The sequence below is a fragment of the Cervus canadensis genome, chromosome 1 (assembly GCF_019320065.1).
Source record: "Cervus canadensis isolate Bull #8, Minnesota chromosome 1, ASM1932006v1, whole genome shotgun sequence".
NCBI classification, from domain to species: domain Eukaryota; kingdom Metazoa; phylum Chordata; class Mammalia; order Artiodactyla; family Cervidae; genus Cervus; species Cervus canadensis.
The window spans coordinates 23,315,216-23,570,350 of NC_057386.1; the positions used below are offsets into that span (position 1 = coordinate 23,315,216).

At 45.6% G+C, this 255,135-nt stretch overlaps 5 protein-coding genes, 2 non-coding genes and 1 pseudogene across 17 annotated transcripts; 5 read left to right on the forward strand and 3 right to left on the reverse strand.

Annotated features, from left to right (window-relative positions):
• The first annotated feature begins 18,315 nt into the window (after positions 1 to 18,315).
• IGF2BP1 (insulin like growth factor 2 mRNA binding protein 1) lies at positions 18,316 to 66,595 on the forward strand. Of its 3 annotated transcripts, XM_043470675.1 has the most exons (16): positions 18,316 to 18,777; positions 19,363 to 19,872; positions 21,024 to 21,084; positions 43,993 to 44,041; positions 44,559 to 44,610; positions 50,437 to 50,500; positions 51,650 to 51,931; positions 52,653 to 52,787; positions 53,757 to 53,879; positions 54,748 to 54,883; positions 55,508 to 55,630; positions 55,964 to 56,083; positions 56,886 to 56,960; positions 57,663 to 57,794; positions 58,204 to 58,317; positions 59,997 to 66,595. In XM_043470675.1, the coding sequence occupies exons 2-16, from the start codon at positions 19,698 to 19,700 to the stop codon at positions 60,087 to 60,089; spliced, it is 1,734 nt and encodes a 577-aa protein (XP_043326610.1). In that variant the 5' UTR covers positions 18,316 to 18,777; positions 19,363 to 19,697; the 3' UTR covers positions 60,090 to 66,595. The 3 variants fall into 3 exon arrangements, with proteins under 3 accessions (XP_043326610.1, XP_043326603.1, XP_043326618.1); XM_043470668.1 differs by having other exon boundaries at positions 18,316 to 19,872; XM_043470683.1 differs by having other exon boundaries at positions 18,316 to 19,872; positions 55,967 to 56,083.
• On the forward strand, positions 39,792 to 39,917 carry LOC122424728 (annotated as a pseudogene).
• A 46,807-nt stretch (positions 66,596 to 113,402) lies between the features above and the next one.
• B4GALNT2 (beta-1,4-N-acetyl-galactosaminyltransferase 2) lies at positions 113,403 to 174,905 on the forward strand. Of its 5 annotated transcripts, none has more exons than XR_006269865.1 (11): positions 113,403 to 113,553; positions 135,786 to 135,986; positions 137,406 to 137,543; positions 155,629 to 155,735; positions 156,890 to 156,927; positions 161,126 to 161,306; positions 162,301 to 162,387; positions 169,957 to 170,144; positions 170,897 to 171,037; positions 172,648 to 172,863; positions 173,420 to 173,555. XR_006269865.1 is itself a non-coding variant. In XM_043470695.1 (11 exons), the coding sequence occupies exons 1-11, from the start codon at positions 113,522 to 113,524 to the stop codon at positions 173,623 to 173,625; spliced, it is 1,539 nt and encodes a 512-aa protein (XP_043326630.1). In that variant the 5' UTR covers positions 113,407 to 113,521; the 3' UTR covers positions 173,626 to 174,905. The 5 variants fall into 5 exon arrangements, 4 of the variants coding, with proteins under 4 accessions (XP_043326630.1, XP_043326638.1, XP_043326657.1 ...); XM_043470695.1 differs by having other exon boundaries at positions 113,407 to 113,553; positions 172,644 to 172,863; positions 173,420 to 174,905; XM_043470703.1 differs by lacking the exon at positions 113,403 to 113,553 and adding an exon at positions 114,388 to 114,530 and having other exon boundaries at positions 172,644 to 172,863; positions 173,420 to 174,905.
• Positions 121,578 to 121,707, reverse strand: LOC122425512. The gene has a single exon (XR_006264887.1). It is a non-coding gene; the product is annotated as a small nucleolar RNA SNORA3/SNORA45 family (small nucleolar RNA).
• Positions 174,906 to 186,297: 11,392 nt separating the features above from the next.
• On the forward strand, positions 186,298 to 186,369 carry TRNAQ-UUG. Its single transcript has one exon. It is a non-coding gene; the product is annotated as a tRNA-Gln (tRNA).
• An 11,379-nt stretch (positions 186,370 to 197,748) lies between these two features.
• GNGT2 (G protein subunit gamma transducin 2) lies at positions 197,749 to 202,333 on the reverse strand. 3 transcript variants are annotated; one of them, XM_043470775.1, is made up of 3 exons: positions 201,973 to 202,333; positions 199,972 to 200,077; positions 197,749 to 199,512 (listed from the first exon to the last, which is right to left on the reverse strand). In XM_043470775.1, exons 2-3 carry the CDS (start codon positions 200,053 to 200,055, stop codon positions 199,387 to 199,389), a joined length of 210 nt encoding a protein of 69 aa, XP_043326710.1. In that variant the 5' UTR covers positions 200,056 to 200,077; positions 201,973 to 202,333; the 3' UTR covers positions 197,749 to 199,386. The 3 variants fall into 3 exon arrangements, with proteins under 3 accessions (XP_043326710.1, XP_043326703.1, XP_043326719.1); XM_043470768.1 differs by having other exon boundaries at positions 201,791 to 202,215; XM_043470784.1 differs by lacking the exon at positions 201,973 to 202,333 and adding an exon at positions 200,808 to 201,034.
• Positions 202,334 to 202,620: 287 nt separating this feature from the next.
• On the forward strand, positions 202,621 to 211,865 carry ABI3 (ABI family member 3). Its single transcript, XM_043470735.1, has 8 exons — positions 202,621 to 202,752; positions 207,022 to 207,189; positions 208,130 to 208,306; positions 209,761 to 209,846; positions 210,037 to 210,132; positions 210,293 to 210,423; positions 210,954 to 211,091; positions 211,399 to 211,865. Exons 1-8 carry the CDS (start codon positions 202,636 to 202,638, stop codon positions 211,560 to 211,562), a joined length of 1,077 nt encoding a protein of 358 aa, XP_043326670.1. The 5' UTR covers positions 202,621 to 202,635; the 3' UTR covers positions 211,563 to 211,865.
• On the reverse strand, positions 205,124 to 219,293 carry PHOSPHO1 (phosphoethanolamine/phosphocholine phosphatase 1). Of its 3 annotated transcripts, XM_043470753.1 has the most exons (5): positions 218,693 to 219,293; positions 217,512 to 217,610; positions 215,618 to 215,728; positions 213,111 to 213,972; positions 205,124 to 206,736 (listed from the first exon to the last, which is right to left on the reverse strand). In XM_043470753.1, exons 4-5 carry the CDS (start codon positions 213,963 to 213,965, stop codon positions 206,719 to 206,721), a joined length of 873 nt encoding a protein of 290 aa, XP_043326688.1. In that variant the 5' UTR covers positions 213,966 to 213,972; positions 215,618 to 215,728; positions 217,512 to 217,610; positions 218,693 to 219,293; the 3' UTR covers positions 205,124 to 206,718. The 3 variants fall into 3 exon arrangements, with proteins under 3 accessions (XP_043326688.1, XP_043326693.1, XP_043326682.1); XM_043470758.1 differs by lacking the exon at positions 205,124 to 206,736 and having other exon boundaries at positions 212,205 to 213,851; XM_043470747.1 differs by lacking the exon at positions 205,124 to 206,736 and having other exon boundaries at positions 212,205 to 213,972.
• Between the last annotated feature and the right edge of the window lie 35,842 nt (positions 219,294 to 255,135).

Here is a 255,135-nt window from a genome sequence, read left to right on the forward strand (position 1 = left end):
TATCTCTTCAGGGCTGCTCCAGCAAAGCGCAGCCACCGCTCCTTACCTTGGACGAGGTTGCCCCTCCTGACCTTGAACGTGTAGTAGCTCCTCTCAGCCCTCCTGCGCCCGCGCAGCCCCCGCTCCTCAGACATGGGGGTAGCTCCTCTCGGCCGCTCCTGCGCCATCGCAGCCTGGCGCTCTTGGTCGCCGCCCCTGACCTTAGGCGTGGGGTAGCTCCTCTCAGCCGCGCTTCTGCGCAGTCCCTCGCAGCCACCGCGCTTCTGGTACGTTCACGTGTACCATATCACTTCCAAGATTTTGCTTGGCCCAGTCTTCTATACCTTGCTTCTTTCAACGCTGTGAAACGTGTTCCTTCCATGAAGCGTTTTCAGGCACTTCAAATCTGTAAAATCTGCCTGTAAATCTCTGGCTTTTTTGTCTGCTTCTCAGTCACCTGCTTTGTTATGGATCCAACAAAGGTCCGTCTAGTCAAGGCTATGGTTTTTCCAGTGGTCATGTATGGATGTAGAGTTGGACTGTGAAGAAAGCTGAGTGCCGAAGAATTGTTGCTTTTGAACTGTGATGTTGGAAAAGACTCTTGAGAGTCCCTTGGACTGCAAGGAGATCCAACCAGTCCATCCTAAAGGAGATCAGTCCTGGTTGTTCATTGGAAGGATTGATGCTGAAGCTGAAACTTCAATATTTTGGCCACCTCATGCGAAGAGCTGACTCATTGGAAAAGACCCTGATGCTGGGAGGGATTGGGGGCAGGAGGAGAAGGGGACGACAGAGGATGAGATGGCTGGATGGCATCACTGACTCGATGGACATGAATTTGGGTAAACTCTGGGAGCTGATGATGGACAGGGAGGCCTGGCGTGCTGTGGTTCTTGAGGTCGCAAAGAGTCCAACATGACTGAGAAACTGAAATGACTGAACTGATACTTAGAAAATGCATTATGTTACATTATATCTTGATACATTAGGTATCTTATGCTGTTTATCAAAATACTCCAAATTTTATTAGTTTAAAGCAATGAACATTTATTTCTCACAATTTCTGAGGATCACCGATGTGGGAGAGACTTAGCTGGGTGGTTCTGGCTCAGGGTCTCTCATGTCGACTGAGTTGCAGTCTCAGAAGACTCATCTGGGGCCGAAGGCCACCTTCCAAGTTCACTCCGTGACTGTAGGCTGAAGGCTTTAATTCTTCATCATGTGGATGTCTTCACAAGGCTGCTCACTGTGTGGCTTCTTTCCCCAAGAGGCAGGGCATGCAGCTAAGATGAAAGCCCAAGTGTCTTAAAACCTAAACCTGAAAGCAATATACCACATACCATCAGGTCATCTGTGTGCTATTGGTCACAAGGACCTGCATTAGCACAACGTGGGAGGGACTCCACAAATCCTTGACTAGCAGGAGGCAGGGTCATTGGAGGCCACCTTAGAGACTGGCTATCTTATGCATACTGAAGCAGGCCTTCTTGTCTCTCCTTGCTAGTCTCTGGAACACAGCATTTAGTTGGGTGTACCTTTCCCTTTCTCCCTTGCTTTTCACTTCTCTTCTTTCCACAGCTATTTGTAAAGCCTCTTCAGACAGCCACTTGGCCTTCTTGCATTTCTTTTCTTTGGGATGGTTTTGTTCATTGCCTCCTATGTAATATTACGGACCTCTGTCCACAGTTCTTCAGGCACTCTGTTTACTAGATCTAATCCCTTGAATCTATTGGTCACCTCCAATGCATATTCATAGGGGATATTATTTAAGATGTACCTGACTGGCCTAGTGGTCTCCCCACTTTCTTTAGTTTAAGCCTGAATTTTGCTATGAGGAGCTGATGATCTGCGCCACAGTCAGCTATAGGTCTTGTTTTTGCTGACTGTGTACAGCTTCTCCATTTTTGGCTACAAAGAATGTAATCAATCTGATTTTGATATTGACCATTTGGTGATGTCCATGTGTAAAGTCATCTCTTATATTTTGAAAAAGGGTGTTTGCTGTCACCAGTGTGTTCTCTTGGCAGAATTCTGTTAGCCTTTGCCCTGCTTCATTTTGTACTCCAAGGCCAAACTTGCCTGTTACTCCAGGTATCTCTTGACTTCCTACTTTTGCATTCCAGTCCCCTATGATGAATTTGCTTTTCAGTCACTCAGTCATGTCCAACTCTTTGTGACCTATGGACTGCAACACTCCAGGCCTCCCTGTCCTCACCATCTCCTGGAGTTTACTCAAACTCATGACCATTGAGTTGGTAATGCCATCTAACCATCTCATCCTCTGTCATCCCCTTCTCCTGCCTTCAATCTTCCCCAGCATCAGAGTCTTTTCCAGTAAATCGTCTCTTCACCTCAGGTGGCCCAAGTATTGGAGCTTCAGTTTCAGCATCAGTCCTACCAATTAATATTCAGGGTTGATTTCCTTTAGGATTGACTGGTTTGATCTCCTTGCTATCCAAGGGACTCTCTAGAGTCTTCTCCAGCACCACAGTTCAAAGGCATCAATTCTTCGATGCTCAGCCTTTTTTATTGTCCAACTCTCACAGCCATACATGACTTCTGGAAAAACCATAGCTTCGATTATACGGACCTTTGTAGGCAAAGTAATGTCTCTGCTTTTTAATATGCTGTCTAGTTTTGTCATTGCTTTTCTTCCAAGGAGCAAGTGTCTTTTAATTTCACTGCTGCAGCCACCATCCACTGTGATTGTGGGGACCAAGAATAGGACACCTTTTTTGGTATTAGTTTTTGGAGCTCTTCTAGGTCTTCATAGAACTGATCAACTTCAGCTTCTTCGGCACTGGTGGTTGGGGCATAGACTTGAATTACTGTGATATTGAATGATTTGTCTTGGAAACGAACCAGGATCATTCTGTTGTTTTTAAGGTTGCAGCCAAGTACTGCATTTTGGACTCTTTGATTAATTACGAGGGCTACTCCATTTCTTTTATGTGATTCCTGCCCACAGTAGTAATTATAGTGGTCATCTGAATTAAATTCATCCATTCCCGTCCATTTTAGCTCACTGATTCCTAAGATGTTGATGTTTACACTTGCCATCTCCTGCTTGTAACTGAGGATGGTGACTGCATCCATGAAATTAGAAAACGATTGCTTCTTGGCAGGAAAGCTGTGACAAACCTAGACAGTGTGTTAAAAATCAAAGACATCACTTTGCTGACAAAGGTCTATATAGTCAAGGCTATGGTCTTTCCAGTAGTCGTGTTCTGATATGAGAACTGGACCATAAAGAAGGCAGAGCATCGAAGAATTGATGCTTTCAAACTGTGGTGCTGGAGAAGACTCTTGAGAGTCCCTTGGAAAGCAAGGGGATCAAATCAGTCAATCTTAAAGGAAATCAACCCTGAATACTCTTTGGAAGGACTGATGCTGAAGCTGAAGCTCCAGTACTTTGGCTACCTGATTCGAAAAGCTGACATGTTGGAAAAGACCCTGATGCTGGGAAAGACTGAGGGCAAGAGGGCAAAAGAGGATGAAATGGTTCGACGGCATCACCGATTCAATGGACATGAACTTGGGCAAACTCTGGGAGATGGTGAGGACAGGGAAGCCTGGCGTGCTGCAATCCATGAAGAAGTCAGATATAACTTGGTGACTGAACAACAAGAACATCATATGCATAGTCAGTACTAAAAAAATGTTGACCACCATTGTGGCTGTTATAGAAAATGCTAGATTCATTGTTTCTTTTCTATCATCATAAATTCTGGCTGTTTAATATCTCCTTATCCCTATCTCTCCACTTAACAGAGGACAGATAGCAGAATGAATTGCATTCCAAGAGGGTACTTGCTTGGGTAGGCAGCAAATCCTGCATGGGATGTATTTGCAATAAAAAGTGTTTTAACCTGGTTGTTTATCTGAAATTCAGATTTAACTGAGCATCCTGTGCTGTTACTTGCCAAATGTGGCAACCTGAACTTTCCTAAGATTTTTAAAATCCTAGTGCCTAAATGCCTCAGTGTTCCCAGAGACTCTGTGTGTCATTTGTCTGGAGATTTTTAAAACCTTCTGTTTTGAAATATGTTAAAACTTACAGGGAAGTTGTAAAAATAATATGGAGAACTCCAATATACGCACAGATTCACCAACATTCAACATTTTGCCACTTTTCTTCCATCACTCTATTATCTATCTTTTAAATTGAGAGTGCATTATGCACATTATGCACCTTTACCAGTTAATATTTTCAAGTATATTTCCTACAAACAATGATATTCACTTATCTAACCACAATAAGTACAATTATGGAATGTGAGATATTTAAAGTTGATATAAACATATATCAGTTATTAGAATTTTTTCCAGTTATCCTGCTAACGTCCTTTCAGATATTTCTCCTCCGTTCATAGATCCGGTCCAGGATTGTGTACTGTATTTCATTGTTATGTCTCTTTATTCTTTTAATCAGCTTCTCAGTCTTTGTTTCTTTAATGATACTGACATTTTTAAGAGTATAAATTATGTTATAGACTGTTTCCCCATTTGGTTTTGTCTGGTGTTTCTTCTTCTTTTTTTTTTTCTGATTTCTGATTAGAAAGTGAAGTCGCTCAGTCGTGTCTGACTCTTTGCGACCCCGTGGACTGTAGCCCATCAGGCTCCTCCGTCCATGGGATTCTCCAGGCTAGAATACTTGTCTGGTGTTTCTTCTAGACGAGATTTGGGATATATGTCCTGACCAGAACACTGGAAAATGAAAATGTATGAAAATGAAATGTGTGAAAAGTGAAAATGTTTTTCTCAAGGTATTGCACCTGGAGGAATAAGGTGTCTGCCTTCCCATGACTGATGATAATTTTGATCACCCGAAGTTGGATTTTCCCACTGTACAGTTCCTATTTTTCTCCTTATAACTAATAAGCAATGTACACGGAGACATTTTAGGACAATGCACATACCTGCTTCTTCATCAGAATTCCCCCACCCTCAGACTTATTGAACAACTTTTGATGATTCTTGCATGAACTTATCTCTACTATGATGATGGAAAACGGTTATTTTTCCAATTCACCACTCTTTCCTCAGTGTTGGCATTTTTTTTAACGGCATGGTTGAGGTATAACTGACACATACTTAACCGCACATATTTAAAGTGTACAATGCAGTGTTTTGACATGTGTCTCCTCCCATGAAATCATCACTCCACTTAAGGCAGAGAACATAACTGCTGTCTCCAAAAGTTTCCTTGAGCCCCTCTCTCTTATGACTTACCCCTCCCATCACCAATCTGCTTTCTGTCACTGTAGATTTGTTGGTATTTTCTTGAATTTTATAAGCATGGAATCACACAGTATGTATTCTTTTTGTCTGGCTTGTTTCATTTAGCATACTTGAGATTCAATCACATTGTGGCACAATGTCCATTCTTTTTTATTGCTATGTAATATTCTTCCATCATATGGATATATTAGTTTGTTTATCCATTTATCTGTTGGTGGACATTCAGATTATTTCCAGGTTTTGGCTATTACAAATAAAACTACTGTGAATACCTGTGGACAAGTCTTTGTATGGACATATACTCTTATTTGTATGGACATGTAAAAGAACAATACCTAGGATTGGGGTATATTTGGCTTTTTAAGAAACTGCCAAGATGTTTTTGAAGTGGTTGTAACATTTTGCATTTCTATAAGTTGTATGAAAGTTCTACCATTTTGCCAAAACTGAATTTGGTCAGTTTTAAATTTTAGTCATTTTAATAGATACATTATGATATCTCATTGTGATTTTAATTTGCATTTCTCTAATGGCTGATAATGTTAAGTAGCTTCTTTATGGGTTTATTTGCTATCTGTATATCTACTGTGATGAAAGTGAAGTTGCTCAGTCGTGTCCGACTCTTTGTGACCCCATGGACTAATGTAGCTCACCAGGCTCCTCCATCCATGGGATTCTCCAGGCAAGAATACTGGAATGGGTTGCCATTTCCTTCTCCAGGGGATCTTCCCGACCGAGGGATTGAACCCAGGTCTCTCGCATTGCAGGCAGACGCTTTAACCTCTGAGCCACCAGGGAAGTAATGTCTGCTCAAGTCTTTTGACTATTTGGGAGGAGGGGTGGTTGTTTGTTTCCTTGTTATTGAATTTTGAGAGTTCTTTGGATGCAAATCCTTTGTCAGATATATGATTTACAAAACTTTTCTCCCAGTCTATGATGTGTCTCTTTTTATTTTGCGTTTTTATTTTTCTCTTCCAGTTTAGAGGTATCATTGACATACAGCACTATATATCCAATCAGCACGATGATTGGACTTATACCTACATTGTGAAATTATTACCAGGGTGTTTAGCAGATATCTATGAAAATTTTAAAATGAGAAAAAACATTTTATTATGATGAGACTCTTAGGATTTACTCTCCAAACAACTTTCATATATAGCACACAGCGTCGTTGATTATAATATTCATGTTGTACATCATATTCCTAGTGCATATTTACCTTATAACTAGAAGTTTGTAACTTTTGACTGCCTTCACCCTCCCCTCCAATTCACCCTCCCCTCACCCACCATCTCTAGTACTAAAAATCTGACCTTTTTCTATGTTTGTTTGTTCAAAGTATGATTGACCTACAACACTATATTAGTTCCAGGTACACAACATAGTGTTTCTATAGGATAATTACCACTGTGACTTGTCTTTTCATTTTCTTAACAATATCTTTTGAGAAGCAGTTTTTTAAAATTTTGACAAAGGCCACTTTATCAATTAGGCTCTTTTGTGAATTTTGCTTTTAATGTCATACCAAAGCTTTGTCTAACCCAAGGTCACAAAGATTTTTCTCTTAGAAGTCTTATAGTTTTTGGTTTTTCAGTTAATTATATGACTTAAATGATTAGATTTAGGTATATGATTAAGTTAACTTTTGTATATAGGATGGGGTATGAAAGGATATTTATTTTTTGCATATGGATATTTAATTGTTCCAGCATCATTTGTTGAAAAGATTATCCTTTCCCCATTGAGTTTTCTTTACACATTTGTATGAAATACATTGTATGTATACATGGGCTGCATTGGGATTTTTAAAAGCTCCACTGATATAATGGCAAGTGCAAGGACTTATGTCTAAGCATACTTGGGTTAGACTCCTGGTCTATCTGTGGCATAGTTGACCTATAGAATAGAAACAATGATACACCAACCCCAGGGTGTTTACTACATTTTCCATTGTTCTTTCGGCATCTCTTTTTTCCTCTTCTGCTCTCCTCCCAAGCAAAGTACTGGAATTAGGAAAGTTGGTCCTGACTAATGTTTCTCAAATTCTAGAGTCCTCAGATGCAGGACTCTAAGAAGGAAGGAAAGAAGGTGGAATGGGTACAGTGTTATCCATGAGCTATTTTCAGCATGATTCAGTGGGTAAAGAATCTGCCTGCAATGCAGGAGACACAGGAGACATGGGTTCAAACCCTGGGTCGGGAAGATCCTCTGGAGGAGGAAATGGCAACCATTCCAGTATTCTTGCCTGAAAAATCCCAAGGACAGAGGAGCCTTGCGAACTACAATTCAAAAGGTTGCAAAGAGTCAGACATGACTGAGCGACTAAGCATGCATGCACACTAGACATCAAACACAAATTATTCTAGGCACAGCTGTATGGGTAAATTCCAATGCCAAGTCCCTCTGCTTTTGGTGGAAATAGTGTAACCTCTCGCCACTTGTGTAGAAGCTCTGCTTTGTTGTTGAGTCGCTCAGTTGTGTACCGCTCTTTACAAGCTTGTGGACTACAGCATGCCAGGCTTCCCTATCCTCCACCATCTTCTGGAGTTTGCTACAACTCGTCCACTGAGTTGATGATGCCATCCAACCATCTCATCCTCTGTTGCCCCCTTCTCCTCATGCCCTCAATCTTTCCCAGCATCAAGGCTTAGCCACTCATTTGTTACCACTTGATCAATGGAATTTTTTGATAAGGCAACATTTTGAAAAATGTCGGGCTTATATATGCAAGCATGTTCAGTCGTGTCTGACTCTTTGCAACCCTGTGGACTATAGCCCCCCCAGACTCCTCTGTCCATGGACTTCTCCAGGAAAGAAAACGAGTGGGTTGCCATTTCCTTCTCCTGGGGATCTTCCCAACCCAGGGATTGAAGCCATGTCTCTTGTGCCTCCTGCATTGCAGGCAGATTCTTTGCTGCTAAGCCACGGGGAATTTCTCAATTGATCAATGGAATTTTTTGATAGGCAAAAGTTTTCAGAATATTGGGCTTATAGGGAAATAATAAAGGAGATCTTAGGTGGTAAAAATAATGAAGCCACTCAGAGAAAGGAAACAACATGGATCCTGCCATGTGGTTTCCAATGTATTGAAGGACATGATCCCTCAGCATAAACTCCCAAGCTAATGAGCAAGAAATAAGCTTCACCCTACGGGTTTCCAGTGATGCAAATGAAATGCATCTGCAAGATCTAGGATAGACTGGGCAGGTGTGAATCTGGGTGCTTGCTTCCTATTATTCACCAGCTGGTCCTAAGTTGCAGCACAGACCATCTCAGTTTATTATGAATACACGTATAATTAATCAGACCTTTAGCTAAAGTCAAGCCACATCCATGATTTGGCTTGTAAAGATATTTTGGGATGATTAGTTTAAATATCCATTTTACTTTTTATTTTATTTTATTTTTTTATTATTTTTTTATTATTATTATTTTTTTTTCCATTTTACTTTTTAAAAAAAAAAAGTTTGTTATAAAAATGTAATAGACAGTTGGGAAACCCTGAAAAATATAGCAGAGTAAAGAGAGAGAGAAATGGACAGTGGGGGGAGAGAGAGAAACAGGGAGGGGGAACAGAAAGAAATTCACTGATAGTCTTAAAACCAAAGAGTTATTGTTAGTGGTGATAATATTGAAATGTATAGAAATATCAAATCACTGTGTTCTGCATCAGGAGCTAACATAGCGTTGTAGGTCATTACTTCAAACAAACAAACAAACAGAAACAGAGATCAGATTTGAGGTTACTAGAGATGGGGGCGGTGAGGGGAGGGAGAACTGGATGAAGGTGATCAAAAGTTACCAACTCCAAGTTATCAGATAAATAAGTAGTAGGAATGTAAAGAACAAAATGATTAACATAACACTTCTGTATGTTATATATGACAGTTATTAAGAGAGTAAATTCTGAGTTTTCATCACAAGGAAAAACTATTTATTTCTATTTCTTTAGTTTTGTATCTATATAAGATGATGAATGGTCACTAAACTTACTGTAATCATTTCATGATATACTTAAGTCAACTTATTACACTGTACACAAACTTATATAATGCTGTATATCAACTATAGCTTATTAAAACTGAAAGAAAAAACTATTGTTAACAATAGTTTTCCAAACTTTACTATTAATTTTATTATGAAACATTTATATTTAACAAAAATAATGCAAACTATACACATAGAATTTTAACAATAATAAAACAAATACTTGCAAAGCCATGACTCAGATTAAGAACTAGGACATCCATTCCCAATCTTTGAAGTATCGTATGAGTCTCCCGACATACTGTTTAGTTTTGCATATTTTTTGAACTTATATAAATGGAACCATAATGTATATATTACTCAGTCTCTGGTTTTTCTTTTTAAAATCAAATTATGAAATTCATCCATGACACACATTGCCGAAATTCGTTCATTGTCATTGCTCACTAGTATTCCATTGCATAACTATACCTGGTTTTACTTACCCATTCTCCTATCAGTGAACATTTGTAGGGTTTCTAGGTTTTGTTATTATAAACAATGCTGACGTAAATATTCTTGTACATGTCTCTGGGTCTCCATGTACAAGAGTTTCTGTAAGGTAATTTCTAGTCCTTTATGCACATGCAATTTTTATTTTCAATCATACAGACTACATAAGCACAAATACTGTTTTGCGACATGCATTTTTTTAATAAACTTCCCATAAGTTTTTCTAAACTCTAAACATAATTTTTTTTTGTTTTAACACAAATGTAGTTTTATTTGAATAAGATTTATGCTAGTAACTGAGTTAAGAATTTGTATACTCAGATAAGATAAAGGAGAAAATTCAAAATTGTAGGACTTATGTATTCAAGGAATGTTATACAAAATACTGACTCCAAATAATCTTCCCAAATTTAACTCTATGACAAATGCTAAAGTATCTCTTTTGGCAGTAAAACTAATATTACTGAGGTTACACTTTGAAATGATATTACCTCTTCTGTACTTAATTAAGGAAACAACATACTCCTGTGGCGTTTCTTTTTTTTTTTTTTTTTCTGTGTCGTTTCTTGAGCTGTCTAAGCAGAAAGTACCATGAAGTAGATTTATGCCTCTCTAATCACAGTCATCAGTGATGATCTATGGAATCTCATTTTCATATCACTTAATGAAAAACTGATCAAATAATTTCACAAATTCTTATTTAAAAATTTAGTCTACTTATAACTTTAGTTTTAAACTCAATGTAAATCACAGTTCTCCCTCTACATTGTATGTTCAGGCTTGATCTGGAACTCTTGACAGTTTATTGTGAAGGATGGTAGGAAAGATAAGATATAGGTCAAGCATACAATTTGATAAGCTTTGTCATATGTATAGACGCAGGAAATCACCACCCCAATCAAGAACGTGATTCAGAGTATGTGAGAGCAGGACTTCCCTGGGGGCTCAGATGGTAAGGTGTCTGTCTACAATGCAGGAGACCTGGGTTCGGTCCCTGGGTCGGGAAGAGTCCCTGGAGAAGGAAACGGCAACCCACTCCAGTATTCTTGCCTAGAAAATCCCACGGACGGAGGAACTTGGTGCAGGCTACTGTCCATGGGGTCGCAAAGAGTCGGGCACGACTGAGCGACTTCCCTTTCCTTTCCCTTTAAGAGCAGAGTTGCTGTTTCCAGCACCCTTCCAGTTCTTCCAAACACAAGTCCCACTGGCCTTGTGTGAACATAATTTTTAATGACTACATAATATTTTACTAATAAAGTTACTTGAAGAATTCCGTGTCTTAAAGCATTTATAATATATTGCCAACTGTATTTTCTTGACAGATACGTAACACATCCTTATTCATTACGTTTTTTTTCTTTTTGAAATTTTCATTAAGTTTTTTGCCTTAAAAAAATTTTTTTGGGGGAAGTGGCGCACTGCACAGCATGTGAGATCTTAGTTTCCCACCCAGAGATTGAACCCATGCCCCCTGCAGTGGGAGCAGGGTCCTAACTAGACTGGACCACCAGTCCACTGGACCACCGGGGAATCTACCTTTTTTGCCTTTTTTAATCATGGTAAAATATATATAACATAAAATTTATAATTTTAACCATTTTGTGTAAGATTCAGTGGTATTAAATACATTTACAGTGTTGTCCAATCATTGCACTGTTTGAAGAACTTTCCTGTCCTCTTAAGTTGTAATTCTGCACCCTCAAAACAGTAACTACCCACCTCACCTCCTTCTCCCAAATCTTGGTACTTTCTGTCTCTGAATTCATTCTAGGTATCTCAGGTAAGTGGAGTCATATATTTGTCCTGCTGTATCTGGCTTATTTTATTTAGTGTCATGTTTTTAAGGTTCATCTATATTGTAGCAGTTGTCAGAAATTCATTTCTTTTTAAGGCTGAATAAAACGTTTTATATACTGGATTTTTGGTAGTGCAATTTCTTAGTCAAATGGTATGAGTTTTTAAAAGTGTTTTTGCTTTAAACTTCTTCTCCTCCACAGTTACATGGAATGTTCTATTTCCCTATATTCTTGCTAGTAAGGAGTATTATAAATTAAAAACCAAAGCATTTTGCTATTTTCATAACTGGCTTAATTTTTTTCTGTAATTCAACCTGCTATTAAAATTTGTTTGCCTTCTCCTTGAGTGTTTATAGTGGTATTGATACCTGTGTGTCCGTGCTCAGTTCTGACTCTTTGCTACCCCATAGACTGTAGTCTGCTAGGCTTCTCTGTCCGTGGAGTTTTTCAGGCAGGAATATTAGAGTGGGTTGAAATTTCCTACTCTAGGAGATCTTTCCTGAACCAGGGATAGAACCTGCATCTCTTGGGTTCTCCCGCATTGGCAGGCAGATTCTTTACCACTGCATCACCTGGGAAGCCTGTATTGATAGCTAGATACTGTACTGATCTGCTATTGTTGGGTGACTATACCAGACTTTCTGAGAATTATCAAGATGGAGGGCTATCCTGGAATGACATTTTTGCTTTGGATGATGGTTAATGGGGAGCCGCCTACATTCCAGAGGAAAGACCCAAAGAGGGATCTTGGCAGGTGTATGTAGATTGGGATTGTCATGCTGGCTGTGTGGCATCAAGGGAGATCAAGATCGTAAAGAGATTGACCAACTCTGTTGGTTGCCAATGACTGCCTGAAACTCTGAGTTGAGAATAACTTCAAGACTATTCCTTTGGCCAGACACGGAAAGAGGATGCTCCACATTGGGCATTGGGCACTGTCATGGCACAAGACTAGGGAGTGAAAAGCCCAGAGATGCCATTTGGTTGCTATTCTTGATGCAGGCCAATCAGTGTTTTGGATGGCTGCATTTACTTGTATTTCAACTGATGACTGTTGAGTATTGTATTTAAAAAAAGAAAAGAGGAGGGGATGGTAGGGGAAATGAAAGGAAGGAAAGAAGGGAGGGAGGAAGGAGGGAGAGAGGGAGGGAGGAAAGAAAGAAAATGCACTTATAAGCTGAATACAGCATTTTATCTGATTACATTGAGTTCATCTTCTCAGGTAGCAGCAAAAGATATATATATATATATATGTCAGACACCTGTTAGCACTGTGTCCCACTCCCTGGGTAATAGTCTTTGCTCTCAAGGATTTGATGCATAAAATGCTAATAACAAAATTAGTTATAAGCAACACAAGACACAGGAAAATGATACAAAGAAGGAAAAGTGTCTAGGGAATGTTCAGACAATATACACTGGGAGTGCAGGGGTGAAGGAGCTCTGGGGTCTGAATAACCCTAGAGTTCTCAAAAATTTAACAAGTTTCCCATTTTGGTGTATAAAATAATTCAAGCATCTCTGTGTCCTTCCACTTCACCGGAAATAACAGTTTAAATGACACATCAATGATAGTGGGAGAGGAAGCGGGAAGGAATGAAGAAAAGCATAGAAAGTTTGAATAGGTATACTGATTAAGAAGAGGAAAGGAATGGGTTAAGGGGCAAAAGACTCAGAGAATAATAAAAGGGGGAAGAGAAGTAACAAAGAAAAAAGAAAAATTGAAAAGAGGGTAAAGGTAAAGGGGGAGGAGGAAAGGAATTGGCAGTGTCGGGAGTAGGAGGAAAAATGGAGGAACAAAAGGAGAGGAGGGGGAAGAAAAGGGGGAGGGGTGGGGGGAGGGGCAGGGAGGAAGAGGAAGATAGGAAAAGAGATCCTGAACCTCATTTCAAAGCAATTTAGAAGCAACTCTAATATTTGTTCCCTACACACTTCGTAAGCACATTTTAGAAATGAAAAGAAATTCATAAAAAGTATTCAATCATTTATCACACACATGCTCATCAAATACTTTCAGGTTATGTTTAAAACTGGAAGTTGTGCTAATAATAATTCTTAAAAATTTTTTAGTATTTATGGGAGAAGTGGATGGACCAAAACTCTAGACTGTTAACCCATTAAAACTGAAATAACTTTTAGAACTGTGTCTCAAGTTTAGTTAAACAACCTTTTTTTTTAAAAAAAACAATGTACTGTTAGGCTGGGTCCTTTTTCTTTTATAAAGAAAAAGTTTGTTTTACAAAGACAGATTGAAGTGTTTTTAATGAGTATTTTGCTGATGAACTATCAGTGAAAAGTATATGTATTAATTTTTTCATCTTAAATATATTTTTAAAAGTATCCCTTTTAAGTACTCAGAAATATTTAAACATTCAAAACACCTCCTTAAAAAAAGAGTCCAACTAGAAACAGGAGTAAGGTAAATTAATTTTATCATCAGAAGTAAAATTTTAATGAAGCAAACAAAAATAGTTTGAGTTCCAGATAGAAAAATTCTTTTAGTCTTGAAAAGCATAGAGGTTATGCAGATAAAATCAAATTAACTCCATGCAATTTAATGTTGTAACTTATTCATTTTGAATTAAAATCATTTACTTAGAAGACATGTAGCTTTCAAGTAAAAAATTGTCTTATTACTATTCCCACTTAAATAATATCCATGTATGCATTCCTTCACTTTTGTTGCTTGTTATAATTTGTTTTATTTGGGAAAATAACATTTACCTAAAAAAATAACATTTATTTCCTTGTCTTTTATTCAGTTGTACAATTTTGCCCCAAACATACCAACTATCTATTTGACATTTTGTGCAAAATAAAGACTAAATAAAGTTGTTTATTATCTTTTAACCAAATGATTTTGCAGTAAAAAAAACTTGTGTAATCTGAGGAATGTTATCACCATTTCTTTTACATGTGTGATTAGGGGTTAGTGTGGTGAAGTTTAATTGACTAACAAATTGAATTTGGAAGCATTTATTTTTTAAAAAGTTAATTAAATAAATTATTCTCTCCCTTATCTAAAAGTTTCTACATTGTAAACCTGAGCCAAAACCAAAAGTTAAGCAGTTTTTGTCACACACATTGTGTGACCCACAGAAAATAAATAACTGTTCTTTAAGTTTTTTTCCTCCATGAATCTCTTCTATCTCTGGAATAAACACATTTCTTTTCAAGGCTTTATATACTGAACACTTAAATAATAATTTGACGGAGGGAATCTCCTTTTCTGCTTATAATTCTCTTACATTTTATGAGTTATCTTAATCATATAATTATCCTTATTGACAGGAGAAAATGCTGAATGTGCTTTAATATTGGGACAAATTTACACTTTTTCAAAGTTTGTAGGCATTTAAAAGAACCACACTAAAACTTTAAGTTGCAGGAAGAAATAAAATATCTCAAGACAATAACAATGAAAAACAAGCAAACAACAACAAAATAAACAAAAACCAAGCAAACAAAAGACAAATTCTTTCAAAAACTTTTAAGTCAAAGTGGCCATATGTCAGGAAATGTGCAGTCTTCTTTTTCTGTATTTCATAGAAACCATAAGTTTATTTCAATATTGATCATGATTCATTAGAAAACAAAAATTGTAAAAATACTATTTTAATGTATTTTCCTTTTAAGTGCTTTCCAATTTGTGTCCTCTTTTTTGCTAAGCATGTGAAGTTTTCGAAATAGAAAGCCATTGACAACTTTTAGATTTAAAATGCAATACACATTCTGGGGATTTATCCAAAGGAGCTAATTTAAAAGAGGAAAAAGTTATATGCCCTCAAATACCTAGTCAGCAACACAAACAAAAGTAAAAGATTTGATGTAACTTATACACCTAAGAATAATGATTCATGATTAACACATCTATTAGGCTGAATATAACATTTTGGCTAAAAATGGTCATTATCAAAGCTTGGAAGCAGCATGAGAAAATACTTATGGTGCAAGAGTGAGTAAAAAATCAAGATATACAAATAAGATGACAAAATAAAAAATATAAAACTATTACAAATAAAAAACTATAAAGAAATATTAAAATTAATTTGTGGAAATGCTCATTTTTTCACTTTATATTTAAAATTTTTAAGCTGTATTATCCTCTTAAATTTTTTTTTTTTCTCTCTGCAAGTATTTGTATGTTCGCACTGAAGGAAAATGGATTAGAACCCCCATCTTTAAGATGGAGTCAAGTTTCAGTATTTCTGAATTCAGAAAACTGAATTATGTAACTAGACCAAACACTTCTTCAGGAAAAATAAAGAAGGAGGAAGAGGAGGAGGAGAACAAAAAGTATGGTAATACTTTTAAAAATCATTATTCTTAAAACAATTTACCCTGCAGCTATACTTTTAACTCTCACAAAGTAAATTTAACTTTGTATTGAAGATTAAATTTTCCCATAGAAGTGATGTAGAAAACAAAATGTAACAAATACAATGTTTACTAGTTGTCTTTATTTTTTAAAAAAGCCCAGGAAAAGAATGATGACAAATTATGGCATCCCAAGTCTTCCCACCCCTATTCCTAACCTGGGAGTGAGTCTTGACAAGAAATAACCCCTCTCTCAGGTTAATTTTAGAGCTAGACTCACTCAGAGGGAAGAGATGAAGCACCAATCAACATCATTCAGTCCCCCCAACCTCAGCCTAAAATAGCCAGGTCACTGAGGCAAAACTGATTTGGGGGGCTAAAAAGGTCTGCATCTCACCCAGCTGTCTCTTTCCCCCAGTGTTCTTGCAGCCTCTGACTACACACACAAGCTCTTGGTGGTGGGGGGTGGGGGAGGGTTAGAATTCAGTGAAACAGCTGATTTTTAAAAAGTACCAATCAGTTTACGAGCAGTTGGTAAATTTTTTGTTTAATACATTTATACTTTTTCCTTTGTCATTTGAAAACATCTGAAAAAACTGAGTAATTTCAGCTAACCTTTACACTTCTATTATATTTTTAAATGGAAAAATCAAGCTAAAAGCAAACTGAATAATGTTCAATTATTAACTTAAATTTGTTTCCCTTTGAATTTAGGATAGGAAAATGTGGGTTGCATTTTACAGGCGTTTAGAGAGCTGAATGGAGATTTTTGTGGGGTGTAACTTGCCTTTGTTTTAGGAATAAAGAGATAGAGCAGTGGATATGTTCCCCAGGGAGAAAACCTGAGAGGTGCTTCTATTAATTCCTGAAGATTTAAATTAAATGAGGGAAACAGCACTTAAGGTTTCTGGGACCTGGAATGCCCCTCCAAGTACCCTCTTCCTTGTTCCCCAATATACAGAAAAGGTTTCAGGAAGCTGGGTTCCTATTTAGGGAAAGGCCAAGGAACACAACAGCCTTTCTGAGACCATCTTTTAGCCCTTTCAAAAGTAAACACACAGCACCAAGAAGAGTCCCCGGGCAACAGACCCACACATTCTGGCCAAGATAATTTTTTTCCCCTAGCCTCCTAATTTTCCTCTTAATTTTCTTCGCTCTACAGCTTGTATTAGCTTGCTTTTCACTTAAGAGAAATTATTTATTGAATGCCTACTATGTGGCAGGCAGTGGAAACTCGTTGGTTTGTTTAAAATTGTTTATGTCAAGAGCCAAGTATTAAGGGTCTGAAACGGGTAGGGTCGGAGGAATTGGGGGGTGGAATACAGATATTGCCCACCTTCTTGGATAGAAAACATTTTTTGTCTACTCAGCAACTGATGGCTTATAGTATTCAGATTTCTGTATCCATGGAAAGAAAAAAAAATCACAGAAGTAAAAATTCTACAAACACGTGGCTGGCAAGAACAAAACGCGGATTTGCAGGGTGGGTTTGGAAGGTGGTGGAGATGGAGAAACCGAGTTGGAAGCCCTCCCCCACCCCATTTCTTTTCAGTGCGCGGGGAAAACGGGGTGGGGGACAAAGGTGCAGCGTGCGGTCCTTTAACTCCCGACTTTTGAACGGTGGAAAATCGTCTGCCAGAAGGGCGGTGCGCCGAAGTCGGAGCCAGCTCACTGACTCTGCAAACACCAAATAATAACAAGGAAAAAAAAAAAAAAAAAAAAACCCAAGGCATTCATATCGGTGCAGCTAACACGTGTTGCGGAGTCGGCCCGGGCCGCCGGCGACTGAGACAATGGGGTCGGAGACCGGGAAAGGGAGAGTGACCCCCTTCCTCACCTGCCCTCGCAGCACGCGTGCCCCCGACAAAATTATTTCTCCCTCTCGCAGAACCAGGGGCAAACCCCCAGCTTCCGCCCAGTTCGGGGACACTCTGGCATTACTGGGGGTCCAGCCCCCCTCTTTGCCCTGGTTCGCTGGGTATAGGGGCTCCAGGGTCCCCGGGCCGCGCTCTCCACCACCCGCTGGCGCCGTCCCAGCCCCCGCCGCTGGAAACTCGTTGGCCTCGCTCGCCCCTCGGCCTGGGATCCCGGCTGCGCGTGGACCGCACGCCCGGCTCTGCGCCGCGCACCCGGGACTCCGAGACGCGCGGCCAACCGCCCCCTCCCCCACCGCCGAGACGGGGTGCGACCGCCCACGTGTCGCCCCTCGCCCAGTCGGGTCCGTCCCTCGGGCTCCCGGGGCCAGAGGATCCGGAACGAGTTGGTCAAAGGCGAGGGAAGGGACCAGGGCGGATCCGCTTCCCCCTCCCCAGGCGGGCGGGGGAGGGGCCGCCGCCCCCTCCTCCGAGCTGAGCTCCCGCCCCTCGCTTCCCCGAGCGCCAAGCGGAAATTACCCCCTCCCCCCTCGGGCCTGACCTGGGGACGTGGGCGGGGCTTAGCGCTCGGCGCCCCCGGCCCTCGGCCCTTCTCCCGCCTTCCAGCCAGGATCGAAATCCCGCACCCCAAAAAAGTTCCGAGACCCGAACCCGGAGCTGGGAAAGCTGCCGTCGCTGTCGCGAGAGGGACGGGCGGAGGGGACTCCACCTGTCTGCCCCCGCGTCTGGGAGCGAGAAGGGGATCCTTCGGATCTCCACCCTGTCACTCCCTCCCAGAGACCTCCCCCTTCGGTTAGCCCGGGTCCGCTCGTGCGACCACTCCTCTTCCTTCTCTCCACCCCTCCTTCTCTCTCGGGGTCATCTTGGGCCGGAGCCGCGCTTTCCCCCAGGACCCCGAGACGTTAGAGTTCAACAGCCGAACCCCGGGTGTGAGCCATCCTTTCTCCCGAGGGAATCCCGAAACACGCTTTTCTGCGGATCCCTGGTTTCCAGCCGCGATTCCCCGTGTTTTCCGGCTTCCCAGTCCCGCGCTCGCGGGGCCCCTCAGTCCCGGATTCCCCGAGGCGAGGGAGTCTCCTAGAGCTGGGGTAGGGGAGGCCAAGGACCCCCCAACACACACTTAAAAGATCTAGGGGAAAAGCGCCTTTCTTTTGAAATCACGGGCTCGCGCGACCCCCTCCTGAAGACCCCAGAGTCCTCGTTCTCTTTGTCTCTCTCGGCCGTCCCCCGCCTGTCAGTCGCTAGCAGTTAGCTGGGGTAGGGTGGGCAAACTCCCCCTCACCCCCGACCACTCGAATAAAAAATAACCGCACATTTTACCCAACCTCGTATGAGGAGGGAGATTTTGGGCTGGACCACCCTCCCCCAGCTAGGGCCGGGGTAGGGGGATGGGTGGGGGGCGGGGCGCCTCCCTAGGGGCCAGATTCTTGCAAAGGGGAGGGGGCAAGTAGAGCTACACGACAGCAGCCCCCTCCTACCCAGCTTACCCGGGGGGTGAGTTGAGAGCCCACCCCACCCCACCCCACCCCGCCCCGGGTGGGAGTTTGGTGGGCTGGGCTGGATTGGAGGGCCCAAGGGCCCTGAGGCGTCGGGGGTCTTCCCCTGCAGGGTGGGTGGGGGCTTTCACCACGTGGCTTTGCCTTTTTTTTTTTTCCGCTCCATTTTTTTTCAAGTCGATTTTATTTAGAGGCGGCGCCAGGGCGGCCGCGGAGAAACGTGACACACCAGCCCGCTCGGAGGGGTTTCGGACAGAAGGGAAGGAGCCGCGCCGCGTCGTCCGCCTCCCAGCGCGCCGCGGGCACTTCTCCCGGGCCTCCCCGAACTCTCCCGCGACCTCTGCGCGCCCTCCGGCCGCCCTCCCCGCCCCGGCTCCGGACAACTTCAGGGGTGGGGTGCAAAGAAAGTTTGTGTCTGCTGCCGCCGCCTCCCGCCTCGGCCTAGGAGGCTCGCCGCCCGCGCCTGTCAGCTCGGCCTTGCCCGGGACCGTGTCCTGCCCGAGACCGCCACCATGAACAAGCTGTACATCGGCAATCTCAACGAGAGCGTGACCCCCGCGGACTTGGAGAAAGTGTTTGCGGAGCACAAGATCTCCTACAGCGGCCAGTTCTTGGTCAAATCCGGCTATGCCTTCGTGGACTGCCCCGACGAGCACTGGGCGATGAAGGCCATCGAAACTTTCTCGGGTAAGAGTCCACCCCCTCCCCGGAGAAAGCACCGCCTGAACAACGGGGACCTGCTCCTCCTCTTCCCCTGCCCGCCAACTCCTCTCCGCTCCCGGCCTGCGGGGCTCGGCCTGGGTACCGACTTCCACCCACCTCCTCCGACGCCCGCTCGGTCCCCCCTTTGACCCCCTCGTTGGTCCCTCCCAGCCGGAGATGAAGAGCTGGAGGTTTTAGTGAGGTGATCCCCTTACCCCCCCACCGACGGGGCGGGAACCCCCGTTGGCAGAAGGGGGGGGAACTCGGCACCAAGACGACCCCCGCGTGGGCGTCCTTCTAAGTCAGGCCCTCGATGTCCGAGGCTGGACGCCCCCCTCCACCCCCCCGCCAGCACTCCCTCCCCTTCCTCCGCCCTAGGCCTTTCCGGGCGGGGAAGGGTCCTCGCTCGGCTCCCGATCTCCAGGGTTTCCGTGGGGACTGCAGCTTTCGGGTTCGACCTGAGAGCAGCGGGGTCCCGCCTCCCGCCCAGGGCCCGGGGCTTGAGCCATTTTGATTTGAAAGTGGGGCGTGAGCTGGGTGGCGCGGCGGCGGCGGCGGGTCGCCATGCTGCTTCCCGAGACCCAGGCTGGGCCGAGAGGCGCGCGCCGCGGCCGCCGGGGACCCTTCCGCGGGGCCCCGCTCCGCTCCCCCGGGCCTCGCCTCCCGGGCCGGTCCCGACAGGTGACCGCCCCGCCACCCGAAGCCCTTCTCACTGGCTAGGCAGGAAAATAAAGTTTCATTCTGCACCCCACCCCCCACCCCCCGCCACACACTTTAGGAGAAACGGGGAGCCCTTTCTCGGCTCCCTCTCTCCACATCTGGGAGCTGTAAAGGTAGCCGGCCCACCCGGACGCCCTCGCATCTCTCCCAAATCTGGCTCCCAGAGCCGTTCACTAGTCAGCTAGCTTCAGTGAGAGAACAAAACACAAATTCAGAAAACACGATAATGAATTTATAGAGTCCACCATTCCTCCAGCGACCTTCTCATATCCGGCTGCGGAACCCACTACCTGGATTCCTAGGAAGATCTCAAATCCCAGTAACCCCTGAATCACCCTAGTGTCTTTCTCCTTCCTTTTCCCGCCCCCTATCCCCTATCCAAGCCCTCATATTGTCTTTTTCAATTTAATCTGTAGGGAAAGTGGAGCTGCAAGGAAAACGCCTAGAGATTGAACACTCCGTCCCCAAAAAACAAAGGTAGGAACGAGCTGTTCTCTGGGGAGGGGTCAGCCTGGGGACGCTGAGAGGCTGTGTTCAGGGGTCCATCGTGTCTCCAGGGGAAGAAACCCTTTACTGGCCTTCCCACCCCCAACTCCGGATGTTGGGGGCTGGGAGGGAACATTGGCTAAGATCTTGTAATGGGTGGTTTACAGCTTGTAAAAAAAAAAAGCTGAGGCTGGGGTGGACTAGGAGATGTTACTTGGAGAAGTAAAGGGAAAAAAAGATCAATAGGGGAGAAACCTTGTGGAGTTTATTCAAGGTGTGTGGGGCTATTTTTGTAGGGAAGCTAAAAATCTTTTTAAAAGAGTTTAGACTCATGGACATTCAACAACTTTCTAGCAGGCCTGTTTTTTCCACCCTTCTCTCACCATAATTCTTAAGTGAATTGGGAGAGGGGTCCCCTTTGACTTCCTAGGGGAAGTGGAATGAGTTCCTGCCCCCTAAAGAATTCTGTGCTTGTGCTTTATTTATATTTCTGCAACAGGCAAAGGCATAATTTTTTTTCACAGACCCCTACCTCTAGTCCCTCCCCTCAGACATCCACCCCTTCCAACTGGATTTTGCAAATACGCTTTGGCTGTACTATCCTTTCCGAGCCCCCCACCCCCACTCCTTCAGTCCATTGTTACAAGGGGACCATCTGGGGTGAGAGCTTTGTGTTCAGGCTGTGAGCTGGGGCTCTTTGGAGGGTCTAGAACTCCCTGGATGAATGGGTGTGTGTGTGTGTGTGTGTGTGTGTAAGTGTGTAAGAGAGAGACTGTTCAAATACCTTCCCGTCCTCTCTTTAGCAAAGGGGGTACCTCTCTCATGTTATACCCAAAACTGATTCATGGTTCATATCTTTCATTGAACTCTGGCTGGGAAGTATAAAGGCAGAGTCTTTCTGCAAACCTCACTTTAAACGTGTTGACAGTGCAGAATTTTCTCTCCTGTTGCAGTCCCCAGTAAATCTTTGATCCTTTTCCCCCCTCATTTCAACTGGAAACTTGCTGCATTTCAGGATACTCCCTGGCTTTTTCTGGGTGGGAGGGTGGAGGTGGGTGACTGTGCTTTTTTAGGGCAGTTAAGAGGATCTACCAAGTTTAATGTGAGAAAAATCTGTTCAGTGCTTTAGCTTGAGATATTTAAGTAACAGGGAACTATTGTATCTATAGATGATCAATATGACTTGTAACTATGTTTATAGAGCTTGTGATTTAACCTCCAGTGCTTGAAATACACTGTTATTGGAAAGGCAATTAGGGTTAAGGAATAAAGAGGCAATAAAATCAGAAGAAAGAAAAAAACGTATTATTTATTATTTGGAAGCATTTCATGGAGATGGGAATAAGAGAAGTATGTACACTGACATCAGTAGATTTACTGAGAAGATAGTGGATTTTTGAACTGAAAGCTGAGTGTTTGAAACTTGTTGATGGGAAATAACCAGAATAACTGGAATTCTGAAATATGTGGAATTTTTTTTTTTCCTTTTGCTCTAAAGGATGGTTTAAATTTTAAAGGGAATGAAGTGAAAAGCAAGAAAAATAGCAAAATGTGATGAAATGGAACCCAAAACATTTATATTTTAATTTTCATCGTGCTGTGTATATTATGGATCTTTTCCCCTAAGCCATCTGCTTGCTTTAAAGCCATTTTTAGGCTGCTGCTTGTTCCCTCCAAAATGTATTACTGAGGGCTTCTTTGAGTTGGGCAAGGGTGGGGTTTGTGAGGACTGGGTACAAAATCTTCCTTTCCACACCCCTGTTCAAACTTTTGTGTATTCTCCCCCTTCCTGAAACAATTTTTGAGCACAAACATTGAGTCAGTTGTGTTTTGTTTCTCTGAGTGGTGGTAAGGCACTTCATTTTTCTAGAATGAATCAATTTTTGAAGTTTTAGGATTTAAAAAAGGCTTGTTTTCCTGAAGTTGGTTTGCTCTATCATTTTGTGTTCTTTGAGGAAGCATGTTGTGGTATGTGTTTTCAGTCTGTCTGAAAAGTATTTCTTCAGTTGGTTTGTTACTGACTTTTTTAGTTTTGTGGATGTACAGAACAGGAACTAGTTAATTAACTATGACTAATGTATTCTAAGCAAAATGAACAATGGTGCATATATATGTGTGTGTGTATATATATATATATGTGGGATGTGTGTGTGTGTGTATATTGTTTTCACTGTTTAAAAATAGAGGAGAACTCTTCTTGATGTACTGTGTTCCAAATGAACTATGGCTTTAAAGATTTCCAAGAGATTCATAAAAACCTCCCAACCTAGTTCCTGGGGTGTTTTTGTTTTTAGAAGGTGGGGGGTTAGCAAGCAAAAGATACAATATTTTTTAGCAGTTCCCTCTGAGTAACTGATTCTGAAGTATTAGTATATTTTGTTTTAACCTTGTATCTATTTGAGAAATTGTTTGTTCCTTTTTAAGAACTCAAGAGAATGAACACTATACATTTAAACTGAAAACATTAAATTAAATTTTTTAGATGAGTGGCATTAAATTTCTCTTGAGATCACCTTTCCAAATACCCTCTTAGTCAGTGTTGGAATTTTAGTCAAGAGTTTCAGCTTACTGTTGAGAATTTATCAGCTTACTGTTGAGAATTTATATAAATTTACTGTCATGTGTTAAGACAAAGGCGGGAAAGCAAAAGCATTTTAGAAACAATTGTGGAAAGCAATTGTATTTATTTATTTATTATTAAATCTGAGACACTTAAGTAGTGAAGGTAAAAGGGTATCATCCTAATGAGACTTGGGTATTTTGGAAGAAAATTCCTTAAAAGGGAATTAAATTTTTGTTTCATTGACCACTGTGTGTGACTTTTTCTAGAGGAATGTAGCCTAAAGATAGCATACCTCCTGTCAACTGGTGTCATCAAAATAAAAGGTGTTGTTAAGGGACAAAAAAGGAAAGATGTACTCCATTTCTCTAGGTGAAATGTGTTCAAGATGAAGACTTTGATTTTCTTAGGCAGGTTAGTGTTGTTTTCTCTGACTTAAAATGAGGTGGGCTAATTGAACACTTTTTCCCTTGTATTTCTAACTATCAAAAAACACACAAAAAATGGTCTTCCAGCCATATGAAGTGTGAGAACTCTCAGAAGAGTATGTATTAAAACTTTATTCTGATTTTAGGGTTTAATTTTTCAAAGTTGGTTGCTTTAAAAATCTCTATAAAGGGATGGCTTATGTATAGCAACAAATATTTTTAAGTGATTTGTGGAGACACTAAAGAAATAACTGGATCACTGAATGTATTCAAAACAAGACAAAAATTTTGCCTTCAGGAATGGGTTTGCCTTTAAGGAAAATTGTTCTCATGGGCTTAAATGAATTATAAGAACCAAGGGAATGTCTTTAAAAAAAAAAAAAACTTCAAAGGAAGAAAAGTACTAGAGTGGGAGTCTTTGCAGGCACTTTTGCCTTAGTGGTTATAGCTGAAAGGTACATTTGACCAGGTCTTCAACAAGTAAGTTGATAGTAGTAATAGTTTGAAACTTCTAGTAAAAAGGTTTTCTTAACTAATAGAAGTTTTTTTTGAGTTTTAAATAAGTTGAAAAAAATCAGTTGATTCTTAATTTTTCTGCACTGTTTGGAGGAAAGGTGGGAATCAATTCACTCTTTCCATTTTAATTGTCACCTAGAAAGTAAATGTTTGTAAATTAATTTTTTTCACTGCTAGAGAAATCTTTAACTTAGCATTTAGTGCTCAGTATTTGAAGATGACTTTCCTAAAGACAGTGGTATAAGACTGTCCTTTGGAAGAGCTGTAGGTTTCCAGAATCCTTGGCTTTCTAACCCAAAGTAGATGAAATTTTATTCCAGTGGTTTCCCAGATGGAGAACTTTTGCGTAAAGAGGTGGAAGAATTGTAATTCCCATCACTAATTTATTCAAAGTATAGTTAACTGCTCCAAATGTAAAATTGTAATGGCATAGACTTTGCTGGAACGAGAGCAAAACATTCTTGTAATTATGTTTTAGAGGTGAAATACATGATGTTAACCATTGGAAGAATCTTGATTCAAAGCTTCAGAGCATCTAATCTTTTAAAATTACCTTAATATATGTCATTTGAATCATACTTTGTGTGTTTGGGTACTTTTAAGCCTTGTTGTTTTGAGCTTATTTATTCCATAATGTGTAACAGTCAGTTGACAAAGATCCCACTGAGATAGGCTTTTGAGTATAAAAAGAATTTTTTAGTATAAAATTTTTGAACCCTAAATTTTTTTTTCAGATCTGATTTAAAGTGAAAAAAGGGAGACCTAAGTGCTATTTGTAGACGTTTAAGGGTTTTTATGATGAAAGATATATATTGGTCATAGGTGTGTTGATTTGTGTGTGTGTAGGGGGGGTGGTGTTGGTGTTGGTCATGTTGTCATTAGAATAAATGTATGAACCAAAGGCGTTTGAAGAACAGACATTTTGCCAACTGTTAGAATTTAAATTACGTCTTGTTCGTTCCCCGTCCTCTTAAAAGATTCTTAAATGTGGCTAATGCCTTCCAGAAAGTGCAGCTTAGATTTTGGGATGGGAATGTTTGGGAGAGAAAAGGGGAGGAAAAAAGCAGCAGGGGAGACTGGAAAAATCAGACGAGTTAGTCCTGGGTTGGAAATTCCAGACGGGGAAAAAAAAGAAAGAGAGATGGGGGTTGGGGTGGATTGCCCGCTTCCCTTTTAAAGAGGAGCGGCCGGAGGCGCACAGCGACCGACGGGAGAGGGGCTCTCAGACACGAGGTTTAGAAGACGGTGTTAGATTCAGCCCAGGGCAAGGCGATTTTTGCTTTCGGAGTTGCCTGCCTTCCCTTCGCTTTTTCAAAAAAGCAGAGAAAGTCGAGGCGGCGCTGGAGGCGCTTCCTGGAGAGCCCGCGCCGGCCCCGCTGCCCTAACCCTTCCCCGCCCGCCGCAGCCCCAGCCCAGCCCCGGCCTCGCAATCTCTGCCCGCTCCGCGCAGGGGCCCCCGCCTGCCTCTGAGCCAGCCCCTGCCCGGGAACAGCCGCAGGCCTGGGTCTCCGAGGAGGGCTTCCTTTCCCAGGGTCCCCGAGACCCCTGGCTGCGACGCGTCGGCCCACAGCCTCGTCTTGGTCCTGGGAGCCCCCAGATCCCAAACCTCGCCGCGGCTTACCCGGCCTTCCACACTAAGAGAGGTCCCAGGCCCCATGGTGCAGACCTTCCAGCGCCCGCGCTGCCTCAAGACATTTCCATTCTAAGGCAAAAGCTAAAGGCTGGTGGGTGAATGTGGAGTGAAGAGGCAGAGGAGACAGGAAAAGAGCGGGTCAGGGGAAAGTAAGAGGATGAGAGAGGTGGAGAGAAAATGGAAGTGCCTCTAGCTGCTGCCCTATCCCATAGACCTGAGGCCCTTAGCCATGGGGCATAGAACCTTGGAGAGTTAACAGGGTGGGATAATATTTAATCTTTAGTAGATGGACTGTGTGTCCCCACGTCCCAAAGGCTGACTGAAACAATAACAAAGGGGGTAATAGTAACCAGAGGGTCTACCATGGGTTTTATTCAGTTGTAAATGATTGACAACAGGTCTTTCAGTCGGCCACTGGCGAGGCTGTGGAGATCTTTCTCAGGGTCTCCACCAGTGTTTGACTCCATGTTAACGTCAGATTTGCATACCATTTCCACCTGTGTCCAGTCCACACCTTTTTAAATGTCTGTCAAAAGAAATAAGAAAAGGTCTGTCCTTGAAAAAAGGTGGAATTAAAATGTATGCTTTTTTTTGGTAATTGATTTGATTTGGCTGAAAAACAATCATCCAGGAGAGCGCCTGTGATGGCAGCACAAACAGGGAGATATCCAGTCCTCGGTTTGTTAACTGCGTTCTAGTAGAAGAACCTGGAGTTTGTTCACAGGGGCTCTGTACTTTTTAGTAGGTCCAAGGGGTCATCCTAGTATTGAACAAGCAGAGTCAGCTTTGTAAGACCTGCTTCTCCTTTGCAGCCAGTAGGTTTGCAATAAAGAGGCATGGAGTGAAGGAAGAAGAGGCTTGAACAAGCTTTCACCCTAAATGCAGACTGCTGAAATAAGATGTGTGTTGATTATGGGTAAATCACAGGAGAAGAGTAGGTCTGGACCTCATCATTTTAATATAGTTGGAGAAAACTTGATTGCGAAACGCTGAAATGTAACTGTATACAGAACAAACACCACCAGAAACGCAGTCCTAGTGCAGAAGTCCAGGCTTCCAGAATCTGATGTTCTGGTCATGTGGCAGAGAGCAGAGAGCATGGTGAGCCACCAGCAAACTGCTTTTGTATGAAATACAGAGCAAATAACTGGAAGAGTACAAAAAGAATTTTTCACTAGATTGTCCAGATATTTTCAAAACCCCTAAGGACAAGTCTGATTTATTAGACAAGTGGCATTTTGGTGGCTAAAGGCATATATAAGTGACTGGTCAGGATGGGTGGGAACTTTGTTCATAGTTTGGCCGGGGGGTTGTGGAGAACACCTCTGTTAGAGAGGAGACGGAAGAAGTGAAGGATCCCTTTTCATTTTCTCTTTTCCCTCTACACCATATCTGTTTTGTGGATGTTAGTCAATCCTCTCAACATTTCCTTAGGAAAAGTGGGTTAAGGAAGACTTCATTTTTACTCATTTTGAGTTAGTTTCAGTTTTTAAAAATTAGTTTTTCATCCAGATGTTTTGGCCACTTGGAATGGAAAATGTTAAGTTTGAGTGAAGTTTGATTGGATGGTTTAATTTAGTTAATTGGATATAGTTAGAATCTTTAAGAGGAGAAATGAGAGAATTTAGAAATTTTTAAAAGATTGTTTTGTGTAAAGGTTGTTTATGGAGTCTGAGTTCTTTGGCAACAGGAGCAGGGAGGACAGGAATCATTTTCTCGAGGCTCAAGGAGAGAGGAAGCACTATTATTAGGTCAGAGACTCATGACCTTCCCTAGGTCCCTACTTCAGTCCTACAGGAGTGTGGACACCTTTCCAGGTGTCTCCAGAGATCTTTGAAGAGTTTTGGAGTCAGGCAATGACTGGGAAACTGGAAACGTTAATTAATCTCCTTGAGCCACCATTACCTTAACTGTAAACTGGTGCTACCACACATGAGCTGTTCCTATTCTTTGTTTTCGATATGGACTTGTGCCTCCTGTCTTTGGACTGGGTGAAACCATTGGGCTATTTTCCTAAGGCAGTAGGTAGGGTGTTCAAGTCCACTTCTGTGAATATGGTGTGCATTTTATGTGGAACAATGATGGATAGGCATATTGAAGGGGATTTGTGTGTAGGATGCTTTTGATAACCTGTGTGCTAAAAGGAAAGGCCACCTTTTGGGAGATAGAGATGAAGCTCACCAGGGCAACTGCCAAGAACCCCTAGATATGGGCCCTACCATTGTCTCTTAGCTATCCTTTTAGGAGAATAGAGCATATTTTCCATTGTTGGTGCCCTCAGCCTGGACCAGGTTCCTCACTGAAATTTTACTCTGGTGCTACTGTCAAAGGTGCTTGTAGGTAGGGAAACTGGTGAGGGGAGAGCTCCCCTAATTCTGCAGATGAGGTAGGTGCTGTGAGAATTCCAGGTGAAGGGGACTCTTAAGTCCTCTAGAAGGTCTGAGGAAGGAAGAAATAAGCAGCTTCCCCTCCCTGGTAGGAGATGGGCATGTTTGTCTGCTCTTACTTACGCTAACAAAGTAGGCATTCAGGAGCTGGGGGTCCCTTGGGTTCAGAGGTAGTGACTGCATCCATGGCTCCCCTCTGTGTGCCCGCTTAGATGGCAAAGCCGTGGTGGTCTCAGTTTGTTTCCCTGGTCTGGAAATAGTCTCCAAAGGTGTACTCCGGATCCACCTTCTTGTCCACTTCCTTTCTTCAGACCTTTCTGCTCAAAAGGTACAAACATACTTACCCACAGACTTAGAGCGCCTTTCCACATCTCAGTCCAGAGAGTGAGGATTGACTCTTCTCTTAGTGGGGTGGGGAGGGGTAGGGCTTTAAATCCGGATGTGGTTTTTGGCCATTTAACAGACTTGTGACTTTAATCAGTTAATATAAAGGGTTTTACAATTAGTTTATGTGGAATGATGTGTGTTGCCTCTTTTCTGGAGTGGCATTTGGGATTGCTTGGGGCTTGTCAACTTTCCATTAGGTACTCTTGAGGAGGAGAAAATGAGGGGAGACAGGAACTAAAGTGGGGGCTGTTGGGTGGAGTAAACTTGTTGGGGCTATCTATTCAGAATTAGACATTTATGCCACTTCCTCCTCCAGGTCTCTAAGTTGCTTGGGAGGAGAAGTCCAACTGTAATAGAGAGCAGTTGCCTTGGCAGGATTTGGAGACGGAACCCTAAATTAAAGGGCAAAGACGATCCTTCACAGACGTGGCTGTTGGTGGCTGCAGCCAGTTTGTTCTGAGCGAGGACTGGATGTAAATAAGATGTTGGCTGGGGAGACAGCAGGGTTCAGAAGAATAATCTTTTCACTTCTTTTCTGGAGTGTCCACTCCAGCAACTTTTTATTTAATGTGGAAGAAGGGAAAATCTAGCTGGCTGAAGTTTCATTTTGTATAGAGGGGTTTCCTCCCAATGTTTATTACCATTTTGATTCAAAGCTGCTTCTGCTGACTTTTTAGAATAGGCTGGAATGATATAAGTCTAGAATAAGCTGTGGGAGGCAGGAGGGGGGATAAAATGATTTCACAAACCTCACAACCTTACAGATCTCTCTGATCATCTTTGTTTCACTTTCCCACCCTTGCCCCTGACCATCTTGGGTAGTTTTCTTTAAACTTCTTTTTTTTGGCTGTGCCCCTTGGTGTGTGGGATCTTAGTTCCTTAACCAGGGATGGAACACCTGCCCTGTGCATCGAAAGTGTAGAGTCTTAACCACTGGACCTCTAGGGAATTCCCTGAAATTTTAACTAGAAGAAGAATAATGCCTGTCTAGGCCCAAGTTCCTCTCTTCTCCTCTGAAACACCACATGGTCAGCCACTTTAGTCTGAGTGTGTGGGGGTCTTGCCACTCAGTCATCAGCCATTTTAGGGGATGAAGTGGGGTGTAATTTTAAAAATACATACTTACAACTAAATCATATAAGAAAATATTTAACTAGACATCTGATGTTTGCATATTGCTCCAAAGCTTGGTAACTCTATTCATGCAAGTATGCATGCATGCACTTATTTTTATCTATTCAGAGCTGCTATTGACATGCCCTCTGCCAGGTACCAGAAATACAAAGAACAAGATGTAATACAAAGACAGACCTTAGTCTTTAGTGTGGAGATGCAAGGAAATGCACTTTATCAGATCATTTTTCTCCTGGAGCTTTTAGGTTTCCTCCTCTATCCTTGTTTTTTTTTTTTTGATAAGCTGTGTGGCATAGTAAAAATAATTAACTTTAAATTTAAAAATTAAATCTTTATATTAAAAATTAAAATTAGTAAGCAATAATTAAAACAATTTCATGAAGTAAAATATATAGAGCATAAAATTGCGCATTTTTAAGTGCACAGTACAGGTGTACTACGAATATTCACATTGGTGTGCAGCCATCCTCTCCACTTATCTCTAGAAATCCTTTCATCTTGCAAGATTGAAACTCTGTACCCCATAAACAGTAACACCCCATTCCTACCTCCCTCCAGCCGTATTTGCATCATCGGTTTTGATTTTCTTACATGGTGGCCACCTCCCCATTTTATATAAAATGGGAGTCTTTGCCTGACCCTTCTCCTGAATTAAACATTTGATTATTCATTGGTTTTTATCTAGCATTATTTGGTCTTTTTCAGGGCAGGGAATGGAGACATAGGGAGAAGGAGCTGCACAAAAAAGGTGCAAGATAACATTCCTGCCCCCCAGCATTTTCACTTTAGATCCAAGAAAAGCTGTGGGACCACAGAAGCCAAGAGACTGCAATGGGAGGCACACAACCTCAGGAACTAGCAGGAGGTAGGCTTTGAGTGAGTGTAAGCTGTGTTTCGGAGGATGGGCAGAAAAAATAGGAGTGGATTTGGGAGAAAACTGTGGGCAGGCAGCGAGATGTTTGTGGGGTGATAACTCTTTTGGAAGACAGTGGTGGTATCCTAGTGGGGAGAGCAGAGCCCCCCTCCAGGTAGATACTGAATATGTCACTGTTATTTCTCCTATTGAACATCTTTGTGCTGTAGCTCAAAAGATGAGTGCCTTTTGCAATGATAAGCATTTATTGAATATCTACTCAGATGTAGGCATTGTTCCTACATTGACTTCTAAGAACCCTGCAGGCATTAGTCTTCACGCCACAGAAGGAGCTGAACCTCTAAGTGGTTATGGTAGCTTAGCCAAGGCTGTACCTTGAATATGGAGTGCTGGGATTCAAACGTAGACCTTTGTACCTTCAAGGCTGAGCTCTCTTAGAAGGTGGGAGCAGCTGATCCTTTAAGAGAAGTTGAATGTTTTTTGGGGGGAGAGCATAAGGTTAGCGAATAAAAACATGCCTGACATTTTTTCCCGTGTTCTGAGCCTCCTGACTCTGTAGATGTTTTATACCTGCTTTACATTGTATTTTCATCATTGGGATTTTCAGGCAATCTTGACTGGTTGAGGAAAACTAAGAACGTTCTCCCTATGTCTGGGCAGCTGTGATAGGAAGTGGGAATTCTTCTCTGAATGAAAAACCTACGGAAAGGGAGCCAAATGAATTGGAGAAGGACTTGAGTGGTTTAGGGTTCAGATGTCCATCTCAGCTTGCCCTCTGGCCAGATGTGGGTACACTTTGGGATCTGGGGTCAGTATGTTCTTGGGCCTCCTGCCATCTGAAACCTTCCCATCTCCAAACCCTGAAAATAAACTGGGTTTGTATGTAAGTTCTAAGAGCTCCCATCCTTTGGCATTCTTGGAGGTGCCAGGACTGGAGCTTTGGGCTGATGTTTTTTTTTTTTTTTTTCCCTTTCCTTTTTTTTTTTTTTTTAAGTTTCTATAAGAAATATTTATAGACTCCATGGTCAGAATAATATTTGTACCCCTTTGTATCAGAGTTGCTGCTGCTGCTAAGTCGCTTCAGTCGTGTCTGACTGTGCGACCCCATGGACTGCAGCCCACCAGGCCCCTCCGTCCGTGGGATTTTCCAAGCAAGAGTACTGGAGTGGGTTGCCATTGCCTTCTCCGTCCCTTTCCTTTTTTTTCTTTCCCTTTTCCTTTTGTTTAGGTTCAAACCTGGGGAAAATGGGAGGCTGGGGGGAAGGGCAGGGCCCAAGTGGCTTCCCCTCCCACCCTGCCTCCTCCTAGCAGGAAAGGACAAAGAGTTCACCTTTGTTACAAGCCTACAGAATCATAATTCATAGCTCATACACGTTTTTGAGGAGCGAGAACCCAGTTACCTTTTCCTGATGAGCAGGAGCAGGCTTCATGGTGTGGTGACACTTGCGGGCTAGTGTCAACTTGGGACTAGGCACTTAACCTCTGAGCCTGTTTTTGAGCTGCAGAATGAAAATAAAAATATTCTCAATATTCTGTCATTTAGAGGCTCAAATCAACCTCTTGTGTTCTAGGCTCATAGGAGAGTGTGGATTGTAAACCTTACAGTGTTAGTGGCTCAGTTGTGTCCGCCTCTTTGCTAAAGTACTGTGTAAACGTGAGTTATTAATAAGACTATCATTAACTGATGACACCCCAAGAGGGCGGACAAAAGAATGTCATTCGCACCCCTAGACAAATGCTCTACTCTGCATGGAGGTGTGACTCTTTGATTATAAATTTTCTATAGTGGCTCCCAGAACGCCCTGGGAGGAGGGTCTTTTTTTCTCGAGGCCCGGAAGGCCTCTTGGTTCCGCGCCCCCAGCCCACCCCACTCCCAGGCCTCAGTTCCTGCCTTCTCAGTGGGAGGCCTCCCGGCCCGGGTCCTGCCTCCTCCCACAGCCCAGCCGAGGTCTCTAAGGAATGCCGCCTCCCGGGCCATTTTCTCCCCTCCTGCTTCTGCGGCCCCACTTCCAGCCCCCTACCCCCAACCGGTTCCCACTTAAATGCTTGCAGGCCTGTTTGCAGGCGGGAAGCCCCCTCCCCCACAGGACCACCTCAGTCACAGCCCTGACCACAGGGAGGTCGGGTCTGGATTTACTAAAGGACCCCAGAGGGGGAGCCTGCCCCTCGCTGGCTGCCTGGCTCGCTGATGGGGTCGGGTTTCGGCCGGTGGCTCTGGAGAGAGAGACAAAGGGCAAAGTCCTGGTCCCCACCCCCACCCGGCAGCCCCCGGCGGCTGTCCCCTCCCCCTCCGGGCCCTGCGCGGGGAGCCCGGGGCCCCCTGGGCCGGGTGGGACCGGCTGTGGCGAGTCGGGAAGCCGAGGGGGTTCTGGCGGCAGAACGTTCTAGACCGCGGGCCCCCGCGGGCCCCCGCGGGCCCCGGGCACACCCTCTGTCCCCCTCCTTGTGCTCTGCCAACTCGGCCCACCCAGCAGCCCGGTTGGGGGGCTGAGCGCTCGGCTTCCCCCGGGTGAGGTGAGAGGGGCTGGGGGAAGGGGCCGGCCCACGTGGGGCACAGGCCCGGCGACGCCAGCCCGGCCGCTCAGCTGCTCGGCCCTTCTCAATTGCCCGTTCATGAGGACTCCCCTCCTCCCCCCCAGCTGCTGCCAGCCCTCCCCCACCCTCAGCTGCTGCCGCCCTTCCCAGGCACCTCTTTCTCCATTGCCTTGCCGCGCCTGCTCCCCGTTGTCCTCACCGCCCTGGGTCCCTTGGGCTCTTAGAGCCCTTGCCCCTGCTCCTGGCCCAGGATGAGGAGAACCATCTCGCATGACGCTGATGGGACGCCCTGGCAGAGTCTGGGACTGGGGAGAAAGGCCTTTGCAGAGAGGGCATGTGGCTCCCGCACAAGCCGGGGCAGAGGAGAGTTGTTTTGATGCACTACCCACTAGGAAGAAACAAACAGCAGGTCCTGAAGTTTTCGACCACCAACAGGTCTGTGTTGGCAGCTGGAGGAGAGAATTCCTTGAGATTGTTAACCTCCTGTTGGAGGAACACAACCAGAGCGCCTTCCCACCAACAGGGTGAATTGTATTTTTCAACGTCCACTGGCATACATTCCCATCCTTTCACAGGAACACTAGCAATTCCAAGAAGCACCCGAGTGACACCAAGGTCTTTCTTTCTCAGTGCAAACTGTGAGTTGCAGAAGAAGAGAAGAAGGTTTCTCTTAAGACTGGTCTAGTTTCCATTTCTTTGCTTCTCTGCCTCAAAATCTTAGCCTGGAGCTTTGCTTCAGAGCTTGTTGGTCCCTCATGAGGGGAGGACCCCCCTGCCGTCCCCTTGTTTCATTTCTAAGGCACACCCTGGCAGTGCTTTCCCCTGAGTGGCAGCTCCACCTTCAGCCAGGTCTCTGGCCCTTGAGGCCAGACCTTTTGGCTCTGAAGCTACTTGGAGAGATGCTGGTATCTCCACTGAGGGGATGAAAGCTAAATCAATCTCCATGAGGTCTTTCTAGCCTCCTCTACCTTTCCCTCAGTCAGAGTGTATTAGCCTCCGCCACTCTGAGGGAAGATCCTGGAAACACTTCCCGCTACCAGCCAGAGAATGAAGGTGTGCAGTGTCCCCAGTGGTTCATTTCTTACCCACAGCGTCGCTCCCTCCACCCGCAGGGTCGCGCTGCTCACAATGGGCACCTCTCCTGTTTGTCTCCATGCATTCGGCTTAGTGCATGGCTCCTTCACACCTCACACTTCACACTGTAGAGCTGAGGAGGCCAACTCTGGCTCTAGGTAGCCCTCAGGTGAAAGAGCATGGATTCTAGGCAGAGAGAGCACTGTGGAGGGGGGGAGTGGCACTTGGCCCAGGCCGACTTGGAATTTGTCTCGAAAGAGCTCCACTGTCTCAGCTTCTGTTTTGGCTTCCTCTGGCGCTGCCCAGATGGGCAAGGAAAAAAAAAAAGTGGGCTCTCTAGTCAAACCATGTATTTCCGAGATGAGTAAATTGAGCAAAGGATTTATTTCTCCTTTGCCTGCTCTCCAACACCAGGTAGCGCCTTCCCAACTGCCTGTCACCTTTGCACTCCTGCCTATCCCAAACCAAAATGAAATTTTGTAAGACAATATTTGGTGACTATACTTTTTCTCTGCTAACAAATCTCTCTGACAATCATCCAGCCGTATTATAGTGTAGTTAGCTCTTCTGCAAGTTAAATCCTGTGCCCAAATTGGAGCCGCATGCAATAAAAGCCAGTTGGCACGCACTTAGCCATACAGAATATGGGCATTTTTCCTGCTGCTGACATTGGGGCTATACAAGCTTCTGCTGTGTTAACACTTCTTGTTAGAGAGAAAGAACCGAAGTTTGGTGAGATGAGCAGAAACCAGCCTGGGAGGAGAGCTGAGTTCTAGTCCTACCTCAGTTTCCAAGTCTCTTTCCTTTTCCTGTGCCTTGGTTTCTCCTATAAAATGAGGGTGACTATTTAGGATTCTGTTAGACCTCAGTGTCTACATCTGATTTCCTCTGTGTAGGAATCTGATTTTCTTCAACTGGGACTTCCTGTTGCTGGGTTAATGATGTGTGTGTGTCCTTGGTCATCTGAGAAGCCTGATGAATCCCTGTCGTCTTCCCTGATTCCATGCAGACCAGGAGCACTTTAAACAAAGCACAAGAGCCTTCCAAAGAGGGAATACGATTCGTCCCAGAGTTTCTCCCCAGAATTTGCTTCCTTTCCTCAGCATTAGCTCAGGAGCACACACGGAGCACGCGGGCCGGTGTGTGCGCTGCATACCTTTAAAAGACCATGCTGGAGGGACCAGGGGTACGTTCCAGTGCTGTCCCTGCTGTCCAGTTCCCCCAATACTTTGACCCCTTGGTGGTGGCATCTGCTCTGCCTGGTCCTGCATCTTCCAGCAGGTCCGTGTTTTCCTCTCCAGCCCCTACCCTGCCCGTCAACCCACCCGGCTGCCTGCCTGTCTGGCTGCCCTACCTCTGGATCAGCCTGGCACAGAGCCCTGGGCATTGGGCCAGCTTCTCCTCCCCTCCCCAGCCCCGCCCCCTTTCTCAGCTACTGCCATCCTTGGAGCGTGCCAGGTCCGCCCCCTTCAGAAGCTTTCCTCCACAATTATTTTTTTCTCCACCTCTCCACTCTACAGGGATAAGGAGGCAGGGTGGGGAGGAAGGACTGGGTCAATGGTGATCTTATGGAAGGGGCAGAGGTTGGCACATTAGGACATCTTTTATGTGTGATTTTTCAGTTGGGCAAAGCAACTGGGATGGAAGCCAGCTTTGGGAGGGGGGCGGTCCCTCTTCTCTGGTGTCAGCTGCATGGGACTCTCTTGTTGAGGAGTCGACAATATCACCCACTTCTGAAGGGTTACTGTGCCCAGTCCACCTCCTCAACGCAGTTAACCTCGTCTGTTCCCTTCTCCCATCCCTAACCAAGCTAGGGTGTCCTGCTGGACTGTAAACTGAAAGCAGAAGGCTTGCCTAGCTTCCTCATCCCTCCATGCCCTGTACTGCAGTACCCTGCCTTGCACTGTCCAATAGAAATGTGAGGCAAGGCACATATGTAAGTGTAAATTTTCTAATAGCCACATTGAGAAGAAACTGAAAAAAAAAAATTAAATTTATTTTTGGCTCTGCCGGGTCTTCATTGCTTTTCCAGGGCTTCCTCATTTCGGTGGCTTCTCTTGTGTGTAACATGGCCTCACTGGTTGTGGTTCACGGGCTTAGTTGCTCCGAGTAGTGAGGAATCCGCCTGGACAGGGATCGAACTCACGTCCCGTGCATTGGCAGGTGTTGAGCTCATATCCCCTGCATTGGCAGGTGGATTCTTAACCATTGGAACAGCAGGGAAGTTCAAAAAAGTTAAATTAATGTAGAAGGTTAACTCAACAATTATTTTTAAAATTTATTCAAAGATTATTGTCAGCATGCAATCTGTATAAACTTACTTTTACTGCTTTATTATTAATTTTTGGGGATACTACCTTCCCTGGTTGCTTGGCAGTGAAGAATCCACCTGCAATGCAGGAGACCCCGATTTGGTCCCTGGGTCAGGAAGATCCCCTGGAGAAGGAAATGGCAACCCACCCCAGTATTCTTTGCTTGGGAAATCCTATGGACAGAGGGGTCTGCTGGGTTGCAGGGTCAGAAAGAGTCAGACATGACTGAGTGACTGATCATGATGAGCATGAAGTCTTAGGAACCCAATGTGTAATTTATTTTCCTGTGAGAGCCTGTTCCAATTCATATGATAAGTTTTCATTGGACGCATTTGATCTGTATTTAGAGTTCATAAAATTTAGAGAAGAAAAAGTTAAATTATATAAAACCTTTATTTTAAAGAAAAAATTCAGTTGCTAATTTGAAGTGCTCAGTTAGCCACATGTGATTAGACTAATGGCTACTGCAGTGTGGACAACACAGGTTCAGTGCATAGCAGGTGCCAAGAAAGTCTGGAATGAATGACTCCAGCAGCTGGACACCAGAAACCTTAAGAAAGTGGTAGTGACCTTGACTGCTGATTAGAATGAAAAGAATATGGTGTCACTGCAAGTTTGAAAAATCTTAATTAGTTGCTCACTCTTCTAAAATAGCCAATAACCCCAACCGCATCACCAGGCAAGCTTCGTTTTCTAATTGCCTTGGGCTTGTTTCTTCCCACGTTTTGGAGGAGGTGCCTGGAGGCTGGAGTGAATGTGGGTATCACTGGGGATGAAGTTAAGTGTGGGTGTGTGGGAGAGTGTCTTAACTTTGGGCTATGGATGGATTCCAAAGCTTTCATTAACCCATGAAATCTTTAAATTGTGTGCAGAAAGTTTGCATCTTTCTGGTGAAGAGTGTTCTTACCTTTTATCATATTTCCTAATGGGAATCTCCAGGGGAAAAATTGGTTCACAACCACTTATGTAGACCATTAAGACACAGAAAATCACTCTTATAATTAAAAAAGTGTAGGAACTTTTAAAATTAGTGGTCCAGTGGTTAGAACTTCATGCTCCCAGTGCAGAGTGGCCTGGGTTTGATCCCTGATCAGGGAACTAAGATCCCGCCTTCCACCGCAAAGATGCCACAGTGAAGATCCTGCACGCCACAACTAAATAAATATTTGGCACAGCCAAATACATTTAAAAAAAAGAAAGTGTATTACTGTAGGTGGACAGGGTTGATCTCTTATCTGGGAACACAAGATCCAGGTTTGGATCCCAGATTTGGCCCCTGGACCAAATAAAATAAAGTAAAATAAATTACACATTGGGTTCCTAAGACTTCATGCTCATCATGATCAGTCACTCAGTCATGTCTGACTCTTTCTGACCCTGCAACCCAGCAGACTCCTCTGTCCGTAGGATTTCCCAGGCAAAGAATACTGGGGTGGGTTGCCATTTCCTTCTCCAGGGGATCTTCCTGACCCGGGGACCAAATCCGGGATCCCTATGGACTGGTAAATGGGGACCAAATCTCTGATCCAAATCTGGATCAGACCAAATGGACTGATCCTAACCCTTGTTTCTGTGATGTGAGGCACTGAGGTCTGGAGAGTTGCAGGCCTGACTTGCTCAAGAGCATGCAGCCTGCTAGTCAGAGAACCATGACCTGGGGGAGAGGTGGAGATGAGGGTCTAATCTGGAGAATCTGACTTAATCCTAGTTCTCTGGAGAGATGAAAGCCTTGGTTTGATTCTGATAGGAGGCTCTGGGGGTTGGGGCCCCAAGCCTGAACAGTTTTCCAAAACCTATTATTGCCTCTTTCCCCACAACTGGCTTGCTCCACCTTGGTGTAAAGGGAGGCTTTTCTCTAGGGCAAGATGAGGTCTCGAGCATAATTGAAGGTGGCATCCTACTCTCTGCAAATGGGGGTGGAAGGAGGAAGGAGGTGGTTTGTCTGCAGGGGTTAGAACAAGAACACTTCCCGGGGCAGGCAGCTTTTAGCTGTTCTCCCGAAGACCCAAAGACTTCCCAGGGCGTGTTCTGTCCAGGTGTGCATCCTGCCGTCTGGGGAGGCCCCCTTCTGAAAGGGTCCTACGTGTGCATCTGCCTGTCTCTCTACTGGACCTCAGCCCCGTCCTCCCTGCCCCCATGAGGCAGCTCACCAGGGCCTGGATTCTTGCTAATAAAAACAAAAGAAGAAAACTTCATTGGCTTCGACTCAAGTAGAAAGGATAATTAAATAATTCCCCCGCGTACCCATCACCAAAAATTACCAAATCATATTCAATCTGTATTAATTTTCCCCCTGGTTACTTTAAAGTGAACCTAGACATGACATCTTATCTGTAACTATTTCAGTATGTATTTCTGAAAAATCAGTATTCTATCATTTTGGCCATGCCCTGAGGCTTGTGGAATCTTAGCTCCCCTACCAGGGATTGAACCCTTGACCTCTGCTGAGTCCTAACTGCTGGTGTGAGTGTCTGACTCTTTGCCACCCCATGGGCTGTGGCCCGCCAGGCTTCTCTGTCCATGGGATTTTCCAGGCAAGAATACTGGAGTGGGTTGCTATATCCTACTCCAGGGGATCTTCCCAACCCGGGGATTGAACCTGTGTCTCTTGCATCTCCTGCATTGGCAGGTGAAATCTTTACCATTTTGCCATCTGGAAACCCTCTAGCCACTGGACTGCCAGGGAATTCCCTGACTTTTTTTTTAAGAATCTAATTTTTATCTCATTTTTTTTTTAAATGGTACAAATGAACCTATATATGAAACAAATAGACTCACAGATACCAAAAACAAACAAATGGTTACCAAAGCCTGTTATAATATTATCAAATATATAGTCAGTGTTCAAAAACCATAGAATCACTTTTCAACTAGCTATGGAAATATGTGTCTTAAGAAGTTACAGGAGTTGGAATAGGAGCTTGCTCCGTCCACTCCACGCATCGACCTGGTATTGAAGTACTTCCAGGAATGGTGCACTCCCCCTCTTCGGAGGGGAATAAAAAAAAAAAAGAAGTTACAGGTGGGGTGTTTTGACTTCCTGGAGAGCAGTACCCACTCAGCATGTCTGCTCTTCACTCTGATGCTTGAACTCTATGAGTATTTTAAATGTGTCCTCAAGCCAAACCTTTCCTGTATTTTGGCAAAGACTTTTGTTTCCTTTCTGTCATCAAAAAGGCAGCACAAGGGGGCAAGCCTGGAAGAGCCTGGAACCAGACAGCCCCTGTGTTTCAGTACTGACTCTGACTCTGGGTATCTGACTTGGCAGATACTTAACCCCTCAATCTCAGGGCCTTGGTCTGTAAAGTGGAGCCATGGTTACCATGGGCATGGATAGTGGGAGGCTTCTTGGAGGTGTAGAATCTGCACCTGGCGTCTGGTAAGCTCTCCTTAAATGTTAGTGTCTTCCTTAATGAACTGTTTTCCTTCCCATTCAAGGTCAATGACATGGGACCAGAGCTCCCTGCCCTGGGGGAGCTTCCAGTCATACTTCCCGGTGCCCAGCTCCTGTTATTCCCAAATCTCTTGTTTTCCTACTTATCTCCTTAGCTGTTGCTCAGATGCGCTCTCCTTCTTGTCTCTCCTGGAATCTCCCCTGGGCTCAAATGAGGTCACTTGATCCCTGTGGCCCTCCTGTCCCCTGCTTGCCCCTAACCACATCAGAAAGGAACATCCCCTATGATTGCTCTGTGTCTGGGGAGCTGCTCCGGGCCCTGCTGGTTAGGGCAGGCAGAGAGGGTGAGAAGCCACAGGGTGTTGGCATCCAGGGAAATAATTTGACTTGTGCAACCATTGCCTTCATCGCCAGGGGCTGGAGGCTTCACTCTTTCACCTCACAGGTGTATCAGCTCCAGGATGGGTGGTGGCTCTTGAACCTCTGGGAGTTCTCTTGCTTTTCTGAACTGTGGGTATTGGGTATTAGGGGCCTGCTCAGTGTGCGGTGCCCCGTGGCCTGTAGTGAGAGGCTCCCCTCTAAGCTAGTGGAACCCTGTCTCTCAGTGGAGCGCTGGATTGGGGCCCTTGGTTGTCACAGGAGGTGGGGGTGTGGGCTGCGGTATTTCCCGCTAGTTTCCCATCAGCGCAGAAGCCTAACCATTTTACTATCACAGGTAGCCACTCCGTGTCAGACTTGCAACCTCTTCCCAGGCTGGTCTCCTGGGGACTGGAACTGGGGCTGGGACTGAGCACCCAGACTGCGCACCATGACTTAGCAGGCCCTGCCCATTCCAGGTCCTCACAGAAGCCCTGGCTGTTTTCCATAGGAGGACACTAAGGTACTGAGTAAAGAAGTCAGGGCTTCTTAGCTTCCATCCTGACCCTCCAAGCCCTCAGCACCCTGCCCTGGCCCAGCTTGTACTGGGCAACCGGAAATGCCTGTAGGGTGAACGAGTTAGCCATGGGTTCCTGGAGGGGGGTTGAGTACTGGGTCCAGTTCTCAACATGGCCCCATGTGCTTTGGGCCGGAAAGAAATTAGGTGGCACCATACGTAATACAAACCAGGCCAAGGGCTTAAAAGACAAAAGTTCTTGATCTCTGTGTTTTTGTCAAGGTTTGCCTTGCTGGCCAGGTTCGAAGGCCAGAAGTGGCCTGGCGTGGGTTCCCAGGATTGGGTGTGTGTGCCCTGCAGAGGTGGGTGAGCCGCGCCTGTTGGGGGTGGGGGAGGGCTGCAGGATGTCTTTTCTTTCATTGGTTGGGTATCCCTGCCCTCCTCCCCCCTCCTTCTCCTGGAACATTCCAGACATTCCAGACTGCCATTGCTTTCAGGATATGGATTAACATCCCAAACTGAGATTTGATTTCACCTCCCCATCCCCTCCCAACTCTTCCCTACCCTGAAAAGAAAGCCCCTAAAAGAGGGAGTTTGAAGTAAGAAGAGGGTATTTTTTTTTTTTTTGAAGAGGGTATTTTTGACCCTTGACCTGAGATTATAGTAAGGGACCGTCCTGAAAGAGTGCTCTTCAAACTAAACTTCCGTAGGGGGCTGCTTTAAGCCCTTACTGGTTTGAATTTCAGGCTGGCAGCCGCCCATCCCCTTGTGGTCCTTCCAGAAGCATTTGCTTGAGGGAGGTCATCCCTCAGCTTGGGTGACCCCTGTCACTAGCATTAAGGTAGATCAGTGTTCTCAGTCTTCTCATGGTGTAAATCACCTCTTCAGTTTGCCAAGAGTTTGATTTTCCTCTTGTGAAGGCTCCTGCTTTTTCTTTGCCCATTTCATCACAAAATGAGTTGTTTATGGGAAATCCCATATGACGTGTCATGCAGATACCATGAAGCTCACTCTTGGCCATTGAATTGGATCCCAAGAAGCTGGCCTGGTGTGGGACCCGAGGACCTGGAAGTGGAATTGTTTCTGATGCTTGTTCTTTTCTCCTACTATGATCTAACCTCCTTAGATCAGGTTCATGAACCAAACCAAAGTAAAGAACCATTATGTCACATTTCCCTTAAGTTATTTCAACCCCAGAAGAGATTTCATTAATATGTTTCATTGATAAAGACTCTCTACCCTAAAAACTGCAGAACTAGAAGGGCTCTTAAAGATACTTCTGTTTCTGTTCTACGTCTAAAGACTTGGTCACGGGTGAAATGAGTGAACTGGCAGAGAGCCAAGATCAAAACATTTACAGTTAGAGTTTAGCATCCCTTCCCTTGCTGTCATGTGTATGTAGGGTTTTGTTTTTTTATATTTTCTTGGCCATGCCACATGGCACGTGGGATCTTCATTCCCCCACCAGGGATGGAACCCATGCCCCTTGCATTGGAAGCATGGAGTCTGGACCACCAAGGAAGTCCCGCTCTCCTGTGTTTTGAGCATGCTTTCCCCCTAACTTGGCAAGAACTGACTTGGCCCTTTTGCATGTCAGCCAGGAACACGGGGCCTAAAGCTTGAGTGGCTTAGTCAGGAGAGCCAGTCGGGGGCAGTTGAAGGGCTAGAACTGGACTTTCTTGCTTCCTGCTCTCATTTTTCCCTCGTGCCCCCAGAATTTCGTTGGACCATGTCCCAAAACTGAGAGTTTTGTAATCGAGGATACACAAAGACAAGTGACAATTGACCAATGCAGATCAAGTCAATTGAAATGTTTTAAGCCCGGGGATTAGGGCATTGATTTGGGTGGTGAGCAATTAATTGCCCTGGGAATCAACCTCGAACCTGAAAGCCTTCCTCAGGGAAAATTACATTTTTAAGAGGCATTTGAAAGATGGGAAGAAGGAACTATAATAACCTGGGAGGAGGGAAGGGGGTGGTCACGATGCTGGATTGTGTGTGTGTGTTAATCACTTCACCTTAGTATCCACACGTGTGTCTATTATTACATTTTAAGTACGATGCTTACTCCAAACCCTTTGCTAAGCTCTTGATAATATTATCTAACATCACTTTATACCTCCCCGTGAATAGGTATTATCCCTGTTTTACAAAGGAGAAAACTGAGCCTCCAGTTAAATAACCTTTTAAAGATCAGTGCTAAGTGGAGCACAAGTTTAAATCTGTATCTGCACAAAGAAAGAGCTTAGCTACTGCCAACTCTCGTACTGTAATTTGTTTGTGTATGTTTCCCCTAATAAATTGTGAGCAGCTTGAGGCCAGGCACTTTGTTTTGTTTATCAGTTGTGTCCCCAGCATGTAGAACAAAGTCATCCAGCATGAAGTAGACACCGATTAAAAAGGTATCAGGTGAATGATTCAGGTAATAATTCGCGTAGCTAGCTCTGTTTTCCTAGAGTCTGAAACACAGTGGGTGGTAACGGATGGTTACTGAGTACAATATAACTAGTGAGGAACCTAAGAGAGATGAACAAAGCAGATATGATTGGGGGGAATTTTGTTATCCTAGTGCTTAGGGCACCTGGTTTTGGCTTTCCTATCTGTGGTCGCACTGTATTTCACTCTCTAAAAAGGCCAAATTTCCATTCCCAAAGGTTATCATTCTTAGACTCCAAGGCTTTGGTGTTGAGTAGAAGGTAGGAAGATAGACTGGAACGAGGACTAAAACCTGCAAGATCACAGGCCCCTAAAGTATCCAGAGCTGTCACTGATGTTTTCTCTCTAATTTCAGGAGTCGAAAAATACAGATCCGAAATATTCCACCCCAGCTTCGATGGGAAGTAAGTGATTAGGGGAAACTGTTAGTGGGGTCATGGAGACTGGGAGGGAAGTCTTGGTTAGCCTGAGGTGGCAGAGATGACTGGGAGGGTCCTGGGGGCTTGGTGCTAGGCCAGAGATGCTGGGGGAGGGGCTGGGGGGGTGGGCAGTTGGATTGCATCCTCAACCTAAGACTTCCAGCATGAGTTCTTGGGCATTCCCTCTGGTGAGAGGCAACAGGGAGGCGGGAAAGGGTATCCCCTGAACCCCAAGCTTAGTGATGACAGAGGACTGGCTGGAGACCCAGGTGCCACAGGTCTGCTTCCAAAAAGGACCTTAAGTTCTTTTTTGAGCTGAAGTACATTCTGTGAAGAAATTCTGATGGATTACCACCAGCATTAGTACCTGAGAAAGGGCAGACCAAGCAGGTAACATGTTCAGTCCCCACCGGAGGCTTTCCCAGTGCTTTGGGGTGAGTGGTGTGCCCAGTGATGACTTGGGGTACTCAGGGCAGCCGTACTCACTCCCTCCTACTCTCAGGTACTGGACAGCTTGCTGGCTCAGTATGGTACAGTGGAGAACTGCGAGCAAGGTAAGAGTGGATAGGGGCGGCGGGGCAGTGGGGTAGGGGTAGATGGATGTTGGAGGAGTTGCGGGGTGGGGCGGAAGGACGGAAATCTGCTCTGCTTCGTTTTCTGGTACCACATCTCTCTGGAGCACCAAACAAAGACAGCCAGAGGGTACTGTGAAGGGAGGTAGGGTGGAGTGTCCCAGTTTTGGCTCTGCTACTTCTCTGGAACTGGCTTCTCCTCTGGTTAATAAGAGAATCAACAAAGTCACTCGTTCCCAGAATGGGGTCTCCCTGGCCCAGCCAAGGTAGTAACAGGTTCCCAAGATTTTAGGAATAGGTTCAGAATGGAAGCTTTGCATGCAAGCTAAGTAAATCTGTAGCCATTTTACTTAAAAAGCTTCATAACTCTTGGTTTTTGTCTGAAATAATCAACAGGTTGTGTTTTTTGAGGGGAGGGTGGGCGGATGTCTTTGGTTAATATAAAAAAAAAAAAAAAACTTTTGCACATATTGATGGGCAGGCAAAATCTTTCTCAAGACTGCGCCCACGGGAACTTCCGTGGTGGTCCAGTGGCTAAGACTCCGTCTCCCAATGCAGGGGGCTTGGGTTCGATCCCTAGTTGAGGAACTAGATCCCACATGCCACAGATTACACCTGGCGCAGCCAAAAAAAAAAATAGTAGGCCTACAGAAGGAGAAAGGATAAAAAGAATTCTAGATCATGAAAAGTTTGCTATGATTTTTGAAGTTTCTCCATTGGTTAAGATTATAAGTTATTTTCAGAGGAAATGAGCTAAAATAAAATTTGGAGGACTTCCCTGGTGGTCCAGTGGTTAAAGAGTCCACCTGCCAATGCAGGGAATGTGGGTTTCATCTGGTCTGGGAAGAGGGAAGATGCCACATGCCATGGGGCATGGTGCAGCAAAGCCCCAGGTGCCGCAAATGCTGAAGCTGGCTGTCTAGAGCCCTTGAGCTGCAACTACTGAAGCCCTTGCGCCTCTGGCCCATGCTCTGCAACAAAAGGAGCCACAGCAGTGAGAAGCCCACCTACTGTAATGGAGAGTAGTCCCTTTTCGATGCAATTAGAAAAAAGCCCGTGTGTAGCAGTGAAGACCCGGCTCAGCCAAAAGTAAATGAATGAATGAATAAAAATTTGAAGTGGTTTGGGCTGGAGATAAAGTAGAGCTTGGTCATTAGGCAGACAAAATGGTTTGAGTTTGCAGATCTTTAAGAAACCTGGACGAGACAAAATATTCATCTCCAAATTCTTTGTGGAAAGGGGCAAGCTGTAAATCATTACAAATGATTAAAATCCTCGCCTGCACAAAGATCTGAGGTGCTGAATCAGTCGAACAGGTTCTCTTCTGCTCTGACTCTGGAGTTTGTTTTTATTATAAGCACCAGGACATACCCGGAAGCACTGATAGCCATTGCTCAGTCCCTGATAACCATTGTCCAGTCCTGCTTACGTCTTAGACTGATGACTCAGTTACTCCTGGACAGACAGCAGTGGCTTGGGAGCACATTGGAGAGCTCACTGGGGGTGCCCAGCAGGGGTCACTGCTAGTTCAGAGGCTCACCAGAGAACCATAACACACCGAATCTGGGGGCGATGCCTGCTCCCTGGAGAAAACAGAATGGGAAATGTTTACTTTTGTAACAATAAACTCTTCGTCTGCGCAAATGCCACTTACTAAGCAATGCCCTTTCTGTCCACCCTACGAGAAATTATACCCCTAACCACCACCTCCTTTTCCCTGATTTGTATTTCTCCATAGCACTCAACCCCTTCTGCTTTTTTTCAGGGAGAACATGAATTTATCTTTTTTTATTGAAGTATGGTTGTTTTATAATAGTTTCAGTTACACACCATAGTGATTCAGTATTTTTCAGGATTATACTCCATTCAATGTTGTTACAAGATAATGTCTATAATTCCCTGTGCTATGCAATATATTTTTGTCCTTTGACTGCTTTGTTTACTTATTTATTTATTGGCTTGTGGGATCTTAGTTTCCTGACCAGAGATCCAACCCAGTCCCTTGGCAGTGAAAGTGCTGGGTCCCAACCTCAGGATTGCCAGGGAATTCCTATCATTTTACTTTATACATAGTAGTTTGTATCTGTCAGTTCCGTACCCCCTACCCCCATACCCTTGATGTCCCTCCCTCCTTTTTAGTAATCACTAGTTTGTCTTCTGTATCTGTGTTTCTGTTTTGCATGTATATTCGTCTGTATTTTTTAGATTTCCTATATGGGTGATATCACACAGTATTTGTCTTTCTTTGACATTCCACTAAGCATAATGTGCTCTTGGTCCATTCACATCTCTGAAAATGGCAAGATTTAATTTTTTTTCATGGTTGAGTAATGGTCCATCACTTCATGGCAAATAGATGGGGAAACAGTGGAAACAGTGGCTGACTTGATTTTTCCTGGGCTCCAAAATCACTGCAGATGGTGATTGCAGCCATGAAATTAAAAGATGCTTACTCCTTGGAAGGAAAGTTATGACCAACCTAGATAGCATGTTAAAAAGCAGAGACATAACTTTGCCAACAAAGGTCCATCTAGTTAAGGCTATGGTTTTTCCAGTGGTCATATATGGATGTGAGTGCTGGACTATAAAGAAAGCTGAGTGCCGAAGAATTGATGCTTTTGAACTGTGGTGTTGGAGAAGACTCTTGAGAGTTCCTTGGACTGCGAGGAGATCCAACCAGTCCATCCTAAAAGAGATCAGTCCTGGGTATTCATTGGAAGGACTGATGTTGAAGCTGAAACTCCAGTACTTTGGCCACCTGATGCGAAGAGCTGACTCATTGGAAAAGAACCTGATGCTGGGAAAGATTGAGAGCAGGAGGAGGAAGGGACGACAGAGGATGAGATGGTTGGATGGCATCACCGACTCAGTGAACATGGGTTTGGGTAAACTCTGAGAGTTGGTGATGGACAGGGAGGCCTGGCATGCTGCGGTTCATGGGGTCGCAAAGAGTAGGACACGACTGAGTGACTGAACTGAACTGAATAGTCCATTATCTTAGCATCTTTTCACAGTCTTTGCTTATTATACTTTTTGCTTTCTCTTCTTACTAGTATGTTTAAGCTCCATGAGAGCAGAGGTTTTGTTGGTTTGATTCACTCCTGTATTTCCACTTAACTGGTAGAAGATTCTTGCAGAATCTTCCTCTCCATTGGGATGGGAGAGCTCTACTGACAGGCCAGAGGGGCTGAGAGTGGTCTGCACTGCAGTTTTGTGGCGATGAGTGCCTTTGGTGTTGTGGGGGGAGGGGTGGATTTTTTTTTTTTTTTGTCCAAGTCCCCCATGCCAGGGCTGAGCAGGTCTCAGTTCAGTCCAGTTGCTCAATCTTGTCAGACTCTTTGTGACCCCATGGACTGCAGCACGCCAGGCTTCCCTGTCCATCACCAACTCCCAGAACTTGCTCAAACTCATGTCCAGCGAGTCCGTGATGCCATCCAACCATCTCATCCTCTATTGTCCCCTTTTCCTCCTGCCTTCAATCTTTCCCAGCATCAGGCTCTTTTCCAATGAGTCAGTTCTTCATACCAGGTGGCCAAAGTATTGGAGCTTCAGCATCAGTCCTTCCAATGAATATTTAGAACTGATTTCCTTTAGGTTTGACTGGTTTGATCTCCTTGCAGTCCAAGGGACTTTCAAGAGTCTTCTCCAACACCGCAATTCAAAAACATCAATTCTTCGGTGCTCAGGTTTCTTTATGGTCCACCTCTCACATCCATACATGACCACTGGAAAAACCATAGCTTTGACTAGACGGACCTTTGTTGGCAAAGTAATGTCTCTGCTCTTTAATATGCTATCTAGGTTGGTCATAGCTTTTTTCCCAAGGGGCATGCGTCTTTGAATTTCATGGGTGCAGTCACCATCTGCAGTGATTTTTAAGCCTAAGAAAGAGCCCTGCTTTCTTGAGCACGTCTGCTGCTGCTGCTAAGTCGCTTCAGTTGTGTCTGATGCTGTGCGACCCCATAGACGGCAGCCTAACAGGCTCCCGTGTCCCTGGGATTCTCCAGGCAAGACCACTGGAGTGGGTTGCCATTTCCTCCTCCAATGCGTGAAAGTGAAGTCACTCAGTCGTGTCCAACTCCTAGCGACCCCATGGACTGCAGCCCAGCAGGCTCCTCCATCCATGGGATTCTCTAGGCACGTCTGAAAGTTTAGTCGCTCAGTTGTGTCCAACTCTTTGCGACCCCATGGACTGTAGCCCACCAGGCTCCTCCGTCCATGGGATTTTCCAGGCAAGAGTACTGGAATGGGTTGCCATTTCCTTCTCCAGAGGATATTCCTGACCCAGGAATCGAACCCAGGTCTCCCACATTGTAGGCAGACGCTTTACTGTCTGAGCTACCAGGGTACTTGGTTCAGTTCAGTCGCTCGGTTCAGTTCAGTTCAGTTCAGTTGCTCAGTCGTGTCCGACTCTTTGCAACCCCATGAACCGCAGCGCGCCAGGCCTCCCTGTCCATCACCAACTCCCGGAGTTTACTCAAACTCATGTCGATTGAGTCGGTGATGCCATCCAGCCATCTCATCCTGTGTTGTCCCCTTCTCCTGCTCTCAATCTTTCCCAGCATCAGGGTCTTTTCCAATGAGTCAACTCTCCACATGAGGTGGCCAAAGTATTGGAGTTTCAGCTTCAGCATCAGTCCTTCCAATGAACACCCAGGACTGATCTCCTTTAGGATGGACTGGTTGGATCTCCTCGCAGTCCAAGGGACTCTCAAGAGTCTTCTCCAACACCACAGTTCAAAAGCATCAATTTTTCGGCGCTCAGCTTTCCTGGCGCTCAGCTTTCCAGCTCTCATATCCATACATGACCACTGGAAAAAACATAGCCTTGACTAGACGGACCTTTGTTGGCAAAGTAATGTATCTGCTTTTTTTTTTTTTTCCATTTATTTTTATTAGTTGGAGGCTAATTACTTTGCATTTTCTTTTATGTCTTGCTTTTTAATATGCTGTCTAGGTTGGTCATAACTTTCCTTCCAAGGAGTAAGCATCTTTTAATTTCATGGCTGCAATCACCATCTGCAGTGATTTTGGAGCCCAAAAAATAAAGTCTGACACTGTTTCCACTGTTTCCCATCTATTTCCCATAAAGTGATGGGACCAGATGCCATGATCTTAGTTTTCTGAATGTCTAGGGGACCCAAAAATCACAAGACAGTGACACATAAAGCAGAGGTTAATTTTATTAATTGAAAATGGGGGAAGAGTATGTGGCCAGATCACATGGAACTCTTAACATCCAACCCAAGTCCGTTCCCAGAACCTGCCCCCCAGACTCCATGGCAGCCGCTCCTGTCAGCTTCCTCAGCTCGGTGCTGACATACTTGCATTTGATCAGTGAATCCTCTCGGGCGCTGTAAAGTGGGTACAGGTGTTTTCTCAGGTCTCTTCAGGGAGGTCCTTACAGACGTTTTCTTGGCCTGATCTCACTCTGTGTGTGATTTTTAACTAGTTTAAATTTCTTTCTAAGAATAAATTTATTTCCAGATTCGGGTGTGTGTGAATGTGTGTTCTCTCTGCTGCATAACTGCTGATATGTTGACTGCACATCCGTTTGTATGCCTGGCTCTCTTGAGCACTGGCAGGGAAATCGAAGGAAGGCATATTAAAGTTAAAGGAAAATGATAGGCTAATGTCAATTTTCCAGGAGTTGTGATGAAAGGGGCCTGTAGGGGAAATGTTCTGCTTTGTCTTTCAAGGATTTCCTTCCTGACTGCATGGCCCTCAAAGATGAGCCTTTAAAGAACATCATTGGTGCCATCTCCAGGACTCACTGCTCTAACCCTGATCTCTGGTTTGCTCCCCCAGTGAACACCGAGAGCGAGACGGCAGTGGTCAATGTCACCTATTCCAACCGGGAACAGACCAGGCAGTGAGTGGACCCAGAAGTGGGATAGGGAGGGTCTTTGTGGTTGTTGGGAGCCAGGTGCCCCTGCTTTGACAAGGATGGGGTGTGGATGGGCCCCAGTCCCCGCCTAACCTCTCATTTTGTTGCAACCAGTGCCAGACTTTTTGTCTTTTGGTTCAGGAATCTCAAAGGTTCAGAAACCTCCCTGGGATTGATAGGATAAGCTTTGAAGGGAGAGACCCATAGAAGTCCCCTGAGAAGGTGGGAAATCCTCTTTAGAAGATGCTGACTTTTGATAGGTCTCTGGTTGCAGAACCATAGGGTCCTTTGCTGTGTTGATGGCGCCATCTAGTGGTGATGAGAAGGAACTGAGACCTAAAAGATTTGTGATGTGGCAGAAGCAGACATTTTATTAATGTCTCAGGAATCACCTTGAGTCCCATCACATCCACAATTTCTGGCTCCCTAGCTGTTTGGTTGAGTCACCCTGCCCCACCCCATTGGTACTGATAGACTTCATTTATATTCTGTTGTGGGCCTTTTGCCACATTTTGCTTTCGATGGTTTTCTTGTTCCTTCAACATGTTGCCTCTATCCCATTTGTTTTCTCCAACCTAGTTTAGAACTGTACCACTTTCTCAAACCTTCGGTTTTCTTTCAGGTGTCTGCTGTGCTCAGAATTTTCTGGAGGTCCCTGCGGCCAATCTATGGGCCTTAACTTGGTTTTAAGTCCACACTTGCTTACTTCCTAATGCATATTGTTGCTTTGTTAACATTTCTAACCAGCATCAGCCCAGGGAATGGATGGCGCATGGCCCCTCCCTTCGGTGTTCGCTAGTCCTGGTTTGCAGACATTCCAGATAGACTTAAACTTGTGCAAGCCATTCTGTTTCCACTTCTTCTATTTCCATGGAGTTTACTTGGAGACTTGAAATTAACAAGCCAATCCCCAAATTCAACGGAATTAGCTTATTTTTGCTATACTACCTTATTTGATGTCTTATTTAGACAGGAGGTGTCTCTAAGGTGGAGGTGGGAATGTGGGCAGGAGGTCATGTCCCTTTCTTCTGGAATGTTCCATGTTGTAACCCAACTGAGTGCTTTATACCTGGAGAGCATTTGGTGTGATTGGCATGGATTGGAGTGACCGGTAGATTTTCTTTCTGTCCTCAGAGCCATCTTGAAGCTGAATGGCCACCAGCTAGAGAACCACGCCTTGAAGGTCTCCTACATTCCTGATGAGCAGATCACACAGGGTCCTGAGAACGGGCGCCGAGGAGGCTTTGGCTCTCGGGGTCAGCCCCGCCAGGGCTCCCCTGTGGCAGCTGGGGCCCCAGCCAAACAGCAGCAAGTGGACATCCCCCTGCGGCTCCTGGTGCCCACCCAATATGTGGGCGCCATCATTGGCAAGGAGGGGGCCACCATCCGCAACATCACAAAACAGACCCAGTCCAAGTGAGTCATGGCTGCAGGGGAGGTAGAGGTGGGGCCAGGAAACAGTGGTTGGTGCCCAGGAGGCGAGGTCCCTCCTAGAAACACACGGAGGGGGTTTCAGCTCAACTTTACCTCTTAGGAAATGTTGGGAGATAGAATAAGCCTGGGATGTGCCATTTGGTGGCAATGGCTGGGCCACACACTAGTTGTAAGAAGCGTTTCTTTGTAGAACTTTTCATGGAGCAAAACTAGTCTTGGGAAGAAAGCCTCTCCTTGGTGCTCTGTGACCTCAACACTGATTATCGGTGGCAGCAGGACAGGCCAGTCAGGGACCTCAGTGAGAGGGTGTAGTCCTGACCTGTCTCCCATTGCACACAGCCACTGCTCTTCTCTAATCTTTATAGCCGATCTGTGGAACAGAGCAGGTCATTTTGTGTTCTGATTCATAATGCACCCTTTTATCATTTGCTTTTAATTTGACACAGTGTACCTTCCCTTTATAGTTGTTTCAAGGGGGAAACGCAGCTTCAGAGCTGAGGGCTGCTGATCCCCAGCCCTGGATTCCCGAGAGATGCCATCGTTCTCGGCTGCCGCCTCCTGACTGAGACAGAATCCATAGCAACAGGCTGCCCTTCTCTTGCCTGTCTCAGTTCCGCACTTGGCCTTGTTCCAAGAAGAGCAGGCCTGTACTTTGGGTTGAGGAGCTTCACCAGGGACAGCTAACCATCCATGTGCTTGTTAGGATCGACGTGCACAGGAAGGAGAATGCCGGTGCTGCCGAGAAGGCCATCAGTGTCCACTCGACCCCTGAGGGCTGCTCTTCTGCTTGTAAGATGATCCTGGAGATTATGCACAAGGAGGCCAAGGACACCAAAACGTAAGGCGCTAGCTTCTCTGGGCACTGCCGCCTCCTCAACTCCTAACACAGACAAATAGGGGACACAGAAATTGTACAACAGGGTGAAAGCTGAAAAATGAATCCTCCTCCTTGTAAATAAGGCCCCGTGTATCCTAGCAGTGCTGTGCCCTCGTAGGCACGTGCACATGTATGTATATGCATGTGTTTTAGCACAAATAGGATCATCATGAACATGCTGTTGTACAGTCTGTTTTTTTCATTGTCGTGCATCAGTACACAGGCTCACCTTGTTCTTTATTAGCTGCATAGAACTCTGTGAAAGAAATTGCACAAACGTGTCTGATTCTTTGCCGTCCCATGGACTGTAGCCTGCCAGGCTCCTCTGTTCTTGGGATTCTCCAGGCAAGACTACTGGAGTGGGTTGCCATTCCCTTCTCCAGGGGCTCTTCCCGACCCTGGGATCAAAACCGGATCCTCCTGCATTGCAGGTAGATTCTTTACCAACTGAGCCACTAACCCAAAGGTACATAGAATTCTATGAAAGTGAAAGTTGCTCAGTCATGTCCAACTCTTTGCGACCGCATGGACTATACAGTCCGTGTAATTCTCTAGACCAGAATACTGGAGAAGGTAGCCTTTCCCTTCTCCAGCAGATCTTCCTGACCCAGGAATCAAACCAGGGTCTCCTGCATTGCAGGCATATTCTTTACCAACTGAGCTAAATTCTATAGTATGCCCCCTTGAGAGTATACACTTGGATGAGTTTTTAATACGAGTATATTTACAGAAACCATCACCAGTTAAGGAACACACCCATCACCCATAGTGACCTTGTGCCTTTGCCATCTGTCGCTACTTCCCATTTCTCTCCCACTGATCTTCATGGTTTTGTTTGAAAACACGATTTGGTTCTGGCGTTTGTCCCGGAAACCCCCATCTGCAGCGGCCTGCCATCTAAGGAGCTCTTGTCCCTCACTTCTTCCCAAGGGCTGACGAGGTTCCCCTGAAGATCCTGGCCCATAATAACTTTGTTGGGCGTCTCATTGGCAAGGAAGGGCGCAACCTGAAGAAGGTGGAGCAGGACACAGAGACAAAAATCACCATTTCCTCGTAAGGCACTTTCCTCTCCCTCTGCGAGTGGGATACCTGGGCCCCCAGGGTGGCATAGTTCATTATCCATCCTTAGCACCTGCCCCATAAGTCGGATACAGTTTCTGCTTATTGAAGGATAGATAAAGCAGCGATGAAGAGTATTTATCTGTAAGGGCTGGAGTCCTTCCATCACCGCTGTGGGAGGGAGGGCTGTGGTTAGGGTGTTGCCTCTTCAGTCCTCGGCAGCTGCATCCTGTCTCTCTCGCTCTGCATCTTGGGGAGAGAGCCTGCTGCCAGGGGCCAGTACGGGGGAGTGTTCCCGGCACACTGCCAGGCCACGGGGAGAGGACGGACCCAGATCCTTTCCTGAGCCTTGAGCAGGTGCTCTGTGTGATGGCCTGCTTCTCAGGACGGATCCGTTAGCCCTTCTGTGAACACTGTGTCTCTTGACTTTGTGAAGAGACTTAGTTAAGTCGCTCAGTCGTGTCTGACTCTTTGCGATCCCATGGACTGCAGCCCACCAGGCTCCTCCGTCCGTGGGATTCTCCAGGCAAGAACACTGGAGTAGGTTGCCATTTCCCTCTCCCTGTGAGCAAATTACCTGCTCTGCTTCAGAAAGGCACAGAAGATGGATTGTCTAGCACCACTGGGGAAGTTTCCAGTCAGGAGCACCCTCCTTGCTTACCAGTCTGTGCCGAATGTCCTCACCTCCCTGTAGGGAAACCTTGCCCTAGGGACGAGCTGAAGGCCAGAGACAGAGCTATTCATATTTGCCCCAAACTAAACATCATGTGGAAACAGCGTGGCTGTGATGTCCTCAGCCAGGCTCTTTTCCTGGTCCTGGCCTGTCAGCGGAAGCTTGATGCTGCTCTGCTCCCTGCCCCAGGCTGCAGGATCTCACCCTCTATAACCCCGAGAGGACCATCACTGTGAAGGGCGCCATCGAGAACTGCTGCAGGGCTGAGCAGGAGATCATGAAGAAAGTGCGGGAAGCCTATGAGAACGACGTGGCTGCCATGAGCGTGAGTGTCAGATGCCTCTGAGCCGGAGCCGGAGCAGAAGTGGGTCTCCAAGTGGGTGGGTGTTCACATGCTGGGGTCGTGGGAACATTGACTTTGCTTTTGGACTTCAAGATTGATCAGTCCTTTTAGCACTGAATTAATAGGGGTTTTTCATTTGATTCTTGGGTGCAAGTGGGGATCCAGTCCTGGGCTTTGAGGTCTGTGGTTCCCTCTGTAAACTTCATGTTTATGTACACTTTAGTGGGGGAGAAGGTTCCTAGTTTTCATCTGGTTTTTAAAGATGAGTGAGGATGTGGGTCACATGACCAAAAATGTGAGTCCTAGAAGTCAGAGACCCATCTTCCCCACCTTGTCGCCTGAGGTCTGCCTCCATCAGAGGGGAGGGACTGCTGGAGAAGAAGGACGTCTGAGGGTCTAAAACGGTGTCCCTTCACCTCAGAGGTGGGAACCCTCGTGTTCATGTGAGAGTTGTGAATACCAGAGGGGCAGGCAGGTTTGGGGCAAAAGCATGCCATTCTCCTGTTTTGGCCCATTCACCCTCCTGTTCAGCCAGCACCATGGACAGGAGCTACCAGGCCCCATCCGAATGAGCCAACCTCTTTCTCTTCGTCTTCTTTTCCTCAGCTGCAGTCACATCTCATCCCCGGCCTGAACCTGGCCGCTGTAGGTCTTTTTCCAGCCTCCTCCAGTGCAGTGCCACCGCCTCCCAGCAGCGTCACCGGAGCTGCGCCTTACAGCTCCTTTATGGTAGGTGCAGGGGACCCTGGGCTGTCCGTGAGCTCACTTCGGGCCCAGCTCCTTGTGGGAGCCTGATACTTGGCAATTTACAGGGCGAGGGAAGGGCTCCCAGCCACTAGCGCTAGCTGTCCGGAGCAGTGCCGGCAGCACTCTTCCTCTTCGTCTAGCCCAGCTTCCGTTTGTCCCTGTGGGGCATCGGGAGAGCTGCAGAGCATGTCGCCCAGGCTGGTGTCTGGGTGCTGCACCCCTTCCTCGTTGACGGTGCAGGGCAGGGCCACGGAGGGGCTTCTGGGCTGTGCCCCGTGACTGGAGCTGCATTAATGACATACCCTGTCTTGGCAGCAGGCTCCAGAGCAGGAGATGGTGCAGGTGTTCATTCCCGCCCAGGCGGTGGGCGCCATCATCGGCAAGAAGGGGCAGCACATCAAACAGCTCTCCCGCTTCGCCAGCGCCTCCATTAAGGTGACCAGCTCTGTTCTCCTTCTGGTTCCCGGGGTGTGAGGGCGCTCTGCTCCCATCACCCTCTCCTTTGGTTCTCAGACACCCCATCTGCCTAGTGTTAGGGCTCTCTCCTGTGGGGTCCCAGTTCCTTTTGCTTTCGACTTCGCTTTCAGACTAAGAGAGGAAGTGGTATCATAGCACAGGAGAGCTTCAGTTCAGGCAAGACTGACTGGGTTCAGTCGCAGTTTTTGAGCTATAGTACCCGAGCCTTCCTTTCCCCGTCAGCATAGTAGTGATCAGAATACTCTGAAATGATGCAGCCAAAGCCCCCAGCTCAGTGCTTGAGGCACAGTGGTTGCTCGGTAAATTTTAGCCATCTTTCCACCTTCCCTGGTCAGGGAGAACCTGTCACAGTGAAGGAATGCTTTGTTAAATTTCACAAATCTAAAGCCATTGGTTTCAGTGGTCTGAAAGGTTTTGGTCAAATGCAGTGTATGTTCTCTGGTGAATAAGGGCTCCCAGAAATTCTCTGGGAGGCCAGTCCATTCCCCTCTACCACCACCACCACCAGTGGTCCCTCTTGGCAGGACTCAACTAAACTCTCCTGGGTGGTGAGCAGGGAGTCCCTACTTAGAACACGTCAAGAAACAAAGGCACTTATGTCCTCGTAAGATTTTTGGCACAGGGGCGATAGCCTTGGGTCCGGGGTCTTTGTTCTTCACCCCCCAGGCCATCAGAAGTGGGGAGTGGAAGCAGGGTATTGGTAGGGTTCTGGAGGAGGGGGCGATAGAGCGCTTATCTGTGACCAGTGTTTGCTTTGTAGATTGCTCCTCCTGAAACTCCAGACTCCAAAGTTCGTATGGTCATCATCACTGGACCCCCAGAAGCCCAATTCAAGGTTCTGGTCTTTATTGTTTTTTCGAGTAGGACCCAGGGGAATCAATCAAGTTTGTGTCAGAGTGCAAATCTGCATCAGATTTTAAGCTTCCCTGTAAATTCGGGGCTGCCCAGCTGCTTTCAGACTGACATTTAACTTGCATTCTAACGCCTTCCCCCTCTGCTTCCTGAAAGTGAATAGGCACACGGAAAAGAAGGCCATCTCCTTGCCCTCTGCTGTAGTGACTAAGGAAGGCTCTTCTCTCCTTTATGTCCCTACTACGTTCCTAGGTTCTCGGACTTCTGACAGACAGCTAAAGAGCTGATAGAGTAGCTTATTCTGATCTAGGGAGGGCTGGAGACGGGGGACAGCCCTAGGCTGCGTGCAGTGACAGCAGCCTGCCGCTGAGTGACCCTCCAACCGCCACTCAGGCCATTCCCTACTTGTCCGAGTCCATGCAAGCCTCCCAGACCCCTTAGGTCTGGTTTGTAGTTTAGGTACTGTATTCGTCTGGGGAGTTACGTATTCATATTCAGTTACTTTGCCCAGGCCTCCCAGTGTTACAAGTGAGCAGAAGGAGTGTTGACAGGTTAGTGCTGTGGACCTTTCCTGTCACCTGTCCTAGGTGGTGATCCACCCCGCACGAGGGGGTGGGGCTTGGGGAGCTTCCCTTTTGTCACATATATGTGTACTGCCAACGTAACAATGACCTCCTTTTCTCAGGCTCAGGGAAGAATTTATGGAAAACTCAAGGAGGAGAACTTTTTTGGTCCCAAGGAAGAAGTAAAGCTGGAGACCCATATCCGGGTGCCAGCGTCAGCAGCCGGCCGGGTCATTGGCAAAGGTGGCAAGACGGTGAGCCATGAGGGTCAGGCTGAAAGCTCTGGATGTTGGTCCCTGAACCTGACAGCTCTGCCCTGGCCCCCTGCTTCCCCACCCTGAGTGATCTCTGAGTGTGAATCACTTAGTTGTGACTGACTCTCTGCAACCCCATGTAGCCTGCCAGGCTCCTCTGTCCATGAGATTCTCCAGACAAAGACTGCTGGAGTGGGTAGCCATTCCACTTCCAGGGATGCTCAACCTTAGTACTTGCACTTTGCCCCTTTACTTGATTCTGCTCTCCAAGCTCAGCTCCTGAATCCTCCAGTTTCTACCAGCTAGTGACTAAACCTCTTGCCCCTCCCTCCACTGCCATCCGTGTTTGACACTGTCAGCACCCAAGCACCTCTCTGACCTGTCCTCCTGCTCCCACCCCTGCCCCCAGGTGAATGAGCTGCAAAATTTGACAGCAGCTGAGGTGGTGGTGCCAAGAGACCAGACTCCTGATGAGAATGACCAGGTCATCGTCAAGATCATCGGGCATTTCTATGCCAGCCAGGTACATATGGCACTCCCCCATCACAGGAGGGTGGCAGGAACCTGGGGATCAGAGGAGCAGGATTCTGCCTGCCTCTGGCCTGGGTCACTCTTCTCTTCCAGGTGTAGGGTGTGATGTGTAGATATCTTATTCCCTCTTAAGACTGTAAGGACAGTGATTTGACTTACTTTCGTAGGTATATGTTATGTACAGTGACTATTAATGTTACGTGCTGTATGTGATATGTTGATAGTCTTCACTGTCGTCTAATCACAGTCCTTCTCTTTTGCACTGGAGAAGAGAAATGTGTCTTGGCCACTGCCCAGTCTGGTTTGTGGGGTAACACCATGGGTTGCCCTTTTCCAGTGCATTTCCTTCCTCTTTCCCAGAACCACTGCTCCATCCTGCTTCCAGTTCTTCCAGCCTCCTGGTCTCATCCTGGCACTCACCGTCCATTTCTGTGCTGCTTCCAGTGAGCCCGTCAGCAGTGCCCAGCATTGGGACTGACCCCATAGTCTAGAAAGGAGGGCAATATCAGATTCAGATTACAGGGTGATTGAAACGACTGGGGTTTTCCTAAAACCTCCGATTGTTGAAGCTGGAAGGCTGTGAAGGCTATTGGATACCACCCCTTCCATTCCCAGAGGATAAGCCTGTCACAGCAGGTTTTGGCCCATCTGAGGCTGCTCATGAAATCAAGGGCCAAACAGGAACCCAGACCCCAGTGTGGCATGGCGGCTTTCTCTGACAGTCCTTTGGGAACAATTAATAGCCACGAAAACTATCTTAAGATTTGTGGGTGCTCCTGCTACACCAAGCACCATTCTATGTGGTGTCTCTTAACTCATGTCGTCCTCATAACAACCTCATGGTACAAATGAGGAACATGAGGTTAAGAGAGTAAATGATGTATTCAGGGATGCAGAAGAGCCAGGATGTATTAAATACTGAAGGGGGGGTATGTTTTGTTGGTTAGAATGAGAACTAAATGAAAAACTTTATAAAACATTAAGCACAGGGCTGACAGGAGGCATTAACATATAAAAATGTCAACTCCACATTCGTTCCCCAACTTAGACCAACTTTTCTCTTTAACCAGGAAAATCAGTCATTCATCTTATGGAAAGCAGACATTCTGGTATATTTCTGTCAAGTGAATCACAGTGGACAGTTGGTTTCCCTCACAAAACCTTTGTTCATAGGGAAGAAATTTTTAACAAGGAAAGAGTTAAAGATACCGGTCCTTTGTTTTCTCCACTTTCACGGTGGAGCTTACTTCACTACCTTTCGGTTATCCCATTTCATCCCCTTTCCCTGGATATTTACATGCATAGTGGAGTTGTGATTGGTGAAAAGGCCTCCTGATTTTTGATCTTCTGACAACACATACTCCTGGAAACTTAGGGAGTTCCCCCTTGAGTTGAGAAACATGTGTCAGCTTGGTCATGTTTTAAATTCTGATGAATGACTTTATACTGCTTTTCTCCTCCACTCCCCTATATGAATCGAGTGGGTGCTCAGGGTCTGCTCAGAGGCAAAGAAACTTTCTGTCACTCTAACCCTCAGCCCTCTCTTACCTTTCTTCTAAGTCCCGTGTGATCTGTTTGTTGCCAGGATCCAGACCCCGGTGGCCTGTCTCACCAGTCGGGCTGTCTCTCCCCACCTTTGAAGATCCTCACTCTCACGTGTTCTTTCTGCAGATGGCTCAGCGGAAGATACGAGACATCTTGGCCCAAGTCAAACAGCTGCACCAAAAGGGACAGAGTAACCAGGCCCAGGCCCGGAGGAAGTGACCAGCCCCTTCACGTCGACCCCCATCATGTCGGCTGAAGGACAACAGGCCGAAATCGAGAGCATGATCTCCCCAGCAGGCCTGAGAATGAGCGGGAATCAGGGACACTTGGGCCGGGATGTAGATCAGGTTTGCCCACGTGCTTGAGAAAGTTGTTCCAGTGAGGAACCCTGATCTCTCAGCCCCAAACACCCAACCAATTGGCCCAACACTGCCCACCCCTGAGGGTGTCACCTTGGAAATTCTAGCTCAGGGTGCTTTTAAACGTGGATTGTTTTAAGTTCTCCAGGTCCCATCGAGAGGGTGGGTCAGACCCCAGTGGGAAGAGAAATAAAATTTCCTTCAGGTTTTTAAAACATGCAGAGGGGTGTTTTAATCAATCTCAAAGGATGATTTACTTCTTGACCCTAAAGCCCTTCCAGCCTTCTCCTCCTTGGTTCATTGATTAAAATACCTCTATTCTCGTGCCCTGACATCACCTCTTCCTGTATTCACACTGATTAGCTCATCTTTCTGCTACTGGCAAAAGTGGGAACCAGTGCATTGCTTTGTGTATATTATTGACTCGAAGGGAGAAGACGCATCGGCATCTGTAGATTAATTCCGATCCCTTCCTAACCAACCTATAGGAATAGCGAGGAATAAAGAATGGGAGAGACAGATGATTAAAATAAATAGTAATCCACGTTTAAAAGGAGTGCCCTTGTGGCTGATGGATTCCAGATCACCACCTTGAGAAACTGGTGCAGTTCAAATTGCCCGCGTGGTCGGGGCTTCCCCACCAAGACTCCTGCCCCGTTCGTGTCCCTCTAACCGTGAGAGTCCCACGCCATGTCCAGGAGCACATGGGTGGTGCCAACTGCTCAGTGGGACAGGGGCTGACCACTGTGCTGTCCCTGATTCCTGCCATTCTCAGGCAGATTTTATATTTTTTTAGTCTATTTTAATGATTGGATACGAGCACTGGGAAGGGGACCCTAACTCCCCTTGATAAAGTCTCAGTTCCATGGAGGACTTGAGTGGCCCCAAAGGCTGCCACTGTGCCCTCACCCCGGCCCACGTGCTCGCATAAGGGCTGGTTCCCAGAAGCGGGGGTTGCGGGGCACTCCCCCACCACGGCACTGTTCCCTTGGTGGTGGTGGGATGTGCAACCCGCCCCTGAGCTCCTGAAAAAGCTGAAGTCCATCATTTGGCATCTATTACGAATATTCAGTAAATCGGAGAGTATTTGCTTCTGTGTTTATCCTAGAGGCGTATTTAACTGATGGTTTCTGCCTGCACGAGTCGTTGGCTTGATGTTATGTGTGCCTAAAAGAAACAAAATTCAAAATACCAGCAGCATTATGCACAAAAGGGTAAACAAGCTTAATTTATTAATTTTCCAGGCTCAAGTAAGGTCCCATTTTAAGTTCAGCCCTCGTGGAAGACAGCAGCCGTCAGTTAAATGAGGTTTGGCCTCCCCTCCTCGTGTGCTGATCGTCAGCGCAGATTAGCCGGGTGGTGCACTTTAGCTACCTTGGACAATGCTATCCAGTGTGCTGGGAAGGGAGGAAGGCCTCTGCGTGTGGAAGAGCCCACGCTCGGGACTCCCCTCCTTGCAACATTGCAACAACAGTACCAACCAGACAACCATGACATGTGGGCGGAGTCAGTCAGGTAATGCTGTGCGCAAAGTAAACTACCTCAAGGTATGAAGTTACCTCAGCAATTACTTTCCTTTTTGTTCCCCCCACCTCTTTTTTTTTTTTTAATCTTTTTTTCTTTGCGGCTTGCTGATATTTTATATAAAAAAGAAAAGCAAAGCAAAAGAGAAGCTGATAGTCTTGAATATTTTATTTTTTTAATGAAAAGAAAAAAAAAACGAGAAAGTTATGTTTCATAATTTCTTACAACATGAGCCAGTGTAACTCTTTTAGGAAGTCTCTATGGAGAACAGGCCCTGTGGGAAAGGCAGCCGGTGCTGCCCCTTGGAGGGAGGCTGGGCCCAGAGGGAAGGCCCACGTGTGAGAGAGCCCAGGGCCAGGCTCTGATCTCTAAGCCACCCACCTCTCCCGGGAAAATCTTGCCTGATGAGATTGACAGGCCCAGCAGAGCTGTGGCCCCAAGGGCGAAGCAACAGCCTCCAGCAGCTGGCCTGTGGTCTCCCCTCCCCCCTTTGGTTAAAGGGCACCCCGGCTTTTTCCCACCAGTGGTGCTGTTGAGATATTTTAAAAGTATTGCCTCCGTTTTATCGAGGAGAGAAATAATAACTAAAAAAACAAACCCTTAAAAAAATGTACACTTCTCTAAAAATATGGGAGCCAAGATTCCATTGGTGGAAGAGACAAAGCCACCCTCTCACCCGCAGAGAGGTCCACCTGGTTTGTCATTGCAGTGCTTTTCATTTATTGTGACTGTTATTTCATTTTAGTCCCATCTTGCCATTTTTGGTCTTTATCAGTAGACCAAGGGACAAACAGATAACTGGCCCTTCTGTCTCCTCATCTTCTTTCAATTGATGTGATTGATTCTAACAGCGGGCCCACACTTATAAATCCTTGATTTAGGGTGGTGGGTGGCAAGGAGGGGCAAGGGATTTGGGAATGTAGCTGGGGACAGGTTCCTGCCTCATTGGTGTCTTGTTACTTTCTTCCCATGACGTTCCTTTATAGACCCCCAGAACTGTCTGCCCCAAAGAGGAGGAAGCAGGAAAGCCTTTAGAGATGATACCAGGCCAGTTTAATTAAGCTTCCCACCTGTCCAAACCACAGAAAAGGGTCTCCCAACTTGTATTTCTGGCTCTATATGCTTTATTCCAAAATGAAGCAGATAACATTCAGACATCGGCCATTTAGTGATTTAAGGTGAATTTCCAGCAGCAAGCATGCTTTGATATCTGGTTCAAAGTGCCATCAGAATAAAACCCCCACAGTACCTGAAATGGGATTGTTGCAGTGTTCAGTTTGCTTGGGATCCTGCTCCCATCACACCTGCAGCCCACATCCTTTCCCTCTGGCTGGTTCAGCTCCCAGAAGAGACCAGGAGTGTGGCAAGGGACTGTCAAACCTGGATTCGGCATGGCTGATATTTGCCCAGCAGGAAAATTGTGCAAGTTACGCTACCGGAAAGCAAAGGAATATGGTTTGGTGGTTAAGGTTTAGCAGGATAAAGGGCTTGTCTTGGTGGTTCCACCTTTGACCTCTGGGCCAGGTCTTGGGGCAACTCCGCCCCCTGCACATCACCTCCATTTCCCCATCCTTGGTGAGAAAACAAGTTAATGTGAAATGCACTTGAGAGATTTGGATGATCTGAAAACAGTGACTTTTAAAAAAAACAACTTCTGTGCTCTGATATGTGTGTGAGCTACATATATATTTTAAAGAAAAGACCATCACTTTTAGGGTGTATTTTTTAATTCTGTGGAACACGTGAAAAAACCAAAATGGTTTGATTCCCTGACTTTGAAGCTGCGTCTGACGGTGACACCCAGTGGCCCTTGAGGGTCTGGCTGCCTTTCGCGGTTTGGGTTGCGGACTTGGCTCCCGGAGGGGTCTGGGGAGGAGAGCGCCGTTTTTAGGGACAGGGAGTTCATCACCTTCTTCTCTTTTCCTGCGCTCCTCCCGGTCCTTTCTCAGTCTTTTTTTTCCTTTACCCCGAGCTCTCCACTTCTGGGAGCAGTGGGGGCTGTTCTGTTAAGTTATGCCTCACGATTGGCAGAAGAGACCCCATGTAGAACCCGAGAACCCTGGAGGGGAGCGCTCCAGTTGGTTCTGTGTGTCCATTTTCCCCTGTGCCAAAGACAGGCTGTGAGAGACGCCATCTCTGAATCAAAGCAATAACCATCCTTTGAACCCAAACCTGGGCTGTCTGAGAGGGGGAGAGGTCCCGGGAACTGTATGGGCTAAAAGATCCGGCCCTTCCCTTCTGAGGCTCCTGGGGGACGTGGGGGCGGTGTGTGCCAAGGCACAGGGAGCTGAGAAGGGGTCCAGTGGCTCCGGTTGCACTTTGGGGAAGGAGGGGGGTTGGGGGCTCCTCCCTGTGAGGCTGCGCTCCATCCCCCGCCCCCACTGCAGAGACAGCACTGTGAGTTCTCTTCAGGCCTGGCAGACTGGCAACGAGGAGGGGCCTCAGTTAGCTCTGCAGGGTGCCTTCCCCTCCTCCCACCCCAGACATACTCTCTGCCACACTGGGAACCGCGGTGCTGCGTAACTACCTCACAGAGCCCCCCAGGGACCGCCCGAGCTCCTGCCTCTAGTCCACCTTCCCTCCTTTCTCTCACTCAAGGGTAGGAGGTCCCCCTTCCCCTTGAAGTGTTGACGCGGAGATCCTAGAGGCTTTGATGTTCAAAACATGCCAATTTGTTGAAAACCGGTGGGAGGAAAACAGCACAGCCTGCCCCAGTAACTGCAGGAAGATGGAAGAAGGATCCTCGGTGCCAGGGGACATAAAGCCATTTCCCTTCCAAACTCTTGGTGATTTAGAGGCAGGGCTTTTCTCTTGTATTCAGACTTAGGGCAACACCAGCTGAAAACTGCAGTTTCTTTCTTTTGGATACATAAGACTTCTCTCTTGGGGTACAGGACAGGGAGGAGGCCTCATGACTGAAGGCGGATTCAGAGGGTGAGGGCTGGAGCCCCAGCCCTGACCCTCAGCCCTGTGCACCTCCTTGGGGGCACAGTCTGATGGCGCCGTTACTGGTGCCTTAGTCTGGTTGAATCTGGATGGACGAGACAAAAGAATTTTTTTCTGAAATGAAATAGCAGGAAGCTCCTCGGGGCATGTGTTTTGAGTAACCACAGATGATGGATGCTACGAGTATAAATGGATTAACTACCTCAATCCTCACAGTGAGATTAGAACCGAGGGCTGGGACTGGTGAGTAAGGGGGTAGATCCCAGCCAGGAGGAGTGAGCTGAGGCTTATGCCGCAGAAGGTTTGTCCTTGAGGAATGGGCGTGCCTGCTAGATAACTCATTGGTTGGGTTGAGAGGACTGGTCATTAGGCCCCCGCCTTTCTGCCTTCCTCGCCCCGGGGACCCTTGCTTCACCTCTTCCCTGCAGCCTGCCGTGCTCTCACCTGCCATATCTTGTTGGACCAGAGGGGTAAGAGAGGACAGGCCTCCTGTCTTCTACCAGAGGAGGCTGCCAGGAGGTGAGATGTGGGGCCTGGCCTGGGACCCGCCACTCAGCCCCACAGCCAGGAAGCCTGGGGAAGCCGGAGCTAAGTCGTCTTCAACAGGGTTTCTTTGAGATTCTCCACCTCCTCTACCCCTTCCCAGTCTTCACAGGGACGGTGGGCTCTGGAGAGGTGGAGCAGGATCCCTTATCCTGAGAGGCCGAGGGCCTGGTCCTCTGGTCTTCAGGAGCCTTTGTAGTCGGGGAGTTCCACTGGGCGATCCCAGCCCCTCCCCACCCTCTAATGGACCTCCTCATAGAAGCCCCATTTCACTTTTGTTTTATCTACCTCTTAGCAAGACAATAGAGATAAATTAGGTAGTGGCAACTCCACTTGCTTAGATTAGGGGGGGAAAAAGATTTCTTTTTCCAAAGGAAAAAAAAAAATATTACCTTAAAAATACTTTCCAAAAAATTAAAAAAAAAAAAAAAAAGCCAAAAAAAAAAAAAGTTCTTAAGAGGGAGACATTTTCCAGTGACCGCTGGATTGTTTTAATTCCCTAAACTTTTCTCTTTTTTTTCCCCCACAAATAAGTTTCACTCTTCGGCAATTTTCTCCACCTGGTCTGAGATAATGTGCTATTCTAACAGGTACAGCTTTCGCAGTCTGCCCCCCTGGCTTGCCCCACCCTGCACCTCATTCCTGTCGGTGAGTTCCTATCTGTGCTCTCCCTGTTGCTTCTTAGCCGGGTGACTTCACTCAGCCCCACGGAACGAAGGCTTTGTGTGTGTGGCGGTGCTGAAGTCTGGACTCACCATTTCAACCTGTGGAGGTTGGGGGGGGGGGCGGGGGGCACTTGTAACCCTTTTGTGTCAAGTTTCTATAACCTACTGCAGTGTAAAGGTGTTCAAAATGAATTTCAGCAGATAATGAGTTAGCAGGAGGAATAAACATTCTCTACCACCACTTGAATCCTCCCCTTACTCCAACATGTTGATCCTGATCCCAGGAACCAGAATAAGAGAGTCCCTTCTGAGGCAAAGTGAATTGCGTTCAGTCCTGAGACATCACTTAGGAAAGTGGAAAATTATTTTTATGAATGCAAAACTTGGTGGGGACTGGAGTGGGGGACTTGTGCCTGTGATTGTGTGACCCTGTTCTGTAACTGTGGCCACTTTGGAAGTTGTACTTTGCTGGGAATCGGCCAGCTGTCACCACCAAATTTTGATTGTACCCTTTCTCCCACCCTTTAATCTGCTCTGTGCTTGGTCTGGGAAGATGGGGCGGCTGGCTCAGACTTTTGGAGTTTGTTCTTTTGCTGGATGAGCACTCCAGTTTTCTTTCCCATGAAAGTTGTTTCTGCTACAAATCACTTGATTCCGTTGTTTCAATTTCAAAATAAAAGGAAACATATTGAAAGCTGTGAGAGAGTGTATGTCTCGGAGGGTTTGGGGGATCTGGTTGCTGAGATGGTCAGACTTCTGGGGTTGGAGCTTTGGTCTCCAGGGACCAGAGCCACTCAGGTTCAAAGTAGGCATTTTTCTTATATTTACAGGATAGTAAAAGAAGAGTGGCTTTTAAATGGTGCCTTGTTCTTAATTCCCTTGGCATATTGGTATAAGGCCTTCACTATTAAAAATGTCGAGTAATGTCTGCAAAGGAATTACAGCTGCTCTTCCTGATACCTACTGTAAGAAAAACGATGCCAATGGCCTTGATGGGGGAGGGTTCCTGGAAGGGAGCTCGGTCACCATCTACTGTGACCTTGCCCTCTCTTTTTTTCCTTTTTGAAAACTAGATGAGTGGAGGGACAGCCTTGTGCAAGACAGCCTGGACCCTGACTTGGCTCTCCTGATTCTTGGTCCAGCCTTTTCCTTAAAAGAGGAACAACTCCCCATTTAAAGTGTCATTCCAGGTTATCTTGGGCTTAAGGTAAAGAATCTGCCTGCAGTGCAGGAGACTGGGGTTCCATCCCTGGGTTGGAAAGATCCCTTGGAGAAGGGAATGGCTACTCATTCCAGTATTCTTGGCTGGAGAATACCATGGACTGAGGAGCTTGGTCGGCAATAGTCCACAGGGTCTCAAAGAGTCAGACATTACTGAGTGACTCAGCATGCACGCAGGTTATCTTTTGAGTGGACAGATGTGGCTACCCTTAGAAGTCGGGTAGAATGAACACACTAAGAACTGTTCCTCCCCCTGTTTTAAGCAGCCCCAGATACTGAGCACATCAGTGAGACCTTGACTTCCACAGGGGACAGTGGGAAATATTTATTAAGTACACTGACACCACACCTACCCTCGTCCTCTGCGCAGTGACTCTGGATGGGATGGGATAAGGTTGGACTAGTTTTAGTATTGCTGTTATAGTGCCTTCCCAAATAATTGGGTAGATGTTGGGGCATGATTCTCAAGCCTTAGGGGAAGCTTTATATAGCAGTGAGTGACTGAAAGTTGCTAAGTTGTGTCCGACTCTCTGTGACCCCATGGACTATACAGTCCATGGAATTCTCCAGGCCAGACGACTGGAGTGGGTAGCCTATCCCTTCTCCAGGGGATCTTCCTGACCCAGGATTTGAACCGGAGTCTCCTGCATTACAGGCGGATTCTTTGCCAACTGAACTATGAGGGAAGCCCAAGCAGAGTAGTATTTATTTGTTCTCTGACTTGTTTCAGGAATAATTAAGGTAGGAAAGGGAAAAAGAAAAAAGAGCTTTAGGGAATTTCCCGCCAGTTGAGTGGTTAGGACTTAGTGCTTTCACTGCCTGGGCCCAGGTTCAATCCTTGGTTGTGGAACAAAGATTCTACAAGCCACATGTAGCACAGCCCCCCCCTCCCCCCACCAAAAGAATAATTAAGGTGGTTTAACATGGGAATAAAACCCTGTGGATATTTCCTAATGGTGGCTAATATTTGTTGTGATAAATATTGTGCTTGTTAAGGCATTAAAGTCTATTTGAGGTATTATTTATTTAACCCTGACAATAATCCATGGGAAATAGATGGGGAAACGGTGGAAACAGTGTCAGACTTTATTTTTTGGGGTTCCAAAATCACTGCAGATGGTGATTGCAGCCGTGAAATTAAGATGCTTACTCATTGGAAGGAAAGTTATGACCAACCTAGACAGCATATTAAAAAGCAGAGACATTACTTTGCCAACAAAGGTCCGTCTAGTCCAGGCTATGGTTTTTCCAGTGGTCATGTATAGATGGGAGAGTTGGACTGTGAAGAAAGCTGAGCGCCGAAGAATTGTTGCTTTTGAACTGTGGTGTTGGAGAAGACTCTTGAGAGTCTCTTGGACTGCAAGATCCAACCAGTCCATCCTAAAGGAGATCAGTCCTGGCTGTTCATTGGAAGGACTGATGCTGAAGCTGAAACTCCAATACTTTGGCCACCTCATGTGAAGAGTTGACTGATTGGAAAAGACCCTGATGCTGGGAGGGATTGGGGGCAGGAGGAGAAGGGGACGACAGAGGATGAGATGGCTGGATGGCATCACCGACTCGATGGGCATGAGTTTGAGTAAACTCTGGGAGTTGGTGATGGACAGGGAGGCCTGGTGTGCTGCGATTCATGGGGTCGCAAAGAGTCGGACACGACTGAGCAACTGAACTGAACTGACAACAATCCTAAAGTAAATGTTATTCCTATCTTACAAATGAAGCAGTTGAAGTTTAGAGAGGTTATTAGAGTCACATAGACATTTTATTTGGGAAACTATCTTTCATAAGGCTCACTGGCACCTCTGCAAAAGAAATCTTCATTGGTGAATATGAGACAAGATGAAAGTTTTACTGGAAAGCCTTTTTCTTCTTTTCGCCATCCATGTAAGTAATTAACTATACATTTCTTTCTGTCTTTTCTGGTCAGATCAGTCAGACCTTGGCCTCGCCCTGCTTTGTCATGGATACCTGAGTGTGACAAATTTGGTGCCCAGCATGGGGCTCATAAAGTGCCCTTGAAAGAAGTCTGGAAGGGGGTGGGAGGGAGGTTCAGGAGGAAGGGGCCATATGTATACTTACGGCTGACTCACGTTGTATGGCAGAAAGCAACAATACATTGTAAGGCAGTTACCTTCCAATTAAAAAAAAAAAGACTGGAGTATGTGTGGGCCAGGATAGAGAATAATGTATGTGCCCCAAGATCTGGTAATTCAGTGGTGGGCAAGAGGGTAAAGGCCCTTCTATTCAGGGGCTGCATGCTTCATGGGACAGGACTTCCAGGGATCTGATAGCTATTGCCACTTGATACAACATTGGAGGTCAAGGAGCTGGAGGTAGGATTGGTGCTTTCAGGTGTTAAAAGTGAGTTTGAGGCTGAATTAATGGCCACTTAAAAGCCAAAGTAAGTGCAAAGCTGCTTCTTGGTGCAAGTTGTTCACTCAGCTTTCAACTACTGCCCTACCTGTGTTTCCATGAGAAAGCACCTACTAGAGTTTGGGCAAAAAGTGAAGAGAGGAAAAAAAAACAAAAGTAACTTTGTAGGTGAAGGGTCCAACCCATTCATTCTATAAATGTGTAGTTGGTATTGAAATGTGTCACCTGTTTGAATTGTGACTGCATGAAGTATTAGAAAATTCCTCTGGTGTCCAAAATTTTCACTCTACTGATGTCTTGTGTGGCAAGTTAAATGTCTCCTTCTGAGTGGCCTTGGATGCCTGCCAGTGGTGGCAACCACAACCCATGAGCTTCATTGAGATGCAGACATGCTTACCAAGTCAAGCGTCTTAAAACAATGATTTTCTCTGTCAAGAAAAAACTGCTTTTTTTTTTTTTTAAGTGAAACAAGAAACTCTATGTTCCTAATTCTAAACTTGTAACTCTTATCAAAAGTTGGTCAAAGTTGGCCTATTCACAGGGGTGGGGTAGTTGCTCTGGGTCTTCATTGCTGCATGCAAGGCTTTCTCTAGTCACAGTGTATAAGCTTATTATGGAGCTCTAATGGTGTGATAACTCACCTAGAGCCAGACATCCTGGAGTGTGAAGTCAAGTGGGCCTTAGGAAGCATCACTACAAATGAAGCTAGTGGAGGTGATGGAATTCCAGCTGAGGTATTTCAAATCCTTTGCTGTTAAAGTACTCACTATGTCAGCAAATATGGAACACTCAGCAATGGGCACAGGACTGGAAAAGGTCAGTTTTCATTCCAATCCCAAAGAAAGGCACTGCCAAAGAATGTTCAAACTAGCACACAATTGCACTCATCTCACACGCTAGCAAAGTAGTGCTCAAAATTCTCCAAATTAGGCTTCAACAGTATGTGAACCGAGAAGTTCCAGATTTTCAAGCTGGGTTTAGTAAAGGCAGAGGAACAGGAGATCAAATTGCCAACATCCGTTGGATCATAGAAAATGTAAGACAATTCCAGAAAAGCATCTACTTCTGTTTCATTGACTACACTAAAGCCTTTGACTGTGTGGATGGATCACAACGAGCTGTGGAATATTCTTCAAGAGATGGGAATACCAGACCACCTTACCTGCCTCCTGAAAAATCTGTATGCAGGTCAAGAAGCAGCAGTTAGAACTGGACATGGAACAATGGAACATGGAACAACAATTTCGTTCCAAATTGGGAAAGGAGTTCGTCAAGGCTGTATACTGTCACATTGCTTATTTAACTTTTTGCAGAGTACATCATGTGAAACGCTGAACTGGATGAAGCATGAGCTGGAATCAAGATTGCAGGGAGAAATATAAATAACCTCAGATATGCAGATGACACCACTGTTATGGCAGAAAGCGAAGAGGAACTAAAGAGCCTTTGATGAAAGAGGAGAGGGAAAAAGCTGGGTTAAAACTCAACATTCAAAAAACGAAGATCATGGCATCTGATCCCATCACTTCATGGCAAATAGGTGGGGAAACAATGGAAACAGTGACAGACTTTCTTTTCTTGGGCTCCAAACTCACTGCAGATGGTGATTGCAGCCATGAAATTAAAAGACGCTTGCTCCTTGGAAGAAAAGCTATGACCAACCTAGATAGCATATTAAAAAACAGAGACAATATTTTGCCAACAAAAGTCCTCTAGTCAAAGCTATGGTTTTTCCAGTAGTCATGTATGGATGTGAGAGGTGAACCATAAAGAAAGCTGAGCATTAAAGAATTGATGCTCTTGAACTGTGGTGTTGGAGAAGACTCTTGAGAGTCCCTTGGACTGCAAGGAGATCCAACTAGTCCATCCTAAAGGAAATCAGTCCTGAATGTTCATTGGAAGGACTGATGCTGAAGCTGAAGTTCCAATACTTTGGCCACCTGATGGGAAGAACCGACTCATTGGAAAAGACCCTGATGCTGGGAAAGATTGAAGACAGGAGGAGAAGGGGACGACAGAGAATGTGATGGTTGGATGGCATCACCGACTCGATGGACATGAGTTTGAGCAAGCTCTGGGAGTTGGTGATGGACAGGGAAGCCTGGTGCGCTGCAGTCCATGGGGTCGCAAAGAGTCGGACACAACTGAGTGATCTGACTGCTGACTGAGGGCGTGTGGGCTTCAGTAGTTGCGGCTCCCAGTTTCTAGAGGATAGTCTGGGTAGTTGGGGCACATGGGCTTAGTTTCCCTGCAGTGTGTGGAATCTTCCTGGACCAGGGATCCAACTTGTGTCCCGTGCTTTTGCAGGTGAATTCTTAACCACTGGTACACCAGAGAAGTCCTGGCCTATTCATCTTGCTGTAAACGAGGCCATATTAGTTTCCTTGGATAACTGTAACAAGTTACTCCAGAACTGATGGCTTAAAACAAGTCAGATCAGGCTGTCACCAGGTCTGTTTCTTCCAGAGGCCCTTAGGGACATCTATCTCATGTCTCTCTTCCAGCTTCTGGTGGTTAATAGCAATCATTGGCCCTCCTTGGCTTGAAGACAGATCCCTCCAATCTCTGCCAGCATGGTCTTCTCTGTGTCTCTGTTTTTGTGTCTCATAAAGATAATCTTCCCTGGATTTAGGGACCCCCCTCATCTAGGATGATCTCATGATCCTCTTCAAAGATCCTTATTTCAGTTAAGATCACATTCTAAGGTTTGGGGTCGGCATATCTTTTGTGGAGACACGATGCAACTGACTATAGAAGCCATACCACTTGGGGCTTGGGCCCATCTTGTCATTGTAGCCAGTGACAGGCTGGCTACATGGAATTTTTTAATCCTTCTTCCCCTGGAGGTTGATAAGACCACAATGCCCTTTTGGAAAAAGGCAGCTATGGATCAGGATTCTCAGAGGGTGGCACCCTGGTTACTAAAGCATTTGGTGACAGAATAGTGGCACTTGACTGTTCCCCATGGTTAGAGGATCCTATAACACTAAGAAAAATATAGTATGGTTGCTCTTCACCCGTCTGCTCCCTGGGAAAGCAAAACTGCTTCCTCCTACCTATAGGGGTGACCTGATATAAAATTCTCCCTGGTGGTCAGGTGCAATCGGTTTTGCAGAACTGTCCTGTGGTCTGCTCTTACACAGTGGGAAAGGAGGAACATGAGGTTTGGACAAAAGCCCAGTGTCTTAGCTGGGGCTGCTATAACAGTTAAGTACCATAGATTGTGTGCCTTGTAAACCACAGAAATTTTCTGTGGCTGGGAAGTCCAAGATCAAGTTGCCTACACATTTTGTGTCTGGTGAGGACTTGCTTTCTGGTTCCTAGATGGATGTCTTCCACTGTGTCCTCCCGTCAGAAAAGATGAAAGGATCTCTTTTATAGTGATACTAATTGCACTCATGAGGACTTCTTTCCATGACCTAATCACTGCCCAAAGACTCCTCCTCCAAATACATCACTTGGGAATTAGGTTTCGATATATGGATTTGGGGGGACACAAACATTCAATCTATAGCCCCCAGTGAAACTAGAGGGATTAGCACTTTAGCTGTAGTGAAGGAGGAAGCTATACCAGTTGTGTTGGATGAGAAAAAGTAGAAAACATTTGGTTGTCTAATGACTGATGTGGAAGCCTGCCTGGCTGATGTTGTGAACACGGAGGGAGGACTTGGATGAACATGGAATGGTTTAGTGCAGTTAGTGGGTCTTTACCTCCATGATGAAACAGTGGCCTACCGCACAGGAGCTTACCTTGTCCAGTAAGCATCCATGGGTGATAGAAGGGGAACCTATACATTTCCTTAAGGTAACTGTAATTATATGGAAACCATGAGTACCCAGGTGATGAGATAGTCACTAAGGGTCTGACTGGCTTGTTCAGTTGGCACCAATTATTAGGGACAATTTAGTCCAGAAAACTCTTTAACAACTGGGCAGCCAGCTCCCCAGAATAGAGGCCTGACACAGGGCAAAGTAAATGCCCTTCGGACTAAAGAGGAGAAAAACGGGTTGAAGATTCAGACTCTAGGACAATGTGGACATAGCATTTACGCAAGGGAGACAGGAGACTGATGACTTGCCCATGAGGGAAATCCTCACTCAGGCCAGTAGAAGGCCACAAATTTAAAGATCTGGACCGTGGCAGGTGAAGATGCCGAGCCAGCTGTGCTGTTTACTGTGGACAAACAGGAGGGCCAGGAGCGCTGAGAGACCCTGCTGAGGTCTGCGCTGTGCTTACTGGTGCAGTCTGGTGCCTTCACACCATCTGTCTGACCAGACGTCACCCCTTCAAGAACAAATAAGACTAGGGCAGAAGCCAAGTTCCTCTCTTCCCTAAGGAGGGCTGACCGTGCTGGTCAAGGTATGCTGGGGACTTGATGGCAACCAAGGTCACCAAATCTTTTCAGTCCTTTTGGGCACAGAAGTACAAGTCTATGATGCCAGGAAATACCCAGGGACATGGCTGGAAAACTACTGCCATTGAATTTAGGACAGACTCTCACCTTGGACTGTGGACTACTGTAACTCGATGAGTGGGCCCTTTGGGACAATACACACTGGAGTGGTTGTCACTGATACTGCTTCTGACCACAAAGGAGGTTCCCAATAGGGAAATGCCACAGCTGGAAAAGTGGCAGTGGAACAAGTCCGCAGTCTTGTTCCCAACAGGCTTCCCAGCCCACTCTTATGACTGAACTAGCACAGGATGCTGGGGGGTGGGGGTTGGGGGGCAGGGAAGGACAGGATGTCACTAGACCAAGAAGCTAATGGAGGCAGAGATGTTTAAAAAGTGTTATCACCTTATAATAACCCTATTTGGCCAGTGAAAAAGTCATTGGTAACTGATGTCTTCCTGTGGATCCCTACAATCTGAACGTGGCCTAATGCCCTATTGTGCAGACTGGAGCAGCTTCATACACTGTGGAGACCTCACTAACCCTGGCTGCAGCATCTCTCTGCATCCAGATGATCAGAGACAATTTGCCTTCATGTGACCTAGATTAGAATGTGTCACTAGGCTGCTGCAAGGCAACGTAATCTCTCCCATAACTTGTTCCTGGTGGGTAGACCGAGACCTGAAGAGGCTGACGTCTCACCAGCAGGGTCCAGTACCATTACCTGGAGACATTATTCTGACAGTAAGGGCTAAGGCAGCATACTGACTGCCTTAGGTAAGATGGTTCAGTTTCTAAGTGAACAGGGATGGAATATTAACCTCAGCATGAACTGGGACCAGTAACCTAACCAAAGTTCTTGGAAACTTATGGTCTGAACTGTGTCCCCTTAAAATTCATCTATCAAAACCCTAACTCCCAGAATTCCCTGGCAGTTCAGTGGTTAGGATTCTGTGCTTTCATTGCTGGAGGCCAGGTACAATCCCCGGTCGGAACACTAAGATCCTGCAAGCCATGGGGTGCTGCCAAAACAAAACAAAACAAAACAAAAAACCTTAAGCCCTAGTACTCAGAATTAGATTGTGATTGGAGAGAGGGGCTTTAAAGAGGTGGTTAAGTTAAAATGAGGCTGTTAGAGTAGATCCTAATCCAGTCTGCCTGGTATCCTTATAAGAGGAGAAATTTGTAGAAAACCAACAAGGACCTACTGTATAACATGGGGAACTCTGCTCCATAGTCTGTAATAACCTAAATGAGGAAAAGAATATACATATATATAAAACTTAAGTTATATATATAACTTAATCACTTTGTTGTACATAGGAAACTAACACAGCATTGTAAATCAACTATAGTTCAATATAAAATAAAAACTTCAAAAAAAAAAGTAAAAAAAAAAATAGAAGAGGAAATTTGGACACACAGAAATACCAGGAAAGTGCAACACAGGCCATATGGGGACACAATGAGAAGGTGGCCATCTGCATGCCAAGGACAGAGGCCTCAGAAGAAACCAAACTGACTGACACCTGATCTTGGACTTTTAGCCTCTAGAACTGTGGGAAAATAAATTTCTGTTGTTTAAGCCACCCAGTGTATGGTATTTTGTTGTCCATCCCTAGAAAATGGTTTCAGACTGCATGGGCAAAAGCATTGTGCACAGTGGTCAGAGTGCAGGCTGTGGTGCTTGTCCTGAAAAGACTCCCCCAAATGGACCTTGAGATCTATTTATTAACACATGGGACTGACAGTGTGGTCTAATGCCTGGCCAGAGGCGACCGGATCATCAAGTCTCAGGCTCTGTGGGGATGAACATTATGGCAGCAAGTTGTACAAGACCCACACCTCCTGTTCACGGCCCATGTAGAAAGAGACCGTCCAAAGATAAACATCAGTGGCATCAACAAGCTGATCTACACTGCCCAGGTGAAGACTACAACTCCATGGATTCACTGTCGCACAGGGCGTGGTCATCCATATACAGTTCAGAACTGGGCCTTACATCTAGGCTTAATGATTCCAGCCTAGGAGGCTAAGGAAGCCTGGAAAATGTGCCCAGACTGCCAGCTTCATAGTGAAGTAGCAAAGGGAACTTTAGAGTGTACAGTTAGGGCTACCAGACCAGCCTGGCCCTAGCAAGTAGACTGTGTTGGCCCCTACTGTCTCTTGAGGGCGCTGCAGGGCACTGGCTACAGGAGACAAGTGTCTTTTCTCTATTGCTGCTATGATAAATTGCCACATGTTTAGAGGCTTGAGTCAGCAGACAGTTACTATCTTAGATTTGTAGTTTGGAAATTCAAAATAGGTCTTGCTGGGCTAACATCAAGGTGTTGACTGGACTGCATTCCTTCCTGGAAGCTCCAAAGGAGAACCCTTTTCCCTGCCTTCTCTAGTTTCTAGAGGTTGCTCCCACTCTTGACTCCTAGCCTCTTCCATCTTTAAAGCCAGCAGTGGCCGATCCAGTCTTTCTCACACACATTATTCTGATGCTGACCCTCCAGCCTCCCTCTTTCACTTATAAGAATCTTTGTAATTATATTGGGGCCACCTGCAAAGTCCAGGATAATCTCCCCATTTCAAACTGTGTGCATGTGTGCTCAGTTGTGTCTGACTGTTTGCAGCCCCATTGACTGTAGCCTGCCAGGCTTCTCTGTCCATGGAATTTCCAGGCAAGAGTACTGGAATGGGTTGCCACTTCTTTCTCTAGGGTATCTTCCCGACCCGTGGATCGAACCCACATCATCTCAAACTAAGCAACCTTAATTCCACCTGCAACTCTAATTCCTCTTCCCAGGTATCATATGTTCAGTTTCCACATACAATTAGGGTGTGGGTACCTTTGGGGGTCCATGAATATGTTCTTGGGAGCAGCACAGGAGATGGGTGCTATCATACTATCCAAGGACTCTTAGGTGGACTGGGTCATGTCTGGATTCCCTGAGCACATGCAGTCAGAGAGTGGCATTGCCTTTGCAGCAAAAAGTACCCAGCAGTGGGAAACACTTGGAACATTCGCTGGATCTTTCATGCCCTGTATCATCCCCAGGCAGCAGGTGCCATTGACCCCTAGTATGGACTCAAAAGAAAAACTGGAAAAGACAACTAACCAGACAACTGATGTTCAGCTTCCACCAAAGCACACTTAAGAAAGGCAACTTGGTCTCTGAATATGGTAATTTTCTAGGAGGTGCCTCCCATTTAAATAAATTGCTTAATTACAAGATTGGGGATGAGGGGAAGAGATCTAGAATGGCTGTAAGAGATCCAAACCACATGATGAAGGCTTCTCACTTCACCTTTTTCCTTTCCCCATCTATACCTAGGAGACTGGACCACTGGAATTTGAGAGTGACAAAGAAGGTCTGGGGAGGGAGCTTGGCAACACCAACCTGGTGATTCTTTTGCCCCCTGCCCTCACCCCTACCCATACTTGCTGGATTTGGGCAGTTATGGACACTGAATGAAGATAATGGTCAAGAATACAAATGACAACTCTGTGATCTGTGCAACTGGTCCTGGCATATATCACAGTGGCATGACGCTCACACGGTAGGTAGGATGGGACAAAGTGTATAAGAAAGAAACTGCTGAGCCACCTAGGGATGAAGTTGAGTGTGTGATGCAGGCAAGACATGGGGAGAACTGGACAAAGGGTGGAATGATCCCTGCAGAGGCTGGTCATACAATCACATGGATGTGAAAGGAGAGGAAGAACCTGGGTCGGTAAGAGAAACAACCTTAGACCTGAAGAGGCCAGCAAATGAGGTTCAGTCAGGCAGTATGACAAGGTAGAGCTGTAAGCCCCGGGACAGGAACCCGTGAGGCTGGGTAGGCCTCCCAGTTATTTATAATTGGGTCTTGCTGCTCTCTCGGCAAGGAGAGAGAAGGTCCCTAAGTGTGCAGATTCTACCTCCCATCTTTCCATCTGGTAGCCTAACCCATGCAGGTGTGTGATTCCAGGAGCTGCAGTATTTATCCCAAGTTGAACTCTGTCTTTCCTCTCTTGACCAATGTGGACAGGCCTACCTCTGCCCCACTCTGAAGGGAGACGGCAGGGTGAGGAGAGCCTGGGAACAGTGTCCCAAGAGTTCAGCAGGGACAGGGTGGATGAGGCAGGGAGCTGTGAGCAGATGTTCCTGCAGGAGGCTGGGAAGAACAAGGAAGCGGTAATGTTTGCAGCGGCAATGGTTTCCAGGGCAGAGACAAATCTACCAAGTCACTGAGGGCAAAGTCAACCTGAGTTTGGTCAGTCAGTTCAGTCGCTCAGTCATGTCCAACTCTTTCCAACCTCATGGACAGCAGCACGGCAGGCCTCCCTGTCCATCACCAACTCCCGAGCTTGCTCAAACTCATGTCCATCAAGTTGGTGCTGCCATCTAGGATGGGAAAATCAGGTGATATTTTCCTTATTTGGGGGCAGTTGAGTTGGGGGGACAAGACAGGCTAGAAAACTGGTCAAGGCTGGAAACCTAATCCAGAGAAGGGAGGAAAGAGAAGGGACTCGGAATGAGTTCAATAGTATTTTCACTCTCCAGGAATAAGGGTTTTGCTCAGAGGGTCCTTGGTTTCTGGACATAGTCTGGAGACGAAATCATACACTAAAATGCAAATACCTATCTCATGTCTCTTCCCTGCTGAGATGGCTTTTGTGGCTGGTTTGCAAATTGTTTGAAGTCAAAAATTAACCATCTCAAGGCATGGCTTGGAAGGAGGGTCCAGAAACTGTCCAAACAGCTGTCTACTAGGCCCGTCTCTCCTGCGAGAGTGTCTGCAAACTCCCCTGGGACAAAACCAACCGTGCTGAGGGGGAAGAGCCCCTGCACCCCCGCACTTCGTTTCTTTCACTTCACAAAGTTTTACAGTTCAGAAGTCTTGCGGTTCAGACTGAAGAGTAGAAACTTCCCAGGGAGAGCCAGAGCTGGTGCGACCCCCACACCAACCCCAGGGGAAGAACTAAGATACCCTGGCACTGAGGGTTGAGGGCAGAGCCCATAGTGTTTACTCAGTTAGCGCTGGGCATGGCCCTGAGGAGATTACTGAGTTTAGAGTAATTATCTCTGTCACCAGCCCCATTTTTTTTTTTTCATGTCCCAAAGCCAGGAACTACCTTCTTTTTCTTTCCTAAAGAAAAGATATTTACTTATTTATTTTTGGCTATGCTGGGTCTTCGTTGCTATGTGGGCTCTCTCTAGTTGCAGCAACCCTGGGCTACTCTCTAGTGGCAGTGGCTTCTCATGGAAGAGTCTTGTCTTGTTGTGGAGCTTGGGCTCTGGGGTGGGCTCAGAAGTTGAGGCACGTGGGCTTAGTTGCCCTGCCATGTGTGGGATCTTAGTTCCCAGACTAGGGATCCAACCTGTAGCCTTAGCACTGGCAGGGGGATTCTTTTTTTTTTTTTTTCTTTCTTATTTTTTTTTAATTTATTTTTTTATATATATTGTAGTGTTTTTTGCCATACATTGACATGAATCAGCCATGGATTTACATGTGTTCCCCTTCCCGATCCCCGCTCCCTGGCAGGTGGATTCTTAACCACTGGACCACTGCGGAAGTCCCCAGGAACTTACCTTCTTGATTAGCCTAGAATAAATCAGCACCTGTGTAATTATCCTCCACCTGGACTCCCAGAGTCAAAATCAGCTCTACTTTCCCTGTAGGCTCAGCCTTGACCTTGGCTCCTTCAGACCACAGTTCTTTCCTGCTCTGCACTAACCCTGGGTTTGCAATCACTCATGCTCTTCTCAGGCAGAGTGCCGGAAGCATATGGACCTAACCTCAAACTCAGGAAAAGAGCTGTTTACTCATCTACAAGATAGGGCTATTAATACTTAAGTTTCAGGGTTGCTTTGATAATGAAGAAAGCAAACTACTTTGCTTGGCTCAAGAGGGAAGGGTCATATGTATAATGATGGCTGACTCATGTTGTTGTATGGCAGAAACCAGCACAACATTGTAAAGCAATTATCCTTCAATTAAAAAATAAAAAAGAAAGCAAACTACCGTATTTAATCAGTGCCAAGATAACATCAATTGTATTAATAAGATGTAGGATTAACCACCATGAAAGGAAAGTGCCCTCATTGCTTCTGTTTTTTGGTAACAATATAGTCCCACGTGCTGAGTCAGTAAGTCATGTCCAGCTCTTTGCAACTGCATGGACTGTAGCCTGCCACGCTCCTCTGTCCATGGGATTTTGCGGGCAAGAATACTGGAGTGAATTGCCATTTTCTTCTCCAGGGGATCTTTGCGATCCAGGGATCAAACTCACATCTCCTGCATTGGCAGGTGGATTCTTTACCACTGAGCCACCTGGGAAGCATATAACCATATAATTCCATAACATAAAATTCACCCATTTAAGTATTTCTGTGGTTGGAAATTCTGTTTGTATATTCATACAGTTGAGCATCTATTACCACAATCTAATTTTAGAATGTTTTCCTCTCTCTCTCTAAAGAAACCACATTAAAAGTCACATCCTCCAGTCCCTGGCCACCACTAGTTTACTTCCTATCTGCATAGATTTGCCTATTTTGGATATTTCATAAAAATGGAATCATATAATATGCAGTCTTTATGACTGGTTTCTTTCACTTAACAAAATATTTTCAAGTTTCATTCATGTTGTAGATTATTGCACTGTATGGACATGCCACATTTTGTTTATTAATAAGTTGATGGATGTTTGGGTTGTTTCTACTTGGTTATTATGAATAAGGCTGCTATAAATATTCCTGTGCTAGTTTTTATGCAATACTTCTTTCTTTGAGTATGTACCTATGAATAGAATTGCTGGGTTATGATAACTTTCTATGTTTAACTTTTTGAGGAAGTGCCAAACTGTTTTCTAAAGTAGCTGTATTGTTTTCTTCTCCCACTAGTAATGTATGAGGCTTCCAAGTTTTTTCACACCCTCACCAATACTTGTTATTTTTGCCTGTCTTTTTGGTTATAGTCACCCTTGTTGTTCAGTCACCGTCATGTTTGATTTGTCGATCCCATGAACTGCAGCGTGCCAGGCCTCCCTGCCTTTCACTATCTCCGAGTTTTCTCTAATTCATGCCCAGTGAGTCCGTGATGCCATCCAACTATCACATCCTCTGTCACCCCCTTCTCCTGCCCTCAATCTTTCACAGCATCAGCGTCTTTTCCATTGAGTTGACTCTTTGCATCAGGTGGCTAAAGTATTGGAGCCTCAGCTTCAGCATCAGTCCTTCCGGTAAATATTCAGGCTTGATTTTCTTTAGGATTGACTGGTTTGATCTACCTGTTATCCAAGGAACTCTCAAGAGTCCTCTCCCACCCCCCTATTCGAAAGCACTAATTTTTCAGCACTCAGGCTTCTTTATGTTCAACTCTCACATCTGTACATGATTACTGGAAAAACCATTGCCACCCTAGTGGATGTGAAGTGGTATCTCAGTGTGGTTTTGGTTTGTATTTCTGTGATGGCTGATGTTGAACATTTTGTCATCGCTTCTTTTCACTTAGAAATTTTATTTTGGGACTTCTCTAGTGGTCCAGTGACTAAGACTCCTCTCTCCCAAGGTAAGGGACCAGGTTCCATCCCTGGTTGGGGAACTAGATCCTCCGTGCTGAAACTAAGAGTCCACATGCTGCAACTAAAGTACTCACATATAGCAAAGAAGATCAAAAGATTTGAGTGCCGCAAATAAGGTCAGGCACAGCCAAATAAAAACGAAACAATTCTCCCCAAAACCCTTCAGTGTTCTCTTTTTTTAAAAGAAATTTTATTTTATTAAAAGAATCTTTTGACTTCAGACATTTTAAAAAATCATATTACTCTTATGCACATATAAAAGTGAAAATATGCAGCTTTTCACTTAATGCTTTTAGCAGCTGCTTATAATCACTGCTTCGTTTCTTTATTTTATTAGCTATTTTCTAATTCTAAAATTCCTTCTTTGTTAACTGGAATATTTATGTCATAAAAACTTTTCCCTCATCAATCATTTGCTTGCTCCTAGGAACACTGCTTCCCTGGTGGCTCAGAGGTTAAAGCGCCTGCCTGCAATTTGGGAGACGTGGGTTCAATCCCTGGGTCAGGAAGCTTTCCTGGAGAAGGAAATGGCAACCCACTCTAGTATTCTTGCCTGGAGAATCCCATGGACAGAGGAGCATGGTGGGCTACGACTGAGTGACTTCACTTTCACTTTTTCAGGAACACTGCATACAGGAAAGACAGGATAAATGTTTGAAAGTTCCACCTCTGTTTACCTGTTTTCTGAATAACAACTTGGTTTCTAAGCATTCTCCGAAGCCAAAGTTTTTTTTTCCTAAGAATTATGAATTCATGAATTTTACCATAATTGATGTGTTTCAACTCATTGCTTTTGGTATTCCTTTTGCTGCTGGTTCAGTGAGGAGATAGGAACCATATCAGTTATTTGAAAAGATATAATTTAATGTAATTGCTATTAAGAGTTGTTTTCATGCACTCTTACATTCACTACAGTATTATTTATAATAGCCAAGACATGGAAACAACCTAAGTGCCGATCAGTGGATGAAAGGATAGAGAAAATGTCACACACACACACACACACACACACACACAATGGAATATTATTCGGCCATCAAAAAAAAGGAAATCTTGCCATTTGTGACAACAAGGATGGACATTGAGTGCATTATGCTAAGTGAAGTAAGACATAGAAAGGCAAATACAAATGATCTCACTTATATATAGAATCTTTAAAAAGTCAAAAAACAAAGAACCAGAAAACAAATTCATAGATTCAGATTGGTGGTTGCCAGAGGTGGGGGATGGGCAGTGGTCAAAATAGGTGGAAGGAGTCAAAAGGTACAAACTTCCAGTTATAAAATGAATAAGTCATGGGGATATAATGTACAGCATAGTGACTATGGTTAATAATATTGTATCACATACTTGAAAGTTGCTAAGAGGGGATTTCTCTGATAGTCCAGTGGCTAAGACTCTGCATGCTCAACGCAGGGGTCCTGGGTTCAATCCCTGGTCAGGGAACTAGATCCCACATTCCACAACTGAAGACCCCAAGAACTACAAATAAGACATATTATTTAAATAAATAATAAATAATTAAAAAAAAAAAAAAGAAAGTTGCTAAGAGTAAATTTTAAAGGTTCTCATAAAAACTGTGATTGTGTATGGTAACAGATATTAACTAGACTTATTGAGATCATTTTGCAATATATGTAAACACTGAATTGTGTTGCACATCTGAAACTAATCTATCAACTATTATGTCAACACCTCATCTTGCGATATGTCAATTATACCTCAAATATGGAAAGAAAAGAATTGTAAACTAGGTTAGCTAGGGGTACAGTGGTTAAGGAGGTAATTCAAAGTGTAAAAAGAGGACTCTAGGGTATCATGGAGTGAGAAATTGTGTGAAGTAGCTACAAATAAAATGAAGATGTTGCTTCAACTGACCGTTTTAGTTGCAGGTTATTTATTTATTTATTTTTTAATATTTATGTACTTGGCTGCATTGGGTCTTAGTTGCAGCACTCGGGATCTTTAGTCATGGCTGGCGGGATCTTTTAGTTGCAGTGTGCAAATTCTTAGTTGTGGCATGTGGGATCTAGTTCCCTGACTAGGGATCAAACCCAAGCCCCCTGCATTGGGAGCACAGAGTCTTAGTCACTGGACCACCATGGAGTCCCTAGCTGCAGGTTACTTACTTATTTCCTTCTTCTCATGTTCAGTAATTTTTTTATTATGTAGTATTACATATGGTTTTGGCAAGCAGTTAAATTACCAATGGAGAAGGAAATGGCAACCTACTCCAGTGCTCTTGCCTGGAGAATCCCAGGGACGAGGGAGCCTGGTGGGCTGCCGTCTATGGGGTTGCACAGAGTCGGACACGACTGAAGTGACTTAGCAGCAGCAGCAGCAGTAAATTACCAATAGGCAACCTTAATAAGGCTTCTCTTGTAGCTCAACTGGTAAAGAATCTGCCTGCAGTGTAGGAGACCCGGTTTGATTCCTGGGTTGGGAAGATCCCCTGGAGAAGAGAACAGCTACCCACTCCAATATTCTGGCCTGGAGAATTCCATGGAGAGAGGAGCCTGGTAGGCTACAGTCCATGGGGTGTCAAAAGAGTCTGACATGACTGAACAACTTTCACTTTCACCCCTGTCTGGTTGATGTTTGGTTTTAGGCTTTATTAGAGTGAGTTTGGGCTTCCCAGGTGGCGCTAGTGGTAAAGAATCCACTTGCAAATGCAGGCGATACAAAAGACATGGGTTGGATCCCTGGGTTGGGATGATCCCCTGGAGGAGGGCAAGGTAACCCAATCCAGTATTATTGCCTGGAGAATCCCATGGACAAGAATAGGACAAAGTGTCCTGGTGGTCTACCATCTATAATGTCTCAAACAGTCAGGCACAACTGAAGCGACTTAGCATGCATGCAGAGTGAGTTTATTTATTTTTTTACTTTATCCCTAGAATGTGTGTAGGTTTACTTCTAGGACATGGTTTGTCTGGGATCTCAAATTGTTCTCAGAATAGCTAAGATTGTTTGGCAAGCTTTTTTCATTCTGGATGGGGAAATTTTGGCTGATCACAAGAAACCATATCTAAGAAGCATAAGGATAAAACTAGATTTTATGGGAAATTTTGCTGCCTTCAACTGGCCCTTCTAGAGAGAAGTTTTATTTTCCAATTATATATTTCACTTTTCATTTCTCAGGGCTGGGTTTTCTTCCTCAAACTTTGTGCAAGAATAGAAACAGCAGACAGAGCAGGCAGAGTTTGGGAGTTGAGTGTGTTAAAATTTCTGGAAGAAAATGGGCCAGGATGTAGTCTTCAGTAGAAGTTTTGAACCGTTTATATTTGAAAAAGCAGATGTTAGGAGAGTGGAGGAAGAAATGAAACAAGTACAATTTGCTAGGACAACAAAAGCTGTTTTCCCCTTTACTTCCTTTTTAATAAAAAAACTGGATGAGTTGGTAAATTGTTCTAGGTATAAAGCATGTGCATCAGGCCCCCTGAGATCTATTCTCACTGTCTGCACTCTCATTAGGGACATTTATTTCAGCCATGTCTCTTAATTATTTATTTTATCAGGGAAGGCCTATGTATAATAAGACTTTTAAACCTTCACCCTAAGCAGTATCTTTACCTACTTCCTCTTTCTTTTAAATTCTTTATCAGAAGCACTTGCATGTAAGGAACAGCATATTTGCAAAATCATAATTTGGAAGTCTCACTCATCCTCTTCCTGTTTTGTGGTGGAGATGCTGTGAGAAAGCAGTGGACTGGTTAATCTATAAGCAGAGAGCCTCACACTCTGGAATCCCTGAGAACCAGCTGCATGCCTCACTCTCAGGGGCTCGGTTTTCCGTCTGGTCTCTGGGGGCTTTGAACAGACCATCAAAGGGCCTTGGAAGAGCGCTTGTCGGTGGTGGGGGTCCTGGAGCCCACAGTTCTCTTCCCCTAGGGAGGTGGTCCGTTGAGTAGACACCTTCTGGTGCCCATGGGCTGTTTCCTACCCGAGGACAGTGATGGACAGGAGCACTTTGGGCAGCTGAGGGTTCTGGGCTGTGAACTCAGTTTGGACACGGATGTGGAGGTGGAAGGGTGTTCTGCCCTCACCTTGTCTCTAGCTGCTAGAGCCTTTCCTGGCCTCTTCTTCCAGTCGCCATGGGGGCTCTGCAGCAGCCCTGTCGAAGCAATTACAATGCCTCATCTCCGTCTCACTCTCTCCATTAGACGCATCTGACCTTCGGGAAATTCACAGAAGCGGTGGAAGCCAAACAGGTGGCTCAGCGGGAAGAGGATGCAGCAATTACACACAATCAGATGATTAAAAGGCTCATGAGACTTAGCAAAATATACTTGAAACAACAAAGGGTACAATACAGTAGAAGAAAGAGAACCCAAGCAAACATCAAAGAGGTCCAAGACACAGCTCTTTTTGCAGTCACCTAGGACAGGCTTTAGGGGGGATTCACAAACAGAAAAATAGATAACAAAAAAACCACAATGCTATGAACTGCTTCAATATCCTTGCCTCGAGAACCCCATGAACAGTATGAAAAGGCAAAACAGCATGACACAGGAAGATGAGCCCCCCAGGTTGGCAGGTACCCAATATGCTACTGGAGAAGAGTGGAGAAACAGCTCCAGAGAGAATGAAGTGGCTGAGCCAAAGAAGAAAGGACACTCAGTTGTGGATGTGGCTGGTGGTGAAAGTAAAGTCCTGAATATTCATTGGAAGGACTGCTGCAGAAGATGAAGCTCCAGTGTTTTGGCCACCTGATGTGAAGAGCTGACTCATTGGAAAGGACCCTGATGCTGGGGAAGATTGAAGGCAGGAGGAGAAGCGAGCGACACAGGATGAGATGATTAGATGGCATCGCTGACTCAGAGGACATGAGTTAGAGCAAACTCTGAGAGGTAGTGAATGACAGGGAAGCCTGAGTCAGACAAACTTAGTGACTGCACAGCAAGAACGATGGGAGAATTGTGTCCTCTCAAAATTCATGCACTGAACCCGGAGTGTAATGGTATTGGAGGTGAGTCCTTGGGGAGGTAATTAGCTTTAGATGAGTTCATGAGGATGGGGACCCTAAAGAATGAATTAGTGCTCTTACAAGAAGATACACAAGACTCCCCTGGCTGTCCAGGGAAGTGGTTAAGAATCGGAGCTTCCACTGCAGGAGGGATGGGTTTGATCCCTGGTTGGGAAACTAAGATCTCACATCACATGCCATGGGATGAGTTAAAAAAAAAAAAAGGATACATAAGAGAACTTCTAGTCTCTCTCCCCTCCGTATGAGCACATAGCAAGAACGTGGCAGTCTGCAGGCCAGGCAGAAAGCTCTCACCAGAGCCTGACCATGCTGGTACCCTGATCCCAGATTTCCAGCCTCTGGAACAATGAGAAAAGAACTTCCTTTTGGTTAAACCACCCATTTTATGTTATTTTGTCACAGTGGCCTCAGCTGACTAACATAGACAATCCAGTTGTTCCAGAACAAGGAAATGCAGGGCCAAATAGTTCAGCCTTCAGCTGAGTGGGAATAGCTCATCTAATTTCATTCCAAAACCTTCCACTATGTATCTCTTCATGTGGCTGGTCCTGATTTATATCCTTTATAATAAAACTGTATAGTAAGTATAAAGTTTCCTGAGTTCTATGAGTCATTCCAGCAAATTATTGAATATGAAGGGGACGACACCTCCTGAATTTGTAGCCAGTTGGTCAGAAGTTTAGGTGGTCTGGACACCCCTAAACTTGGCATGTGAAGTAAGGGCAGTTGGGGGAGATTGTGCCCTTAAACCTGTAGTGTCTGTGCTAACTCTGAGTAGTTAGTGTCAGAACTGGATTGCAGTATTGCAGCGGGTCTGTATTTAACAAAATGATAGATATACAGATTTAATAGTCATTGGCATGGGGTTGGTATCTAATGTCACGGTCTGAGTGAAATTTCCTAGGGATATTGTATAGTTGGAGAAAGGACTCTCAGAAATGACCTTGGATTACTCCAACATTTTGAGTTTGAGCAGAGAGAGAGCCAGTAAAAGAGACTGGAAAGAAGCTGTCAGGATGTAGGAGGGAAACCTGAAAGATGTAGTAGGGTGGAAACCAAAAGAAGAAGGGGTACCTAGAAAGAGGGAGTGGCCAACTGTGCTCACAGTTCCCAAGAAGACAAATAGTTTGAGTGTAGAGATGAGACCATCATAGCACCTCGACATTCTCAGTGGAGTGTTTACCACCTTAGCAACCTTCTTTTTTTTTTTTTTTTTTTTTTTTTTTTTTTTTTTTCTTAGCAACCTTCTTGTTAAGATCTACCTCAGTATTCACAAGGTCCTTCCTTTCTTATTCTCCTCCTTGGTCGCTTTGGAAGCAGGCATTAAAAATATGTCCTCTGTGCTAGCTTCGGCAGCACATATACTAAAAATATGCCCTCTGTGTTGGTGGAGAAGATTTGTTAGCCTTCCTCTTGTCTTCAGTGTCAACTAAAATAATAGTAATAATGCAAGAGCTTCAAATAAGCAAATAATTAATTTATTTATTTGGGATCTTAAGAATTGCAACTGGAGAGGCACAGATTTGAGTAACCCCAAAAGAAAGTTCCAAGCCACTGGGTTGTTAAAAGTTACCTGGTAAGAATTGTGATGGACTCTGATGCAAATTGGAAAATATTTGTCCTCAAGGAATCACAAGTTATTTTAGGGTAAGGGTCTGATAATTATCTTGAGCTTCTGGCAGATTTTCAGGATGACGTCATCAGGTCAAAAGGGTAGATTCCATCCAGGCTGAGACGTGCATACGTCACACTTCCCTAGTGGCTTCCTGGCTCCATTGTGGTGAGTGCTCTTAGCAGTACAGAGTCCATTTTGATTTCCTTTCACAGTAGAAACTTCGGGGCATCAGAATCTTTTTACATCTCCTGTCTCTTTCAGGCCAAGTTGGGGGCACCTTGCCAACAATTCTACGACAAATGAATGTTTCCTCTGTATTTTATTTCAGACAACTTCTTGGGCTAAAAGCCATGCAAACATGCTCTCTCTTTGTATCAAATATTTAAGACCAGACATATCAGGCTTCTGTTGGTTTGTAGTTAATCATTCCAGGAACACTTTTGTCTAGCTGAATGAATTTATAGGCACTGCCTTAATCTTCTCAAAGGTCTTTTGGGTGTGGTGATAGCCACACCCTTGATTTTTCTTTGTCCTAAAGCCCTGTGGTAGATTGTAATAATGGCCACAAATTGCTACATTCACACCCCTTTCATCATGACTGCCAATCTTTCCATCAAAACATAGATCCTATTTTTCACCCTTTTAATTTAGGTTGGGCCAGGTGGTTGCTTTGCGCAATGGTACGTTAGCAAAAGTGATGAAAGCAGAGGCTTATGAAGGGTCTGCCCTCTCACCGAACTTCTAAATGATAAAGAATAGCTTGGCTGGATGGTCTGGAAGGAGAAAATTTGAAAGACTAGAGAGAGGAGGTCTAGAGATACGTGTGAACGGACATGGGAGTGGGCATCAATGTGCATATATTTATGTTTTCCATCAGTATCCCTAAAAGGGCATCCATCTCAGAGGTGCTCAACAACCAGATGGATATGATAACTCATTCCATGGATGTCAGCCAGCCTCTCCTCCACCCTCCAGCCCCTCCCAGTGCATGCCAATATGCCCATGAACAGTGTAGCTATAATGGCAGGTGCCGCTTAGCATGGCCCTGTGCGTGGCTCCCAACTTCAAGGCTGGTCTACCTTCTGCTGCTGTCTTTGAGTGTCTGACTGGTCAGCAGCAGAAACAATGGCTATACTGTCTCCCATTTCTAGGAGACCAACTTGCCACTCAGAGGCAGGTTGATTACAGCAGACCCTTTCTGCTGTGGAAGGTCCTAACTAGGATCAATGTAAATAGCTGGCATGAGGTTGTTTTCCCTGCCTAGCCACCTTAGTGCTTGCTCAGTGGGCCCAGGTACAAAGCAGCCATAGTGGAGACATATTCTTCCCTTCCCAAGGGTGAATTGGCTCCTGCCACCTGAGTGCCCAACCTGCCAAAGCGGACTATACTAACCTCCCCAAATTCCCTGGGAATCAGCTGGCCACCGAGAGGCAAGGTGGATGGACTTCATTTAACCCTTCCCCATAATGGAGGGCAGTGTTTTGTCCACATGGGGGTAAGATACATTTAGGTACAAATTTGCCTGCCTGCCCTCAGCACTCCTGCCAGAACCCCCTGCATAGAATGCATCATCCATTACCATGATGCCTCTCATAAAATGTGGAATGGCAATCAGGGGACACTTTTTGTGGTGAAGCAAGTATGACAATCTTTTTTTTTGGTGGGAACCAACATTCTCCGGTTGATGGTTATTGAGCAATGAGTTGTAATTTTGGAGTTCTTGCAAGAGAAGACAAGCACACGTCCTTCTACTCCGTCATCTTGTATGTTGGGAAATTGGGAAAGGAGTACGTCAAGGCTGTATACTGTCACCCTGCTTATTTAATTTATATGCAGAGTAAATCATGTGAAATGACAGGTTGGATGAAGCACAAGCTGGAATCAAGACTGCTGGGAGAAATAGCAATAACCTCAGATACACAAATAACATCACCCTTATGGCAGAAAGTGAAGAACTGAAGAGCCTGTTGATGAAAGTGAGGAGAAAGTGAGGAGAAAGTGAGGAGAAAGTGAGGAGAGTGAAAAGGTTGGCTTAAAACTCAACATTCAGAAAACTAAGATCATGGCATCTGGTCCCATCACTTCATGGCAGATAGATGGGGAAACAATGGAAACAGTGAGATACTTTATTTTTCGGGGCTCCAAAATCACTGCAGATGGTGACTGCAGCCATGAAATAAAAAGATGCTTGTCCCTTGGAAGGAAAGCTATGACCAACCTAGACAGCATATTAAAAAGCAAAGATGTTACTTTGCCAACGAAGGTCCATCTAGTCAAGGCTATGGTTTTTCCAGTAGTCATGTTTAGATGTGAGAGCTGGACTATAAAGAAAGCTGAGTGCTGAAGAATTGATGCTTTTGAACTGTGGTGTTGGAGAAGACTGTTAAGAGTCCCTTGGACTACAAGGAGTTCCAACCAGTCAATCCTAAAGGAAATCAGTTCTGAATATTCATTGGAAGGACTGATGCTAAAGCTGAAACTCCCAATACTTTGGCCACCTGGTGTGAAGAACTGACTCATTGGAAAAGACCTTGATGCTGGGAAAGATTGAAGACAGGAGGAGAAGGGGACGACAGAGAATGAGATGGTTGGCATCACTGACTCAACGGACATGAGTTTGAGTAAGCTCTGGGAGTTGGTGATGGACAGGGAAGCCTGGCGTGCTGCAGTCCATGGGGTCACAAAGAATTGGACCCTACTGAGTGACTGAACGGACTGACCAAGTATGACAATGAGCTCATGCTCACAGAATCCCTGGTCTTAACAAGTGGCCCTGTCACAGAAGCAATGACTTAACAGGACAGTAGAAAGATTTGCTGAAGATGCAGTCACACACTAGCTGGGAGACAACACCTTTGCCTTTGGGGTTCTGTCCCACACACAGTACATGGGCCCAATTGTGAGGCTGAGGCAAGAATATAAGTAGAGGCAGACATATTTTAAGTTACAAATGAGGTTAATAGTCAAATATAATATGTTCTGCCTCCCTACCTTAACAAACACACCTTCATAATGAATTAGAAACTCAATTTTTTAGTGCATCAATTCTTTTTTCTCTATTTAGTACTATTTTTATTGAAATATGGTTAACATATAGCATTATATTAGTTTAAGGTGTATAACATGGCAATTTGATATAAAGTTATTGCTAAGTATTGACTATATTGCTTGTGTTGTACATTACAACACTAATATACTGTTGGTGGGAATGTAAACTGGTACAGCTACCATCGGAAAACAGTATAGAAGTTCCTCTAAAAGGTTAAAAATAGGACGATCATATGATATAGCAGTTTCACCCCTGGGAAGTGGAAGAAGAAAGTGAAAGCAAACAAACAAACAAACAAACAAAAAAGAAAGTGAAAGCATCTCCACTCAAAGCAGAAACATTAATTCAAAAAGATATATGCATCCATATGTTAATTGCAGCATTATTTACAGCTGTCTAAATATGAAAGCAACCTAAGTACCTATCAACAGATGAATAGATAAAGAAGATGTGGTATATACATACAATGGAATTGTTGTTCAGTCACTAAGTTGTGTCTGATTCTTTGGGTCCCCATGGACTGTAGCATGCCAGGCTCCTCTGTCCTCCACTGTCTCATGGAGTTTGCTCGGATTCATGTCCACTGAGTCCATGATGCTATCCAACCATCTCATCCTCTGCCGCTCCCTTCTCCTCCTCCTTTTGCCTTCAATCTTTCCCAGCATCAGAGTGTTTTCCAGTGAGTCGGCTCTTCACATCAGGTGGTCAAAGTATTGGAACTTCAGCTTCAGCAACAGTCCTTCCAATGAATATTCAGGACTGATTTCCTTTAGGATGGACTGGTTGGATCTCCTTGCAGTCCAAGGGACTCTCAAGAGTCTTCTCCAACACCACAATTCAAAAGCATCAATTCTTCAGCAACTCAGCCTTCTCTATGGTCCAACTCTCATCCATACATGACTACTAAAAAAACCATAGCTCTGACTATACAGTCCTTTGTCAACAAAGTGATGTCTCTGCTTTTAAATACGCTATCTAGGTTTGTCATAGCTTTCCTTCCAAGGAACAAGCATCTTTTAATTTCATGGCTGCAGTCACCATCTGCAGTGATTTTGGAGCCCTGAAAAATAAAGTCTCTCACTGTTTCCATTGTTTCCCCATCTATCTGCCATGAAGTGATGGGACCAGATGCCATGATCTTAGTTTTCTGAATGTTGAGTTTTAAGCCAGCTTTTCACCCTCCTTTTTCACCCTCATCAAGAGACTCTTTAGGTCCTCTTCACTTTCTGCCATTAGGGTGTTATCATCTGCATGTCTGAGGTTGTTGATATTTCTCCTGGCAATCTTTATTCCAGCTTCTGATTCATCCAGTCTATCATTTCACATGATGTACTCTGCATATAAGTTAAATAAGCAGGGTGACAATATGCAGCCTTGTCGTACTGTTTTCCCAATTTTGAACCAGTCAGTTGTTTCATGTATGCTTATGTACATGGACATATGTGCACATACACATATACTTATAACCAAAAGGTAGAGAATACACATTCTTTTTTTTTAATGTCACACACACTTACAAAATGGATGCTTTACTGTACCCTCAAAAATCTCCAAAAGTCAGTATCTTATAGACCACATTCTCTAACCACAGGGCAGTGCAGTTAGAATTATACACATACATACACAAGCCAGGAAACCTTATTAATTTGGAAACTGACACATACTTCTAAATAGTGTGTGCCTTAAAGAGGAAATCTCAATGGAAATCTCTAAATATTTAGAAATGAACTATGGTGCAGTTCTGGTTTTTACCAATAAGCTGAACTAACTGTGGAGGGAAAATACCATGAAATGGAAAGATTGTGAAAGAATCTAGGGGTTGGGGAGTGGGTGGAAGGTATAGGATAGTAGTTTTAGCTCAAGGCTCGCTACTGGGGTATATAAACTCACACCTATGGTGACTCAGAGCTTGTCCAGATGTCCTCAGAATAAAATCAGGGCAGCACAGGCAAGTGAAGGGCTAAGGAAAACAGGTCAACCAACCCGGATAGTTACTTCTCTCCCCAAGCCTCCAGGAGACTGGTTCAACTTGTAATTCAGTGAAGTCATGACTGTGTATTTCAGTGAGGGCATTCCTCCTTGTTCACTAGGACCTTCACATACCCAAAGGTCATGGGGGATGGGAAAAAGATTATTCAAGCAAATTATTATGTGTAATAGAGGGCTACTTCATCCGTGAAGCATGTTTCTCCAATCCATGCTTCCAGGCTAAGGGGAAGAAAATAGTATATACTGGCCACAGGTTTAAAGCATATGCTCATTAGACAGAGGCAAAAGGGGCCCTGACTTGGGCCAAGAACTTCAGAGGCCCTGCTGTTTCTCCTGTGAGGGGTGTAGGGTCCTCATGAGAGGAGGAATCTGGGCCAAGGGGATGTGTCAACCCAGAGCCCACACATACCCAAGCCACTCTCTAGGTGCCCAGGACCCTGGAATTCCATGCCCACTTCCAGAATCTGCACAGCCTCTCCCCCAGGCCTGTGTCACCAGTGTCAGCATATACATCCCTAGGCTTATGGAGTGGCCAAGGGTTAGCTCTTTGTAGAGTGAGCGGATAGCACGTGAGATGTGAAGGCTTGGTTCAGGCAAGTTTATGGAAATCTATGGAAAGATGAAGGAAGTGGTTGGAAAGGGAAGGGGCTAGACCATGGGGTGCAACTGGGAGTTGGCTTGCCTTGCAATGCAGAGATCTCAAAACTCTGAGTTCAAAGTTGAGTTTCCTCTGCTAGTTTTGTACCTCTCAATCCTCTTTACCTATTTTCCCCTCCCCCATCCCTCCCCCTGTAGAAACCACTACTTTGTCTCAGTATCTGTGTCTGCTTTTGTTATATTAGTATTTGTTTGTTTTGCTTTTTAGATTCAACATATAAGTGAAAACATATAGTATTTCTCTTGCTCCATCTAATACCCACCAGGTCCATCCATGTTGTTGCAAATGGCAAGATTTCATTCATTTTTATCATTAGTATTTCAATGTATTACCATACAACTGGGCTCATTTCACATGCTAGTAAGGTTACACTCAAAATTCTTCAAACTAGGCTTTAGCAATAGGTGAACTGAGAACTTCCCGATGTACAAGCTGGGTTTAGAAAAGGCATAGGAACAAGAGATCAAATTGTCAACATTTGTTAGATCGTGGAGAAAGCAAGGGAATTTGAGAAAAGCATCTACTTCTGCTTCATTGACTATGCTAAATCCTATGACTGTGTGGATCACAACAAACTGTGGAAAATTCATAAAGAGATGGGGATACCAGAACAGCTTACCTGTCTCCTGAGAAACCTGTATGTAGGTCAAGAAGCAACAGTTAGAACCAGACATGGAACTGACTGGTTCAAAATTGGGAAAGAAGTATGTCATGGCTCTATATTGTCACCCTGCTTATTTAACTTATATGCAGAGTACATCATGTGAAATTATAGACTGGATGAATCAGAAGCTAGAATCAAGACTGCTAGGAGAAACAACAACCTCAGACATGCAGATGATAACACCCTAATGGCAGAAAGTGAAGAGGACCTAAAGAGCCTCTTGATGAGGGTGAAAAAGGAGGGTGAAAAGATGGCTTAAAACTCAACATTCACAAAACTAAGATCATGGCATTCAGTCCCATCACTTTATGGCAAATAGAAGGGGAAAAGTGGAAGCAATGACAGATTTTATTTTCCTGGGCTCCAAAATTACTGCGGGTGGTGACTTCTATGACAAACCTAGATAGCGTATTTAAAAGCAGAGACATCACTTTGTTGACAAAGGACTGTATAGTCAGAGCTATGGTTTATCCAGTATGTATGGATGTGAGAGTTGGACCACAGAGAAGGCTGAGTTGCTAAAGAATTGATGCTTTTGAATTGTGGTGTTGGAGAAGACTCTTGAGAATCCCTTGGATTGAAAGGAGATCCAACCAGTCAATCCTAAAGGAAATCAGTCCTGAATATTCATTGGAAGGACTGATGCTGAAGCTGAAGCTCCAATACTTTGGCCACCTGATGTGAACAGCCAACTCACTGGAAAACACTCTGATGCTGGGAAAGATTGAAGGCAAAAGGAGAAGGAGAAGGGAGCGGCAGAGGATGAGATGGTTGGATAGCATCATGGACTCAATGGACATGATCTGAGCAAACTCCATGAGACAGTGGAGGACAGAGGAGCCAGGCGTGCTACAGTCCATGGGGACCCAAAGAGTCAGACACGACTTAGCCTCTGAACAGCAACATAACTGATTTACTTTGATGTTCAGCAGAAACGAACACAACATTGTAAATCAACTATACTCCAGTAAAAATAGAGAAAGAAACACTTGTTCTGAATCAGGTTTACATTAATTTGTCACCTGGGAGTTTCCACAGGTAAGCAGTACAAACAGTCAGTGATAGCTATTAATCAAAGAAATTTACATAGTTGGTTTTATAGAAAAAGGATGAGTTTCAATAAAGGGCTCAAATTCAAGCCCTGCCTTGAACTAAAAGTAGACATCTTCCATTAGGGCAATTAGGGTAGGCTCCTCTTCTTGGGTGTTGCATGCATATCCAAGTTCAAATGGCAGTCTTCTCTGGGTGTGATAGGAACTTCAGGGTGCTTTCCAATATCCATGCCACCCCTTTTTTCTTCATAGTAGAACCTCAGTTGTATTCATGATGTCAATAAGTTCGGCTGAAAAAAAAACCTCCACATTTTCCAGCCTATCTTAAAGTTAGGGATGGTCATGTGACACAATTCTGGCCAATAAGATGTCAGTGGAAGACAGTGGCTTATTAAAGGGGGCAAACTCCACTGGTAGTTTCCGCTTTGTATACTTGGTCCTTCCTTCCCCACTCCCAGGAATATGGAATTGATGGCTCCAAACTTAGCAGACATTATGTGAGCAGAAGGATGAAGACTCACCCTAGGAATAGCAGAGTGGGCACCAGAGGAATCTGGGTTCCTGGTGATATAAAGCCATCATTCCAATTCTGGATTACCTTTCTCTGGATTTCTTATTATACAAGGTAAATAAAACTTTTATTTTGTTCAAGCCACACTTTTGAGAGTCTCTATTTCTTGCAGAAGATTTCAATTCCCAACAGATTCAATGTATTTCCTGCCTGCTTTCTGGTATATGGACAGCTTGACTGGGGCTCCAGCAGCTTTCTTGTAAGTGACTGAATGCCAGAAGGGGCTTAAGATCTTGAGGATATGTGTGTAAGCTAAGAAAAAGTGTATAAAGCACTGAATACTTGGATAGCTGAGCCCTGGTTTGGTAATCACTTACAGATAAAGGGGTATGGTCAGCAGTGCCCAGAACTCTTCCTATGCTTAGATTGGAAGACTAAGGCAAAGCTCCCCTCTGGCTTACTACCCCTGTTTGGTATTTCCACTGCTCCCTTAAAGAATCTGCCTGCAATGCAGGAGACCTGGGTTCGATCCCTGGGTTAGGAAGATCCCCTGGAGAAGGGCTTGGCAACCCACTCCAGTATTCTTGCCTGGAGAATTCCCATGAACAGAGATGCCTGGCAGGCTACAGTCCATGGGTTGCAAAGAGTCGGACATGACTGAGCAACTAAGAACACATACACACACACACACACACACACACACACACACACTCACACTACTCCCAGGCCTGGGACTGCCACAAGGTACCCAACTAGACTCTATGGTAACCTGAGGCTTACACGATGCCATCTGGTTGAGTGAGGCAGCTTTGTAAAGTGCTCATAAAAACTGCAAACAATCTCCACCCACTCCTCACTTGGCCATTTGGGTCTCCATGGGCCTTCTGAGTTAACTGCAGGATGATGCAAATAAGCTGCTTTCCCAAGGATTACAGGTGGAAAATGTCATCAGTTGTCTTTTGGAGTGGGAAGTCATTCTGCTCCTCGGCACAACTCTGGACAAGTTGAGAGCCTGTGGGGACACACAGAGCAACGAGTGCGTGGTTCCAAGCATGGACAAAAGCCTGCTATGAAGCTTTGGTGGTAATCGTGACTGGTTCACCTAGTGCCATGTTCTCTGTATTTGCTCTAGAAAGAGAACGCTGGTTCCAGGTGATAAAAAACAGTATACCTAAAATATCTCTGCCCTTGCTCTCTGTCTGAGCTTGTGCATAGGGCAGAACAGAGAACTTAAGTGAATCTCAGCTCTAAGAAATCAAGATATTTCCTTAACATGAAACCAAGATATTTCCTTAATGTGTGTGGGTGATACAAGCAGAACATGGAGTCACTGATATGTGAAGAGTTAAGGATTTATGAATGATGTGGGTATTTAATGAACTTTCCAAATCTAGGCAATGGCCTGAAATTTGTGGGCATGATGGCATAAAGACTCTGTGGTCCCATAATATACCTGGAGGTGGGAGGGAGCTGTGGGGATTTGCTGAAGCGTCCTTACAGTGAGTAATAGAGCCAAACAAAAGAGGGCACAGGGGTAACCCCATCATAAATTTGTGCAGCTTCTTACTACAGCTGGGGCATTATTATTGAGTTGTGTGTCAGGAAGAAGAGGAAAACACTGATATTGATGTGCACTCATGGTCTCTGACACAAGGATTATACCCCAAGTTGGTTTTTAAATTCATCCAGCCAAGGCAGTCCACTTCAGAGCTGGACACTTCAAGTTCATGCCTAGAAAGGGTACCTGGAGCCAATTCAATTCTCCCTCACATTTTTTCATGGATGTGCCACACAGATTAGAGAAAGATCATTAAGAAACTACACTAGCTTGGCATTACAAATATAGAATAATATAGAAATAAAAAATTATAGATGACTTAGCTATGAAATATGACTAAAACTACTGCTGCTGATGTAACTTTAGGGCCAGTGTCAAAGAGATACATAACTCAGAAAATAATAGAAATTGTTGGAAGGCATTTTAGAATTTAAGAAAGAGCATTTTACTGTTTTGGAAGTATAGGAAACTCTGTTAATATTTATGGCCATAAGCATTGAACATTAGGAATCTAAGATCATAAATCCCAACCAAAAAAAAAAGTGGATACCCATTCATACAAAATTGAAACAAAATTTTGTTACTTTAAGTTCCATGTGGCAGTTCCTGGGCCAAAAAGCTTTGATAATATTTGAAGACCTCCCACAAGGTCCAAACTGACAGATCCCATCCCAAATTTTGACATGGAAATATGAGATCCTCACAAAAATTCCAAGAGCTGACATGTCTTCTTCCTAGAACCTTTCATTCTTCTTTCACTTCAAAGACATAGAAAGAAGAGAAATGGAAGAAGTCTTAAGACAGTCTCTGGTGAAGAGCTTTGATTTCTAGATTGACCAATTTGAGGCCCATGACTTTTTTTGTGGGGCAGGCACAGCATTATCAAGCTGCAACTGCTATAGCAGTGCTGTGTAACAAACAGCCCCAAACCCAGTGGCATGCAGCAGTGCATATTAGCCATCACACTCATGCTTATGGGTTGGTGGGTCACCTGGAAATGCTCTTCTCATGTATGTCTCATTTTTCTGGAACCAGGGCATTTGTTCCCCCATAGTGATGGTAGCGGCACAGAGGAAATGCAAAGTCACATTACAAAAGGCATAAGGAAGGGTGAATAATTGGTAACAATAATGCAATCTACTATATATGGATGTTCATCAGCAGTTGAAAAAAGGAGGTGTAAATAACCCAATTCTCTAGACTTAGAATTGTGAGGACACTGCTGGGAGATTGAGAAAGCTGAAAGCTAAAAAGCATACATTAGGCTTAGCAACATGAAGGCCACTGGTGATGTTAACAAAAGTCAATTTTGTGATATTGTGGAGTGGAATCCACAATGGGGAGATTGAGGCATGTGTGGCAGGTGAAGAATGGTTGTAATGAGTATAGACAACATTTCAGAGATCTAGCTGTGAAGGGAGGAAGGAGACTAGAAGCTGAAGAACAATCTGAGGAGGATTCTTCTTTTTTAATAAAAGAGGCACAAACATGTTAAATGTTGCCTATAAGGGTCCAGTAGAGAGGGAGAAATTGGAGATATAAGAGGTAGAGGAGGTGACTGATAGGGCAAGGCCAGGAAAAGGGGGTATGGAGGGACCTGGGAAACAGGGGAGATTTGCATTATAGGGAGGAGGAAGGACACCACCAGCTCCCACTCCTGACTCATAATGAACTTAGAGAAGAAACTGATTCCCCCATCTTTTCCACAGCTGGTGTTATATGCTCTGAGTTCCTTTTCCTGCCATGGGGCATCAGTATTTTGGATCTGTGTGCCCCTCTGGATATTTAGTCCCATACATTTCCCCAGAATCAACTCAGTTGTCACTAGATTCCCTCAACATTGTTGCTGTGAAAGCAAGCACCACCAGTTCTAGCCTTGGATCAGAAGGTCCAGAATTGTTTGGAGTCTGTACTGGTTGACTTTTTTGCGTCAGCATGACTAAGCCATGAGTTGCCCAGATATTTAGTTAAAGCATTATTCTGCATGTGTCTGTGGAGGTGTTTCTGTACAAGATTAACATCTGAATCAGTAGGTTGAGAAAAACAGATTGCCCTCCCCAATGTAGGTGGGCCTCATCTGATCTGTTGAAGTCCAGAATAGAACAAAAAGGCTGAGTGAGAGAGAATTCTCTCTCTGACGATCTCCACATTTGGGGAATCCTTTTTCTTGGTCTTTCAGACTCAGTCACTGACCGGAACTATTCCATCAGCCCTCTTGGATCTCCAGCTTGCTGATTACAGATCTTGGGACATCCTAGTCTCCATAATCACACAAGCCAATCCCTCAAAATAAACATATTTAGATATAGATATATAGATACCCTAGAGGTCTTTTGGTTTTGTTTCTCTGGAGAACTCTGACTAATACAAAATCCTTGGAATATCCCCTCTTAGGAAAAAGGCTTGGCCTGGGGCTGGGAAGAAACTTAGGGGGAGGATGCTGGGGTCTCTGGTACGAGAGTAATGTAAGTGGGGGAGCACCTGCTCCACTCTCCCCATTAGAGGAGCTGCTGCTTTAGTCTTTCCACCATGAAGACAATACTTGTAGGAACAGTGGAGGAGCACGAGTCTGGGACCTTTGTGACACTGGTGAGTCATTGAAAATTCTGAGAAGCAGGCTCTCCTGGCTTCTGGCAAAGAGATGACCAATGGCCTTGCTTCTTAAGCCCTTTTAGCCAGGTGTTACCTGAGGCTGAAAAAAAAGTCACAATCTTAATCTTGATATGACCCTGGAGTTTGCCCCGCTGTTAGATTCACATCCTTACACCCTTTACTCCACATCTAGTGTGGAGTAAAGGACAAAGAGGCACTTATAAGACTCCACAGTGATCACTGGGGCTGTCAGCATCAGCAGGGTGGAGGTGACAGAAACCTAATCCAAGATGCAAGAGATCCAATTCCGACTGAAGCGCCAGCCGTGCCCTTCCCTGCGTGTCCTTGAGAAGGTCAGGTAACCTCTCTGGGTCTCAATTTCTACTCTCTTCTTTTGCCCCATCTTGTCCCTGTGATAGGTAGAGACTCTTCAATTCTTTGTCTTCTTCTATCAATACCCAGAATCAGGCCAAGGAGGAATATTATTTTGCAAGTGATTCAAAGATAAGCACATTCAGTCACTCAGTTGTGTCAGACTCTTTGCTACCCCACGGACTATAGCCCGCCAGGCTTCTCTGTCCACGGGAATTCTCCAGGCAAGAACACTGGAGTGGGTTGCCATGCCCTCCTCCAGGGTATCTTCCCAACCCAGGGATCGAACCCAGGTCTCCTCCACTGCAAGTGGATTCTTTACCATCTGAGCCACCAGGGAAGCCCTCAAAGATAACAGGTGTAGCTCATATGTTGGTGGTGGTGTAGCTAGTCTACCAGATGACAGGCCCACCCAGTTCACCACTTTGGTGCTTATGCTGCTCCCATGCCTGGGTCTGCTACCAGGTACCCAATAAACCCTGTGATATTACAGGTAACCAGAGGCTTATGCAGTTTCACCTGGTTGAGTGAAGCATCTTTGTAAAGTGCTCATAAAAAACTGCAAACAAGCTCTACCCACTCTGGCCTGGCCATTTGGGTCTCCATGGGGCCTCTGAGTTAACTACAGGACCGATACAAATAAGCAGTTTTCCCAGGGGAGTCCAATTACGGGTGGATATCCTTTGGAGTGGGAGGTACTTCAGGTATCCCTCTTCCCACCTCATGCCCCTCAGCGTAAGTTGGTAACAATTTCTTGCTGCTGCTAACTGCCCAAGGGTTTTACCATCTCCTTTTGATTTCCTTGACCCTACCCACATCTCTGTAAACAGTTCTCCCGTCAAACCCTTTGGACTGAGGCAACAGTGAAGCTAACATGGACCGATGCATGTGATTGTTTAAGGAAGTTTAAATAATTTTTATTTATTTATTTTTGACTGAGGAGCAGATTCCCCTGGCTTCTGGCAAAGAGATGACCAACGGCCTTACTTCTTCTGGTCTTGTCGCTGCACGGGTAGGGTGGGGTGGCTTTCTCTAATTGTGGCAAGCAAGGGCTACTCTTTAGTTGCACTGCATGAACTTCTCATTGTGGTGGCTTTTCTTGTTGCAGAGCACAGGGTCTAGAGCATGCAAGCTTCAGTAGTCGAGGCACCTGGGCTCTAGAGCATGGGCTCTGTAGTTGTTGCACATGGGCTTAGTTGCCCCTTAGCATAGGGAAGTTTAAATATTAATCAGAGTTTCTCTTAAAGCTTAGGATTCAAATATACTGAATTTATTAATAAAAAATATGTCTTAGATGACTTTTGTTGCAATATTGCTGTGTAAAAGCCATCCCAGCAATGCTTACAAGCATTTATTCTCATGCTTGTGGGTCCAGAGATCAACTAGATTTCAGCAGACCTAGACTGGGCTCAGCAAGCTTTAGACTGTTTGCCACTGGGCTTGGCTCCTGGCCATGGGTTCAGTTTGAATCCCATTCCTGGGTTTTCTTCTGGAGTCAAGGCTGAAAGGCCATCTGCTACCTGGGAGATGTTCTTCTAAGGAGAGCTTGCTGGAACTAGGGAGAAAAAGGCAATCCATGCATATTTCAGCCTCTGTTAACATCCCCCGGGCTAAAGCAAATGTTTTGGCTAAACCCAAGTTTCAGCTTGCCTCACCTTGTGGCCATGGCAAGCATGTGATGTAAAACTCTAGTACAGGGGAGTAAAGTATTGGAACCCATAATTCATTTCACCACAAAAAATAAGATTTGTTCCTTGAATATGGAGCTTGCACTTGTGATTCCAGTAAATTCAATATTAACTTGTAAGTCAGAAAGAGAAAGACAAATACCATATGATATCACTTACATGTGGAAACTAAAATATGACACAAATGAATTTATCTATGAAACAGAAATAGAATCAGAGAATAGACAGGTAGCTGCCAAGGGGGAAGAGGGTGGGAGAGCATTGGATTGGGAGTCTGAGATTAGCAGATGCAAACTGGTATGTATGGATATGTCAAGTTGCCTTCCCCCATGACTCAAAAACAATTGTAAGCTTTCTTGGATCTAACTGGGTTTGTAGAATCTGGATACCCAACTATGGCCTAATCACCCAGCCATTATATGAAAGCTTAAAGAGATGGGATGATTCAGTCCCATTGATGTGGGGATCTCCTCAAAAGGAGACAGAGACTACACTAAAACAATCCTTAACCCAAGCACTTGCCTTAAGGTTGCCAGACCCAGGAAAAGCATTCCAACTATATGTCCATGAAAAGGAAGGAATAGCCTTGGGAGTGTTAACTCAAAGGTTGAGACCTGTGCCCCAGTCAGTAAATTACTTATCCAACAGGCTTGACCCAATTGCCCGAGGCTAGCCTCCCTGCCTTCGAAAATTTGCAGCTATTGCAGTCCTGATAGAAGATGCTTTAAGACTTTCTCTTGAGGACAAACTATTTTTACCAGTCACTAAGTGAAACAACTCCTGAATGGGAGAGGCCATTTATGGATGTCTGATCAAAGAATCCTCAGATATCAAGTCTGATCAAAGAATCCTCAAAAAATCCAGGCCTGACTGTATCCCCTTGTGAGCTTCTTAACCCAGCTACCCTCCTGCCTACCCCAGAGGGCTCTTTCTCCTTTCACTCTTGCTTAGAAACTTTGGAACACTGGACAAAACCCGAAGAGGGATTGTCAGAGGATCCTCTAACCCATCCTGAGGAAATCTGGTACACTGATGGGAGCAGCTTTGTCTTAGATGGAAAAAGGAGAGCAGGATATGCAGTAGTCTCTAACTTCAAGACAGTAGTGGCTAAACCTTTACGACCAGGTACTTCAGCCCAATTAGCTGAGCTCATAACCATGACTTGAGCTTTACAGCTGGGAAAAGGAAAAAGAGTAGCCATTTACACTGACTCCAAGTATGCCTTTCTGGTGGTACACGCACATGCTGCTATTTGGAAAGAAAGAGGCCACTTGATCGCCCGAGAGTTCCCAATTAAGTATGGTGATCAAATCCTTAGGCTCTTGGAGGCAGTCCATTTGCCTGCTGAGGTTTCAGTCTCCCACTGTAAAAGACAGCAAAAAGGGAGCACGGAAGTGGCATGAGGGAACCAGACAGCCAATCAGGCAGCTAAGAGAGCAACATTATAGAACAATGACCTAATGGGGGTTACCACCCTAGTTCTGCAGGCTAATTTGCCAGAAACTCCTTCATACATTGAAGGTGAGACTCTTAAAGCTAAGAGTGAGGGCTTTCAAGAAGATCACATGGGGAGGTTCCAAAAGGAGGGACTCCTTTTTCTGCCTGGGAACCACCAATGGAAGTTGGTTAACTCCTTACATGCCACCACTCATTTAGATGGACCTCCAAAGATTACTAGAAAGTTCCTTCAGAGGAACAGGCCTCCAAACGACTATAAGGCAAGTGGTCTCCTCTTCTCTCACTTTCTAATTAAACAACCCCAAGGAGCTTGAAGACCCCAGCTGGCCCAGCCCATCCAACAGAATGGGACCTATCCAGGAGACAACTGGCAGTTGAACTTCACCCAGATGCCAGTTTCTCAAGGGTATAAATACCTACTAGTCATGATAGATACCTTCACAGGATGGACTGAAGGTTTTCCCACCCGGACTGAGAAGGTCAAGGAGGTGGTAAAAAAACTGCTCCATGAAATCATTCCAAGATTTGGCCTGCCCAGGTCACTACAAAGTGATAATGAGACATCATTTACTTCTAAAGTCACCCACGGGGTCTCCAAAGCATTGGGCATTACTTATTAGCTCCATTGTGGCTGGAGGCCTCAGTCTTCAGAAAAAGTAGAAAGAACCAACCAAATCTTAAAATCAGAGATAAAAAAGATAACCAAGGAGCTCTCCCTCTGGTGCAAGGAGGCTTCAACAATACCTCTCCTCCACAACTGTATTGCCCCTAAGGAACAGGTCAGTCTTAGCCATTATGAGATGCTATATAGGAGACCTTTTGTTTATGTCAATGACCTCTTCCTAGATCCAGAGGCTCAGAACCTCTGATCTTACACCATGGCCATTGGGCGATTCCAAGAAGAAATATGCTTATGGGGTGTCAACAAGGATCCAAAAGAGTCTAAAGGGCCACCACTATATGCTCCAGGGACTCAAGTCCTAATTAAGGTCTAAAGACAGGTCCCCAAAGGTTCAACTCCAGCTCACATGTAATACTTTCTACCCCCACAGCAGTCAAGGTACCAGGGCCTGACTCCTGGATTCACTACTCATGAGTCAAGCTGTGGAAGAAAGCAGATGAGGACACTCAACATACCTGTGAACCCCTGGGAGATCTCAGATACCTACCCAGGACTACAGAAAACTACACACACCATATGATCTCACTAATATCTAGAATCTAAAATATAAAACAAACAGGCAAGGAAAACAAAAACAGATTCATAGATACAGAGAACAAATGGGTGATTGCCGGAGGGGAGGGTTTCGGGTGTGTGTGTGAAATAGGTGAACAGAAAATCTCCAGTTATAAATAAATAAGCCAGGGAATGTAATATACAGCAAAAGGAATGTGGTCACTAACACTGTAATATCCTTGTATGCAGGACAGATAATTTCTACACTTACTGCGGTGAGCATTTCATAATGTATGCAGATATCAAATCACTATGAAGTAGTGTACCTGAAACTAACATAATACTGTACATCAACTACATTTCAACTGGGAAAAAGAAATCATTTGACTTCTCCCCTGAGCACCCCTCCTCTTGGCTGACTCACTGGACCAGGATGCATAGTTGGTTTAATCAACCTTCCAAGAACACTTTTCAGGAGGCTTAGATATGGCACCAGGATCTTATGGCTGCATCCCAGACCCAAATAGATAAGAGCTCGATTGTCAAAGAGAAAGAGTTTGTGTATATAACCGTGTCAATTTTCTGTACAACAGTGATTATCACAAGATTATAAATCACCCACATTTCACTAAAAAAAAAAAAAAAAGTTTGGCCTTTGGCCCAGTGACACCAGTGATGGTGGTGCGTAGATTGGGCACTGGAAGTGGCTGGAATAACCAAGCACAGAGGAGGTCCAAATGACTTAAGAACTTGCTAATTTATCAAAGTGACTGCCAGAAACGGGCCTACAGATAGGGAGAAGTGGAGGCCTTGTCATGGTGGTAAAATAGCAACCCCGGCCACCATGAGAAAGCCTTGTGTCATCCTGGAGAGGCTACCCTCAGGCTAGCCCAGACGGCATGGAGTTAGATGTGCTCAGACCTGGTCACCCCTCAGGGCTCCAGGTAGAATGGAGGGGCTCTTTTTTCATCTCTCAGGGCAGCAGCGAACACTGCTTGGCTCTTGGTCGAGACACCCAAGGGACCACAGCCAGACTTTGCCATGGGGAACTGGTGTTTAAGCCCCTGGCTAAATTAAGCTGAAAAAGAGCAAACATCCTTACTTAGGTAACTTTCCCTTCCTGCCAACCGCAGAGAATGCACGCTGGAGCCCAAAATCACAGGTCACAATGTTACTGAACAGAAGTTCTTGTGTCCAATGCACAATGAGGCCAAACTGAGACTTTGGAGTTTGGAGAAAAGAGACATTTATTTCAGGGCCAAGCAAGGAGAAAGAGCAGCTCATGCTCAAAAACTCTGAACTTCTCAAAGCGTTCAGGTAAAAGTTTTTATAGGGAAAATTTGGAGTGAAGGCTGCAGAGTTTGTGACTTACTTCTGATTGGCTGGTGGTGAGGTAACAGGTTGGTGTTACAGGAATTGAGAGGCTGGGACTTGGGACCAGGGACCCTTTGCTGCAGGGCTTGCACCTGGGCAAATGTCTCAAGCAACAAAATACAAAGAAACTAAATTATAAGAAAATAAAACTAACAGCATGCATGCTTGGGCGAGGTTATGGACAACAAGATACAAAAAGACAAAAAAAAAAGGCAAACCAAAAAACCCAACTGCCACTTCTGAAGAACTGGAAGCAAAAGTAGGGCAATGTGCATGCCCTGCACTCAACACTGCCAAAGGGGTGGGCAAACCGTGGAAGCCATCCCTCAGGCTTGACCCCCTAGACACATCCCTACCCTCACCCCAAATAAGGAACCAGGTTTTTCCTTATATGAAAGGAGCAAGGTAACTTGTTACTTGTTTTCGATTCTCCCCTACTGCAGCAGGGGCCCCAATAAAGCCTTGCTTGTATTTCTTGTCTGATCTTTTATCAATTTCTATTGATAGGAGGTCAAGAACCCTGGAGGACATCAGAATGTTCAGTTCAGTTCAGTTCAGTTCAGTTGCTCAGCTATTGTAGCCACGCGTTCAGGGAAACAAACTCACTCAGAAGGACAATGCAGATAGTGGAGTGCAGTTTATTATACCGGCGGGCCCAAGTCAGAGTCTCCTCTTAGCCAAGGACCTCGACCGGCATTTGTGAAAATCTTTTATACCCCATGTGTGCGTGTCCAAACCCACCAGCCCAAATTCCTTGAGATTTACGTAAACAAACGAAGGGTAAATACAATCACAATAACCCCATTATTCATGTGTTATGTGTTCAAACAGTTAATAATCAATAAGCCCGTTACATTCAAACCAGCTAATAAATGATAAGAGAAACCCAAGTAAGACGGTAGGTATTGCCGGAGGGCATCAGAGGACAGACCCACTGAAACCACAATCACAGAAAACTAGCCAATCTGATCACACGGACCACAGCCTTGTCTAACTCCATGAAACTATGAGCCATGCCGTGTGGGGCCACCCAAGACGGACGGGTTATGGTGGAGAGGTCTGGCAGAATGTGGTCCACTGGAGAAGGGAATGGCAAACCACTTCAGTACTCTTGCCTTGAGAACCCCATGAACAGTATGAGAAGGCAAAATGATAGGATACTGAAAGAGGAACTCCCCAGGTCGGTAGGTGCCCAATATGCTACTGGAGATCAGTGGAGAAATAACTCCAGAAAGAATGAAGGGATGGAGCCAAAACAAAAACAATACCCAGCTGTGGATGTGACTGGTGATAGAAGCAAGGTCCAATGCTGTAAAGAGCAATATTGCATAGGAACCTGGAATGTTAGGTCCATGAATCAAGACAAATTGGAAGTGGTCAAACAGGAGATGGCAAGAGTGAATGTCGACATTCTAGGAATCAGCAAACTAAAATGGACTGGAATGGGTGAATTTAACTCAGATGACCATTATATCTACCACTGCGGGCAGGAATCCCTTAGAAGAAATGGAGTAGCCATCATGGTCAACAAAAGAGTCTGAAATGCAGTACTTGGATGCAATCCCAAAAATGACAGAATGATCTCTGTTCCTTTCCAAGGCAAACCATTCAATATCACGGTAATCCAAGCCTATGCCCCAACCAGTAACGCTGAAGAAGCTGAAGTTGAACAGTTCTATGAAGACCTACAAGACCTTTTAGGTCTTGTAACACCCCAAAAAGATGTTCTTTTCATTACAGGGGACTGAAATGCAAAAGTAGGAAGTCAAGAAACACCTGGAGTAACAGGCAAATTTGGCCTTGGAGTACAGAATGAAGCAGGGCAAAGGCTAACAGAGTTTTGCCAAGAGAACGCACTTGTCATAGCAAACACCCTATTCCAACAACACAAGAGAAGACTCCACACATGGCCATCACCAGATGGTCAACACTGAAATCAGACTGATTATATTCTTTGCAGCCAAAGATGGAGAAGCTTGATACAGTCAGCAAAAACAAAACGGGGAGCTGACTGTGGCTGAGATCATGAACTCCTTATTGCCAAATTCAGACTTAAATTGAAGAAAGCAGGGAAAACCACTAAACCATTCAAGTATGACCTAAATCATATCCCTTATGACTATACAGTGGAAGTGAGAAATAGATTTAAGGGACTAGATCTGATAGAGCGCCTGATGAACTATGGACGGAGGTTCGTGACACTGTACAGGAGACAGGGATCAAGACCATCCCCATGGAAAAGAAATGCAAAAAGGCAAAATAGTTGTCTGAGGAGGCCTTACAAATAGCTGTGAAAACAAGAAAAGCAAAAAGCAAAGGAGAAAGGGAAAGATATTCCCATTTGAATGCAGAGTTCCAATGAATAGCAAGGAGAGATAAGAAAGCCTTCCTCAGCGATCAATGCAGAGAAATAGAGGAAAACAACAGAATGGGAAAGACTAGAGATCTCTTCAAGAAAATTAGAGATACCAAGGGAACATTTCATGCAAAGATGGGTTCAATAAAGGACAGAAATGGTATGGACCTAACAGAAGCAGAAGATATTAAGAAGAGGTGGCAAGAATACATAGAAGAACTGTACAAAAAAGATCTTAACAACCCAGATAATCACGATGGTGTGATCACTCACCTAGAGCCAGACATCCTGGAATGTGAAGTCAAATGGGCCTTAGAAAGCATCACTATTAACAAAACTAGTGGAGGTGATGGAATTCCAGTTGAGCTATTTCAAATCCTGAAAGATGATGCTGTGAAAGTGCTGCACTCAATATGCCAGCAAATTTGGAAAACTCAGCAATGGCCACAGGACTGGGAAAGGTCAGTTTTCATTCCAATCCCAAAGAAAGGAAATGCCAGAGAATGCTCAAACTACCAATCAATTGCACTCATCTCACATGCTAGTAAAGTAATGCTCAAAATTCTCCAAGCCAGGCTTCAGCAATACGTGAACCATGAACTTCCAGATGTTCAGGTTGGTTTTAGAAAAGGCAGAGGAACCAGAGATCAAATTGCCAACATCCGCTGGATCATCGAAAAAGCAAGAGAGTTCCAGAAAAACATCTATTTCTGCTTTATTGACTATGCCAAAGTCTTTGACTGTGTGGATCACAATAAACTGGAAAACTCTGAAAGAGATTGGCATACCAGACCACCTGACCTATATGCAGGTCAGGAAGCACAGTTAGAACTGGACATGGAACAACAGACTGGTTCCAAATAGGAAAAGGAGTACATCAGGCTGTATATTGTCACCCTGCTTATTTAACTTATATGCAGAGTACATCATGAGAAACGCTGGGCTGGAGGAAGCACAAGTTGGAATTAAGATTGCCGGGAGAAATATCAATAACCTCAGATATGCAGATGACACCACCCTTATGGCAGAAAGTGAAGAGGAACTAAAAAGCCTCTTGATGAAAGTGAAAGGGGAGAGTGAAAAAGTTGGCTTAAAGCTCAACATTCAGAAAACTAAGATCATGGCATCTGGTCCCATCACCTCATGGGAAATAGATGGGGAGACAGTGGAAACAGTGTCAGACTTTATTTTTGGGGGCTCCAAAATCCCCGCAGATGGTGACTGCAGCCATGAAATTAAAAGACGCTTACTCCTTGGAAGGAAAGTTATGACCAACCTAGATAGCATATTAAAAAGCAGAGACATTACTTTGCCAACAAAGGTCCGTCTAGTCAAGGCTATGGTTTTTCCAGTGGTCATGTATGGATGTGAGACTTGGACTGTGAAGAAAGCTGAGCGCCAAAGAATTGTTGCTTTTGAACTGTGGTGTTGGAGAAGACTCTTGAGAGTCCCTTGAACTGCAAGGATATCCAACCAGTCCATCCTAACAGAGATCAGTCCTGCGTGTTCATTGGAAGGACTGATGCTGAAGCTGAAACTCCAATACTTTGGCCGCCTCATGCGAAGAGTTGACTCACTGGAAAAGACCCTGATGCTGGGAGGGATTGGGGGCAGGAGGAGAAGGGGACAACAGAGGATGAGATGGCTGGATGGCATCACCGACTCGATGGATATGAGTTTGAGTAAACTCCGGGAGTTGGTGATGGACAGGGAAGCCTGGCGTGCTGCGATTCATGGGGTCGCAAAGAGTCGGACACGACTGAGCGACTGAACTGAATAACCGATAAGCCTGTGGTTACATTCCGATAGATACAGAAAAAATTTATGACCTGTCCGGAGGCGGGGGTGATTAGAGTATGTTTTCTCTTAGGCGATGAGTAACCTGGATATGATCTTCAAGCTTCCCCTGTCCAGAGGGGTCTTATCCTTCTGTAGTAGTTTCCACAGGCAGTAAGCACAGAGTCCACTGGAGGCGGCCGAGCACAATCAGCGTGAACAGGCCTCAGAGGGAGTCCAGGCCCTGTGAATCCCTTCTTCACAGTGACCCCATGGACTGCAGCACGCCAGGCCTCCCTGTCCATCACCAACTCCCGGAGTTTACTCAAACCCATGTCCATTGAGTCGGTGATACCATCCAACCATCTCATCCTCTGTCATCCCCTTCTCCTCCTGTCTTCAATCTTTCCCAGCATCAGGGTCTTTTCAAATGAGTCAGTTCCTCCCATCAGGTGGCCAAAGTATTGGAGTTTCAGCTTCAGCATCAGTCCTTCCAATGAACATTCAGGACTGATTTCCTTTAGGAAGGACTGGTTGGATTTCCTTGCAGTCCAAGGGACTCTCAAGAGTCTTCTCCAACACCACAGTTCAAAAGCATCAATTCTTCGGTGCTCAGCTTTCTTTCTTTTTTTTTAAGTCTTTATTGAATTTGTTACAATATTGCTTCTTCTTTATGTTTTGGTTTTTTGACTGTGAGGCATGTGGGATCTTAGTTCCCTGACCAGGGATCGAACACGTCCCCTGGATTGGGAGGTTATCTCTTAATAACTGAACCGTCTGGTAAGTCCCTCAGCTTTCTTTAAAGTTCAACTCTCACATCCACATATGACTACAGGAAAAACCATAACCTTGACTAGATGGACCTTTGTTGGCAAAGTAATGTCTCTGCTTTTTATTATGCTGTTTAGTTGGTCAGAACTTTTCTTCCAAGGAGTGAGTGTCCTTTTATTTCATGGCTGCTGTCACCATCTGCACCTTCACTTGGGTGGGGCCTTAGTTCCGGTAGAACTCAATGGTAATTATTATGTACATTCCCTGAGGAGGAACCAGGAACTTGCTCATCCAGCACTATAGTTTCTTGATTGTTCCTCCTTTGTTTTTGCATTCCCTATTTCCTTGTTTGAATCTGTCCTTTGATACTAAGGGAAGATCAAGAGGCTGAAGACTTTATCCTACAAATAAGAAACAAGAGACCTGATGAACTATACTCCAATAAAATAAAATAATTAAAAATTAAAAAGAAAAGAAAGAAATGGGGGACCCAAAAAGGCTTTTGTGCTCCGGAGGATTCCACAGGGTCCTGCTCAGTTTCCACAACACTTCTGTGAGGCAAGAGTCACGAAAAATAAACCTGGTCCCCTCTCCAAGTCGGGCTTCCCTGGTGGCTTAGGTGGTAAAGAATCTGCCTGCAATGCAGGAGACCTGGGTTCGATCCCTAGGTTGGGAAGATCCCCTGGAGAAGGAAATGGCAACCCACTCCAGTATTCTTGCCTGGATAATTTCATGGACAGAGGAGCCCGGCAGACTATAGTCCATGGGCTCGCAAAAAGTCGGACATGACTGAGCAACTAACACTTTCATGTCTAAGTCAGAAGAGCTCCCCTCTTAGACAGAACTAGGGGGCAGGTGCGGTACAGTGCACTGACCTTAGAGATACAACTCCAGGGTGCAAGTCTTCACTCAGACGCTGGCAACAAGAGTTTGAACAAGTCGTGAAATCTCTCCCAGGCTGGGTCTTCACAACTGCAAAGCGGTACATTATGAGAGTTGAGTAGAATTAAGGAGTACAATGTATGTGAAAGCCCTTGGTAAACAATGGGGTGTTTTTACTCCATGTACCTGCACGTGCTACAATGTCTTGCTGATTACACTTGTCCAGGAAATCACGGCATCCGGTTTACAGCTATTTCTGCTAAGGGGAAGCACACTGGCTGAAACCACCCACTCTAGCCAGGCACCATAGTAACAATATGCATGAGTTATTTTAAGATAAGTCCTAGAAAGGAACGGGGAACTAATAAGCCCCCACCAATCAGAAGAGTTCCACAGAGGTCAAAAGGAGACACTATGTGCCCTACCACCTCCCAGAATCCTTCTCTCCGGCAGCCATCTTGGCTGAGCAATGCCTGCGCCAATAGGAAGGACTCTGAGTCAGAATGATTGGCCAAAGACAACCGGAAACTCACCCCCTTACCAAAAACCAAGACTTCAAGCTGAGCGACTGTGAGTTGAGCTGCCAGGCAGAGCAGATCTTTTGGGTTCCCTTATCCTACTGCTCTCCGCCTGGGCGCCACTTCCCAGTAAAATCTCTTGCTTTGTCAGCATGTACTGTCGCCTCTGACAATTCATTTCCTGAGTGTTAAACAAGAACCCATTTTCGGGCTCTGGAAGGAGCCCCCTTCCTGCAACGTTGGTAGGAAAGTTATCTGCAAGAGCCACTCCAGAACTCCCTCCAGCAGGGTTTCTCTTTTTTTGCTGGCTGCTGAGAAACTCTGAGCTGACTTTGGGACTCAGTTACACCAAGGCTGTAGATCTCTCTGGTAGTAGATCTCTTCCCAAACTTTGGGTTTCACTGATTGTCTGGGTTTGTTTGATTTTATGTCTGTCTTAAATTCCTTTTTGAAACTTATATGGACAGAAAATAGGTCATTTTGCAATGGCATTGTTAATGCCATCGTTTTGTCTAGTTTAAAACAAGGTTATGTTCGTGATTTAAATACTGGATCATACTAAAATACAATAAAATCACACTTGAGGTGAACCACAGGGAGCCTCTCAGCACCGCACCTGGCTGAAATGGGATGGGCAAATGCTAATTTCACCTGAAATCCACCAGACTCTTCCAGACACAGGCATTAAGTGGCTGTACAAGAGTGTGAGAGGGACTTGACCAACTGCCGCTTTTTCCTCCCCCGATCTTTCGCCAGAACAGTTCCGGTGGGGCGGGGGTGTGGAGTACGGAGCGCGGTGGAGGTGGGGCAAGACAGATCTCCGCGAACTCAAGTGTGAGCTGCGCGGGAGGTTGTGAGGCTCGCGGACGAGTGGATGGCTACCGTTTTAACAGGGCGGAAAGTGAGAGGCTGCGGGTCGTAGGGAGGCTAGAGACGGCCGCGGGGATTTTATTCTTTCTGGTGGAGAGGCAGCTCCGTTTACCCACCAAGAAGAAGTGTCACAGAGATTGGGAGAGACGCGATGCAAGGATGGGCTCCGGCAGCCCGGGGCAGGTGATCTTGGCAGGAGAGGGGAAGTGCGAGTGCCATGGGAAAAAAACGTTGAGTCCACGCGGTTCTCCACGGAGAGGTCTTTTTTTTTTAAATCAACTCGGGCCAACAAGATTAAGTCTGGCCGGCTTGGGGGCTCCGCGTCCAAGGGACGGGCTTCCGAGTCACCCAGACTCCGTTCTTCCACTCAACTCTTCCACTCAACTGATCACCCTACTTCGCCTCAGCTTCCCCGTCCTAAAAGTGGGGCTAATAACTGCACTGGTCTCTTAGGGCTGTTGTGACGAATAAATGGTCCCACGTAAATAAAGCGTTTGTGCCTAGTATCTATCATAGGCAGGGACTAGGTCATTACTGTCACCTCGGGAATTCCTTGGTGGTCCAGTGGTTAGGCGGAGAAGGCAATGGCATTCCACTCCAGTACTGTTTTGCCTGGTAAATCCCATGGACAGAGCAGCCTGGTAGGCTTCAGTCCATGGGGTCGCTAAGAGTTGGTCACCACTGAGCGACTTCACTTTCACTTTCGTTCATTGGAGAAGGAAATGGCAGCCCACTCCAGTGTTCTTGCCTGGAGAATCCCAGGGACGGGAGAGCCTGGTGGGCTGCCGTCTATGGGGTCGCACAGAGTCGGACATGACTGAAGCGACTTAGCAGCAGCAGCAGCCAGTGGTTAGGACTTTGGAGCTTCCGTTGGAAAGGACATAGAGTTCCATCCCTGATCGGGATTCTAAGATCCTAAAAGGTTCAATGGTCTCCCAAAGACCACTAAGATGCTGGGACGCCCTGGCGCCAAGCTGTGCTCTGGACAAGACCCGAGAGATGGGCGGGGGTTGGTGGTGAAGTGGGCGGGTTCGACCCAAGCTCTCGCGGCTTCCTTTACCCCGGGTTGGTGCCTAGGGCTGGACAATCGGCTGGGAGGCTTCCCGGCTCCACCAGCCCAGGGCGTCCGAGGCGGCGGGATTCGTGATGACTTCGTTCTGGTGAGTGTCTCTGGAGCAGAGGTCAGTCTTGGCCAGCCAGACGCGCCTTCGTGGAGCGGCCAAGTGCCGGGTCCGCGGACGCCAGGGTCAAGGAAGGGGGCAGCCGGTCTCTAAATTAAGTCCGGTCCGCCCTCTACCTAGGTGGGGCAGCTAGGAGACAGCGCCTGGGGACGCCGATGAGAGCCCTTGCTTGTTCTCGACCGCTGCGCTCCGGGAAACACTGGTTTTAGAGGTGGAAATGGAAAATTTGACGTGGAGGTTGCTTCTCGAGCCTGGAGTGCGTAGCACGGTGTTGCCGAGCGTGCGGGGCGGCCTGGAACCCGGAGGCTCTGAACAGGGCTGGAGGTGTGGGTCCCCGGGGTGTGGGACCCTTGCGCGGCAACCGCCGGCTCTGGGCAGTGGGAAACTGCGGCTGCGTCCCTTACGCAGCTTCAGAAGACAGCCTGGGGTTTAGGAGTCAGATTTTGAAAAGTCGGTTCTCAGGTCCAGGCGACAGTCTCGAGGCAGTAGTAAATGTTTGTTTTGTGGTTCTGGACCTAAATCCTCTTAAGGACTAGCGTAATAATTAACAGGGGAAAAATAGACTTGGAGGGCTCATTTAGTTTTTATAAACCAGGAAGAAGGATCAGAAATACAATTTGTGCCTTTTTATCCCCAAAGTTTACTTCCTTTGTATTTTTCTAAACTAAAACGATCATTTAATGCTAACAAGGAAGGCGTCCCCCGGCGATGCAAAAACGTGTTGGTGGGATGATGTTTTATGGGCATTAACATGAAGCGCAGTTTGTAAGGGCTTCCCTGGTGGCTCGGATGGTAAAGGATCCGCTTGCAATGCGGGAGACTCAGGTTCGATCTCTGGGTGTGGAAGATCCTCTGGAGAAGGGAATGGCTACCCACTCCAGTGTTCTTGCCTGGGGAATCCCATGGACGAGGCTCCTCTGTTACAAGAAGTCGGACACAACTGAGTGACTAACACTTTCACTTTCACTTTTGTGGCTGAGCGAGGGGTGGAGGTAGCCCTTTCGTCGCAGAAAGACCTCTCCCCTTCCTTAGCCAGAGACTTCCTTCATCCCACATTCCTTGAAGAGTGAGAAAGAACCCTGCCCCCAGGCTCCCAACTGGTGCCAAGGAATTTAAAGCTGGCAAGTCCTCAACAAACTTGACTTTCCGTTCACATATGGACCGCTGGAATTGTGAACAAAAGGTCTGGGTTTTGCCTGATATTTTTGCTATGTTTATATCTCTGTGATAGTAAGGCTGCTGACTCGTGTGGCCTTGGGGAACTAAAAAGAAACTTTCCTTTAACCTTTTTTTTTTTGCCTTTTTAGTTTTCTTTTTTATTAAAAAAAATACCTGACTCTGAAATAGATATTTCTGATTTTTGTCCCTCTGTGATAGGATAGTTCACTCCAACACACCCTACCTACCGAAAAAACAATCACTATAGTAGCATGCAGTAAAATTCAGTAAATGTTGGTCGGTAAATTCCTTTCATCTATTGTGGAGCACTTATTTGTTATGAATAGGCCCTGCTCTAGATTGTACTACTAGAGTTCATCTCAGCACTCTTTGAAGTGTCATGTCCAAGCTACAGTTGTGGAAATGGAGAATAAAGGTTGTCCAAGGGCTACATTGAAAGCAGCAGGTTGGAATCTAACTCTGAGGATAGTAAGTACTTTTTTGATTGTGTGGGACATTTTATTCATAGCATTTCATTCCACAAAAATTTGATAATCCTACCATGTGAGAGGCGTTATACCAGGTATGGGGAATACAACTGTCCTGACCTCTTGGAGAAGTTATGACTCTAGCATATTTGACATCATCAGTTGATCATTTTTTAATACCCTTCTCTACAGGACAGAATTATCTTCAGTAATAATATATTATACCAATGATAATTACTATTGTCTTGCCTTCTTTTCATTTGCAGACAATTAAAAAATAAACTGCAATTTTTAAAGGTATTCTAATTGGGTAAAATAGTTTATATATGAATTAATTCATAAGTGGTAAATTCATACCAAACAAAATATACTTGGCAGTTTGCACTGTTTTTACTATTTTAAATTTTAAACACAAATGAAAAGCTCAAGTGGTCACCACTAAAGATAGAAGTAACCAGATGTTTGGTTGCGTCTTTAAAATCATTGTGCTATTAGTGTCTATTTTACGACTGTTGCTTAAATGGAGAAATGAGCTTGAGCAATTCTGAATACTTCTTCTGATTGCACATTTACTCCTGAAAGGAATCTATGTAGCTGAGCCAGGTATGTGTTGGGAACCAGCTGTGCCTGTGAGTTCTTCAGATTAACTTGCATATAGAATATAACTTTTATTAAAGGATAAGTAATGTGCTAATTTGAAGCTCATCTGTATTATTATTGTATTAAAAATTTTATTGAGATATGGTTGATGTACAATGAATTTCAAGTGTGCACCATTTTGTTGTTCAGTTCCCCAACGGTGTCTGACTCTTTCCTACCCCAGGGACGCAGCATGCCAGGCTTCCCTGTCCTTCACCACCTCCCAGGGTTTGCTGGACTCATGTCCATTGAGTCGGTGATGCCATCCAACCATCTCATTCTCTGTCATCCGCTTCTCCTCCTGCCTTCAATCTTTCCCAGTATCAGGGTCTTTTCTGTAGTGACTGATGAATTTTTAAGGTTATATTCCATTTATAGTTATTATAAAATATTGGCTATATTCCCTGTATTGTACTATGCTGCTGCTGCTAAGTTGCTTCAGTCTTGTCTGACTCTGTGAGACCCCATAGATGGCAGCCCCCCAGGCTCCTCCATCCCTGGGATTCTCCAGGCAAGAATACTGGAGTGGGTTGCCATTTCCTTCTCCAGTATTGTACTATAAGTCCTTGTAAAACCTCATCTATATTATCAAGAACCATAGTAATTGCTTAGAACTTAGATCAGCAGTTCTTGGTCTTTTTGGTCTCAGGACCCTTTTAACTCTTAGAAATTATTGAGGACCCCAGAGAACTTTTGTTTAGGTGGGTTGTTTCTATCACCACATTAAAAATTAAAGCTGTGAAAAATCTAAAAATACATAAAGTCACTAAAAATAATAATCATAAACCTATCCAGTGGAAACATAACACATTTTAATGGAATTACTGTGATGAGTTGAAGACTCTACTGGGGTTGATGGCTGGATCCACTTCCTAGCTCACTCAAGTACCTGTTGGCTGGGGACTTTAGTTCCTCTCCACGTGGCTCTGCATGGGCAACTCACAGCATAGCAGTGGGCTTTTCCAGAGCAGATCCTCTGAGAATGTGTCACCAAGGTGATAGTCACAGAGTCTTTTATTAGCAGTCTCAGAAGTGACCTATGTTGTTTTCATATTGGCCACCCAGACTCGTGTGGGAAGGGGCTTCTTCCACTCTGTGCTGTTATTGGCCAGGGTGGAAAGGGCTACACAAAGGTGTGACTACTTGGAAGCTGAGACCATCCAAGGGCCACCCTGGAGACTGGCTACCATGGGACTTTGGCATTTATTTTCATGAATGAGACTGGCTGTGATTTTTTCTTTTTTAAAAAATTTTTAATATTTGTTTTTATTTATTTGGCTGCTCTGGGCCTTAGTTGTGACATTAGAGCTCTTAGTTGTGGCGTGTGGAATCTCATTCCCCAACCAGGGATCAGACTTGGGTCTCCTGCATTGGGAGCTTAGAGTGTTAGCCACGGGACCACCAGGAAAGTCCCTCTTTCTTTCTTATATCTTTGTAAGGTTTTGGTGAAATGTTTATGCTGTTTCATAAGTTGTAGTTTTTTTCCTATTCCTTGAAAGAATAGGAAATCAACTGAAAATGAAAATTTGGCTTATAGAATTATTCAGAGATTTCTATTTTCCCTTGTGTCAGTTTTTTAAAGCTGTATTCTTCTCTAAGAACTTGCTTATTTCCTCTTTTCAAGTTTAGTGTCACAAAATTACTCATTTATATTTTCTTATTACTTCCTTAATAGCCTTAAGTTTCAAGTGATGCTCCCGACATTCCTGACTTTGGTGATTTGTGCCTGCTCTTGTTTTTATCTTAATTCCTTTCAATGAGCTTATTACTTTTATAAGGGCTTCCCTGGTGGCTCAGATGGTAAAGAATCCACCTGCAATGCAGGAAACCCAGGTTCGATCAAGGGAAGATCCCTTGAAGAAGGGAATGGCAACACACTCCAGTATTCTTGCCTGGAGAATCCCATGGACAGAGGAGTCTGGTGGGCTACAGTCCATGGGGTCACAAAGAGTAGAACTAACACTTCCCCTTTCACTTTTAAAGTAAAACAGTTTTTGGCTTTGATGATTCTTTAAAGTATATGTTCCCTATTTCATTATTTTCTGCTCTCATATTTATTATTTTCTTCTTCCTACTTTATTTTGAGCCTAATTTACTGATCTTTTTCTAATTTCTGAGGTAGATGCTTGACTTCCTGACTCTCAGATTTTCTTCTTTTCTAATAGAGATATTCAAAGCCATAAATTTCGTTGTGAGTATTGCTTTTTAGGTGTTTTCCAGTGGTGTTGACTTGTGGTATTTTCACTGTCATGTGATTCAAACAAATGTTAATTTCCATCGTGATTTTTTTTCTTTGACCCATGGTTATTTAGAAGTGCATTTCTGAATTTTTAAAAGCAAGGATTTTCTAGTTATCTTTCTGTTATTCACTGCCAACTTAATTGCATTAGGATTAGAAAATATACTCTATATTACTGAAATTCTTTGAAATTTTGGACACTTGTTTTATGACCCAGCATATTTTCAGTTTTTGTAAATGTTCTGTGTATGTTTGGAATAAATTCATATTCTGCAGTCATTACATGTAAGGCTTTATATAGTCCATTTATATTAAGTTTGCTGATTGTCTGCTTCAAATCATCTAAATGCTTATTAACTTTTTGATTGCTTTGTTGATCAGGTTAAAATCTCTCTCACCATGATTGTTAATATGTCTGTTTCTCCTTGTAATTCTTTCAGTATTTTGCCTTATATATTTTAAGGGTATGTTATTAGAATAAAGAATTGTTATCTCTTTCTGTGAGCTGAGTATTTTATAGCTTGAGGTATTCCTTTATCTGTAGTTTTGCTTAATATCTCTATATTAATATCAAATGAAGTAAACTTCACTTGATATTAATTAAGTCAACTTTAATATTAATATAGAGATAGCAACTTTATCTTGGTTACATTTAGTATATTTATCTTCCTTTTTACTCAACATTTCTATATCATTTTGTTTTGATGTATCTCTTGCAAACCACATATATTTGGGTTTCTTTTTTCTATCTAGTCTGATTACCTTATGTTTTAATTGGAACATTTAATCAATTTATATAATTATTGGATGAGATGGTTAGATAGCATCTCTGATTCAATGAACATGAATTTGAGCAAACTTGGTGAGTAGTGGAGGACAGAGAAACCTGGCATGCTGCAGTCCATGGGGGTCACAAAGAGTTGGATGGACTTAGTGACTGAATGGTAACAATTATTGATATAGTTGGTTTAAATCTAACATCTCAGTGAGTGCTTTCTATTTGTTCTGCCTGGTCTATATTCTTCTTTTCTCTGCACTTTTGGAATTGATTTTTTTTTCTATTATCCCATTTTCCTGTCTATTAGCTTTACTATTTATATTTTATTTCTGCAGTAGTTACACTATAGATTATAAGGTTCTTGACCTATCAAAGTCTAAAATGTTGTTTTTAAAAATTATTTAATTCTTATTTTATTTATTTTCATTTTTTGGCTGTGCCACGTGGTATGTGGGATCTTAGTTCCCTAACCAGTGATCAAATTCATGCTGCCTGAATTGGAAGAGCAGAGTCTGGTCCTGCTGGACCACCGGGGAAGTCCTTGGTTTTTTAAATCTTCTTCCCAGGGAAATGTAAAGACCTTGGAACACGTTTAGTCTGTTTATTCCTTTCCTGACTTATGTGTCATTACTTTACCCTTTTTTGGTTCTGTTGTGTTTTATGATTTTCTTATTGTTTCTTACTGTTACTAAACAAAGCAGTATTATTTTATATAGTCAGTAGTCATCTAGACTTATCCACTTTTCAGTTTTATTTCTCTTCCTTATTTGTTTATGATCTTCCTTCTGGAGTAATCTATCTTTAGTAGTTATTTTCATACAAGTATGCTGGTGATCAGTTCCCTCAAATGTTGCTTGTCTAGAAACACCTTTCTGGGCACCTTCATTTTTGAATAGTCCTGGTGATATTAAAGATATTTCAGTATCTCTGGCTTCTCCTGTATTCTGTTGGAAAATTAACTAGCAACTTCTTTTAAAGGTAATCTTTTATGGCTGCTTTTAAGATTATCTTCATGTATTTTATTTGTTTTTTGAAAAGCACTTGTTTAACTTTATGCATCTCCCACCACGTGGCTTCAAGCTACCATGACAAAAGCCCCACCCACACCTTAAATCTCCTCAGCTCTTCTGCTGAAGAACGTGGCCTTCATGACAGGCTGCTTTGGGAACTTCCCCTTCCCCAGAACTTCCGATTAGCCCAATCGCACCGCACCCATGCTAGGACTCACCCCAGCCTTGTTCTTGGCAGCGTTGACCTGTGTCTGCTCACTGACTGAGATCCACGTTTTATCAAGGTTGACAGTTGGGCAGAAGCTCTGGTTCCTCTTTAAGTAGTAATCCTTCACCAATTTTGCGTGACTGGGGAGAGAAGGCAACCATTTTCATTACTTCACTATGATTAAAAAGCTATGTTTATCCTCTTCACAGCCCATCTGCCCCATTACAGTGTAAGTTGTTCACTCGTGCAAAAGAGTGACATAGCAGGGTCTCCACTTGTCAAATAAAACAAATCTTTAAAAAGCCACCAAATCGATCAAGTGGAAAAGACTAGTTTTTTCATGGAAACAGAGTAAGTCACTGAGAAGGTCAGAGGCAGTGCCAAGACTAGAATTCAGGTCCCTTGATAGCTTCTACGCTGTTACTCTTGTAACAGGTCTCCTAAACCAAACCTCCCCCTAATTTGTGGGCATGCATGGATCCAACCGCTGTGTGGGTCAGTCTGATGCCTGTCACTAACCTGCTGACTGACTATGTCATGAGGGCCACAGCCAGTGACTAAGGTCAGCAGTTACTTTTGGAGGACTCCACTGCACTCAGGCAGTAGCTGATACCCAAACGTGACTCTAGCCCTGAATCTCCTTGTGTTTTAATTTTTACTATAATGCTTTTTGGTGTGTATTTATTTTTAATGTTCTTCCTTGTGGCTTAAATAGTACTTCACAAAAGCTCCTTCATTAGTTTTGGAAATTTTCAGTCATTTTTCTTCAAGTATTCCTCTGCCCCAGTCCCTCTTCTCTAGTACTCGAATATTCACTCGAATATCCTCTGTGTCTTTGATTCTTTTAGTAATTTGAGGTCTTTTGTTCCTATGTTATCCATTTTGGCAGTTATTTTATTTTTTTTTATTGAAGTATAGTTGATTTACAATGTTTCAGCAAAGTGATTCAGTTATACATATACATACATAAAGAAGTAGAGCCGGAAAACCAATAAGGTAGATAAGTGAAGTGAAAGTTGCTCGGTCATGACCGACTCTTTGCAACCCCATGGCTATACAGTTCATGAAATTCTCTAGGTCAGAATACTGGAGTTGGGTAGCCTTTCCTTTTTCCAGGGGATCTTCCCAACCCAGGGATTGAACCCAGGTCTCCTGCATTACAGGCAGATTCTTTACCAACTGAGCTATCAGAGAAATCCCAAGGTAGATAAGCTGGTATACTAAGAATGTCATAGCAGAGCTCTGTGAGAATGTTTGGAGGTAGTAGGTGCAGATTAGGTTAGAAAATGGTAGTTTGGATATTAGGTTATGAAGGGCCTGTAATGGGCTTCCCAGTTGGCCCTAGTGGTAAAGAACTCACCTGCTAATGCAGAAGACACAGGAGATGCGGTTCAATCCCTGGGTTGGGAAGATCCCCTGGAGTGAGAAATGGCAATCACGCCAGTATTCTTGCCTGGAGAACCCCATGGACAGAGGAGGCTGGCGGGCTATAGTCCATGGGGTTGCAAAGAGTCGGACATGACCGAAGCAGCTTAGCACTAGCACTAGCATACATATATATCTATTCTTTTTCAGATTCTTTTCCATTATAAGCTATTACAAGATACTGAATATAGTTCCTTGTGCTATACAGTAAATCCTTGTTGTTTACCTATTTTATATATAACAGTGTGTATCTATTAATCCCAGTTCCTAATTTATCTGTCCCCCTCCTTGGCAGTTTATAGTCTGACCTATCTTCCAGTCTTGTCAAATTCTCTGTTAAATTCATTCACTTAAGTTTTCAGTGCTGTTATTTTTTTATTTCTAAAATTTCTGTGTCTTTTTATATTCTCCAATCTTGTGTTTGGGAAGCAAAAGACAAAGGAGAAAGGGAAAGATATACCCAAGTGAATGCAGAGTTCCAGAGAACAGCAAAGAGATAAGAAAACCTTCTTAAGTGAACAGTGCAAAGAAATAGAGAAAAACAATAGAATGGAAAAGACTGGAGATCTCTCAAGAAAATTGGAGATAACAAGGGAACATTTCATGCAAAGATGGGCACAATAAAGGACAGAAACAACAAGGACCTAACAGAAGCAGAAGCGATTAAGAAGAGGTGGTAAGGATACACAGAAGCACTATACAAAAAGGTCTTAATGACCTGGATAATCATGATGGTCTGGTCACTCCCTAGAGCCAGACATCCTGGAGTGTGATGTCAAGTGGGCCTTAGAGAGCATTACTGTGAACAAAGCTAGTGGAGGTGATGGAATTCCAGCTAAGCTATTTCAAATCCTAAAAGATGATGCTTTGAAAGTGCTGCACTCAATATGTCAGAAAATTTGGAAAACTCAGCAGTGGCCACAGGACTGAAAAAGTCAGTTTTCATTCCAATCCCAAAGAAAGGCAATGCCAAAGAATGTTCAGACTACCACACAGTTGCACTCATTTTACACGCTAGCAAGGTAATGCTCAAAATCTTTCAAGCTAGGCTTCAGCAGTATGTGAACTGAGAACTTCCAGATGTACAAGCTGGGGTTAGAAAAGGCAAAGGAGGGACTTCCCTGGTGGTCCAGAGGCTAAGACTCTGTGCTCCCAATGCAGGAGGCCAGGGTTCAATCCCTGGTGGTCTGGTCGCTTGATCCCACATGCTGCAGCTAAGGCCAGAAACAGCCAAATAAATAAATAAAATAAATAAATATTGGAAAAAAAAGAAAAAGAAAAGGCAAAGGAACAAAAGACCAATTGCAAACATCTGTCGGATCATAGAAAAAAGGGGAATTAAAAAATTATATATACTTCTGGAGAAGGAAATGGCAGCCCACTCCAGTATTCTTGCCTGGAAAAGCCCATGGACAGAGGAGCCTGGCGGGCTGAAGTCCATGGGGTTACATGACTGAGCATGTGTGCACGAGGGTGGAGGGAGATGGGTTGGTAGCAATAAAGTGGGAGAACTAAAAAAAAAAAAAATATACTTCTGCTTTATTGACTACCCTAAATCCTTTGACTGTGTGAATCACAACAAACTGAAAAGTTCTTAAAGAGATCGGAATACCAGGCCACATTACCTGCCTCCTGAGAAACCTGTATGCTGCTCAAGAAGCAACAGTTAGAACCATCCACAGAAGAGCGGACTGTTTCAAAATTGGGAAAAGAGTACATCACGACAGTATATTGTCACTCTGCTTATTTAACTTATACGTAGAGTACATCAAGCAAAATGCTGGGCTGGGTGAAGCACAAGCTAGAATCAAGATTGCTGGGGGAAATATCAAAATGTCAGATATGCAGATGATACCACTCTAACAGCAGAAAGTGAAGAGGAACTAAAGAGCCCCTTGATGGGGCTGAAAGAGAAAAGTGAAAAAGTTGGCTTAAAATTCAACATTCAGAAAACTAATATCATGGCACCTGGTTCTATCACTTCATGGAAATAGTTGGGGGGGGCGGGCGGTGAAAGTGGAAGCAGTGACAGATTTTATTTTCTTGGGCTCCAGAATCACTTCGGACTATGACTGCAGTCATGAATCTAAAAGACACTTGCTCATTGGAAGAAAAGCTGTGACCAACCTAGACAGCGTTTTAAAAAAGACAGCAGAGACATCACTTTACCGACAAAGGTCCATATAGTCAAAGCTATTGTTACTGAAATTGCAAGTCCATATGCCTGATGCACAGTGAGGCCCATCAATATTCAACATTAGAGTTTGGAATAGAGAAAGGTTTGTTACAGATTCATACAAGGAGATGAGTGGCTGATGCCCTAAGAACCCCAAAGTTACCGAAAGCTTTCAGCAAGTCCCTTTAAAAGCAAAAGGGGAGGGATGGGCATGGTTAGTTGTTGCAGACTTCGTGTCCGATCCTTTGTTCTTGAGGTCTGGTCATGGTCAGGTAGCCATGTTCCTGTAAATGTTATTCTCTATCCTGACAAGAAAGGGCAAAGTCCCAAGGCACAACTTTCACCCCAAAGCCCCAGTCCTGGCTAAGAGGAGGCAGATCTCAGCTGGCAGCTCTTTCAGGGCCAGGTTCCCACATCCTGCCCAGCTGTCATCCCTGAGGGAGCCAGGCATCCAACCCAACTGGCCTTCAGTTTGTTCAGGCCACCCAAATGGGGAGACCAGGGGTCTCAGACTGCAACTCACACAGATGGCCACTGCTGTTAGGTTGCAGAGACAGAGATTGGGGGGAGGTTCACTGCTGCCTCAAGGGCTGAGCCAAGGCTAGTGGAAGGGGCCTTAGTGAGAGCTCTGGAGCCCTACAGGACGTAGTCCCCAGTCTGTTCCCTGGGCTGACCAACTCACCTTCTGGCCCAAGTCTGGGTAAGCTGGACGGCCTCCAGGAGAAGGCCTGAATCTGCCTCTTATGTCACCCTCCACCGGATGGCCACCACACCACCGCCTATTGACTCAGTCATCTCCCCAGTGGTCCCTCATTGACAGGTACCAGTGGGCGGGGCACACTGCGGCCCTGACCAATAGCTGAGCAAGACAACTAATGGTCACTCATTGATGGTTGGTTGCTTGTGGGCAGGGCCCACTGAGGCACAGAGCAATGGCTGAGCAAGCCCTGATGCCTAGTAACAGGGGGCAGAGTAATAAGGCACAGCAATGGCTACCTGCTAAGGGCTGTGGTCTTCCTGCTCTGTTACAGGAACATCAAGAGCTTCTAAAATCAGGGAGAGAAAGCCCTGACATCCCTGTAGAAGAAAAGGCTAGAGCAGGGCTTCTTCAATTGTGGGCCATAGACTCCTGAGGGCCCCAGTGACCTCCTCAGGGAGTCTGTAAGGTCAGAACTATTTCATGATAGTATTAAGATGCTAGTTGCCTTTTTCACTCTGCTGACTTTGACACTGATGATGCAGGGGCAATGATGGAAAACTGCTGCTGGTACCTTCACTTGAACTGGTGGGAGTTGCATTCTTCCCACCACACTCAGGGGAAACTTCAGAATATCCTTGATGAAATGGTTAAATCAATTGATTTTTTTTTTTAATACCAATTTTGGACTTCCCTGGAGGTCCAGTGGTTAAGGCTTTGCAGTTCCATTGCAGGGGGCGAGGGTTCAATCCCTGGTGGGGGAATGAAGAAAAAACATGTGGCATGAAGAAAAAACAAACAGTTTTAAATATATCTTTTGATGAACAGTAAAACATTCCTACTACAGACTGAAGTGCAGTTATTGCCTCTAGAAAAAGTGCTTGTGCAATTTGAGCAGGAAGCTGAACTAACTGCTTTTTTTCTTATAACTGCTTTTTAAAAATTTATTTTTTAATTGAAGGATAATTGCTTTACAGAATTTTGTTGTTTTCTGCTAAATATCAATATGAATCAGCCATAGGTATATATATGTCCCCTCCCTATTGAGCCTCCCTCCCCATCCCACCCTCTAAGTTGTTACAGAGCCCCTGTTTGAGTTCCGAATATACAGCAAATTCCCATTGCTTCTCTGTTTTACATATGGTAATGTCAGTTTCCATGTTACACTCTCTATATATCTCACCCACTCCCTCCTCCCCATCCCCGCCATGTCCATAAGTCTGTTCTCTCTTTCTCCATTGCTGCCCTTCTAATAAATTCATCAGTACCATTTTTCTAGATTCCACATATATGTGTTAGTATACAATATTTATCTTTCTCTTTCTGACGTACTTCACTCTATAAATAGGCTCTAGGTTCATCCACCTCATTAGAACTGACTCTAATGCATTCCTTTTTATGGCTGAGGAATATTCCATTGCATATATGTACCATAGCTTCTTTATCCATTCATCTGTTGATGGACATCTAGGTTGCTTCCATGTTCTAGCTGTTGTAAATAACGTTGCAATTAACATTGGGGTACATTGTCTTTTTCAGTTTTGGTTTCCTCAGGGTATGTGCCTAGTGGTGGTGGGATTGCTGGGTCAAATGGTGGTTTTATTCCTAGATTTTTAAAGTAACCTCCACACCGTCTTCCATGGTGGCTGTATCAGTTTACATTCCCACCAACAGTGCAAGAGAATTCCCTTTTCTACACATCCTCTCCCTCATTTATTGTTTGTAGACTTTTTGATTATAACCATTCTGACTGATGTGAGGTGATACCTCATTGTAGTTTTGATTTGCATTTCTCTAATAATCAGCAACGTTAAGCATCTTTTCATGTGTTTGTTAGCCATCTGTATGTCTTTGGAGAAATGTCTGTTTGGTCTTTTCCCCACTTTTTGATTGGGTTGTTTGTTTTTCTGCTATTGACTTGTATGGGCTGCTTGTATATTTTGAAAATTAATCCCTTGTCAGTTGTTTCATTTGCTGTTATTTTCTCCCATCCTGAGAGTTGTCTTCACCTTGTTTATAGTTTCCTTTGCTGTGCAAAAGCTTTTAAGTTTAATTAGGTCCCACTTGTTTATTTTTGGTTTTACTTCCTTTACTCTAGGAGGTAGATCATAGAGGATCTTGCTTTATGTCATCAAGTTGAACTAGCTGCTTTTTAATTGAAATATTTTTTGTTTAAAGAATGAATAAAAATGAAGAATAAGCTGGTTATTCAGACTTCTGTTTTTGATAGATATCTTTTTAAAAAAATGAACCAAGTGATCTTGTCCATTTGAAGAAAACAACTGGTAGTATTTGTTACCAATCATAAAATTCAAGCTTTCCAAATAATTAGAACTTTGTAAAACGTATTTCTACTGCAGTGAGTTTGAGAGTCTTATTATTTAGAGACCTTTCTAATGAGACTGGTGTCGATATTAATGAATGAATTCTCTGTATTGCATTAAAAATGCATTTGGGGGATCAGCATAGCTCAGTGAACCAATATTTTCCATATGAATGATGCATGGTGTTATAAAATCAAGTGTAGGTAAAAGATCCATTCAAAGTCCAAATCATACCAATGAAAAAAGTTCATTGATATGATTTCAGATTCCACGTTGCTGCTAACCTTTTAACTACGACTTCTTGATTTTTGGCATGGTATCAAAGATGAATATCCACAATTATCTTTGTTCCACTTGTATATCTGTGTGGGGCTATATTTTCCTCACATGTTTCAACCAAACAATGTACCAGATTGAACGCAGAAACAATATAAGGATTCATTTTTATCTATTAAACTAAATATTACAGAGATAGGCAAAAATGTAAAATGATGCCATTTTCTCACTACTTTTTGTTTGGAAAAATGTAATTATTTTTCATAAAAACATGTTATTTGTGTTAGCTTTTAATGGGCTTATTATGTTATTTCTAAATTAATACATACTTTTAAAAACTCCTCAAATCTAATTGCCAAAATGGTAAATATTGACAGATATAATCCACAAAAACAAAAGCCCTTTGGGAGTCCTCAGTAACTTTTAAGATTACAAAGAGGTCCAAGGACTTCCCTGATGGTCCAGTGGTTAAGATTTTGCCTTTCAGTGCAGGGCGTGTGATCCCTGGTGGAGGCTTTAAGATCCCACATGCTTCAGGGCTTAAAAACCCAAAACATAAAGCAGAAGAAATATTGTAAAAAATTCAATAAAAACTTTAAAAATGGTCCACATCAAAAACAATTTTTTTAAAGAATAGAGATCATGAGCCCCAGAATACTCAGAACCAGTGATCTGGACAGTCATCAAATGCCTACTAATATTCCGCAAAAGAGAGATGCTGTGCCTAGCCTCTCTGATGCAGGGGCGCGCACCATCACCTATGAAGGGATTTTCTCAGAAATCAAACCTGGATCTGATCAAGCCTCTTGATCTAACTACAAATTTATAGAAATTTCAGGGAACAAAGGAACTTAGCCAGGGGGCGGCTGAAATCAGCAGTCCAGATGTGGAAAATCCAAATAATGTAGGATAAACAACATGGTTCCTTAAACAAGTAAGTTGCTAGGAAGAGATACAGAGGAATCTATATATTAAAAGGAACTGATGAAACATATCAAGCAATGTATGGATCTTATTTAGATTCTGCTTTGATTCTATTTTTAATTGGAGTATAATTGATTTACAGTATCGTCAGTTTCTGTGTACAGCAACGTGAATCAGCTCCATGTATACATGCATCCCCTCCTTCTTCAGCCTGCCCCCCACCCCACCACACCCCACTCCACCCCTCTAGGTTGTCACAGAGCACCAAGCTGAGCTCCCTGTGCTATATAGCAGCTTCCCACTAGCTATTTTTTTTATGCAGGGTTGTCTCTATATTCAAATGCTACTGTCTCAGTTTGTCCCACCCTCTTCTTCCGCTCTGTATCCACAAGTCTGTTTTCTATGTCTGAGTCTCTTCCTGCCCTGCGAATAAGTTCATCAGTACCATTTTTCTAGGTTCCATATATATGCCTTAATATACGATGTTAGTTTTTCTCTTTCGTACTTATTTCCGTCTGTACAAAAAAGAAAAAAGACAGAAGGGAACTCTGTGCACATTTGATGGTAATAAAGACTGATTGTTAGGTTTTTAGCTGATAATGGTGTCTGTGTGTGTGTAAGAACCTTTATCTGAATCACTCAAGCCTTAAGCAAAGAAGCAGAACTTTAATGAGGATTGCACAATAAGAAATTTATTATAGGAATTAACACAGTTTTGGGACGAGTTCCAAAAAAAACATTAGAGAAAAGTCACCAATCATCATAGGTGAATGAGCTGGAACTGGGAAGAATTCAGAAACATCTGTTTTCTGGAGTACAGCCACAAAGAGATTTCCTGGAAAAGTATATGAAAGGTTGTTTGTTCCTCATGGTTACCACTACTGTGAGTTCTCAGAAAAAGTTCTTATAGTGAACTTGAGGTAGTTGGTCAGCAGGGCCAGCTGTTGGGAAGGAGGGCTGGACACAGAGTTGAGGGAAAGAGGACCAAGTGGATGGAACTTGCCAGCATCTGCACTGCCTCTGAGTCTCATGCAAATTTCTCTGTGGTCATCCCTAACCTGGTGTTACACAGGGAAGGGAATTCCAGCTTGGTTCATCTGAGTACAAAACTGCCACATTACCCTTCAAAAATAGAATATTTACTGATGAAATGATGTGATGTCAAGATTTTCTTCGAAGTGAGGGAATAGGTGAAGAAACAGATTTTGTCCAGGAGTAGAAAATAGGTAATAGGTATAATAAAATTCATGTTATTGCTTTTTTTATTTGTTGTATGTACTTGGGATTTTTTTTCTATAATTAAAAAGTTTTTTTTTAAGTACCCTGATCACCCCTTGCATTTTTCCCTTGGAGTATCATTAACTTTATGGGTTTTATTTTATTTAATATGTTATAGTTAATTATAGTCATTGTTCTTGTTGATGTATCAACTATCTCAAATATGGCTGGTAGAAGACCCTTTAAACTGGCTCCTCTTTCTTGGATATAACTGTAGTCTTCTTAGGTAGCCCCCTTCCCTTCTGGCATCACAGGATATTCTAGACTTGCTTTGAATTTTCCTTAGCCAAAGCCAGAAACAGCCATTTCTGCAAGGGGCTCTGATTTTCTTTAGAGGGGAATGCTGTGTGTAAACCAAGATCCAGATGTTATATGTGCTCATAATTATTAGTGTGGTATCATTTCTTTCAGGTTCTTTCCTTTTTAAAAAAATTTATTGGAGCATGGTTGATTTACTATGTGTCAGTTTCTAGTGTGCAGGAGCGTGATTCAGTTATACATATTTTTATATATACTTTTTCATATTTTTTCCATTATGGTTTGTCACAAGATATGGATTATAGTTCCCATAGGAACTATAGGGTAGGACCTTGTTTATCCATTCTAATAGTGTATATCTGTTAATCCCAGACTCCCAGTTCTTCCCTCCCTTACCCTCCCTCCCTTGGCAACCACATCTGTTCTCTGTGCCTGTTTCTGTTTTGTAGATATGTTCATTTGTGTTGTATTTTAGATTATACATATAAGTGATATAATATGGTATTTGTCTTTCTCTTTTTGACTTTGCTTAGTCAAATAGATAATCTCTTAGTTATAGATAATCTCTATAACGTGTTGTTGCTCAGTTGTGTCTGACTCTTTGCGACCCCATGGACTATAGCCTATGAGGCTCCTCCATCCATGGGATTTTCCAGGCAAGAGTACTGGAGTGGGTTGCCATTTCCTTCTCAAGGGGATCTTCCCAACCCAGGGATCCAACCCGGGTCTCCTGCATTGCAGGGAGATACTTTACTCTCTAAGCTACCAGGGAAGCCCTATGATAATCTCTAGGTCCATCCAATTTGCTGCAAATGGCGTTGTTTTCTTTTCATGGCTGAGTAATATTCCATTGTATAAAGGTGTACCAGACCTTTATCCATTCATGGACAGTTAGGTTGCTTCCATGTCTTGGCTATTGTAAATAATGCTACTGTGAACATAGGGGTGCATATATATTTTTGAATTATAGTTTTGTGTAGATAAATGCCCAGGAGTGGGATTGCTGGATCATATGGTAGCAATATTTTTAGTTTCTTTCTCTTTTTTTCTTTTGACCGTACTGGGTCTTTGTTGCAGCATGTGGGCTTTCTCTAGTTGTGTCGTGCAGGCTCAGGAGTTGTAGTGCATGGGCTTAGTTGCCCAGCACTATGTGGGATCTTAATTCCCCGACCAGGGATCAAACTGAGTCCGCTGCATTGGAAAGGTGGGTTCTTAACTACCGGACCACTAGGAAAGTCCCTATTTTTAGTTCCTTAAGGAACCGCCATACTGTTCTCTATAGTAACTGCACCAATTTACATTCCCACCAACAGTGTAGGAGGGTTCCCTTTTCTCTACACCCTCTCCAACATTTAGTATTTGTAGACTTTTTAGTGATGGCCCTTCTGACTGGTGTGAGGTGTTATCTCATTGCAGTTTTGAATTGCATTTCTCTAATAATTAGCATTGGTGAGCATCTTTTCATGTGCCTCTTGGCCATCTGTATGTCTTTTGGAGAAACGTCTGTTTAGATCTTCTGCCCATTTTTTGATTGTTCTTTTTTGTTTGTCTTGATTTTGTTGTTGTTATTGAATTGTATGAGCTGTTTTTATATTTTGGAAATTAAGCTCTTGTAGGTCACATCATTTGCAAATATTTTCTCCTAGTCTGTAGGTTGTCTTTCTGTTTTGTTTATGGTTTCCTTTGTTGTGCAAAAGCTTGTAAGTTTGATTAGGTTCCATTTCTTTACTTTTGTTTTTATTTCTGTTGCCTTTGGAGACTGTTTTAGGTCCTTTCTTAAATAAGCGATGTTTAATAAATTAAGAATGGATGTTGGGGGTCTTCCCTGGTTGTCCAGAGGGTGTGACTCCATGCTTGCAGTGCAGGGGGCCCTGGTCAGGGAACTAGATCCCACATGCTGCAACTAAGAGTTCACATGCTATAACTAAGCTTGCATGTTGCAACTAAATATCCTGTGTGCAACTAAGACCCAGTACAGCAAAATAAACAAATTAATTTTAAAAAAAGAACGGAGGGAGTTCAAGAGGGAGAGGACATATGTATACCTACGGCTGATTCATGTTGATGTTTGGCAGAAACCAACAAAATTCTGTAAATCAATTATCCTTCAATGAAAAAGTAAATAAATTTTAGAAGAGAATGGATAATTTTATTAAATGATTTTAAAATCATCTGTCAATATAATCATATTGGGAGTTCTCCTGACTTGAATTTCCACTTGGTGAAATTTATTAATAAATTATTGGAAGGCGAAGATATTGAATAATATCCTCCTAACTGAGAAGGAACTTTGAGACCCAAAACCAAAGCAGGTAACTGCATGAAGAGCAATTATGAAGTTTATTGTGGGTGACTTACACATGGGCAGGAGCTGGCAGACGATCCAGAGGCATTCAAAGCTGCAGAAAAGGGTACAGGGGATTTAAAAGACCAAAGCTGAAAATAAAATCTGACTACTAGGGAGAATCTCATCCATGTTGATGGGAAATGGATGTTTTTCACTCCCTTTGTGTGTGTGGGGGGAGTCCGGTTCTCATGACCATTAACCATTCACATCAGCAAAAGGCATTCTTCCAGTTTTCATGTCAGATGAAGGCCAGGGGAAAAGTTAATAGGAAACTCCCCTGGCTTAGGCACACTTCTTGTGAGTAGGCTAAAGCTCAGTCTTGCAGGAAGGGAAACAGGTGATAGTTTAAGGAGGAAAAATTATATGGAATACCATAAAAGTCATTTACCCAGAGAATTTTTTCTCCTCATTTTTGTTTTGTTTTTATTCAATGACACACAGTTTCATTTCCTGCTAGCAGAAGGAAAAGAACCAAACCCTCAAAAAGGCCAAGACCACATTCCCCTATTGTTCCTGATTTGTTTCCTTCTGTTAGGTTGAAAATTGTGTAATGAACTTATGACATTGTTATTCTTAAAAAAAAAAAAAAGAGATAGGACTGTGGGCCTAGGAGGAAGTTGGAGTGTTTTAATCACACTATAAGATTGAATCATCCTTGCTCTCCTGGAAGAGCTTCATTTATTAGTGATGAATCTTTCATTTAGGATACCATTATACTCTGCTAATATTTGTTCAGCATGCTTACAGCATTATTCTTCAGTACTTATACTTGCATCACTGTAAAACTGGTTTTTGTAAATTGGCGTGGAATTGCTTACTTATGGAATATGGATTTCTGATTTTGTTGAGGCCTTTGACAACTTCCTTGTTTGTTTTTTTTTTTCACTTTAATGGATCTGTTTAGATCATCTCTTTCATCTAGGTATTCAAGATCTAGGCTTCTCCTTGTGTCTCTTACCTATTCTATCTTCTCTTCCTTCTCTCCTCTCCTCTATTCTCAGTTCAGGGGGCCAGATTTAGCTGATATCTGCTTACCAATTCCTGGAAAAGAAATTCTGGCTGATTGGCCCAGCTCTGAGGTGTTTGCCTTTGGTCCAACCAGTCAATGGTCAGGGGAGAATCATGTGATACAACTAGCTCATAGGTGTGACCTCTGTGGGTCAGGCCGGAAAAGAGTCTTAGAGCAGGGAGGTTATTAAGTAGGGAGATATCTAAAAAGTTGTCTCCTCCGTGCTTGGGTTTAATAATTATTCCACTTCAGATGTTTTCTAATTTGCCACTTTCCATTTGCATTGTTATTAGGTTCTTGTTTCTACTTTTCTTAGATTCATTTTGTCATCCATTTTCAAACTTATTTGATTGTTTAATTTATTAATTTTATGTCTTGTGATCAGAAATTTGTATTTAAATTCAAAATTTCCACTCAGCATAATTTTAGTGTATTCCATAGTTTTGTATGTAGTATCTTCATTATCCTTATATTTTTGTTCTGATACTGTCCTTGACTCAAACTGTTGCTTTGGAAAGCTTAAAAATTTTTTTCCATGTTGTGGAAGAGGGGGCTTACTATTATTATAGGTTGTATTTAAATTATTTATTTATTTATTTGTATTTGGCTGTGCTGAATCTTCTTCGCTCCACAGGCTTTTCTCTAGTTGCAGTAAGCAGGGGCTACTGTTCCTTGCAGTGTGTGGGCTTCTCATTGTGGTGGCTTCTCTTATTGCAGAGCACAGGCTCTAGGGCATGCAGGCTTCAGTAGTTGTGGCTTTTGGACTCTAGAGCACAGACTCACTAGATGTGGTGCATGGGCTTAATTGCTTCACAGCATGTGGGATCTTCCCTGACCAGGGATTGAACCTGTGTCTTCCTGCGTTGGCAGGCAGAGTTTTTACCACTGAGCCACCAGGGAAGCCCCTATCGGTTACATTTTGATTGCACTTGTTAGTGTGTGGAGTGTATAATCTAAATGATTTCTACTTTATTGTGGTTTTCTTTGTATTCAAATAAGTGGCCAACTTTTGTAAATGTACTAAAAGCTCTTTAACAGAATATGAGATCTAAAATGTAGCTGCAGACTTTCCTGGTGGTACATTGGATAGGAATCTGCCTGCCAATGCAGGAAATGTGTTTTCAATCCCTGGTCCGGGAAGATTCCACATGCCGAGGAGCGACTAAGCCCGTGCACCATAACTGTTGGTTCTGTACTGTAGAGTCCAGGACCCGCAACTACTGAGCCCTAGCTCTAGAGGCCATGCCCTGAAACAAGAGAAGCTACCGCGATGAGAAACTCACACACTGCAATGAAGAGTAACCCTCACTCGGCGCAACTAGAGAAAGCCCTCCTGCAGCAATGAAGACCTAGTGGCAACCCAAAATAAATAAAATACATAAATTAAAAAAAAAGTAGTTGCTTTCTTGCTTTATATATTTCTGAGACTTGGTTTGGTAGGGAATGAGATGCTAGAGTGTTAGACATGAGAATGTCTATGACCATGTCTATGACCATGTCTCATGGTCTATGACCATGAGAATCCATGACCACCTTTGGATTTGTAATCTTTCTCCTCCCATATTCTGCCATTCTTTGTGTAAATAATGCTATTATCTAGTGGATACAGTTCATGACCACTACATGATCTATATCTGTTTTGTAGATCACTCGTGATCACAGTAAGTGATCTTTTTGGCCCCATTTAATTTTTTTTTAATTTTTGCCTCCAATTCAACTATGTTGACATTAATACTGCAAGCCTTACTTTTCCCCTCCCCCCGCCTTGGGCTTTGGCACATTCTTTTATTTGTGATTTTTCTGAGTGTCTGTTGCAACTTGATTCTTTCCTCTTCTATTTATCAGAAATCAGTCTTGGTAAGTAGTAGAAGATATAGGTTTAATTGACCTTTTCCCTCCAGTTACTCTTCCCATCTATATTATATAGTCAGGTCCTTTTATGTTTCATGTAATCAAGGAAAAAAGATTTACACATCATTTGCTCTTTTGTGTCCTAACAGCTCTAGATGTCTGTGGATCCTCAAGATGTCGGTCTTATTCTTGGCCCTGGGCATTGTGTTATTTATGTTCAGAAGTGTGTACTTGTATCCAGAATCCAGCAGCAACAAAGCACCACTCCCTCAGCCTAGTCTGGCTGCCGGAATGCTGAAGCTTCTCCCTGAGGAACATATCAAGAACCTGTTTACCCACGATGGAATCTGGTGAGATAGCCAGTTATTCCCCCTTGGTCTGACCTCTCGCTCCCTCCTCCTGTGGCTGACAGTGTCCTATTGTGCCTGCCTTACAGCCAGTTTCCTACCTTCCTGCTCCTGTGCTGATTGTGAATGTGATTCCAAACTACAGGACCAGAAAAATCTTGGTTTGCAGAGCACAGGCTCTGTTCCCTATAACACCCAGCAAAGTCCCGTGTGATTTTGGAGGGCCCGTTTAACACAAACTACAGGAAAGGCGTGGCCTTTCTGTCCCTTTGGCTTCCTCTTCAGATGGGTGGGGCTGAGATGCCATTGCGGCTGTCAAGTTTAAAGCAGTTTGGAGAGGGCTTCCCTGGTGGCTCAGTGGTAAAGAATCCGCTTGCCGATGCAGGAGACAAGGGTTTGATCCCTGGTTCTAGGAAGATCCCACAGGCCGCTGAGCAACTAAGCCTGTGCCACAATTACTGAGCCGGTGCTCTAGAGCCCGTGCTCCACAACAAGAGAAGCCACCGCAGTGAGAAGCCCCTGCACCGCAACTAGAGAAAGCCTGCACAGCAGGGAAGACCCAGCAACAACCAAAAATAAATAAATGAAAATTATTAAAAAAAATAAATAAAGGGGCTTCCCTGGTGGTCCAGTGGTTAAGACTCCATGCTCTCAATGCAGGAGACACGGGTTCAAACCCTGGTCGCGGAACTAAGATCTCACATGCCATAGAGCATGGCCAAAACAAAACAAAAATAAATAAACACCTTAAAAAAAAAATAAAGAAGTTTAGGGAATTCCCTGCCAGCCCAGTGGTTAGGACTTGGAACTTTCACTGCTGAGCCTGGGTTCAATCCCTGGTCAGAGAACTAGCCACGGCTTGTGGGATCTTAAGTAGAAGTTTGGTGCCGGAGATGATTCAAGAGAGGGTTTTGTTTTTTTTTTTTAATTACAAAATTTATTTTTTATTATTTAAAACAATTTATTGGAGTATAATGACTGACAATGATGTGTTAGTTTCAGGTGTTAGCAAAGTGATTCAGTTATACATGTATATATATTCATTCTTTTTCAGATTCTTTACCCATGTGGGTTATTACAGAATATAGTGTAGATTTCCCTATGCTATACAGTAGGTCTCTGTTGGTTATCTGTTTTATATACAGTAGTGTGTGTGTGTTAATCCCAAGTTCCTATCCATCCTCCTGCCACATGTCTGCTTTGGTCACTATAAGTTGGTTTTGAGAGGGGGCCTTCTTATCCCTTCTCCTCGCTGTGTCTTTGGGAATGGCTACTGCTGGGATTCTAGAGTCTCAACCCAACCTGGATGGTGGTTGTGAGAAAGGAGAGTCTGGGGGGAACAGCACACTGGGTTAGACTTCAAGCGCCCGGTTCACCCGCCAGCCCACCCAGTCTGTGATCTTAGTCCTCATCTTGTTTTAGGCTCTTCCCGAAAAACCAGTGCAAATGCGAAGCCTTGAAACATCAGGAAAGCTATAACTTTGAGAATGCCTATGGCCAGACTGACCTCCCTGCGGTGAAAATGAGGAGACAAGCTGAATTTGAACACTTTCAGAGGAGGTAATGCAGACCACCGGGGCTCTTGGGCCCTGAGGTGGTGTGGAAGGTCTCCCCCCTCTCTCCTGAGGGTGTAGGGCCAGGGAGAGAAGAAAGGCAGTCCCACTCTTGCAGGGTCCCTGGAAAGAACTACTAAGAATAGACCAAGTAAAGAGAACTGAGGAAATAGTCCTTCAGTGAAGATTTACAAAACTTGGAAATTCCCTAGCAGTCTAGTGGTTAGTACTCAGCGTTTTCCTTGCTGGGGCCTGGATTTGATCCCTGGTTGGGGAATGAAGAGGCTACGAGCTATGTTGTGAGGCCAATAACATGCACACAAACCAAAAAACCCCCCAAGACACTTGACATGTCTCAAGCATTTCATAATAAAGAAAGAGGAAAGGAGGGAAAAGACTGAGACATCAGTGCCATGTTGGTGGCTCAGCCTCCACACACCCAGGCCATCAGAGCCTTTAGTCTCACCAGGTTGCACTGTCTGATTCATTTATATGTTGAGAATGTACTGTCCCTCTGCTGTGTGCAAAGCCCAGAGTTAACCTTTGGGATGTGTTGACCAGGATTGTTGGTTGAAAACAGGAGAAATGGATTCTGCCTGGCTTATGTTAAGAGGGAATCTGTAGGAAAGATGTTGGTACTTTCCCATAGCCGTAAGTGGTAGGATGACCAGGTTGGGAAATCAAGAACCAGGGGAGCACAGAATGGCTGGGCAGTTTCTTTTCTCTTTTTTCCCCCTAGGAATCATTTATGAGTTACAGTGGGAAGTGTGCTGTAATAAATAATAACCACTTAAGGACTTGAACTCTGGAATAGGCTGGATGGCAAGTTGCTTAACATCACAGACTTCAGTATCTTCATATGAAAAACTGTAACAGTTTATTACAGTAATAGCAGTTTATTACAGTAATAACAGTTTATTACTGTAATAGGTTATTTGTAAGAAAAACTGTGTTTACATGCAAAGAGCTAGCAGCTCATACAGGGCCTGATGTACAGAAGCATTGCAAAAATATTATCTACTGTTTTGCTTGGTTTATTATTAACATTATCATTCTTATAGCTCTTCATGGGCAGAACAGGATACAGTAAGAGGGACTTCCTTGATGGTCCAGTGATTAAAACTCCACGCTTCCACTTTCGAAAGCACATGTGTGATCCCTGGTTTGGGAACTAAAACCACATCCTACATGCCATGCAGAATAGCCAAAAAGAAACAAAACACATAAATAACCTAAGTAGTAATAAGTGCTATGGGAGGTAAATTAAATATCATTGTCGAAGGCGTAAAGTTTAATGGGACAATGAAAGAAGGTTATCTTGGACTCTGATTTGTGTTATCTTTTCTTGTCTATCACAATCCCCCATAAAAGAGCATTCCAGAAGGAAGAATTAACAATGCCCAAAGCCAGGGTGGGTTACGTGACAGGAAAACAGGCCTTTGCTGATGGCTGCATGACAGGAAAGCAGGCCTGGACCGTTTTGCCTAGTGTGTCAAGGGGAGGCTGGAGGTATGAGCCCAGAGAGGCCGTTGGTGACGGTGGTGGTAAGCCAGCAGGTGGAGTGTGCATTTTGCTTTCTGGGTAATGCAAAGAATTGAACAGTTTTTGTTTATTTGTTTATGATTTATTTTGGTTGCACTGGGTCTTGCTTACTGCGTGTAGGCATTCTCTATTTTCGGTGAGCGGGTGCTATTTGTTGCAGTGCTCTGACTTCTCCTTGTGGTGCCTTCTCGTTGCGGAGCGTGGGCTCTAGAGCGCAAGGGCTTCAGTAGTTGCAGCTTGCAGGCTCAGTAGTTGTCTACAGGGTTAGTTGCACTGCTGCGTGTGGAATCTTCCCAGACCAGAGATCCAACCCATGTCCCCTGCTTTGGCAGGTGGATTCCTAACCACTGTACCACCAGGGAAATCCTTGAACAGTTTTTAAAGTTGGCAACTTATTCTATGAGACAGGTGCAGGCTAAGTTGCTTCAGTTGTGTCTGACTCTTTGCGACCCCATGGACTGTAGCCTGCTAGGCTCCTCTGTCCATGGGATCCTCCAGGCAGGAATACTGGAGTGGGTTGCCATGCCCTCTTCCAGGGGATCTTCTGGACCCAGGGATTGAACCTGTGTCTCTTACATCTCCTGTGCTGGTAGGTTCTTTACCAACACCAGCCCATTCTATGAGATACTTTCATATGTAAAATACCACTGTGGCTTTTCTGCAGAGGATAAACTGGAGGGAAGGTAAAGGGAAGGCAGGGACAAATGTTGAGGTGCTGGGACGAAGGTAAACATTTTCTCCTGCTGCGACAATTGTATGTGCTGCTTTGATGACCAGTCCCTAGGCTTTACTGCTCAGTTGCCTGAGCCTAAGTCTTGAATTAAGGAAGGGAAAAGGGGACTCTCGCCCTTGTGGGTTTGATTTCGAGAATGAGCCACTACCCCAGACTCCATACAAGTGGAAGACTCCCTGGAAGACGGAGGAGCAGCAGAAGGGAGTGTTGGAGATCAGGAAGCCAGTGCAGTGTGCAGGTGATCCTGGCTGGGGTTTGAGCCCTGGGCCTCCACGGCTATGCGAGGAACATGGGGTTCAGTGGTTAACAGTGCTGCCAAGAGAGGCAAACCGGCTGCGTCCTCCATGTGTCAGATGGGCGACCTTGGACAAGCAGTTTAGCTTCCTTTATGGGGGGCCATAGGTACAGGGTGGAATGGCGATAGGGCCTCAGGTTGACATTTAGTAAGGTGATCCATGAAAGGCCTTAACAACCTCAGTGAAATCATAGGGTAGTAGAGGAGATAAGAAGAAGATGTAAATAGACATATGACATGGTAAGCGCTCACGCATGCAGTGTGTGCCCTGGCCCTGGGCCCCGGTAACACCCTCTGCCTGCCTCCTGCCAGGAAAGCCTGCTGCTTGCCTTCTGGTCTCTATTTGTCGCTGTCTGAGGTCCCTGTGCTCAGGGACTGTTAGCTCCTGGCACAGGGCTATCAGGCATCTGTAGAATTAGTGGATGGTGGCAGGGGAAACGCGTGAGACGGCTCCATCTCTGTCTGGGACAGCACAGGGCTGCAGAGAGAGAAAGAGAAGTCACGGAGTCCTCAGGAGAGAGCCCCAGCTGTGCACCGTGCATGGTGGGGGAAGGGAGAGCAGGAAGGGAGCTTTGAAGAGGTTGGAGCCGGCAAGGTGGGGACAGGGAGGGATAAGAGGAGGTACTAGCTCAAGTGGGGGGCTCGTCCAGAGGATGCTGGGCAGAAGGAGTTACAGAAGGAACAGATTCCAAACAGGAAGGGCCAAGGCCTGGCTGTATTCTCACCTTCCCCTCCTTCACCTGTTTGAAATGCCCCTCTCTCTTGGGATTATACCTGGTATGAACAAGAACAGGTATGAACAAGAACAGAGCCAGATATTGATAACTGACGCGAACCGAGTCTCAGGCCAGTAAGCAAGTTGCTGGGTGGGGAGACTCAGTGCAGGGCAAGGCACTGAGTCAGGCACAAAGGTCAGTCTGATCTAAATGACATCTCTCGATGAGCTTATAGTATTACAGAGGAGCATGGAGTGTGTCCTCCCCTGGGGTCAAGTGGCTGCTGAGTTACAGCCTCCCTGCACCGCCATTATCTGGGTGCGTGGAACCCAGCATTGAGTGCACATGGGCAGTCTGTGGCCTGGGGAGTGTTTTCAGCAAATTGCATGGAACTCAAGAGTTCCGTCCCCAGCTCAATGATAATAGCAGTCAGAGGGAGGGATGTGGTAGGGTTTAGGAGGTATTAAAAAAGATAATTAAAAAAAACATTCAGGAAGAAGGTGACATCCAAGCTGGCCTGACCTCTTTTACTGAACTGATCACTTTGTATTCTAGTTATGGGAGTTTGGCTCTGGGTTCTCACCCTTCCCAGAAAGGGACTTTACTGATATCTTTGTTCTGGGTTTAGCACAAGGCTGGGCAAGTCAAGGAAGCAATGAATAAGAGGCAAGGGGTGATGTGTGACTCTAGACGGAGCTCTGGGTGTGGTTCACTCCTTGATGGAAGAAAAGTAGTTTGGAGGATGAAGCTTCAGGAATTAAAAAGGAAAGAGAAAAAGCTCCCTTCATTTATTTAGTCAAAAAAGCAAGATGCAGACGGTTTGTACAGTGTGATACATTTGTGTTTAAACGAGGAGGGGGTGTTTCTCTGATTGTGTGTGTGCGGAGACATGTTTATATATGTTGAAGGGAGAAGGATGAACAGTGATGGTGTTTAACAGTGGGCTTTTGAAAGTAGCTTGTAGCATTTGCTAATTTCTGTGGTTCAACAGTCACACTGTGGCTGATTTCAAGCTATGAACAAGATTTCACTGGATTCCAGTTATAAAATATCTCCACCATTCAAATACAATAGATGAAAATAACCTCCAGAGCAGAGATAATAGGGAGATGTAGTAAAATAATTAGGAAGTGGTAAGTTTTGACTGCTTTTCAGCTGTGTTCCCATAATTTAATTTTTGTTAATAACTGTGTTTAAAAGCTGGCTTGCAAAATTCCTGAAAATTCAACAATTGACTGCACTGTGTGGGTACAGGCCGGCTCTCCCACACCACTATTACCCGTGAATATCAATGGCTCTGTGTCCCTTTGTGGTGGCAAGTGATTTTGCCTCACAAGCCCTTTGCACACAGTGTCCGAGCTTCCTGATGGACACTGGACTGGGCCAAGTCACTGAGGCACCCTCATTCAGGGGCCAGTATGCTGGCTACCAATTTAGGGGTATCCAAGAGGCCCAGCTCTGGGAAAAGTTTTCTGCTATTCAATCCCCTCAGAAAGAAAGATCCTGCTTGAGGTTAACAGTGTCCTTCTCCTTACCCAAGTCCTTCAAGGGCTCATTTCCCCCTCCAGTCTGAGGGATTCCCCACCCCCACCCCCAACCTCAGTTGTAATTACACTCTGGATAAACTACTCTCAGATGCACAAACTCCATCTGCTATCTCACTGTTTCTTTCTGCACTGCTGACAGTCCAGTGGCTTCTTGCTGGAATGAGGCAGGTCTGGAACTTGTGGGATGGATAGGACTCAGCCCTGGGTTTTTAATGTGTCAATACAGGTGTAAGCCAAGCTATCAGAATTTGGGTAACGCGTTCCAGTAGGTATCAGCTGAGTGGGACCTCTCAGGCCGGGAGCCTGGACAAAGACACTCTAAGGGTCTACCCAGATCCTCCTAGCCCTGTTCGTAGCAAAACACACCAGTTAACAGATTGCTTCCGCGTTCTCTGTTTCACACACTCTCCTCTGAGTTTCATTTGGCATCTTCAGGCTAGAAACCTGTCTCTCTCAACTTAGCAAGTACAGACTTGTCTGGCCAAGGTCAGGTTACCCAAAGACTTTCTGTCCCAGCACACCGAGGGGAATAGGGGACTCTACAGCTCTTTGGTAAGAGCAAGTGGAGATTTTTCTGGGGGTGTTGTGGGGAAGCTGGGTAATAGAAAAGATGTTATTCCATATAATTTTTATATTGTTACACAGATCAGCACACATAATCACATATTTATGTATGTGTATACATATATAAATGTATACTACTGGGGTTTTGTGTATATATATTTCTTTATCATTGTATTGGACCTTCATTGCTTTGTGCGGGCTTTCTCTAGTTGCAGTTCAGTTCATTTCAGTTCAGTTGCTCAGTCCTGTCTGACTCTGCAACCACATGGACTGCAGCATGCCAGGCTTCCCTGTCCATCACCAACTCCTGGAGCTTGCTCAGACTCATGTCCATTGAGTCGGTGATGCCATCCAACCACTTCATCCTCTGTCATCCCCTTCTCCTTATGCCTTCAATCTCTCCCAGCATTAAGGTCTTTTCCAATGAGTCAGTTCTTCGCATTAGGTGGCCAAAGTATTGGAGTTTCAGCTTCAGCATCAGTCCTTCCAATGAATATTCAGGACTTATCTCCTTTAGGATGGACTGGTTGGATCTCCTTGCAGTCCAAGGGACTCTCAAGAGTCTTCTCCAACACCACAGATCAAAAGCATCAGTTCTTCGGTGCTCAGCTTTTTTATGGTCCAATTCTTAACATGCATACATGACTACTGGAGGAACCATAGCTTTGACTAGATGGGCCTTTGTTGGCAAAGTAATGTCTCTGCTTTTTAATATGCTGTCTAGGTTGATCATAGCTTTTCTTCCAAGGAGCAAGCATCTTTTAATTTCATGGCTGCAGTCACTATCTACAGTGATTTTGGAGCCCAAGAAAAGAAAGTCTGTCACTGTTTCCATTGTTTCCCCATCTGTTTGCCATGAAGTGATGGGACCAGATGCCATGATCTTCGTTGTTTTGAATGTAGAGTTTTAAGCCAACTTTTTCACTCTCCTCTTTCACTTTAATCAAGAGGCTCTTTAGTTCTTCTTTACTTTCTGCCATAAGGGTGATGTCATCTGTGTATCTGATGTTATTGATATTTCTCCTGGAAATCTTGATTCCAGCTTGTACTTCCAGCCCAATGTTTCTCATGATGTACTCTGCATATAAGTTAAATAAGCAGGATGACAATATACATCCTTGATGTATTCTTTTCCCAATTTGGAACCAGTCCATTACAGGTCCAGTTCTAGCTATTGCTGCTTGACCTGCATGCAGATTTCTCAGGAGGCTGATAAGGTGGTCTAATATTCCCATCTCTTGAAGAATTCTCCAGTTTGTTGTGATCCACACAGTCAAAGGCTTTGGCATAGTCAATAAAGCAGAAGTAGATGTTTTTCTGGAACTCCCTTGCTTTTTTTATGATCCAACAGATGTTGGCAATTTAATCTCTGGTTCCTCTGCCTTTTCTAAATCCAGCTTGAACATCTGGTAGTTCTCTTTTCACATACTGTTGAAGCCTGGCTTGGAGAATTTTGAGCTTTACTCTGCTAACGTGTGAGATGAGTGCAATTGTGCTGTAGTTTGAAATTTCTTTGGCATTGCCTTTGGGATTGGAATAAAAACTGACCTTTTCCAGTCCTGTGGCCACTCCTGAGTTTTCCAGATTTGCTAGTAGCAGTGAGTGGGGGCTACTCTTGGTTGAGGTGGGCAGGTTTCTCACTGCAGTGGCTTCTCTTGTTGCAAAGCACAGGCTCCAGGTGCCCGGACTTCATCAGTTGCAGCTCTAGGGCTTAGTTGTATATTTTTAATGTAATCAGTACCATAAGAACAAATCATTCTGAAATTTGCTTTTTCCTTCAATTATTTTTTTTCCATTTTAAACAGGAAATTTACTTAAATGATAAGATTTTTGGACTTCCCTGATGGTCCAGTGGTTAAAAATCTGTCTGCCAATGCAGGGGGCATGCGTTCGATATCTGGTCTAGGAAGATTCCACATGCCACGGGGCAACTAAGCCTGGGCGCCACAATGCAGTGAAGACCCAGCACAGCCATAAATAAGTAAAAACAAACAACAAGATGTTTGACTTGGTAGGAAACTATCCAAGATTAATTTCTTTTCTAGTAATTCATCCTTCCTTAAATACAGATTGCTCTACCTGTAACAGCTATGTATAAAAGAACTATAAAATTATCCTTGGTTTTACGATGATAAATGAAAAACATTTATCTCCAATAGAGGGACTTCCCTGGTGATCCAGCAGTTAAGAATCCACCTTGCAATGCAGGGGACATGAGTTTAATCCCTGGTCAGGGAACTAAGGTCCTACATGCAGCAGAGAGGCTAAGCTCACTTGCTGCAGCTGCTGGGCCCGTGGACCTCAACTGGAGAGTCCATGTCCACGTGCCACAACAGAGATCCTGCATGACACAACTAAGACCTGACCCAGCCAAATCAATAAAATTTAAAAAGTAGAATTCTCCAATAGATCAAAGCATGCAACGACTTTTATCTTGTTGTGTTAAACATCGAAAGCAAAATAACTTAATGAATATAAAGACAAGAGCTCAGTGAGCCTACTGCTAATGGCGAAAGGGATATTTTCTCATAACCAGTATTCCCCCATCCCATCTCCATTTGATGTTGATCAAAACATACTATTGGCTATTCAGTTTTTAAAAAATGCAACATGTGGGAATTCCTTGGGTGGTCCAGTAGTTAGGGTTTCATACTTCCACTAAAGTGGCCTAGGTGCCATCTAGTAGGGGGACTAAGATCCCACAGTCCCCTCATTTCAACAATAAACAAACAAGCAAACAAATAAATATGCATGTGCACACACACCAGGAATGGGGAAGGGAAAATGAAAGAATAAAGAAAACAGTACTGTAGTGATCAGGAGGTGATAGAACCAAATTGCAGTTTTTCTGGTTTCTGCAGTGGCTCCTTGGCCTGGAGGAACAAACCAGCAGGTTTCCTTTCTAGTGGACAGCCCCTGTCTGCTGCTGGGACGCTTCACTGGTATCTCTAGCCTCTATATCCGGCTGTGTGTGTCTATCTCATTGACTGGCTGCCCATCAAGTCAGAATCTGATCTACCTCATGGACAAACCTTGCCAGTCACATAAACTTCCACTGGTTTGCTGAGTGGTGTGTGCCTCTTCATCTCAAATGGCCTGCCTCCTTCAAACCACGTGATTGCCAGTTCTCAGTTTTGAGTCCTTCCTTGGGATTTTTGTGGGTCAGCTCTGAGTCTCCTGTTGCTGCTTCACAAAAGAGGAAGTGAGAAGCACCAGGAGACTCTGATAAGTTTTTAAGAGTTACCTATACATCTATTTTGTTCTTTTTAATTGCTATACAGCTATGAGTATGAATGCATTGAATTTTATTAAGCCATTCCCCTGTTAAAAGATACTCTGATTTTTAGAAAATTTTCATTATTACAATTTCATAATTTATAATATTATGTTGTACTTACATTCTTTCCTTCATTTATTAAGATGTGTATAAGGATGTTCATTTCAGACAGTGCTGAAACAAACCTCCTTATATGCATGTCCTACTGTTGACAACTTCAGGTTTCTCCCCCTACCTATAGCATCTGAATTGCTCAACCACAGGATATGCTTATTTCTGCTTTTAGTAAATATGGCCAAGATTGCCTTCAAGAGGACCTATATTAATTGACACTTTCATGAAGAGTCGGTAAATATAGTGCCTTGTTTATATACATGCTTGTGGGCAAAGTCGCTTCAGTCCTGCCTGACTCTTTGCGACCCTGTGGACTGTAGCCTGCTAGGCACCTCTGTCCATGGGATTCTCTAGGCAAGAATACTGGAGTGGGTTGCTGTGCCCTCCTTCAGGGGGTCTTCCCAGCCCAGGGATGGAACCCATGTCTCTTAAGTCTCATGCATTGGCAGGCGGGTTCTTTACCACTAGCGCCACCTGTGAAGCCCTGTTTATATATATACCTTCTACCTAATCAACACTCATTATTATCAAATTTTAAAACTTCAAGGAAAAGGTGCTGGTTTTTATTTACTCATTTGACTCACCTTCTCCATAATGTGCCTGCTCAGTAGTTGCCGCTTTCGAGTTCAGTTACCCCATGGCATGGGTTCTTAGTTCCCTGACCAGGGATTGAACCTATATCCTCTGCAGATTCTTAACCACTGGACCATCAGGGAAGTCCTCTTTTTTTAAATTTTTTATTTATCTGTTTAGGGCTGTGCTGGGACTTTGTTGCTTTGTGTGGGGCTTTCTCTAGTTACGGCTAGTGCGGGCTACTCCTTGTTGCAGTGCATGGGTGGCTTCTCTTGTTGCGTAGTCGTGGCGTACAGGTTCAGACAGGTTCAGTAGTTGCGGCTCACAGGTTTAGTTGCCCCACAGCATGTGGAATCTTCCCGGACCAGGGATGGAACTTCCGTTCCCTGCATTGGTAGGCAGATTCTTATCTACTGCACCACCAGAGAAGTCTGCCTTGTTGTTTTCTTAAAGTTTCATTTCCGTGACTTATATTGAAGCTGAATGTGTTTCATATATTTACTGGCCATTTGTATTTCCTCTTCTGTTAATTACCTATTTCTGTCTCTTTCCTCTTTTAAATTTTGGCTTTTTCATGTTCTCATACTTAAGTAGTCTAATCTTTCTTCCGGGTAATCTCGATGATTTCCATGGTTAACCAAGATCCCTGAAGCCTACATTTCAACTGTATTACGTTAGTCCCTCAAACAGTCAGTATCACTGGGTTGTCCTATATCCTTGACTGAGGGTTGTGTGATGTCCTTGACAACAAGACCATCTGAAAATTGTCATTGTGTTTGCTCTGAACATATTGAGAATCATCAACTCCGAGATAAAGTTTGTCACATGTTTTATTTTTTAGTTCAGCACCAGGAAGTTTGACCCCATTCAGCTGGTCTGCTTTGTCCTTTTAATAATAAATCCAGCACATTGATTGTCAATTACTTTGTACCCTGGCTACCAGGAAATTGGGTGTGACTTTGGTATTTCCCAAAAAAAACTGGCTTGACTGACATGACCTAATCATTTTTTTCTTTTTCATTGGTTGTGATTGTTTTTAATTAAAAAAAATATTTATTTTGGCTGTGCTGGGTCTTCTCGGCTGCATGTGGGCTTTCTCTAGTTGTGGAGAGCAGGGGATATGCTCTCTAGGCGTGTTGGCTCAGTAGTTGTGGCACAGGGGCTTAGTTGCTCCAAGGCATGTGGGATTTTCCAGGATCAAGGATAGAAAATGTGTCCCCCTGCATTGGCAGGTGTTTTTTTTGGGACTGCATGGACTGTAGCCCACCAGGCTCCTCTGTCCATGAGGTTCTCCAGGCGTGGAGCAAGTTGCCATTTCCTCCTCCAGGGGATCTTCCCAACCCTGGGATCAAAAGGATAAATAAAGTTTCTTATTCTGGGTGTTGTTGTTGGAATTTATGCCTGGAACTGTTGTACTTGCCTGGCAGCTATGACAGAAGAAAGTCTTCAGGCAAAGCTGACACCATCAAGGGGTAACCAGCAGGTATTCAACCTAGAAATCTGGCTATCTCACCAGAAGACTAACCAAACAGAAAACTAACCAGACTGATCACACGGATCACAGCCTTGCCTAACTCAGTGAAACTATGAGCCATGCCGTGCAGGGTCACCCAAGATGGATGGGTCATAGTGGAGAGTTCTGACAAAATGTGGTCCACTAGAGAAAGGAAAGGTAAGCCATTTTAGCATTCGTGCTGTGAGAACCCCATGAACAGTATGAAAAGGCGAAAAGATATGACACTGAAAGATGAACCCCCTAGGTTGGTAGGTGTCCAATATGCTACTGGAAGAGAGCAGAGAAATAGCTCCAGAAGGAACGAAGAGGCTGAGCCAAAGCAGAAACAGTCCCAGTTGTGGATGTAACTGGTGGTGAAAGTAAAGTCCAATGCTATAAAGAACAATTTTGCATAGGAACCTGGAATGTTAGGTCCATGAATCAAGGTAAATTGGACGTGGTCAAACAGGAGATAGCAAGAGTGAGCATCGACATTTTAGCAATCAGTGAACTAAAATGGACAGGAATGGGCGAATTTAATTCAGATGACCATTATGTCTACTACCGTGGGCAAGAATCCCTTAGAAGAAATGGAGTACCCATCATAGTCAACAAAAGAGAAATGTAGTACTTGGTTGCCATCTCAAAAATGACAGAATGATCTGTTTCCAAGGCAAACCGTTCAGTATCACAGCAATCCAAGTCTATGTCCCAACCACTAATGCTGAAGAAGCTGAAGTTAAACAGTACTATGAAGACCTACAAGACCTTCTAGGACTAACACCCCCCAAAAATGTCCTTTTCATCATAGGGGACTGGAATTTGAAAGTAGGATACCTGGATAACAGGCAAGGTCAACAGATACCTAGAGTAACAGGCAGGTTTGGCCTTGGAGTACAAAATGAACCAGGGCAAAGGCTAACAGAGTTGAAGATGTAGCTCAGATCATGAACTCCTTATTGCAAAATTCGGACTTCAATAGAAGAAAGTAGGGAAAACCACTAGACCATTCAGGTATGACCTAAGTCAAATCCCTTACGATTATGCAGTGGAAGTGACAAACAGATTCAAGGGATTAGATCTGACAGGGTGCCTGAAGAACTATGGATCGAGTTTCTTAACATTGTACAGGAGGCAGTGATCAAAACCATCTCCAAGAAAAAAGAAATGCAAAAAGGCAAAATGGTTGTCTGAGGAGGCCTTACAAATAGCTAAGAAAAGATGAGAAGTGAAAGGCAAGGAGAAAAGAAAAGACACACCCATCTGAATGCAGAGTTCCAAAGAATAGCAAGGAGAGATAAGAAAGCCTTCTTAAGTGAACAACGCAAAGAAATAGAGGAAAACAATAGAATGGGAAAGACTAGAGATATCTTCAAGAAAATTAGAGATACCAAGGGAACATTTCATGCAAAGATGAGCACAGTAAAGGACAGAAACGGTATGGACCTAATGGAACCAGAAGATAATAAAAAGAGGTTGCAAGAATACACAGAAGAACTGTACAAAAAATACCTTAATGACCCAGATAACCACAGTGGTGTGATTGCTTACCTAGAGTCAGACATCTTGGGAGTGTGAAGTCAAGTGGGCCTTAGGAAGCATCAAACAAAGATAGTGGAGGTGATGGAATTCCAGTTGAGCTATTTCAAATCCTAAAAGATGATGCTGTGAAAGTGCTGCACTCAATATGCCAGCAAATTTTGAAAACTCAGCAGTGGCCACAGGACTGGTAAAGGTCAGTTTTCATTCCAGTTCCAAAGAAGGGCAATGTCAAAGAATGTTCAAGTTACTGCACAACTGCACTCATTTCACATGCTAGCAAAGTAGTGCTCAAAATTCTTCAAGCTAGGCTTCAACAGTATGTGAACTGAGACCTACCAGATGTACAAGCTGAATTTAGAAAAGGTAGGAGAACCAGAGATCAAATTGCCAACATCTGTTGGATCATAGAAAAAGCAAGAGAATTTCAGCAAAACATCTACTTCTGCTTCATTGATTATACTAAAGCCTTTGACTGTGTGGATCACAACAAACTGTGGAAAACTGAGATGGGAATACCAGACCACCTTGCTTGCCTCCCAAGAAACTTGTAAGCAGGCCAAGAAGCAACAATTAGAACTGGACATGGAACAATGGACTGGTTCCAAATTGGGGAAGGAGTATGTTAAAGCTGTATATTATCACCCTGCTTATTTAACTTATAGGCAGAGTACATCATGCAAAATGCCGGGCTGGATGAAGCACAAGCTGAAATCAAGATTGCTGAGAGAAATACCAATAACCTCAGATAGGCATATGACAGCACCCTAATGGCAGAAAGCCAGGAGGAATTAAAGAGCCTCTTGATGAGGGTGAAAGAGGAGAGTGAAAAAGTTGCTTTAAAACTCAACATTCAAAAAACTAAGATCATGGCATCTGTTCCCATCACTTCATGGCAAATAGATGGGGAAACAATGGAAACAATGACAGGCTTTCTTTTCTTGGGCTCCAAAATCACTGCAGATGGTGACTGCAACCATTAAATTAAAAGATGCTTGCTCCTTGGAAGAAAAGTTATGACCAGCCTAGATAGCATATTAAAAAGCAGAGACATCACTTTGCCAACAAAGGTCTGTTTAGTCAAAGCTATGGTTTTTCCAGTGGTCATGTATGCATTTGAGAGTTGGACTATATAGAAAGCTGAGTGCCAAAGAATTGATGCTTTTGAACTGAGGTGTTGGATAAGACTCTTGGGAGTCCTTTGGACTGCAAGGAGATCCAACCAGTCCATCCTAAAGGAAATCAGTCCTGAATATTCATTGGAAGGACTGATGCTGAAGCTGAAGCTCCAGTACTTTGGCCACCTGATGGAAGAACTGACTCATTGGCAAAGACCTTGATGCTGGGAGAATTGAAGGCAGGAGGAGAAGGGGACGACAAAGGATGAGATGATTGGATGGCATCACCGACTCAATGGACATGAGTTTGAGCAAGCTCTGGTAAATGATGAAGCACAAGGAAGCCTGGCATGCTGCAGTCCATGGGGTTGCAAAGAGTCAGACACAACTGAGTGACTGAAAACAGCAACAACAGAAGAGCGCTGTCTGCTGGTGGTCCTGTCTTCACTTCATGAAACACCCACCAGGCAACAGTGAATAAAGGAGCCTGAAAGAGCAGCAGAGTATGGGAAAAAACAAGCAGTAGTTCTATCTACATGTTCCCTCATACCATATAAGGCAAGAGTCTTCCCATCCTAGGCCTTAGAAGGGAGGGTGTTTATTTATTTATTTATTTTAATGACTTACAAAGAATTTGCTTTATTGTTAAAAAAAAGTAAAATTCACAAATTGTCTGTATTTAAATTGACAACTTTTTACCATGTACTTTATTTTTTTTTTTCAATTTCTTCATCATGGGAGGGTATTTAATGTGGATGATCCGAATCACTCAGCTTCCTCTGTCCCCTCAATTCTCTCCCCTTTTCCCTCTTAGAGGACACACAGTACAATGCATCCCAGCCCCTTTTTGAGAAATTTCAGTCCTGGACAAAGGAAAAGTAGGTTCCGCTCCTTTCAGTCTGGAGGCAGAGAGCGTCAGCACTTCTCCTGTATCCCCTGCACATCCACTCTGCCCTCATGGACCTTCCCTTCCACACCGGCCGTTCTTTACCTCACACACCTGCAACCTCCCACCTGAGACCCGCTCTGCTGTGGAAGCATGCTGGCCTCCTTGGGGCGGGCCAAAAACGGGGCAGTGGTTGGGAATGAACAGCTCTGGGGATGGCCCTCAGTTGATGATGGGTAGGAGTTAGTGGATAAATGCCCCGGCTGTCTCATTCGTGGTTAGGGGAACTCTGAGATGGGTTCTGTTCAGGCCTGAGCTCAACTGCCCACAGCAGCCCCATTGGCTCATAACTCACCCTTGCTGGCTTCCTCCCCTCACCCTGCCTCTGCCCACGTTCCCTGGAATAGTCAATAACACTATGTCCTCAAACGCTTCTCGCTTCTCGGCGTCTGCTTCCCGGAGAACCCAACTTAAGTTCTTTGTTCCGCTTTATTTATTTTTATTTTATTTTTAATATTTATATTTATTTATTTGGCTGCGTGGGGTCTTAGTTGCCACATGTGGGATTCTTTTTTTTTTTTTTCAGTTGCAGCATTCCCTGACCAGGGATCAAACCCAGACCCCTTGCCTGTACTGGGAATGAGGAGTCTTAGCCACTGGACCACCAGGGAAGTCCCTGTTCTTTTTTAAAAAAAAAACCCAAACATTTCAGGATGTGGTCAAATAATTTCCAGTAATATTCCCCCCTGTGCAGTCTTTGATGAAATTAGGGGCATAGAATGTGGTTTGACAAAAGTGACAACACAAGTGGGCTCCCCAATTTTCTTCACACTCTACTAGCTTTTACTGCTAGTGTGGCATCTCCTGTTCTTTTTTCTTTTTTTTTTTTTAATTGAAAAGCATTTTTAAGACGTCAAATAATATGTGTATACTGTTTCAAGGCAAGTGATACTAAAAGGCCTAACCCCGCTCCCTACTTCCCAGTGCTGCTCCTCAGAGGCCACTATTCTCATCTAATATTTCGAGCTGTTTCCTCTGGAATTACCACCATATTTCTAAGTAAAATACTAATACCGTTAACTACAGATTTCTCAACCTTAGACATTATCCATTTTACTTATTATAGTAGCTGAACATAGAGCCCCCTTCAGTTCTTGATTTCTCCTCTTGTACACTTCCACACTCCACATAATTTTTGGTCAATTCAACATTTAATATTTCCATTTTATGACTGAATGACTATGACTCCCAGTTAAGCCATATGTTGTTGTTGTTTGTTGTTCAGTCACTAAGTCATGTCAGACTCTTTGTAACCCCGTGGACTGCAGCATGCCAGGCTTTCCTGTCCTTCACTATCTCCTAGAGTTTGCTTAGATTTGTGTCCATCGAATCGGTGATGCTATCTAATCATCTCATCCTCTGTCGTCACCTTCTCCTCCTGCCTTCAATCTTTCCCAGCATCAAGGTCTTTTCCAGTGAGTCAGCTCCTCACATCAGATGACCAAAGTTTTGGAGCTTCAGCATCAGTCCTTCTAATGAATATTCATGGTTGATTTCCTTTAGGATGGACTGGTTTGATTTCATCCTTGCAGTCTAAGAGATTCTCAACAGTCTTCTCCAGCACCACAGTTTGAAAGAATCAATTCTTCAGCTTTCAGCCTTCTTTATGGTCCAACTCTCACATTTGTACATGACTACAGGGAAAACTGTGTGTGTGTGTGTGTGTGTGTGTGTGTGTGTGTGCGCGCGCGCGCGCGTGTGCACTTAGTCACTCAAGTCGTGTCCGACTCTTTGTGACCCCATGGACTGTAGCCCACCCAGCTCCTCTGTCCGTGGGGATTCTCTAGGCAAGAATACTGGAGTGAGTTGCCATGCCCTCCTTCAAGGGATTGAATGTTAAGCTTTAAGCCAGCTTTTTCACTCTTCTGATCTTTCACCTTCATCAAGAGACTCTATAGTTTCTCTTCACTTTCTGCCATTAGAGTGGTATCAACTGCTTATCTGAGGTTGTTGTACTATAATTACATTTCCTTTCTTACATTTCCTTTTGTATGTAATGTTTTGGTTTGCCTGGAATTAACTGTTTCATTCTTTGATTTGTTTGGTTTTCTTTCTATTTACTACTAATTCTTCTCTCCTCCTTTCTTAATCCTATTTGTGGTTGAGAATATTTCTTTTATACCAAAGGTAACATTCTATATGGGCTGCCCTGGTTTCTCAGGAGTCTTCCCTGGTGGCTCAGATGGTAAAGAATCAGCCTGCAATGCAGGAGATCAGGGTTTGATCCTTGGGTTGGGAAGATCCCCTGGAGAAGGAAATGGGAAGCCATTCCAGTATTCTTGCCTGGAGAATGCCATGGACAGGGGAGCTTGGCTGGCTATAGTCCTTGGGGTCACAAAGAGTTAGACACAACTGAGGAACTAACACACACACACACAGCCCTCTATATAGATGGGTTTCCCTGCTGGCTCAGCGATAAAGAATCCTTATGCAATGCAAGAGACCCGGGTTCTATCCATGGATTGGGAATATCCCCTGGGGAAGGAAATGGCAACCCACTGCAGTATTCTTGCTTGGGAAATCCCATGGAGAGAGGAGCCTGGTGGGCTACAGTCCATGAAGTCACAAAGGAGTCAGACACGACTTAGGGGCTAAACAACAACAATACATATACAAGTTTCCCTTGCTATCTGAATGTAGACAGTTTCTATGAAATTTTTCATAAAATGAAATGGTGTAAAGTGAAGAAATAATTACCTCTGGACGCATCTTGCTAATGGAATGCACAAGATAAATTGAGATAAAGCACAGATGCCAAAGCTACAGTAGCGTGATGCTGAGATGCTGTGTATAGTTCCAAGGAAAGGAGCCTGGTGGTGCCACTCTTACTGCCTGGGATGCCTGCTGCCTCAGTAATTTTTGTTGTTCAGTCACACAGTTGTGTCCTACTCTTTGCGACCCCATGGACTGCAGCACGCCAGGCCTCCCTGTCCCTCACCATCTCCTGAAGTTTGCCCAAGTTCATGTTCAAGTTCATGTTCATTGCATCGGTAATGAGCTGCAAACGCTGAGTACTATCATATTATTATCATGCCGTTCTTGGTGGCGTGTGGAATTTTAGTTCCCCAAGTAGGGGTTGAACCTGGACCATCGGCAGTTTGAGAGTGCTAACCAGTGGACCACCAGGGAATTCCCTTTCACCTTTTTTTGTTTTTGTTTTGGCTGTGTTGGTTCTTCGTTGCTCTAGTTGCGGGGTTTTCTCTAGTTGCGGTGAGCGGGGGCTACTCTCTACATGTGGTGCGCAGGGTTCTTATTGCGGGCTCTAGGGAGTGCAAACTCAGTAGTTGGGGCACTAGCTGGGGCTTAGTTGCCCTGTGGCATGTGGAATCTTCCTGGACCAGGTGTTGAATCCGAGTCCCCTGCACTGACAGGCAGATTCTTTACCCCCAGAAAGTCCTGCTAGTCGTTTTGATTTTGAATGTGCTTTGTTGTAATCTGCTTCAGTTCTTTGTGGAGTCAGAGGTTGGAGAGAGGAGCAGGAATAAAGGAGGAGAGAGAATGGAGGGCAGATTAGGACCATCTATGAATGACTCCTCCCCACTGGCAGCGCAAAGCTCTGGGTACAGACATCACTTTAAGAACTAACCAGAGACAGGTGTCAAGGCAGCTGCTAATGGTTTTGTTTCCCTACAGAGAAGGGCTGCCTCGCCCACCGCCCCTGCTGGCTCAGGCCAACCTCCCCTTTGGATACCCAGTCCACGGGGTGGAGGTGATGCCCCTGCACACAATTCCCATCCCAGGTAGGTACCTCTCCATTCAGAAGACTGAAACAACTTTCTTCTTATTCCTTCTTAAGCAAAAGGTGGGAGCAGAAGGAAACAGTCATTCATGCTGTGTATCCAGCATAATGCACAAAGCTTTACATGATTTCATTTAATGTACCGGGAATCACCCTTAGTAGCTGTGACCTCCATGGGGATCTGAGATAACATAGAAGATGACAGAAATCTAGGTGCCTTGAGGAATCTTAGGGACGTAATAGACTACTTGGTGTCCTCCAGCATCAAAGCATGAGCCCGTCTTCACGGAGTGCATAGGAAAAGGATGTCTATGCCAGTTAAAACTCCCCTCCGTGAGTGTTTTTTTACACACTCTTCTAGTTAGTTCAGCATCACTTCCCTGTGAGGTAAATATTATTTTGCCAGCTTCACAGATGAGTTTAGTAAGTTATCTAAGAGCTCATAGGGAGGATATGTTTGTATTAGAACTTGAATTAGTCATATTATAAGAACAGAGATAGATGCTAAAGTAAAAAACATTTGGGATAAATTGCTAGTGTTTTTGAATAGTCGTTTAAAAATGATTCGCCATTTTGCATAGTTCTTTTTTTTTTATTGTGGGTAAATACATGTAACATAAAATTTACCATTTTACCCATTTTTAAGTGTCCAGTTCTGTGGCATTAAGTATATTTACATTGTTCTACAACCAGCACCCATCTCTAGAACTTTTCACCTTCCCAACTGAAACTCTGTATCCATTTAACATTAACTCCCTTTTCCCCCTCAGCCCCTGGCAACCACCATTCTATTTTCTGTCTCTCTGAATTTGACTGTTTGGGGAAACTCATATATGGATGATTCATTATTTAATATCTATTGCTTTCTCCCCTTCAGTATCAGAGATATCTGGAAGGGACTGGATTAATTGACATCACTCATCCAGAACTGATGGCGGGCAGCAGAGGCTTTAGAACTACCAGAGTTTGAGGAGGGCCATGGGACACCATCTAATGGAGCCCTGGGAAGGGGGAGTGGTCAGCAAACACCCTGGGCAGGTGACACTTGGGGTGACTCTGGAGGACATGTAGGAGTCGGACAGGAAGGTGAGAGCATCAGGAAGCCTGAGGCGTCCTCTCAAATGGTGTTGATTGTCTTTTCCTTGTGTCCTCCAGGTCTCCAGTTTGAAGGACCAGACGCTCCCATCTATAAGGCAAGCGTCCCCTTCCCAGCTTCCTTTAGCTCTTGGCATCCTGTCCTTGGCTCACTACCTATGCTTTCTTCTCCCAGTGGTGGCTGGTCTCAGATTCTGACAGAAACTCTATCCTGATTAAATATTAGACATGAGTCCATGGTGGGGAGTGGGGGAAGGGTACCTATAGAAGTCATGAATTTTCCAGCCATGGGGTGGCTGAAGTTCCAGGGAAGACTTCCAAAGAAGTGGCTACCAAGGCTTCTGCTGGCTTCAGCTCAAGGGGAAGCTTCTGCCACAGCTGGGCTGTGTTGCCTCTGTTTGGGTCAGCACCAGCAAGGTGAATGCTCTGTGGCCTGTCCTCCTTTCGCTACTTAACATAGCTCCAAATTAAGGTCTCTGCAAGTATGTCTGAGGGGTGGGATGCAAATTGCATCCAGAACCCTAACTGAAAAGGAGTCTGGGAAGTTTAGTTTTAGTTTTTCCAAGACAGAGGCTGGAATGGACAGTGATGGAGCTGTTCTGTTCTCCAGAGGACGCCTCTGCTCACCTTGCTCCCAAGTACCCTCACCTCCCTCCTCCCTCCCCCACCTTTGTCACTTTCTACTGTGTCACCTTCTTCATGGCTCTTATCATACCCGCAGTACTGTATATGTGTCATGATAGGCTTATTGCCACTCTTCCCCACTAGAACGTAAGCTTTTTGAAGGCAGGAAGTCTGTCTACTCTTTTCCCAGGACCTGTAGTTTGGATCTCAGAAAGTATCTGTTGATAGTCTAAAGTATTTTCAGCAGGAATGACATTATCCAGGTTGTTGTTTTTCAGTGGCTCAGTTGTGTCCAGCTCTTTGTGACCCCATGGACTGCAGCATGCCAGGCTTCCCTGTTCTTCACTATCTCCCAGAGTTTGCTCGAACTCATGTCTATTGAGTTGATGATGCAATCCAACCATCTCATCCTCTGTCACCCCCTTCTCTTCCTGCCCTCAATCCTTCCCAGCATCAGGGTCTTTTCCAATGACTCAGCACTTCACATCAGGTGGCCAAAGTATTGGAGTGTCACCTTCAGCATCAGTCCTTCCAGTGAATATTCAGGACTGATTTCCTTTAGGATTGACAGGTTTTATCTCCTTGCAGTCCAAGGGACACTCAAGGGTCTTCTCCAACACCACAGTTCAAAAGCATCAGTTCTTTAGCTTTCACAGTCCAACTCTCACATCCATACATGACTATGGAAAAACCATAGCTTTGAAAATATAGACCTTTGTAGGCAAAGTGATGTCTCTGCCTTTTAATATGCTATCTAGATCCATCATAGCTTTTCTTCCAAGGAGCAGGCATCTTTTAATTTAATGGCTGCAGTCATCATCTGCAGTTATTTTGGAGCACAAGAAAATAAAATCTGTCACTGTTTCCATTATTTCCCCCTCTATTTGCTATGAAGGGATGGGACTGGATGCCATGATCTTCATTTTCTGAATGTTGAGTTTTAAGCCAGCTTTTTCACTCTTCTCTTTCACTTTGATCAAGAGGCTCTTTAATTCCTCCTCGCTTTCTGCCATTAAAGTGGTGTCATCTGCATATCTGAGGCTATTGATATTTCTCCTGGCAATCTTGATTCCAGCTTGAGCTTCATCCAGCCTGGCATTTCACATAATATACTCTGCATATAAGTTATCCAGGTTACTTTCCCTAAAGATAACTGGCTGTTGCAGAAGACAAGAAGGCAAGGGAAGAGAACAGCAGTGGGGATGAAGAGAAGGAAATGAATTTTAGCTACATGTTGAAGGTGGACCCAACAGGACTCACTCCTAGATTGACTGCAGGTGTTGGGGAAACAGCAGGACAGGAGTGACTTCTGTTGGGGACTTGAACAGCTGAGTGGGTAAAGGTGCTACTCACAAGGCAGGGAAAACCATGGATGGGGAGGAAAACAGTTTTATTGAAAACAATCAATAGTTCAAATTTTGAAGATCGTGAAACTTCCTAGCAGAGCAATCAGCCAGGCAGCTGGACCTCAGAAAGATAGGAGCTAAAGATGTGCATCTTCAAAGCATCAGCATATGAATGGTGTTAAAGCCAACGCCTCTAGTGAGAAAGGTTCTGTTCAGTTCAGTTCAGTCGCTCAGTCGTGTCCAACTCTCTGCGACCCCATGGACTGCAGCACGCCAGGCCTCTCTGTCCATCACCAACTCTCAGAGTTTACTCAAACTCATGTCCATTGAGTCGGTGATGCCATCAACCATCTCATCCTCTGTCGTCCCCTTTTCCTCCTGCCCTCAATCTTTTCCAGTATCAGGGTCTTTTCAAATGTCAGCTCTTCGCATTAGGTGGCCAAAGCATTGGAGTTTCAGCTTCAACATCGGTCCTTCTAATGAACACCCAGGACTGATCTCCTTTAGGGTGGACTGGTTGGATCTCCTTGCAGTCCAAGGGACTCTGAGTCTTCTCCAACACCACAGTTCAAAAGCATCAATTCTTTGGTGCTCAGCTTTCTTTATAGTCCAACTCTCACATCCATACATGACTACTGGAAAAGCCATAGCCTTGACTAGACAGACCTTTGTTGGCAAAGTAATGTCTCTGCTTTTTAATATGCTGTCTAGGTAGGTCATAACTTTTCTTCCAAGGAGTAAGCGTCTTTTAATTTCATGGCTGCAGTCACCATCTGCAGTGATTTTGGAGCCCCCCCCCCAAAAAAAAGTCAGCCACTGTTTCCCCATCTATTTGCCATGAAGTGATGGGACCAGATGCCATGATCTTAGTTTTCTGAATGTTGAGCCTTAAGCCAACTTTTTCACTCTCCTCTTTCACCTTCATCAAGAGGCTTTTTAGTTCCTCTTCACTTTCTGCCATAAGAGTGGTGTCATCTGCATATCTGAGGTTATTGGTATTTCTCCTGGCAATCTTGATTGGAGCTTGTGCTTCCTCCAGCCCAGTGTTTCTCATGATGTACTCTGCATATAAGTTAAATAAGCAGGGTGGCAGTATACAGCCTTGATATACTCTTTTTCCTATTTGGAACCAGTCTGTTGTTCCATGTCCAGTTCTAACTGATGCTTCCTGACCTGCATACAGTTTTCTCAAGAGGTGGGTCAGGTGGTCTGGTGTTCCCATCTCTTTCAGAATTTTCCACAGTTTTTTGTGATCCACACAGTTAAAGGCTTTGGCATAGTCAATAAAGCAGTAATAGATGTTTTTTCTGGAACTCTCTTGCTTTTTCGATGATCCAGCGGATGTTGGCAGTTTGATTTCTGGTTCCTCTGCCTTTTCTAAAACCAGCTTGAACATCTGGAAGTTCACAGTTCACGTACTGTTGAAGCCTGGCTTGGAGAATTTTGAGTACTACTTTACTAGTGTGTGAGATGAGTGCAATTGTGCGGTAGTTTGAGCATTCTTCGGCATTGCCTTTCTTAGGGATTGGAATGAAAACTGACCTTTCCCAGTCCTGTGGCCACTGTTGAGTTTTCCAAATTTGCTGGCATATTGAGTGCAGCACTTTCACAGCATCATCTTTTAGGATTTGAAATAGCTCAACTGGAATGAGAAAGGTTAAGAAGGGAAAAGATAAAGAAGGGAAAAGGACTCAGAACCAAGCCCTGAAGAGCTCTCTTTGGAGGTCTGATGGATGAGGAGGAATTAGCAAACGGAATTCAAGGAGCCGCCAGCAGGGGTAGGAAGAAATCTTTAAGGATGGTATCCTGAGGCTTCCCTGGTGACCCAGTGGTTAAGAATCTGCCTTGCAATACTGGGGACACTGGTTTGATCCCTGGTCTGGGAAGATCCCACATGCCTCAGGGCAGCTAAGCCCTGTGCACAACTATTGAGCCTGTGCTCCATAACAAGAGAAGCCACTGCAGTGAAGCGCCCACCCACGGCAACGCAGAGCAGCCCCCACTTGCTGCACCTGGAGAAAGCCCACGCACAGCAACAAAGACCCAGCGCAGGCAAAAATAATTAATTACAATAAAAATAAACTAGTAAAAAAAAATAGCATCCTGCATGGCAAGAGTTAAAGAATGTTTCAGAAGTGTCCCTTGAACACACCAGGTCTTAGGACTAGATTCTTCCTTACTGAAGGTGAGGCAGTAACTCCTGCAGAGACCGACCCTAAATTTCGGGCACAATCTATCCTCTCATTCTTATGTGCTCTGCCCCCTGTTGGCCATCCTGGGTGTGTGCTGTTCTTTGCATTTAGTCTTGCTGTCTCATCCACCCTAGGTCACCCTGAAAGCTTCTCTGGGGACACTGAACACCCTCGCTGACACCCCAGACAATGTGGTGCAGGGCAGAGGCCAGAAGCAGCTGACCATTTTGACCGGTAGCCGGAAGGTTTTGAATTTCATCCTCCAGCACGTGACATATACCAGCACAGAGTACCAGCACCACAGGGTGGATGTGGGTGAGAGCCTCTCCTTGGATGACAAAACGCTTAGGGACCCAGGAAAACACCACCAGCCCTCAAAGTCTTCCTCCTCCCAGAAGGAAGACTTCTATTTCTAACTGGCTCCTATTTCTAACTCTAAACACTGAACTTTCCAATTACTGTGTCCAGTAATATCCCCCCATTGCCACTGACCCCACAGGACGGGCAGAATGCCCGCTCGTGTCTCCATGAAGGGAGCTCATTCGTGCTGCCCACCCAGCTCTGTTCCTCGTTCTCGGCAGCGAGCAGAGCTGGCGATTCCAGCTGCAGCAAGGAGGATGCAGTCTGTGCACCAGTGTCTTGTCCTGGGCACGGACCGGAAAGTGGGGTGTGAGGAAACCTGCAGCTGGGAGGGCAGGAGCTTTGTCTTCCTCCTCCCATCCCAGCCCGAGAATTCCTGGGAGAATAATTGCTGACTCTAAGGGCAGCCCCAGTTTCTTTCTGGATGAATTAAAGGCGCTCTTTCCCATTTTGAGCAGCTCCACAGGATGCATTCCCAGGACACCCACACACACCAAAAAATGAACTGTGGGACAGATTTCCCATGAACACAAACTAGGGAGAGAGTTCCCTCCACCTTCAGGTTTTCAAATGTTTCTTCTCACAGAATGACCCTGAGAGGTCAAATGAGGCAGGTAGGGTTTTCCTGGTTTTGTAGATGGTGAAGGAGATGAATGATTTATGCAAGGTATTTCAGATAATAAATAACAAAGTCAAACTTAACCCACCCCTCTGATTCCAAGCCCACTTCACCCTACAGAGCCTCACGGGGAAGAAATGTGAGTTTCAGAGGCAGTCAGCAGGTTGCCCCAGGGACACACAGTGAGTCAGGAGCTCGAATGCCGTAGACTCTATGCCGTCCTCCATCTCCTTCCACCAATCTTCCATTGCCCCATCTCGTTGGCTTCCTGGGCAGCATGGGGAGTGACCCAGACGCAGTACACAACTCTGACCTTATTTCTCCCTCCAGTGAGTCTGGAGTCCAACTCCTCAGTGGCCAAGTTTCCAGTGACCATCCGCTTTCCTGTTATGCCCAAGTTATATGACCCTGGACCAGGTAAGGCCCTTGTCCCTGGGGCTCCATAGTGGGTCCTATAGACTACTGATGAGATTCAGAAGGGATCCCCTCTGAGACAGAGTAGGAGAGTAATTGTAAAAACAGAGTGGTACTAGAGGAGGAATAGATATATCAATAGCATCAAATTAGAAATCTAGAAATAGACAAGTTGAAATTTTACCATATGATAAAGGTAACTTTTCAAATTAAAGGGGGAAAAGATGGATTATTCAAGAAATCATGTGGGATAACTGTGTAGCTATGTGGAGAATGAGAAGTTGAGTATATCTCACAGCTCACATCAAGATAAATCCCCAATAGAGCAAATCCTAATTTTTTATAAGTATTCAAAAAAGGGTTCCCCTGGTGGCTCAGAATCACCTGCCAAGCGGGAGACCCTGGTTTGATCTCTGGGTTGGGAAGATCCCCTGGAGAAGGAAATGACAACCCACTCTAGTATTCTTGTCTGGGAAATCCCATGGACAGAGGAGCCTGGCAGGCTATAGTTCATGGGGTCCCAAAGAGTCAGACATGAGTTAGCAACTAAACAACAACTAGAAAAAAACAACAACATGGAATTTAAAAATAACTTTGGAACATAAGATTTTTCTAAATGTGACACAAAACCCAAAGGCCATAAAAGACTGGAAACATAAAATACATAACAATTTTTAATTGTTTTTCTTTTTTATGGCCACTGACGTGGCCTGTGGGATTTCAGTTCTCTGATCAGGGATCGAATCTGGTCCCTCAGCAGTGACGCATGAAATCCTAACCACTGGACTGCCAGGGAATTCCCAATTTTTAATAACTTTTTTGGACAGAAATCTACCATATGCAAAGTCAAAGGACAAACTGGGGGAAAAATACTTTCAACACAAAGTCAAAGATCTAATTTTACTTAGGAGCACTTGTGAGGACTTCCTGGTTGTCCAGCGGTTAAGACTCCATGCTCCCAGTGTAGGGGGTACTGGTTTGACCCCTGGTCAGGGAACTAAGGTCCCACATGCTGCACAGTGTGGCCAAATAAATAAATAAATTCTCACTACAGTCCTATAAAGTAGGTTGTTGTTGTTGTTTAGTCGCTGTGTCATGTCCGACTCTTTGTGACCCCACGAACTGCCACATGCCAGGCTTTTCTGTTCTTCACTATCTCCCGGAATTTGCTCACTCATGTTCACTGAGTCAGTGATGTTGTGAATCAATAAGAAAAAAACAAATAAGAGAAAAATAAGCCAGTTCACAAAAAGTTAAATTCAAGAATACTTTCAGTCATTAAAATACATGTTCAGTCTCACACTAAGTGCAAATGAAAACTACATCCATATCAAAAAGTATTGGAGGAGGAGTGAGGAAACATTCTTTTAAACTGCCAGTAGGAATGTAAATTGGCACAACCCTTCTGGAGCAACTTAGCAATGTCTGTCAACATTTTAAATGTATACGCACGTTGGGTCAGCGATTCCACTTGTATGAGTTATCCTATAGATGTGTGAAAAGACATCTGTGTGAAAAGACATTTGTTTGAGGGTGTTTATTGCGGCATTGTTTGCAATGACAAAAACCTTAAAAATGGTTGTGTGTGTTAGTCGCTAAGGCATGTCTGACTCTTTGTGACCCTGTGGGATTCTCCAGGCAAGAGTGCTGGAGTGGGTTGCCATTCCCTTCTCCAGGGGATCTTCCCGACCCAGGGATTGAACTTGAGTCTCCCTTATTGCAAGCAGATTCTTTACCATCTGAGTCACCAGGGGTTAAATCAAGTGTGGTCCATGGGTATAATGAAATGCCACGCAGTGACATTCAGAAGGACAGAGGAGGAAAACATGAGCCAGAAGTGTTTTTTATACTGATACAAAATGCTTTCCAAGATGTAAGCAAGGTACAGAAGAGAGTGGAAAGTAAGCTACTATTTCTGTAAAAAGAAAGGGGTAAAGAAGACGTAACTGCTTGATTATAGAAAAATAAACAAGAAGTTAGTAATACCTGGTAAACTCCTGGGGAGGAACCAAAATGTTGGGGACAGAGATGGGAAGAAGTATTTTCATGGTATAACTTTCAGTATATTTGGAATTTTGAGCTAATTGTCATTTTTGACGATATTTCCTATATATTCAAAATGTAACATTTGAAAAAAAAAGTAACGTATTCAGATAGATTCTATTAAAAATATCCTGTTCAATAGGATTCAGTAGCTACGGAGAGGAATTCACAGTATGTGCTTAACATCATCATAACTATCTCAAAAATAAAAGAAATCCGTACAACAGTTCACAAAAAAGCTTTTTTGGCTTCAGATTTGTCTTAAAGGTGAACTATTACCCATAAAATGGAAATCTCCACAGTCCTATCTCCCTCCCTTCTTCCAACAGTCATGGTCTTTCTTTTCCTGGTTTCTGTACATTTTAATATGTAGATTTCTATTCCAACACACAGGTGCACACACAGAGCTTACAGTGTGGTATAATGCATTTTTGAACTTTTCATAAAACTTATCACATTATATGGTATAGAATTCTAGTTTCTGGCCTTTTATCAGTCCATGGCTTGTCTTTTGGTTTTGCTTCTGGGGTCTTTTGTTTTATAAAACTTCATCCTTTAATAAAATTGATTCATTGCTTTTTTCTAGCTTTTGCTTTTTTGCCTTAATTCAAGAAATTCTTCCAACATTGAAGCCATAAAGATATTCTCCTGTATTTTTTTTCAAAAGTCACATATGCTTGTTTCTCACATTTAGATATTTAATCCACCTAGAAGTTATGTTTATGCATGGCATGTGATAGGGACCTAATATTTTACACATGGAGAGCCTATTGTCCCACCACCATGGAACAAGTGGTCCAGCCTTGTCCTCAGCCCCTCACACGCACAGCTTCATGCATGTAGGGGTTTGAACCAGCCTTTGTTGGGTTGCATTGATCTGTGTCCTGGGGCTCATTTTACATTTCCGTATGCTTTATAACAGGTTTTCTATCTAGTGCAGATAAATTCTGTATTGCAGGATGACTGTACTTCATTTAGTGAAATGTTCTTAGCTCTTCTTGGTCATTAACTTTTTCATTAGAGTTTTAGCATCAGCTCATCAAGATCACCCAAAATGCCTTGAGATTTTGATTAGAATTTTCTAAAATTTGTTGATTAATTAGAGATGAATTGACAGTTTTATGAAGTTGAATATTCACAACCATGAATCTGCTATATCTCTCCATGTGATACTCTCCATGTCATAGTCTCTTCATAGGTTCTTCAGTAATTTATTTTGTAGTTTTATTTGTAAAGGAATTGTACATTTTATTGGATTTGGTTTTAGGTAGTTTATATATATTTTTACTTTTATAAATTGGATTTTGTTCTACATTTTAATTGATGTTAGTATATAGAACATTAGTGATTTTTGAATGTTGGACTTAATAGGTATCCTTCTTGCACACATATTAGTGATTTTTTTTTAACATATAGAGTCTCTTAGACAAATAATGATTTTTATTTCTTCCTTTACAATTCTTATCATTTGTTTCTTTTTCTTGTCTTAATGCATTTTGCTAAAATCTTCAGTACAGTGTTGAATAATAGCAGTAGTAGCACACACTTTTGCTTGTTCCTGACTTTAAGAACCTTCTGATGTTATACTACTATTCTTGTTTGCTGGGTAGGAGTGTGGTAGATGTGTCAGGGTAAGAAAGTTTCCTTCTTTCCTTCTGTTTCTAAGAATTTTTCTATTTCTACTTTCTATTTCCTTGCTGAGAGTTTTCATATTTATATGAATAAGTATTGAATTTTATCAAAGAAATTATCTGCACCCACTGAAATAATTTTTCTCCTTTAACTGGGTTCATGAAGTGACTTACATTGATTTTTTGCTGTTGAAATTGTTCTTGCATTTTGGGGATAAACCCATCTTGATTGCAGTGCATTTGATTAAATGCTCAATTATATTTGTTGCTATTTTATATAGGATTCTTAACATCTGTATTCAAAACTGAGACTGTCTTTTTCTGTAATGTCCTTGCTCAGTTTTGTTATCGATATTATACAAGTCTCATAAGACAAGTTAGATACCTTTCCTTTTTTCACTGTTTGCTGAAATGAATTGAATTATAATAAAATAGGAATAATATGTCTCTTGGGGTTTTATTAAAACTTCTCTGTCCTTTTGTCTTTTTTTTTTTTTCTATCCAAGTTTTGGGGAAGGTGGTTGGGGTGTGAATGTGAACGGGAAAGAGTGAGAGAAAGGGAAGAAATTTAAAACTAACATCTCTACCGCTTTAATGGTTATTGATCTATATGTACATGAGTCAATTTTTAAAATGTTTCTATAAAGTTGTCTTAAAGTTAATATAAATTGTCTATTTTTTTTGCCATAGAGTTGTTCATAGAATTCTCTTATGCTTGTTGAAAATTTTCTTAATATCTTAAGTCATGTCTCCCTTTTGATTCTTTGTATATATCTTAAATGATTTTAAGTTGGTTTCATATCTAAATATTCTCATTTCTTTTATGCCTGTTTTGTTTCATGTTTTCTTTTTCATATATGTGATTCTATGATTTATCACCTTAAAGGTTTTAAACATTCTCACTTTGAGTCCCTTTCAGATTCGTCTATTGTTTGTCTATCTAGAGTGGATACTTCTAGCACAGGATAGATTTGCTGGCTTTGAATGTCTTGGGATTTTTGCTGGTGGCTCATCTTGAATATGAGACTTTACAAGCTTGTTTTGTTTTCTCCTCTCTCCCTCTTTCTCTCTCCTGATTCCTTCCCATCTCACAGCTTTATAGTTGCCCCAGATTCTCAGTCTATCATCATATACTACAGTCTTGGGGTCCCTGTCCCCTAGTGATATGGGCATCACCGAAGAGCCAGTTGCTGGGCCTCAGGGTGGCTTGGCACAGGACACGGCTGGGTGAGATGCTGCCATCGCTGAACCCAGAGGTGTGTCTGGGGATGATGGCTCTTTGAGGTTCCTTGCCCAGTGGGTAGTATGTCGTGAGAGCTGGAGGGAGTGCAGCCTGGCTCCAGTCCATGGTTTCTAGCAAAAAACCTGGTTGTGGACCCACATACTTCATGAGACACTTTTTTATTCCATTAACACTCAAACTCTGCCTCCCAGCCTCTGCTGTTCTGACCCCAGATTGCAGCAGACCCAGCTCCAGCTCTGCTCACTGCTTTTGACTCCTGTTCCTTGGAAGAAATGTCATCTGTTTTTGAACATGGCTCTGTCTTTGCATATTTCTTTATCATTGCTCTGTGTTTAGAACAATAAACAATCTCAAAAACAAAAACAAACAAAAAAAAAACAATCTCAAAGCAGGATGCTATACTGCCCACCTGGCCGGGAGTCTCCCACCTTGACTACCTCTGTGGTAACTCAGGCTCCTGATCCTCTCTTTACTGTAATGAAAGAACCAAATTTGTCACGTGGCCTGAGAAGAGAAAAGGTAGGAGAGCTTTCATGTGACACGCTCTCGAACATGATTTACGTGACTCTTTCTGTTACTGAGCCCTTTCCCGATTCTTGGACCATACCATACCATAGAAATGAATATCACTTCCATAAGACTCTTCAGCATGCAAAGCCTTTTATTCACAGAGATAGTTTGTACATAGGAGAGAAGGCAGGGAAAATGCCAGCTCACCAGGTAAAATGGGGTGAGTTGCTTTTATAGCAAAAAGGATGGTTTGTCTCATGATCACTGATAATTTCCAGAAATCATCAAATTTCTTGGATCAGCTGCAGGTGGCTGCATGATGGCTGTCAGGAAAAGAGAGTGTTTCTGTGCGGGGGAAGAAATGCATGAGAATTTTCTGCAAGAAAGCCCAAGAACAGATATGGTTAAAATTTACAGTTGAGCTTCTTATCTTGTAGCAACTAGGTATACTCAATAGTGGACCAGAGGTAACATTAATCTTTTATTTCTGTGATCCTGGTTTCTCCCCCCCAGGACTTGGACCCCAAGGGCCTTTGTTCTTTAGTTTGCAAGGCTTGTTCTGCCCAAGGCCAGTCTTTTTCTGAAGTGACTGTACTGTTGTCTTCCTGTCTTATTTCCACTCACTCCCAAAGACTCAAGAGGAGCTGGGTAATGGTGCAACATGTATTAAAAAAAGGAGATCTGGAATGACCTCTGACTTCTGTCATTCTGAGAAAGTGGCTCTGCAGTGGGGTTCTGTTGCACTCACGCACAAACAGTTGGTGGGGTGTGACTTTCAGCATGTGTTAATTCCAGTTGATCCCACCCCACCAGACGACCCACCTGCCTATCAGCTGGTATGGCTCCACTCTGTGGCTAGATCTCCTAAACACACCAGCAGCTATGGTTGTTTGACCCAAGGGTCTTTTCCATAGAAAGCCTGTCCTTTCTTCAACTGTTTCTATAAATCACACAACCTGGTCTACCCCCTTCCGATCTCCAAGTGGACCTGTTTCCACTTACACCTTCCAGAGGATAAAGATCAGGCAAGTTTCTCTATAGGAGTGCAGCTGATGACAGGGCAGGTCTCAAGTTCTTTAGAGCTTTTCTCCTCTTCCTGGGCCCTGTGACACTACATAGAAAATCCCTTGATGGGCAAGGCTCTATGCATCTCAACTCCTAGCATGAAAGCAGGATACAAGCCCAGTACAGACAGGCAAGCATAAAATGAAACATCCAGGTAAATAGTAGGAAATAGCAGAATGGAACCAACAGAACCAGGAAAGAGACTTTAGATTAGAACACAGACAAAATTTAAACAAATCATTATGGTTGTTTTTCAGTCGCTAAGTCATGTTTGACACTTTGCAGCCCCATGAACTGCAACATGCCAGGCTTCCCCATCCTTTACCATTTCCTGGAGCTTGCTCAAATTCACGTCCATTGAGTCAGTGATGCTACCCAACTATCTCATCCCGTCACCCCCTTCTCCTCCTGCCTTCACTCTTTCCCAGCATCAGGGTCTTTTCCAATGACTTGGCTCTTAGCATCACATTGCCAAAGTATTGGAGCTTCAGCATCAGTCCTTCCAATGAATATTCAGGGTTGATTTCTTTTAGGATTGATTGGTTTGATCTCCTTATAGTCCAAGGGAGGACTCTTCAAGAGTCTTCTCCAACACCACAATTTGAAAGCATCAATTCTTCGGTGCTCAACCTTCTTTATGGTCCAACTCTCACATCTGTACATGACTACTGGAAAAACCACAGCTGTGACTATACAGATCTTTGTTGGCAAAGTGAAGTCTCTGCTTTTTAATACACTGTCTATGTTTGTCATAGCTTTTCTTCCAAGGAGCAAGTGTCTTTTAATTTCATGCAGTCACTGTCTGCTGTGATTTTGGAGCCCAAGTCTATTGACACTTTCCCCCCATCTATTTGCCATGAAGTAATGGAACCAGATGCCATGAAAAACAAATAGGGTATGTTTAAATATATTTTTCTAATCCAACTAATGAACCCTTATTAAGCACTGACTGTATACAAGAGGCCTGAGGTCCACAAACACTTGAGAGATCGTGATATAGAGAAACCCTCAGAACAACACAAGTCAAGACAGTGAGGCTTCCCAAAGACAGAACTCTGATGTCTACCCTTTCTTGCTCAGAGAGGAAGCTCAGAAACCTGGTATCCATTGCCACCAAAACTTTCCTCCGTCCCCACAAGCTCATGACCATGCTCCAGAGCATTCGTGAGTATTACCCAGACTTGACCGTGATTGTGGCTGATGACAGCAAGGAGCCCCTGAAAATTAATGACAGCCATGTGGAGTATTACACTATGCCCTACGGCAAGGTATGTTCCTCCCGGGTGGGGAGACACCTGAATCCTGGGACAAGAGGGCCTCAGTCAGAGTCAGGTCCTTACCCAGGAGGGGCCAGCTTCAGTAGACTTCGAAAGGCAGCAAGATCCTGGCATGGGAGGGTGTGGGATTCTCCTCTGAGTCCTTTTACTGACTTCAAAGTCACAGAGAAATCAGGTCACTTTCCCTTTTCTGCATTAACAGGGTGGTTAATCCACCTTTTCTCATGCATGGTTTAGAAATTGATTGTGATCCTTCTAAGTGACTTGCAGCGTCTGACAGTCTAGTTTCCTGGCTTGCAGGTCCAAGAGCAGAGAAACTGCTCATCCCTATCATTTCACCCTCCCTGATGCATCTCCTCCACTCACTTTCCTTCAATCAAAGGAGGAGGTGGACATGATGCACACCAGAGTGCCCCTCCCCCCCGCAACAGCTTCCAGGCTACATGAGGGGAAAGGGCTTAAGAGCCCAGAGACTCTGTCCCGTGAAAAGAGACTCCCATCAGTCCATATTGGCCACAGGGCCAAGGAAGGACTCTCCCCTTTCTTGGTCTCAGTGTTTGACCCAGAGAGCCCCTGTCCTTCCCCCAGTATCTCTGAGGCATGGACTCCCTTTAACCTAGAGGTTCCCGACCACTGTTTGGGGTGCAGTGCAGCGTGGCTCTTGGGAACTGAGAAAGCTGCCAGGTGACACTGATAGGTGGCAGGGCAGAGGCCACCACCATCTAACCTCACTCTGCTCACAGGGCTGGTTTGCTGGTAGGAACCTGGCCATATCTCAGGTCACCACCAAATACGTTCTCTGGGTGGACGACGACTTTCTCTTCAGTGACAAGACCAAGATTGAGGTGCTGGTGGATGTCCTGGAGAAGACCGAACTGGATGTGGTAAGGGAGAGCTGCTGGTTCTACCTCCTCTGTGTGACAAGCCAGAGGGGAAGGAGGGAGAAGGGCAGAGAGGGAAGTGTTCAGGGGAGGAGGAGAGGGAGAGAGGTGGGGGGAGCCAGTGCAGGAGGAGATGAGGGGCTGAGACCTGCACGTGGGAGTCAGATGTGCGAGTTCTGCTTCTGCCTCCATTCTTAATTTTCTTTGAGCGAATATTACACCAACCCCCATCCCCCAAACGCACCATTGTTCTGTCTTTGAAATGTCGTGTTTATGCATCACTTCTAACTTCCTCCCTGCAGTGGTGGGAGAAGGCAGGCAGGGCTCTGGTTCTGTCACACACCCTTATACACAGCAAATGGCACAAAGCTGCGAAAGCACGCGTAGCCTTAATGAGATTAAAAAAGATAACAAAAACATCAAAAACCCATTCACATACAGGAAAGAGAAGAAAAATGTGACAATAATTAATAATACTGTATTATATCTTGAAATTTGCCGAGATGACTATACTGTATAGAGATGATGGATCTGTTAATTAGTTTGAGTGTGGTGATCTTTTCGCAATGTACACATCTATCAAAACATGTATAACCTCAAAATATGCAATTTTAATATGTCAAAGAAAAAGCTGTTAAAAAGAAAGAAAATGGATAAGAAGTAGCACAGTGACCGTGGTTATCTCTTACTCCAAGCGGACAGTCCCCAAAGTGTCTGGCTTGACTAAGATGTCTCTAGAGACCCAATCACAGTGGCGTAAATGACATAGAAGGTACAGTTCCTGCCCTTGTAATGAGAGCTGGTGCTGGACTCTCCTTCCAGAGGCATTCTGGACCAGCTCCATTCCCCGTTGTTCGTCCATTTTTGTTGTCCTCGGCTGTATGGTCAGAAGAAATGGGGAAAGAGGGGAATTGAAAGACAAGCAGTTTTCTTTTAAGAGTGTGATATTTATAAAAGTAGCAAGCATCTGTTTTAAACTACATCCTTTCAGCCAGGACTTAGACACATGGTCAAAACTTGCAAGGGAAGCGGGAAATTTTCAACTTTGGTGGGATAGTAGCTAGACCTTAATTTCGTTCATCAAAACTCAGTCCATTTACTAAGAGGAGGAGAGAAAGAATAGGGGACAGCAGACAGCACACTGCTGTGTCCCTCTGGGTGGTTATGATGGTTCAGGAACAGAAATACTTGCCTGTCCTGTTTTGCTTAGGCTCCAATATAGAGATGTACTCATCTCCCATGAGTGCAGGGGCAGGCATCGCAGAGAGGTGAGCCAAGAACAGAGAATGGGAGGAAGGAGCCTGAGACAGATGGCTGGCTGCAGGGAGTCCACATAGGGACCCTTGGATATGCAGGCTGCCTCTCGCCTGCACCCAAACACTGCTTCTCCTACCAGAAGGGAGTGAGCCACCTGTAAAGAGTGAGCTTGCAGGAGGGTAAGCACAGCAGAGTTGTCTGCCCTTTGGACTTGGTGTAGGCCTAGTGTGAAGGGTAGATAGAGAAAGGGTGTGATTCTTGTCATAACAGGTTCAATCCAGTGAGGTTTCCTGGCAGGGGCTACGTGGATATCGTCTGTTCTCTAACGCAGATTTCTCTGCCCACTGGCTAGGTAGGTGGCAGTGTGCTTGGAAATATGTTCCAGTTTAAGCTGTTCCTGGAGCACAGTAAGAACGGGGACTGTCTCCATCGGCGGACAGGATTTTTCCGGCCCCTGGACGGCTTCCCCAACTGCGTGGTGACCAGCGGCGTTGTTAACTTCTTCCTGGCCCACACAGAGCGGCTCCAAAGAGTTGGCTTTGACCCCCGCCTGCAGCGAGTGGCTCACTCAGGTGGGAAGGCTGGGGGGGAGAGGAGGGAGCTGGGCTGTGGACTGACCTCAGAAGTCTGCTCTCCCCCAGGGAGGGAGGGAGGGCCGTGTGCCACAGATTCAGGCAGCTTGCCCATTCTCCGCAAACTGGGGAGCCCACAGTTTCCCCTGCCTCCCTCCACTCTCTCTGCCTTCTTGCCTCCCACAGGCTATTCCTCCTTCTCTGAGATACCCTTCCCCTTCCTCTCCCTACAGCTCTGGCCCCTACCTGCTGCTGCACCTCCATCTCCAGACTTCCTTTCCTCTGTAACTGCAGCTGGTGAACTTCCTGTCTTAAATTGCCCTCAGTCCTGGAGTCCCCAGTTCCATCCAGTTGGAGCTAATCTGTGTCTCTCTATCCGTATCACTGTCTGTCCTTCTAATTCATTAGCCTGGGCAGGTGGTTCCACATGGGTGGAACCACCCCAAGGGTGTAAACCGTGTCCCCTCCCCCGACTCTCCTTCCGGACCTGCAATAGGGCCCTGGGTCTGTGGCTTGAAGGTCACATTTCCTTCTCTTGCTTCCCCTCTCTTGGCAGAGTTCTTTATTGATGGGCTCGGGAGCCTGCTCGTGGGGTCCTGCTCAGATGTGATTATAGGTCACCAGCCCCATTCTCCAGCGGAGGACCCAGACCTGGCAGCTCTGGAGAAGACCTACAACATATACCGGACCAACACCAATAATGAGATCCAGTTCAAGCTAGCTCTCCACTACTTCAAGAACCGTCTCCAATGTGCCACATAAAGATGCCTGGGCATTGGCAAAGTGCTGTGTCAACCAGTTGCAAGTATCTAAAACAGGAACTGGAGAATGAGCTACGAAAAATGTGAACTCCTGATAAGATGAATAGGGCAGATGGGTCTGGCTCAGTTGCTGTAGGTCATTAGAAATGGACCAATCACAGATTAGGGTAATGGAGATTGTATTAATAATTATTATTATTGATCACCATTTGTGAATCACTTGTACACACCTGATGCGAAGACCTGACTCATTTGAAAAGACCCTAATGTTGGGAAAGATTGAAGGCAGGAGGAGAAGGGGACAACAGAGGATGAGATGGTTAGATGGCATCACCGACTCAATGGACATGAGTTTGGGTAAACTCCGGGAGTTGGTGATGGACAGGGAGGCCTGGCGTGCTGCGGTTCATGGGGTCACAAAGAGTCGGACATGACTGAGTGACTGACCTGAACTGAACTGAACTGTGCATATAGTGGTGGTGGTGGTGGTTTAGGCACCAAGTCGTGTCCAACTCTTGTCTCACATCATCTCATGCAAAAGAGCACATGATGGGCTGGTATCCTTGATCAAAAGGATTGGTATCCTTCTGGGTCCTTGAGGGTTATTTGGTGGGTATTACATCACAGATCATCTCCAGCATCAACTATCATCCACAAATTTTTATTTGGTCCTACTTTGTGGACTCAAATAATGTGAATAACCCAGAGTACTTAACCTTGAGGAAGTGGCAGCCTGGTTCAGTTCATTCCATTAGTAGCATTCAGCAGCCAGGCTCAGAGGATCAGAGGAGAGAGAGCTCACAAGGGCAGGTGAGGAGGGCTCTGTGGAGTCAGCTTACCTGGAGTCCAGCACATGGATGGGATGCAGGAAGGTGGAGGGTAGAAATCACTGGGGTAGTCCACTCACTGCTGGAATAAAGCTTTTCCTGGCATCAGATGCGTACCATAAAGACACACTCCAGAATGCCTGGGATTGAACTTGGAACTTGTGCTGAGTTACTTTGTAAGCGCAGTGGCCAAGCCACTAAATTCCAGGGCCTTAAGATCAGTTGCTTACTACTCAAGATTGATGTCATCTGCAGAATGGAGCCATCATGACGACACGGGTTTTCTCTGTTATCTTGGGAGTCAGTGGATTCTCCCACTGCTGCACTGCTTTTTTCTACTCTTTCCTACTGAAGACAGCCACGGTAGCTCAAAATCTCTGAAAAATGTGTGAGATGTTAATTCATGAAAAATGTTTTGGTATTATTAAATTATTAAAAATAATTTTTAAAAATACTGCATGCTCTATCTCTTTGACAGCCACAATTCCTATTAGTATATTCAAGGCTCTGAGAAGTCCTGCTGTGAAGAAATTGATTCAGCATTTCTCAGATACGGATACAGACTGGCCATCAATTTTTTGTTCTCCCAAACACAAATAAAGCACATACCTCATTCCATTGTATATGTCATAATGATTCTGTTGCAAAAGTTTTATAACTTTTAACTAATGTGCATAACCATTTAGTACAGTAGTATATGTATTTTATGTATAATACCATAGCTATAAAGGGAGACGATGTTGGCTTGCTCCATTCAGTACTGTCCTTAGACCCAGGCAAGATGAGACCCTACCTGTGCTTTAGAGAACTCTGCATATCACAGACACGTGTATTTATTTTAAAAACCAAACAGACTCACAGAAGAAGAGATCAGATTTGTGGTTACCAGAGGCAGGTGGTGGAGGAAGGGAAGATTGGATGAAGGTGGTCAGAAGATATAGACTTCCAGTTATAAGATAAATAAGTACGAGGGCTGTAGTGTACAGCATGATAAATATAAGTAATGCTACTGTGTGTTACCTATGAAAATGGTTAAGAGAGTAAATCCTAAGAGTTCTCATCACAAGAAAAAAATATTATTTTTCTATTTAATTTTGTATCTATATGAGATGGTAGATATTCACTAAACTTAAGGTGATAATCATTTTATGATATCTGGAAGTCCAATCATTATGCTCTACATTTTAAACTTTAACAGTTGTAGTTGATGTTTTTGTTCAGTCACTCAGTTGTTTGACTTCTTGCCACCCCATAAATTGCAGCACGCCAGTCCTTTACCATCTCCCTGAGTTTGCACAAATTCATGTCCATGACGCCATCCAACAATCTCATCCTCTATTGTCCCCTTCTCCTCCTGCCTACAATCTTTTCCAGAATCAGGGTCTTTTCCAATGACTTTGGCTCTTTACATCAGGTGGCCAAAGTATTGGAGCTTCAGCTTCAGCATCAGTCCTTCAGTGAATTTTCAAGGTTGATTTCCTTTAGGATTGATTGGTTTGGTCTCCTTGCAGTCCAAGGGACTCTCAAGAGTCTTTTCCAGCACCACAATTCAAAAGCATTAATTCTTCAGCACTCAGCCTTCTTTATGGTCCAACTCTCACATCCATACATGACTAGAGGAAAAACCGTAGCTTTGACTATGGGGATCTTTGTCAGCAAAGTAATGTCTCTGCTTTTTTTTTTTTTTTTAATATTTATTTATTTATTTGGTTGTGCCAGGGTTTAGTTGGGGCATGCAGGATCTTTAGTTAAGACACAAGAACTCTTAGTTGTGGCATGTGGGGTCTAGTTCCCTAACCAGGGATCAAACCCCGGTCCCCTGCATTGGGAGCGTGGTCTTAGCCATTGGACCACCAGGAAGTCCCCAAAGTAATGTCTCTGCTTTTTAATATGCCTGTCTATGTTTGTCATAGCTTTTCTTCCAAGGAGCAAGTGTCTAATTTCATGGCTACAGTCACCGTCCGCACTGATTTTGGAGCCCAAGAAAATAAAGTCTGTCACTGTTTCCATTGTTTCCCCGTCTGTTTGCCATGAAGTGATGGGACCAGATGCCATGACCTTAGTTTTTAGAATGTTGAGTTTTAAGCCAGCTTTTTCACTCTCCTCTTTCACCTTCATCAAGAGGCTCTTTAGTTCCTCTTTACTTTCTGCCATAAGGGTAGTGTCACCTGCTTATCTGAGGTTATTGATATTTCTCTCAGCAATCTGGATTTCAGCTTGTGCTTCATCCAGCCCAGCATTTTGCATGATGTACTCTGCATGTAAGTTAAGTAAGCAGGGTGACAATGTACAGCCTTCACAGACTCCTTTCCCAATTTGGAACCAGTACGTTGTTCCATGTCCAATTCTAACTGTTGCTTCTTGTCCTGCCTACAGGTCTCTCAGGAGGCAGGTAAGGTGGTCTGGTATTTCCATCTCTATAAGAATCTTCCACAGTTAGCTGTGATCCACACAAAGGCTTTAGTGTAGTCAGTGAAACAGAAGTAGATGTTTTACTGGCGTTCTCTTACTTTTTCTGTGATTCAACGGATTTTGGTAATTTGATCTCTAGTTCCTTTGACTTTTCTAAATCCAGCTTGTGCATCTGGAAGTTCTGGGTTCAGACTGCTGAAGCCTAGCTTGAAGGATTTTGAGCAATACCTTATTAACATGTGAAATGAGTGCAATTGTGCAGTAGTTTGAACATTTTTTGGCATTGTCCTTCTTGGGGATTGGAATGAAAACTGACCTTTTCCAGTCCCGTAGCCACTGCTGAGTTTTCCAAATTTGCTGGCATGTTGAGTGCAGCACTTTAACAGCATCATCTTTTAGGATTTGAGATAGCTCAGGTAGAATTCCATCACCTCCGCTAGCTTTGATCATAGTGATGCTTCCTAAGGCCCACTTGACTTCATACTTTAGGATGTCTGTTTCTAGGTGCATGATCATACCATTGTGGTTATCCGGGTCATTAAGAGATCTTAATGAACTTGTATAGTTCCTCTGTGTATTCTTGCCACCTCTTTTTATTATCTTCTGGTTCTGTTAGGTCCATATCGTTTCTCTCCTTTATTGTGCCCATCTTTGCATGAAATGTTCTCTTGGTATCTCTAATTTTCTTGAAGAGATCTCTAGTCTTTCCCATTCTATTGTTTTCCTCTATTTATTTGCGTTGTTCACTGAGGAAGGCTTTCTTATCTCTCTTTGCTATTCTTTGGAACTCTGCATTCAAATGGGTATATCTTTCCTTTTCTCCTTTGCCTTTCCGCCTCTCTTCTTTTCACAGCTATTTGTAAGTCCTCCTCAGACAACCATTTTGCCTTTTTGCGTTTCTTTTTCTTGGGGATGGTCTTGATCACTGCCTCCTATACAATGTCATGAACCTCCATCCATAGTTCTTCATGCACTCTATCAGATCTAATCCCTTGAATCTATTTGTCACTTCCACTGTATAATTGTAGGGGATTTGATTTAGGTCATACCTGAATGACCTAGTGGTTTTCCCTGATTTCTTCAATTTATACAGTGCTGTTCGTCAATTATATCTCAATAAAACTGAAGGAAAAGAACAAACACATGTGTTTACTTATGCTGGGCATCTCTGTCACTCAGGATCTAGTGCTCAGCACCAGGACAGCATAATCTGTTTCCCTAAATATCTGCTCTGAGACTAGACACTGTCCAGGCCCCAGAAAAATGCTTCTCTATTCCTCTTGCCCTGTGTTCTCAAAACAAAAGACGGTTGCATCCAAATGCACTGAAAGTCTGAGGACAGTGCTTTGAAATGTAGGTAAGATTTGAGCAGCAAAGTGCTTAGGTAAAAGAAAAAGACATTTTTACATTTGTCAAATTCTTCCTCTCAAATAACAATAGTCTTGCTCACTACCTAGTGTGTATTTTCTTGCCTTTTAATGCATGGTTACAAAAGTGCTAGAAAATTAGTATGCTATTCACAATTGCATGTGTGACTTAAGAACATTTAAAAATAGTAAGCAATTTTTATTCTTTAATTTTTATACATGTGGTTCTATGCTTAAGTTTTCAAAACTTAAATCTAACTATAAAAACAACAGCTTTACAATATTTTGGATTTTGCCTTTTAAAGATAAATTTGTCACGGTAAGAGGATAGTGAAAGTCATTATTCAGTCATGTCCGACTCTTTGCAAGCCCATGAACTATATAGTCCATGAAATTCTCCAGGTCAGAATACTGGAGTTATGCTTTTCCCTTCTCTAGGAGATCTTCCCAACCCAGGGATCAAACCCAGGTCTCCCACATTGCAGGCAGATTCTTTACCAGCTGAACCACAAGGGAAGATAAGAATACTTAGTGGGTAGCCTATCCCTTCTCCAGCAGATCTTCTCAACCCAGGAATTGAGCCAGGGTCTCCTGCATTGCAGGCAGATTCTTTACCAACTGACCTATCTGGGAAAATTTTACTTTAACAGTTTGCTAGCTTTAGTTATTATAGCTTTTACATGTATTAAAAATAATTAAAATATACTTTAAATATTGAGACATTTAATTTGTCCCAGGCCTGGTTCCCCACTCCTCCCCAAAAAACTCTGTCTTCCTCATGAATTGCTTGCAGCATGGCATGTGGGGCCTTAGTTCCCTGATCAGGGATCAAAACTTTGTCCCCTGCAGTGGAAGCATGGAGTCTTAACCAATGGACCACCAGGTAGGTCTCTTGCATTCTTGATACACGGAGATAGAGGTCATGGCAACTGTAGCATCTTTGAACATCCTCCAGCAGGGACTGCTGTGATGTGCTGCAGTTACCATCAGTAGGCTCCAGGAAAATCTTCCTTGTTCCCAAGATCTGGAACCTTCTACTCCAGCCAAGACTCCAAGAAGAGTTCTTAAAATGGAGGATGTTTGCTTAAACCATGAGCCAGTTCTCCAAGAAAATTTCTCTAGGAATAGATCAAATTCCCAGAGAGTGTGTGTGATTCCACATCCTGGTCTTACTATATTGGATCAAGAGAAGCTGAACCACTAACCAAGCCGATTGTTTCTCTTGGAATGTGAATTGAATCTGAAAACATCAAGTGGGTGACTGCACAGCGGAGTGCTCCCATATGCTATTTGGACTGGGGAGCAGAAAAGTTTGCTAGACTGCAGTGAGAAAAGGAATTCAACATAAGCACAAAGAGAAGCTGAAATGAGAGACTTCTGGCAGCCTTCTGGTTCTTGCCTGAGGTCTGGCTATGGTCCTGCCCCGGGGTTTTGTGAAACACTATATCCTTATAATTCTTCTTTTTTCTTAATTTGAGTTGCTTCCTGTAACTTACAAGCAAAGTGTCCTAAATAATACAACTATTCTGTGTATCAGTGTGTTTTCAAAACAGGCATAAATAAAATGTTTTCTCTTTGGGTAGTTTGGAAGCCAAAATCAGGTCGTAAAGAATAACCCCTGCATGGGCCTCCCTCCAGTCTTGAATTTCAGACACAGTCTGATCCAAGAGCAGCCTGGATCAAACCAATAACAAAGGTATCCTTCCAGGACAGTGAAGGGTCTCTGCTACTTCCTGCTAGACAACAAATTCCTGGACTGATGGACATGCCTGCGTGCTAAGTTGCTTCAGTCGTATCTGACGCTTTGCGACCCTGTGGACTGTAGCGCCTCTGTCCATTCTCTGTCAAGAATACTAGAGTGGGTTGCCATGTCCTCCTCCAGGAGATCTTCCTGACCCAGAGACTGAACCTGTGTCTCAGGTCTCCTGGATTGGCAGAGGTGGGTTCTCCCATCCAAGTACTAACCAGGCCTGACCCTGCTTAGCTTCCGAGATCAGACGAGATGGGACGCGTTCAGGGTGGTATGGCCGTAGACCAGAGGTGGGTTCTTTACCACTAGCGCCACCTGCAAAGCCTGAGACAAATTGGTGCAAATAATTGTGTGGGCCTCCAGAGGCAGCTGAGGTCCTGTCCGTTTCCCCTCTACTAAGTCCCACTCCCCAGCTCTGGAAAGGAAAATTTCTATGAGTTTCAGAAAGCAATCCTGTTGGCTACTGGGCTAGTGGTCTTTTTCTTGAATACATGAGGTGTGTCCATTTCATGTGACTGAAGTAGAAGGATGGGGGTTTGCCTCTTTTGGATACTCTCCCTGACTCAGGAAGTTATCTCCCCAACTGTTTTTTGATTATCAATTGACCAACAATATGTACAAGCCACTATAAAGGGGATCTATAAGAATGCATTTGTCTGCATGTACCAGAAGCTTGACCCAAACTGTCTTAAACTGTCTCATATATAGTTTGAAGCCCAGAGGTGGAGCAGACCACAGGTTTCCTGTCATTGACAGGAATAGGCATTAGGGATTCCAAGCCCTGGCAGTGGAGGGGGCACCTTGCTTAGCCCATCTAGCACTGCCCAGAACAATCCAGGTTCTTCTAAGAGGAGTCACCTTGTCCGTTACATTCCTGTTCCCCATCTGAGTGAGCATTGGGCAGGGTGACCTTTCTGAGGCCTCCACAGCCATAACTGCCTACTTCCTGCTCATGCTGTTCACAAGTCCGGGATTGGCTGCAGGAGTTAAAACACATTAGCTGTTATCAGCCAGGTTTTTTGTTTTTTGTTTTTATCAGTCAGATTTTTAAGGAAACGATTGCCAATGAGATCTCATTGGAAATTCCTTTCTTTTATTTCAGTCCAGACATCTTGTCTAGACAGTCTTGGAAACTAGGAAATCCATTCTGGTAACCACAGGTCTCCACACCTGGCCTTTGCCGTGATACTATCATCTAAGTTACAGTCATCTAAGGTACAGAGAGACCATTGATAATCTCTTCACCCCCAGGTTTTTCCTCTTCATGGGTAGAAAATGTTTAAAGCACTGCAGTGTAATAGGCTAGGCTTTTGCTCCAGTGGGTCTCCTGCTAAGTCTTCTGTCTCTGCTGGTGCTTTCTCCCAGGGGGTAGATTTCAGCTTTTCTAGTCCTAAAGGCTCCACATTACAGGACATCCAGTAAACCTGGATTGCAAGCCACTCTTAGCAAAGCCATAGTATACCTGCTTTAAAACAGGCTGCCTCAGCCTAAAACTCTGTATCATAGGACCATCATGAAAATGGCATGAAATCACCAACACGTGCCAACATCCTGTTTTTTTTCCTACCATTTGCCATTATTAATATTGATGTTGATATTGATATTGATATCCTACAGTCTTGCTAGGCCCATAGTCTGTGTTCCAGACCCCAGCAACAGTTTCAGGATCAGCTTCCAAGGAAGTCACTGCTGTCTACCCCAGTTTTTCTGCTCAAACCTACACCTAATGACCTTCACAGTGTTTTTGTCTATATACAGCTCTTTTTCTTAATCCTTTGTCTGGATGCTTCAACCACCTTTCTGGCCTTCAGCCTCCCTGTTCCAGCTTCAGACGAGTCTGCTATATAAAACCTATATCCCTGAAACCTCTTTAAATTTTACCAAGGTATTATCAGTTTTCATTATGTAATTGAGTAGTCTGTATAACTGCACAAGCCCCTCTATCCCATGTGCTTGGAAATATCCCTGATCTCTGCATGTAAGAACACAGGTATTAATAAAAAGAATAATTTCGACTTGATTGAAACTAAAACCTCTGCTATACAAAAGACACTATTTTTCCTTGGTTGTGTGGCTTGTGGGATCTTAGTTCCTCGACCAGGGATCAAACCCAGGCATTCAGCAGTGAAAAGGTAGAGTCTTAACCACTGGACCACCAGAGAATTCTCAAAAAGACACTATTAAGAAAGTAGAAAGACAAGCCATAGACTGGAAGAAAATATCTTCAGTATTTGACAAAGGATCCAGATACATTAGGTTCAAACTGGAAACAACCCAAATGTCCATCAACTGAAAAATGAATGAACTGGTATATTCATAGAATGGAATACTCAGCACTGAAAATCATACTGCTAGTATATAAAATGACATGGATGAATCTTGAAAAAATGTTTAGCAAAAGAAGTGAAGTGAAGTGGTAGTTACACAGTCGTGTCTAACTCTTTGTGACTCCATGGACTGTAGCCTGCCAGGCTCCTCTATCCATGGGATTCTCCAGGCAAGAATACTGGAGTGGGTTGCCATTTCCTTCTCCAGGGTCTTCCCAACCCAGGGATTGAACCCCGGTCTCCTGCGTTGCAGGGAGATTCTTTACTATCGGAGCCACCAGGGAAGCCAGACACAAAAGATACTGCAAAACAGTATATGAATACTATAATAATAGGCAAAACTAATTTCTGATAATAGAAACCAGAGTAGTGAAGACTGGAAAAAAGGATCAGTAAAGACTGGGAAAAAGGATCAGAGAACTTTCTGGAGAGATGGAAATGCCCTATATCTTGATCTAGTCGGTGATCATACAAATGTATACATTTGTAAAACATAATTGATTTCTTCAGTTAAGGTATGTGCATTTTCCTTAACATAAATAATATCTCAATAAAATGATTTTTAAAAAGTGAGGTGGAGGGCTTCCCTGGTGGCTCAGTGGTGAAGAATCCACCTGCCAAAGCAGGATGCACGTATTCGCTCCCTGATCTGGGAAGATCCCACAAGCCACAGAGTGACTAAGCCCATGTACCACAACTATTGCGCTTGCACTCTAGAGCCAGGGGACCACAACTACTGAAGCCCGCGTGCCCTAGAGCAATAAAAGCCACCACAAAAAGAATTCCGCACACCACAACTAGAGAGTAGCCCCCACTTGCTGCAACTAGAGAAAGCCAACATGCAGCAATGAAGACCCAGGGCAGCCAGAAAAAAATGAAGTGGCTCAGATTTCCTCATCAGAGCCTGGGGAATGCCAGGCTCAGAGCAGGGGGCTGGACAGGAAGGGTTGGGATGTGGCCAGTGGAGACTCAGGGCATGTCACCCTGCGCAAGTCGGCACTGGTGGCTTCCCTGGCATAATCAGGGTTCGCAAGGCAAGATAGTGACTTGTGGCAGATCTCACCTATCCTGGGTGGCCAGGAAAAAGAGCAAGGCTCATCCTATCCGTTAACTGTGAGCATCTGAGCATGGTTACAGGAAACGGACTGAACAGCCTTGAGAGTGAATAGGAACGCTTTCCACCTTGACCACTCAAAGCATTATCGTCCCTACTCCATGGTCTGTTCACTTACAGGCTCGTAAGAGATGGGAGAATATCTTTAAAGTTCCTAATCCTGGACTTCACCCCTGTTTTCTTAAACCCTGGCCTCATTGTACTTTCTGGGGTACAATCTGCCCCAGTTCACCCCTCAGTCACAGGTGCCACAGCTGAAGCTACGCTAACCCCACCTCCAGCAGAGCCCTGAACTCCCCTAGCTCAGGAGCCACCTTGTGGAGGCTTGAGAGTCTATCCTCAAAGATGCCATGAGATGCCATATTTAGGATGCCACACACAGCAGGTTAAAAGAAACTAGTTATACTGGGCCAGGGAGATTACATGTTGTCTCTGTTATCCTTTATATATATATATATATATATATATATGTATATGTGTGTGTGTGTGTGTGTGTGTATTTTAAATATATATGTATTTAAAAATAAATATATTAAAAAAAATATATCGTGTGTATGTATGTGTGACACTAAAGGGTCTCTGAACACAGAACTAGATTGTAGTTTCTTCTTCCTAAGTTCCCCTGTGCCCTCTAATGGGGTTCAGGGAACATGTCTGTTAAGACACTAGCCACGCTCAAAGATAAGCAAGTCCCAAGGAATTCATAGCCCGACCAAGGAGGAGAGGGAGGGAGGATGGGAGAGACTGAGCCACAGAACACAGTTTCTTATAATTCCAATGAGTCATGACAAAAGTTGTAAGAGAAATGATTCTTTTACATCCCTCGGGGAATGAGAAAGTAGGGCTGGTAAGGTTTTGTTCAAGCTGAGAAAGAAGGTGGAAGGAATTGCAAAAGAAGAACTAGGGACTAGAGTAGGGAGAAGTGGGAATAGGAGGGCAGTGAATCCTTCTCTTTCATACTGGAGAGAGGAACTATGCATATACTTTCAAAGGATATAATCACCCTTTAGGAGTTTCTGCAGTAGCTTTTGAAAAATTAATTGCAATACACTTTAGCCTGTACTGAACCCTTGCAAGAAGAAACTAGACGGGAAGGCTGAGGTCCAGAGCTGCCCAAGTCATTTAATGTTAAGTCAAGTAGATATTATGTCACTCCAGCCTCGAGAGAGGGATACCCTTATCTCACCATAGAAACTCAAGGGGAATTTGGTTATTTCTTCAAAAAGGAAAATCGTTAATGTTTCTTCTAACAATATATAAGAGTTATATACGGGGGGTGGGGGTGGGGTGGGGTGTGGGGGAGAAAAGTTCTCGTAAATTTACTCCCAGGAGATAACTGTCATCAACAGACCTTTTTGAATTTGGACTAAGCAGGTTCTTGACTATATGTAACAGAAAAGGACTCTAGGTACCTTCCACAGAAAAGGGGCTTATTAGGAGGACCTTACATAGTTCATAACAGCAGAGGGAAAGCAAATTCAGAAAGATGGGCAAGAATGAAGGGAAACTAGGCAACCAGGAACCTGCCAAGGTCAGGATCCTGGACAATCTACGAAGGATGCTGTGTCTGCTGCCAGGGGATACGGCATGGCCGCCATCACTGCCTCTGAGACCTGGCGTCACAGCCACCACCAGCAGCCAGCTAAGTTCTAAAATGTTGCTGCTTCTGGATTCTAAGTCCAGTTGCCCAGGGTAAGGACACACACTTTCACTCTGGCAGCCAGGAGCCTGGAGAGTATATCGCACAGTTCTGCTGTCAGCCAGTCCCATACAGTGTTGAATCCCTCAAGAAATCATATGACCCAGGGCAAATATTCATTGTATCTGTATGCATTCAGCTTTTCTGTTTGTGTATAAGTGAGATTTTATTACACACACGAATTGGTAAGTAGATTTTTGTTTTGGTTTGTTTAGAACAGTGTATCTTTTCATGCCAATATAATAATTTCCCCCTAAATTCTTGCACAGTATGTATTGTATAGATACTGTCAACATTTATTTAATCAATTTTCACACGATGGACATTTATTTTTATTCTTTACTATTATAAACCACACATCTGAGAACATTCTTGACCAACTGGCACTCATCCTAGTAGTCCCTAAGCATAAAGTTCCAAAAGTGAAACTGCTGAGCAAATGGCCTATAAAATTATCTGTCACCAGATCGAACTTAGGAGACACTATCCATTTACACCTTAACTAAAACTTATAAGAAAGTCCAAAATCGACTATCTTTCACTGATCTGCTTCTAATTTTGTTAGAAGGAACCATCCACCAAGAGAGGGAAGTGGAAATGAGACGTTCTGTACTAATTTCTTGGCGCTCTAGCCACGTGGAACGCCAAGGAATCAGGTGCGGCGCACTTCCTGGCAGCGATTCGCGCTCGGGGCACCAGGGCCTTGAACCGCATTCGCCCCACGTGCCAGTCGGCTTCCCTCCCGGCTCCGCCAAGATAACCTACCCAGAGCACCTTCTGCGTAAATAAATAAACAACACGAAGACCAGGATGGGAGCGCCAAGCCTCCTGCTCGAGAGCTGGAGGTCAGAGCCGGCCGTCTCAGGTCCAGCATTGCTAAGACCGATCCCGGCAGCCTGCCGCATTCCGTGCTTCCCCAAACTCGGTGAGGACCCCTGGGGGACAGCAGAGAGAGAGAGAGGCGACAAGCAATGACACCCCGGGACCGGAAATGTATGGGACGCCGGGGATGCAGAAGCCCTCGCCTCTCCGCTTTGGCCCGCTCCTGCGGCTCGGGGCCCAGAGCCCACAGTTCAGCGCCGGCGGACACTGGGCATCTACTACTGCTTTCCAAAGGCAGCCTCACGCGCCCGCTATGTGGCTTGAGAAGACTCCCGGCCGCCTAAAGCAGCCAGCAGGTCCCATGGTGTAATGGTTAGCACTCTGGACTTTGAATCCAGCGATCCGAGTTCAAATCTCGGTGGGACCTCACCAAACCTTTTGGTTCTCCAATTCCTATTTTGGAGGCCTCCAGCGGTAGTGGGTATCTCGTGCTGTGCCTTCTCCCCAGTGACCTATCGGACCGCGGTTTAGGCTCCCTCGGTCTTGCTCAGGATGCGTTCTTTTCAGGGTCGGCTTGAAGGTTGCCGCACGCATGCGCAACAGCCCGGGCGGAAAAGTAAGCGTGTCTGTGGGGCTCGGAGCGGGACTTTACCCCGTAAGGACTGCCAAAGGCGCCCGGAGGGTCTCCAGCATCCTGCTTCCGGCGGGGAGCGGCAGCAGGCTTCGGGTTTAGGAGACGCCCCCTGCCCGCGCAAGCTGCCTGGAATCCTTCTTCCCATTGGCTAACGTGCCAAACATTCTGCTCTGATAGCTGGGAACTAAATGACCGGCGCTAGCCGAGGGTGAGGGAGTAACCAGCGTGTGTTTGGGGATCGCTCCGCCCGGAAGTCGGTCTGATACTGAAATGTGTCTGTCTGGATTGTCCGCCACACGGACGGCCGACTTCGAGGTTGTTTGTCTTTCGGTCGGGAAAAAAAAAAAAAAAATCCCTTAGTCAAGGAATCCGTTCTTCAGTTCGTTTCGGCCGGTCAGGCTATCTGCCAGCGGTTTCTCGTCGTATCGATGGGCTGTTTCTCCCGAGCAGACGATAGGAATCTCCGTGGGATTCACCCACAAGGTTGAGCGAATCTCTTTTGGCGAATTTGTCCAGGGTCGGTATTTGGGTGCTGAGCACGCGCACGTGATTTGCAGGAAAGGTTGTACCTCTGGGATAGCCGCGAAGAGAAGCGAATGGAGTGTTGTCTTCTGGGTTGGTATCTGGGTTTTAAGAGCTGTCTGTCTCTCGGGAATAAGTGACGAGGGAGCCCGCTGACGCATTTGTGATCTCCCTACAGGGTGACTGGCACTGTGATTATGTGGTCCCGCGCCTTGGGAGAATGCCATGGAAACAGAATACTCGCTCTGCTCTTCCTTTCTCTCATCCTGAGCACCCTTCCTCCCCAACCCACCCCACACACTGCTTAAACATTTGAATGGATTTGTGTGTATGGGCGATCCCAGCTTCAAAAATACCTAGGCATGAGAGGTGGGAGGATCTGCACTATCAAATATTAAAGTTTATTATCAACTCTTAAGCTGTAGGAATTAAGACAGTGTGGTACTAGGGCAGAGAAAGACATAGGAGTAGGACAGAATAGAGAGCCCAGATACAGATGCGCAGGTACTTGGACAGTGATCTGTGGTAAATATAGTACAACAGAACGGTGGGAAAAGGGCCTTTTTTCAATAAATTATTCTGGGATCATTGAGTGTCCATATGGAAAAATATGAAATAAAATTCCTCCCAGTGTACAATAACACAGCAATACATTCTAGATGAATTATAGTCTTTAATGTGCAAAAAAAGCAATAAAGTTTTGGAATACAACGCAGGGGAATATCTTCATGACCTCAGGGTAGAGAAAGTCTTAAGACACAAAAGATTCTAAAATCTTGATATATATCACCATATTAATATGATATTCTATGTTCTTATCAAAAGACCCCAATAAGGAAGTGAAAAATTAAGCCATAGAAAAGGAAAATATATTTGTAATGCATAACTGACAATTTGTATCTAGAGTATATTAAAAACTCCTAAAATTCAATAAGAAAAAAGAAACCTAATGGAAAATTACAAAAGACTTGAACTGGCACTTCATAAAAAAAAAAAAAAAGGAAATCCAAAATAATCGATACATATGAGAAGATGGAATGCATCAATCATCAAGAAAATGCAAATTAAAAGCCCAGTGAGATACTATTATACACTTACCAGATTGACTATGCTGAATGCTGGGTTTCCCTGGTGGCTAAGATGGCAAAGAATCTGCTGCCTGCAATGTGGGAGACTAGAGTTCGATCACTGGGTTGGGAAAATGCCCGGAGGAGGGCGTGGCAACCCACTCCAGTATTCTTGCCTGAAGTTGTACATGACTGAGCGACTAAGCATACAGCACATGCTGAATGTTACCGAGATTATGGAATACTGTGAATTCTCAAGAGGAGTAAGTTGGTGAGAAGTTGAACATATCATACCATATAATCTGGCAGTTTTGCTCTTGTGTGTGTGTGTTAAGTCGCTTCAGTTGTGTCTGATTCTTTGTGACCCTATGGACTGTAGCCACCTCAGGGGGCTCCTCAGTCTGTGGGATTCTTCAGGTAAGGATGCTGGCGTGTGTTACACCAGGGGATCTTCCCAACCCAGGGATCAAACCTGAGTCTCTTACGTCTCCTGCATTGGCAGGTGAGTTCTTTATCACTAGTGCCACCTGGGAAGCCCAATTCTACTCCTGAAAGAAATGAAGGTCTCTCAGTCGTGTCCAACTCTTTGTGACCCCATGACCCTAGCCTTGCAGGGTCTTCTGTTCATAGAATTCTCCAGGCAAGAATACTAGAGTGGGAAGCTGTTCCCTTCTCCAGGGGATCGTCCCAACCCAGGCCTCGAACCCAGGTCTCCCAAATTGCAGGTGGATTCTTTACCATCTGTGCCACCAGGGAAGCCCTAGACAGTGTATTTATTCCAAGACAGCATATTAAAATGAAGACATCACTTTGCCTACAAAGGTCTGTATAGTCAAAACTATGGTTTTTCCTGTAGTCATCTATGGATGTGAGATTTGGACCATAAAGAAGGCTGAACATGGAAGAATTGATGCTTTCAAATAGTGATGCTGGAGAAGACTCTTGAGAGTCCCTTGGACAGCAAGATCAAACCAATCAATCCTAAAGGAAATCAACCTTGAATGTTCATTGGAAGGACTGATGCTGAAGCTGAAACTCCAATACTTGATACGAAGAACCAAGTCATTGGAAAAGTCCCTGATGCTAGGAAAGATTGAGGGCAGGAGGAGAAGGGGACAACAGAGGATGAGATGGTAGGATGGCATCACCGACTCAATGGACATGAGTTTGAGCAAACTCCAGGAGATGGTGAAGGACATAGAAGTATATAGCATGCTGCAGTTCATGGGGTAACAAAGAGTCATACACCACTTAGTGACTGAACAACAACAACATATAGCCACAGAAATGTTTGCTTTTTTGCACTTAGAGACATATGTAAGAGTGTTTTTGTCAACATAATAGCCAAAAATTGGAACTCAAATGTCCACCTACAGTAGAATGGATGAATAATTTGCAGTAAGGCCACACATCACACAGCAACAAAACAAATGGACAACTCCATGCCACAAAAGAAGATAGGTAGGAAAGGGTAAATAATGAATTGTTCCATTTGTTTAAAATTTCTAAACAGGAAAACTTTTTTATTGTCTAGAGCTGCAAACTTAAATAGTAAAATTATCCAGCAAAGCAAAGAAGTAATTCACATGTAAGTGAGGGTGTGGAATATTTTGGGGAAGAGAGAGGGCTGTGGTCTTCCAGGGGTACTGATACTATTGTATTTTTTGTCCTTGGGTGGAAATTACATAATTTGTTCACTTACAAATTTTTGTTAAAATGCACATTATGTTGTATGCACTATTCTGAACCTGTGTTATATTTCTCAGCTTAAAAAGTCAAAAAGTTGGAGAAGGAAATGGCAACCCACTCCAGTATTCTTGCCTGGAAAAGTCCATGGACAGAGGAGCCTGGCGGGCTGCAGTCCATGGGGTTACATGACTGAGCATGTGTGCACGAGGGTGGAGGGAGATGGGTTGGCAGCAATAAACTGGTAGAACTAAAAAATAAAATAAAATAAAAATAAGAAGTCAAAAAGTGATAAACAACAAAGTCCTACTGGATAGCACAGGGACCTATAGTCAATATCCTGTGATCGGGGCTTCCCCGGTGGCTCAGTGGTAAAGAATCCTCCTGCCAATGCAGGAGATATGGGTTTGATCCCTGGTCTGGGAGGATCCCACATGCTGTGGAGCAGCTAAGGCCTTGTGGCACAGCTATTGAGCCTTTAACTCTAGAGCCCCAGAACAACAACTATCGAGACCACACACCACCTCAAGAGAGGCCACCACAATGAGAAGCCCACACAGTGCACCTAGAGAGTAGCTCCCACTTGCAGCAACTAGAGAAAAGCCTATGCAGCAATGAAGACCAAAGATAAAGACCAAAGCACAGCCAAAGATAAATAAAATTATTTTTTAAAATGTGTCCTGTGATAAACCATAGTGGAAAAGAATATGAAAAAGAATGTATTAGTATATATGTGTGTAACTAAATCACTTTGCTATACAGCAGAAATTAACATTGTAAATCAACTATACTTCAATAAAATAAATTAAAAAACAAGACAATACTCCAGTATTCTTGCCTGGAAAAGTCCATGGACAGAGGAGTCTGGTGGGCTGAAGTCCATGGGATTATGACTGAGCATGTGTGCACAAGGGTGGAGGGAGATGGGTTGGTAGCAATAAAGTGGTAGAACTTAAAAAAAAAAAAAAAAACAAACACAAGACAATAAACAAAACAGTCAAAAAGTACCTGCCTAGAGACATGTTTCTGCCCTGGTCATAGATGAGGAATCTGAGATCAAAGTTTGTCCACACAAAAAAAGAAAACACAACAAAGTTTGTCCGCAGAGTGGGAGTCAGGATAAAGCTCCTCTCTCAGTTCTGAGCCATCTGAACCATATTCAGAGGATCGGGTTCGATTCTAGGGATCACACAAAAGCACTGATAAATTTCATCCTGCTGCTAACTGTGTGACTGCATTTGGGTAAGAAGTTTAAATGCTCTGAAATGGTAACTCTGTGTGGTGATAAATGTGTTAACTAAATTATTGTGATAATCATCTGGCAGTATATAATGTATAAAATCATTACTGTTGTATACCTAAAACTTATACATTGTTATATTTCAATTATATCTCAATAAAGCTGGAAACAATATTCTGTGCCTCATCTGTAAAAGGATAATAACAGTGCCTTTTACCTAGCAGTGCTGTGAGAGTTAGTAAAATCGTAAGCAAAAAGCTCTTTTCTCTGTGTCCCATCCACGATAGGTTTAGTAACGATAACTGCTAGACAGATAACCAGAATAATAAAAACTCAGACTCTTGAGAAAAGAATAAATGCTCATTATGGGAAGGAAAATAAAATTTACAGGACACTTGTCAGTTGTCAGTTTATTTGCCTAGTTATTCCTAGTCTTGGTTGTAAAAGAGGCAGAGAATGAGCACTCACGGGTGGAAGTTAAAGGGACAAATGGGAAGAACTTTTTAACAATCTGAGCTGTCCATCAATGGAACAGGCTTGAGAAATTTTGAGCTTTTGGTGACTGGAAGCCTGGAGTCAGGGAGCTCAAGGTCTTTGTCTCAGGGGTGTAGGATGATCCTGCCCTGAGATAGAGGTACCCTGCCTTCCACTCTGAGGTTTGATTCTGCTGTGAATCCTTGAGCCCACTCAGGACTTACTCACCAGGATCTATCTCATCATTTCTCTGGTGACTTTCACCATTTTTTTGTTTGTACCAAGATCCTCAGTAAGGTGTTCTATATTGCCAACTAGTTCACACATACACGAAGCTGAAATAGAAGTTTGAGAAACAATATTTACCTTTATTCCATGTAAAAGTACACTCATATTTTCTGTGGTTTTTATTTATTTATTTTTTTAACTGATTACAATCTACTAAGTTGCTATCACAACCACACACTAATGGTTCTGAACCCACCGCCATCCCCTCTTCCTTCCCCTACTAGCTCAGCTTCGCTGAGACAACTCCACCCCCTGCCCCACATTTCCTTCCGTTTCCAGTCCCAATATCTGAGGGGAGAACTTTTCTCTCCGCCTCTCAAACAGTCTAAGGAGCCCTTCCCCCTGGTTTTATTCTTGTGAAGGGCCCCTAAGGACAGCATTGTCTGGAATACATCGCTTACAGAATGTCCTTGCCTGGAGTGGCCAGCAGAGGGACCAGCAGAGCTTCAGACCTCCAGGGAAGGCAGGTCTGTGCCTAGCCCGACCTCTTCCTTATGCTAGATGCCCAGGGCTGTCCATTCATTATCTTGTTTATTCATTTGTACATGACATAGTGTGTACTCAACACACAATGCCTGGCCCATAGTAAGCCTATAAAGTAGAACCAAGCAGTTATTCCACACCCATTCGTTGGGCACCTACTATGTTCTAGGTACTGGAAAACACAAAAGTCAAAGATTTGATACCTGCCCTCAAGGAGCTTGAAACTTGACTAATAAATGGAAGACTGAAAGAGAGAGGGACTTTGCTGGTGGTCCAGTGGCTAAGACTCCCTGCTCCCAAAGCATGGGGCCTGGGTTCTATCCCTGGTCAGGCAACTAGATCCCACATGCCACAACTAAAGATCAAAGATACTGCAAGTCACAACTAAGACCTGGCACAGCCAAATAAATAAAATTCAAAAAATATAAAATAAAAGAGAGTAAAATGAAAGATTATAGGCTTGGGGGTACATGTGGACACAAAAGTAAATGAAATCCATCTAGGTAAGGTTAAAAACAGAGAAATCCAGACCAAAGCTCAGAACAGTATGTAAGTGCTACCATTTGTGTAGGAAGGGGTAGAATGTTTATGTGTGTTGGCTTGCATATGCATAAAAGATCTCTAAGAGAGCACTTGATAAGTGGGTAACATTGGTTTCTCCAGGAGAGAGTCTAGGAGAAAAGGAGGGAGGGATTGTTCATAGCAGGCCTTTTATGCCTCTCAGATTCTACACTACCTAATTTTCTCTTTTTTCTTTGGTCATGCCACATGGCATGTGGGATCTTAGTTCCCCTGCCAGGGAGGGAACGCATGCCCCTGCAGTAGGAGCACAAAGTCCTAACTGAAACCATTTACCTCAGATTGGGACTTCATCCCACGTGCCAGTACTTGAACCCAGCCAAAACCTAGCCTAACGCTCGAACTGAGGAGGCCAGGACTCAAATCTAGCCGAAACACTGCTTGGGACTTGAACCTGTGATCTTTTCATTAGAGTCACTCACTTGGTGTCTGGACTTACTGAGGCTCAGGTTCTTTGTATCTCACTGTAGAAAGAACTCAGTGAGAGACAAAGTGATAGGTAAGAAGTGGATTTTATTCAGAGAGAAACACTCTCCACAGACAGTGTGTGAGCCATCGTAGAGGGTGAGCGCAGTAGCCCTGAAATGTGGTGTGGTTAGTTATTATGGGCTGGGTAATTTCATAGGCCAATGAGTGGAAGAATTATTCCAGTTACTTTGGGGAAGGGGCAGGGATTTCCAGGTGTCGAGCCACTGCCCACTTTTTGGTCTTTGATGGTCGACCTTGGAACTGTCATGGTGCCTCTGGGTGTGTCGTTTAGCTTGCTGCTGCGTTACAATGAGCACATACTGAGGATCAAGATCTAGTTAAGTTGACTCATCTGCCATCTTGGACCCATTTGGTTCTAATTAATTTATGTTGTGCCCCTGGGCTATGTCATTCTTTCAAAGGTTGTACCCTGCCCCCTCCTCTCCTGTTTCATAACTGCTGGAGAGAATTCCATGAACTACCTAATTTTGAATGACTTATTCATTCAGTCATAAAGGAGAGATTATGGGAAAGCAGTGTGACTCTATCCGAATCAGCTGGATACAGACAGTATCTCAAGCACAGCAGGAGCTGGTGGAGGAATTAAGAAAAGCTCCACTGATGGAGCCCCGGGGACAGGTGGGGGAGCCGTGGGGAGAGCTGACGCCTCAAGGGTAAGCAGGGCCCTCCACCCCAACCCTGTGGTGTGGGACAGGCCTTGGCGCTAACCCACAAGTCTTGGCTTGGTTTTACAGGAGGTAAGCAAGGTAGCCACAGAGAAACACAGCAGCCTAGGGGTGGGGGTGGAGGGCACAGGGTGAGGGTAGCTCTGTGCAAGGCTGTTGGAGCAAAGAGATAAACAGAGGAATGTGTGAGGGAGGTAGAAGGTAGACTTAAAGAATTTGCATCTGGTTAGACAGCATGGGGAGCAGGCAGAGTCTGCAGCTCTTCTAGGCCTTTCTCTCCTCTCTTGGCCTCTCTGCTTTGTGTGCTCAGCTCTGATGCTGCAGGTGATGTCATCCACTTCACCCATTTCCGTGGTCTGATAGAGAAAATTCAGAGGGGCCAAGGGGACGCTGAGAACCTACCGCAGAGTCGCCTCCACTACCGGCCCGCCCCGGGCTTCTAACCCTCAGAGATGGTGGAGGAGGGCCAGGAGTATGAGCGTTTCAACTCTGTTTTAAACCCTACTTTAAACCTTGCTCCTGGATAAGCATCCTGCCTTCTCCACTAGGCAGAGGCCTTAGTCTCCCCACACAGAACTGGACACGTAATCTGTGGGTCCAAGACAGAATGAAACTGTAGGACCTGCAGTCAAAAATTAAGAATTTCGAGATGGGGGCAGCAGAGTGTCAAACCAAGCAAGGGCCTTCCTAAGCAGGAGGCCCTGTGTGACGGCTCAGGTGGAATAATACACCCACAAAGCTGGTCTAAAAAAAAAAAAAGCTGGTCTTAGGTTCAGGTGGGGAACTGGTAGGAGGCAGCAGGGGCTTTGACTAACTTTCCCAGAGGCCCTGAGGTCCAGATTGGGTAATCGCCCTCTGCCTGAGGCCCCAACATGCCAAGCAGATAAGACCCCACCCCACTCCACTCCCTAGGGGTGCAGGAGTGACGTCCAGAAGACAGCATTCAGGGGTGAGGTGAAGCTGCCTGATCCACTAGGCAGGATTTCAAGCTGCAGGCAGCCGTAGGAGCTGAGTCTGGAATGAACTATCATCTGTCCCCTCTTCCCCTCTCCTCCTTCTGATGCCTGGGAATCCCATTCTGGGAGCCTCTGGTGAATGTGCAGTGTGGAAGAAAGGTGATAGAGAATTTGAAACTTGGGAATCATTCAGCTTGATGTTAGTTGACCCGGAAATCAGGAGTTCAAGGGCGTCCCTCCTGCCCCTTTTCCTGGCTTGGCATTATTTTACTCCTCGGAGTCGTCAGAATTTCAGTGATTCCATCTCTGCTTGGAGTCCTTACACCTCTGACCCACCCTGCTTGGCTTTTTCACTGCCCTCTTCTTCCATTTCAGTGAAGCAAAGGTCCCTAGGGTTTTGCTGGTCTCATCGCGTGTCCATCATCAGGACGCTGTTGGGCTCACAGAGTGAGGACTGGTCTGGTGAAGGCCCAGTTTGGTGTCATCGTGTTCCAAAGATGGGCTGTGAAGACGGCTCCTGGGTGTGCTCTGACCTGAACCAATGACAACATCCATCAGGGGCTTCCTTTCAGCCAAAAGGCTCAGGAATCTGTGGGATGGAACTGGAGAGGGGTGGCTCAGATTACTCCAATGACCCACCCTCAGAACACCAAATTCTCCTCTGCTGAACGTCCTAATATGAAGGAAGGAATGCTGCCACCAGTGTACAAAATACTAATTCCTTCCAAGTGAAAGCTGGGATTGCCCTCAGCCACTGAAGTCTCCTCTGGCACTAGGAAAACAGACAGAAAAGGGAGTCAGGGTGTTGGGCCCATCACTGATCTTGAGGTCCTATGATTGTCACCATATCTTAGGGGGTCAGAAGGGTATAGGTGGAATCAAGAGAACCCCTGGAGCACTGAGCCCTGAGTAAAGATATAAGAAGATAGGTAGGGAGTCTCCAGAGAAAGAGAACCAGGGATGGCTGTCTTGACATAAGAGAAGCCTGAGCTTTTTGACCTGAGCTATTTTGTGATCTAAACCTGGTCACAGTGCTTGCCTTTGGACAGGTCTCATGAATTATGTATCTTAAGGGAACAGAAGAATGCAAAAACAAATTACTGTTATCAGGCTAGACAAGTTACCATAGTAAAGATAATATATCAGTTGTAAAGATTTCCAGGTCTATTTCACTGGTAAAAATTAGCCTGAAGTGCTCAAGCACCAGATCAACTGGAACCTAAGAGGTGATGTTGACATTTTCTGACCCTTATGACTTCAATTAACTCAGGCTTGGATTTTTGTGGATACTTCGTGAATGTGCATGTATCCTTAGTTTAAAAATTCTCCAGTTTCTGTTTTGGAAAAGATCCCTGGTGTTCTCTTTACTGTGCTGTAAGTAATAAATCCTTCTCCTCCTCTTTGGCTTAGTTGTGTCTTTTAGCTTGACCAAGAAGTGGACTGGGGTTTTATTTTGGGTAACACAGGCTAGCAGAAGAAACCACTGCTCTACCTGGATCCTCAATAAGGGTTCAGAGTCCTGAGGAACGAAGGTTGAAATCAGCCCCTGAACCAAGAACTCCAACCAAGAAGGAGGCTATAGTTGATGATCGACACCCATGTGACTGTAGCCCCCATCTGTTTTTCCCTTCTTACTGGAATATTAACATTTCTTCATTTAAAAAAATTAGAAGATGTATGTATTTAAATATTTTCTCTTTCTTGCCTCTCTTCTTTTCCTGCTCTTGGGCAGAGTGTATTGGAGTGGCTGCATTTATTATTGAGGTTGCAGAATTGTGAAGCAGGGTTACTGTGGAATTGGGAACGGAGTGGACAGTCTGTGGGAGACCCTGAATTCTGACCAGTGGCCCATGAGCTTACTGGTAGGAGCAGGACAAGCCCCAGGGCTGTGGGCCTCTGGGGAGGGGCTGAGGGAGTTTGCAGCTCTGAATCAGATGCACGTATTATGTTAGGTTTGTTTGCAAATACTTGCTTTCAATCCTTCTCGCTCACCCCCGAAGCTAGAAACTTATTGGTATCCTGGACCACTTCTTGTCCCTTGCCCATCACTTAATGAGATGTCAAGATCTGAAAACTTCATTTCCCAAAGAACCCTTCACCCGACCTTCCCCTCTAGACTTACAGCCTCTGCCCTAACCCACGTCTCCCCACAGCTCACAATCATCTCCTTAATTCTCTCTCTGATTCCAGTCTTTCCCCTTTCAATCTTGTCAAAAGCCTTGTCAAAACCCTTCTAAATGCAAACATTACCAATTCCCTCCCAGCAGATATGGTGGTTTAGTATCACAAACAAAACCCTCTGATCACCTGCAACTCCACCTCTCTAGCAGCAGATCCTAAATATCTAGGCCTTCCCCTTGACATTCCAACAACTCTGACCTGATGAGTGTTTGCATTCTAACCTTTGTTCTTTTCTTCTTCTTTTCATCTTTTCTCCCGTTAATACTGTCCCTTCAGCCAGATTTATATCACTCATTTACACCTTAATCCTGTAGGACTCAGCTGCAAACATCACCTCCTTTTTGAGGCCTTTCCTGTCCTCTCCATCTCAGGTGGCCTTGGCCTACAGCGGCCTGAAGCAGGGTTTCAGCTCCCAGCCAGAGACTGAGGTCAGGCAGTGGCAGTGAGAGCGCTAAATCCTGGCTACTAGACCACCAGAAACCAGTGGCCAGTGACAGGACCCTGGCCCATCAGCTGTGTAGAAATGAATTCCCACATAGAGATGGAAAGTAGTGAAACAATTAGTGTTTATTAGGAGGAAAAAAGAGTACAGTACATGTGGACAGACACATGGTGGGCTCAGAGAGAGAGTCACACCATTGTGGTAGTTTCAATCACTTATGAGGCATTTCTTCCGGGTTTCCTCTGGCCGGTCATATTGCTTTGCCTGGTTCTGAGTCTGTATTTGGTATATCTCACGTCCTCCCATGTGTGTACGGGCATCTTTTAGCCCATAGGTAGATTTTAGTGAAGAGGCCTATGGGTGGTTGCATCACTTACTATGAGGTGATGCCCCCTCTCTTTTGACTTCCCAAGGAGCCTTTCTATGCATGTGTAGGCTGGGAGGTCTCCTTAATTTCAAGAATGAGGAATATGTGGTCTTTTATCTCCTATCTGGGCAGGGCCCGGCCTCCTCTATCATCCTGCATTTATGGAGTTTCTGCTATTATGGAATTCCTGTCCACAGGGGAGAAACTGTTCAGCCTGGGGCCCATCTATCTCACTCTCTCCCAGGATGCAATGCAGCCACTCAGATGGATTCTGGACTCTATGTCCCCCTCATACTCCGCACAGACTTCTCTGACATTGCACTGAACACGTTGTATCATGAATGTCTGTCTATGGCTTCTTTAGACGGTAATCTTCTTGCCAACAAGGCCTAGGAATTAGTCTTTCAGCCCTAAGCAGGATCCTCCCTCCCTTATGCTAATCAAAGCCTGGCCTTCTGCTTTATTTATCTGCTGATAAATACCTCCATCAGCTCTCTGTTGCAATGAGAATAAAAAAGAAAGTTCTTACCGGAGCTCACACCAACGTCCTTTAGATTAGACTTCATCTTCCTCTCCAGCCCCATGTTTTACCCCTGCTGGGTCTGTCCTCACCCTCCCCTCCCAGCTGTCTGCAACAGTTCACTTTGACCTTGTTCATTGCCCTGAATGTCCCCGTGTCCCCCTACTGTATGTTCCTACACCAGCCTTGACTCCCCCTTTGCCACTGTAGCACTTACTGATTTAATTGTAACTGGTTCGTGTCTTCTCTGCTAGATTCCACGACAATAAGAGCCACTTGAATTTTGCTCCCTCTTCTATCCTAGCCCAGCATGGAACAGACACTCAGTAATATTCAATAAATCATGACATCATGACTTTACAAGCTCTTTTTGTCACCAGGGCATCTTGGGTTATCTAAATGACTGGGAGGAGTTCCACAGGACCAGACATGAGGTGGGGGGCAAAGGAACCCCCCAGCTTCAATCCTCAACCCAGAAGCTCTGGATGGAAATGCTGGTTCCTAGGCAGTCAGCAGAGGGGGGAATAGGAGGAGTTTTAAGGAGAATTAACTGTTTCCCAAGGTCTGTCCTGGCTCTCAGGGAATTGAGTCCTGAGCCAGGGAGGCTCTCCTGGGAGCACTTCCAGGTGGGGTCAGCAGTGACCCAGCAGGTGATGGAGGTAATGGGAGAGAAGAGTTCACAGTGGAACAGGGGAATGGATTCACGATGAGTGCAGCGGGGCATCTTGACTCATCCTGTGACTAAGAGAGAGTGAACATCCACTGGTTCCCTGCACATCCCAGGGTACTGGGTTCTGGTGGGGAGAGGGCTGAGGAGGGGCAGGCATTCAGGGTGAGGGGCTCCAGCACCATCAGCTTATCATACAACCGCCTTTTTCCTTGAAGGGATTCTTGTCCTCAGGGATGCCTTTAAGAAGAGGGTCGTTTCCTGCTTCGGCCTCCACATAATCCTTGATTTCCTTTCCTGTTTTGGAAATCTGGGAGAAAGCAGAGTGTGGTTCTAGCCCTTTCCTGTTGCTCAGGATTCATGATTTGCTCAGTCCCAAGAAAACAGGTTTCTGGGCAGGGTGGGGATAGAGGCCGGAGAGGAGAAAGGTGAGAGGCACAGGCAGGTGTGAGAGGGGTACGAGTTTCTTGACCAGAACCAGAAAGCCTGACTCTTACCCGCGAGGGATATTTGGCCAGGCCCAGTCCAGGGACCGAGCTGGGCACACCAAGCCCTCCAGGCTCTGAGGTTCTCTCTTGGGCACCTTTGTGGGATCAAACCCTGCCTCCTCCCACCTCCCAGCCCATTCCAGAGGCACCTCTTGCTCTTTCTACTGCCCTGGAAAGGTCCCATCACCCTGCTGTTCATCACACCTTCCTTTGCGTCCTGTCTCCATGAGGACCAGAAAGGGATAGAAGAGAGGTAGCAGGGAATAAAAGAGGAGGCTCACCAGAGCTCTTGGGTTCTTCACTTCCTTCTTCAGCTGCTCTACCTCCATCTTTAAGAGCTCCTTCTCGCTGAGCTCCTGGGCCATCCTGCCCTGGAGAGACCAGGCCCTGGAAAGCATCCACAGCCAGGACTGTAAATCCCCTGGGCACCCCCAGCTCCTCTTCTGTACTCTCCCCATACCTCAACGTCTAACCTCTTCCTTGCTCACCATATATTCTCATCGCTTACCATGGACTCACTGCAGCCCCTACCCCTACCCCACTGTGAGCTAGGCTCAGGAGGAGAGGATGGGGGAGGCACACACAGTTTTTGCCCTTAGATAAGATCTGTCTATGGAGAAAATGGGGATCGGAGCATGGAGAAGGGAGAGAAGAGCAGTTTCTTTCAGTGAGACAGATTTGGGAAGCAAAGTTATTGTTGCACCTAACAACACAGGTAGTTCATTAGGTGGCTTTCAGGAAAATTCAGGTCCTGTCAGAAGAAAGACTACCCTAGTGATTAAGAGAAAGGCTCTGCAGTCTGCCAGACTCCAATTCCAATTGTGACTTGGCAGCTTCCAAGCTGTTGCTCATCCTCCTTCAACCTTAGTTGCTCATCCTCCTTCAACCTTTGTTTCCCCATCTGCAAAGTGGTATAATAATGGTACCTACCTTATATGATTATTGTGAGGATTAAGAAAATAATAATAATGTATGTAGAATATTTTAACACACTGCCTGGCACATAATTAACACATCGTTATCACTACCACAGGGTTATCAGGAAGGCCTGCCTGGTGCCTAACCTCAATAATTCTAAGACTAGATCCCAGTCCAGTGCAACCTCAGACCCGCTCACCTGCCAAGAAAGAGCGTGCACTTCAAGACCCAGACGAAGGCGTTTGAGCCTCCTAGCTCCTCATCAGCTGAAAGTCTTTAGACAAAGCAGATGGTCTGGAAGCCCAAATCTCTGATGCCTAAGCTGATCATAGGCTCAAGGTTCTAAGCCCATCCAGCAGCTTGAGCCTTCCAGACTACCACCACTGCAGGCAACCTGCCCCGCCGCCCCCCACCCCCAATCAGCCCCTTTCCTATAGTGACCCCTCTGGCTTAGAGCCCATTTCCCCTTTCTTACCCTCCAGCCCTGCCTGCTCCTCTTCCCCAGTCTTTTCTCCCAAGCCCTCTCCTCACCTACATCTGAGCCTGCTCTGAGGTTATTTCCAATGAGGCAAGTCCTATACCAGCTCCTAACTTCTCTCATCTGAGAAGCCTTTTTGTGTCCCTCACTCAAGCCCCACCATTTCACCTTACAAGGTTCTCCGAGCTCAAATTTCATTCACTCATTCCATGAAAATGTACTCAGGCTGCTATGCCCGTCAGCTAGGGGCCACAGCCACTGCCGACACCTGTGTCCACGCTTCTTGTCTCCATGCCTCCCTCTAAGCCCGGCATTCGTGTCTCCCTCAGCAGCCCCTGAGCACAGCGCTCACATCCTGATCTCTCTCTCGGTCTCCTCCCACGACCACCCAAGGGCTATGCCATTTAACAGTCACTGAGCTTCTGCTCAGCCTGACGCCTGTCCAGTGACAAGGGACCCTCTCAAAGAACAGATTTTAAGGGACCAATGTGGTCAGTGAGGGATTGTTTTATTTTCCTGACTTTAGAATGACGGACTCCCCAGTGAGAGGGGCAGGGAGGAGGCCCAGAGTCCCCCCTAACTTCCCTTACTCCAGGAATCAAGTCCCATTGACAGCTCTGAGCTCTAAGAGTTTGAGATCAGGACAGGACCCCGGACATCATCCAGTCTGAGTCTCTTGTGAATTCAGGAAATGGAGCACATACCTCCTGAAGCAGGCTTGGTGCTCTGGCCACTGTTGCTTCCTATGACTGACGTGTTAATCTGGAATTTAAACCTGGTGCTTCTCAAAGCCAAGTCCTTCCTGTTGTCTAATCTGAGTCCCTTACACTCCACTTGGTCAATTTCATCTTGTCTTGCCTCCACCAGGCACAGAACATGTACGTACACCAGATCTTCATTGCAGGTAACCCTTCGGAGACTTGATAACACTTCTCAGGGGACCTCTGGTTGTATCTTCTCAGTGTCCTGCCTGGTTCCTCTGGCTGCTGCATCGGCCGTTTTCCATTGTTGCGGCACCACCGCCCTATGGGCCCCCAGCATGACCCGTCTCCATATCCTCTCCACCCTCCAGTCCCCTGTCTCTTGGTGACTCATCCCGAGCTTCCCAAGGAAACCCCCACCCTCTGCCCTTTCCTCCCCTTCCATGAGTGGAAAATCCATCTCCACCTCCCAGAGCAGGCCAGCCCCCTTCCTCCTGTCTCCCACCCCAGCCCCCGCTGCAGCTTCCTCTCCAGGCCCAGGGAGCAATCACAGCCGCCCCGACCTTGGCTTCCTCTGCTAGGAGGGATTGGGGGGCTGGGCCCCCAAAGGGGCCCCCCTTGTCTCCCTTCCTCTGGGCAGGCGACAGAGTGGCACAGGCCCAGGGAGTGGAGACTAACTTCCTCTTGTCCCCGCATGAGCATGTCTGCCTCTTGCTGGCAGGTTTGGGTCTCTCACGCAGAGGAAACCAAAAGCAGTAAGAGGGAGGGAAGGCAGAGCGACCAATCAAGGGCAGAGTGAGGTGCAAAACCGGCAGGCTCCCCGGGGAGCCGGGCAGAGGCCGGGGGCCATGGCGGAGCTACAGCAGCTGCAGGAGTTTGAGATCCCCACGGGCCGGGAGGCCCTGAGGGGCAACCACAGCTCCCTGCTGCGAGTCGCAGACTACTGCGAGGACAACTACGTGCAGGTAAGCAGAGCGGGTGCAGCCCTGGCACCCCAGCCCCTCCAGGGGCCCAGAGCCCATCCTGACAGGTGCTTGGCCTGGGCGTTGGCTGAGCTATCCTCCCACTCCAGGTCGGCTTTATCCCAGACCCTAAAATTCTAGTGCGGACTCGTGCTCCCAGGCCCTCCTGTTTCCCAGAGCCTCAGAGATGCCCGGGGAAGGCAGTGTTACCCCGTCCTGCTATAGGCCTCACCCCAGGCTCCTCTCCTTCCGAGCCTCTCACTCAGATCCAGAGGCCTAAAGACTTGTCCTCATACACCTGTTGGTGCCATCATTCCATGTTCATGCTGGCTCTAGGTAAGACTTCAGAAGAACTTTCCAAACATTGTCTTGAACTTGAGATGGATGAGAGAAAACTCTGTCCCTGATATCTGAGGGAGAGCTGAGAGATGTCATACTATGTTGGATTAAAGAGATGGAGTTTGACTCAGAGGCAGGGGGATGGACAATATGACTGCATGCAGCAGACTACCAGCAAAATGCAAGGAGAGTGGCATTTTAGAACAGTTTTCTAAATTGTGGGGTTGTCCCAGGATAGAGAGTAGGTGCTTGGATGAACAGAAGAGGACAGCCTTTGTAACGGCCTTGTAAGACAGTATCATTATTCCTGTTTCATAGATGAAGAGACAGCAGTTCAGGGAGGCAAGGTGACTTGTCCAAGGTCACATCACTTGGCAATGGCAGAGCTGGGCATCAGCCTAGCCTTCCTGACTTCTGAAGCTGAACCCTCTCCTCTCTGCCTTTCCCTCCCTGACATGCTGCATGAATTTAAGACAGTTTATTTGCATTTGCATTGGGACCTCCCAGGTACGTAGGAGTCAGTGTTGAAAAAAAATAAAAATAAAAGGAGAAAATGCTCATGAGAAAATGGCAGATTAAAGAGAGATAACGGTAACAGCAGTTAAAGTGCTTTGCACCTGAACTGCCTTCATCGCCCCCTTCAGTCCTCACCCCAGTCTGTGAGGTGAGGACCATTCCCACCTCACAACCAGGAGGCTGAGCTTCAGAAAGGTTAACTTACGTTCCCAGCGTCTCCAAGCTAATGGTAGAACCCGGATTTGAACAAGCAACTTTGACTCCAGAGCATTCCCCCCCAAGCCTCTAGTTGAAAATGCTACTCCCGCTGTAGATACTGAGTGACTGGGGGTGCTGCAACTGAGCTGGACTGTGGCTCGTGAACGAGCTGCATTCCCCCAGCACCGGAAGGCAAGCTCCTCCCATGGACTAGGATGGAGGCTCTCCTTCCCATTCCTTCAACAACTTCTGCGCATCTCAAAGCACTTCTGGATGGGTTCTCATTTGCACACACGGTATGCACACAGAATTTGAGGTCAGAAAGGCCTGAGTCCAATTTCCAGCTCCTGGACATGGGGCAAATTTCCCTTGTGATTTTTTTTTTTTTTTTTTTTAGTTCTCCCACTTTATTGCTACCAACCCATCTCCCTCCACCCTCGTGCACACATGCTCAGTCATGTAACCCCATGGACTGCAGCCCGCCAGGCTCCTCTGTCCATGGACTTTTCCAGGCAAGAATACTGGAGTGGGTTGCCATTTCCTTCTCCACCTTGTGATTCTTACACCTTTTATCACAGTGGTTACATGGGTTAAACGTAATAATGTATTAGCACATTTAGCCCAATGTTTCTCCCTTAAGAAGGGCAGGATAAATGGCAGCTGTTACCATCATCATCATCTTTCATCAGATGGATGAAAGACAAATATAGATATTCAAAGTTAATTCTAGTGAGGTGAAGCAGCCCTTGCAAAAACCCTCAGGGCATCAGAAGCCCTGACCCAGGTCAGAATCCTTGGATTTCAGCTTCCTTCATGCAGAACACTAACTACTAGACCACAGAAGCAGTTACGTTTCCTGACTTCTCTGAGGATTTTCTGAGGAGCAAGTGCCTAGGAAGGATTTGGATGACTTCTCAAAGCTAGTCTTAAGTAAGACCTGGTTCCCACGACCTCCCCCGCTTCCTCGCACTGCCCCCTCCATCTCAAGCAGGTGTCAGGAAACCCTTGGGGAATGGGGGAGGACAGGCTGGGGTCAACTGCAGAGTTCTCTGTCAGGGTCCACTGAGTTTGTAGACAGGGTAATTTGCATGATGAATAAGCAGTCAGCCATGAAGATGGATCCCAGACCTTTGTTTCTCTAGACCTGACTTTGGGTCAAGACCAAAGCCAGGGGTCAGTAGGCATCCAGGCTCTGTACCCCCAGAGCTGGGTCCAAGCAGACATGTTTCCTGTTTGGACCGACAGGAAAAATCCAGTGATGAATTCCACATGCCAGTCCAGGGAGGGGCGAGTACAAGAGAGGCCAGCTCATACAGAGGAGTAGTCACTGCTCCATTTTGGGCCTTTATTTCCTCATCTACTAAAGGACAGTCTTGAACTAGAATTAGACCTGTTATTCTTTCTGGATTGATCTCTTTGCCTTTTCAAGGCACTCAGTTATGTATGCTGATGAGATGTAAATTAGATGCAAACAAGCATTTCTTAGCCTCAATTGGAACAGAAAGGCATGGAGAAGCACCTGAGAGGAGAAGGTTCTGGGCCCACCTTTTGGTTCAAGTTTCATTTGGGCTACACTGGATGCTCCCAGGTCTCTTTGAGCACCCTGCTTAGATAGGTTCTAGGTCTGTTCTCCACTACAGGCCCTGGGGAACAACTGAGGGCCCTTAACAAGGAGACCTCAGGGTGCAGCCTTACTGATCAGTCTGCTGGCCTCTCCCCGGACTTGCCCTGGATTGGCCCCTACCCTCGTGTTCCAACTTGAGATGAGGAAGCTGCCTGGGGAACCAAATGACTAGAGAAGCAAACCCTCTTCAGTCTTCAGACACTCCCTGTCCACCCCACCACCACTGCCTGGAAGTGTGGCCCTAGCCAGCACCAGGCACAGTGCCGGGCATGCAGTAGGAAGATGCCCAGCAAGTGTTTGGGTTTGCATTCAACCCACTGATTAATTCACAAATGCATATTCATCAAGTTTCATCTGTATGTCGGGCACTAACTATTCCAGGATAGGATACAGAATAAAACAGATGAGCTCCCTGACCTTATAGTGCTTACATTCTAGTGTGTGTGGATGTGTGTGTGTGTGTGGAGGAATAGATAATAAAGTACATAGATAAAAAATTTCAGACGGTACTAAGTGCTATGAAGAAAACAGTAAATCTAATACAGAGTCAATACAGAGGTGGGCTGGGGGAGATCTTAGGGTGGTGAGGGCAAGTGTCTCTGTAGACCTGAAGAATAACAAGTGCAAAGGCCCTGAGGTACAAGCAATCTGAGCTTGATCAGGAACTGAGACCCAGTAGCCAATGTGGCTGGAGGACCATGAGTGAGAGGGAGAGAGGAAGGGGATGAAGGTGAGGAGAAAAACAGGAGCCAGCCTTGTGGGACCCTATATAGGCCGTGGTTATATAGGCTACACTTTCCTGGCGGCTCAGACAGTAAAGAGTCCGCCTGCAATGCGGGAGACCTGGGTTTGATCCCTGGGTCAGGAAGAGTCCCTGGAGAAGGGAATGGCAACCCACTCCAGTATTCTTGCCTGGAAAATTCCACAGACAGAGAAGCCTGGTGGGCTATAGTCCACGGGGTCACAAAGAGTTGGACACAACTGGGCAACTAACACTTTCACTATATAGGCTACAGTTAGAAGTTGCTTTATTCTACCCCTTCTGGGCTTCAGCTTCTTATCTATAAAATGGACCAAATTATTGGTTCCCAAACACCACCTTGCAGATCAGAGCTAAGCCAGGAGTTCAGGAATCACCTAAGGAGCTTTTAAAGGTACAGATTCACTGGCCGCATGCCCAGGGGATTCTGGTTAGAAGGTCTGGGATGAGGGCCTGAGGTTGGTTGGTCGGTTTTCAAGTCCAATAATAATCTCTTCCAGCTGGTGTTGACTTCCTCTTTCCTTTCTACTGTTCACCATTTTCCAGCCCCCTAAAAAAAAAAAATCACCTCAGGAGGGTGGTAGGGCTAATCCTCAGTGTGACTATCTGAGAAGGGTATTTTTCCTCCCCTTGGATCCAGTCCCCAAGGCCACAGATTCACTTTCCTAACACCCCCTGAGTCCTTCTTACCACGTCATTCTTACAGAAACCTCCTCAAACATCTGACGGTAACTGCTTTCTCCCAACTCATCCCCCATCTTCTTCATACCCTATCCCATCCCAGCCCACCCAGCCAAGGACCCCATGGAACAAGCCAGGGCTGTGTGTATTTCAGGCCACCGACAAGCGAAAAGCGCTGGAGGAGACCATGGCTTTCACCACCCAGGCCCTGGCCAGCGTGGCCTACCAGGTGGGCAACCTGGCTGGACACACCCTGCGTATGCTGGACCTTCAGGCGGCTGCCCTGCGGCAGGTGGAAGCCCGCGTGAGCACACTGGGCCAGGTAAGAGCTGGGGAAAGGCTGCTCGCCTCAGCCCCTAACTCTTCAGCCCCACCCGGACATCTTCTGCAGCAAAAGTTCTTTCCTGCCTTCCTCTACATCCACAAACACCCACCTCTATCCCAGAAAGTTGGCACTTGCCAAGCTTTTTGAGCTTCCTTGCCTCTTCGGACCAGGAACTCACCGATGGCAGAACTCTTTCTGAATTCCTTCCTACATGATAGAAAGCAAGCTCTCCCCATCACAGTGGCTACATAGCACAGAAACGAGGCAAATGGACCCTGTTTTCATCTAAACACAGGTGGTGACTTTATAAATATCCCAAAGTCAGGCTGCTTGCTTGGCAAGGTCATTCTCAGCCCTGGAGGTACTGCCACCACCACACAGAGCCCCACCCCATCTCGCATATACACCCTCCTCCTTCCTTCCTGAATCCTTGGCCAAGGAATTACCCCATAAACCACACGCACAGAGCTACACATCAGCTTGGCCTGTGCATCACTCACATGTTCAGTGCGTGTCTTTTTCTCTCACCCCAGTGGACTGAAGTTTCCACCCTCTCAGAGATGTAGGTTTCTCCAAAGAACATTCCAAGAGGAAGCTGATTCGCTTATATTGTCCCCCAAGAGGGAGAGCTGGTTCAGCCTCGATTCTCAGCCACCTCCACGTTATCTCCCTCTGCTCCCAAACTGGCCCAGTCTCTTCCCAGCACCCCTTAAGGATGCTGTGTTTTCCCTGCTCAGCTAATAATAACCCTTGTTCTCTTCCACCGGAAGTTGCTCCAAAGTGGCTCCATCCTCTGCTGGCAACTCTTTACCCAAATGCTGTGCGACCTTAGGGACAAAATTCACTCTTTCTCTGCACCTCGCTCCCTCCCATGGCCTTTCCCCCTCCCCGAAGTCTTAAGGGAAAGAGCGCCATCACCTCCAACTTTGTCACACAGATGGTGAACATGCATATGGAGAAAGTGGCCCGAAGGGAGATCGGCACCTTAGCCACTGTCCAGCGGCTGCCCCCCGGCCAGAAAATCATCGCCCCTGAGAGCTTGCCTCACCTCACGCCCTACTACAGGAGACCCCTCAACTTCAGTTGCCTGGATGACATTGGCCATGGGATCAAGGTAGAGGGGCCCCTCCTCTTTCTCCACAGCACACACTCTGTTTTTTTAAGGCCACACCTCATGGGGATCTTGTTTCCCCAGTCCATGCTCCATGCAGTGGAGGCACAGAGCCCTAACCACTGGACCACCAGGGAAGTCCCCCCACCCTCTTCTGCCTCATGGCTCCCTTCTCTCTAGATCCTCAGTTCTCTTCCGGGACCATGTTCTTGTCCCACCCTGCAGCCCCTTTCCTTCCTCATTCCCTGAAGCCATCGCCCTAAGTGGCTCTGCTGCTCCCCATGGGGCCCCCTTATAGGAGAGGGGGCTCATCTTCTTCCTTCAAAATTCATCATGACCTTTCTCTTAATAACTGACCTTTACCCTTATCACAGGACTTGCTGAGAATGCCATCTGGGCTCACACATACACACTTGTAGGTGCAGGATGGGGGCGTGTGTGAAGGGGAAGAGCGGAGAGGGAGGATGTCAGGGCACATGAGAATGGTTCCCCAGCCACATGAGAACAGCAACTTCCTCTGTCTGGAGGTTTGAGGTCACTGTGCTGAAGTCACCCAGAGTTGCTGTTGGGTGGGGAGGGCGGGGGATGTAGGCACTCAAATGAGGACATGGTGAAGACGGGCATTTTCTTCTCAGCCCACCTCCTTCAGTGAGGTGGGAGAGGACACACCCTTAATCCCATTTTATCCATTCCTTGTCCCCACACTTCAACATTCCAGATTAGATTGGCTGCTCTCCTGTATCTAAATGGCCCCTTGATTTCCTTAACACAACATCTCCCCCAAAACAGAAAGCACACTCCCTCCTTCAGTCGCCAGGCCCTCTTAGCAGTGAGTCCTTCCTTTTATCCAACCTCAATTCTTTATGCCTGAGTTCAAGTCCCTTTTGTCTTATCCCTAGGGGAGGATAGCAGAGGACATCATTCCTCATGTACCCATTCTTGGGGAAACTCCATCACCAACTGAAGTGCTCTCTTGCACCTGAGTTCACAGCTTGTCACTTGTGCACTCTGTACATTCTGCTCCTCTCTGCCCTGAACTCCCCAAAGCCAGTTCCTCAGGCCCCCGAAAATGACAGCTGGGAGGTTTCTACCTCAACCTTTACCTCCTCAGCTGTGGGCTGGAGTTGGGGTTTCTCAGAGTTAAGGCCCACAAAGCTGAGTGCTCAGAGGCTTTGGGCGAGAGTGGGGCTCAGCTGCTGAGGCCCTGCAAGAGGAAGTGGCTGCAGACCCTGTCTGCCTGAGACTGTGGCAGATTTAAGGCCCGGTCTGCCAAGAGCAAGACTGAGGGGGGTGGGGTGGGAGAGCAGGCTGGGAAGTGGAAGTCGGAACTTGCTCTCCGTCCTCCCCACTCTCCCAGTTCTCGTCTGCCCCTCCCCCATTTCCTCTCCGGGATGGAGGGGGGCTGCTGCAGGCCCCTATGGGTGTCAGCCCCCGCCCCCTGCTCCCCCACCCCGCAGGATCTGAGCAAGCAGCTGTCGCGGACCGGGACCTTGTCTCGTAAGAACATCAAGGCGCCTGCTACTCCTGCCTCCGCCACCCTAGGGTGAGGTCTCCCCACAATCCTAACCTGTCCCCCTCCTTTCCTTCCCCTCAACCAGAAACTACTCCCCACCACCCGCCCCTTCAAGCCAGGAGCCAAACTTCCTCCTCCAACTGCCTCTTCTCCCCAAACCAACCCCTGCTCGCCTGATGCCTTCTCCCTCGACGTCTCCCCTCCTATCTCCCCACCCCAGGAGAGCGCCCCGGATCCCCGAGCCCGTGCAGGCCCCCGTGGTGCCCGACGGCAGACTCTCCGCGGCCTCCTCTGCCTCCTCCCTGGCCTCGGCTGGGTGAGCCCCACAGGTTTTAGGTTGGGGGTGGTCGTGAAGGTGGATTAAGACTGCGGACCACAAGGGCGGAGCTTGTGATTGAAGGGGCGGGGTCAGTTTGGGTACTGAGTTAGGAAGTGGTCCCCCAATTTAGCAAAGCCCCTTTCTCTCTGGTCTTCAGCAGCGCCGAAGGTGTCGGTGGGGTCTCCATGACCAAGGGGCAGGCAGTCCCCCCACCCCCACCACCCCTTGCTGCCCCTGACTTCTTCCCGCTACCTCCTTCGTTGGAGAAACTGCCTCTGCCCCCACCGGGTAAGGAGCCCCGCCCCCTCCTCCTATCTCAGCGTTTGGGGTCGTTTTCTCACCTCTCGATATTTCCCACCCCATCTCGCCCCAGTTGCATGCAACTGGGGCTATGTCAGTGGATACTTTGTCCAAGGTAGGAGTGACAGTAAGAAAGCAGAGGAAGCAAGCTAACATAATTTAGCCCCTGCTTTTTACCAAGTCAAAGCTTCTCATCCATTTTCTTGCTTAAATTTGACCGCTTAGAATCTTCACACTCCCATTCAACAGATGAAGAAACAGCCTGTGAAGTTAAATTAAGTGACTTGCTCAAGGCTTGCCCAGCCAAGTGGCAGAGTCTGATCACCCTACACTGTCCAACACTGCTGTGTTTACTGAGCACCTGCTAGAGGCACTGTGGGAGGAGCAGGATGAACAAGGGCTGCAGGCAGGGAACATGGAATGGGTAGATCCTGGGGCCCTGCTCTCCAACAGGGAAGTTTCTTGGAGTGGATGGGGTTGCCTGTGTCACACTTGCAGCCTTTCTGCTTCTCTCCCAGCCCCAGAGCTGCCCATGCCCCTCGACCTGCCCCCTCCTCCACCCCTGGATATAGAGGATCTGGAGCTGCCACCTCCACCCCCACCGGGCTTTGGGTCCGAAGAGCCCAGCTGGGTCCCTGATGCATACTTGGAGAAAGGTACTTGAGTCCTGGGACTGAAGGACAACAGACTGTGGGGCCAGGTTCCCCCCACTCTTCTAGCCCAGAGCCATTCTCCCTTCCATTTGCAAAGGTGTGACTCTGTTATTCCCCCCACATACACCCACAGAGAAAAGCAGCTGGCCTGATATTGAGTATTAGCTCAGCTGGGGAGGAGCCCAGGGCTTAGTAGGAGGCTTCTCCTGCCCCAGTCCCCCTGGTGCTCCCTAGAGTGCAGTGTGGGCCCCAGCATCCCAGGCTGCAACAGGAGGCACATCTCATGGCACCCTCCCCTCTCTCCCTCCAGTGGTGACACTGTACCCATACACCCGCCAGAAGGACAACGAGCTCTCCTTCTCTGAGGGCACAGTTATCTGCATCACCCGCCGCTACTCTGATGGATGGTGTGAGGGTGTCTGCTCCGAGGGGTCTGGATTCTTCCCTGGGAACTATGTGGAGCCCATCAGCTGACAGCCTGGTCTCTGCAATGCTGATTCAAGCACTGCCTTGAGTAAGCCTGAGTCCCACACCAAAGCCAGCTTCACTCAAGACTGGACCAGGCTTGTACACCTCTGGGCTGTTAACTGTTGTCTGTCCCTTCCCCCCCATTGCAGTGGGCGGGGGTCCTGGGAGAGGTACCCAGAAGCCTGCTAGAGACAGGAAAGAACTGGAAACCAAGGTGTGTGGTGATCTTATCCACAGGGGACCCTTGGACCATGCAAGACAGGGTCTCCAGCTGCAGGTGCCAACTTGGAATAAAACTGGTGGCCTCTTGATGATTGCCCTGCAGGATGGGGGGCGGGGTGTGCCGAAAGATTGAAAGGTAACCTGGTTTTTAGGCTCCCGCTGAATGACTCACTTTGCCTGCCCTAAGCGGGAATATCTTCCATCTCCTCTCAGCTTGAGCCCTCTCCATGAGACCCTTGTGCTGCTCTGTGAAGACGCTGCACCCTGCTCTTTAGCCTGTTCCTTGCTTTATGCAGTCAGTCTTGGTTCCCCTAACTGGACACTCCTCCAAGAGTGGGGTCCAGCTCCCTCACTTAAGTGGGGCTTTCTGAGAGATCATCTCACCCTCATCCCTCAGACTGCGGCGCGAGAGATGTCAGTCACCTCTGCCCCTTTACCTTCTTTATAGCTCTGAAACACCAAAAGAGGAGGGGGGTGGGTTTCACTGGCTCTGCTTTTAAAACATCATGGCTTTCTGTTCCATACGGGAGGGGAGGGGTTCAGAGGGTCCAGTCGGCGGGGCGACTTTGGTTAAGTCCCTGGTTTCTTGCTGCATAGAAGAGGCTGGGGTGCGAGGAGGAGACGTCGTCGCGTTCTCTGAGGTCCCTGGCTGGCCGGACCCGAGCCCTGGACAGTGTGCTACCTCATTCCACCACCAGGAGGCGATTGTTCCCTCTGGGATTTCTTGCTGTGGGGACGCTGACAGCGTGCGTGGGGGGAGGCAGGAGTGTAGTGTAGAGTCACAGAAGGTAAAGCAAGACCTAGGCCTGAGACTGGCGTCGGTGGAGAGCACCATCTCTCCACGGGGAGTCCGGGGCTGAAGGGGCGGGGGGAGGAATTTCAGGACCTGGGTCCCCCTGACAGAAGTCTAGGGGAAGGAAATCATGCGGCCCAAGGCAACAGTTAATGCAACACAGTGGGAGATGTTCCTTCTCTACCCTGCCAGGCAACCCCTTCCCCCCAGTTGGGAAGGGGCAAGATTTTTGGAAAACACTGCTGCCTGCTTGGGTCTGCGCACCACCCTGGTGGGGCCAAACTCTAGAATTCGCTTGCAGTGGAACTGGGGGAGACAGCCAAGCTGGGTTAACTGCATAGAAGGGGACAGCTCCGAACTCTCTCCTCCAGCCCCCAAATGGACGAGCTCCGGATTCCGGAAATTCCCGGAGGGACCCACCAAAACGAAAGGGAAAGGGACTAATAAAACTAGGTTTGTCTTTCCCTGTCCCCAGCCCCCTTGGCCCCCTTCCCGCCGGGCGCCCCCTGCAGACCGCGTCCTCAGCACGTCTTCAGCACCTGTTGCAGATGGAGGCGCACTTCGGTGGCATTTTCCCAGGGTACCACGCTGGCGCGGAAGGAGCTGGGCTCAGCCTTCTGTGCCTCCTGGATAAGGCGGTGCATGGGGTAGCCGCGGCGAGGGAAGGCCACATCGCCACCGGCCAGCAGCCCCATGGGACAGAAGTCGTTGGCGCCGTCGCCCACGTAGAAAAGGCGCTCGAAGTGCACGCCGTCGTGGGCCCGCTCGCGCAGGTAGTCGCTGAGCACCTTGTGCTTGCACATGTTGGCGGGGCAGCGCGCGCAGCTGTGTGAGTGGAAGGGCCGCAGCGCCAGCAGCCCCCGAGCGTCGGGCCCGGAAGGGTTGCTGAAGATGCGGCGGAACAGGCCTTGGTGGCCGGCGGCGCGCAGCGCGCTCTCCACGCCAAAGGTGTTGGCGTCTGAGATGAGAATAACCTCAAAGCAGGAACCTTGCTTGGCCACAAACTGCAGCAGTTCGCCCATGCCGGGCGACAGCGGGATGGACTCGTAGACCACGCGCAGGTCTCGCGGCCGCACGCCCTGGTCGCCCAAGTACTGGAAGACGCGCTGCATGTACTCGTTGTAGAAGCCCTCGCGGTAGGTGGCACGCAGGCTCTCCGGGAGCCGCTGGCCCGGCGCCGCGCGCACGATCGAGTCGTCGCTGTTTTCGTCCACGATAGTCTCATCAAAGTCGAAGGTCAGGAGGAAGCGCGGCGAGCCCTGCGCAGCCATCCCGCCGTCCTGGGAGCAGGGGGGAGAGGAGCAGGAGGAGGAGGGAGCAAGCGAGAGGGGGCGCGGCAGGAGCCGGCCCGGGAGAGGCAGGTTAGCGGGCCACGGCCAGAGATGCTGGCACATCGAAGACCTGAGGAGGACCCAAGGCTGGTTAAGCTGGTTAAGCAACGCCGGTGTCCCCACCCCTGCCTTCCCTGTCCACCCTCTTGCACTTCTGTGTTAACTGCTCTGGGGTTTATCCTCAGGGGACCATCCTCCTGAACCCTGAAGGGCTTCTTTGGCACCTTTCTTCTAATCTCATCTGGGGCCATGGGGGCTTAACCGAGGTTCAGGAGAGTGGAAGAGCAGCTTCCAAGGGGTCACTCCGTTGGGAAGGTTTCTGGACTAGACCATTCTAGAGACTTCCAGTGACCCCTTGGTGGTGGTGGACACAGGGAAGGTGGGAGGGACTCTCCACTCCTCTTCCCTAAGATAGTCAAGGGAAACCATTCATTCATTCATTCAACTGGAGCAGATTCGTCATTCCACTTTTCAGCCATGTAGAGCCAATGGCTTGTAGGACTGTGGTGGACAGTAGAAGCCAGGGAAGACTTGTTGGCACTACCCAAGGCATGTGGGCAATCAGTGCCAGGCCTGGAGAGTGAGGTGCCTGGGCTTCTGCATTGGCCAGAGAACTGGATTTTAGCTCTTGGAAGAACCAGGTAGGTGGATTGACCACCCCAAATCCAGGCAGGCTCTGTGAGCTGCTTCCAGCCAGGTGGCACTGGGCAGGGGTCCAAGGAGGGGACACAGCTTCTCTGGGGGAGTTTTAGGGCCCTGTGCTGACAGCTCATCACTAATCACTTGCCAATTCCCTGGGAAGAACTTGTCAGCGGATGGGGTTTCTGCCAGAGTCCGAAGCAAGCGGGCAGCAGGAGAAGCAGTGGGACTTGGGGAAGTAGGAGCCTCCCGCACCAGGCCACGACATACCTGGGAGATAGGTAAGGAAGAGGAAAGAGAGCAGCAGTGGCTGAGAAGGCAGAAGGAGAGGTGGGGGGGCATGGTTGGCGTGGAGGGGATGGGGAAGGAGTGGGGAAGAAGAGGGCCAGGAGGATGTCATGCTAGGGGAGCACAGGGCAGAGGGATAGGAAGAGTGGGGGTGGGGAGCTCCAGGAAGTCAAGACCTTGGGATGCTCATGTTAATGGGGGATAAGGGAGAGGATGCGGAACAACATGGCAAGGGTGAGGGCATGAAGGCAAGCACGTGGACAGCAGAAGCCCTCTGCAGCTTGCCCCTGCCATGGAGGGATAGCAAGCAGAATGCACAGCTTCAGAGTATCATTGTGCTGTCTTTCTCCCCGTCAATCTTCCACCCCAATTAGTTGAGACGAAACCACTCCTCTTTCTGGTTTCTTCCTAACTCTCTTTCCAATATTCCTGTGATGTTTATGGCCTGGCACATCCTGTAAAATGGCGGTCCAAGGCTCCTAACTTCTGAGTTGGGATTTGAACCTGGCTATCTACCTCCCTAGCAGAATCGTCCCTTCAATTTCATGCCTACAGTCACTCTCTGGTCTCACCAACATCTATCTGAGTTTCAGTGGCCCAGGATTCCTGGAGTTGAGGATATAAAGCATCAGGGCCCCACGCTTGGAATGGAAGCTTCCAGGGATTAGTGGAGGCGCAATAGAGGTGAGAGCAGGCTTAAAAGAGGCTGGATAGGACGCCTCCCACCCCATGATGGGAACATGGAGCTGAGGCCTCATCCTAAGAGACCCCTGGAGGGACCCACTTACCCTAGACAGGCATCGGAGGCCAGCAACTGGAAAACACCCGCTCATTGTCAGTACATCACCCTGAGCACCACCTGTAGGGATTGTTGGCCTCCAGCTGTCGGTCCAGAGCTCCTGACAACCATACAAGGTCCATGTGAGGGTGCCCAGTCAGGTGGCTTTGTTTCCACCACTAACATCCACCTGATCCTGTCCCCTCTCCTGAGCCCCAGGAACCACTCAGTAAAAACAGCCCATCAAATAAGCTAAGGACCACAAGGCCCTTGCTAGGCATCCTCTTAACAATCCATCATGATGCTGGAAAGGTTACAGATATTACTGAAGACCTAGAAAGGGTAACCAACTTGTGCAACCATCACCCACTATATATGGCAGAGACAGATCTCAAAACCAGATCTCAGAGTCTGAGACCAGTGTTTTTTTCTCTATATGTTCATTGCCCCTTTCTTGTGTATGGTACATCATGGTTTACAAATCAGCTTCACTCATATTCTGTCCTTGCTCAACACAATTCCATGGATTCAGCAGATGAAAAGGACTCAAGAGATTAAATAACTTGCCTAAGGCTACCATGTTTCTATTGGGCAAAGCCTGGTTCATGAACACTTGGTCACAGCCTTTCCTGCCCTCTGTCCTCAAAAGGAAAGAGGGAGATGCCCAGGGCTGGGCATCCACTGCAGCTGGAGGGCTAGGACCCCTGGGTACCACAGGTGATCTAAGACTGCCTCACTCAATGGTGCTTCTAGAGACTGGCAGTCCGCCAAGAGTCAGGTTGATATTTCTGCCAGATTTTGCTATGTGACTTTGGGGACAGGATTTGGCTTCATGGGGGCTTCACCAATGCTGCTTCAAACCTACAACTCCCAGTTGCTCCCCTCCACCCTGGGTTTAAATGAGAAACTAGATGCAGCTGGGACACATCTGGACCACTACTGCCAGCCAGACTAGACAGAGGAAGGAGCAAACGTCTGGCTGGCTGCTGCCCTCTGGTGGTGAGAGTGGGTTGACACTGGGTACCCCTCTGACTTTGTCAAGGTGACTCTCCCCAGACCATCCCAGGACAGCAAGGAAAATCAACAGCTTCTCAAGAAAGAGACTGGGACTTTGCAGGAGCAGGGCACCAGTCAGAGGAAGGGCTCCCTCCCTCTTGAGGTACCCCATCTATCCCCACTCCCTGGCTACACATGGAATGTGGGTTTCAGCCTTTTCCCTAAGAATTTGTAGTCTAGGAATCTAGTTGTGGCCAAAGCTGAATGGGGCAGTGGGCAGAAAGAGGGAAGGGATTGGGAGAGGAGACACAGGTCAAAAAAATGGGAGAGAAGGGGAGGGAGGCATGTGAGGTAAAGGGTGGGCATGTTTGGGGGGGTTAGAGGTGGGAGGGCTGTCCCCACGTCCCATCTAGACGGACTTTCAGCCTTCCAGAATCCTGGCTGATATCACATGTCCCCCAGGGGACAGGTGAGTCCAAAGAGGAAAGGTCAAAGGATGCCACACCCCTTGTAAAAGCAAACATGGACAGACACATGCCAGGCAGATATGAAGATAAAGGGTCTCCAGGAATCACACAGAGACCAGCTTTCATTGCTTTGCCCTTGGTTTTTTTTTTTTTTAATTTGGTGGAATAGTCTACTTGTTTTTAATCATGTTCAAAACTTCTTGCAAAAGTTAGGTTCTTTTCATCTAATACTACTATTCAGGGAAATTAGATAAACGTTTATTGTTGGTGAGTTGCCCTTGTTTGTTTTAGTCCCCAGAGCAGAAAGCCAGACAACCTGGATTTCTTCCCCTCGAAATTGAGAAGGCCATGCTGCAACCCCCACCCCCACCCCACAGTAGTCAGAGGCACCCCAGGCCCCACTGAAATCTGGCTCTTGGGACATTCAGAGAGGTCACTCACCTCTGGAAGCTTTCACCTGAGTGACTGAATCCTCTTGTGGTCACCAAATAGAGTCTCTCAGAGGAAAGGGGGACAGGACCTCTGAGCTTTTCCAGCCGGCTAGAGCAGAGGACAGAAGGGTTTCATTGGGCTGGCAGGGAGTCCATATTCTAGTTCTACCTAAAACCAGCATTTCCCCCACCGCCCCCCCACACACCGGCCCCTCGCACCCCTGCACCTTTTTACACAAGTGCTGTTATATCCATGGGAATAGGATGGGAGGACACCTTTAGGGTAGGGGAACAAAGTTTGAAAATTCCCATTAATGGATGGTTGGAGTCCAGAGGGCAGTGTTCCACAAGAAACTTCAGGATAAGGATGTGGCAGGGACAAGGATCCCAGAAATACTACAGTAACAAGTCCTCTGCTCAAGACCAGGTCTCCTAGTATCAATCACTAGAAATCACTTTCCACCACTAATTGGAATTCTCCCCTGCCCCCAGACAGCACTCCCAACTTCACCATGGTTTCTTCCTTGGTCCCTTCCTTCACCACTAGCAGTGAATAAGAAAAACAAAAGCCCAGAGGGGTCAAGCTAACATCCTGGGTCACACAGCATCAGAATCAGGATTAGAACTAGAACTCAAGGGTCTCTGCCGCCTCTTGGGAAAACTGCAGCCAGAACTTCCTCTATTGCCCTGGAGACTCCCCTGGGTTGTGAGCTTGTTGACCTGACAGCTGGGTTGACGTCCTGGAGCTCCGATGCCAGTGAGAAAGATAGGACCAGGAGTCACCTCTGTGTTTCCCTGCCTGGGTAGACAAGCTAGGAGGGGATCTTCAGTGGGCAAGGAGGTGGCAGCTGCCGGTGGAGTCTGGGGAGAGATATTTTTAGAGGTGGCTGGAAAGCAGGCACTCTGGCACACCCCCAGCTGGCCGGTGCTTCGCTCCAGTGCGGGGCGGCGGGGGGGGTGGGGGACAGTTCGGGAGCCCAGGGGACTCGTGGGTGGCGGGGAGCAAGGGAGCACGGATTCCTTCTCCTTGTCTGTGTCGGGAATGGAGCGATAGCCGGACACCTAGTCCCTTGGGTAGGAGAGGAACTCATTCCTCGGCTCCAGCGACTGCCCCACGGACACGCGCGTGAAGGAGCGCTCTCAGACCCAGCGCAGCCCCCACCCCACGCTGGGACCCCAGCCTTCCCCTACCTCGGCGAGTCCAGGACTCACGTGGGAAGCGGCGGCGGCAGAGGTCTGTCCCGGCTGAGTTTGGAGTGTGAAGAGTAGGGGGACACGGGCTAGCTGGGGTATTTGGGCTCAGGATGGAGCAAGGGGTGCTTACGGGAATTGGAGGGGATGCGGTGTCTTATCCACCCCCGGATTTCTGGGCTTCGGCTCTCACGAGTCCCTCCAGTCCGGAGGGGCCGTGGATGATGTGCGTCTGGGCCGTCCCCTCCACTTGCCCCCCATCCCCCCGGGCCGCCGCCGCGTCCCCTTTAAATACCCGGGAGCCGGAGCCGGAGCCGCGGCTGGCGCTGCGGCTGCCGCAGCACCGGAGCCCACCGCAGTCTCCGCACGTCACAAGCGGTTGTCCAATCACAGCGGCGTCGGAGCACATCAAAGGGGAGGGCCGCCGGTAGGCCACGCCTCCCGGCTGCTCCACAGGCTCCCGGAGCGCGAGCGAAGGTGGGATTGGGCGCCGCCGGGAACGGTAGGAGGGTGAAGATGTAGCGCATCCCTTCAGAGGAGCGTGGGTGGGGGGCACCCTCATTAGGGCCGCTGCTGGGCTCTACGTAAGTCCCGCCCACACACCTGGAGGTGCCAGGGCAGTGGACTTTCTCCACCCCCGCCTCCAGAGCTCTGATCCCCGGGACTTGCAAAAATGCGCCCCCACCTCCAGCCCTCATTCTGTTCTGCGCTCCTAAGCCCGAGGGTAGGCTTCGGTTGACCCCGCCCAGGAAAAGCAGTGCCTCTCCCGTGTGCTGAAAGCTGGGCTGGCTGGGTGCCCTCTGCCCTCCAGGCGGAGTCACTTCGCCCCGCTACTTGGGACCCTTGCCTCGGTTACAGGTTACAGAGGACTGCGGACTTGCCCGCTCTCCTATCCTGTATACACTGAGTTGGGGACCGGACTCTCTGCCCCTTTGCAAGTAGTGTTGTAAATAAAAACCCCGACTTTCTCCTCGCTTCCTGAGTCCTTTCCCAGCCACACCCGCTCCACCCTTATGCCCTCCCACCCTGATGGTGAGGAGTAGAGATCATGTTTAGAGAGGAAAGAAATTTACTGAGAACACCCTATGAACCCGGTATAGTACTAGGTCGCAGCACTTAACGGTTGAATGTTGACAGCAGGAGAAATTGAGTTCAAAACCCCGCACAGCTAACTCAGACGGGGTCACAAAGGGACTGTGTTAGCTAGGAAGAAGGTGGGCACCCCTGTGCCTGGCTCTAACTTCAGTCTTCCCTAGTCTCCCTGGCTCCACTCTTGGAAGAAGAGAAGGAGCAAATGCAAAGGGCCTGAGTCATCTGGGAGCTGGTAGGGCTGGGAAACAGAGGTAGCAGGGTCAGTCAGGGAGTACCCTCATCTCTGTGCCAGGGGCTAGGGGTACATTGATGAACAGGACAAATGTGTGCCATGCTTCCATATATACAAAAGGAAACAAACGCTTTAAAGCTGCAAACCTGACCCTTGAAACTCTTGCCAGTAACTCCCAGTGTCCCAGCTCCTTCAGCTGATTGGCTGCTTCACTTCATCTCACACCCCTGTTTTCACACCTCACCTTTTTCTCTTGCTCTCCTGTTGGGGCCCTCTCTTCCTCAGGACCACGCCCACCCCATTTGCTGAAGGAGCTCAGCCTGGACATCATCTCTTGCCCTGTTATGCATCCTGCAGCCCCTTTTATTATACTGACCACATGTGTACTAACAGAGCACATAGTATATGCCACAAGTGTAAGCACGTAGGGTAGGGGGCCCCCAGAGAAGGAGATGAGGCATGGCCTTCTTGACATGAGAAGCCTTTTTTTTTTTTTTTTTTTGAGAGGCCACTTTTTCCTAAGCCATTTTGTGATCTTAGCCTGGCCACAATGATTATCATTGACAGGTCTCAGTAATTAACGAGCTTAAGGAAAGAACACAGGAAAAGCAGTCAACAAAAAATAGTTCAGTGATAAAACAGAGTCCAAGTTCCTCCTCAAGGGATACATAGCAATCTGATACATATCTCTGAGTCCTGCAGGAACTATGGCCCCAACCCAGGGGAGGATGGAATGATGGTGTTGAGCCTTCAGACTTCAATCAAGTAAAGCTTGAACTCTGTTGACTTTTGCCCCAACTCTAGGCTGAATCTCCTCTGCTCAAGCCCCTTCATGAATACTCATATACCAGACAAACCCCTTCAAGAACGCATGTACCCTTAGCTTAAAACTTCCCCAATTTTGCTGATCAGAGAGACACTGCTTTGGGAAAGATCTCCTTGCTTGCTGTAAGTAATAAATCTTTCCTTCTTCCTCTCTTTGGCTTGGTTGTGTTTAGTGGCTCCACACCCACCAAGAGTTTTCAAGTAACGTATTTTTCCATGTGTCAATTCATGGAATCCTTACCACCCTGTGAAGTAGGCGCATGGCTTACTTTACTGTTGGGAAATCAAGGCACAAAGAGTTGAGCTAGTCCAGGGCCACCCAGCTGGTGAATGGTGGTGCTGGGCCTCCAACCTAGTTGCCTTAATCATCACCCCACACTATCCCTTCTCATTTAGTGTGTGCCACCCTACTTCTCCTACAGGAGACATGAGGAGACCAAGTTCATGTTATTTATTAATGTCCCCTAGTCTCTAGCATATAGACCCTGGCACCGTAGGTCTTGGATATTTGCTATTGGATGAAACAAGTCCCCTGCTGTGTTCTTGTCTCAATGTTAGTGCTCCATTTATGTTCCCTCCTTAACTCTTCACACCAGGGTCCCTTCAGATTTATTCCCACTTTACAACAGGAAATTGAGATCAAATGACTTGTCCAGGGTCACATGCTCTCAGGAGGCTCTTGATGCAATTAGCCCTTTTAATCTTGTTTCCAAATTCACTGCTGGGGCTGAGGGAGGGATGGACAGAGAACTTACTCTGCCAAGAAAGTAGAGAGAAATCACTACTCTCTATAGTGAGTAGCTGGGAATACCAAAGCTCATGGGGGTTTCCTGCAAAGTGCCTTTGTGGAATAAATGTGGAAATTCCTAGTTCTCCCTGCACTAAAATTTTCAGGACACAAGCCTATTTCTCTTTAAACTTTCTCCTCTCATCGTGCCAATGAGTCAGCAAGTTGTATGATCAGTCATGTGTCTAAAGATGGGGACAGAAGAAATGGGAATTCCTACCTGCTGCCCCACCCTATCCCTGACCCCAGCAGGTTGAGGCCTCTGCTCAGCGTTCAGGCTGCAGAACTTCCTTCAGCTTAGAACTCAGGCTAGTCCATCTGGCAGAGAACTTGTGGGGACAGGAGTCATCTGAGGTGACAGGGACAAAAGTCCCTGATGAACTCTGACTCAGGCAGCCAGGGAGGGAGCTTTCCAGCTGGTCCTCACAAAGAGGATGTGATTCTTGCCGGAGGCTTCCATGGTAGAGCTGGGGAGGTCAGAAGGCCAGGAATGTGGCCTCTGACTCTCAGGTCGGCTTGGTGGGCAGGAGGGGCACAGACCAGAGAGAGGAGCTGATCACCGCAGGGGGAGTTGTGTTTCAGACACCGGGCACCAACTGGTGCCAGGCACATAATCCCCACATCAATCCTGGCAGATGGGTTTTAGCATTTCCATCTTACAAATAAGAAAGCAGAAGCACATTAAGAAAGCACCTTGCCCAAGGACACTGTGTAGCAACCCCAATCGTGGTCAACCCCAGTGTTCAGGTCAGCATTTCTCTGTCTGCAGAAGGCACAGGGCACTCGGGGATCTGGCAACTGATGCAAGTGGGCTCAGTGGAAGAAGCCACTGGGCGTGACCCCATTCAGGCATTGTAGGTGCTCAGTGTCTAAGGCATTGTGCTGGGGCTTGGCTGGAGAGATTCCTTTCCAGGTGTCTCATTTCCTTCCTAGACAACAATTACTGACATGGATGGAGTGCACTGTGTGTCAAGCAGTGTTCCAAAAGCCTCAGCTTTCTTGCTTCTCACATCAAGCCTATGATGTTAGTTCCCCCTTTTTACAGATGAGAAAAATGAGGCACAGAGTGGTATGTAATTTGTCCTATGTCAATAGAGCTAGGAGACAGAAACAGGACTTGAACCCAGGCAGTCAGCTGCCAGTCTCTATTCTTAATCAGAACATTACATGATCTGCATTAAAAGTCTCTTGAGTTTTGAGTTGCCCTTCTATAGATTCCTCCCCCATCCTTGGAAGAATCTGGTGATCATGTAGATCAAGGCCCAGATCTTCAGTAAGTTTACATCAGTAGCTGCTGGCTGACTCCTGCTCTTCAAATCACCACTTCAATACAGTATTCCGTGCTTGTGCTTTCATTCATTCAGTAAATATCTACGTCCGGTACTGGGAGATATGGCATTGAACAAGACAGAGACCCTGCCATCCAGGAGTTACAAATTACAGAGAAGACCCAGACAAGCAAATAGTTCTTTCCAAACGGGTGTCAGAGGGAATTCCCTGGCAGTCCAGTGGTTAGGACTCCGTGCTTCCACACAGGGGGCATGGGTTTCATTCCTGGTCAGGTAACCAAGATCCTGCATGCCACGCATATTATGTGGCCTGGCCAAAAAAGGAAAAACAAAAGGAGTGTCAGAGAACAACTGGCAGATCTGTTCTATTTGTGACTGTCAGGCCATTCTGTCTTGTCCTTCAGAAGGTAAGGCAACTGGAACCTGAGGTGCCTCTAGGAAAAAGAAGAGACTCATGATCAAGGGTTAGGATCCCTCAGAGATGCCCCATCCTGACCACTCTTCTTCCCTGGCCCACCCCAATTCCTGTTTCTTGGCTACTGCTGGCTGTCCCCTTCCCTCTCTTTTCTACCTTCCCTGAACAGCCTGGAGATACCCTAGAATACCTCTCTACCCCTGTATCTTTCTGTAAGCAGATAGGTAGGGGGTCCCTGGAGAAAGAGAATCAGACCTGGCTTTCTCAACATTAGAGAGGCCATTTTTGACCTTAGACCATTTTGTGATCTAAGTCTGGTCACAATGCATGCTCTTTTTTTTTTTTTAATGCATGCTCTTAAACAGGTCTCAGTCATTGAGATTAAGGGCAGAAACAAAGGAACAGTGATAACAAGAAATAATAGCTCAGAGATAAAAGAGATCTAATTCCTCCTTAAGGAATATACATAACAATCTTGATCTGTGCCTTTGAGTTCTGCAGTAACTAAGGCCCCCACCCAGGTGAAGAATGCCAACGGCATGCTGAGGTCAAAAGGAGTGATGATGTTGATCTTTTCTGACTTCTATCAACTAAAGCTTGAACTCTGTCCACCTTTGCTGAATTCTATGCTGAATCTCCTCTGCTCAAGCCCCTTCCAGAATGTGCATATGTTACCCAAGCCCCTTCAAGAATATGCATTTACCATTAGCTTAAAACTCCAATTTTGCTGCTCAGCGAGACACTGCTTTGGGAAAGATCCCTCGTGTTCTCCTTACTGGTTGCATGTAATTAATCCTTCTTTCTCCTGCTCTTTGGCTTAGTTATGTCTTTGGCTTCTCACCAGCCAAGAGGCAAAATCAGCTTTTCAGGTAACATTTACCCCACTTCCTTCCCCAGCCCCAGCCCCCTTTCCATACAACAGGCTCACCTTGATAGAGCTGTCCTTTACTTAGCAGGAAGGATGGGGAGTAAGGTGGCAGGGGCAACAGGGCAGAGAAGTAAATGAGCAAACACTCTTTCTCCTATCTGGCAGCCCCCCACTACAGGTGAAGTAGACAAAATAATCCCATAGGGCTCCTCTGGGCCAGGAAGTCCATGCCATCTGACTCAGATCCCACTTGCTGGGGTATTTCCTCTCATTTCGCTTCTCAAGAGCAACTTCAGAAACCTTGAAACCTTGAAACTCCTGTCTCTTCGTTTTTGCAAAATGTCACATTAAAGAGAACAAAGTGATTTAGTCTCTGCCTCATGTCCGTGGTTGGTTCTTTTATCCCTCTCCTCCTCACACTGGGCTTCCCTGGTGACTCAGATGGTAAAGACTCTGCCTGCAATGCAGCAGTCGCAGGTTCAGTCCCTGGCTTGGGAAGATCCCCTGGATAAGGAAATGGCAACTCACTCTAGTATTCATGCCTGGAGAATTCCAGGGACAGAGGAGCCTGGTGAACTACAGTCCATGGGGTCGCAAAGAGTCAGACACAACTGAGCAACTGATACACACACACCTCCTCACCCTGAGCCTTAGTTGAGATTTTCAAATGTGCTACCACAGGCCCTCTGCCCATGCTGTAGCCTCTTTCCACCACAGCCATGGTCTTTCACTGAGTTCAGAGCTCAGCTCGTATGCCTGGTGTCCAAATCCCTGAGCGGGAAGAGAGAAGGCTTCCAAGACAATGCAACACGCAAAGAAAGGGGAGTTTATTGCTGACTCGAGTCAGGGCTCTTGCCCCAACCAACGCAGTGGTGCAGGGTCAAAGAGCCCCGGGCCCAAACGGTTACCCAAATTTATAGGGTGCGCATAAGCAGTTGGTGGCTGGCTTGAGCGGATTGGTTACCTGTTTGCAAAGTAATCTTATTGGCCCAAACCTTCGCGGGCTTTTTTCAAACTTGGGCATTCCCGGGCTTTTTTTCAGCTTTCCCTGATAAGTTCCCTTTTGTTTGCTAGGCGTATATTGATTGGCTGGCTCCAGGTGGCCTGATAATCATGTTACCCCGGGAAACCAGGCCTGCTCCTAATCTAGGCTGCCTGTCATGGCGCAGCCTCACAGTATGTCACTTCTAAAAGAAAATTTGTCATGGCCATGATCCCTCCTCCCACCTTGATGTCAGGACCTCCCATTCTACATCTCTAGAGCACCCTGAGCTTGTCCTGGGTGACTGATTAATATCTGCCTCCCACCAGACGGTCAGTTCCACAAGGATAGGGCCATGGTGTGTTTGCTCCCACAGTATCCCCAGAACCGAGCACAGGCCTAGATCTACAGCAGCTGCACAATAAATACTTTTTGCCTGAAGGACTGCAGGAGTCCCCCTCTGATCTACTGATGTAGGGTGTGTGTGGCCTTAGGCCTGGAATAAGACCGAAGCAAGCTGCCTCAGTTGTGTTGCAACCTGGCCAGCTGACTGTGAATTTGCTAACAAAGGACAGGCTTGGCAGCTCAGCCTGTTTTTACACCTTCCTCTGAGCAAACTGCCCCACCCTGGAATCTCCCTACCCCAAGGCAAGCCTGTGCTGATGGGAGTCGGAGGCCTTGAGGGCGGGTTGATAGGAACTTTTTTTTGGTTCCTTTTGCCTAAATCCAACCAGGAGATCCAACCAGTCCATCCTAAAGGAAATCAGTCCAGAATGTTCATTGGAAGGACTGATGCTGAAGCTGAAACTCCAATACTTTGGCCACCTGATGCGAAGAACTGACTCATTTGAAGACCCTGATGCAGAGAAAGATTGAAGGTGGGAGGAGAAGGGGATGACAGAGGATGAGATGGTTGGATGGCATCACTGACTTAATGGACGAGTCTGAGTAAGCTCTGGGAGTTGGTGGTGGACAGGGAAGCCTGACATGCTGCAAGTCCATAGGGTCACAAAAAGTCGGATATGACTGAGCGACTGAACTGAACTGAACTGCCTAAATCCAGGTGCACCCAAAATAAGAATTCCTCTTCATCGGCCTTTGGAGCTTTAAGACACTCTCTGGGAAATTCCTTGGTGGTCCAGTGATTAGGACTTGTGTTTCCACTGCAGGGGGCATGGGTTTGATCCCTGGTTGGGAAACTAAGATCCAAAAGCCACACAGTGTGACCAAAATATAAATAATTTCTTTAAATTTAAAAGAAAAATGACTCTCTGTAATTCACATTATTTTCCTGATGAGGAAAATGAGGCTGAGAGGTTAGGTGACAAGTTCAAGGTCATACAGTCAGTAGGGTGGATAAGGCAAAACTTGAACCTAGATCTTTTGAAGCCAACCAGTTGTCCTGAGACGATTATACCAAGGGGGATGATGTACTGCTAACCAGCAAAGATTCCAAGATTCCCACCTTTGGGGCAGTTCACACTTTTTTTCTTTTTTTTGTGTATTCATTCCTTTGATCAGGAGACACAAGGTTCTCATTGCCTTCAAGAAGACCACAGTCCAAAGCTAGCATTTTGAATCTGTGGTCCATCGGTGATTGGCCTGAGTTTATTACATACACTTTCTGTGTGTTTATGTGCCACGGTGCATTTTTAATGTAAATTTCCCAGAAGTTTCCTGACACCATCTGCCCTGCTCTCCCCTTCCTGCAAAGAGGTTAACACCTCTGGTATTAACACACGCTACTTAGTGTAAGGGCTTCCCTCCTGGCTCAGGTGTTAAAGAATCCCCCGGCAATGCGGGAGACCTGGGTTCAATCCCTGGGTTGGGAAGATCCCTGGGAGAAGGGAACAGCTACCCCCTCCAGTATTCTGGCCTGGAGAATTCCATGGACTGTATAGTCTGTGGGGTTGCAAAGAGTCGGACACAACTGAGCAACTTTCACTTCGCATAAATGGACAGCAGCCCATGTACTCAGCAGTCTGTCCTACTTGTTTGGGTGACTAAGGCCCCATCACGTGACCATCTCTGGCCCAAGTGATAAACCTGGTATCTGGACCACATGACATCCTCGGCACTGAGACCCTGGACAGCTCCGTTGAGCCACTTCTCCTGGAAGAGTAAACATATAGAAACACACATGCACACCCAGTTCTTAAACTGCTCCTGACTTTAGGGAGATACTTTGGTTCCCCCCGCCCCCACCCCCCACCGCTGGTATTAGTAACACACAGTGCTGCCCATGATGGCTACATTTCTCGAGGACTGTGTGAGTCAGACACTACTATGCTTAAACACTCCTCTTTTTTCATCTCCACAACAGGCTCGTGAGTTTAGGAGCCTGCCCAGGGTCACATGGCTGGGAAGAGGTGGAGTTGAATTGTAAGAGGGCATCATGGGGACAGAGTGGGGAGCTGAGGGAAGTTCAGTGTGGTCCAGACCCTTCAGGGATAGGGCAGGGGTCACAGCTCTTAGCTCCCCATGAGAATGGATTTCTGCTGAAATCATTCCTACCTTCATTCTTTAACTCTACAACTGCTTCTTGAGCATCTTCTCTGTGGAGGACATGTTGGAGATTGGTAGCCAGCTTCCCAGATGGCCTCAGTGATGCTGGCTTCCTGGTGGCCAGCCCCAGGGATGGCTTGAGTGACCTGTGGCATTGGGCAGAAGCAAAGGGACGTCTCCTCCAACATAGGCTATAAGATTGTGGCTTCCCTCCTGGGGGCTCGCTCACTCTCTTGCTCTTCCTCTTTTTGTATCACTTGCTTTTGTGGCAGCAAGGTGCCAAGTCACGGGCAGTCCTATAGGGAGACCCACAGGGCAAGGAACTGAAGCCTCTGGCCAGCAGCCAGCGCATATCTGAGGCCTGTCAGCAATCACACAAGTCAGTTTGAATGCAAACCCTCTGCCTTGGTCAGGCCTTGTGCTAAGTCACTTCAGTCGTGTTCAACTCTTTGTGACCCTATAAACTGTAGCCTGCCAGTCTCCTCTGTCCATAGCATTTTCCAGGCAAGAACACTGGAGTGGGTTGCCATTTCCTTCTCCAGGGGATCTTCCCAACCCAGGCATAGAACATGTGTCTCTTAGGCCTCCTGCATTGGCATTGGCAGGCAGGTTCTTTACCACTAGTGCCACCTGCGAAGCCTTGAGGTGACTGCAATTTTGTGAGGGTTCCTGGTTCCCAGAAATTGTGGGAGATAATAAACACTAGTTTTAAGCTGCTAAAAATTTAGGGTCATCTGATACACAGCCATAGAGAACTAAGCCAGAGATATATCTGTACATGTGTTTCTTATATTCTGTAGAAAGGAGACAGACAGTGGAAGGAAGAAAAGGGTGGAGGGAGGGAGGGAGGGAGAAAAAAGGGAAGGAGGGAGAAAAGGAAGCTGTATGTTAGATAAGCAGCAGTGCTCTGGAGTAGAGAAGGAAATGGCAGCCCAATCCAGTATCCTTGCCTGGAGAATCCCACGGACAGAGGATCCTGGCGGGCTACAGTCCATGGGGTTGCAAAGAGTCGGACACGACCGAGTGACTAAGCGCAGCACAGCACAGTGCTATGGAGAAAAACAAAGCAGGGAAATGGGGTGGGAGTGAGGGCGGTTCCTTTTTAAAAAATTTTAAACTTTATTTTATTTTTTTTGCCCCATTGTGTGGCATGTGAAACTTCTCCGACCAGAGGTACCAGGGATCGAACCTGTGCCCCTTGTAGTGGAAGAGTGGAATCTGAACCACTGTACCGCCAGGAAAGTCCGGGGCTTTCCATTTAGTTTATTTATTTATTACTTATTTTTTAAGAAGTTATTTTTGGCTGCATGTGGGCTTTCTCTTGCTGTGGTGAGTAGGCTCTAGAACTCAGGCTCAGTAGTCGTGGCACATGGGATTAGTTGACCTTGGAACTAAGTTGCATATGGAACTTTCCTGGATCAGGAATTGAACTGGTGTCCCCTGCTTTGACAGGTAGATTCTTAACCACTGCAACGCCAGGGAAATCCAAAGAGGTTCCTTTTAAATAGGGCGGCCAGAGAAGGTCTAAGTGCCAAGGGGTCAGTTAAACAAAGACCCATGGGAGTGAGACCTAGAAAAACGTGAGGGGAAGAACATCAGGCAGAGGAAACAGCAAGTGTAAAGACCCTGAGGTGGACTCATGTCTAGATATGGATCTATCAGAGTTCACACTCTATTTTTCACCACTAGATTGACTGTCCTTACCAGGCTGGCTTTGGTCCCTCATCATGCAGCCTCCAGGAGCAGGGAGGCGGTGTGCGTAGCTGCCACTGTTGTCTCTCCAGAAGGCCTGGGCCCTAGATCTTGGCTCTGTGTCTGTATACCTGGGAGTGGGTCTCAGGCTCTCAGGAGGTAGCAGCAGCTACAGTGCCCATATTTTCCCAGCCTCCTAGGCTGGTGGTCTGGGACAAGCTCAAGTGAAACTTCAGGGTTAGAGAAATGATGGAGGAGATACAATTTGGATGCAGAAAGACTCAAATTTCAAAGATCCTCCAATAATTAATGGGGGTTAACATGTAGAATTGACTCGATGGACATGAGCTTGAGTAAACTCCGGGAGTTGGTGATGGACAGGGAGGCCTGGCAGGCTGCGATTCATGGGGTCGCAAAGAGTCAGACACAACTGAGTGACTGAACTGAACTGAACTGAACTGAACATGTAGGATAATCTTACTCCAGCCTCATTACTGTAGTTGTAGGCTATTCTTTGCAGTGTCTGTCTTTGGAGCAAGCAAAGTGCAAAGTGTGCGATTGGAAGAGTGAAAGTGAAAGTCACTCAGTGTCTGACTCTGCGACCCCATGGAATTCCAGTCCATGGAATTCTCTAGGTTAGAATATTGGAGTGGGTAGCTGTTAGCTTCTCCAGGGGATCGTCCCAACCCAGGGATCGAACCCAGGTCTCCTGCATTGCAGGCAGATTCTTTACCAGCGGAGCCACCAGGGAAGCCCATGATTGGAGGAATCACAGCACAAAGTGCCAAAATAAGAACCCACTCTGCCCATTTGGCCAGCACAGCCTCCCTGCCTCTTAGTAACAGAAACGTTGCTTGTAAGTGACCCATGGCCTGCGGACTCCTTTCTTCTGTGCCTTCCTCTGTCTCACCCGAAGGATGTCTGCCTTATCCCACGGTGCATCTTCATGGTCCCTTGGGGCTCCCCCCTGGCAGGCCCAAGGCCATAGCAACTGTATTTTCCAGATCAGGACGGACAGACAGTGCAGCAAGCCTGAAGGTATACTTAGAGGACAAAGCGACAGAACCCTGAAGAAGGGACTTTCTGGGAGAATGAAGGGCCCAAAGTAGCAAATACCCCTGCCCCCAAGAGACCCACTCATCTTGGAGGGCAGATGTGCCATCCCTTTGCTCATCAATGAGTTCTTTCAACAAACTTTTCCTGAACACCTACTCTACAGAAGGACTGGCCTGGGTGCTGGAAACAATCTGAGCAAGACAGAGTTCCTGCCCCAGGAGCGTTACAGCCAGCAAGGGAGAGAGACAGACCAGGGAGGGACTCTCATCTGAGTCCAAGGGGGAGGACCTAGGAGGAGCGTGTATGTGATATCAAGGGAAAGTGCCATGAGAAGTGACCTCTAAGCCGAGATCTGTGGTATGAGTAGGAACTAGATGAAGAGAAGAACTGTGTCTAGGCAGGGGAAGAGCTAGTGCAAAACTCCTGAGGTGAGAGAGGTGGTAGAAAAGGCAGAGAGTGTGGAGAGTTTCATCCCTAAGGCCCACGGGGCATTTTATTTTTTTGTTTGTTTGTTTACACTTGCATTTTAGAAACATCACTTTTGCTACTGTTACTGACTGCTCCCCAACCACCGCCCGCCCCTTCCTGGCCCTGTGGCTGAGCATGAGCTGAGGCAGGAGCCTCTGGGGAGACCTCAACCCAGGCTGACCCAGTCCCCATGGCGTTGGGGGTGTAATGACAGGCTCTCCTCTTCTCTGCACCCCACCCACCCAGCAGACCACAGGGTTAGCTCTGAGGGCCGCTATATTGGGCTCTGGTGGGTGAGGGTTCCGTCCCTCCTCTGCCCGCATGGGCCGGGTCCCCCCCCGGGATTGAGGGGTCGTTTGTATCTCCAGGGTGGCAGGGCCTCCTCCCCAGAGCCACGGGCGCCCGAGATAACAGGGCAGCCTAGGCGCTGTTTATGCAAAGGCAGTCTAGTGGCGGTGGGCAGGGCCTGAGGGAATGGTGACTGCTGCCACAGATAGCAATTGGGGCGGGGAAGGTTGTCTAAATTACAGCTCCCAGAATAGAGGGACCCGGAGGGAGTGGTGGGGCATCCTACCAAGAAAGCACTGGCTGCCTGCCAGGCACGTCCGGGCTCCCGGCCCTGCTGCAGGCAGAGGCGGGGTGACCACACGCCAGCCGGGCCCTGGGGGATGCCATTCATCCCTGGCCAAGGCAGCGGGCCGCTATGAGGTGGGCTGGGCAGTGGCAGGGAGGCTTCTGGGGCTTGGGAGAGAATCAGCCCGGTGTGACCTTCTGAAAGGGGTGAGAGCATGGGAGGAGGGAGAACCTGGGAATGGGGGGTGGGGGGCACTGACATCTTGCTCGCCCCTGGAGGAGAGTCCATTACACGTCTCTCTGGACTTTCACATAAGAAGTGTGAGATACTGTAAAAATAACAAGAATGACAGGCATCAAAATAGCAGCTATGTGTCAGGCATGGCTGTAAGCAATGACATACATCACTTTACTTCACCCTCATCGCTTAATTTGATGTGGGTATTATCACCCCCATTTTACAGCTGAGGAAGCTGAGGCTCACAGAGGTCAAGTAGGTGCTAAGTAAAGCTAGTGAGTGGGAAACCTTATTTGACTCCAAAGTCTGGGCTCAGTCAGAAATCTGGTTGGAGCCTTTACCCACTGGGTTTGGGTCTTTTCTTCTTTTGTGTGGATCACAGCTTCCTGTTTTGTATCAGCCTCCCAGAACTGTTGTAGGAATCACATGAGGATGGCATGCTGGGCTGGAAAGATCTCCAAGTCTGAAAACCTGGCCAAACTGTATGGCTTACCCACTCTAGGCCTCTCTGTTCTCATCTGTAAAACGGGGATTTCCTAGGGCCCTCTGGTAATCAGATGAGAATATATATGTGGAAAAGTATTCAGAGCTTTGAAGGCAGGTTATAAAGAGAACGCCACATTTCAAATGATTATTATTGGGAAGTTGAATTGTATTAAAGGCAACAATTCCAGTTCACTAGGGGAGCTCACCCATGCACACCATCCCCAAGGAGCATCCTTCCTTTTTTCTTTAAAAAACTATTTACTAATGGCTGCACACAGGCTTTCTCTAGTTGCGACTAGCAGGGGCTATTCTCTAGTTGCAGTATGTGGGCTTCTCATTATGCTAGCTTCCCTTATTACAGCATGGGCTCCAGAGCACTGGGCTTTAGCAGCTGCAGCTCGAGGGTGGATTCTTAACCACTGGACCACTGGGGACGTCCAGGAGTCCTTCTTTACAATGTGGACTTGCCCCTTGGTTTATCCTTGGTAGCGATTTAGTTTTCCTGTAAGTGGTGGCTTAAAGCAAGGCACACTCACTTTCATTTTCCATGAGGATTTGCTGCTCTGAAACTGCATTTCTTCAACTGCTTCTCCTCCAGTGCTGATCACAGCTGAGATGGGGGTCCCTCCCCACCCCCAAGTTCTCAGCACCAGCTGTGTTTTGGGCTGGGATCTCCATACAGAGACCCAGGCTTGGCCCTGGGTGACCCTTGTACCCAGGCTGCTGTCGGCTTCCTGAGTCTTCTGCCCTGCCCTCCCAGGTGTGTTACTTAATGTCGTGCAAGATCCTCCAGTCCAGCCCCAGGGGGAAGTGGGGCAATGAGCCCCAGAGGCTGAAACTTGCTGATTCATCCAGGAGTCAAGGGCAGGTGAAGGGCATTGAGTCCAGGAATAAGAGGGGACACCTGGCCACCAGTCTCACCGAACTCGCTTCACACATGACTGCCTTCTCTCCCTTGGACTCTGGCTCAGGGTCTGTGGTGACCTAGCTTTCCCCCTGCTTCTCCCAAGCCCAGTGGTGGTTCTTCCCAAGACCAGGTCTTCCTCCTCCCCCCAGGATCCTCGTCATTCACTGTGAGGAGCTGGTTCAACTGGGCACCTGCACATTCTGCTGAGATTTACGATGCACTCTCAATGACTGCTCCTGGTGAAACTGCCCCAGGACCTATTCATGTGAGCAACCCTCTCCATCCTTGGGAGGATTCTATGGAGAATCCTTAAGGGGAAATCATTCACCATCATTCACCCACTCATCCATTCAACATAATGCTTATTGCCTACCTACTGTGTATATGGTGCTATTCTGGTCTCCAGGGACACAAAACATTTTGCCCTCATGGAGCTCACATCTAATGGGAGAGGCAACTGATATGTAAATATCCAGAATCCTGGCCAGCTAGATATGCCATGGAGACCATAAAGCAGGGAAGGGTATTGAGAGTGGAGGGAAGGGTGGTATTTATTCAAAGACAGCTGGAAGGAACCCAGCTGGTAACGTGTGGGGCAGGGTGAGGGATCCAGCTGTGCAGATGTTTGGGGACAAGCTTTCAGGCAGAGGGAACAAGCAGCAGGCGGCCAGGGCTTGTGAGAGAGTCCGGTGAGCCAGTGGGGCGGGGCTGGGGGGGGGCGGGCATTGGAAGAATAGAGTTGCTATTTATGGAGAAGCAGGTTTGAAAGATGGACATTTTGGCTGTAAAGCCCTAAACTCTAACGCAAGTCCCTCAAGCCAATTAGTTTAAATCAGCTGGGGTTAAGGGTTCACGTCCTGATTTGCCGCTTCCTGGACTCTGACGACTCTGACCGTGTCTGCTGGGAAAGTGATCTAGCTCCCCTGTCTGGCAGAGTATCCTGCTGTTCCTCCCACCTCTCCACCCCACGCCTCCTCCAGCTCCCCCGAATCCAGAGAGATGACTTACCTGCTTGCTCACCTCCCTTAACCCCCGACCCAGCACATACCCGCTTAATGTCATCACTTCTATTTATGTCTTTTCTCCCCCAGCTACATTGAAAACAATGGGAGGGCAGGAACTAGTTTTAAACTGCTTGGAATTTATTGCGCTGGACTTAACAGAGAGGTCTCTATAAATATACTCGAATTGATCAAGATGTAGATGCTCAAAGGAGGTTATCTCTCTTCTTGGGGACAATGGGGCTCCAAGCAGCCTTCTCTCTAAACTGCCTTCATGGGTTTGTGGGATGTGAGGAAGCCTGGTGGAGTTTACCAGACTCTGGGGGTTTCCAGGGTTCTCCCACCTTGGATCTGACCATCTTAACACCAAGTTCTTAACACCATTCCTCTAGGATGTCACCTAAGATGAGACTGTGGTCTCTCAACCCTTGGGTTCCAAGAAGGTGCTGTAGGGGTTGCAATAAGGTAGAGGAAGCTTGCTAAACAGCCCCTACCCACCCCACTTCACCAGGAGGAGGAGCTCTGCTTTTCTTTACATATATGCTTCCAGGTATGATTTCCTTTTGAAAAAAGATTTGCTACTAATCACACACACACACTCAGAGTCTGTAAAACATTGGTGTAGATGAAAGTGTTGGAAACTCTGGTTCTAGATCTTATATGAAGCTGACCAGGTTTGGCCACAGTCTCCTCATTTAGAAATACTAACATATGGAAATACCTTTCCAACCAGAGGATGATAAATGTCAAATTCTTCAAACCAATGTTCTCCAGCTCTAATGGCTGTGACCCAAGGAGCAGACACTGAGATTCTGACTCGGGTGATCTATAGAGCAGGTCCTGACAAACATGGCTTTAAAAAATTCCTAAATGGGCAGGAGAAATAATTAGGATTAACATATACATACTACTATATATAAAATGTGGCTTCCCTGTTGGCTCAGTGATGAAGAATTTGCCTGCGATGCAGGCGACATCAGGGTTCGATCCCTGATCTAGGAAGATCTCACACGCCACAAAGCAACGAAGCTTGTGTGCCAAGATTATTGAACTGGTGCTCTAGAGTCCAGGACCCACAAACTACTGCAGCCCTGGAGTCCTAGAGCCTGTGCTCTGCAACAAAAGAAGTCACCACAATGAGAAGTCTGTGCACAACTAGAGAGTAGGTCCCATTCCCTGAAACTAGAAAAAAGCCTGTGCAGCAATAAAGACCCAGCACAACCAAAATAAATAAATAAATAAAAATTTTAAAGATATACCTTTATACTTTATTTATTTATTTATTTTTACCTTTATACTTTAAGAAATGTATTTAGTTTTGTGTGCGGGGTCTTCATTTTCGTGTGGGCTTTTCTCTAGTTGTGGTGAGTCAGGGCTATTCTCTAGTTGCGGTGCATGGGCTTCTCATTGTTGAGGCTTCTCTTATTGTGAAGTATGGGCTCTAGGGCGTGTGGGCTTCAATAGTTGCGGCACAGGGGCTCAAGAGTTATCTCCCAGGCTCTAGAGCTGGGAGTCCTGGTGTATGGCCTTAGTTGCTCCAGGGCATGTGGGACCTCCATCAGGGATCAAACCCCGTCTCCTGCATTGACAGGCGGATTCTTTACCACTGAGCCCCCAAGGAAGCCTCCCTTTATACTTATTTTTAGGCTTTTATTGAGTGCTACATGTGCCCTGGTGCTAGGGAGATAAGTAGAATTATGATGTGGAGAAAAGGAAGAAAAGTTAACTCTTTATATCAGAGAAAGTATGTGAATTAGAATCTTGGAATATTAGTGCTGGAAAAAATTATATAGGTGGGAAAACTGAGGTTCATGATGGGGAAGGAGCTTACCCAAGTACCACGAGTTAGAACTCTTAAATGGTCTTTAATCAGATTTATTAATGAGAAAATAGGAGCAGTCCTTAGCCTCCCACCCTGATGGAGTGAAGACAAGGTGGGGGAAAATGGAGTCATCCTGTAAAAGGAAGCCAGGGAACATAAAGCAAGGTCCAGGACCTAGGTCCTCCCTGCCTCCCAGCTTAGATCCTTGAAGCCTGCCATCCCCTCACCAGGGGATGCAGGCAGGAAAAGAGGGAGATTGGCCTGTCCTATCCTGAGCCCTGCTAAGGAGGGTTTTCCAGAGCTTCACTCCAGAAACTGACAATGGAGGGATAGGAATTCTCTCCTGTTAGTTGTATCTCGCAATGCGTTTTTGGCCAAGTGGCTTCGCTCCTCAGTTTTGCCATCTCTTAAAGGGAGTTATGGTCCCCGCCAAGTCGCAGGCGCAGATGGCAAGAGAATCTAAAGAGACCAGAGGCAAGGTTATTTGTACCCGGCTTTTCCTGAAAACAGATTCCGTACCCCTCCCCCAGGACCTGTCCCAAAGAGGCGTCTGGAAATTCAACAGAGCCAGCCAGTCTGGGAGTTAAACAATCGGCAGCCGACGCGGGGATCTGCCGAGACAGAACAGCTATTCAGACGGCGGGGGTGGTGAGCGGGGGCCGCGCAGTGACACGTGGAGTGAGCAGCGTTGCACACGCGTCCCCTCCCGGCCCCCACCCGTTGCCATGGCCGCCCCCACCCCACCTCGCCGGGCGTCCCCGGCTTTTCCCGGTTCGCGGTCGCTGGAGAGCGGAGCGTGTCACGTCCAGGAAGGACGAGCTGGCCTGCGGCGGGGCCGGCATCAGGCTCCGGCTGGCAGCGGCCCTTTGACTCCGGCCACGCCTCCGGCGGCGCCACATTCTGGGTCGGGTGCGGCCGCCAGGCCCGAGTCGCTCCTCGGGCCGGGGTGCCCGCGCGCCTCCCAGCCACACGTGGCGCTCCCGGGGCGGCAGCTCGCGGTCGCAGGGCGCACGTCCGTCACTGGCCCCCTTTGTCAGCGCCGGACACTTGCTCAGCTTGAGTTGGCATCTTGGGGGCCGAAACCAACGGGGAAGGGGCTCAAAAGACTTCCGTTGGGCCCCCCACCCCGCCTCTGCTGCCCCCGGTGGGGTTCCAGAGCAGAAGCAGTTCCTTCGCGCTTGGGTGACACTCGCCTGCCCCAAGGGTAACACTTTGCCTGCTCAGATTAACCAATCGTAGAACTGACTGCAGGATAGCATTGCCTGGTGAGGCAGGGTGGAGAGAGCCTAAGGTCAAACCTGTGTGTTTTACTGCTGGGGAAACAGAGGCTCAGAGAAGGGGGTTGATTTTTTCAAGGTCAAGGTCCCAAGGTAAGTTACTACCCAGCCGGAATTGGGACCTACGTTTTCAACGCCCAGCCCAGGGCTCTTTCTCCAACACTCTCCTACCTACATTAAATTAAATCACACCCACCCTGGGGCTAAGGACAGTCAGACTTTTTGCCAAGAGTGGCTTGGCTAAATTAGTGAAATGCCAGAAAAATGTAAGATTTCTAATAAAAGCTGTCTCCAGGGGCCCAGAATGTTAGGTCTCACCCATTGACTCCACAAATCACCTGCACAACCTTGCTGGATGTTTGCCGCCTGGCAACAGAAGGCAGTACAACACCTCCCTCCCAACCCTCTCCCCTGCTCCGGACTCACAGACACAATAGCATTTTCTTCTCTGGCACTTGGAAGGAGTGGAGATGTCCAGAGACCTGATTTGACCTCTTACTGCCTGTTTTTTTTCTCTAACTTAAAAAATGCCCAGAACTGGGAAAGTGGGAGTGGGAGGTGGGTTTGATTTTTCTACTATCTTGTACTTCTTGATGGGGTTCTTGCATTCTACCCACAGGCAGTTCTCAAACTGTGTCCCAGAGTTATATTTAGATGTCCCTTCATTCCCAGTCTTTATGAAGGGCTAATTTAGCTATTATACAAGCACACCATGGCAGTGTTTCAAACCGCATCAAGGAGGACCTTTTGTATGTGAGTCCCACATCAAAAGTATTGAGTAGCTCTTCCTAGGTCCTTGCCCTGCCCCCAAAGAGTTCAGAGAGGAAATGACCAGCTGTGTCTGCTGCAGTAGATTGAAACCTTAACCTGATCGAGATTTTCTTTGGTTAGGAAAACCCAGAGTGGAAACTGAGAATGTCAGCTGAGAACCCGGATCACCCCTCAACATGTGTGTGGTTCAGCACATCACTCAACTCCTCTAGATTCTTCTCCTTCCATCCCCTTGGGGAAATGCTCCATCTTCTCACCTATTAAAGAAACACCATCTCATCTCATACTGTGATGACAGACCTCAAAATGCTTTCAGATGACTAATCTATGCCCACAGCGGGGGGGTGCGGGGGTGGGGGAAGAGGCATGTCTAATCTCCAGATCTCTGTCATGCCTGTGTACACGATGTATACATGTACTTTCCCAGACTGCTGCATTGGTGCCCCAGAGGTGACTTTTGGGGTTACCTCTCAGAGAGGTAACTTGTCAGAGACCAGCTGGGTTGGAACACTTGGACCGAGCATGCTTGGTCTGAGGGTTTAAGGATCCCAGGTCTTCCACCTCTCTGTCCCTCTCAGGCACTGGGGCCCAACTCCTGAAGTGGAGTTGGGGTCATCATAGACTCTTAAATAAGGAAGCTTTCTTCAAGATTACCCTCTCATTTTAGAGCAATTCCATAATTATTTATTTGTATATTGAGTACCTATAAAGATGAGATAATCCAGACAATTCTCTTCCTTCAAAAGCTCACAGTAGGCCCATACACAGAGGAAGTGGTGCTTGAGCTGGGTTTTGAAGGATGGACAGTTGGCCCAGAAAGGCAGGTTGTGATAGAGGCTGGAGTTAGGACCTGTTTTCTAGGCTGGTGTTCTTTACATATATGGTTACTGCTTCTGTCATCATTTAAAAAAAATTATTTAAAAATATTTTAATTTATTTACTTCATTATTTATTTGGCTGCACTGAGTCTTAGCTGAGGCAAGCAGGATTTTCTATCTTTGTTGCAGCATATGGGATCTTCTTTTATTCTTACTTTTTATTTATTTAGTTAGTTATTAGTTTTGGCTGCACTGGGTCTTTGTTGCTGCACACGGGCTTTCTCTAGTTGCAGCGAGGGGGGCTACTCTTCATTGCGGTGCACGGGCTTCTCATTGCCCTGGCTTCTCTTGTTGTGGCTCATAGGCTCTAGGCCTTCAGGCTTCAGTAGTTGCAGTGTGCGGGTTCACTAGCTGCGGCTTGTGGGCTCTAGTTGTGATACATGGGCTTAATTGTCCCATGGCTGTGGAATCTTCCCAGACCAGGGACTAAGCCAGTGTGCCCTGCACTGGCAGGTAAATCTTAACCACTGGACCACCATGAAGGTTCTTTTTTTTTTTAGTTGCAGCATGTGGAATCTTTAGTTGCAGTGTGTGAACTCTTCGTTGTCGCATGGGGGATCTAGTTCCCAGAAGGCCTCCTGCAATGGGAGTGTGGAGTCTTTGCTATTGGGCCATCAGGGAAGTCTTTGTTTCTATTATCTTGAGATGACTTGGTAGGGAAGCTGGAGACCTGAATTCCTAGCAGCCTGAAAAGGGGCACCAAGGCAGCAGTCTGGGAAAAGCCATTCTTATGTTCACCCTTGATCCAGTATCCATCAGAAGACCAGCGGTGGCTGGGCAGTAGAAGGAGGAAACGATAGACAGCCTCACAGATGGACTGTGCTAGGCAGCAGCAGTGGAGATTTGAAGACTTCAAAACCTTGGCATCTCCTGGAGGAAAACCATGGTCAAGTTGTTCCATTTCTCCTAGGCAAAGAAAGGAGAGGTAGTTTCCATTTCTCTTTCTACTCCCAGGCACCACAAGGATAACCTGCTGAATCTGAGCATTAGACTCTTGATTATTTGACTGTGGCTTATCTACTAGTAAAGAAGCTATTTCCCAGACCCCTTGGTCTCTGCCTTCTGGCATGGGTGTTCAAAAGATGCAAATATCTTAGCATAAGACAAACCCAACTCAGAATTGCAACATGCCGCATTAAACACACGCTTATAGAATGAATATCTAAGAAAAAAAAAAAAAAGAATGAATATCTAGTAAAAATGAAGTTGGGACCTGTTGCTGTTTTGGATTAGTCTCTATATTGCTTCCTCTACTTTAAAATATGAATGGATTAGAATTTTCATATTATTTTGAAAGACTCTAATGAGAGAAATACCAATGTAACAGAGCGCGGTGAGTGCAGGCCATAGCTCACAGCCATTGCTGAGCATCATCACTGGCACCCTGTTACTAGGCAACGGGTCCTGCTCGGTCATTGGTCAGTGCCTCAAATGGGCCCCACCCACTGGCAATCAACAGTCAAGAAATGACAGTGAGGAGATTCAGACAACAGTAGGGTGGTGGTTGTGAGGCGGGGAGTGAAATAAGAAGCAGATCCTGGCCTTCTCCCAAGGCCCTCCTGCTCACCTGGCCTTGGGCCAGTGGGTGAGCTGGGGGGCTCAGAGAACAGGCTTGGGACTGTGTCCTATAGGGACACAGAGCTCTGTATCCAGAGCCCTCACCAAGGCCACCCACTAGCCTTGGCCCAGGCCTTGAGGCAGCAGTGAACCTCTCCCTATCCTTGTCTCTGCAGCCTAATAGCAGTGGCAGTCTGCCTGGGTTGCAGTCTGTGGGACCTTGTCTCCTTGCCTTTGGGCAGCCTGAGGAGCCTAAGGGCCAGTTGGGTTGGGCACCTGCCTCCTTCAGCAATGACAACTGGGCAAGGTCTGGGGACCTGGCCCTGAGGAAGCTGCCAGCTGAGAGCTGCCTCCTCTCAACCAGGATGGGGACCTTGGAGGGTAAAAGTTGTGCCTTGGGACCTGGCCCTTTCTTGTCAGGACAGAGAATAATATTCATTTGGTAGAGATTTACAGGTACATCGTTACTTGACCATGACCTGACTTCAGGAACAAAGGATCTGATACCAAGAAATTTGCAACAACTAATCAAACCCCTCCCTCACTTTTTGCTTTTAAAAGGGCTATGATGATATCTTTCAATAACTTTGGGGTTGTTAAGGCATGAGTCACCCATCTCTTTGCATGGCCCTATAATAAACCTTTCTGTGATCCAAACTCCAACATTAGCATTATTTGGCCTTACTGTGCATTGGGCACACTCACCTGCATTGTTTGGTAACATCAACATGCAAGTGGAAGGATGAGAAAGGAGTGCTCCAGGGAGGTTCTGGAACTGACCTTCCAAGGCTCAGCTCTGCTATGAACTTGCAGTGTGGCCTTGATTGGTCACTTCTCTCCAGGAGTCAGTTTCCTCACTTACAGAATGAGGGCAGAGACTCCAGGGACTATGAAACATGGAGTTTAGTCCTAGAGAGCTCAGACTCAGAAACTGAAACCTATGTGTCTGACTTTATCCCCTGTCATGTGGAAATGTCTCCTGGTGACTGTCCTGCACATCAGTCTAGAACACAAGAGCAAAAGTGGAGGATGAGAGTCTGAGTCTGGGGCCCAGGCCTGGGTGAGCCCAGAGGGTGAGCTCAGGGCCGGGCAGAGGGGCCGTGTGATCGTAAGAGAGCTGGTCGGGAGGGAGGTAGAGGTGGAGGCAGAGGGGTTGGAGACAGTTCTGCCCGTTGATTGTTAGGTGGCCTTGAAGGATCCTGCTCTCCTGTTATTCTCGCAACATGTGATTCAACAGATGGGGCAGCTCTCAGGATTCTCTAGAGTGGGTCCCCGAATATGGTGGAGTTTTCAGATGCTCCACCGTTGGTCTCCTGAGCTGAAGTTCCCAGCTCTCTCCTTGACCCTTCCGTAGGGTCTGGTAACTTGGATCATAAAGAGATGGAAAAAACCGAATTCTTTGACAAGGGCTCTGTTCTTTCACTGAAGACAGCCAGTATGGTCTTCATAGGCCCAACCCAAACATGTCACATTACCCCCAAGGACATCATTCTATTCATTCTGCTTGTGGTGCCGACCTGGACAGAAAGATGTGGCTCCCTGAGGGCGAGGAAGGTAAATAAAATGGTCTTAATTTGGTAACTAGCTAATGTCTGAAGTTCTAATTTTATAGCTTTCCAGGGTGAGCACTATTTTGTGGTCTGAGATTGTCTGGAATATTATTTGCTAACCCAAGCCACCATCATTTACCTAAGCCTGCATGCATTCCTGTTCTTTAAAAGTTCTGCTGCTCCATGCCCGCATTGGGCTGGCGTTTTCCCAGTGAGTTCCCTGATTTTAACCCTCCACTGGGTTGGCCTGTGGTGATGAATGTCCTTTCATCGGCCCAGCATGAGATGAAGACAAACACAGTCGTGAAATCAGAGCATCAGTCAAGACAGATCAGTGGCTTCCTAAACTGATTTTTACAAAGTCACAACCGGAAAGCAAGAAAAGTAATTTTCAAACGCTGAATGCTGACTGTTCTCATTTTTTGGTCCAATATTCCTGACTCCAGAGGAGCATCTCTCATTACTCTGACTGGTCAACTTCTCATGCCTCTGCTTCTGACCCCTTTCAGGGCTTGATCCAGTCACTTCATACATGAGGGGCTACGGGGGGTCATGCTGCATTCATCCTGCAGGGTCACCTGACTTCACCCCAACTTCAGCACCTGCCCATTTCCTCAAGGGGGAGACTTTTCAATGAAAGTCTTCTTTGGATGAATGTGAGTGCACCCTCCCAGACTGGCCATACTCTCTGGTTACCGTTTCTATCCATCCATTGATAACACTGCCAAATGCAATTTGCTACCATCTGTGGTTATTAGCCTGGAGAGTTATGATCCTGAATAGTTTTCTTCTTCCTTGGTCTTGTCTTTAACATCAAATCTATATTAATGGATACTGCAGCAGGTGCTTGGGACAGGTGAGCTGTGGACTTATGGGTTCCCTGGAAACTGGTGATTTGGGAGCTAGAGGCTTTCTGTCCACTCTCATGCTTTTTTTTTTTTTTTTAGTAAGCCCTCAGATAGTGATGCTGGCACAGGCCTTAAACCAGCCAGGGCTCTACCAGAGAGACAGAACCAGTAGGAGATATATCTGTGTCTACCTATAGCTTTAGAGACGTATTGCAAGGGACTGCCTTATACAATTGTGGGGGCTAGCTAGACATGTCCATGGTTTATTAGACAGATCAGCAGTCTGGAACTCTTAGGCAGGGGCTGATGCTGCAGTCCACAATGGAATATCTTCTTCCTCAGGGAAACCCCACTGTTTCTCTTAAGGCCTTTCAGTTGATTAGATGGTAGTGGATTAGTCGCTAAGTTGTGTCTGACTCTTGCGACCCCATGGACTGTATCCCTCTGTCCATGGGATTTCCCAGGCAAGAATACTGGAGTGGGTTGCCATTCCTTTCTGCAGGTGATCTTTCTGAACCAGGAATCGAACCTGGGTCTCCTGCAGTGCAGGCAGATTCTTTACTGACTGAGTCACCAAGGAAGCCTTGATTAGATGAGGCCCATTCAAATTATTGAGAAGAATCTCCTTAAAGTCAATAGATGCTAACTATCATAACAGCAAAACCTAGATTGAATTGGTGTTTGATTGAATAAGGGTGCTATAGCCTAGCCAAGTTAATGCAGTCCCTATTAACTTATCTGTGGCAGGAAAGGCAAACACATAACCAGAATATGTGTTGATTCCAGTCAAGATTAATTGCTGCTGCATCCAGAGTAGAAGGGATCCAGTGTGGTCAACCTGTTATCAAATGGCTAGTTGATTTCTCTGAGGAATGGTAGTGCTGTATCTGTACCACGGCATTGGCCTCTTAGAGAGAGTTGGTTGGCAGTAACTAGGTGAATCTTGGTGAGTGGGAGTCCATGCTAGTTGGCCCAGTTACAACTTCTATTCCCTGCTCTCATGGATCTCCATTCATGTGCCCCCTGGGTGAGCACTGGATTGATCAATGTTAATGGTTAATGTCAACTGGCCCAACAATTCGTTCTACTTGGCATGTAGAGTGTAGACATGGTGGATGTCTGGGATAGTCCTTAATGTGTATTGTGAAGATCTTCACACTTCACGCCCATTCCCTTAGGTCCATCTGCATATTTCTTTACCATGCTTCTTTGTTCCTGATCATCCAAACTTTATTTCTCAAGCCCCTGGACAACTAGTCAGACCATTTGCGCCTGTGCATGTCTCTGGCATATTCTTACCTCAGGCTGCTCCTTCTTCCACATGCAATGGATGTTGGCATGGGTGGCCAAAGCTCTGCCCATGGAGGATTCTCCCTCATTGCTCTTCCTCAGGATGACTCAGAGAGGGTGACGATGTAACACTAATCTATCCCAGAGTGTATCCAGCAAGCCAAACCCTCTGTGAACCAAGCTTTTCCTTCAAATGATCATAGAGGGCCCCTCACCCCCGACTCCATGTATCCACAACACATGGATAACTAGAGGAGAAGTACCCATGTGGTGGGAGACATGGGGGTCTGGGCCACACTTGTGTAGCTTATTTGTATGTTTTACTTGTGCCCTCTGTCTTTGCTCAAGTTCAACCCTGAATATATTCCTTACATCTTAGAGTGCTGCTCAGCCCACCTGACCTTGTGAGTTGGTGAACCTGACAGACTTGAGCTCAGGATGGGAAGTTCTGGCTGCATGAACACTGATAGCTGAGGTCAGGTGTTCTGTTTATACCAGGGTTCAGTGGCATTCCAGAAGCTGTTTTGCAAAAAGTTTATAATGATCTTATGCAAATAGAATAGATCTGCTCCAGATCCCATAAGGAAAGTGTTAGTCATTCAGTTGGGTCCAACTCTTTGTGATCTCATGGACTGTAGCCCGCCAGGCCCCTCTGTCCATGGGATTTTTTTCCAGGCAAGAAGACCCCATGTCTATGTAATTCTCCTATTTGGGCTTGCTATAAATGCCACATAATTTCATAGATACCTCTAATGCCACAGTTGTATGGCCCTAATGTGTGAAGTGGTAGGCCTGCTTGCACCATGGCCTGGACCTGCTGAAGAACTCTTTTAAACTCTGGACCCCACTAAAGTTGGCATCCTTTTGTGCTACCATTTACATGAGTTGAAAACAAGTATGGAAAGATGCCTCCAGAACCCACTGAGGCCCATCAGGCATTATACTTCTTTTTTTAAGTTGGAAGGTGCAGGATGAAACCATTTGTCCTTTATTATGGATGCCATAGGGGGCTTCCCAGGTGGTGCTAGTGATAAAGAACCCACCTGCCAATGCAGGAGACGTGAGAGACACAGGTTTGACCCCTGGGCCAGGGAAGAGCCCCTTGAGGAGGGCATGACAACCCACTCCAGTATCCTTGCCTGGAGAATCCCATGGACAGAGGAGCCTGATGGGCTATAGTCCATGGGGTCGCAAAGAGTCAGACACAACTGAAACGACTTAGAATGCATGCATGGATGACCTAGATCACTGTACCCCTAAACATTTCACTGATGTGGCAGGCCCTGAAATTTTAAGGATAATTTTCCACTCTCTAGAGCACACGTGTCTTAGCAAAGCCTACAAAATACTTGCCACTTCTTGGCCCTGCAGTCTGATTAATAATGTCATCAATGTAGTGTATCAATGTGATGCTTTTCAGGATGTCCAGTCATGTCCCTTTGTACTATATTATATCAGAGGCAGGAGAGAGGACACAGATGGAGGGTAGGGGGAATAAGGCTATAAAATATACTTTTATCCATCTAAAGTGAATGTAAATTTTTTCTGCTTCTCTTTGACCAGCATAGCCATTCACTAGGTCAATGGCCATAAACCATGTATTAACACTTGAGGCTGTATCAGTTACCTTTAGCAAAGATACCAAGTCTGACACAGCAGTTTCAACGGAGCTACCATTTGTTGAGTTTGCAGTGAAGCCTGTTTTAATCCTTGAAGCCTTGTCTGTTTTTCGCAAAGGCCAGACTGGTGAATTTAGTGTGGATATAATGGAGATTGTCACTCCTGCCATGTTCTATTAATCATCTCTGTAACTCTTTGCAGATCAGCTACCCTGCCCCCCAAATCTGACACAGCCACTCATTATAATTGAATCCACCTTGCCTCTGATGTTTAAGTGCTACCATCTGCCTCCATTATGTAAGGATCCTAGCATCCCCATTGCTATTAGGAAGTCTAGTTCTGTACCATCAACTCTGGTCAGCAGAGGACAGACACATGGAGCTTCTCAGCCATGGTCTCCCTGTCACCAGAGCTTTCTAATTCCTCTGGTAAAAGGCACATGTGCTTCACGTCCTCCTGTGGAATACAGTTATCTGTTGAATTTTCTAGCTCTTCATTGTATGTTCCACTCAAGCATGCCTACTTCTTTGAGCCTCCGATAGCAATTTCAGCTTATCTACCTCTCTTAGTGTAGGCCATTTTCTCTCCCCATTTCCAACAGCCGTCCTAGCAGCAGAATATTAGCACCATCTCCTGTGGAATCTTTCAGTTCAGTTCAATTGCTCAGTCGTGTCCGACTCTTTGTGACCCCATGAATCGCAGCACGCCAGGCCTCCCTGTCCATCACAAACTCCCGGAGTTTACTCAAACTCATGCCCATCGAGTCAGTGATGCCATCCAGCCATCTCATCCTCTGTCGTCCCCTTCTCCTCCTGCCCCCAATCCCTCCCAGCATCAGGGTCTTTTCCAATGAGTCAGCTCTTCGCATGAGGTGGCCAATGTATTGGAGTTTCAGCTTCAGCGTCAGTCCTTCCAATGAATACCCAGGACTGATCTCCTTTAGGATGGACTGGTTGGATCTCCTTGCAGTCCAAGGGACTCTCAAGAGTCTTCTCCAACACCATAGTTCAAAAGCATCAATTTTTCGGCACTCAGCTTTCCTCACAGTCCAACTCTCACATCCATACACGACCACTGGAAAAACCATAGCCTTGACTAGATGGACCTTTGTTGGCAAAGTAATGTCTCTGCTTTTTAATATGCTATCTAGGTTGGTCATAACTTTCCTTCCAAGGAGTAAGCATCTTTTAATTTCATGGCTGCAATCACCATCTGCAGTGATTTTGGAGCCCCCAAAAATAAAGTCTGACACTGTTTCCACTGTCTCCCCATCTATTTCCCATGAGGTGATGGGACCAGATGCCATGATCTTAGTTTTCTGAATGTTGAGCTTTAAGCCAACTTTTTCACTCTCCTCTTTCACTTTCATCAAGAAGCTTTTTAGTTCCTCTTCACTTTCTGCCATAAGGGTGGTGTCATCTGCATATCTGAGGTTATTGATATTTCTCCCGGCAATCTTGATTCCAGATTATGCTTCTTCCAGCCCAGCGTTTCTCATGATGTACTCTGCATATAAGTTAAATAAGCAGGGTGACAATATACAGCCTTGATGTACTCCTCTTCCTATTTGGAACCAGTCTGTTGTTCCATGTCCAGTTCTAACTGTTGCTTCCTGACCTGCATACAGGTTTCTCAAGAGGCAGGTCAGGTGGTCTGGTATTCCCATCTGTTTCAGAATTTTCCACAGTTTATCGTGATCCACACAGTCGAAGGCTTTGGCGTAGTTAATAAAGCAGAAATAGATGTTTTCCTGGAACTCTCTCGCTTTTTCGATGATCCAGCGGATATTGGCAATTTGATCTCTGGTTCCTCTGCCTTTTCTAAAACCAGCTTGAACATCTGGAAGTTCATGGTTCACGTATTGCTGAAGCCTGGCTTGGAGAATTTTGAGCATTACTTTACTAGCATGTGAGATGAGTGCAATTGTGCGGTAGTTTGAGCATTCTTTGGGATTGCCTTTCTTAGGGATTGGAATGAAAACTGACCTTTTCCAGTCCTGTGGCCACTGCTGAGTTTTCCAAATTTGCTGGCATATTGAATGCAGCACTTTCACAGCATCACCTTTCAGGGTGTGAAATAGCTCAACTGGAATTCCATCACATCCACTATCTTTGTTCGTAGTGATGCTTTCTAAGGCCCACCTGACTTCACATTCCAGGATTTTTGGCTCTAGGTGAGTGATCACACCATTGTGATTATCTGGGTCGTGAAGATCTTTGTTGTACAGTTCTTCTGTATATTCTTGCCACCTCTTCTTAGTATCTTCTGCTTCTGTTAGGTCCATACCGTTTCTGTCCTTTATTGTACCCATCTTTGCGTGAAATGTTCCCTTGGTATCTCTAATTTTCTTGAAGAGATCTCTAGTCTTTCCCATTCTGTTGTTTTCCTCTATTTCTTTGCATTGATCGCTGAGGAAGGCTTTGCTAGGAATCTTTGCTAGGGTCCATTTTCAGAATGCTCCCATATCAATAAACTGTCACCTATTCAACCCTACACCACTCTATATCTCTTGATCTTGATCATAATACTGTCCTGGCTCTGTCAGTACATACTGGCTAGGTCCTACAACTTCAGAATATAGAGTCTGAATCAGTCAGAGTCCAATCAGGAGTCAGAAACCACATTGTAATTTGGACATGGAAACTTTAATATGTAGAATAATGAAGTATAATAGGGAATTGGAATGATAAATGATTGGCTAGTGAAAAACAAAGAGAACTGAGAAGAGTATAGAGCAGCAAACATAAGGAAAAGCCACTACGCTTAATGTTGGGATGGAGCAGTCAGGAAGAGGCCAGCCCAGGGTTGAGATCCAGATCTTGTTTAGAGGACACAGTCATGACTCTCAGGATGGCAGAGAAGTCACTGTGGTGCTGAGCAGGTGGAGCGGGAAATTGGCCCTGCAAACTCACCAAATCTGTCCTCCAGGCCGCCTGGGTCAGTCCACTAAGAAACTTTCTGACGGGAGTGCTGGGAAGGGTTGCTGGCCGCTGGGTGCTGCTGACTGTCCTGCACCAGAACTGGACATGGAAGCTGCCCATGCTGCAGAAGGTGGGAGCTGGGGAAGCTGCAGGAAGCTGCCAAGAGCGGCACACGAGAACTAGGAAGGAAAGTGCCTTGCTCCTGCAAAGGTTCTCCATGGCCCTCTAGTGCTGAAGCTTAGCATCATGCCAGCTGGCAAAGAAGAAACATGTAAAGGGCTCAGATCCATTCCTATAGAGCAGGCAGTGAAGGGTATTTCTGGAACTAAGAGGTGAAAATTAACAACTGGCGCAACTCTTTTCTTCCTTTGGCAAGGCCAGCACTTCCCTGCTAAGGTTATGTTGTGACTTGATCCCAGTTATTGGTCTGGTAGCCAGGAGTAGAGATGGGGTAGACCCAGAGAGGTATGCATTATAACAAGGCAGAGGTCTCTGCATCCTTTTTAAGCAAGAGGGGGATGTTAGTTTCTTCCAGGAAGAGGTGAACTGTTTCTGCAGAGCTAGGGGGTTCAGGGAGACCTGGGATTCCTTGGCCCAGTTGTCCCCATTACATCTTTTCCCAACCAGACCCCTGGACTTGTCATAGTAGACATGCAATGGATGAGAATTCAACTTTATCTGGAATTCTGCTACTCTTACATTTAAAAACTGGACCTGATCTTCAGCTATTCTGCTTTCTGACTGCAGAAAATGAGGATCTGTCCTTATATGTTGCCAAGGCAATTAGTTTTCTATTGCTGTGTAACAAAAGACCACAGAGAGTTGCTTTAAAAAATATCCACTTAGTATCGTGCAGTTATGTGGTTTAAGAGTCTGGGCAGACTGGACTAGGTTCTGCTTAGGGTGTCAGGTCAGCTGTGCCATAGTATATAACATAAATATGGGGGTAGAATCTCATCATATTAACAGGTTCCAAGGATTAGGGCATAGAGTCTTGGGAGGCCATTTTTAGAATTCTGCCTTCTATAGTCTATCCTGTGGTCCCCAAAGATTCACATTCCTCCTAAATGCAAAATATACTCAACCCCTTCCAAAATTCCCAAGGGTTCATCCTATTACAGCATCAATTCAAAGTCCAAAATCTCATCTAAATATCATCAACTCAAAAGTACAAAGTTTTATCGTCTAAATCAGGCGCAGATGAATCTACTGAGTAACCCACTAAGTACAGCTCCTGGGCACAATTCTCCATCTACTGACCCATGAAACTAAAGAAATAACAGGCTCTGGTTCAAAAAGCAGGAAATGTCATCAGTCCAAAGCAGTCATTAAATCTAATCAAGCAAGCTCTTAGATTTCAAGGCCTGGGACAACTGGCTCTTGACTCTGCCCTTGGGGCTCTTGGATCCCCTATTCTTCATTTTTCATGAAAGATAGCACATGTTTTCAGCTGAGATGTTTTATCAACCTGCTTCTTGCCAGTGAAATTTGGGGGACCCAAAAACCTTCTCTCATTTTCCACTGTCTCTTTCCCTGTGGGTATAAATTTCTTGAGAACCTTGTGGTCCTTGCATCAGTTGCACAGGGATTAACCAAACATTTAATGAGACAAAAGTCTCTCCTACACATCTTTCTGGAATAATTCCTTCTCTACATTTGGCTTCTGCTGAGAAGGCTAAGGAGCAACAACCCCTAAGCTTCCTATAGGACCCCTGGTTTGCTTGAGATCTATGACAATGACAGAGACTGAACTGTGTTCTCCCCAAATTCATCCTTGAAATCCTACCTCCCAGTACCTTAGAATGTGATTTTATCTGGAAATAGGGTTACTGCCGAGGTAATTAGTTAAGATGAGGTCAACCTGGAATAGGTGGACCCTTAATCCAGTATGACTGGTATCCTTAGAAAAAGGGGAAATACACACACACACATAACACACACACACGGAGATGCAATGAGAAGATGGAAGCAGATATCAGGATGATGCTTCTACAAGCCACAGAATTCCAGAGATTGCCAGCAACCCCCAAGAAGCTAGACAGAGGCGTGGAACAGACGGTCAGTCTTCAGAAGGAACCAACCCTGCTGACACCTCAATCTCAGGAACTGTGAGACAATACATTATTGTTATTTAAGCTACCAAGTTTGTGGTACTTAACTGCAGCACCCCAGCAAACTAGTACAACCCCTGATCTCTGGTGACTGGCTCATGGATCTTTCTGAAGTTTCAGCAAAAGGTTTTATAGCCACATACCAGGGCTTTTCTTTAGGCCAGTTTTTGGCAGCCATTTGGCTTCCTTGGTGGCTCAGATGGTAAAGAATCTGTCTGCAATGCGGGAGACCTGGGTTCCATCCCTGGGTTGGGAAGATCCCCTGAAGAAGGTAAAGGTTACCCACTCCAGTATTCTGGCCTGGAGAATTCCGTGGACTGTACAGTCCATGGAGTCCCAAAGAGTCGGACACGACTGAGCAACTTTCACTTTCACTTTCTGAATTTTAGTATCTTTTGCAATCTAGATAGGCTGAGAATTTCCCAAATCATTGTCTCCATTCCCTTTCAACAATTCTTCCCTTAATTTCTTTCTCTCCTCTTGTATTTTACTATCATTAGCAAAAAGAAACCAGGCTTTGCCTAGAGAATTTCGGCTATGTATCTACATTCCTCGCTTATAAGTTCTGTTTTCCACATAATGCTGGACACAATTCTGCTAAGTTTTCTGCCACTACATAACAAGAATTACCCTCTCTCCAGTTCCAATAACATATTCCTCACTTCTGTCTGTGCCCTGTCAGCATCTTAAATTTATGTTTCTATTAATGATTTGTTCATGGAGATTGAGGCTTTCTCTAAGGCAGTTTAGGATCTCTAAATTTTCCTCATGTTGGTTTGACCTGCAGCATCTTGAATGTACATATTTTTACTAAGAGTCGGTTCAAGGCAATCTAGGTCTTTTCTGTCATGCCCCTCAAAATTCTCCTGGCCTCCACCCGCTGCCCAGTTCCAAAGCCATTTCCACATTTTTGGGTATTTGTTTTGGTACTCTGCTTCCAGGGACCACATGGTTTAACTTTCTATTGCTGAGTATCACAAATTGCGGGGGCGGGGGGGGGGGGGCTTGAAACAACACAAGGCCCTTGGCTTTCACACTCATCTTCAGTTGGTCATTAAGCAGGCTCAGCCATTCATTATCTTACTCCAATGCATCAATGGCATTCACCAATAGCCTTCAGATTCCACTGTCTTTAGAGTTAGTACTTATTCCGCCTCTCAAAAGCCAACAACCGCACCCCTCAACCCCCATGCCCAGCGCATTCCCTTCTGTAGGGTCACCACTAGTGACAGTTTGAACAGTTGTCCCACCTATCACTAGTGATGGTGTCTTCATTACCAGCTGCCCAGCAAGGGTCCAAAATCCCATTTTTGACTCTGCTTCCCTGAGCCAATCCTAGTGCCAACTGTATTAGGTCAGGTCCAGATAAAACTTGCAAAGTCTTCAAGGAAGGACTGGACAGAGGTCAAGCTGGGCAGAGTTGAACTGTGATGCATTCACAGCAAGGAACTCAGCTGATCTCACAGGAGGTCAGGAGAGGGCAGCTCTTTAAAACTGTGCACCCTGAGGCAACAAGTCCGGGTCTTTGTACCTCTGCACCAACCAGTCACTGGATGTAGGCTGCCCTTGGGGAAGGGAGGAGGTGTGACTTTGGGGGAGGTGGCTGTCTTCAGCTGAGAGCAATCCTGGAGAGACTCAGAAGCTGAGGCACAAAGGCTTTGGAGTGACTGGGAGAATGAGAGCCTGGACCCTGAAGTGGTAGCAGTGGGGTCGGGGAGGGGGCAGGGGGTGCTTGGGGGGTAGAATTTGGAAAAGCACACCACAACATCTACTGCAATTATTGTTTTCTTTATCTGCTAATAGACAACATTTATACTTTTGTGTTAATTCTTTATTGTTGCACAAATTACCCCCAAACTTAAAACAACAAAGGTATCATTTCATCATTTGTTGGTCATGAATCTGAGCTCAGCCTAGACAGGTGTCTCTGGCTCAGGATCACCAAGCTGCTGGCCTGAGCTAAGTCAATTCCAGACTGTACTGTGCTGGACAGCCCGCTTCCAAGCTCACTGATGTGGCTGTTGGCAGGCCTCAGAAGATCACTTCCAAGTTCACCCACGTGGTTGCTGGCAGGCTTCCGTTCCTGGGCAAGTCCTCCATAGGCTGCCTTTAAGTGTTTTCACGACATAGCAGCTGGTGATTAAAGAGGGAGAGACCACGACCCGGAGTCCTTTTTCTTTGCTCCCAAGTCTTCTTGTAACTAATCTTGGAAGTGAAGCTGCATCATTTCTGTCATATTCAATTCCTTAGAAGCAAGTTTCTGAATTCAGCCCAACTAAAGGGGAGAGGATTGCATGGGGTGCAAATATCAGGAGGTGGGGGTCACTGGGACCACCTGTCACAAATACTACTTGGCGAACACTGAGCTGAGCATTTTACCTGTCTGGTTTTATTTAATCCTCACAGTGACCTTAAGGGAGCTACTATTAATATCTTCCTTTGCAGATGTGGAAATAGGCACAGAGTGGTTAGATAACCTGCTCAAAGCCATACAAGTGACTGTTAGAGGAGAGAAAAAAGAGAGTCCAGTTTTGTAGACACACACAAATCTATGTGTTTCTAATTCTTATACTGTCTCCATTAATAACATCTTAGGAACCTCAAAATTGTTGCAAAGATCAAAGCTAGACTGGGGGCTACCAGCTTTAGGTGCAGGGGTTGGGAGTGAGAGGTACCAATCAGAGGGGTCTAAACCCAGGCAATTCCTAACTCAGGAAGCTCAGGAAAAAGGCTGGGGACACAGAAGGCAGGCCAGAAGTCTGGGTAGAGGGGAATTTTGAACTGGCTGTGTTCTTGATGAAATCAGCTATGGACATAAGGAAACCCCTCCTTCCTTTGCAAGTTTACAGTTGCTGAGTAGGGACTAGAAATAGAAGTAGCAGGGTTACAAATGAGCTACAACGATCACTTAGTCATGCCCCCCAAAGTTCTTGCATAGTTATAAGCTTTTAATCGTTAGACTTAAGTTTTAACTGTTTTAACTGTCAGACTTAAATCTTAGGGTTTTTCCAAGTTATCTTACTGCTGTGTAACAAACCACCCCGAATCTTAGTGGTTTCTAACAAAAATAATTTCTAGTGATTCTCTGAGTTGGCTGGGCAGTTATTGTGCTGGAATCACCTGGGCTCCTAAGCAGGTGTTTAGTTGGAGTGTTAGCTGAGCTGACGGGTCTGTGATGCCCTCACCCACAGGCTTGGAATCTTGACAGGGACACCTGGGACGTCTGTTTCCAGCAGTTCTTGTCAGTCAGTGGTTTCACCTGAGTGACCTCAGTCATGTCCCCAAAAAACAAAGACGGCTGCTGCACTAGGCTCCTGAACCACATCATCACTTTCCTCACATTCTATTGCTCAAAGAAGTCATGAGACAGTCCAGGTTCAAGGTAGTTGAGAATGGCCACTAAGTGCCTACTGGGAGCTTAATGGAGAGAGGGGCAAGGCCAAGACTACAAAAGGGTGTGGACACAAGGAGGCATGGCTCATCAAGGATCACTATTATTACCATTTACCACCAGAGACCTTGACACTGCAAGAAAGTAGTTCTAGCTACCTTGGTACAAGCAGCAGGTTAGAAGCCCCACAAGATAGGACTGCAGTGTGCCCAAGATTGACCTGTCTTCACTGCAGGACACTGGGATGAGCAATGGCTGATCTGTGCTAGGAGCTTCAGAGTCTGGACCCGATCAGAAATAGAAGCATGTAAGACATAAGATTTTGGAAGACCCAGTTAAAATAACCAGATTCTACATGAAATTGAATTCAGGCTGCTGTTGGGATAAAATAATACACATACACATATACCCTGCTTTAGAAAGATTCTTCAAACTGCAGGCAGAACTTAGTGGGTCTTAAAATTAACTTTGTAGTTCAAGGTCGGCATTTAAAAAATAGAAAAATCAAAGTGGATATTTTTCTTGAATTAATTCACTTATACAAACAAACTCATCATTATATATATTGGATAGCCAACTAATGAGAAAATACATTTCTTACTATGGGTCACAGCCAAAGTTTGAAAGCCACTGATTTAGTATATGCTGGCGTCAGGGGCTATCTACTTTATATTCATGAAAAAAGTGTGTTAACATCAGTATTTAGTCAGAGTTACAAAATGATAGAAAATAAGAATGTCAATTCTATGATTTGGGCAGTTATGTTCCACTCTAAGAGGTTTTAAACAAAAGGAACCTTGAACAAGGTTTGCTTTCTATGTGCTTAACTCCCTCAGTGGAATCCTTAATCTGAATGAAATAGGGTGCATCCTGAGCTGAAAGGCTCCTGGCAGAAAATGGTTGCTCCTCCAGTGGCTACAGTTAACAGCTCATGTGTTGGAGAATTATTTACTTGCTTGTTGTCGGATTTCCTCCACTGGAACACAGGCTC

Bases quoted from the DNA above. Each gene is read 5' to 3' on its own strand.
- GNGT2 (XM_043470775.1), bottom strand. From the start codon at position 200,055: ATGGCCCAGGAGCTCAGCGAGAAGGAGCTCTTAAAGATGGAGGTAGAG. The intron at 199,513-199,971 runs GTGAGCCTCCTC...GCTTTCTCCCAG, and splicing joins TGAAGAACCCAAGAGCTCTG to ATTTCCAAAACAGGAAAGGA.
- B4GALNT2 (XM_043470695.1), top strand. From the start codon at position 113,522: ATGCAAGGATGGGCTCCGGCAGCCCGGGGCAG. The intron at 135,987-137,405 runs GTGAGATAGCCA...ATCTTGTTTTAG, and splicing joins TTTACCCACGATGGAATCTG to GCTCTTCCCGAAAAACCAGT. The intron at 171,038-172,643 runs GTAAGGGAGAGC...CCCACTGGCTAG, and splicing joins AGAAGACCGAACTGGATGTG to GTAGGTGGCAGTGTGCTTGG.
- PHOSPHO1 (XM_043470753.1), bottom strand. From the start codon at position 213,965: ATGTGCCAGCATCTCTGGCCGTGGCCCGCTAACCTGCCTCTCCCGGGC.
- IGF2BP1 (XM_043470668.1), top strand. From the start codon at position 19,698: ATGAACAAGCTGTACATCGGCAATCTCAACGAGAGCGTGACCCCCGCG. The intron at 53,880-54,747 runs GTAAGGCACTTT...TCCCTGCCCCAG, and splicing joins ACAAAAATCACCATTTCCTC to GCTGCAGGATCTCACCCTCT. The intron at 55,631-55,963 runs GTAGGTGCAGGG...CTGTCTTGGCAG, and splicing joins CGCCTTACAGCTCCTTTATG to CAGGCTCCAGAGCAGGAGAT.
- ABI3 (XM_043470735.1), top strand. From the start codon at position 202,636: ATGGCGGAGCTACAGCAGCTGCAGGAGTTTGAGATCCCCACGGGCCGG. The intron at 208,307-209,760 runs GTAGAGGGGCCC...CCCACCCCGCAG, and splicing joins ACATTGGCCATGGGATCAAG to GATCTGAGCAAGCAGCTGTC. The intron at 209,847-210,036 runs GTGAGGTCTCCC...TCCCCACCCCAG, and splicing joins CCTGCCTCCGCCACCCTAGG to GAGAGCGCCCCGGATCCCCG.